The sequence below is a fragment of the Neolamprologus brichardi genome, chromosome 3 (assembly GCF_056152115.1).
Source record: "Neolamprologus brichardi isolate AB-2024 chromosome 3, ASM5615211v1, whole genome shotgun sequence".
In the NCBI taxonomy this organism is placed as follows: Eukaryota; Metazoa; Chordata; class Actinopteri; order Cichliformes; family Cichlidae; genus Neolamprologus; species Neolamprologus brichardi.
The window spans coordinates 37,105,801-37,394,158 of record NC_142106.1 but is presented as its reverse complement, the minus strand read 5'-3'; the positions used below and the strand labels follow the sequence as shown (position 1 = coordinate 37,394,158).

General features: G+C 40.7%; 3 protein-coding genes across 7 annotated transcripts; 1 reads left to right on the top strand and 2 right to left on the bottom strand.

Annotated features, from left to right (window-relative positions):
• Positions 1-25,908: 25,908 nt before the first annotated feature.
• Positions 25,909-57,068, top strand: elavl2 (ELAV like RNA binding protein 2). Of its 5 annotated transcripts, none has more exons than XM_006806264.3 (8): positions 25,909-26,360; positions 40,579-40,669; positions 41,718-41,958; positions 47,509-47,612; positions 49,756-49,909; positions 51,720-51,945; positions 52,509-52,547; positions 54,345-57,068. In XM_006806264.3, the coding sequence occupies exons 2-8, from the start codon at positions 40,598-40,600 to the stop codon at positions 54,673-54,675; spliced, it is 1,167 nt and encodes a 388-aa protein (XP_006806327.1). In that variant the 5' UTR covers positions 25,909-26,360; positions 40,579-40,597; the 3' UTR covers positions 54,676-57,068. The 5 variants fall into 5 exon arrangements, with proteins under 5 accessions (XP_006806327.1, XP_006806328.1, XP_006806325.1 ...); XM_006806262.3 differs by having other exon boundaries at positions 25,912-26,360; positions 41,715-41,958; XM_006806263.2 differs by lacking the exon at positions 25,909-26,360 and adding an exon at positions 27,686-27,791 and having other exon boundaries at positions 41,715-41,958.
• A 29,052-nt stretch (positions 57,069-86,120) lies between these two features.
• Positions 86,121-250,825, bottom strand: LOC102789464 (glucosidase 2 subunit beta-like). Its single transcript, XM_087837323.1, has 15 exons — positions 250,650-250,825; positions 250,197-250,313; positions 247,895-247,990; positions 243,441-243,498; positions 242,398-242,515; positions 235,567-235,696; positions 226,151-226,220; positions 221,757-221,835; positions 192,242-192,328; positions 175,086-175,155; positions 134,976-135,045; positions 133,272-133,361; positions 108,501-108,572; positions 91,802-91,901; positions 86,121-88,378 (listed from the first exon to the last, which is right to left on the bottom strand). The coding sequence occupies exons 1-15, from the start codon at positions 250,729-250,731 to the stop codon at positions 88,241-88,243; spliced, it is 1,377 nt and encodes a 458-aa protein (XP_087693449.1). The 5' UTR covers positions 250,732-250,825; the 3' UTR covers positions 86,121-88,240.
• A 750-nt stretch (positions 250,826-251,575) lies between these two features.
• Positions 251,576-253,083, bottom strand: LOC102785941 (doublesex- and mab-3-related transcription factor A1-like). Its single transcript, XM_006806267.3, has 2 exons — positions 252,487-253,083; positions 251,576-252,333 (listed from the first exon to the last, which is right to left on the bottom strand). The coding sequence occupies exons 1-2, from the start codon at positions 252,962-252,964 to the stop codon at positions 251,576-251,578; spliced, it is 1,236 nt and encodes a 411-aa protein (XP_006806330.2). The 5' UTR covers positions 252,965-253,083.
• Positions 253,084-288,358: the final 35,275 nt, after the last annotated feature.

Below are 288,358 nucleotides of genomic sequence, written 5' to 3'. Positions count from 1 at the left end.
TGAAAGATCGCTCGTCTTGAGGGCATACGTATCTGAGCCTCCCATTCATGCAGTCTCTCCTCAGCAGGCTGATTTCTGTGCTGCTGCTTCGCTCCCCCACTGTTTTATTCTGCACACTTTAAATTTATTTAAAATATACTATTGTTGCAAAATTATCCAGCGATTCTGAGGAGCGCAACTACTGTTTTTTTAAAAGGCACTTTTTTGGTAATATTTACAACCTGTTTGCACAGTTACTTGAACTTTATAGCTGCAAATTGGCCAACTAGCAGTGTAGAAAACATTAAGCTGCACTGTGATCTCGAAGGAAGTGGGTGGGATGCCACACATTACAAGTGGCATATCCACTGACAGGAGGCATAACAGGGCCACTCTGTTTCCATTTATAATGCAGCAGTGGCCACAAAGCTAGCAATTACATGGACCGTGTTAAGAAAATGTTCTTTTATTATTTTAACTCACAATGACTGTTAAATATTTTGTTATTGACAGTGAGGAATTCGCCTGAAGCCATCCGAGCTGTAGCTAGAATTCCCGCTTAGTAATTCCACAACACTGCTCCTTTGGGAACGTCTTTGTTTGCTCTGGGTTTGAATTGAAGCTGTTTTACTTGGTATGACAAGAACACGTATTGACGTTCACTGAAGCCTCCTGCCTGAAAACGCAGGACGCCATCCATAGATAATGTGAAATCCGTTTCCTCCTTGCACCACGAGGCAGGAGCCGAGGCCTGCTGCTTAAGTCGGTGTTCATCTGTTAATCATTCTCCAAAGCCGAGCGTCCGATCCCCTTTTTGGGAGGGGGGAGTGTAATTACTGTGAATTCAAGGTTATTATGCGAGGCCTTGGGATGGCAGGCGTATATTAAAGGAGATTTCACTTTGGCTGTGACATGTCATGCTGCTGAATGACAAAGGAAAACATAAAGAAAGTATATTTCAATAGACATATATGAGATATGCTGGATACATCAAAAGCGACCTTAAACTTTTAAAGGAAAAGATATTGGAAATGGAATTATGAACTGTCACGGGCAAATCTAGTAAGTCATTTCCTTTCCCCCCCGTGGCCATTCGTGGCCTTTGCAACGGCTCTAATATTAGAAAATATTACTGCAAGAATTATTTTCTGACATTCAAATGTTATTGCTACCTCCAGAACGCGTGCTGGTGCTCCCTCGTTCATTTGGATACTTGACAAGTATGACAGGTAGAAAAAGCGAAGCCTTAGCTGGACTTTTCTGTTGTTGTTGGGTTTTTTTAGCCAGTAACCTCACACTGTCCTACTGGCCTAACTCCCTGAAGGTTCTTGGACAGACCATAAACATATCAATAATTGAGTGTCTCACTAAAAAGGTGGGGTGTGGGGGCATTAAAAATTTTATGGCTTGTCATTATTCCCCTCCTCTAGCACCAGCATCACCACGCCAAGGCTCCTACTCCCCACCCCCACCACCTTGCTGTGTCTCTCTTCCTTTCCAGCAGGAAGCAGCGTGACATGGGGCCGTCTCTCGGGAGCTAAGTACCACTGCCATGCCCCCAGTCAACTGCATCAGCTTCACGGGAGCTTTTAGGGAAGTACTAGCTAATGAACTCTCGTGGAAAACCAGGAGGAAATCTGGAAGTCGTTTTTGTGACATGATTTGGGGGTTTGGCTTTGTTTGATTTGCATTTCTGTGAAGCACACCTATGAATGGATTAATATTTGATCAGCGTTATTATTAAAACATGAATGTAATGTGGAAAAAATATGTGGTCGCTCATCTCAGCTGTGAGTGACGGTGGTCGTCTTGGGATACATTTCAGGATACATAAGTAGAATTTTCATGTATCAGTATTTTACTTGAGTATTTGTTTTTCTGACAACTTTTTGCTTCTACATTTTCACTCTATTTTCTACTCCTTACATTTTGAAAACAGACTTAAACCCTTAGGTTAGACACATTTTTGGAAAGTTTATATTTCCCAGCATCCTGCGCCTCCAAACATCAAACTGATTTTAGCCTAAACGACGGGAACAATGATAGATCAAAGACAATCCTATTGGTGTATCCATCATAATAATCTCTGTCTCTCTTTCATAGCATGTCTTTTATCCTGGCTTCCTTCTCTCACCCCAATCGGTCGCAGCAGATGGCCCCGCCCCTCCCTGAGCCTGGTTCTGCTGCAGGTTTCTTCCTGTTAAAAGGGAGTTTTTCCTTCCCACTGTCGCCAAAGTGCTTGCTCATAGTGGGCCATGTGATTGTTGTGTTTTTCTCTTTATATGTTATTGTTGGGTCTACCTTACAATATAAAACACCTTGAGGCGACTGTTGTTGTGATTTGGCGCTGTATAAATAAAATTGAATTGAATACAAAAAGCAACCACACATGTTTGTAAGCCACTCTGGATTTAATCATTAGTCATTGTTAATCTCTGTCTTTCTTCCACAGCGGTCTTCATCTTGCCTCCCTCCCCTTACCGCAAACTGCTTGCTGCAGAAATTATTTCAGAAATTATGTGAGCTCTGATTCACTTCAGAAAGTTAGACCTTAAAAACTGCCTAAAACAGTTTGTTAGTCTACCAATGTTTGTATGGGGGGGGGCATGCCACCAGTTCGATAATAGTCATACTGTATTTTTTGACTTATGAAATAGTAAAAAAGCAGAATAACTGAGAAAGACATACTAAATATGTCCCTACAAAAAACATACATAAAATCAGTTGTTTTCTAAGTGTTCACCAAGCTGAGCTAATTATGTAAATACTTGACTGCTGGTGAGCCGACCAGTCAAGCGCAACTAACACAATGTTGTGTCTAGACGTGGCATTTTGGTGGTTTTTCTCCCTCTGTTATCTTAGAGGGGGGTTTAGTCGGGCAGACGTTTAATAATTTATAGCTGCTTTCCCATTTCCCCCCGTCTTGCCATTCCTGGCAAAGAATCCGTGCCAAAAGTCCTTTCCGTGTACGTGTTATCTTCAGTTTTTATTGTGCTAGAGAACTGTGTGAAAACACCTTTCTGGTATTAAAAAAAAAAAAAGCATACAGCTATGACTCACTCCCATGTTGTCCACGCTGCTGAAATTAGGTTGTGAATCGATGTGTTGATCTGCCATAATTGCTAATGGTACTAAATGTTCCACGTGTACTCGGATTACTGAGCTCCATCCTGTTTTCAGTTGTTTGAGGTGGGACAGAAAAGCTTGTGGCCAGTCTCATCCCACTGACCTGTCTTGATAGGAGGCCATTTTGTTTCCTCTCGGTATGTGTCAAGTATTTCTTTCTTTTTCTTTTTTTTGGGGTCTCTGTGTGCGTGGACACTGTGACACGGTGGTCCTTGCATGTTCACCGGAGCGAAACATTCTGTCGTTAGAGACAGCAGGACTTTGGCACAGTATCTGGTGTTTGACAGCCTCTCACACTGTCTCTGCATTTGATGATAGCACTTTCGTGCCAGCCGCTGGTTTTTGGTCTTTCACCGTGCATACAGATTGTGACTGTGTGCCTCTTAGCAGGGGTTAGTAGGACACCCCCTCCCTTCCTGGGAAAACTGTCAAATGTGGAGTTTTGTGAGGTGCGAGGTGCGATTTGCAAACTCCCACCATCTCCGGGACTGTGTGCATATATATATATCTACACACACATATATATATATATATATATGTGTGTGTGTGTGGTGGCTCTATGGCTCTATACATATTGGAGGAGGAGGATTCCCGTGTATTCATTCTCTTCAAACTCACACTGGCTTTTGTTGTTCCGAACTGAGGGGGCGATGCCTCCCTGAGCCTGCTCAGCACTTCCAATCCCCTCCAGAAAGAGGCCTGCGAGTGCATCAGTTGGGTCAGGGGGGATTCACCCAGCAGCCTGTCATGCCACAGCTTGCAATTACTTGTCTTCACCCAACCAGCCCTGCACTGAAGCTTTGTTTTACCAGGACCCGAAACATAACCGAGCAACGCCGAGCCTGTCAGTGGATGAGTTTTCGGGAGCCCACTTTCCTCTTTCTGCTCCTCTCTTGTAACTTTCCTCCCCCTCTGCCTCGTTCCCAGATTCCTCCCCTCTGCCTTCACTGCCTGCGTGTCATCCTTCTGTTCTAATGAGAGGCAGGGATCAGCAACCCCAGAGTTTGACAGAGGTACCTGTTGTGCCCCCATATTTCTTCCTCTATAGCTTCCCCTCTCTGTTTCCTTGTCTCGCTCTCTCACTCCCTAAACACCAGAGCTGTCGACTCCTGGCAGTTTGATTCTAAACTGTTCCCCCACGTCGGCAGTAGCTGCCATGACAGAGAATAAAACGAGTGAAATGTAGAGTTTGTAGTGAACAACGCGAGCATTGGTTTTCTCTCTACGTGGTGTGTGAAAGACCAGAGTATTCTTTTTTTTTTTCATTCAGTCTAGGAGGAATTCTTTCCATTTTGTTGATTTCAGAAGAAGAAAATGGTGCATTTTTATTTGCTTTCCTTCTAAGTGTAAGCTGAGAAGATTTTTGTCAAACTTAAACTGATCAGGCATAGCATTATGACCACCTAATATTGTGTCGTTCCCCCTTTTGCTACCACATAAGCCCTGGCTCATGGAGTTATGGACTCCATGGCCTCCATGGATTGGAGTTGTTGGTCCTCGATTGGATTGACATCTAACAAATTCGGAGGCCAAGTCAACACCTCAAACTCATTGTTGCGGTCCTCAAACCGTTCCTGAACCCTGCTTTGTGGCATTATCCTGCTAAAAGAGGCCACACCATCGGGGAGCGCTGTTTCCATGAAAGCGTGTACATGGTCTGCAACGTTTAGGTTGGTGTTACATGTCAAAATAACATCCACATGGATGGCAGGAGTAAATGTTTCCCAGCAGAACATTGCCCAAATCATCACACTGCCTCCACCAGCTTGGCTTCTTCCCATAGTGCATCCTGGAAAATGTGATTCAGCAGGTGAGACCTCCTTCATCATCAACTGCACCGCAGTCTAGTTCTGAGGCTCGTGAGCTTATTATTGGTACTTTCAGCAGTAGAGGTGGTGATGGTGGTGACCCGTGTGTGGTTATGCAGTCTCAGTGGTCATAGTGTTATTTTTGATTGCTGAATATCTGTGTATTATGTACAGCGCTAAAGCTATGTTTAGCATAGCTTAGTAAAAGAAAGAGGGAAATAGCTAAACAACTTTTTATCATTGGGATATTCATTATGATACTTTTAGAATCTAGCTCCTGTTTTTATACAATTATGCATGTTTGAGTTTTATTTCCTCTGCCCGTTTGTTAGTCTGCTTGTCTTTACAGGAGTCTGCCAGTATTGCCAGGGATTAATTTGCAATATTTGTTGTCAATAAGCAGATCAGTCTTCAAAGACTTTAAACAATATATAACACCCCCAACTGGGTAATTTTCTTTTTCTTTCCAGCTTTCAAGCTACTTTCATAGTTGAGATTGCTTCCTAGTTTGTGGTGTTTTCTTGTTTGTTTGTTTGTTTGTTTTGGGGGGGGTGTTGTCTTCCCAGTGTACATGAATCCCTTATGTTCATAGTTATATCTTTATGAATGTCCTTTCTGGCCATTAACATCTTGTTTTTTGGAACTGTATTTGGATGAAAATACCTAAGCAAATAGCTACCACTACTGCTGCCTAGCTAGCTTGGTTAGATTAGTAATCAAAAGCTGAAAAAGCTAAGCTCACAAGTGAAAGCAGCCCTGTTTTTGGCATTTTAATGATTTTAAACTTAAATGTAATTCAAGCAGGAGAGAATGAATTATTGTCTCTCATTTTATGTATATGAATTGAGAGAGACCTTTTATTTACCATAAGCTAACAGTTTCAGCCTGCAGAAATCATGCTAAGCTAGGCTAAACAAACATTTACCTGAAAGATTCCCGTTTAAACTGCTGCCCTTGAGCAGAAATTTTAGGACATGAACAACAAGAAAATAAAAAATAGCTTTTATCAGGGAGGACGATCAAAGGCACTCTGGTTATGTGTTTCTGCTGTCTTGCAGAACAATGGTATATACTGCTATAGCATGGATTGCCATATTCTTGCCTTGGTGTTAAACCTGGCACTTCTTCAGGATGCTTTACTGCATCTATCACCACAAACAAATAAATATAAATACAAGCTGCTTTTAACAAGAGAATGGGTATGGCATGTGAAAATTGTGATAATGATATTTTTCTTCGTAAAGCCAAAACCAGACAGATACAGTTTTTGAACTTCTCACTGCGTTTATAAAAAACAAAACAAATGTTCCCACTGTTCTTTTACCTGCGATACCAAACAGAAATAACAAATTTGTTTTAATTAGAGTGTTGAAAACTGATTAGAGGAAAGCAAAGTTGCAGATTAGCTGCAAAACAAAAACAAAAGAAAAAAAAATCGGTGTTATGTAAAATTTATCTGTTGGATCTGGCTCGTGTGAAATTCATAAATGTCACCACTGCAGTGAGAGTTCCCAAAGTAGCATGAAACGCAAACAATCTGTAGGATTTAACACCCACTGCCTCGACACTTTTTCGCTCACACATCCCAGAGATCGAGAAATCGCTCTGCAAACTGTGTCACGCGTGTTCATTTGTTCTTCAAGACATCCAGGTATAGGCCGCCTGAAAAACAAAAAACAAAAAGAGAGGCAAAACTTTAACTTTATTCCTTCACATTTTCAGCTGAACTCGTATTTAATGGGGATTTTAGCCTTACCAGCAGTTACCATGGCAGCCATATATTGAGTGACAGCAAAGTGGTGCGCAATTTCAGACTGGACGCTTCCCCTATTAATGTCGGTCTATCTCAGGTCAAGTCAGATTATCTTTATTATTTAAAGTGTGACGCCAAAAACTGTGTTAAACTTTCTAGTCTTTATAATCACATGCATATCATTATCATTTTAACAGTAAAGAGGTTTTTTTCAGTGGTTAACTTTGCTTTCTTTTCCTCGTAGTCAGTGATATTGTCTAATTTGACTCCTAAATGAACAAAACAAGAGCTGTGATATTTAATTAGGCTCGTGATATTTGATTTCCAGTTAAATTAAAATGCCACTTTGTCCTTTGTGTTCGCCAGCCTCTTTATTCTGCCTTCTTCCTGTTGCTTCAGTGCACGCTGCGATTCGCGCGATGCAAAAACGGCCAAGGGGAGGAAGCGAGGAAGAGGAGACAGCGAGAGGGGAAAGAGACAGACACTGACTTCTCAAGCTCTCACTGTTCGGCTCACCACTGTCAAGTAGGTCAATGCGACAGGCTTGACTGAGTTCTCCTCTGTAGCGTTGTTGTTCAGGCTGGCGCTGAGTAGGTGCCACGCTGGATTCACCTGTTTAAAAAAGCTTGCACAAATGCAGAGTGAACGGCGTGTCTGATCCTGTGTGGCTAGACCTCTGTGGGCGTCCTGTGGCCAAAGAAATAGATCACTCGTTGACCTAAACAAGCGAAAGAAGCAGCAAATAAGAAAAAAAAAATCATATTTATACAGATATATAAACTTTTTTTTAAAAGACTGTAATGAAGTTCATCGAAAGTTCGTCAAATGCCACTGGTCATGTGATGCTCTTTAAGCTTGGTTGGGTTTTTTTTTTTTTTTTTAAAGGGAAGATAATCTCCATGGGGACCAGATGAGCTATTCTCATTGAAGTCATCTTCCCTCACAATTGCAAAATGTTGAGCATAATAACTTGCACCCTCCACTTCATGGGCTCCTCTTCCTGCACACTCAGCTGCTTCAAAAAGACCACATCTGACTCATAATAGACCTCATTAGACTTGTATTGAATAAGCTCTGAGCCGGCGTAACTTAGCCTCACTGTTAGTTGCTTTTTCGCCTCAGTGTGTATTCTCCATTAGAGAATTAAAGATTAATTGCCAAATTTTTTCCAGTTTAAAGCATTGATTAATTACAGTGAGAATCACTGGTGGATCCAGAAGATTAATGTCGTGAGATTGCCCCCCACCACCACCACCACTACCACCACCCACCACCCCTCTTCTTTAGATAGCTATTGATTTTGATTTGCTCAAAAATGCCTGTCTTGTCTTCCCAGGAGGGCAGAAGCTGAATGAAGCACAAGTGGCATGCCGGGCTGCTCTAAATTGCATTTTGTGAGACACGGCCTAAAACACGAGCGGCGTGAACTAACATTCACTTAATTGGGCAGCAAATGATTGCGCTAAAGAGGTTACCGATTGAGAAGGAGAATCAAATGCGGCAATAAATAAAATTGTCACTTCAAGTTAAGAGATTAGCGAGGCGCTGAAAGATAAATGTACCTTTTAGACGTCGAGGAACTCTTCCTGTTTGTTTGTTGTTGTTTTTCTTGTTTTTTTTTAATCAAGATGCTCTCTAGTCTGTGCAAAATTTCTATTTCAAGACTCCAGTCTGTCCCCTTTCCAACTTCAGCTTATGTTGTCTCCTGTTGCCCACGAGCGATGCACAGTGTACAGTAGCTCAGGCAAAGACAAAAACAATTGTCTTTTTCTGGTTGTCACATTTTTTTTACAATCTCAGCCTCAGTCACAACAAATCAGAGCGACTCGAGCGTTCGGTTCGTCGCGGACATGGGGCTCTTTATCACTTTGCGCGCCGCTGTGAGGTAGTCTTCTAAACGCAGGATTGCGCCCATTGTGATCTGCCTAAGCGCACCATATTAGCGCCGTATTCTCATGAAAACACATGAAAGCCACTTTGAAACGTAGGATGCCTCTGATATGCCCTGCGTCAGGGGGAACGTGCAACCAGGGAACGCGTGATCTCCGATTCAATTACGGTTCCGTTTTAAATGAGACGCCGACGGTGTAAAACGCCTGATTGTAGCGCTGCGAAAACGTAGAGGGAGTCATTCACGAGACCTCTGTGTATGATCTGCACAGAAAGTGTTGCATCAAATGGATTTTCGATGCCGGTCTCCGCAGAGCATTCATCCTCTTTTCGCTACAAGAGCAGGTATATTTAACATTGCATGAGAACGGGGGATAGATATGAGAGCATACATGAGACTGTATGAGACTTCGAGTGTAAAATCAGAGGGAAAACCTGTATTTGGAGGCCTCGGATTTGGGTTTACAGCTGACTGAAGATGGCTACGTGCTTTAAACCTGTAAGAAATATCTCGATTCTCTCAGTTTTATTACTTCAGCGCTTGACTGTAATTCTGCAGTGACAACAAAGCTGTCTTCTCCTTTTCTTCTGCAAGGCCCGCCATCCCAAACCTGTTGAACTCAATCAGTGGAGCTAAGATGCACCATTGGTTGCAGGTCACGTAAGCTATGTTGGGGAAATGTTTGTCTCTGTGATTGAACTGTCCCCCGGGCCTACGTTAATTGAGCTCCCTGTAATCACACGCAGGTCCATATGATCAGTGTCTGCAGCCCTGCAGAGGGCTGGTTGAGATTATCCACTTGCCTGGCTGTTCCATTTTGAGACTGTAATCAAAATGGATTTTTGTCCTCTTCTTCCACATCCTGCCTCAGCGGACAAGCTTGGATATGACATATTTGCATACACTAGCAGCTAAGCTCCTGGGAAGGCTGCATCCGTCAGGAAGTCTGTCATTTTAGTTTTGACTGAAATATCATAAGAAATAAATGAAACAAATGGATATATGAAATATTGCGCAGATGCTCAGTGTCCCGCTGGAATTGATCGTAACAGCTCTGGTGATTGCTTGCCTTTTTATTTAGAACCTCCTCCACGACAAAGCTCTCGATCCCTGTTCCCGACCCAGTGAATAAATAGATATGAATGTTTTAGAGGACTCACCTTAGCCCATTCCTCCGATTTTTCCTGTAGCGTCACATTAGTTTTAGCGAAATATTGCAAAGGTTGATGTGTGTCGTGATCAGAGATGGGCAGTAACGCGTTACTTGTAACGCGTTACTGTAATCCGATTACTTTTTTCAAGTAACGAGTAAAGTAAGGGATTACTATTGCAAAAACGGTAATTAGATTACCGTTACTTTCCCGTAGGAACGCTGCGTTACTGCGTTACTAAAACCGTGATTTTCTTGCGATAATGTGTCATGACAGTGACGTAAGCGAGTGTGATGTTCGTGACAACAGCTGTGTGCAGATCAACAATGGATAATATATCGAGTGCGGGAGAGAGTATGAGGTGCAGCGTTTAAAGCGTGGAAGTACTGACCTTACTTTGAGTTTGATTCCGTAAAAAGTGACAAAAACATTAGTGTCCGCTGTGCGTGGGAAGAAAACTTCTTTTTACAGCGAAAAAACCCCCTAAACTTCCAAGCAAGCACCGAGTAGCTACGACGTTATGAGAAACTCACAGAGAAACTGCGGTATCCTTCCACTGACCGCTGCGGCACACCTGCACCAGGATAAACCTCCGCCTACTCTACTCCTGCTTTACAGGTGAAAATAGAGCAAAAGGACCGCTAGTCTTTGATTTTATTTATTTTCTGCTGTGTTTTACTTGCATCTGAAAGAGTGAGTGTAAACACAAAAAAATAAATAAATTTAAAAAAAAAAAAAATATATATATATATATATATTTTTTTTTTTTTATGTGCTGGAATGTGCAGAAAATAGGTTTAAATGTTAAACTAATTTCTTCAAGTCAGAGAATAGTGCATATAATTAAAATTTTGCTTCATGCATAAAGTTAAAAGATTAAAACTAACAAAACAAGTTTTAAAAAGAGACTTTTCCATTTGATTACATTTTGTATGATGGATTATGTAGAAAAAGTAGAATTGGGCTGAAAGATTTATCGCTTTATCACCTATTCAGGTTGTAAATCATGTTTTTAAAAAGTAACTAAGTAACTAAGTAATTAATTACTTTTGAAAATAAGTAATCAGTAAAGTAATGGGATTACTTTTTTGGGGAAGTAATCAGTAATTAATTACTGATTACTTTTTTTAAGTAACTTGACCAACACTGGTCGTGATGCATTCTCAATAATCCAGGTACGGAAATCCCAGAAAGTTGATTCAGTTCACTTTTTCAGTGTGAGAAATGTTTCATGACTCATCCAAGTGACTTCCTCAGCTGATGCATGCGTTACCATCAGCTCCTGGCTGGATGAAACGATGAGGTAATGAGATGAGGAATACTTTATTTATCCCATGGTTAGGGAGATCTTTTGTTAAAACAGTTGAAATGATGATTAAATACTAATAAAACAAATATCAGGCAGATAGCTCTCTCCAATCAGATAAATTATTCCTTAAAGGGTAAAAGCATGTGTTATGGCAGCCTGATAGAGAAGGTGATCTACTGCCTGTTCAGTAACTGGTGCTCAGGGTGGTCAGGTGGTCCACCATGAATAACAGTTTGATGACCATCAGCCAATCACAGATCCAGCCTTCCTGATCACTTTATTCAGTCTGTTGGTGTCATCAGCTCTGATGATGCCCCCCCAGCAGATCACAGCAAAGTACTCGCCACAACTGATAAAATATCTCCATCATTCTGCTTTTCTATACAGCCTCAGTGTTTGTCTTCCAGTTCAGCCTGTGGTCGATGTGGATGGTCAGCTTCTTCTACCACATTAACATCTGAGGATAGACACAGGTAATGTAGCATTTAGAAGCAGATCATTCCTCCTAGACCACTGCACAAAATCATCTACTAGTGCTCTGTATTTATCCTCCTGCCCGTCACCTACACAACCATAAATTCAACCAGTGCAAAACCGTTTGACTTTTTTTTCCAACCCATTTTAAATCTGTTCCATTTCTGCCAACTTTGTATGAAGTCGAGGCCAAAGGCTGAACTTTCCACGGGACAGCCTTGGTAGTGCCCCAGGGTCCAAAATATAGGCGGGTCCCTGCCTTCAAACACACCTCTCTCTCACTATACAGATATATCCACTATAGCAGCGGTCTCCAATCTTTTTTGCACCACGGACCGGTTTATGCCCGACAATATTTTAATGGACCAGCCTTTAAGGTGTCGCGGATAAATACAACAAAATAAAACTAGTACCGGTACCGAAAAAAAGACGATTTATTCATAACACACGTGAAAAGACCCAGGAAAACCGAGTTAACGATAAAAACGATAACAAAATAACACTGAAAACCGATAAAAACCCTGAAAACTATACATTTCACACCTGAGCCTCAACTCTCGCGGCCCGGTACCAAACGACTCACGGACCAGTACCGGTCCGAGGCCCGGGGGTTGGGGACCGCTGCTCTATAGTATATGTTTAAGTCATGATTGTGAACCAAAGCCTAACTTTCTTTATGCAGTACACATTTTCCTTATAAATCAAATTCTGGCTGCAAGTACCGTATTTTCTATCATTTTGCACATCCATTGATTAAATATCAATAGGCGTGCAAAACATTAACGCAAAATATTAGTTGTACATTCTGACCTTTCTATTAATCATTTCTGATAGATGTTCGCAAACCTGTTGATCCAAACTTAGCACCAATTAATTCATAATTTATAATATAGCACAGTGGTATTATAAATGCCAAGCGAGCCAAAGCACAAAAAAAAGGAAATAAAGTAAATGGTGCTCCAAAGAGGACAGAAAGCAGGATGAGTAAACCTCCAGGACTTTGGCAGTGTAAATGACTGTGCTTGTTTCGTACAGTGACCCCATCCAGTCATTTTGTGAGGGGTAAATGGGCTTTTCCCTTGTTGGTCCACGCTTACAGACATTACAAGATGATGTAGCAAGACTGAACCTGTGCTGGGCTTATGCTAGCCTAGTAGAAGGACATGATGTGAGTTTATAGAACAAGCTTACATAAATGTGCCCAAACCTCAAACTGTAGTTGTTGCCAAAAGTTGGGAGGATGATATTGATATTATTGATTAATGTCTATGATTATAGATGTGTGTTTATGTGTGTGAGAGAGCGATATCGAGAGAGAGACTATGTCAACGCCATGTTACTGGGATAAAGTTAGTTTTCTTTGTTTTCTATTAAAATAAATAGTGAGTGAGAAAAGGTTTTTCTTTGAGTTTAATATCTTTTGCAGTCTCCTCTTTCTACCCTACTCTTCTATCGTGATCGTGAATGAATGAATATAAATAAATAATCCACACTTCATGAGATCTTTGACCAAAGCAGCACTAGAAAAGAAAGCAAGTCCTCTTTGTCCTCTATGAATGCGTTTCCAATCACATCCCAGTAAATCCCTTTGCAATAATGAAACACACTCAATTCATCTTCCCGAAAAAGCCGGGGCTGTCTAATTTGTACAAATATTTCTTTGGGTGGAAGCAATTAACAGCCGTGATGCACTAAGGTGACACTGCTGAGCTGAATCATACCTCAAATGGTGAACCAAAATAAGAACCAACGTGTTTCTCTTTAGTTAAATTCATTAGGGCGGAGAAGCCATTATCTCAGTAAACTGCCCTGGCTGAATAATTAATCATCCCATCACTTGTTTGTTTGGTCTAAATGTATAACATTTATTCCTCGCTCCTTCCAGCCTAATGAAATCCTTACATTGAGATGAGAAAAATGTTGGTTCTTCATGCTCGGCCCAACAAAGTCGTGGTGGAGGCTTGATGTGGTTAATGCATAATAAATTAAAGTTATTATGCACTTTTGATATAGAAGGTCAGAAAAACCTTGAGGCCTTTTGGAAGTAAGAACTAAAAGTAAAATTCTTCATCTAAAACACACATATCAGGAGTAACTGTAAGTTTATTGTTTCGCTTTTTAGCGTAGTGTAGTTTTAGTGTAGTGTACTTCTGTCATGTGACTTATTAGTTTAAAAAAAAATAGCAACACTGCAATGTTAATGTTGCATTAAAGGTAATATTAAAAGGAAACTTTACGTGGGTAAAAGGCCAGATATGGAAATTGTTGCCAATGTATTTGAAATGAGTACTCATGCTTAGTGACTGTTACACTATGCAGCATACAATGTAACAAAAAGAATCAGATGAATTCAAAGTGCTTCCTTCTGCAGTTGCTCAACGCTAACGGTGGGAACGGACCGTTAGAAAACACGGATTCGTGAGTTTGGTTCCAGGTGTAGCATAAGGACAGCAGTGCTTTCAAAAGTGTGGTTATACTGTGGTGTGAACGTACACAGTGCGTCTGTTGGGGGACACATTGAGCGTTAGTGAAAATTGTACGTTTTGTGTGTAAAACATAATATTCAACCATTTTTAAATTTACCGCAAGTTTCCATATTTGTTACATTAAAAAAAGTGTCGCCTCTCAATATTGGATGGTGCTCTTTAATACACTTTCACTATAATTATTCTTACTCATGCGATTTATTGTTGACCTGTTTTGTATTTTTTGATAGAGTGCAAGACATTTATTATTGTCTGATTTTGCTCAGCTAGTAGCGACACAATGGAAAAGTAACTATATACGCCAGTTCTTGTAGAGCACCTTTCTACTCAACCTGAGCACTCAAAGCCTTTTATACAACATGTCTCATTCACCCATTCATAAAAGCACTATTTTGTTCTATGCTTACATGCTCTCTGTCTAGTATTCACCGACAGTCACACTGTGATGGATGCATCAGAGAGCAACTTGGGCTGAGTATGTTGTTCGAGCATATTTGGCGTACGGGCTGGAGCACGCAGGGATCAAACCACCAACCTCCAGATTAGCAGACGAGCTGCTCGCCATCGGCCACCACCAACTAATGTCTCAGTCACAGTAGATTTAAAATAAGATGACAACCTCATTGCTATGATCAGTGGTTGCCAAGTGATTACAGTGAATCTTTTTCCTCATTCGTCAATTGATTCCAAGTAAGTGGAGTGACCAACTAGCTACCTAGAGGTGGAGTATGCAACAACTTATGATCGCAAGGCAATTACAATGGTCACCTGGTGGGAGACAACATGTCTCCAAGCAATCATGGTATCTGGCAACTGCAGTCAATCTCAGACAGACTGTCCAAGGTTTACAAATAATTGCCACCAAACTTATAACCAGGACAAATTGCCGCCACATTGCAATCAGTCTGAGGCACTCTGCACTGATTCTGCAATGCAACAGGGGATTTGACTCAACTGGTTACCAAGTAGTGGTATTCCAGAGAAACAAGCGAGGTTGCTCATCACCTGTCATTTTGCAATTAAATTGCTGTCCTGCAGCAACTATGTCACTATTTGTGGAGGGAATTCTAAATTTCTTTGTGGCGTTTCTGGCTAGACTCTGGATGTAATTAGTTAATGCGAATGTTTCTTTAATTATATAAATTAACTTGTTTTTATGCAGATGGCAACAGAATTCTGACTTTTGCCAATTTATCACAAACAACTTGGACATAATTGTCAACTTGATCCTGTTCAATAGTAGACCAGCTCCATGTCATTCCCATTTTATTTCCTTCTTGATGCACCAAAGCCACTTTGAAGACAGACTGACTGAGTGGCAAGAGATCTGGTCCCTGTCTTTGAAGCAGCTATTTCAAAGGTAACAAGATCGCAAGCTCATTGCTCGAAGATGCAATAATTTTGGTTGTGCCGCAGCCTCCAAACACTGTTTTCCCTTGAGGAACTATAGAAAAACCTCTGTTACTAGCACAGGATTATCATATTTGTACTTTTAGGCTATTCAGCTTACTGCAATACCAGGACTAGTAGGCTGCCTGGATTTGAAAAACTGGAGCCACGTAACAGCCCACAGATTTTGCTTGCAAATCAATGAATTGATTACTCACTGACTAATCACTGAATCTCAAATTTCAATTACTATATGATATAAACTCATGATATCTTGATATCTTTGAAGCAGCTGTATTTAGCGATGCACGCCATCTGAAACATAGTGAAAAAGTACAAATTTGGTCAACAAACTGAAACATGTAAGGAAACTAGAAACATCCCGTAATTCTGTCTAAGTGCATTATTTAAGAAACTGTATTTGTTCTCCACCTCTGGGTTCTTTCAGAAATACTTGGACTCATTTATTGCATTTGCAGTATTAAAAACAGACCTTTTTTGTATTTGTTTGTTTGTGAAAAGCTGACATTTTGAAGCTGCAGTCCAAGGCTTTCACATGGCAACGGCCAAAACACCACAACAATAGCACGCGAAGGTTAAAATAGATTTTGCCAAACAACACCCACGACTAATCATGCGTGTGTCTGCACTACAATGGGGGTTTTCATGCTTCTAAGCCCTAATAAAGTCAAAGTAAAACACCCTCTGTGCTCCGATGTGTCCCTAATTTCCCTAGATTGATTTTTCTTCTTATTGTAATTGATTGGTGGGTAAAATGATACAAGCGCTGGCTGTGCAGTATGTGACAAACAAACACGAGTTTTAAAAACGCAGATTGTAAATTGACCTGGGTTTTTGTTAGCCAGGTTGGCAGCTGTGAGCAAATAGCCTTTTAAGGGACTGTGCTATTCATTAGAGTGTTGACCAAGAATTGTTTAAAGAGCTTAAAGAAATGCACTGATCTGAAATATATTTGCTCATAATTAGCTTTCCACCGACCCCTGCGTCTTCAGTGTGAGCGCGCTATGATGCTCTCGATGAAGCAACACAAGCCAGTGTCATCAATTAAGGCAACAATGTGCTAAAGCTTTACTGTTCCACCGGTATTATAATGAGCACGCACTATAGAAAGCTAAATAATTCCTGGGGACACAGAGAGCTCCTCAAAGGGCTTATATTCACCGAAGTCAGTGTCTGCCTCATGCAAAGGCCGAGGCTGAAGGCACACACAATTGGCATTCAATCAGACAAAAGCTCAGAAACTCCTTTTTCTTCTCCGACATGTGGATTTAAAGCTCAAATTGCACTTAACGGGAAAAGTGTGAGCAGTCCAGAGTCACTGTTTAATGATGCCCTGTGTTTGTTTTCTGGGAAATTCACTTTTTAATCTCTTGGACTCTGTGAAGGCTTGCCAGGGTAGCGGTGCCACATAAAAACCCCCTTGATTTCTTATTTTATCTGTGGACAACCAAATCGATCGTTGTCTCCCCTGCACCTGCTCACCTCCCTCCTCCGCAGCCCCCCAAAAGAGATAGGCCCACGCTGCCCGTCCCACTCTCCAATCAGGCTGTTTAGACCAGGCTATTTCAGGCAGAGAATGAGGCACCGGGTGGTCAAGCACTCCTCGGTGTCTCCGAGAGACGAGTGCATGTAAAAAAAAAAAAAAAGAAAGAAAGAAAGAAGAAAAGCATTGAAATTTCCCAGAATCTTGACATGTCTAATTGAGATTTCATGCCCTATTTTCTCAAAGATCCGAATCCTCGCTCTGTTCTACTGCAAGCAGTATTTCCCTGAGGATTGAGATGAAAGAAATTGTTTTCAGGTTTTATTTGGTTTTTGTTCCTTTAAGGGTTTTTTTTTTCATCGTGCTAGAGCAGCTTTTCAATAAAAGTCCCCCCCCCTCCCCCTTCTTTCTTTTTCTTTCTTTCTCTCTTTCTTTTTTAGACAAAGTGACTGCGGTTGATTTGGTTTGTCTGACAGGTAGCGAAAAAATGAAATCCAATAAAGTTTCGGTTTCTTCCATCGGAATAATTCATTTGACTACATGCATAGATTTGTCATGATTTTTGCAAAAAAAGAAAAAGAAAGGATGACAAAAAGAAGTAGTCTTTGCAGCTGCTCTCAGCTGATTCATTTTTATTCATCTGTCCATCACAGAGTGCCTTAAGATATTATTGGTGTTCAGTCAAAAGATTTGACAGGGGACCATGAATATTTCACAAGGACATCTATTATAGGGGTAAAAAGGTGAACCCCGGTGTTCCCTACTTTGACATCGAGTACTGTGAAAGTCTTCAGCCAACCATCATTTCTTTATGTTTTGCTTCGACAATGAAAAACAGCTGCAGAGATTTATTATTGACACATGTGCAAACATAGAAACACAAGACATAAGACAAAAATGGAGTTTGTACACACAGCCTGAAATCTCTTAGGCAGCATTGCTGTGATTGCTTTAAGTAGTCTTCAACACCACTGGCTGAAACGCAGCCCCAAATCACGACAGAGCCTCCACCGTGTTATACAGATGCTCACTTTGACCTCTCTCTCGATGGTCCTTAACTCATCAGCAGGACCGGTATCTGCTCCTTCATGTAAGGACGAGCAGGATGAACACCGTGAGGTCACTGTGTGAATGTCCCTGACTAAACAATCAGAGACAGATTTCATGAGGGTGGCCTGAGGGCCCGATGTCCTCTAGTGGGCCCTGCAATCACTGCCCGGCAGCTGTGAGCCCAAATGGCATTTGCCTTAGAATACCAGAACTGACAGGTCCACCGCTGATGCCCTGTGCTTTTCACAGATGAGAGCACCCTGAGCATATCTGACAGATGTGAAGGGGTCTGGAGGGGTGAAGGGATGCACAGACTACTACCAGCTAGGCATTGGCACCCTGACTGCCATCAGGCATTAGAATGAAATCCTTGGAGCCATGTCAGACGTTAAGCCGGTGCAGTGGGTCCTGGGTTCCTCCTTGTGCACAAGAATGCTCAGAGTCATGTGGTCAGAGTATGCAGGCAGTTCCTGGAGAATGAAGGAATTGATATCATTGATTGACCCCCATGCTGGCCTGACCTAAATCCAAGAGAACAGCTCTGGGACATTATGTTTTCAACGCTGCCAGGTTGTACCTGCTCCAGATCCCCCAGAACACCTTCTGTCATCTCATTAGGAGCATGCAAGCACATCTTCATTTAATATTTTGGCATAAAACCACAGTAACACAATAAGATGCATCAAATAATGCATATTCAATACATCTGTTTTTTCCCGCATATCACATGTCAGTTTATCTTGCTGCTTCGTGCACCACTATGTCACTCTACCACTCTGCTCCCTGTGCTCTCACAATGACATCACCCATTCTTACATTACATATCCCTAACAGACATAACACATCCTGCTGGGAGCACCAACTTCCCAGCAGGCCCCACATTAGATGGTCTACAATCAGTGACATCATACACAAGCATCAAGCTCAATACCACGGGGAAATACACAAGAAGTGGGAGTGATCTCAGAGCCCCCAGGGCTTTTATTTATTTGTATTTTTTTTCATCTGGTATAAAGCAGGTTACATGACAGAAAGATATTAGCATCACATAAGGGAGTGACATTAAGTGATCTTGAGGATGTAAAAATGCTGTATTTCTTTTTTTTTTCATCTGCTGTGACTTCTAACATAAAAATATCAGGTTACATTAAATGAGACATTTCTGTAGCCACGGAAGATCAAGGCTATATCAACGAAGACAATGCCTAAATGTGTCTACTGAAGCTTTTCCATTACATACACCATTCTCAGTGTTGCTTTTGTTGAATATATTTATATTTTGTTTATCAAGATATGCTGTATGTACCTTGATGCTCCAAGGCAGCTTGTTGAAGGTTGACCTCTCTTGACACAGATAGTTTTTTCTTTTTTGGAAAGGTTGCTCCCACTTGAAGGTATTTAAATAGATTCAAAAGCTTGTTTGAAGATCTTCAAAGCAATGCACCAAACCATCGTAAACAAGCAGCTTACACCAAAGCATAAATCTTGGGTTTTTCTGCTCAGAAAAAAGTGCACTTTACCCAAGCTGCCTAAACAATGTAACCCCCTTTCATGGTCACCAAAAGTTGTTAACGGTTTCTATCAGTTTTGTTTTATCCACGTGATGGAGGTAACACAGTTGCTGCAAGTTTGAAAGGTTATTAAAAAGCTTGCAGCTGCAGTTGGTTTGACGTCTGGAAAGTCCAAACCATGTTTCAGCTTGAGGTTTCCACCTATTTTGTGATCTTTTCCCATCTAAACTGTATTAAACCTATAGGTGGCACAATGCTCCACAGAGTTATTAGAAAGTCCTCAGTGCTCGTAGTCCTTTGCATGACAGCCTTTTTTCTCTTGGGGGTGGCTGTAGCTCAGGTTATAGATCAACTAATAGCCTTTTACTAATCAGAAGGTTGGTCATTCGACCCTTAGCTGCTCCAGTATCCAGGATGCAAGCCTAAGTATCCTTGGGCAAAATACTAAACCCCAAGTTGCTCTCCGGTGACTTCATCACAGAGCAACTTGGCATTGTAAATGTTAGAAGCAGTGTTGTAGAAAAAAGTGCTTGTGTGAATGTGGCATGAGTGAGTGCTGAGGTAGAATAGAAAGGTGCTAGTATTCCTGATATGATATCAGAGCTCTTGTCTGTTACCTGTGTGTATGTTTCATTCTTCTTTTATCTGCAGGTTTGGTTTCACACCACATTTCTTCATTCACAGATTGTATTGCTGTATTATTCTGTGGTTGTGTGTGCATCTGAGCACTGAAGTCCTCTTGTTACTGATACTATTTTTGGAGATGCATTACTCAATTTATCTAGAATCTACTTTAAAGCTTTTCATAAAAAATCTTGTATTATGTATCTGAAAACCCGTCTTTTTAACTTGACCTTTGTGAATTCTCTCTAAAAGCTGGAAATCACATATAGGGAATCTTTGTTGTTTGTAATACCAAGCATGGTGCAGAATTTAAAGCTTCTTTATGCACTAAAGAATTCCTCTAACATATTCAAAGAAATAATTAAGCTGTGGTTTCGCTCCCAAAGGAATCCTCTGCAATAATATTCCTGACATTCCAGTTCATTTAGCGCTCGGCGTCTGCACTTCTTTCTGATCATAGCAATCTCTGAGCTCAAAGAAGAAAAGTCGCATTCAAAGAAATCTTTTATGGCAGTTTTGCTTATTACCGTCTTTTACAGCCTTTCAGGAAGCTCGTCTCGACACCTTTTTGTCCACTCCCAGCAGGGAGCATTAATAATCACTTCCATGCAACACTGGGACCATTGTCACAGAAGCAGCTCCAGCAAAGGGACCGTTAATGTCTCAAAGGAACCACTATTGACATCTTAGTGCTTTTGGAAAGATCTATTGGAGAGACAAAAATGCCTGTCTGTGAAAAAAATGCTCATCCTTGCAGGTTGCCAGTAAGTGTGCTGGGATGTCAAGATCCCTCACCTTTGGAGGTGGACCAGTGGATTAGTCAGTGGATTCAAATGGGAAGGAGGCTGAAGTGGGAATATTTGAGCTGAGTAAGTTTCAAATATTATAAATAACACTCGTGCACTTTTTATCCCCTTAACTTTTGAATGGGGGTTTGGTTTTATTAAGTATCTGACAGAGGGGGGTAAATTACATGAGGCTGGGGGGAAATACTACATTTCACAAGCGCTGTACTACAATTTAATAAGGAGAGATCCTTCGGAAGAATTAAACATGATTCATTGAATTCAAAATTCAGTTATTTGGCAATTAGACTCAGATGACCCATCATAGCAGAGCAGAATCCAGCACTAGGCATTAGGACAGGACTCCTAGAAGTCTAGATGCTGGTGGTTGGTGGTGAAGATGAAGATGGAGGCTCGGCTAGAGCTAAAGAAATCACAGTCTGGAAAAGAGAATGACGTAAGAGCACTGAAATTTAACGTACGCAGAGTGGAGGCTGATTGGCTCAAAGAAGGTGGGCAAGAGGGTGATTGGACTAGAGGAATGATGTCAGCACTGAGTTTGTCAGCGTGGCAAACAGGAAGTGATGTAAAGAACTTAAGCATAAGGTTCATGTAAAAAAAAAAAATCACAAAAGTCCAGAACCGTAAAATTTTTAAATCTAGACTATTTACTACTTTTTGTATGGACAGAAATGTAGCCATATAATCCAATGACAGCATTTATAGCCCACATTCATTTATTATACCTATCACAGTATAGGTCCTTGAAATACACATGCACCACAGGTCACACTGTGAGATGAACAATACAGACTGAAAATTCAAACTGATCTCTCTTCACAAACTCATCTGAAGTCTAAAACAACCCCTGTTTGGGTGCTGCAGGTGTAGCAAATGCAGCACACTGGGCTGAATGCACTCCTTAATGAATGAATTTCAATGACTAGCTACAGACCACAGTGATGCTTTGCAACAGAAAGGGGCGCCCCCTGCTGTAAGGAGTCAGCGCCTCAATTAGCGACCCAGAAGTTTCCTTCTTTACTGTCCAGTTGATGTGGGACCTTGTTGCTCCACATTTAAGAGATGGATTAGGTTAATGGACCCCGCATTGACCCGCCTTCCCTCTGAGGGGTGCAGATATTACACAGCTGCTCCTTTTTTGGGGCCCTTAAATATAGATGGCTCCGTTTGCACTTTCTCTCAATTAAAGCTATATTGTTTTACAATAAAGAGTCCCCCGAGAAACCACATTTGCTCGTTTTCAGCCAAAGGTCATTAAATACTATGATACCTGGCGTAATCATGGCTGCATGAATATTGGGTTCATAATCTCTTCATATTGATTATCCTTTACTGTAACACTTGTGTCAGGCAGATGACTTTGCATGCAGTTTATTTTTGCTTGGATATTTTTATATCTTTATATTACTTTAAGTTGTTGAGGTTAAGAATTAACATGATGATAAATGGAGCATTTGGAGGTTTTGATTTTTTTTAAAATCAGTGTCCCTTTAAGGCCACGCCCTCTGCACAGTCAGCAAATTGTTTGCCACAGCCACAGGTTTCTCTGTAATATCAGAACAGGAAGTCCAATTTAGACAAGCAATGGTAGCAATGGTAGACAGCACGAAACTCTTTAAACAGTCTGTAAAAAATATAATGCAAACCAGGGGTAAGAGGTGTGGATGAGTAGTAGTAATCTGAATGTGCCACAGGAAAAGGAAGAAGAAGTTGTTAGCCTGTCAAAATACTTTGCTTTCTTGTGTGCTAAGTTCAAATGATTCATTGGTGCTTCTACCCAGGTACAGGTTTTTAGCATCTTAACTTTCATGCAGTCCTTAGAAAAGCCAAATGTGTGAAAGAATACATTGTGCTGGGTTTGCCTTCCTGCTCTCTGGGTAAGGTGTAGCTGACCAGAAGCAGGAGGACAGTGCCGGACCAAAGCTACAGGAGTCTGGTAAGATTTGCAAATGATTGTTGCCTCGACTGCCACATGGGAAGAAGGTAATGTTTAAGTTCAGCAAGTATTTATTTGTTCAGCCCCTCAGCCAAAACCAGCAACCGGTGGACTGCAGTAATGGATATTTAACTTGATGGATTTGAGAGTAAGCTTGGCTGTACCTGAAGTGAAAGAGCTGATTTATTTAGTTTGTTCAAACGACAGCAGTGTGTGTGGGGGGTGGGGGGGTCCTAAGCACCCCCTCTTATTAGGTGGTTATTTGTTGCCTTCATGTTCTTACTGTCCAATTCTGTTACTAGCACTAAGATGCTGACAGCCTTATGCCTCCAGCCTGGTTTATCCTGATATATTGACCCTTCCTTGTGTCTGATCTTTAAAATATAATCTACCTAGTGGCGAAAGTCTTCCTGACATTCTTTTGGGACACACCTTTACAAATCACCATTAAAAACAGGGCCAACGGGTCCGTGTTCTCTTTCATTTTACGAATTCTTATGTGCTATCTAAATGCTAATGAGCTAATTGATATTTGAAGGCATGAATAACGTCCCGCTCCCCAAAAAAGCCAGAAACTACAGTCTGCTGTCATCAAGATGTAAAGCCTGGAAACATTGTTGAGAGGATGGATTTGGAAGGGGTCTTTTTTAAAAAAAAAAAAGAAAAAAAATGTTGGAGGGGGGGGCATCAAAACAAGTCTTTCAAATGTTGTTTCCAGGATTTACACACTGATGACATTGAAGTTATGCTAATTTTAAGTAGCCTCAGCCAGAAAACTGGAGCTACATCAAACTAAGCGATTTCCAGTGTTGCACGCCAACGTTACATCCCAGGAAATGTTGTTTTCCAAAACAAAAAAAACATGTATGTTCAGTAGCCCAGTGCTTGTTTAAGCATCATTAAAGGTGCTTTGTTGTTGTAGGTCCACATAAAGGAAAACTGACATTGTTCTGTGCTTGCAGGAAATGAAGCATGGCGCGCACCGGCGGACGTCATTCACATCCTGACTGCTTACAGCTGTTTCTAATATGGAGTAATCTGCTCTCTAAAATATTTATTTGTTTCCTTTCTTTCAGTTCAGAGCCGTCACTGAAGCTGTCAGACCACCGGCGGATATCTCCCAATCTATTTTCCAGCTGTGAGGATCTCTTCCCGGAGCTGTACGCCAAAAGGCAAATTCATTTGCTCTTCTCACTGACACTCTGAGATTTTGTATCATCGGCATCACTCGGGTCACTCATCCATTTTTTTTTTCTTTACAGTCCAGCCATGTTTTGTTTTTTTGGGCTACGCGTATTTCCCAATTTGTGAATTCACCCTGAGAACAGATCATACATTCGACACATAGAAGCAGCGGCATGCTGAAATTTGAGCGACACGACTTCAATTTTTAATTCGTGAAATCCTTTTTATGTGGTTGATTCCCTGGTATGATGCAAAAAATGAAGATGCTGGAAAATGTTCACTAAGCCTCATGACTTTTTTTTTTAAAGAAAATGTAAAAGCACTTGTGTGGTTGCAGGCTTGCTTGTTTATTTTTTTTATTTTTATAAATTTGAAGACATTAGAAGTGAATCCAGTTTGTGACAGTGGGTCCTCAGTCACAACTGGGTCTGGGGTGGTTGATGCAAAGTTCTCATGTTATTTCCTGTGTCTAATTTATCATACCTTTTAACACACCAGTGTGAAACACAACAACAAATACAAATTTGGAGAGATGCTGTATTCTGAAGGCTGCCTTTTTTTTCATAAGAGTTTGTGCATCCCTCTTTACTTGTTTTTGGGGTGAGGACAGTGATGTAGGTGCCATCAATTATGATTAAATGTCTGTTGTCACAGCTGATGACACACACATGACTAACACTAACATGTGTTTGAGTTTTTTACATCCTATTAAGAGACTACACTAAACTCCACTTATTATCTGGCATCTACTGGACATACACATAAAGCAAAATGCCCTGGTATGCATGTACATCTGTGTGTCAGGTCCTCTTGTGTTTTGCTAGGAGTTACATTATATACTGTGCCTGTTTGAACCTGTCCGACCGCCTAATAGCACCGATCTCCCCTCTGATTGCATTTACGTTAGCCTAACTGTTGCTCCACCCTCTGAAAGTCGACAAAGAAGGTATGAGATAACTCCTGCTGTAGAGTGTGCTTCACTAGTGCACATCCAGTAAGGTAAAAACTACGGTAATATCAGTATGCCTTTAAAAAAAATAAAACAAAATAAAATATGAAAAAGTGCCAGGAGAGCCCCAATTAACGCCCACCTCTGTTTCTAACCTGTAGGTCGAGGGTTGAGGGCTGACCGTTGACTGGAGGGCTCCGAGTCAGACGGCATGTAGGCTGCCTTTACAGTCACTGTGTTAGAGCAGTGCGCTGTCCGCGGTGCTGAAACCTGCTGATGAACGCGGGGATTCGCTTTCAGCACCAGTGTAAACGGGGATTTTCTTTAAATATATATATATTTCAAGATATCCTGACTAATGATGATGATGTGAGAATGGGGAAATGGCGCAGACAGTAGCAGGGTGAGAACGAGTGCGGCTGGCCTGCTAGAGCGTGGAGGGGAAAGGCGTTTCGGAGTAGTTTTATTGTGTCTGCGAGGGCTGGAGTGGAATAAAGAAAAGAGAGAGAAAAAAACCGAGCCGTTTGCAACACGTGAAAGCAGCACACGTCTCTTACATGACTTCAGTAAGGTCGCTGATTCTTAGATGATGACAGTGTGGTGATCTGCTGTTAAAGAAATTTGTCAGGTTTCTTTCTTTGCTTTTTGTTCTTTCGGGTTTTTTTTGGGTTTTTTTGTTAAGGGGGGGGGGGCAAAAGAGCGGACTATGCTACTCTCGAGTCGTGGTGTTATTCCCGCCCGCTCCACAGACCCGTACCACGGCAAAAAGGCGATGTTTGACTTCAAATGCCATATTTAGGAAAAATGCTCGGTCGCTTTGAGTGACTGGGGCGAGGACGAATGGCGTCTTGTGATCTGGGAAGAGACGCTCGAGCTCAGTGAGGAACGCCTCGGAGCCAATAGCATTGGAGGGCTTGTGCACGCATAAGCGGTGGATGGAGCTTCTCCGGGTATACTTCCGCGTCCAATGCATGTTCATGTGTAGGTTGAATGGATGAAACGGGGAGTGCGGAGAGGTATAGGCATGCTGTGATACGGCCCTATATATTTGCCGGCAGGACTATCTTCCTTTTAAAGAGAACCTCCTCCGTGCATTGGCTTCCACTCAGTGATGTCGCGTATTTGTGTGGCGCACCTGTAAAGAGCGAGACAGGCAGAAGCCGGCTTTTTTAATTATTTGATTCCTTTTCTTTCTTCTGTTATCTTTTTTTCCCTTTTGTTTCATGCATTTGCTGAAAGGAACTCATTTCTGTGTTTTGATTTAATAAATATTTCATTTCCCTCATTTTATCTTGTTTGTGTTGGCTTTTTATGTTCCCAAGTTTTAACTAAAGAGAGCGGAATTCGTCATTTTACACGCTATTGGCCAGGTGTTTTCATTCAGAGATTGTTTGCCTAAGGACGTCCCTAACTTTCATTTGTAGAAACGGTAAGATATTTTTTACACATTTGCTCATTCACCTGAAACATGTGAAATCGATTTATTCTTCTTTTTATTATTATTACTAAGCCTGTTTCTGTTCGCTGAGGACAGTGTGTAGAGCAGATCATGCATTCACTGTAGTCTCAGGCTGTCTTATTGCATGCAGACGCGACGGGGAAAGTCGCCGTGATGCATTCATGTTTCCCCACTCAGGGCTGATTTTCAACTCTTGAATCGCGGTGGCTTGGCATATAGGAGAGACTTACAACAGGCTTTCTCCGCACATGTGCTCAATTTTTTTTCTCCTTCCCCCCCACCCCTCGACATGCATGGACGCACTATTGCTCTAGTGTGCAGAAATGCAGGCCTTGTAGAGAGCTGAAACGTGGGATCCGCATAGTAGTCGTTACACTGTATCCAAAGGTAGAAATGTGGGGTGTATTAGACTGATGTTACATATAGAAATTAATATTACTGGATACATGATGGAGCCAGTAAACAAACTAACAAAATTTAAGCTGTTTGATCTTAGACTTGAGCTCTTTCATTAATATAAAAACTTGCGATTTTATTTAAGCTCTAAATTATAAAAGAGAAAAAAGCGGGTCCAAATACAAATGAGATTTAAAATTAATGAGTGGTGACTTTATTTTTTCTGTCTTTCTAATTTAATCGTAAGATGGTCTGTAAGGTTTAAGATGCAGCGTAACTGCAAAAAGACCAATGCTATATAGGTTAAGTGCAGCCGGGTGTTGTGCTACTTAGAGTTGCCGGATGAAGTTCTGCTATCACATGCATATTCCTATGCTATTTTTGAATTTCCATGCAGCGCTTATTTGTGAAGAATACAGGAGCTTAGCTACTCGCCCCCCTTTTTTAGAAAAAACAAACAAACACAAAAAACCCAAAGCGATCCTAACCTTTGTCAGCATTCCTGTCTTTTGCCCTTTTTTGTCTTTAAATATAGGCCACCTATATATTAAATCCATGCCCATATGTTTGCTCTGCATGGATAACAATGGAGATGCCGAAAACTTAAAATATATATAAAAATCTTTATGTTCACGTCATGGCTGGAAAAGGCTATCTGTTAAAATTAGCTGATTACCCTACAAAGAACCCTAGTGGCACAATGTTGTTTTTTGTTTATTTGGTTTATTTTATTTTGGAGCTGTAGCTATTTCTTAGTTGTAATTTTCCTCTGTGCTGAGCGCTGTTTAAAGCTGCAGCCTACACCTGCAGCAAATCAATTAATCGTCTATTTCCGGTATAGAGAGGGTGGGTCTTCGCTGATTGGCCAAAAGTCTGATTAGTTTATTTAGGGTGGCTGGGTTCCCGCCACCGCCCCTTATTCTGCTGCGCAAAGACTGTGACCAGGTTTGATGTCTGCAGGTTGTACCTCAATAAATTCCCGCGACGCCGATTCAACACCTCAAGGTAAGACAAGTCAAAGTGTTAGCGTGATTAAAAACAAAGAAATACTAACTGTAAAAAGAGGTCAGAGTTGTTAGCTAGGCCAGACATGCTAGCTGAGCGCCATTAGAAGTAGTTTTGACTTGAGAAAACTTTGCCTCTTGTAACCTAACCTTAAAGCTTCTTAAGTTAGTGGGGTAACCTAATTAGTTTGGTCTACAAAATAAAATTGTGCGACCAAAAAAAAAGACGCCCTAAAGCCCCTCCATCACTGGCAGAGGTTGTGTTAGCTAAACCCGCTCGGCTAAACCACAATTAGCAGAAAATGGAAGTTTCACCCGGATTAAACGCTCCACCTCTAACCGCTTTCTTTCGTAGTATAATCTGTAAGTAGTCACGGTCTTTAATTGGATGAGCTGGGTTTCAGCACCAGCACAGGTGTCACAAATTAACCTAACATCACTGGGTTGCGTTCACTTGTTCCCGGTGAGATGGCTTCACTTCACTGTAGAAGTGCTTTACTAACAGGAATTTAAGTTCAGTTGGTTTTAACAGTGGCCTTTGCCTATAAACACACAAAGCCTAAAAACGTAACCCTTGTCACCCATTGTTTTTGGGGATTTTTTTTTCCGTATCTAAGTGACTTGTATACTTTTACTATACTGAGTTGTAGCCTTTGTTGCCAGTTGTGACCAATACTGTTTAGAGATTTCAGCAACATTGCCCAATTGAGAAAATATAAGTATATAATATAAGTATAATTTTTTGCACAGGCACATTGCTAGCTGTAAGGAGTCCTATGTATTTTCAGAGTGATTAAATTATTGCCTGATCTCATTGCTAGTAAACCTTGGATTATTTTTGGGTGATACGCTGGTCAAAGTAAAGAGCCTGGTAATTTTGTCTTTGTAAGCTTGAACTGTTAAAACTTGGAATTGCGGCATTAAACAAATGCGTTTTCACTCTACTTTGTTCTTTGTGTGGCTTTGAATATTGATTGAGTGAATCTGTCGAAGCCACAGGCATCAGTTCGTGGTGAGTAACCTTCAGCTGTGAGGTCACGAAAAGATTACATATCATGGAGTCGGCAGCTAAGAGCCTGACCGGGTAATTTACCAGAAATGCAGGACATCTGTGGCTATGGGGAATAGTCAAAAGGAAAGTGACATCTCGAAGCTTTCAGTTTTTGTTTTTTTGTTTTCCTTTTTTAAATTTTTTAATATAATTTTTATAAGAGGGGGTCCTTAGTGATTATTGAACCTTATATGCGATTAACAGATGAAAAACCACAGTTGTCTATGCTGCTTTTTGTCTGGGCATCCGATTAAATGCAGTACTACAAAATAATGAAACGCTGTGGGGGGAAAATTCATAATTTCTCTAACAGAAATGCTTTTCCCCAATCATGCTGCGTTTTATTTTGTTCTTAGTTGTACTGGCTGTAAGAACACTGTTCGCTGCACAGTGATTGCACTTAATTTTTCTGATATCAGTGGTGTTGAACACCGCTCAGGGGATATTAATTCAGATGAAGTGTCACGGCAGATCTAATCATAGGTATGTAAAAGATAGCTGCTGCTTTTAGGGATTTTTTCCCTTCCTCTCTGTTCGTGCAACGTCCACATCTTCAGCAGCCACCGTGTTCCTGAGGACAAGAGATAAGAGCGGTTGTCTTTATGTATTATTGAGCCCCCACGTCTGCCTTTCTAAATAAAGGCTGCTGACAGAGTGACTAAAATGCAGGACAGTGAGTGAACTTCCAAAGGCCACATATCACTGTGCTCTGCACGGCAATGTGTGCTGCTGTCAGAACTGGGTTAGTATACAGCGTGTAGCTTTGAGGAGAAAAGCAATTTTGCCCCCTTTGTCCTCCTTAAATGTCCATCCCATCCCCCTTCCATGACTTCGTTGCCTAACGCCCCCACTACAAACCCCCTTGCTGCTGAGACAGGCTAAGGCTCTGTGGCTTTTGCACTTACTGTGTGTTGGCCACAGGGTGGCCCTCCCCAGTATGTGCAGGTCATTACTGGAGATCAGCAATGCATTGTCCTTGAACCCTGTTACTGCTTTGTCAGGCCTGGATACAGTAGGTGGGGTTTTTGTGTGTGTTGAGTGCTTTATGTAATTTAACTGTATTGTCTGCAGGCCTGTTTTTGGTGGTGGAAATATGCCTAGTTTTGTGTTAGACATGTGATTTGGATATTGGTGAACTGGATTCATGAAGGATTTTTTTTTTCTTTTTTCTATTAAAGTGTTTTTTACTCTTAGTGGTTTTAAGTACCGACTTGGATTTCAGCAGTCTCACTAGTGTGTGTGTGTGTGTGTGGTTTTTCTTTAATTTACAAGTATCATGGTGGATTATTCTTGGAGCACAGGAACAGCTTTTTTAATAATGACTTGCACTTTTTAAAATATAATGGCACAGAGTCCTATTATAGTACTGTATATTTTGTTACAGGAGGTTAGACTAATTCCACTCGTTCAACAATTATAAAATTGTCAAACTAAATTAAAAAGAGTCAAATGGTAATCTGTACCTTGTATAAATGTTTTATTGTACGGCTGCACGTCAGCTTGTCATTTGCTTTTTTCTAATTTCATACCTAAAGATAGTAATAACAGATTGGCAAATATGAAGAATCATAAGCATCGACATATTGATGGTTGTACTCTAGCTCTCCAGCAGCACAGAGCATGAAGTATAAAAATGCCTCTGGTTAGGATTTCTGAATAAGTCAATACTGATGAACATGTGTTGCAGTCTCTTGAGCAATATGAACCCAACTGAATTTTATTTCGGCCAAAATCTGCAGTTTTTTTTCAAATAGCATTTTTTTCTGAGATTGCAGAATTATTGACTTTTTCAAAAGTGTTGGTGAGAAATTGTGCACTTGTAATCTTGGAGGCACACTGCCAATTATAACTCAGAGTTGCGTCACGTTTCAGTATTACTGTGACATGCTCTGGCTGGCATGGGGGAAATGCTGCATAAATACCCTTTTCTCAACCTTAGGACAATCATAACAGAAGTAATAAAAGTTCACCTATAAAGATGCTTCCCCTCCTTATCCTCAAGTTAAACTGCACTGAAAGCTGGTTTGCCAGTAAGAACACACACAGCAAAGACACAATGCAGCACTGCAGTTTTTTGAGATGTGGACTACGGAGCAGGACAAGAGGCTGGAGTGATCATGTTGGGCTGTGAGGTGACAGTGTTAATTTATCAGCAAAATTGATTGAATTTCAAGGAAATAAGTAGACCAGGGGCAATATGTCCAAGTAGTAAAATGCATGTATGTGCTTAATTTGGTAGGTTGTGTTTTTGGCTATATTCTTTTTGTCAAGGACCATACAGCCTCTGAGTAACAAACCACATGAATAATGCTGCGCATGTGCAAACAGGTGCTTCACCTAACCCAAAACACACAGAGGTGTCTCTGGAGGGAGAGCTGGGACTTAGAAGTCACTGCATGTTTTATTTATTTATTTTTAAATATAGATGTATGCTGTTGATTATAAGAGAGAAAGTTGCTAGGTTGGCATTGGTGAGGTGAACTGAGACGTGAGGATTACTGCTGCGAGTGAGAGGGATGTCAAACACCCAAGCTGAGATGCAGCATACAGTATTCCCACATAAGAAAACAAATTACTTGATTTTTATTTATTTTTTTCAGTTCATCTAATACCTAACCAATAAATAAAAATAGTTGAATAAAACATCTACATTTTCTCATCCAGGTACAAGTAGACTAACCTTTTCCTTTTCTCCAGCATTTTCTTTTATAGCCTTATCCTTTGTACTTCTGGTGTGTGGGTAGACTAGTCTCATCTATGTTTTCAGCTGTGATATTTTGAACCGTTACTTGTGTGCTTTTAGTTTTCAAGGACAGGTTGTGCATGTCAGTGTGTGCACTCTGGAGTTCTTTACTCTGCAGCTTGTCACGCATACTTGGTCAATTTAATCCTCTGTGGAGTTGGTAGCAGAGATTCGTGCCTCCTCATTTTAAGTGCTCAGTGTCACATCAGTACATGCCGATCTAAATGTTGGCTTCACGTTCAAGTTGAAGAAATTCTATGGTCAGTCAGATCTGTACTAAACTGTCTCTTGTCAAAATCACGAGGGTTTATTCAGCTTGTTTTTCCCCGATGAATGTTTTCTCATAGCAGTCTTATTGTATTTGATGTAGTATTTAGTGACTGAGATTAAAATGTTACTAATTTTAGGAAGTTTAATTAGTTAGGAGGTTTAATTAAAGAAAAAACACTGGTAAATGTTAAGATTCTTGTTTATGCAGTGAACAAAATGTAGTATGTTCAGTAGTGGCCATTTAAAGTGTAGGTCCTCTCAAAAGCCTGGATATCTTCAAGTTTCCATTATGACTTGCGTGTGTGATTAATTTAAATTTAGAACTGAAAGTTCTGGTGTTCTTCAGTAGTCTGTCAAGAACAATCCTACCAAAAATATCAAAATGTAGAACAGGGCGATATGACCAAAAATATTTATCACGATATACATTTGAAAATTTGCGATAACGATATAACTGACGTTATAATTGACACTAGACAAAATATTTTACAACTCCTCAACTTTATTAGTGCAGGAAAAAAAAAACATCAATGTATTTTCACTTAAACAAGCAGCTTTTTTTAAGTGCATTAAAGTTATATAAAATATTAACAGTGCAAATGCAAATTCCTTGCTGACAGTTTAACCAAAAGGCATTTCCAGTGGAAATTGGCCGACATATCCTCAGCATAACCATGTATAATATCCACAAAACTTAAAAAGAGGTTATACACACACAATACGGTAATATTATGTTGAAGCACAGTATGTATCACTCTGTGAGGCTCCTGCCTATGGTAGCCGTAATGCTCCGACAATCCATCAAGCGGTGCGGCTTCGTAGCTTAGCAAAGTCGTACTAAAACATTTGACAGATTTTCGAGCGCCGTGTACGACATAAAATCGTTTCGAGGTCAGTAAACACAACCATCATACATAAGGCACACGGGATTATAAGGGGCACTGTCAATTTTCAGAAAAATCAAAGGATTGATTTTAAGTGGGACGTATTTTCCAAAAACAACACGGTAATAACGACGGCCCGCTAGCATGCGCTACCAAAAATAGTGCTTTGTTGTGTATCTGATGGACGAAAGCTAAACCAGTTTCACACCACTGAAGTTGTAGCATTTTAACAAACCAATTCTGGTTCATCCGTTTCATTTAACGATCCCCTTTCGCTCTTCTCATTCTGTGTCGCCGCCATGTGCGTATGTAAACAAAGGCACTGCGCATGCGCGTTTTACCCATATTCTATCGCGATATTTCATTTTCCTATCGTTGCCCAACATTACACCGGTATTACTGTGAACGGTATGATATAGCCCAGCCCTATCAAAATGGTCTTCTTGTAAGGAACAATGTGTTGAATAAAAATTTGGAAAATGGAGGTATAAAAGCTTCACACAAGTTTCAAGAATGTTGCTAACAGCACTTTGCTAATTGTCTGAACTTCACTCCCCAAAAATTTGCTGTGATGTAAAATGGAAACCTGACAGAAAATCGTGATATTGGATCCTAGGAGTGTACAAACGCTTTTCTTTATAAATTTACATCTGTCCATCTTCTTGGGTTTACTCAATTTAAGGTTATGGGAGGGCTAGAGCCCATCTCGGCTGCCATAGCACAAAAGGCGAGGTACATCCTTGACAGTTTGACGCAGTGCTAGCATGGCGTACCTTGCCTTCCTCCCACAGTCCAAAGACACACAGCTACTTGTGTTAGGTTATTTAGCGATTTTAAATTATCCATAGGTGTCAATTGGTTTTAAGATGCAGGTATAACTTCTGTTGTACCTATTGGGGTGAGGTGGGTGGGAATTGTGAGGATGAGCTGCTCCTCCACCCTTTAAAGCAGCAGTAAAGAGGGGAAATGCTGAGATTGATTCAATAGCAGTTGATTTTTCAGCTGTATCTCAGTGGAATTTGATCAGCTGTGAAATCTTGCTGCTGAACACCCACTCAGTCACTTTTCTATGTAATTAATTAGCACAATCAGTGAGCTGCTAAAACAGAGCCAGCACTACCAGCTTCAGAGGTTATAGAATGACAAATGGCTTAGAAACAAAAGTTTAGTACCTCGGGTAACTCCCTGCATCTTTGTGACATTTTGAAAGCCCCTGTACTTTCTACAAAGGATCGAATGCTAAATTCTGGGTTGATACTGATGCTTACAACAGTTTGGCCCATGGATGACACTGATGTTTGAGTTTATTTTATTCATCATTTTTAGGGAAAATGAAGCAAAATCACTTTTCATGAAATTAACAGCTTTAAACTGTTTTAGCTCTTCTGTTTAGCCACTTTAAACGCGATTAGTCAGTAAATGTGACTTTTGTCCAAAAGTTAATGGTGATCAACAAAGCAAGTCTTGCCAGTATTATTCTATTTTTTTACATTGTGCCATAGTGACGCTAGTAAAAAAGCGCTCACAGTATTTGAATTGGAAATCTGTATTTTTCTCATAGCAGCGCTGTGCGCAGAGCCTTTTTTTTCCCTTGTGAGAAGGCTGTGGGATCTGAAAGTCCCAGTAACTAAACATGCTACACTTTAATGAGTCCTAAAAGGCAGCCTGCTCAGTGGGGTAAAATTGTGGAGGTGGATGGGTTTAGCTTAGCAATGATGGGAAAACAAAAAAGAACCTTGTGGTCTTTATCTGGGCCTGGTTTCTGATGAAAATTGTGAGGCAAAGCCTCTAGGGGAACAAGATGCTCTGCTCTAAGAGGAAGCTGCTGGCTGGCTGGCTGCACACAGTGAAAGCCTTGACTGAAATTTTTGGGGAGCGGCATCTTGCCAAGCTTCGTGTTCCAAGTGTTTATCTAATGAAATATTTCTGCCTTGTGGCAGTATCTCAAGTGGGACAGTAGCCAGTGTTTGTGCATTGTACTTAGAATAAAAGGTGAAACATAAAATGAGATTGAAGTAAGTCAATTTCTTTAACAACAATATGTTCTCCTGTGGGCCTGTTTTTCTGTTACTGTGCGTGTGGGGAGCCAGTTTGTAGAGCAGCTAACTAAATTACAAATGCAATTTTTGGTAAATTAAATCAAAGGGCACAAGGATGCTTGTGTGCCCTTTGTCACATTAACAAAACGGCTAAAAAGTTTTGCAGTTCCCAACTGGTTTCACTTTTGACAATAACAAAAACAGGAGCAGCGGGAAGGTTAAGTCTAGAACCTTTTAGTCACTGGTTTTTACGCTGCTGCTGTTCTACAGTAGACAAGTGGAAAAATATTATTTTAGATGAACACTAATGAAGAGCAGGTAAGCCATAGGTAGCGCTGTATACACTGGCCTGCAGTTTGACTACCTGCAGTGTTTGGCTCTGAAACCTGCCAAGTCCCCACAGTACTGCACACAATGCTAATGCTGTCACTATTTTGTGTATCAATGTTTTACATATTTTTAGTAACACAATAACAGGTTAAAAGGGATTTTAATGATGCAAAAATAGTTTAGATCCCCGGCTAATCAGACTTCCTATTTGAGCGAATGTATACTTATTGAAAATCAGGTATGTGAGTAAAAGTAAAACTTGGACAATAACATCATGATGCAAAATTCTTTTTGCTTCATTAAATGAATGATGATTTAAATCCCTCATGTCAATGACCATTGTGTTTTTGTTTTTTAATAAATACGCCCATGTTAAAAATGAGCCGCAGTATGAATAGTACTCTAAAATCTCAGTTTAAATTGATGTTGCGATGCTCCTAACTCCATCGGAGGACCAGCATAGTGAAGCTGTAGTAACCTTATAAGCTTTAAACATATGCACTAGTCATATCAGCTCATGCTGCAGAATAACGTGCACACCTTGATGTTAACAAGTAGCAGCTGATTTTGTGAAACAGAACAAAATATAATTTGTAGTAAGCTGTTGTTGTTGTTATTATTGTTATTGTGGGCTCCTTCATAACGCTAATGCAAAAACCACTAATAGGCCACTGTAACCATCTGCAGGTTCCTGGTTTTTGCATCTCTGCCACCATTTTTGGGCTCATTTGGTTCAGCAGCTTCTCTTTTAGTAAAATAACTGTTGTACAGCATTCATTAAATTTACCTCCCACATCATCCCCTCTGTTTCAGTCACAATAGTAGTTTCAGTAACTCTGCCAACTAGCATTTTGGAGGTATAATTACAGAGTGATGCGCAAAGTGTTAAAATAGGACATGCTGAATTCCATTTATGATTAAGAGTTTATTAGAACAAAACTAGTAGAGCTCATCAGGAAAGTCAGCACAGCAAACGACACAGGCTGAGAATCCTGGCTGAAAAACAGCTAAGCAATGACGCAGTCGATTGCTGGTGGTCTTTAACAAAATCTTCAGTGTTTCTCTGTATTATTTAGGGTCCTTAGAACTGTTGTTTAAACTGAATTTAAACTTTGACTGCAAATGTACATCTCAAAGCTGTAAAAAACATAATTTATTGATCAATATTTGATGATTAAACTGTAAATAAACAGTACAGTCATCCAGCAAACCCCTCTCCCTTCTGTGAGGGGCGGTGCCTCTGCTCAGTGCAGTCTCACCCTCTGGGAGGGGTTGGATCTGCCCAGTCAGCCAGTGAAATTCGCCACCTTAGTCATCCTGGTGACTTCTATATTTAACTCTGTGTGCTTTGTGATCAATTAACAGTTTGTGAACCTCAGAAGTTTAATCATTTACGAACGTGCTGGAAGTGAGTTTATACATTTGCATCATTGCTGAAGCGCAATAATTAAAACATTCAAGGTAAAAAATTAATGGGAAATGTCCAGAGATGGATAACTGGAATGTGGTTTTTGCATGTCAGTCTTAGTTTTGAAACTTTGTGGAGATTAAAAAAAATTCATCATGGACTCTAACTTGGTTTTTCACATGCTGTGCCTGAAATATGCAGTGTCCACAAGAGCAAGCGAAGTTAACCTGTGATGTCTCTGGCAGTAGTTATTATTCATGAAATAAAGTGAAGGCTGATGCCTATAGTCATGGTTTGGGGTTTCCTCCAGTGTATTGTAAGCTTGCCTGAGTAACCTTAAGCATTGGGGAATAATTTCTTTTTAGACTCACTGCACTCCAGTAAGCTAATGATGTTTGGCTTATTGTCACCTTGACTGTTTTTTAACTTATAAAAACACCTTATATGTAGCGATAAAATAAATAAAAATAAATCATTAACCGGTCCCTTTAATTTCCAAACTCTAAAACACAAATCTGCAAAGAAATTTGCAATGGGGTGCATCTTTGTTGGAAACCATATGGCCTATTGTGCACTTCAAAATCGCACTGTATAAATGAGTCTCCTCAGCCTTGGGTTCATCTTCTGTCACGGTCTCCTTAGTGAAATGCATCTGTGGTAATGGGTCATGTTGGTAAAAGCAATTTGCTGTGTGGCTGTGTTTTTCTATTTTTGCTTGGGTTATGCAGCGAGTGGTTTCGACCTTGGTTTTGGGACATGCCAGCAAATCAAATGACTCATTTATTTGCACTTGTGCAATGCAACGTTAAAATCAACATGAATGCATAAATGTCTTGGCCAAGCTAAAAGCCGTGTTGAACTGAGTGTGTAACTTTGAGTTTAAGATATTAAACCTTTATCATCATCCTCACAAGTCTCTCTAAAAGAGATTTTGCGTTTGTGTAGTGGAATATAATTGATAATGTTTTTTTTTTGATAGTAAAAATTGATACCCGTTAAGTTAATCACCCAAAATGTTAGACTGTTTTTTTTCTTTTGTCCAGCCTGTGGCATAAAATTGAAATATAAACATTTGACGCAGAAATGACAACATCTAATGACAGAGTTATCACTGGCCTGAAGACAGAAAAAGCCAGTCACTGTGCGTGGTTATGAAACTGCAAGTGAGGCTGCGACTGCATTGTATTCATTTGCTCTGAGTAAACTGTGCATCACGCCATTTTACACATGGATTATGATCTGCCAAATATCTGGAAACATTGGGATGAGCATATTGTGCGTGACACAGGATAATTTTAAATTCAGCTGATAATGCCCTGTTCTGAGGAGGTGCTCACAGAGACTTCACTACTCGAGCACAGCTGACTGTTGTCTCGATTTTACTGTCTTGTCATTCTGACTTTAGTTAGCTGGTAACAAAGTAATTGCCCAACAACTGAGGGAAAGCAACTGCCTGAAAGTCATATTAACATGTAGCCGACATATTCAAAGGTCAAGTTGATTCGTATACTAGCAAAATCTTGAATATCGTCACTATAGAAGATCTCTGCTCTGTACACGAAGAGACACAGCGATATACTTAAAACCCCCATAAATAACACTGTCCATGAACATTGTCATTTTTAGTCAAGCAGTCGCACTAATAACACATTCACAGTACACCTCCAGGTTTTCACACTTGGATAGACTGAGGTCATAATTATTTTCTAATTGAGAGTCCACAGCAGTTCTACAGCTGTTTGATGTCACTGACATTGGGCTGTTGCTGCAATTTGTCAGTTCATGTGTATTTGTGTACATAATCAGTGTTGTGTATTTTCTTTTTGTTCTCCCCTTGTTTTGCCTCTTTAGACCCATGTAAGACCTTCCTCCGGTAATAAATCTAGAGACTTTATGGACACACTAACCTCCTTTAAAGAATCTAATTCTCAAAGATCTCAGTGTAAAGTTATTGCCAGGAGGCTTCATGTACAAGCTGTAAATGCTGAACATCTAATACCTGAGACTGCTTTTAGGGTCCACTCAAATCAGAACCACTGTTTGAGTTGGATTCAGACGATGGACTGAATAGTCTTTCAATTTAGAAAAAAATAAAATTGAATGTAGGAAAATACTGATCTGTCCACCACTTAAGTTTCATGTAGTTTATTCCATGTTTGTTGCTGACTGGTGCACTAGTTCATGCTTACACAGGTTTAAAAAAAAGTTTGCTTACTATAATCTAGCTCATTAGCTGGTAGGATAATTAATAATATTCAGACCACTTCTACATCAGAAGATGCTGTAATAACCAGACCTTCAAATTGATTTAGGGCAGTGAACATAATACACATCATTTGGACAGGTGTTGCATTGTTGCATGGGTATTCTGTCTCTTGTGCAAATAAAAGTACATTGTGGATGATATAAACCCTTCCTAACTACTCTTAAACTAATATTTAATTTCCCCCTCCATCATCTCGGCACCCTGTGCATATACCAAACTCTTGTGACACTGATGGATGGCTATCTACATATCAGAAAACCAGAGCAGAAAGGACTCAAAGACCTGTAATTATAAGCCATAAGCAGTTTTATAGGGTGAATCATCACCTTATTCTACTTCAACACTGATCATGTAACACAGCTATTCCCTTCAGCTCAGTGTCGTGGCAGTGTTGAGGCAAAAAGAAACATTAAAGATGCCAAAAGTACTTAAAAGCTGCAGTTTACATGAATAATATGTATTTTATTATAAAATGACATGTGAGAAAATAAGATATTTAATATATTCTTAACTTTACCACAAAATTTGGACATTAAATTGTAGACTAAGTTCATGCTTAGAAGTATGGTGAAACACTAATGGCATATTGACGTGTGGCTTCACAAGCTCGCCACTAAGAAATTGGATTCGTTTGTACCTGTCCATGTGACAATCGCAGCACTATTTTCATTGCATGAGTGGAGAAAATCAATTGGCATGAGGATGCTCGCAGGCCGATTTTCATTTGATGCAGCAAACAAATTCACGAATGAGGAGCTGCATGCAGTTATCTGTTACTTTTACTTAATGTTTTTCAAAATTAGCCTGCAGCCAAAATAATCTTTTGTCTCCAACTTTAATTTCAATTTTACATAACATGAAAAAATGTCCTTATGCAGCTTTGTGGCCTGTAAAGTTATCAGAGGTGGCCCCGCTGTAAATGTGTGATCTTTGATGCTAACAGAGGTATTTTAATGGTGTGAATTAAACTAAAGTCAGTTTACACTGCTATAAATTTTTTGTTGGATTGTTGTATTATATGCATTATTATTGGAGCTTTTGTTTGTGTCTAAATATTGTGTGTATATATAGGAATGTAGACATGGGTCACATGGCCACATGTGTTGCTGATATTTGGCATACATTTTAAAGTCCATCAAGACACAGTAACTTCTGTGGCTTGGATTGTTTTTGGCTCATTTGTCTTTATTTTTAGTCCTGAGTGTCTTTGCCGCACTGTTAGTCAGTCTTTTGAATGCACTACTACGCATTTGGGCTCTGCATGTCACCTTGATGAACTACTTGGGTTTTATTTTTGTTTTTTAAGAGCAGGTATGTTAAGACAAAGTAAACATGTAGATTATTTCACCCTGGATGTTTCCACTTTTATTACTTATGTGCGCCTGGAGTTTTTAAAAAAAAATGCAGGAATGTGTTGGCTTAGCAGTCTTAGACAAATTAACTTGTGCTTTGCGGTCTTGGTGAGCATCTTTGTATAGCGCACTCATCCATTATACAAATTCCCATTCCTCATGCTTATTGTCCCTGTTGTGGCCAGGTTGCTCTGTAGACTGAACACTCTACACTTCTCGGTTTTGCTTTTCTCTCCTTACTGTAGATGAATTGTGACCAAGTGAAACATTGCCTTTTGCTTCTTCTTGGTTTTCATCAATCTGCATGGACAGCCAGTTCGAAAAAAGGGGAGGGAAAAAAATGGCCTCCTTTTTACCCCCCAAACGCTGACATGTGATCATCTCTGACTGTTGCTTTTGTTGTTGTTGATCTAACATGAAGTACTTTTTGTGTCCACATTTTCAGACGGCAACTCCAAACTAACATGGCAGTCAGACTGTGCGATGTGGCTTCTCTGCTTAGAAGTGGTTCGTGGGCGCCTGAGCCTTGGACTGGGGTCTGTGGCACTTTTATTTTAATTTTTGGAAATTATTTGTCCAGAAGGCCTCTTTGTCTCAGTGCTCAGGCCATACCAATGATAGTTCTTGTATTATAACATTGAATCTTAATCAATTTACGTATTAAATGTAGGCACCTTTTTGCAGTTTGTATGAAAAGCTCCCATGTTTAATGTCTCACTGTATTGGTATGGTCTAAAACTCTCTACTGCCCCTGTCTACTCTGTATTTAACTTATAGCATCACTGCTTTTAAAATTATAGCCTTGTACTCTGTGACGATAATTTAAAGTGAGAATAATAGCGGTGTGATTACATCGCTCTGCTTTCTGGTGAATCTGTTAATTAAGGGATGACTCTTCATACATTAACGTGCTGCTGGTTGCCTTAACTGATTACCGCATCGTTTCGGCCTGTTCCCCGATGCTAGCGTACTGATGGCTGCAGGTTTTGGGCTTCTGTAGGCTTGGCATTTTCTAATTTTGGTGAATGAAATGTTACTACTGCAGTAGGAAGTTTAAAATCCTGGAAAGATAATTTTTAATATTCTCACCTCAGTTGTTGCGCATATGGCAGATTAATAGATTGCCTTATTGCACAGGGTGTCTCCTGTTTTCTCATAAAAGCAGCAATAATAAATATCAGAGTAATTAAACAAATTTGGAGGGGTCCAATCTCAACTTCCAGTATTTTTGGGGGTTATATTGCTAAAATCTAACATTTGTCATCATACCTGAGCTAAAGTAAAATTGACATGATTAAAACCTGTACTCAGTTTCTTCTGTGGTGATAAACTCTTGACATTGACAGCTTGCAGTGTGGGTTTTTTTAAATTTTATTTTTGTTGGGTTAATTACCTGTAATGCTGTGCTGCATTAGATGATTAACACTATTTTTTTCTTTAATCTTTAAATTTCACCAGTGGTTGTTATTCCACTAAAACAGTGTTTACTGTGTGAAGAGTGTCCTTTTTTAACTGCTGGTTTTATGCTTTTTGTTTCATTTGCATTTAGTTTTGATTTTTTTTTTCTTTCTGTCTCTTTAGCAGGTAATTGCTGCCATGGAAACACAGCTATCCAATGGGCCCACTTGCAACAACACAAGCAACGGTCCTTCAACTATCACAAACAACTGCTCCTCACCTGTAGAGTCAGGGAGCGTAGAGGACAGTAAAACTAACTTGATAGTCAACTATCTGCCTCAGAACATGACCCAGGAGGAACTGAAGAGTTTGTTTGGGAGCATCGGAGAAATTGAGTCCTGTAAACTAGTTCGAGACAAAATCACAGGTAACAACTGTTTGCATTGCTTACGCTGGTTAATGATTGCAGAACCACCTATGTGTGCATTGTTATTTTGTTGTTTTTTGCATTGGTGCATTTTTTCTATTTAGACTATTTAGATTTTCTTTTCAGGTTAATATAGATTTTGAACAAATGGTCGGCCTGTTTGTCCCGTAGGCTTTTGTGTTGCATGCACAGTGAGTTTTTTCCCTTCTTTTTAAATGAGCCATAAAATAATTGACACCAACAAAGAAAGACCTTCATTCTTCATTCTTGAGCATACATACTGTTTGATTATGCTGTCGGCAAAAAGGGAACATTTGAGCAATATTAACATTCATTTTTGAATCCGGTGCTCAAAGGGCTGTTTTTTGCGTTCCACTGACAGTTGTGTCATTTAAAAAAAATTGCACAGTGTCATTAAAGATTTTCAACCTCACTGTCATTCATCGAGGCCTGAAGTACAGTTTAAGTGTTCCTGTAACTGCTTTGATGTGTTGGTTTCTACTAGAGCCAGTAGGGAAATGGCATTTTCAGAAAACTCCCTGTGGGAACATCCTGTTCAGTGTACTGTATTTGGGTAGGTGGACAATTTGCAAATGATTTCAGGTTTTGGGAGGAATGCAGCTGGCAGAGACACAGTGACACGGTCTATGTGACATGAGCAGCTAGATAACGGTCGAGGTTGCAGGATTCTCACTACTAGCTGTTTGTGGTTAAGGTTATGGAGACCTTTCAGCGTTTCTCTCTGCCTGAGATGAAAATCCATTTGTTGTGTTTGCATTTTCTTCTGAATCAACAGTCAGCGGCAAGAGCGAGCAGAGCTTTTCCTTGAAATGATGCTTGAGGCTGAGAGATGCAGTGACTTTAGATCCTGTGACTCTGACCTACATTAAATTAACATGTCAACTGTACACCCACCCACTTTTTAAATATTCATGTTAATATTTCAGTTCCTGTGTACACCTGATCATTATTCACAGGTCTGCCTTTGCAGGGTTGCTACTATTCCCAAAAGTTACTGCTTCATTTTTAAAAATGCTGTCAAATCCTCAGACTATGTCGAGCTAAATTGTCTCTCGCTGCCTCCAACTACACCAGCTGCATTCTCTTATGCTTTCTCTAAAAAGCATTTCTGTTATACTGTTATAGCTGTATTTGTAGAGCCGATTCTTTGGACTGGCACAACAGATGTGTAAATCAGGGAGGTTATATTTCATTGGTGTAAACAAATGATAGCAAGGAGTAGACCACAAACCCAGGATGGTACTTGTGGGCATAGAAGAGGGGGGGGTGTGTCTTATTATTTATTTATTGAATTTAAACTATTTGCATGCAGTGATGATGAAAAATTATTTAGTCTTGCCTGGGATAAATGCCCTTGTGTAGCCATGCATAAAATAAATGTATTTAATAATGTGTGAAATGGGTTGCGTTGACTTGACAAGTGATCCCTGTTTAAAATCAGTGTACAGCACAGCCTACTTGGGTGATTGAACATAAACAACATTTGATAGGTTGCATATTTAGGCGAGCTAGTGTGAACGCAACACTCAAACTAATTTCCGAGCGAGGCACTAAATGAAACGTGTTGTTTGAAATCAGCCTGCCCCTGTGTGAGAACGAGTTAAGTACTACGAGGTCCTGATTCATGCATGCCGCAGCTGAAATGTAGGATTTGATTCAGGAAACGATAGAAGCGCTCTGTGGATGAGTTTTTTTTGGGTGACAAGACATGAACCTGTATGTTGCCTCGTTTTTTCTTTTAGTATGGGTAACTTTCACTTCAAACAAGACGTAAATAGACGTTCGTCTTGATCCAGGTGCTTTGAGCTTGATGATTTGCGCTCTTAAATGTTGGTTTTATACCTTTTCCACTAGATTGTTTTGTGTGTGTGTGTGTGTGAAATATTTTGTACAAATAGACGTTCTGTGTCCATTAAGTACACTGAATCCTTGCATATAGTTTGACTTTTGACGTTAAAAGATAACAGAACTTGATTTCTCTGAACAGACTAAAGTGCCTCTTCCAAACTTTTGACATGCTTATTAGACTCTGTTCAAAGAAGTCATGCCATTAGTTAATGCTGTGATTTTTAAATATGGTCAGTTTACCTTTAAAACACTAATTAGCACAGCCTTTTCAGGTAGCTGTAATTAAACAATTAAAACCCTTGCTTGATCCAGCCTTGCTTCATTTTTAAACACGTAAAACAGCTGAGTGATCATCTGCAGAGCAAGGATTTCCAATGATTTCGAGTCAGAGTGCAAAGCAGCACAGCTGGATGATTGTCTGATGGTGTTCTAGTCTTTGTCCTCCTTAGACCTCAGTGTAATATTCAGTACTTTTCACAACATTTACTACAGAGATTTAAAAACATGTTATTAAAGGAAATGTGTTGCACCAGCTCGAGTTGTATTTATGGATTTAGGTTGCTGAGGGAGTTCAACACGGTACTGTGCCGGGACTTTTTACATGTTTATCCTGAAGTAAACACTACATGCATTTAACCATAGCATGTACAGGTGTATCTTGGAGAGATTTATTTTTCTTCTATGGTGGGACTCGACTGAGATGGAAGCACGGTGACTCACTTGTGGTTCTCAGTTTTCCTCAAGCACAATGTGAGGCAGAGCCTTTCTATGGAACCAGCTCCCATTTTGGATTCAGGAGACACGCTCCCTCTCTCTGCTTTTAAGATTGGGCTTCAAACTTTCCTTTTTCATAAAACTTTCAGTTAAGGATGTTTCATTTGACCCTGAACCATTGCATCCATAGTTAAGCTGCTATAGGTTCAGGCTGCTGGGGGATTTCTCACGATGCACTCAGTGTTTCTCCTTCACCCGCCTCTCTTCACTCCCTCTGCGTTTACATGACACTACTTTGTCTTCCTTCTCCAGTGCTTGTTGTGCTCGTCTCTCTGTGCTGTGTGGTTCTCTCCTCTCCTTTCCAATCTCCCTTTAACTGGTTTCTCCCAGCTTTTCCACCCTACCATCATCAGGTTTTGGCTCATAGGGAACTGCATGCTTGTTAGGATTCTCACTCTTTAACATTGCAGGGTTTTTACCTTGAAACACAAAGTGTTTTGAGGCGACCGTTGTGATTGTCGCTATGAATAAAACTGAGTGACAGTTGCAGCAGGCTCTTTAGTGAATCAGTGCTTAGATGAAGTCTGTTGCTGCAAACTCTAAAAGATCAGTGTGGCTATTTTGTAATTATATTTATTTTTGTTGAAGTTGAAATGCAGCCAGCTGGAGACGGTGAATTCTTGGCTCTCCAGCTGGCAGAAGATGCATGTCAAAGAGCATGCTTAAGGAAGGTAAATTATAGGTAACTGTGTGCATTTGCATAAACAGCCCTGCCTTAAGCAAATTAAAGCTCTGAAAAGGGCATTAATCCCCACTGTTGAGCTCTAGTTTCTATCAATGCACAAGTTAAATTTAATATAGAAGCTGCACTTTTGATTTGAAAATAAGCTTTTAAAGTAGTGCTTTTTATCCTTTTAAGGGAGCTTGAATTGCTGCTTAATAAAATGCCCTTAATGCTATTCAGAACCTCGGTTGTTTCTCAGGAATGATTCTCGGTTTCAGCTCTGCATAAAACCGTATCCCCTCCAGACTCTGTTTCTTTTGTCTCTCCCTTGGCCCTTTGGCAATGGATTTAAGCCAGCCTACATCTGTGTGCTGCTGCTACATCAGATGTTGAGTAATCACCAGAGAGAGATGCATGCTTCCTCTTTGCTTTAAATGTTCACGCTTTGGCTGCTGCTGCAGAAAGCAGCTTAGTCTGTGTCATTTTCCTCCCACTATGGATAGCAGTAGGTCTGTACTGGAAGCTGGGTGCAGCTCTCTGAAAGTGCTTCTCAGCATGTCTCTGCTGCTCCTTTAATGACAGCTGAAAGCCAACAAGTTGTTTGTTAAAGGGCCTCTTGTCTTTACAGTGGATGCGATGGATGTTAGACACTCCATAGGAAAGTGTCACAGACGCTTTGCATGCTCGTATAGAGCGTCTGTAGGGGAACATTGTACAGCAAGCATTTTGCCCTCAGGGCTCAAGTAGATGTTTCATTTCACCAGCTCATTTCAAAGACTTGGCATATTTCTCCTGGCGATAATGTTCCCTGACCTGGAGGTGAAATTAAGTTTATGAACTTTGTGAGTCACTGCTTGTTCTGCTGTGATCAAGCAGTGAGATGGATTAAAGCGGTATGGGAGTATATAGGGAGCTCAGCTGCATAGAAAAGCAGTCTCGAGATATTTCGTAGTTGGATGTTTAATTATTGTAAACAAAATTTAGTGTGCTCTGAGTTACAGTTCAGCCTGTTTAGGTGCAACACAGAAACCCAAAGATCAGGGACATTTATCACTTGAAAATGCATTTATTATTAAATCGTTATGCTTGATTATATGAAGAAATATCTTAATATCATAACAGTAATAATCCTATAATTAACCAGCAGTGGGATTTCAGTCTTTGAACTGTGCAGAGTAGTAAGGAATTGGTTCATATGAATGGCCTTTTCTTAGCTATACACTGTAGCAATGCATCAACAAGGACAACTTACTGGTGCAAGAAAGCTTCACCAGATAGATGCTGAGATAGACGTGTCCATTCTCATTACAAAATACTTGCATGAATGCGGACAGTAATTTAATATTTAAAATTTAAATAGACAGATTACTTTAAATTCAGCGTATCACCTGTGCAGTGGTGCACAGATGTGACGGTGTCTGTTACAGTATTGTGCAGTAGACATGAATGTCTCAATGAGAGCTTTTTTGGGCATGAGGAAAAATTGTATATGTATTTGGCAGTTTGAAGCATGGAGTGAGTTAATATATCACTGAAAGAATAGAAAGTCTAGTTTTACGTGCATTTAATTAAGGGCACCCGAGAGATGGAGAAAAGTCTATATTGAAGAGAAAAAAAATCTGCTACGGCAGGAAGAACTTCTGCCGCAATCATTGCTTTAATATATCTAATCAAAGTGCAGGTTAATGGTGTCATGAGCCTCACTGTCAGAGATTTAAATAATTTTTAATTTCCCAAAACTTTCCGATACTATTCAGCGTGTTTATATATGTGCTGCATTAATATGGTGAAACTGCTCGAGATGGTGAACTTGACCGGCAGTGAAATTGCAGAGAAACCCAGGATGTGGGTGGAGGAAATTGAATTGCCTCTGTGCACATAGTGAGTGGGTGTCAATCTATTGTACATTTTAGAGATAAACTGCAGCGGGAGGGGAAGACATTGAGCCTCGGCTACTTCGCTCTGTCGTAGATGAGTTGGTGTGAAAGCAGAGCAATTGCTTGTCATTTTTAATTTAAAACCTGTTTGTCAAAGAGCGTGTTTAGTTTGTTTACAACCTGTGGTAAATTTCCTGAGATTTGTAGGAAATGGTTTGACCTCTGTGCTGTGCCAGATATGAGATTGTTTGGGGAGGGGGTAAAACCACATTTATGCTAATTCTGCTGATTCTAAAAAGACCTGTTTTTGCACACATTTGTCTTGAGTTTCATGTCACATTAATTTTATTTATATTGTGATTGCAGGGCAGAGCCTAGGCTATGGATTTGTGAATTATGTGGACCCAAAGGATGCAGAAAAGGCCATCAATACCTTAAATGGCTTGAGACTTCAGACCAAAACCATCAAGGTAAGACATCATATGTTATCCTTTTTGACAGGTTTGAAAAAATAAATAAAAATGTCTTACCGGTTATATCTGGCTCTGTAGGTTGGAGTCGAGACATAATGAGGCTGGAGCAGTGTGGGGTGTAAAGGGAGCCTATTGTTAATCTGGGCACAGGCGGCTTTGCTTGGGCCTCTAGTAGAGCAGAACTGTTTCTATGGTTGCATGTGCTGTAGCACTGCTGTATGCCTTTACAGGGAGGTGGCTGCCATTAGCATTCATCAGGCAATGTAGCACTCAATGTGCTGGTGGAAAAACTCATTTGCTTCATATAGTGCTGCAGGATTTGTGGATGGTGGAGTCAGATTATTAGATGTGATACTTTTTTTTTTTTACTTTTTTTTGTGCTGGCCTTACGAGGAGCTAGCCTTCTCATATCAGGCAGAAAGCTATTAGAGAATTTCTGTGGGCAAAAACACATTTTGTAATAGAAAATTGATGTTTGAATAGCACCAAATTTGTAAGCTGTACGCTTGATTATTTCTGTTTTTAACACTTCAATATTGTGCAGATGTGGCATGTCATGACAGCAGAAGATGTAGTGTTGTGAGCCATACCGCTTCAATTCCACAAATCGGAGCCCATCTTTCTCTCATGTCGCTGCCTGTCTCAGTTCATACCCCTGAAAGTAGAACATGGTAACATTGCCTTATGCATCACACATCCAAAACTCTCCAGCTGCCCTGTCAGAAGTGCAAATAAACCCAGTGAAGTGGAGGAATATACTTTGCAAATATTAGCATTAAATAAAGTGTGAAGGTTAGACTATGGAGGAGGCTGGGTAGGGGGCTTTAGCTTTTACTGTTATCAGTCTACTCTTCACCGGTGGTACACGGCAGATTTTGAGGTGTGGTCACTTGACCTTTATTTATTCCCATAAAATCATGACAGAGGAGTAGAGATGAGTGTGACGCTAGGGGGAACACACTCACACACTCTGTTCTTTCTTTGTCTGATTCTCTCAATTCTCTTCCACAAAACCATCCTCCAACTCTTATCACATCAGCTCTGAAAATTTCGGCTTCTTTGGTTCCTGCAGATTATCAGACAAATCTCGACATAACCGAAAATGAGATGGTGCATGGAGAAAAATGAATTTGACTGCTGAGGGGTGTAATGATGTATTGATCCACATGACCTGGTAGAGGATTATTGAGTCTACCTCTCTTTGCTATTACTTTTCTGGATGGATGTTTGTTTGCACCCCATATTTATTCTAGGCTGTTGCTGGAGATTTTTCTGATATAATCTGAATTCAGAGGCAACAAAACCTCTAGAGTAGTTCAGATGAAGGTAAAGAGGCAGTCACATTGCTGTGTAGAGCGATTTTTAACACTTTGGTATTTTTTTTTTTTTAATTTTTGTTTTATTTTGAAAGATGAGCTTTCTTGATGGGCCTGACGTTTAAATTGTCAGGATTTTGAGTTGAGGGACAAAATGTGACAGGTTAAACTCTTTGTGGACAGGCTGGTTTGTCAGTGTCCAATTAATAATAATAAAATGTTTTAGTGTTTAGGTTTGCACAGCAGCAGAAACTGGCAATGCACCACCCTAATGTTGCTAAAACCCAACTGCTAACACTTACATCCTTTATATTAACTAATATGTTGCAAACGCATCGAGTCACTGCAGTTTGTGTACACCACTTTTCTTGCAAAGCCCTGATTTCCTTTCACCTGCATTAATGGGGTCCCTCGGGTTAAGGATGGGAAAAGTTGAGCTCATTTTGGGACATTTTCAAACATAGCCGACGGTCTGTACTGGATGTCTGGTTTGTGGTCTCACTGTGTTATCACGTGACGGTTAAAGTTGGAATACAGATGGTTTTACAAACACTGGCGGGCTTGATGTCTGCTGGCTATAATGTTAGGTGATGCCATACACAGTAATGTAGTCTACAGAAGACGGTGTATTTAGTTTATCATGTGATGCAGTTCTGTGTGTGGCCTGCAAGTTCACTCACACGTGAGTTAGTTTATATTCTCTCTGCTATGAATGGGATACAGCATCTGTTTGGAGATAAGAATCAAAGGTGATGGATGGCCTAACCTGCTTGTGCGTAAACTGGCTGTAATATACTGAGATCGTCAACTGTTTCCACTTGTAGGTTTCCTATGCGCGTCCAAGCTCCGCCTCCATCAGAGATGCAAATTTATACGTCAGTGGCCTGCCAAAAACTATGACTCAGAAGGAACTGGAGCAGCTCTTCTCACAGTATGGACGCATTATTACCTCACGCATTCTGGTGGACCAGGTGACTGGTGAGTACAGCATGACAGCTTTCCCTCATTTTTGTTCCATCTTCACTCTGTCACGCCCATCCTCCCATTTCCCTCCTGACTGCCAGCAAAATGACACAACCAGGACTGAGAAATGCATCAGAGGTGTTGCTACGAGGTTCCCAAAAATGCAATTTTCCACAAGACGTGCTCATAAATATGCATAGATGGAATATAAAATTGAGTATAAAGTAGCAGGACTCGATGCGTCATAATTTCTCCCTCCTGCCTGCACTTACACCCTTTTCTCTTTCCATCCCCAAGGTGTACATGCGATGCCTGTTTTATGGCAAGAAATGAAATGCATTTAGAGCAGTTATATTCTCCATTCCTCAGCTGTCAAGCAGAAGCCTTATGAAACACTGATAAACAGAATCTTTCACTGGGACATTTCCCAGTGGTTCTGTCCCACTGCTGAAGCTTATTCATTCTGGCGTGTGTTATGGGAATGGCTGTTTTCATAGTTTTCAAACATAGAACCACTTGTTCCTTGAGGATTCAATGGTCTTACCTTAGTATTAATAACCCAGCTCAGTCTTTCAAACACCAAAGCAGGATTGCAACCTGCAACTTTTTTATGTATAGAAATAATAGAAATGTGTTAATGAGCTAAAAATGTAAAAGTAGCAAAATGTGCAGCAAAAACGTCTTACACTAATGACATGGGAGGCTGGCCTGATTGACCAATACTGGCAAAGACTGCGCTCATTGGCAGGCAGCAGTCACATATGTGACCGAGGGGAATGACATGCACTGGTGTCCCAACAGGGCATGAAGAGGGTAAATAAGTCGAAGCAGCAAGTCAAGAGTGATGCAGCCCACTTAAAAGCCATTAAATCACATGGAGCCTACCTCAACTTAAGTCCTCTCTAATCAATGTACAGGCGAAAGTGTTATTAAACAAATTAATTTTGCTGTCGCCCATAAATTGCTAATGCTAATCAACCATATGTACGATTAAGGCCGATGTGTGACTCACCTGCCACTGTGACACAAACTTCAGTATAAGTGCAGTAAGTTTAGGTCAGACCGTCACAAACTAACCAGCTGATATTACCAGTTTTTATTTAAATTTATTTATGTAAATACATAACTGTACATACTTGAGTGATTTCACACTGCATTTTATTACTATGGCCCACCTGCAGCACATTTGCAACCCAACAGAGGGCCCCGACCCACACTTTGGGAATCACTGAGTTAAACGAATAACTAAATATGAATAATTAGCTTGTGTCTCTAGAGTGTGTCAAAGGCCAAGTACCTGCATCATCAGTTTTTCTACATCTGTGCTAACATAATGTAGCTTTTTCCTAATGTTCAGCCGCTAATAACAGACAGTAAGATGTCACTTTACAGAGAAATTACAGCTGTTAAACTGCTACCAGCCTATTATATATAAAGTTTACTTCATAGATGTCCATAAATACCTGTCACTGCTGATGTATGTCCTCCTCCTGTGTGTGTATGTTGTGTTATTTAATGAATTTCCAGACGTGGAACGCACTTCACTGTCAATACATACAAATATAAAAAAGCAAATGTTTGTGGTCACGCATGCTGTAAGGTCATGCTTTTAAAAACTGGAGTAAGAAATTACTTTACAGTGTAGTGACAGACCTTGAAAGCAGTTCACTGTACTACTGGGTAAAATGGTAAAAGTCATATTGAAGGGGAATAAAAAGGCATATCAGCATTAAATGAGTCTACTTAAAAGGCTGATCATTAGTTCATGTTTTGACAGTCAGGTGAAGCTCAGTATGACTAATCTTGAGTTACTGCGCTCTCTCAGGTGTTTCCAGAGGAGTTGGCTTCATTCGTTTTGACCGGCGAGTTGAGGCTGAGGAGGCCATCAAGGGTCTGAACTGTCAGAAGCCGCCTGGCGCCACCGAACCCATTACAGTCAAGTTTGCAAACAACCCGAGCCAAAAGACCAGCCAGGCGCTGCTGTCCCAGCTCTATCAGTCACCCAATCGAAGGTACCCAGGACCCCTCGCACAGCAGGCACAACGCTTCAGGTAAAAGGGGCACACCAAAAAAGTATAATACTGCTAGTGAAGCTGATTTTGTTGACCCTCTGAGGTTTTTGGATATTAGCATTTAAATTGTCTCACTGGCAGTATTGTGAAAATATTCTGTGTCGGAGCTCGTCGGTACTCTGGGCAGAATATATCATCCCCATTATTACATTCTTGACTTTGCGGCATGTTGCAGACGTAGGCCTACCACACAATCGGGTTTAAGCAGATTTTTGGCAAATGTGGAAATGAGATGAGCAATGAATGAACAAATTGTGCAAGTTAGTCCAAAAAATGTGTTAATTTTCAGTGTGCTGATTGATGTCAGTGGTTGTTAAAGCTGCCACCCTGTCAGCCTAATTGACCCTTTTCTGCATGAACTGCAAGTCTCCTGTTGGCTGTGTTGTGAAGGATGACTGGGAAAATTTAAGTGGAACAGCAGACTTTAATCGCGGTATCAGACCCATTACTCATCTTTGTCATCCTGTCAAAACTCATCAGCTTCCTGAAAAGTTTCTTTCTTATAAAATTAATTTGTCTGTTGGTGTTTTGCTTTTTTTAAGGTTGGACAATCTGCTGAACATGGCCTACGGAGTCAAAAGGTAAATTGACTTTCTGTTTTAGATTCTGTAGTCTGCCTTAATTGATCCTTGAGGGAAATTCTGAGCTAACGCGAGGGAGCTGATGGGATACATTTTGTTGTTTATTTCCTATGAGCTCTATGGCAGCATTGTGTAGGTAGTTAACACTGCATAAAGTGGCACTGATTCAATATGAGACTGCTGCTCAAAGCAAATGCTTTTCTGTGCATCCACAACAAATATACACACAATTCAGTTGGTGTGGGTGAATCAGGGTGTTTGTCTTCACAGTAAGTCATGATGTAAATATTGAACAGCTGCTGCAGATGCCTAAAGGCAGACCTGTGTATGCTGAGAGCATAGACTGGAGGGGCAGGGGCTCTCCATTGTGTTAGACCAGCGGAGGATGTCAAAAACTACCTGCTAAATTTATCTGATTTAAGTCGCTCTTACTGCCTGATGTGGCATCGTTTCTGGTTTGGTTTACAATTTCTAATGCATAAATAACATGACCGCATTGTCTGTAGGTTGCTAACCGGGTCGATATCTCTTAATCTAATTGAGTATTTAGTACGTTAATACTGAAGAGCAGCATGTTGTCTGCTCAGCTGCCATGTTGGAGAATCTGAAGTGCAGTTCGTGGCGGTCGTGTGGTGACTCTTTATGGTTTGAACAAGGCAGAGTCTCTGTATCTGAGGGGACACTGAGGTGACTGTTTTAGTGGCCATGCTCAGTGTTTAACATAAACGGGTTTAGGTATTTGTCCTTTAAACTTGTTCTCTGAAATAAGGAAACTGTATAAAATCAGCTGCTGGTGATGCAGTGGAGCACTTTAATCTAGAGCTAATGTCACAACATGTGATAGATTAAAGCACTGTCTACGCCGCTTGTCTACATAACAAAGGGCAGACTCTTACAATCTTACTCGCTATTGCACAAAATTGCACGTTTGTATTTTGAGCTTTGCACTCTTACCTTGATCTATTATGGACAGGCCTGTCCTGTTTTAAACTTTGTTGCGTCAGACGTCTTTCAGGATTCGCCGGGATACCAGTTTGTCTCAGTTCAGTTTTATAAGAATGTCTTCCTCGTGCGTGATTGAAGTCCAGTTGCCTGAAAGCTCAAAGAGCCATCACCAGCAGCAATAGACGTGCGATTTCTCCTCTGCCGTGCTCGTTGGCTGACGTCTTGGTTGCCAAATTTCTCCGTGGGTCCTTGATGCTGGGAGCACACCTGTCATAGTGGATGTTCCCTGAGAGGCCAAGTGGAGCAGCTAATCTTGTGTGACACCTGCTGCAATAATTCATAGGCTTTTCATGCACTTTGAATTTTGTTTCTTAAATCTGCAAAAGCACACTTACCGAAGGCCAGAGCCTTTCTGTGCCTCGTTATTATGCTCTTGGCAACTGCCGCATTTATATAGAATTTATTTCCCTTTATAATTTGCCAGTTTTTGATTTGGAGAAAATAATTTTCTTTGCAGTCGTGAAGCTACAAACTAAATGTGTGGGGAGTAGCTCGAGGACTGAATCTGCATTTATTCTGAGGGTTGCTGCTCAGGTGACTTGCTGCAGAAGATGAAGGAAGTGTGTTTTGTGAAAAATCTGATTATGTAATTCCTGAAATGAAAGAATGGCACTAGCACCATATGGCCATAGAAGCATCCATGGCTCACGATGTGTGGGTAGAGCTGATCCCTGCAGAGACTTGTCACACTCTGTTAGGCTTGTTGGTACGATCTCCTGTCTTATAAAATGGCCCGTTTTGTGCTCATTTTGGCTCTTGCCTTGAACCATGTTACTTTTTGTGTTTTAACAGCAGGTTCTCCCCGATGGCCATTGACGGGGTGACCAGCTTGGCTGGCATCAACATCCCGGGGCACGCGGGCACTGGCTGGTGCATCTTCGTCTACAACCTGGCTCCGGACGCAGATGAAAGCATCCTTTGGCAGATGTTCGGGCCGTTTGGTGCTGTCACAAACGTCAAGGTTATCCGCGACTTTAACACAAACAAGTGCAAAGGATTTGGTTTTGTCACCATGACTAATTACGACGAGGCAGCTGTGGCCATCGCCAGCTTGAATGGATACCGCCTTGGGGACAGAGTTCTGCAAGTGTCATTCAAAACCAACAAAACACACAAAGCCTGAAACTCAGATTGTTTCTAGAAAACTCACCAGAAAATGGAAACAGAAAATGGAAGCGTATTGACCGTAACTTTCTACATTAGTAACAAGAGCTTTGTAAATCAGTGTTGCGAAGAAAAACGATATTTAGCGTCCAACAATGTGATCTCTTTTTTTTTTCCTTCTCTTTTTTCCCATTGCTACACTTTGAATCTTCTCTATACTTTAAAACAGAAAAATACCTGCAGGTCTTGATGCCTGTCATGTTGACTTCTCTTGCTGTCTTTACAGATGGACCATCTAAAATGTTACTCTAGGTTTTGTCATTTTGTTGCACATCTGCTTTGAAACAGTAAGTCTTGTAAGGTTATGTGTAGTGATTTTTCTTTGTACTTCTGTGTCCTGATTTGCCACACGTGCGTTTATGCCTTCGGTGGTTAGCAAGTACTTGCGTTGAACTATTTGCGGTTCTGTTAATTTTGTAAGTATTCTGTTTCCTGTAATATCAGTTGGTTATTGGTTGGCTGCATAATGTTGCTTATTGTACAATTAACAGATAAAAAGACAAAAAAAAAGATTCTTAAAGCAGTACCTTGCCAAAGAGCTAAGAACCTCTTTGATGTGGGTTTAAAAGCATCTATTTTTATAAAAAGAAAAATTTGGAGAAACTTTTTACTGGACCTGGAACAAAATATTTTGACTTGGATACTTTGAGAAATATCTTCATATGACACCTTGTGAGCTTTTGAACTTTACAAGAAAGTTTGCAGTGGTTGAAATTTCTGGAGAGATTTATGATGTAAAAGATACCTTTTGAGATCTTTGTATTACCTTTAGATTATAGAATCAGTGGCAGTGCTGGTTTCATTTGTAAAATCATCTGTGGGTCCCCCCCTCCCCTCGGTCGTCTGGTCGTTACGGCTAGCGACTCGCTTTCCGGTCTGATTTGGAAACGGACAAAACTTCAAAGGTTGATCTGCAAAAAGTGCATGAAAAATTAAAAACATGGAGATATCATAAAGGTAAATGGGGGATTTAAAAAAAGGGAAAAAAGAAAAATCAGTTCTTCCTCTAAGATTCCCTTCAGATGGAGCTCATGGTGTTTTGTGGTGTATCTACAATATCATTAGACTGATTTTTGTCTTAATATCAACCGATGAGGGTTTTTACATACTTTGTATGAAAGATTGAAGACAAGCCAGTGAAGGCAGCAGGATCAAAAAACAACTAGCGTGACAAATAGAAGGGTTCCTCCTGAGCTTTGAGCTGTGTAAATAAGTCCTTTTTTATGTTGAGTACTTGGCAGACTTTGGTTTTCGTTTGGACTTCATTGAAAAGTGTGATTATTATATACAACTTGATTTTTCTTTTCAGGACTGTGTAAGGTCTTTTTTTGTTTTTGGATCTTTATTTTCAGTTTCTCTTCAGTTAGAAATACTTGAGTTGTCGTCCTATGGACTAGCATTAGTGCATCAGATTTGTTGGTTGTTAGGTCTGTAGATAGTCTTGCTTCGTTAAAAAAAAAAAGGTATTAAGAAACTATAGACATTTGTTTTGTTTTGGGTTTTTTTTATATATAAACATTATAGATATATATTTATGTGGTAAAGAATGGATATAAACCACAGTTTTGAACTATTTGATTACTTTTTTCATACTCATATCTCTATATATAAATATATACGTAATGCATATAACCTGTCTTTAAAATCGTAAAAAGGTGTATATTGCTTTATTCACTTTGGGGAAGGGCGGTGAAGCAGTTCCATTAACAATAGCAAAGTTGGTTGCAGAAGTTTGTCAACATCTAGCTCATCTCGAACACACGACTGGAGGCTGGTTGAGCCTTAGATGCACTGAATACTGCACCTGCATCCTGCTTGGTATTTCAACCGATTATTAGTCATGCTTCCCCTTAAACGAGCAGTGTGCTATGCATTATATAATTATCTTTGCAACTGCTTTTTCTTGTTTATCTATTCCTTCTTTGTGTTACTTGTACAAGTTAAACTTTAAGTCTAGATGAGTTGTGATACTTGCTGCTGTAGGGAAGAGACAACATTTGTCATGCCTGACCTGCCACTGCTGAGAATAAGTTTTGTTTTTCCTTTATGTAACCGCTTGATGATCTTTATTTATTTTTTTTCCTTTTTTTTTTTTTTTTTTTTTTTGATCTTGGGAAATTGTGCTGCAGGTCTGGCATGAGGAAATGTTTCCTCCCATCCCTCTTTTCTCAATTCTTAATATGAGAGTGATTATTTATTTGAAGTTGTATAGTCTGACTTGGTTCACAGCATTTTTGGAATAGAATCTTTTTGTTAAGTATTTAAAAGGATGTACATGTTCTTTACTTTGTGTTTGGATACTTTTGGATTTATTTTTTTTTCCATGTTCAGTACATCAATAAATAAGTTGAAGGGCAATGAAGCTTTGTGATTGGATCATTCCTGTTTCCTGTCTGACAGGAAACTGAGTTTTACTCACTACATGCCAAAATGTTTAGTTTTAAACTGTTGTACTTTAAGCTGGAAACGACCCCCATTAACTAGCCAGTCTAATTGCTTTGCTTTTCACTTGACAGTTGCTCAAATGCTTCAGTACTTAGGCTTCCTTAAAAAAAAGCAATATGGAGTTTTTAACTTTGTTTAAATGATATGATGCACGTCCCTGCTGATGGGCAGATTTCTGGGCTTTTAAAGCTCTCTGCTTCTGTAGTAATTCTCTCCACTTACACGAGAAAGCCAAATAGATTTGCAGAATGTTTAAATGCTTGGTGACTCAAACTTTACTGGCAGTAAAATGGTAGGGTTCATCTTTTCTAAATTAAATTGGACAGGATTTATTTTAGAATGAAGTAGCCTTAAAGTGGACCTGTTATTAACGGCTCAGTCTTCCCTATTTAGTACTCGTCCTTGGTGCAGCGCTTCAGTTCATCCACCGTCTCAAACGAGCTCGATTGGTACAAAGGGCTGTGCCACGGAAATGTCCAGCAGCAGCCTGAACTGCTCATACAAGCCCGGATGGATCCATGCTTTCATGTTCACGTCTGACCCTGACTCACGCATTTACAATCTTCTATCATCCAACTGTATAAGCCTGTGTGAGTTGTAGCCCCAGTTTCCTGTTCTGGGATGACAGTGTCCTGCTACTTTAGTAATCTGCTCCAAGATTCAACATGTTGTTTATTCACAGATGCTCTTCTGCAGAACTTGGTTGTAGCGAGCGGTTATTCGATGTAGTTGCCCTCCTATTAGTGCAAAGCAGTTTTGCTGTTTTCTTCTGCTCTCCACTACAATATTTTCCTTTTTGGACATTTCTCTAAACCTTAGATGGTGGTGTTGGGAAACCAGTAGAGCAGTTTCTGAAATATTCAGACCAACCTGTCTGACATCAACAACCAGTTTGAACTTTAGCAGACTGTGTTGACGTGTGACCAAATTTGCGTTTTAAAGCAATTGAAAGTGAACCTAATAAAGTGGCCACCTTTTACTGAAACCTTATGATCATGAGACGACACTTTTAACCCACCCAACTGCTTCACTTTGGAAATTTGGGGTGTGAGGAGGGGTTGCCACTGTAGCTGTACCTTCTTATCTTTTCACTGCACTGTAGTACTGAGGTTGGAGTAGTTTGGATACGATATTTGAAAGTGCTGAACTTCAAATGTGTTAAAAAAAAATGCTAATCTATTTTCAGGTTTCTTCTGCAGGAGGTTGAGGTATAATTGGGGCACAGTTCAGGTGCTGACTTGAATGTTCCAACACAAAGAGCAGCGCAAGGCTTGAAGGAAGAAGCCTGGTCTAGAGTATTGATTTCTTTTTCTTTCTCCCCTTCCTTTTTATTTTTTATCTCATGCTCCACTTGAGGCTGACGGTCGCTGATGAAATGGCCTGCTTTGAAGTGTGCTTCCCTACAGAGCAGCCACCTCACACTGCCCGACTGTCATTTTAGGGGCACTGCAAGGACGTAGATGGGAGCTGCTTTATAAGCCAGTTCCTTTTTTTTTCTTCTCTCTTCCCCCTTTTGTAAAGAAAGCATTTCTGAAGTATCCACTGTTTTTTGGGGGGAGTGGGGTTTCAGCACACTGCTCAGTTTAATGAAAACAATATTTATGGCATGCTCAATCATGTAGTCATTCTAGCTCTCTGTTTGGCTCCAGCAGATAAGAAGGCTGCTCTTTGAGCTCCTTATAAAGCTTCCCCTCCGATATTTACGGTTCCATTAGCCTGCGTGCGCGAGCAGAAATGTCTTTCCCTGAAAGGAGTCATTTTTTGGTTTAAAAGCAGTGTCAATATTAAGATTTCATGACACTTCTCTGGTTTGTGGATCTTTGCTGGAAACAGATGATGTGTGAGGGAGCTTTGGCTGAGCGACGGCGTGCTTGGTTTTTATCTGACATGTTAGCGGCTCTTCTCGCAGCTGAAACTGGTCTTATCGTGGCACTACAAATGATTTTGAACTGTGTGCAGTGATTACACGCTGCTAGTGAAAACAGGATTAGGCTTCAGCAGTTAACGGGCGTCACAGACGAGTTGGTGTGAGTTTAGTTGTTTGACATAAAGAAATGCGTTTTCAGTGGGTTTCCTCCAGCTGTGCACTGAATCAGCAGTGTTTTGGCAGGTGCAGAAAATTGCATCGACTTCTCTTTGAATGCTCATTCAAAGATTTCATTCAGATCGCAAGATGAAGCACAAAGGACTAAAAATTAGCTTTTTGACTTTGACGGGGATACCGTGTTATCCTCTGACACATTAGTGTCTGCAAGGACAAAAAAAAAAAATCATGCTGTGTATAAAACATGAACATGATCAATGTGTTTTCGACTCCTCCTGAAGCCTTCATGTTAGCAGTTAGCACCTTTAGCTTACACAACTAGATTGCTTGACTGATGCCCTGAAGCTTGTGAGTTTCATGGTTTTAATGGACAATTCACTGCAAAATTAAAAACTACTCAAGACCATAAAGAGATAAACGAACTTGAGCTGCTGATGTTTCCTCTGCTGTTAAACTGTTTCTTGGAGAATTTGAGTTTTCCCGAGTTGGAAAGATGATTTTTCACTTTGCGTTCGTGTGTGCAAAAATCAGCTGCTTGTAGCCAAGTTTTGTGTACGACATCAACATCTCTGCATCTCTTACCAAAAGTAGTTTAGTCTACTTGAGAACATTCATGGGAATATTCCAGCGCCACATGAATGCACAATGAAGCTATTATTCATGGACTTTCATTAGATGTACTTCCATAGGCCAGCCTGAATAAACTGCAGTGAAAGAATTTCAGTAAGTCCTTCTTTATTACAGAAAAACAAAATGTACAAACTGCACCAGCGTGCAGGGTTTCCTTTACCGAAGTATTTAAAAAAACAAAAAAAGCTGTAGTTTGTTGGAGCACGGCGATATCTCGCAGTTGTTTTTATAGATCTGTAGTATTTGAACGCAATTTGGACCTCAGGGATATTTTTATGAGCCTTGTGATGCGTTCTTCCAATCAGCTTTGGAAAAACATTGTAAATGAAGGTAATGCATTTGAACACAACTGCAAGAATGATTTGATATTTTTAATATCATTTATTAAAACTATTAGTATTGGGTTAAATATTCCATGTAGGAGCCACATTTGAGCTGAAATAGCCTTTTGTAGCTGTTTTGTCTCAAAATTCTTCAATTCTCCATGTAAATTAAATTAAAAAAGATTCCAGAGTTGTGATTTTAAAGTTTTCTGCATCCATATGTAATCAAATCAAATCGGGGCTTTGATTGGCCCACTCCATATAACCATTTCCTCTTTCTCAGCCAATCTTTGGTGCTTGGCATCATTATCCCACTAAAAGCTTCCACTTCAGGTTCAATTGAACTTTCCGGCAGGTGGCTTGATCGTCAAGCGTCTGATGACATGCAGATGTTAGTCAGTGGATACTAGTCTCTGTGGCTGTCACACACACTCTTTGTACAGCTTTATCTTTGATTTGGCCGTTCAGGGACAAATATTCCAAAATTCCCGGTCTTTGTATGTTCATAATTTTTGGAATGCAAAGTTGTTCCACTGGTATGAATCTCATTCCAGTTAAATTTCTCTGATTGTAGATGCATGCACCGAGATTACCTGCAGATGCTGTAAAGCTATTTTGTTGTTATTTTATTTATTGGAGACAATTTTTATCTTTAAAGTCATTAGTAGTGATTTTCTTTACATTGGAAACATTTATTTCAAATAATTTCAGATTCTTTTCTCTAAATCGTGGCTCTTTTAGCTCTTGGCATACTGATACCACACAGCTGAGCTGCAAAGAGAACAGCACAGCCTCCAAGGTTTAAATAACACAATACTCATTTTATGGATTTAAAGGTGTGATAAATGTAGGAGTGTATTTAATTCTCTTATCAGCTTTTCAAAATTTAAGGCTCTGAATATTGCTGCATGATGTCAGTTCTGTCTTCTTTAAGAATATTGTAATAGTATTTCATTAAGGTTCAAATATTTGACACTTGATCAGACAGCTGAGTCTGTAATTATTGGATACAGTTTCTATTTTTCCAAATGAATTTAGCCTTTCCCTCACAAAAAACCCAAACTGTAGCAGTGCCCTGTGAGATGCCCAGGGTTAGCCCATCATCAGGGGTAATTAGCCTAAGGAGAAATGTGCTTGATGTTGTGTGTGCCTGGTCTTTGCTTTCTAGGGTATAAAAAAAACCCTTTATCCTCTTTACCCTTGATGTCCAGCTCTAATGTGGTGCAGCTTTGACCTGCAGTCCCACAAGTCTAGTGCATAAAGAGTAGAGCTCCAGCGATGTGTCCCCTATACTTCAGCCTACATTTCAGTCTGTGTTGATGAAGAAAATAGTCACACACATGCTCTCTCAACATCTCGACTCCTGGTTACTGCTCGCACCCTTGTAACTGCTCACCTTGGACTTGTGAAGCCTAGCCTGAAGTAAAACTCTGCTTTTGGGTTTTGGCCAGAGCTGCTGCTGATGTCAGCAAGCTGCACATAAACACATTTGCATGTGGTCTGTCTGCCCGTCTGATTTATGGCTCACCAGGTTTTTAGTTGTGCTCATTTATAAGTTGCTTTTTCACATATGGTTTTCTCCCTTGCTTTTATGGTGGGAGTTACTTTTTCATACAGATAAATTTGGAAAATTGGAAGTTATAAGCAGTGTTGGTCAAGTTACTTGAAAAAAGTAATCAGTAACTAATTACTGATTACTTCCCCAAAAAGTAATCCTGTTACTTTACTGATTACTTATTTTCAAAAGTAATTAATTACTTAGCTACTTAGTTACTTTTTAAAAACATGATTTACAACCTGAATAGGTAATAAAGCAATAGATCTTTCAGCCCAATTCTACTTTTTCTGCATAATCCATCATACAAAATGTAATCAAATGGAAAAGTCTCTTTTTTTAAAACTTGTTTTATTAGTTTTAATCTTTTAACTTTATGTATCAAGCAAAAATTAAATTATATGCAACATTCTCTGACTGGAAGAAATTAGTTTAACGTTTAAACCTATTTTCTGCACATTCCAGCACATAAAATATTTTTTTTGTGTTTACACTCAGTCTTCCAAATAGATGCAAGTAAAACAAAGCAGAAAATAAATAACATCAAAGACTAGCGGTCCTGTTGCTCTATTTTCACCTGTAAAGCAGGAGTGCAGTAGGCGGAGGTTTACTCTGGTGCAGGTGTGCTGCGGCGGTCAGTGGAAGGATACGGCAGTTTCTCTGTGAATTTCCCATTACGTCATAGCGCACTCGGCGCTTGCTTGAAAGTTTAGTGGGGGGGGGGGTTGCTGTAAAAAGAAGTTTTCTTCCCACGCACAACGGACACTAATGTTTTTGTCACTTTTTATGGAATCAAACTCAAAATAAGGTCAGTACTTCCACGCTTTAAACGCTGCACGCTCATACTGTCTCCTGTACTCGATATATGATCCACTGTTGATCTGCACACAGCTGTTGTCATGAACGTCGCACTCGCTTACGTCACTGTCATGAGACATTCTCGCAAAAAAATCGCGGTTTTAGTAACGCAGTAACGCAGCGTTTCTACGGGATAGTAACGGTAATCTACCGTTTTTGCAATAGTAATCCCTTACTTAACTCGTTACATGAAAAAAGTAACCGCATTGCAGTAACGGGTTACTGCCCATCTCTGGTTATAAGTGACAAAATATTCTGGATAACTGCAAAATCATTGCAATAACTAATAGAATTTGAAAGCTTAATAATCTCTGGACATGTAAAATTGAGATGCTGTCCAATTAAGAGGAAAAGAGAAACAATCAAAACTATTCTGGATCTGATTATCGAAAACAAACAGGTTGCCTTCAGTTGCAAATGTTTAGTTCCACTCTCTCTTTGAGGCTCCAATCACGCAGGCCTATGTGATCCCCTGGCAAGCGCAGGTTGCTGGGGGAAAGTGTATTCCCTGACTAGATGGCGAGTGGTTTCTGAAGGTTGCTGGTAGACACTACTGTAGCTGAAGAGAGGTGCATGATGCTAGCAGATTGCCACAGTCAACTGTAGTTTGCATAGAAGATGCTGACTTGTCATCAAACTCACAGCTACACTGCGCAGAGGTGAAACTGAAAAGTGTCACGCAAACCATAAATGAAGACTCTTTGCTTTCAAAGAATATGATATGCCTTTTAAAATATGTTCTCTGCAGCAGTGAGGCAGAATATAAACTTTGAAGACAGTCCCCAGTTCTGGTCTGTGCCACTCTTTGAAATTTTCTCTTGACTGTTGGGTCAGCAAGTGTTTGCAGACAGGTTGGCAATCTTTTAGTGACCACAGCGATCATAAGGTGGTTTTAGTGCACCATCCTCTTTGCAAGCAGCTAGCAGCTGCGGACTTCCTGATGAACTACCCATCTACCAGTTAGGGACACATTTTTCCCTAGTGGCTGGTGGTTGCTCCACACCCCCGCCTAAGGATCTCTATGCCTGTGAATGACGCCTTACTTTAATACCAGTTTGATTTATTGTAGTCTCTCAACAACATGTCACCACAGCAAATCATCTTATACTTTTAACACATGGTCTCTGTTGGTCTCTGCTGTAAGGAAAGGGAGCAAAAGGCAATGCATCAATGTATCCTAAATCACCTGTTTTTGTGAGAGGCCACAAATGATTTGCTGCCAATCCAGGTAGTTGGCAGCAAATCATTTGTCGGCATCTGATCCAGGTCCTGGCAACCACTGATCTTGTTGTGCCATCCTTGACATTACAAGCGCACAAACCTCACTGCTCGACCCTCCCGGCTAAAAAGAATTTCTCATCAGTCTCATTTCCTCTGATCCACTTGTTCCCTCAATCTTTTTTTTTTTAATTTTTATTTTTTGTCATCGTCTTTCTTCCATGGATGAAATGCTCTTGAACATGTTAACTGAAAAGGCCTTTAATCTGATTGGGGTGGAGTGGTTGAATAGTGGTGCTTTATGTGGCTTGTATATGATCCTTAATGGCCCCGTGTCACAGATAATTACGAGTACCTTCTCTGCGCGTGAGGTTCCTCCATTAAGCACTTCCTGAAATATTCCTGTTAACAAATGGTTAGGAAGGGTTAGGCATGTTGCAGCTGCCTGTTTAAGAGGATAAGTGGTGATCAGTGGTGCTTGTTTGATTGTGCACGAATTCAAATGAGTCAACTGCAAAGTTGAAAACAGTGAAATGGAGTTGGAGTAGCATTTTTGTCTGGCTTGAAATTAATTAAATGTTGAAGGTCAGAGGAAATAAGACCCTTCTTTCCAGTACACTACACTCAGAAATGCCCCATTCTAGCTGCCACCAACTGTAATGCAGTGTGGTTTTCATTGTATAATATACAGTGTTGGATATTTCTTTTTCATCATATTTCCATTTGTCAGACTTCAAAGGCATTTGGCTCAGTATAGGATCTTGTTCTGCTGTCTCCATATTTCTTGCAGTCCATGGTCAAACATGATCAGTGATTGGATTTAAGTTCTTACATCACAAATGGTTGGAGCTTGGCTTCCCTGCAGCCTCGTCAGATCAGCAGCGACTTCCATCAAGAAGACATCATCTATCTTCCATAACGACTCGTAACAGGGCTCCATGTTATTCTCCCTATGAGTCCTTGGCACCTCTGTTCCATAATGAGGCAGCAAAGAAAGGGGGTGCAGATTAGAATAACAGCCTTAACTAATCCATAAGAGGCCGATGAGGCGCCACGTTTGGGGAAACCGTGTCATTTCTCATTTCGCAGCGCCATGGTAAAATCTCTTCTCTCTCTCTCAACCCCCACGCAAAACAAGCCCCAAGAATAGCGGCTGTGGCAAGCCGCCGCCACAAGAACGGCAATCGACAAGCCATAGCTTCTTCTCCTGTCTGCCTTTTCTTTCTTTCTCAGCTCTCGCCAATAGTCTGAGGAGAACACAGAGGAAATCCATGCCTCTCACTGTTGACTCTGGAAATCAAAGATGAGTTTCAGCTCAAAAGGAACTGTGGACTCCAACCCCTCTGTCAGGGACGGAGGGGTTTTGTCGCTGCTTGGTATTGACGAGTGGTTTTCTACAGTGATGGAAAAAAGGGGTTTGTTACTCTTATGCTACAGTTACGGTGGTGGATATTAAATGTCGCCAAAGCTTCAAATGATGTTGGTGTATGTAAAAGTCATGCCTGTGAGTCAAAAGCTTAATCTGCTTAAATGTTTGGTTTCTAACATTTTTTTCTACTCGAGTCTCTGTATGAGCCCTGCGACAGACTGGCGACCTGTCCAGGATGTACCCTGCCTCTCGCCCATACACCTTCTATCTAGGAGACAGAAGCTCCGACTTCCTGTTATTTAAATGTTACATTACGGCTGGGCGATATGGCCTAAAATCCATATCACGGTATAATTTGAAGCATGTGCGGTAATGATATATATCGCGATATATTCTTTTCTTCTGTGTAATGTATTTTACACACTATAAGGCACACTTAAAATCCTTTAATTTTCTCAAAAATCGACAGTGCGCCTTATGTATGAATTCTGGTTGTGCTTACTGACCTTGAACCGATTTTGTGTTACACGGCGCACAGAAATCTGTCAAATGTTTTAGTATGACTTTGGTAAGCTATGAACGCGCACCGCTGGAGCATTGCAGCTGCTGTAGTCAGGAGCCTTGCGGAGTAATATGGGTCCAAAACGCCGTCTGCTTCAGGTCCCAAAGTCAAACAAACACTGTGGCATCACTGAGAGTTAAAAACTGTTTAAATTCTTTCATCTTTAATAAAATGATCAGTGTTGCTGCTTTACCAGGTGTATCAATTACGTTTATCATCCAGGCATCCATGAAAACAGAATTTATTAAATTCATCGGAGTTTGAAGTTAGCAGGAAGTTAGCTCGCTAGTTTCCACCTAAACATGATATAGCATGTTCTGACCGAGAGATTTCTGAAAAAACTAAAACCTACAGCTCTGTTATCACTTCCAACATAAATGAAGACAGAAAACTAAACAGCAGTGACGTTTGTAGGGTTACTGAAGTTGGACTAGCTGGTATATAATGATGTACTACGTGATTGCTAGCAAAACAGCTACGTTAGCATAACATTAGCATAGTGAAGCTGAGGGATGAATGCTAACTTTTTTCCACTGGATAAAAGTTAACGTGAGGGTTTTTTGGTTAGGGACAAATGCAATTGCATGGAAGGATGCTATAAACGGACCAAACTTCAGTCAGGAGAACAACTGAGATAATCCATCCACAATACGAGGTTAGTCATTAATATACTGCAACAACATGGGAATAGAGCAGCTGTGAGAGAATTCAGCATTAATGAATCAATGGCTCGGAAGTGGGGGAAGCACCGTTTTTGGCTTTCCCCATATTCCAAAAGTGTTTCGTCTCATCACTTCGTCTCGTAGCCATTACTGTCACCCGGCATAATTTGCAGATGATACTGTCGGCAGCCGCTGCAATGCTTTCAACCAAAACAGGTGCCGCTTGATGACAACATCAACATGCGCTATCGCGGTAGAGCAGTATAGTCAAAAGCTCTACCGTTGGCCAAATTTATACTGCCCACCCCTATGTTACATTAAAGTAAAAATAGCACAACAACCTTGCAACTACGAAAAACAGGCAGTTGGCTGGTGATTGCATTAAATTTTGTTTGCAAGTCAACCTGTCTCCAGTTGCAACCTGACTCCAATTGCTCTCAGACTGATTGGTGAGGGGTTTGCAAATAATTGTGGACTTGTTGGCAAATTGTGTTTATAAATGAGTTGCAATCAATAGTATGCCCTGATGAGTGCATCTCCTCTGCAACATGTCTCTTGGTGACTTGATGTGACTTGGTCACTAGTTGATAACTAGTTGTAACTGGTTATCAAAGAAGAGCTATGTTACTGAGTATCTGTCATTTTGCAGTTAAATCACGGTCCTGGAGCAACTGCGTCACTATTTGTGGAGGAATTTGTTTCAGACTTGTGAGGTTCTGGTTGAATGTAAGCAGTCGGTGTGAATTTTTGACCATAAAGACAAACCCAATCTGTCTATTAGGGAGGATGGAGGGTGCTTATCCAGGATATGCACACTCATTTTGGAATGTGAATCTTGGAAAATTGCTGCTCGAGTCCAAGAACAGAAACCTTTTTAATCATGTTTTGTAACTGCTGCAAACGGAGTTACAACCAGTGATGGCATCATCTCCTTTAATCAGCCACTGAACCCGTCGGTGTGTCGCAGGCTAACGCTCTCCGGCCGTGGCTGGATTCAACATGAGTGTCAGTTTCTCTCATCGCAGCAAAGCAGAGTGAAAAGCTGCTGCAGTTTTTGCTATTTTCTACCACTTGCACAGCAACTGCAGGCAATAAAGCGAATTACAGTGTTGGGCAATGCAGAGCCCCTTCTGTTGCATGTGAGTGTCAGGTTTCCTCATTTCATTTTGTCTTTCACTTCAGCAGTGCTCAATTTATTTCCCCATAAACCATGTTAAAAAGGAAATTTTCAAGGTCAAGGATGGGGTTTTGGAAACTCAACAACACTGTGTGTGTGTGTTGCAATGAGGGCTTGATGAAAGCTCAGTGTGTTTGTGTTTACCGCGGAGGTCACGTTGTGCGCTGCCCATCTGGATGCTTTTTGTGTGTTTACAATGTGTCCATACATTTATACGATGCCCGGTTTGCATCATTTTGTTTACATGTGGTAGGCAGAGAGCGAATTAGCTGCTGGCTGCTTCACCAGTGTCTGTTCTGCTGTAATAAGGCCTGATTTAGGGTTGACCAGAGCACACCAGGAATAGCGCCTCGTCCCTCATTTCCTCTGCAGCCAGTGGAGATGAGATCTCTTCACAATATTTACCCAGAGAATAATGATGTTTGATTTGACTCGCTTCTGGGTGTGTGTCTCTCTGAGGGTTATTTTCACCCACTGCTGCCACTAAGAGAGAAAACAGGCAGAAGCAGCTATGTCCACAGAAAAAGGGAAAACAAAAAAAGAAGAAAAAACTCGAATCATTGTTTATGGATGATGCTAGGTTGGTGTATTTCTGTGCTTGGCCTTCACAATGAAGAGCTGCTGTTTCGCTGTGCTGATAGCGTGAGTCACTCTCGGTTTCTTCGCTTATTGCATTTCACTAAGATGCTCCTGACCAACTAATGTCTGCTTCGACGCGAGGATGCTCGGCATTGAAAAGAGGAGTTAGCCCGGGAAGAGACGTGTAAAAGCCACATCTTATACAACACAAAGGAGCGAGATTCCCAGACTTAAGGAGACAGAACATGAAGAGCGCTGCCACGTTCCATCACGGTCACGCCGAGTTTCTGTGGTCGCTTAAATCTGCCTTTATGGTCACTTTGTGTCCATCTTTGTGTTCAGCATTTGCGTGCTTGTGCTTGCTTTGTCTCTTTGCGCCTTTCGCGTGTTTTGATGCTTCTTATTGCCTCTAATTTTGCATCATGTGTTCATCCACTTGGTGGTGGTTGGTTGTCCATCAAAGGCCCTTTTTACATAGCTTTGCTGTCATTTGCATGTCTTTTGTGGTTATTTTGTTTCTTTCTGGCTGTAATATTTTGCATCTCTGTAGTGGTGATTTTGCATTTGGACTTGTCTTTGTATCCTTTGATATTCCCTTTGCATCACAATCATTTTGTGTCTTGTGTGTTTCGTTTTGTGGTTGTTTTGTGTCTCTTTAAGATGGTTTTACATTTCTTTGCAGCTTTCTGTGGCGGCTGTGCAGCTTATGGTTTATACCTGTAGCTCTTTTGCATGCTTGTGTGTTTGGTCACTTTGGTAACATGTTTAATGTGTTACCAATGTGGTGTCATTTCATGTCTCCTCATAGTCCTTTTTATATCTGGTGTGTATTTACCGTATTTCCTGGACTACAAAGTGCACCTGAATATTAGCCGCACAAGCTAAAATCAGGGGAAAATCCTGTTTTGTACATACATTAGCCGCACCTGACTAAAAGCCGCAGGTGTTTCAATGTTGACTTATCATATGTAAGAGAATATGCACAAAGGGAATTGTCAGGAAAGAGTTGGCTGTTTGGAGACACACCCCTTTTATTAATATTTTGAAAAACAAGTTATGGGTTCATATTTGCATAACTTTTTAGGTATATGTACAAGTAGCGGTAATTACAAGTACGAAACATGTACTGTGCTTCATAAACGAGTAAAAAGTCCTCTTTCAAAGTCCTCTTCTCCAGTGTCGGATACGAACAGGCTCAGGATGGCTTCGTCATCCACTCTCCGCTTCTCTCCTTCGTTGTCACTTTCAAAACCAAACAAATCCTCGTTGTCAGTGTCAGAGTCGAACACCCTCTGAAGGGCCGTGGCGGTGTCCTGCTCTCCATCATGCAGCAGTCCAGCCCTTCGAAATCCGTTGGTGATCATGGATGTTTTCACACTTTTCCACGCTGTCAGAATCCACCGGTGGAGTTGGGCATAACTTGCTTTTCGCAAGTTTATCGCCGCTCATCATCCACGCCTCCCGCTGAACACGTAGCGCTACTTTGAAGTTTGTTTTTCGCGCTACTTCGTACGGCACTACGTTGCCTGGCGGACGGACATGTGACCAACATACCACTCTTGAACCCCGATCCTTCCGCCAGGCAACGTAGTGCCGGAGAACAGTGGAACAAGCAAAACAAATCCTCTTACGATATCACAAAAATCATGGACAATCCATAGAAAAGCCGCACCTGACTAAAAGCCGCAGGGTTCAAAGCTTGTGCAAAAAGTAGCGGCTTATAGCCCGACAATTACGGTAGTTACTTTGTGTTGGTTTGTTGCATAAGTGCAGCTTAACTTCAATATATGGAGATAAAGAGACAGCCACAGCAGACACGTCTACTCAGTCTTTATTAAACAGTTAAAATATAATGTATACTCAGGCAAACATATTTTCTAGGCAAAACATAAGCAAAGAGGTGAATCCTTCATGCTGGTAAGCTGTACTAACAACCAGAAAAATAAAACAAATACCTTATTAAACGTAGTCTGTATCATGTATTCAAATCTAGAGTAAGACTGGGAATCTTCTGGGTTTGTAGGTTGTATTTCTCACCTTGAGTTTCCTCAGCAGTTTGGCTCAAACGCTGCTGACATCCCAGCTACAGTAACCCACTGTAGTCGTTACCTCATTACAGCCTGCATCCTCTCTGCGGAGCAGAGTCATTTGCATGGCTGCTTGTCAAAGCATGTTAATATTGACAAAGATTTGCTCCCATTTTAATCATGCCACATAAAAGGTATACAAAGTTGTTTATGACTGCTCTACCGCTGAGCAATAGGCACATCTCCGTACTGCTGTGCACATTAAAAAAGATTGCACTTTGTTCCGAGCAGCGATTGCAAATCACAGACGTCAGAGAGGTGGAGGAAAAATAGATGACTGCGATGGCAGTTCGAGTCTAACGAAAATGCATTTACATATTAAACCACACAGCAGCGCGCGGAGCGGGGCTCTGTTTGAATTGCACGCTTCATGCTGCCCCGCCACCCCCACCCGAACTGTAAGGAGTAGCAGGAGCCTCGGCACTGTGACTGCAGTACCGTAAATTTGAAGTTGTTTACGGATGCTGCCATCTTGGTGCGCTCCGGGAGGGAAACTTGGAGCGGGGCCTATTACCGGCAGCTTGATGAGAGTGCAGTGAGGCGAGTTAATTAATACAACATCTCTGGGCCCACAGGCTAGGCTGCAAAGCTAACCCAGGAGGGAGGAAGCGATGTAGAGTGACAGACAAAAGGACAAATCATGAGAAGGATTTATCGCTTTATAGAGAGAAAATAAAACGGTGAAAGGGAGGAAGCTGCAGTACCTGCTGGCAAAACAAAAATCAAGTACAGATACGGCTGATTTAGCCGTCTTGAAGCTGGAGTCTGACTAAATTTAATTTTTTTTTTTAGCTCTCTGAGGCAGTGCTTTTAGAGAAAAATATCATATTGCTGCAACTTGACCAAAGCGGGGATGCTGGACCTAACTAATCATAACTGAACCAGTTGGGGATCAACCTGACTGCTCCAGCTGACGGCCCAAACACTCAGTGACTCCAGACCTTTCTGAAGCACTCACCATTTAATCATTAGTCATTACTGATCTGCGGCTCGCTTCCACAGTGTGTCTTTGTCCTGTCTTCATCCCTTCACCCCAACAGATGGGGCCGCCTCTCTCCCTGAGCCTGGTTCTGCTGGAGGTTTCCACCCTGTTAGAAGGAGATTTTCCCTCCCACTGCCGCTGAAGACCTTGTTCATAGGGGGCTGTCTAGTTGTTGTGGATGGTGCAAAAGTGCAGGGAAACATTTTTGCTCCTTGCAAGCAAAAATATAAAGAAATGTTTGCTTTCAAGGAGACTTTGTCTTTTTTTTTTTTCTTTTTTTTTGCGGTCATGTTTTTCAGGCTAGTTTTCCAGGTTTTCTGAAGATTTTTCTTTGAGTGCTTGTTCACTCATTTTCAGGATCCCCACCCCCTCCCTTCCTATTTGTTAAGCCACTGAAGACTGACATATGTATCACTGAAGTATAAAAAGGCACCTCACTCAAGGCACGGACTGGTATTATATCTATACATAACAGACATTGCCCAATGAGAGATTAGCCAAAAACCTAGCATTACTTAATCATGGTGTGCAGTGTGTCCCTAAGAAAAATGAGGAGACTGGACAAGAGGAGGAGAAAAAAAGTGGCAGGCCTAAAAAGTATTTGCACAGGACCCTTGAAGATGCATCTGACCCTTCAGTTGATCCATCTACTGCTACTGAAGCCTCATCAGAAATGGTCTCAGTGAAAGAGTAGCTGTCAAGAAGCCTTTCTTAAGAAAGGGAAACAGGGAGAAAAGGCCAAATTACACAAGAATTGGACTAAAAATCAATGACTGGGGGTTTTCAGTAAGTACGGAGGCAAGTGATTGCCTGCAGTCATCTGTAAAACACATAGGAGGGTCTGTCCTGGTTCAGGATTGCATTTCAGTCAGTAGGGTGGGAGATCTTATCAAAATTGGTGGAATTATGAACACAGAAAAGTGCTTTCAGTTTTTAATCCACAATGAAATACATCTAGAAATCGTCTGACTGGCAGTAGCTTCATTTTTCAGCATGACAATGATCCCAAACACCGCCAAGGCAGTAAAGTCATACCTGGATAGAAACGCGTGTCACGGCCACGTCAGAGCCCGGACCTCGACATTATTGAAGCAGTGTGGGATCATCTCAATAGAAAAAAAGGTAGAAACATCCATAGAAGAGCTTTGAATGTCCTCTAAGAAGCCTGGAGAACTATTCCTGAAGACTATTAAAAGAAATGTCAAGAAAGCTGCCTCGGAGAGTTCAGGCTGTGTTGAAGATTAATGGCCGTCATACCAAATATTGACTTTCAAGTTTGTCGAAATTGTACAAACAGTTTTAGTCTTATATGCTGTATTTCTATGTACGTCTGCACTTTCCAATAAAACACTTTCCCCATTTCCCATTTTCCTAACAAAATCTAAAGAAATGAGGGGTGACTCAAAAACATTAAAGTACTTTTTGTCTGGAGGCATATTGCAGATGGAGCGATGAAGTCCTGTAAGAGAAATGTGGATGCTAATGGAAAAAAGAAAATGAATTTCTATAATGAAATGATAGCGTCTGAGGTGAATGCCAGAAATGTCTTTCTGAAAATGCTTTCCTTGGAGTGATGATGGTTTAAAATAAAAACAGAAACATTAAAGGATCTCAGGTTTGTCTGCAGGGTTTAAATCCGATTTGTGATTGGAAGCTGTTTTCGAAGAGGCTCATTGTAAGCTCTCCCGGGTGGATTGGATGCTGTCAGGTAGTGAAACACGTCACATGGCAAAAGCAGCAACATTCACACTCTACGTCTGCAAGTTCAGGCGACTATTGGGCTGATATTATGTAAGTATGTGAGTCGATGTCAGCGTTGGCTTCTATTCTTGGAGAGGCACTCTCACATTTGACATCGATTTGACACATGGCACATACCTCACTGTCTTTTCTCAGTCACACCTCAGAGGTTTCAACACTGACTTGAATTCTGAGGGTGATGCAGGACGACACCGGCGTTTACTCACCAAACCTGCAAGCTAGACTCCGGTACAATGTGTTGTGTCTTACCATTTGACTTTTTAACCACCCAATACACAACCACCGTCCTCCTCCAGGTTTCTCCTCCTGGAATAACTGGATACAAATGCAGAAGATGGAGTGAGACGGCGGCTGACAGCAAACCCATCTCACTCCATCAAGAACCTTAAAAGTACTAGCACACATCTCAGATGAAGTGGGAAAAAAAAATCAGATAAACTTCAGTTTCCCTCCCCCCTACAATCGAGTTTTGGTAAACTGCGAGCTAAGATGTTGTCACCCAGGGCAACGAAGTTGTTGCTTCCCTTAACTTTGCCTCCATGAGAACACCCGTGTATGTTGAGCTCCATCAAACAGGAGAAAAACTTGCCTGGGGACAGACGGGTCCGCTGGGAGGTTCTCGCCTCCCCCAACTTTCACTCTTTCTCTCTCCTTCTGTAGCCATTTATTTTAGCTGGCAAAAAAACAACTTTGGGACCAAGGTTGTCAAACATTTTTTTGTTCCCCAGCAGAGGCGGTACATGGGAATAAAAAAAAAAAAAGAAAAGCAAATAACAATCTGCAAACTCAGCTTTCCAAGAGTATTCTTTGCTGTAACAACAACATTTATAGTCTCCATTGTGTAAGATGGCCTGTGCTTTTAAGGCTTAAACTATATCATTTTTAAATAACAAATCTCTCTTATTCGTTGAGTAACTTTATAGCATTTGCGAATCAGCCAAGTGACGCCAGCAGAAATACTGTAAATAGCACACAAAAGACATGGGGAGCTAAAAATACCCCGAATAAATCCTCCTAATCAGGAAGTGAGAGAAGCATGTGTTGTGTCGATATAGGGAACTGGTGGCTGAATCCCATTTTAAATGCTTTCGCCAGCTTTTCCTTTTGGTTAGTGTTTAGAACTTCGCCTGATAATTACCATATTAAAATGCATGTAGGAGTCTGTGCAGTTGTGGTGGAAAAAGATAAGCTAGCGAGAGTGGAGAGGAGTGAGAGGGAAAAAAAGTCAACCCGAGGTCTATCAGTCAGCGCTGAATTGCTTTATAATTACAAAGATGCACAGACATAATTTCCCTTCTAAAAATAATGCAAAGTTTCATTTCCCTCCCCTCTCTTAATACTGTTTGTGAGCGGGTGTTTTGTAAGGTTGGGGTGACTCTTTTTCTCTCCCCCTCTCTCTCTCGTCTGAATGCATTAGCTTAACCTCTTCCTGTATTAGTCAATGTGGTGCCATGCTAAGCACAATGTAGCCTAGTTTCTGCACAGCGTGAATGTTGCCGCCTGCCTGTTTTGGGATTGGAGAGGAATCCTAATTCTGACACATTGGGGTTGTGCTCATGAATATGACACGCCGTCTAGCTGAAGTTGAACTTGTCGGAGTTGTATTTGCATAGATTTCTCATAAGTTTAATTTTTTGTGTGTGTACAAAGCGAAGCTACGATGAATAGCGTGCACGGTTTTCCCCCCGTTTGGAGCTGTTGGCTCAGATGTTTGGCCTTAATGAGTCTGAACCTGGAGACTTTAGTGGGCTTTATAATGGAGGTTTGGTTAATCAACTTTGGGCAACTTCTTGGATTTGTCAGGTGAGGGGGATGGCTGGCGTTCAAATGGGGCTGGGTTTTCCTCGTTTGTAATTACCACTTTGTCAACAGCTTACACACAAAGGTCATTTAAAACCTTTTCTCGGCTTAGAAATTTTTTTTTTTTTGCAACATACTGCAGAAATGATGTTTGCAGCCTTTAATAATAGCTCTAAATATAAGAACCTTTGGGATGTTTCCAGTGTCACATAATTAAAATGGCAGTTCACCTACTTTGCACAACTATTTCTTCTTAGTAGTGTACATCTTAACATTTCTGTAACTGTAAGAGGCTTCTTGGTCATCTGAGAGGATGGAGTAAGGAAGACGTTTAACCAGGCAGCAAAAGTCAAAGACAAGATATTGTTGGATCCACACCAGAGCTTTAGAGTTGGGATATCACAGCCTCTGTTGCTTCAATACTGTCCACTCTCTCCTTATTATCTATTTTTGCACATCCATGTCCGATGACCAGTGTCACCAGTCACCTGCGATTGAATCCTATATCACGTTTTCCACTTATAATGTGAAATATCTCAACTTCTATAAAAATACATTCACAGATCCCAGATGATGGATCTTACCATCTTTTTAAAATTGGTTGTCTCGGTATGGTGCGCATTATCAGAGCAACCATGGCTGTAGATTTAAGAGGGAACACGGGGGACACTGTGAACATGCACATTTAACGAAGCTGATGTCAAAGAGAACCAGGCACAAAAGAAGACAGAATCATGCCTGTACGTGACCTCGGAGATAATATTAAATACGAAAGTTGAGAATAATCACAATCCTGACTCTCTAAGAACTTTGTTGCATTTTATTTCTATACATCTGAGGTTTTCATTTTTCCATTACAAGTCGGGGCAAAAATGGAGGCAACATAAATTCTCCAAAACCTGAGAAATCAAATCCTCAAAATTTCCCGTGTTCAAGCAAAATCTATGCCTGAGATACCAAATGAAATTCACTTACAAAATGTGTCCAGTTTAGGTTAGCTTATTGCTAAAATACTGACTTTTCCCATCAGCTGCATTACACTAGTAAGCTTTGTTTGTTTCTCCATTGATGGCTCGTTAAAGGTACAGTAAGCGCTGCTGTGAGCAGAGGACGGCGAGACTTCCTTTGAAGTGTCCCATTGTTGGACTTTTAATGGACAATTTGTGAAAACATATAATGTAAGAATGTAATCAAACTGTTTATTGGAGGGAAAGTGTGATTTTTAGGACACCTGAGTCTGAACATTAGCTGGCATAATGTTAGCTTTTAACCAGCTGTTGTTGTTTAGCTGGCTCATTATCAGCTGTCTGGAGACGAGAGGGCCGCACGTCCACTCTGCTGACAAGAAGTGCGAAATTGGGGACAAATAAGCATGTTTATGCATGTTTTCGTGTGTTAGAGCCCTGAGTTCAGCTCAGGAGAAAAGACGTGATGTGAGGAGGAAGAGGATGAGGTGGTAATGAGGGAGGCATAAAAGAGAGATGATGAAGATATTCATGTACAAATGGTCATATATAGCTTGAAAGTGATACCGTATTTTCCGCACTATAGGTGTGTTCAAAATCCTTTAATTTTCTCAAAAATCGACAGTGCGCCTTATGTATGAATTCTGGTTGTGCTTACTGACGTCGAACCGATTTTATGTGGTACACAGCGCTCGAAAATCTGTCAAAAAATCTTTTACTCCGCTTCAGGACCCAAAGTCAAACAAACACTGTGGCGTCACTGAGAGTTAAAAACTGTCTAAATTCTTTCATCTTAAAATGAATAAAATGATCTCACTCAAATGCCTCTCACTGTTGACTCTGGAAATTAAAGATGAGTTTCAGCTCAAAAGGAACTGTGGACTCCAACCCCTCTGTCAGGGACGGAGGCTGTTCTGTCGCTGCTTGGTATTGACGGGTGGTTTTCTACAGTGATGGAAAAAAGGGGTTTGTTACTCATATGCTACAGTTACGGTGGTGGATATTAAATGTCGCCAAAGCTTCAAATGATGTTGGTGTATGTAAAAGTCATGCCTGTGAGTCAAAAGCTTAATCTGCTTAAATGTTTGGTTTCTAACATTTTTTCTACTCGAGTCTCTGTATGAGCCCTGCGACAGACTGGCGACCTGTCCAGGATGTACCCTGCCTCTCTCCCATACACCTTCTATCTAGGAGACAGAAGCTCCGACTTCCTGTTATTTAAATGTTACATTACGGCTGGGCGATATGGCCTAAAATCCATATCACAGTATAATTTGAAGTATGTGCGGTAACGATATATATCACGATATATTCTTTTCTTCTGTGTAATGTATTTTACACACTATAAGGCACACTTAAAATCCTTTAATTTTCTCAAAAATCGACAGTGCGCCTTATGTATGAATTCTGGTTGTGCTTACTGACCTCGAACTGATTTTATGTGGTACACGGCGCACAGAAATCTGTCAAATAATGTTTTAGTATGACTTTGGTAAGCTATGAACGCGCACCGCTGGAGTATTGCAGCTGCTGTAGTCAGGAGCCTTGCGGAGTAATATGGGTCCAAAACGCCGTCTGCTTCAGGTCCCAAAGTCAAACAAACACTGTGGCATCACTGAGAGTTAAAAACTGTTTAAATTCTTTCATCTTTAATAAAATGATCAGTGTTGCTGCTTTACCAGGTGTAACAGTTAAGTTTACATTTATCGGAGTTAGAAGTTAGCAGGAAGTTAGCTCGCTAGTGTCCACCTAAACATGATATAGCATGTTCTGACAGAGAGATTTGTGAAAAAAAATCAAACTTACAGCTTTGTTATCACTTCCAACATAAATGAAGACAGAAAACTAAACAGCAGTGACGTTTGTAGGGTTACTGAAGTTGGACTAGCTGGTGTATAATCAGCTACGTGATCGCTAGCGACACAGCTATGTTAGCATAACAAACACAGTGATGCAGGGACAAATGTAATCGCATGGCAGGATGTTGTAAACGGACTAAACTTCAGTCAGGAGAACAACTGAGATAATCCATCCCCAATAAGAGGTTAGTCATTAATATACTGCAACAACACGGGAATAGAGCAGCTGCGAGAGAATTCAACATTAATGAATCAATGGTTCAGAAGTGGAGGAAGCAAGAAGAATGAGTAAAGTTTGACTTATCTGTTTTGTTTTTCTTAATGCGCCTTATGGTCCGAAAAATCCGGTATTTGTGGTCTCTACACATGTGGCCGATCTCTAGCCACATGCATAAAACGCGATTAGGCGATGTCCATCTCAACCAATGTATGGTGGAGCAACATGGCGGCTTCTCATAAATGCGTTTTCATAAACTTAGAATTAATTAATCTTTGTGTATTTATGAATACAATATTCTTTCATTTTCTATGAAATAACCTCAAAAAATAACTTACTTTACCTTTTAAAGCACAACATGAAGAAGAATTGAAGAACTTGAAATCCCTGAAAGACTAACAGAAGTTTCTCACTGTCAGCACGCGAAACGAAGCATGATGTAGTGTTTATAATGCAGGTAAAGGCAAAATCTGGGAAAATATGACTTCTTAAGGGTCTCCTGTATCCTACAGTAAGAGCAGCAGAGCAGAGATAAGGACAGAGGGGGAAAACACTGGGAAGGTAAGGTTGCACAACGACCGGCAGGTTCTCCTATGATGAAATATTGATGGCGCTGACTTTGATTCTGCAATAGGTACTTTTGATCCAGATCTGTCACGACAGAGGAGACACCCCCCTTTTCCATTCTTCCTCAGGTGTATCGTTGGTCTTTGCGCTTTCGAAAAATGCCATCCACCCTCCGCTACCTTTGATCAAACGTGTAGACTTTGAAGAAGAACTTATAGAGATCAATGATGTGTGTACACAGGCAGGCAGATACTGTAAGGTCTGTAACTCAATATGTTGCACTGGTTACTGGATGAGTGCCAACGTAGGGGCTTTGCAGTTAGTCAGTTGTTGACTTTTATTTATCGCGACTGCTGCCGCTGTAATTGATGACTGAATCAACACAGTCTGGAACAGCAGCCGCTGAATTCTTTGCCTTTTCAGCTCAACAGCTATCGTGTCTCCTTTCCCCCTCAGCACTCATTTGAAATTTAAATTCAGCACTTCCAAAGAAAGGAAAGAGTGTGGGGGGGGGAGCTAGCTCTGTTATTTAAAGACACCAATTTCATTAACAAAAACTCAGGGTGTTGTTCAGGCTATAAATCCCGAGGCTACACAGTCGGTGTGTTCACGTCTCTTGATTTGTAGACTGCACCCCCAATGCAACGCTGTGCTGCTTTCTGCCTCTTTTACTCTCTTTAAAAGAGTCAAGTGCCCTTTTCTTCCTACTTCCTACAATCCAGAGTGCATGAGCAGTGGAAAGCATGGCGTCCGGGGCAGAGCTGTGTCCCTGGGTAATGGAGCGGAGAGCCATCTGTCTTTCTGGCCAGCCATCCGTCTGCTTCCCCAAATCCTATTGGTGTGTCTCACCTGCTAATGAGAAGCTAGCAGGTACTCTGCTGCAGCCCTTAAAATGGATGTCTTTCCTCCACAGCAAAGACTGCTGTGCACACTTGGCTCCCGACCTGGACTTTTCTACTATGTCCCCTTTCCTTTGAAGCCCTGCCTGCAGCATGCTAACATCCAGCGCTGACCGTTGCTCCGACGCAAACTCAAAAGCGCCCGCAGAAGTTTCCTTCCTAAAGACTTTGTTTTTAAAACTTAAGCTGGCTCCTCGTGGACCGCAGAGGAATGCATTTACACTTTCCTGCACCTTCCCCAGTCACCTGTGTTACGCAGCACTAAAAAAATAAATGGTCACACTATATGTATGAAATGCAAAGTAGCGCACGGATGTAGCTTTGTTAATAATTGCTATAATAGTATAAGTATGTGGAAGCTGCAACACAAAATGGAGCAATGACTATTATCAGGTTGATAACCAATAATTACTTACAAACTCTGTGCTCATTAAGCTGCTCCTGTGGAGAAACTGAGCTCAATATAGCCCTCCAGAATCCCCTCCCCTCGCCCACCAGGATCCCGCTGCTCTCCGTCTCCCTACATCCCAGTTTCTCTCTTCTCACTCCCTCCATCCCTGATTCCGCTTTTCATTCACGTCGGTCTGCTTCAGCCACTTTCTTACCTCTTCATTTAGGCCTCCTCCCATCTTCGCCTTTTCCCTCTCGTCTCGGCCTTCCGTCCTTTATCTGCTGTAATTTTTCTTCCCTCCACACGTTTTCCTGCTTACATCCTGTTTATTTATGTACAGGGCACACCGGTCTCTACCTCCCTCCTCTCACTGCTGTTTCTCCCCCTGAAAGATTAACCATCCCCTCTGCAGCTCTTCTCATCTGTCATCCTAATGGGGGTACAAGAGGGGAAAAACAACAATTTGCAGAGGGAGAAGCAACCGCAGAAGGGCAAGGGAAAGTGTCTGGATTGCCACCGTCGATCAAGTTCCAGGCTGTCACCGGTTTAATTTATGCGGCGCTGTTGGCGCAGGACCAGAACTCATTCTAACCGTCATCTGCGACAGGTCCATCTCGCACTGTCTGTGCGCGTGCAGATACCTCACTGACATTTCTTTAATTATTGTACGGTCCAATAAAGAGCGGTTGCACTGCAAACAGCACTGATATCACAGTAGTAGCTGAAGTGGAGAGACGTGATGGCCGTGTGCTGAGAAAATTGATGTCTGCAGTATTCACTGGAACACTAGAGACAAAATCAACAAAACCGGACGTGGTCATTTCCGGAAAAGCAACATTAAAATTCCTGGGGAAAAAAAACCTGCTGCTTTTTCAACATAGTCAAAAAGCACATGATCTGTGGTTTACGTTGTGCCAGATTGGGTATAAATAAGTAAAAAGGAACTTTGTAATGTATGGAGTACCTGTGCTTTAAATTGCCTGCATTAGCAAACCTAAATCATAGAGTGCAGCAGTGAGAGTGGCAACCAGAGAGCGATGAGCGGCTGTGTTGTCTGACAAAGTGGAGCAATGACAGGCGAAATAAGTATTAAATAATTCAGTGGGCAGGTGCTGCGTGAGTTTGAGGCAAACGATTGATGCGATCGAACATGTGGCGTAGCGAGGAATAAATATGAGAGTGTGACTGTCGCACAACCCACAATCTCAACCTGCAACCAGCTACAACATGAAAGAAGGTGGGATAACTGACGACGGAAACACACGACTTTGACAGCAGGTGGGTGTGGCTTCAGTTTCTTCCTGTGAAAAGGGTGTTTTTCCTTCCCACTGTCACCAAGTGCTTGCTCACAGTCCTCCATCTGATTATCTGATTTCCTGTGGTGCACGTTGTATACAGCGATTGCCTCGAACTTAAGATTAGTCAGCACCTGTCCGCTTTGAATCATTTAATGCTTATTTCGCCTGTCATCGCTCCAGTTTGTCAGATTTCACACCCATTCGTCGCTCTGTGGTTGACACTCTGTCATTTAGTTTTGCTAATGTAGGCTATAAATACACAGGTACTCCAAAGATTACAAGGTTCCTTTTTTACTTATTTATACCCAATCTGTCACAATGTAAACCACCGATCATGTGCTTTTTTGTTGTTTTTTGTTCTGTTACCTCCTGTGATCTCTCCCCACTGCTCGAATAAACTGTGGAAAGAAAAGCAACAACCTGAGAGCGGAGATAAAATGGGTCTGTGATAACAAAACAACAACAAAAAGATTAAAATTCACTCATTCAAAAAAGCCATGTTTAGTTTCTGCTCCCTGATTACTCTTTGAATAAACTAAATCCCTGTTGCAAACACTGCAACAAAGGTGTGACATTAAGTTTTATGTAAATTAGGAGTCGCTCCAAACACCGCCAACTCTGCGATATCCCTGTCGGTTAATTTCAATTTGAAATGTGTGTTCATTCCTTTCTGCCTGTCTTTGTTTGATATATGCTGTCACAGCGTTGACGTGTTCCTCTTTGCAAGTTTAGGTTCCTTTCAGTAATGAAGCTGCACTTTGGGAGGACAGGCTCTGTTGAGCTCTGCTGGGTTGTTGTTCATTGGGTGAAAACACTCACATTGAGTGGCAGCTTTCGCTAATGCACTTTTATTGAAAATGATGATTCTATGTGAGTTATAGGAAAAGGCAACCATGCATTTTTGCCCTGAACTTCCTCTCCACCAGCCGCCTCTCCTCCAAGTGGGAGCAGCCAACTGCGGGAGGCTCCTGGTAACCACATGCTATCACAGCTCGGCCTTCCAGCCTCCAACCGCGACACGCTTACACTCATCCACTCCACAGGGGAAGTGTTGAGCCTCGCTCGCCGACGTGAGAGCACAAACACAGAAACATTCACCCTCCACCAGATAGACAGCGCTGCTTATACCCCCTCCCTCCTCTCCACCAGCTTCACATTTCTCTCTCTCTCTGCTCCTCCCATTACTATTTGCTACTCGTGTAGTTTGTCTCCTCCTCTGAAAGAGCAGTTTTCCCTGAAGCATCGTCCGGGTCCCTGTCATTTAATTTTTTTTACTGCTGTTTATTTGACTGCGTATCGTCCTCCTCCCCCTTCTCTGCCCCACCCTCTGTCAATATTAGTCTTTGTTCATCTGCATCTCTAATTCTCTCACTGCTCTTCATTTCTTACAGTGTCAGTGCAGTTATTGTTTTTCTCAAACACTGTGCAGTAAAAATAAAAAAAAGTCTGACTAGAAGTCACCCTTAGCTTCTCCCAATTGCTAATTAAGGCACAGAGAAGCAAAGGTAACGTTAGACTGTAACGCTCTGAAAGGGGAAGACATTCTGCGTCTTACAAATGAAAGGTAGATTTCATAAGTAATAAACCTACTGAACCCATTGAGTTCTGCTGTTCCAGCCTTATTTGATCTGCCGTGACCAGAAGCTTATTTAGAACATTTTAATGAGTCGGCTCATTACCAAAAGGAAAGACTTTTCAATACCTGTGCTCGTGCTAGCATTATCATTATAGGTTCAGGCTGGAGCTGATAGTCAGAAGTTTAACGTTAGCGATGGAATGACTGATGTGAAAGCAGCTAAGACAAACGCAGACAACTTTCCTGAGCTCAGTATCCTTTTTTCAACCTTTTAATGGCCTGCATCTTTATTGTATCCTCAGCAGAGCACTCTACACAACTGTGCCTTTTTTATCTGCCTACCACCCAACAGCAGGGGATATAAACTAGTGACTAGCTTATTAACATAGTCTGCAACTGCCTGCTGACCAACAGGCAGCTGGGGACAAATATGCACTGCGAGAATGAGTGCTGTGAAATCAACAGCTGAAGGCTCAGTGACACATGCCTATAGACCTGTCAGTGACTCCCTGTTAACTGCCAACTGGTTGGGGAGTGTTTGCTGGAGTTTCCAACCAATTATTCACTTGCTGACAGCCAGCAACCTCTGGCTAACCAGTCAAGGAAATACACATTTTTCAATTAAATTTTATTAATATAGCACCAAATCACAAAAACAGTTGCCTCAAGTTGCTTTATACTGTAAAAATATATACCCAAAAATAAATAAATAAAAATGAGACAACCTCCTATTAGGAGCACTTGGCGACAGTGGGAAGGGAAAACTCCCTTTTAACACGAAGAAACATCAGGCAGAACCAGGCTCAGGGAGGAAGACAGGACAAAATACATGCAAAACAACCAGATCTCGACGTATATCGTGATATATCAAGATCTGGATATTTAAATCCAGTTCTTTAAACAAGTTTATGCATATAAAGCACACTGTTTAACAGTCCAATACCAAACTAGTTAGCAATTTAATGTGAAGGCCCTGCATCATCATCCCCTCAGCTGGGATACTATGAAAACAACAGAGGAGCTCTATGGGACAAAGCATCTTTTTCAGAACTGATATTTTTATATTATATAATTTTTTATATTTTCAAAAAAAATAGCAGCACATACTGGACAACATACCGATGTTCTTGTGACTGGTCAACTGACAAATGTGCCAATGAGGATCCAGCTGGTTTGCAACAGCACAGAGATAAGAGTGCAAAAACAGAACTTACATATATGCAGTGGGCAGAAAACAAGTATCTGAGGTTTCTTAATGCTTCTCATACCTTTGAACCACAAAAGAAGAGTATTTATTTTCTTTCAGGATTATGTAAAAACTGATTTAAGAAAGATGTACAGTAATGAATGGGAGATTAAATTCATCAAATTAATCGATTAAATGCATCTATTCTAAAGAAGAAATGATCGCACAGACTTGTGTTTGGAAGTAAAACAGTATCGTGTCAGAGCTTTGAGTTGTATCAGAAAGTGCACACCTGAACACACAAACTGTATTCACTGTAGTCTCACAAACACCTTTGTTTGTGCAAAATCTGTAGGCTAGAGGCTGACGGTGAAGCGTCAGTATCGTGACTGAATAGACTGGAATAAGTGCGGACACGAGGGAGCTGGATGTGACTGTCGCACGCCGACTCAACGCCAAGGCCCTTTTTTTCACTCTCGGCCCCGAGGGTATAACTGGCCTCCCTTCAAAGGAGGAAGCTTAAAAACAATCTCCAAAAGAGTGAAAGCGGTGCTGGGTTGTGGTGGGCGTCAGTCAACCAGTCAGTCACCAGTCAGTCAGTCAGGCAAGAGCCCCGCTGTCTCCCACTCCAGAGAACAAGGTACCTTGAACTAGTTTCTACAAAGCTGAGTCGGAGATTTAATGCAATATAAAGCCTCTGGGTCCTTTTAGCAATTTGGAGTCAACACACAAATACGCCCACACTCAACTGGAAAGACTTTCCATCCCTGCCCCTTCATGTGCAAATGTGCTGAATGGAGGTGTGTAAGTATGTGCTAGCAAGTGTGTCTGTGTGTGCTCTGTGTGTGCTCAGCTTCCCTACTGAATCCTTCCCACTACTCCCTCCTTCCCTTTTCTGATCTGCTGCAGCACATCATTGGCTGTTCGGCTATAAAAAAAAAAATCAGTACAGAAACACACAGTGCTAGCTTTTTTTCCCTTTTTTTAATAACTGTCCATTTAAACCGCAATCTTCCAATGTGTTTCCCACCCACGCTGTGTGGGGTGAAGCACGCAAGTAATTTACCACATGATGATCATTCAGCAAAGTGAGGAGTTGTTAATACCCTGCAGATTGTCAAATCTGTTCCTTTGTGAGAACAGGTTTTATCTGTGGAAAAGTTCTTGATGACACCCAATCACATGATCACCATATGGCGATGCTGCAATATAAAGTTTTTCTCCAGATGCCGGTAATGAAATGTTGACTCCTGCAGTAACAGACAGAGGGCTGCTCTTGACACTGTCTGGGTGATTGGCAGTATTTCCAGCTGCTGCCAGACTTGGGAGCCTGTGAAGGCTGAATGTTGTTATGCTGACATCAGCTTTGGCATCTGTTGCATATTTGAAGTAAGGGAACAGATTAAAATCCTTAAACACTGTGTTGTTTCCTGGACATTGTAGGGACACACAGTGGATTATCCATCCATCCTATCTTATCCAGTTGGAGTCTTTCCAGGTGTGATGGGGCGAGAGGTGGACAAATCATGTTTTTGGTCTTTGGACAGGGAAACTCTGCCCCAGCAGGTGGATTCGAACCCATGATCTTGCTATGAGCTGATGGTGCTAGCTATTGTAACACCATGCCAACCATTAATGTTTTGATATTCTCTTTTTATGGCCAGTTTAGCTGATCATTTAATTTGCCTTTTTGAGGCTAAGGAGAATACAATAATTTTACTGTGAGCTGTCAGATTGAGCTGTATTAACATAATGTGTTTAGTTCCACTCTGAATGCAGAGTGTGTATATATGTGTGTGTGTGTGTTACATATTTTACTGGCTTTGAGAAGTTCTGGCAGAAATGTCCTTTGTCTGACTTGTTTTGCACCTTCAATAAAATTGACAGCTATTCTGAAAACTGAAGCTGAAAGCAAATAGTTTGATTCGCCATCAACCAGTGTCTGCAGATGGGAGCTGACGCCGGACAAATAAAAAGCAACGGTCCCTGGGCTACAGAGCCTGAGGCTATTGCATTGCTAGCAGGCAAACAGCCACCTAGCTGCCCCAGCAGGGTAGGAATATATCAGGCAGCCTATTGGATACCTGACAGCTGATTTAGCTCCCCCTTAATGAGCAGAGGGCTCCGCTGCAGAAACTCCACAATCTGTTACATAACAACATCACAGACAGCACACCCTGTACAGACCGCTAAGGACGGTGGACTCCCTTGAAAACGAGCCGCGCTACGTTCAGTAAAAAATAAATCCTACGATAATAAATGAAAATGTAAAGATGTGTGGCTAATGTAATAAATGCAGTTGGAGAATATACTCCTGTGTGTTCAAGAAATGAGTTTTCAAGTGAGCCAGTTAGGAGGAAAAAAAACACAGCGTTGCCACTATTTTTATTGGCAAGGTTTTTTATTATGTTTTATGATTATGTCAGTCTTCAGTTAAAAAAAATACTGAAATGCACACTGCTTGGAGGATATGGCTGACTTCAGTTCATTGTTCATACTGATTAGAAACTGTAGCCAATAATTATTTAAATCACCTCTTAATACTTTCTTAAATACTGACCTCCACTGTCGTCGGAGGCAACGCTAATCTGTAAAAACAGTTTTGTACTCACTGAACTTGCTAGTAGTGGACTGGACCCCTTTTGTTCTTATGTTTTTGTGGTTAGAAACATTCCAGCATTGTAAAAATAGATGGTTGCCAAACGGTTGCTTGCTGTCGCTAGGCAAAAATGGCAACAAAGTGGTATACGGTGCTGCAACTAAAACCACCTCACAATTTATTGGGTTGCTGTGCTCGCTAGTAGCATGGAAGATACCGACTTGGTTGCAAACACACAACTATTTGCTAGTTGGTACTGACACTATGAAATGTGCAACACAAAGTGGAAATGGAGACTGTTTGCCCTTATGTCAAAGTTGAAATGTGCTGGTTTCGGCAGAAAGGCACAACTTTTACTTTGAAAGCGAAGAGTTTCCATTTTTAGTTTGTGCATCCAAAGATACGTACACGGGTATTTTTGTAAACTGAGATTTTCTGTTTTCGTTTACATGTAAAAATAAAAAACGAAGTCAAAAGCTGTCAAGGACATAATAAAGCAACAGGGGGTGGTATAATCCTAACTGTGTAGAAATGTTGGCCAATCAGAAGTCTAGAAGAGGAAACAAAGATGGCGCAAAGAAGCAGTCTTTCTAAATGGAGGGGCAGTAACTGTGTGTGTATATGTAAGAGTGTAAAAACTGCAGATAGTAAGATTAACAGCAACAGTGTTTTGTTCAAATCCGCCAATGTAGAAATTCATCTCATGTACGCACAGCGTCATCATAAAAGGCGCACACCTTTGACGTAGCGTGACTAAATCTCTGGTTTCCTCGTCCACAAGTAAACGCAAAAAACAAGTTTTCTAAAATCTCAATCCTGGCAGGAATTTATAAAAATCTCGGCCTTCAGTGATCGAAAACGCCGTTTACGTGTGGACAAAAGGCCCAAATGCATAGAAACAGCTATGTTTTCAAAAATACTTGCATACATGTGGACGTAGCCCAAGTTTCACTACCGCTTGGCAAGTAGTTGGTGAGTGTTTGTAAACAAGTTGGTGTCCACCAAAGCAAATGTGGAATACACAATCTTCTATAAGTGATCAGTGGTTGCTCAGAGGTTGCCAACCAGTCTCTAGGCCTGTGTGACTGAAGCCTATAAGAGCTGGGTATTGTTGGTTTCAGGAGTAGTAAGATACATTTATTGGGAACTGTTTTCAGCTGTGGAACAACACACATTTGGTACTGAATTGTTACAGTGAAGGGACTATAAATTATAAAGTACATGTTTACTGCAATGAGGAAAAATGTCAACCAGAGCGACAACTCTTTTGTTTTTTTGTTTTGTAGTTTTCATAGAATCATTTAGCTTTATGCTAAACTGCACCAGGAAACGGCTGAACATGCAGCTCCTTCTGGGAAGATCATCTGATTTATTTATGAGTTTAATTTGCTCAACATAAGAAACATACAACATATCCTCGATGGAAGGCTATTTTTATAAGGCAGTCATTATAATGAAGAGCAAGGACACAGTCCTTTTATTTGTGCATATTACTGAGCAGTTATTTAAAATAGCAATTACATTAGCAGAAATGTGTTTAGACCCTACAATAGATTGGGTTTCACTTTCTCCCATTATTTACACAGTAATATTGCTTATTGCTGAGCAGTGAGTGCAAACACTTACAGGGAATACACAGTAATGTTGAACACGTTGCGTTAACTAAATCATTCAGTAAATGCTCTATTTAGATATTAAAGTGTAACAGCAAGAAAGCAGCACTGTAACAATCAATGGAAACTAAAGTGGCTACTGAAAACCAGACTCTGACCTTAGCCAGACTGCCTTGGAAGTATATATGTTCTGACAACACAGATGTCAGAGGGGACCCTCAGGACCCCAGCCTGTCACCGCGGGCCAGCAGAAGAGAGGAAGGGGTCCAAGTTATTCTGGGCTGGGCCAGTAAGGGAATGGGTCACAGTTCACTGTGTATACCCTGCTGCTTTAGCACCGGCTGACAGGCCACAGGAGTCTGGAAGTCCATGATGTACTGGCATTTGCTGGGCTCTTTCACTGATCGCAAGGCTGTCTCCGTTCCGCATGTCAGTGTGACCTAGAAAAGCACAAAGAAAGAGAAGTTGAGGTTGAGAAGAGCCATTGTTAGCCTGAGTCCAGAGCCGTGGCAGTTTGATCACACAAAGGGAGCTGATTAAAGTTGACCTGCCACTTGTTTTACAACCTCTCTTAAAGTTTTGCGAAGAAGTGGGGCTTGCTACAAATGACAAAATTATACAGAAGGAATCGCTGACTTGTTGTGACTTTGCGTGAAGCAAAGTGTTTCTGTGAGTAAGAGAGAGTGTGGATTTATGGGACACCGCCGCTGTCGTCCCCGCGAGCGAACAGGACAGGGGGAGGATGGGATTACTGCTGTCACGACTTTAATAGGTGACTTTGACGCCCCCTGCAAGAGAGCGGAGGGGAAAACAACTTCTTTTACTTGGGAGTGGTTTCCATGGCAACCCCTCTCATCATTCAGCACCCTGAACAGACAATCCCTTTGGCGAACAAAAGCACCTGAAGAGGCAGAGATGGGAACCTGGCAGGTATTGTTGTGCAGAAGTTTAGGCTAGTAGAAGTGGTGATTTGGCTTTGTCCCGCAGGGAGACTAAAATAGTCTTTTGTTATGTCACTTAGTATCTTGTTGCACTGAGATATTAAGTGGGTGTGCGCTGCTTGATGAGACAAAGTATTTTCTGTCACGCTTGTCCATGAGTATTAGCGGTCTGGTTTTAATTTGAAGGTGAAGGAGCGATAGCTCAGTCTTGGTGGTGATTTATCCTTTGACACACTACATGTAATAATGTAAGACAGCAGTAGTAGAAAACACATCTTACGAGGAAGTGTGGAAGAATTGGTTGATTAACAGGCAGTTATGCAGCACTGTGGGAAATCCAGATCCATGGATTTTAGACTTTGGCCCATAAAAGGGACCAAAGGGCAAGACAGATTCTGCATTAATTTTCTGGAAGCCCCTAAACCTTAAATTTTACAGTGACGCCACAACACGTGATTAGTCACCAGGGCAGCTATAGCTCAGGACGTAGGTCATTAATCAAATGAAGGTTTGGTGGTTTGATCCCTCGCTGCTCCAGTCTGCATACCGCTGTATTCTTCATCATATGCTATGACTTGTTATGGTCAGCTAGTTCTCCTCTGTGGGGATATGACCCTTGAAAGTTTTACAGTTTTCTTCACTGAAAACTTTCCTCGGTGAATGTAAAGCTTACAGTTAGGGCCAGAACAGGTGACCCTGAACTATCCCTGTGCTATGCTGCAGGTAGGCTGGTAGGGGCTGCTGATCATGCACTGAGCATTTCTTCTTCACTCCCCATATATTTTTACATCACTGCTGCATCTCATTAAATGCTTTCTCTCTACCACAGCTTGTGTTTTGCCCAGTCTCCCTGTGCTCTGACCCCTCAATTGAATGGGTTGCAGTTTCTAACGGAGATTAAATGTGTTATTCAGCCCTGAAAATGTCAGCGCTGTACTTACGAGTGCTCAAAAATGCTGAGAAAAATAAGTCAAATAAAAGCACTAAAATTTCAAACCATGCTTAAGTACATGCAGGGCCTGTACTCTGAAAAAGCTTCATAGTATGAAAGTTAAATTTTGCATACTCCCATTAAATATACTAAAAATATTATTCTGGAGGGAAAACACCCTCTGTGCTTTTCCTTTTTTCATAAAACTCATAGTTAGAGCTGGATCAGGTGACCCTGAATCCTTGCTGTAGTTTTGCTGCAATAAGCCTGGACTGCTAGGAGCTTCCCATGATGCACTGGTTCTTCTTCAGTCACCACTCTGGATTTAATCATTAGTGTTTATTAATCTCTGGCTTTCTCCTACAGTGTGTCTTTTGTCCTGGCTCCCTCTTCTCCTCCCCAACCCTCCCTGACCCTGGTTCTGCCAGAGGTCACGGGGGTCATGTGATTGTCAGGGTTTTTGTCTGTATTATTGTAGGGTCTTTGCCTTATAATATAAATCGCCTTGAGGTGACTGCTGTTGTGTTCTTGTTGGCTTAGGTTTTCTCTTCAAACTCTTAAAACAAGTGGTTTGGTCACCTGTTCAGAGGTTTTTTTTTACCCATGTATTTAGCAACGCTAACCCACACTCAGAATTCAGCAGTTCATTCTGTGACTACAATACTGTCAAAATCACAGTCAGTGCCGCAAAAAGCAGATCGCAAATGTAATAATCTGGAGTTATCCACGAATGAGTCAATGAGAGGAGCTGGTTTAGATCCGGCTGTGGTAGCTGTAGCTCGTGCTTAATGACCACAGACACAGAATTAATAACTGAAAGAGTTGAGTTCACCTTTCCCCACAGACACACAAGATTAACTGTGCACCACTTGAATTTGGATTACCCCAATATCCACCAGCAAAACAATACATCACTGGTGCCTCTTCTCCAGCATACAAGATGGTACGCTGCAATGAAAGAGTGTGCTACCCAAAGCTGAGGTTCAGCCTTTCAAATATAATGAGCGTCTACTTCTGACAAGACTTTATTTATGCCGTCTGCACAGAGTTAGGGGTCGTATCAAAGGACTTCAATTTAGTGTTTTCAAAGGGGGGCCTGGATGGCATGAGTACATGCATTTGTAAATGACATTTATTTGTCTGATTTGAAGAGGGGGGCCAGGCACAGAAAATCAGATGATTAAATGTCCTTTATTTTTAACTGAGCAAATTTCTCACACACAAATGCAAACAGATGTCATAAAGACTGGTGGAGAGAGGGCGTGATGCTGGGAATATGTAGAAGAAGAGAATGCTGCAGAAGAATGCAAACGGAGCAACAACATTAACCATGAAAACCAGTGCAGACTGACAAAGAGTGTGCGTGTCGGGGGGGTAAGTCACTTTCAATCACTTGGCTCTGGACATAACATATTTTTGCCAGGCTGCTGAGCACGCCATGAGGACTGATTGACTCGATCCTGATTGTTGAAATGCTCGTGCCCGGGATGAGGCAGACTGGGACACAGATCTCATTTTATTTCCTGGTTAACAGAAGGAGCTCAGTTTGCCTGTTTCCTTTAGTTTTCTCTTAGTGCAGTGTCCATTTACCCCGCTCTGACTTGGCGTCGAGTAGAGTGTTCATCTTGTTGCTTTCCCTAGAACTACAATAAGATTTGCAGCCTTGCCTGCATGTGCAGGGTGGTAGCTCTGCTCCTGGTACCCTGCTTATAAAATGAGAGGAAACATTAGTGTAATTACTAAATTATTCTCCAACTGAATTCAAATAAAATAGGCTCTCTATCCCATCTTTTATTTTGGGTGGAGTTATAATGAGTTGTGCACAGCCTTCATCCTTCCATCTGCTTGTCTGACAGTCTGTCAGTGTGTGCATATACCATTTGTTCATTTGAATATCTGTTATTCATGTCTGCCTCTTGGTGCTCTCATTACTGTAAGAGGGTTTGGGCTGTAAAGGATGATTAAAGATATATACAGTTTGTTGTGCTTACTGTAGTACTGCGTGAACCTCCTTGCCAGCAGGGCTCTCCATTCTCATAGACCATCTGACTGTAGTGGTTCTTTGGCTTTCCTGTCCACATCCCCCACATCCTGAAAAATGTTTAAAAATGAAATGACGTAAAACATAATATATGTTATTTTACTTAAAGGTACAGTGTGTAAAATTTCACCACTAGATGTCAGTGCATTGCCGATTGCATTCAACAGAGTTCTGTTTGCTTTCTCCTTCAAATTTAAGTGCATTATTGTCGTTACGGTGGCTGCTGCAGGACAAACATGTTTTAGTCAGCCGAGAGAGAGAATTATTTAGATTGTACCCCATGTATCCAACAGGCACAATGTGTAAAAACACATTTTAGTACAAACTATATTTTAATAATATCAACACTTTACAATAAATCAGGAATTAAAAAAAAAACAGATCAATTAAATATTTTGCAGTATTTTATGTTTTCACCCTCCCACCCACCGGAATAACGGTGTTACAAGTAACGGTGTTACTTTTTTCAGTAACGAGTAATCTAACTAATTACTATTACTATTGTTACAACGCCGTTACCGTTACTAACTAGAAAATGCGGTCGCGTTACTGTTTTTCAACAAACAGACGGTTGAAGCTGTGTTCAGTTTACCGCATCTTATATCAGTTGCACGGAAGTAGCTGTAAGTAATCTGGATGCTACAGCTTTAAGCAGCTGCGCACGCTCACGCACAACACCTGGAGCTAAGGAGGCAAAACAATCACATGAGTGCTGCTGTTTGACTGAGGAAGAATAAAGTAGTCGTGGTAAGCCAATCACATGACCACTTTAAGATGACAAAGCAACAAGGTGATATATACCAGTTTTTAAATTGTGTTGAGAGGCCACACGGAAGATTTGGCTGTTTAGGAAGAGGGGGAAGTTTTAGGGGTGACGGCGAGAAAGAGAGAGAGAGAGAGAGAGAAAGAAAGACAGCCAGCAGAAAAAGAGAGGGAGCGAGTGGACAGAAATATTTGGAGTGGCACAAATAATTTCTGTGGCATCTTATTGAATGCAGAACAGCTGATTGTTCTGTAAATAGTTTGAAATGGTTATTAAAAAAAGAGGGTAAAAGGTAAATGGCTGCAAATAACTTTGTTGTTTCCAAAATTGTGCATATGATTTTAAAATGGACAATTTCTATTAGTTATAGTTATAAAATATGATTCAATAAACATGTTTGTGGTTGTTACAGTGAAAAATATAACTTTTTCTACTCAGTTTTTTTGGTCTGATTTTAGATCAATTGTGTTAATACAGTACATCAAAATGAAAACATAACTGTAAATTCAGACACGTGAGGTTGTGCTGAAAAGAATGATATCAAACAAGGCAAAGTAAATAGTTTTTAAAGGTAAAATGTGGAGGGAAAATCAAAAGTAGTTAAAAATGGCCAATTATACCCAGGACCCCAGAGGGTTAAACTTTTTTTTTTTTTTTTAAAGTAATGCAATAGTTACTTTTCAAGTAATTAATTACTTTTAGAATCTTGTAACAGTTACTTCTTCAAAAAGGTAACTGAGTAACTAGCAACTATAATTAATTACCTTTTCAAAGTAACTTGCCCAACACTGCTCCCGAGTCCACAGTCCACTGTTTACCTCAGCTGCCTATGCCGGGTCAAAAACAGCCGTGTCTATAATGATTGATACGACTCGATGAGTCAGTGACGCTTACTTCTGTCTGATGATATTGATACTGAGTTCCTGAGGATATCGTGGGATTTTCTGTCAGTAAGCGCTGCTGTTTTTGTCGCTGTTAGCTAGCGTCGCTGAAACAGTTTTTGAAATGGATCTAACATCTTAGTGAATGATGCTTGGTAAACTTAGCTGATGCCAGTGACGTCTTTTTCCTTCGTGTTTTTACTTCTTTGGCGAAGCGGACCTCTTCTCCATAAAAGTAAAACACAAGTAAGATTCCTCATATTTTGAGCATGAAGGTTCAGTGAATCTTCCTCCACTACAAGTGGACACCTTCAAGTTCTCCTCTGCATTTCCAATATTACATATTTGACCACCTCTAGCAACGTAGGTAAAACACAAATGGGTGGAAGGGCAATGTCCACCTCGGCCACTGTGTTCAAGATGACGGGGCAACATGACAGCGTCTTCAAAAGAGCGCCCACTTGTATTTATTTTTAATAGACGTTTTTGAGAACACATCAATTAATTAAACACTAATCAATGTATATTTGAGTACAATATTATTTTTTTCTATTAAATAACCTAAAAAAACGACTTAATGCACCTTTACGTTTGTGCATGTGTGTGTGGAAACAAAGTTCCTATCTAATGGTCAAAAATGGTCTTTTAAGAGTTAACCAGGACCAACTCAGCCAAAAAAAAACACAACTTTTTTTCCTTTTTTGTGAACACCACTGAGTTGGCTTATTGAAAAACACTTTCTCTCAGCGAAAATAAAAAGCTGGCAAGATGGGCAGCCTGGCAGTGCCCTTGTTTGGTTCCTGGCACCGACAATCACGTCCCCTCTCCTGTTCAACAATGGAGGGGAAATATTAATTACCGTTTTGTCAGAATTAATACTGTGTGCAGGAGGGAAGGAGAAGAGGAAAACAGAGAAGCCTATCTCGAATGAGGCTGTGCCTGCCCAGTGCTAGCTAATTACATTCTCACCAAACATTTCAAGGGGAGTTATGAAAACCAAAGCAAACCAGGGTGCCAGTGGACTCCATCCAACACAGTAGTGACAGATGCCATTTCATTATGTTTTTACTGGCTAACTTCCTCTGATCTTTTGTTCAGCTCGAGCAGCTTCTTTGAGGTGGTGTCAACTGTAGCGGCGCTGGTGGTAAGCACTGACTTTTAAAAAAGATTGTAATCCTGTTGAGGGGGTGGAGGGGGAGTCTCGGTGCATGACTGACTGAAGATTTTATTGAAATATGTCTCGCTCTGATCTCTTGCCTTCTTGTTCCAGCTAGGAACTATTTTCCTGTCAAGACAAAGCACGAGTAATAGAATCAATCTTTGCCTCACTTTCCGGAAAACATACAGCAAATGGGGAAAAATAAACCTGCAGCCCCTCCCCCTCTAATGGCTTGTTGGTCTTCTATTAATCAGCCAAGATAAAGAGCTGCAAAAAGCTATAAATTCAAAGTATTCTTTTAATTTGCCTAAGTGCATCTGTCACCCATCCTGTCACAAGGACCCAGCCCTTGATCAATGTGCTTGCACTGACCTTTACGCAGGGGATTAACATAGCAAGAGCTGCTCTGAGTATTGCGTTGAGTATTATGAAGGCTAATCTGCTTTATTTCATGACCTATTATGATATTTTTATTGGTGGTCCTAATTGATCTCAGTAGGATATTACGCTGACAGCTTGACATTGAGTAAAGTGCATTGTTCTTAAGCTCAACAACAACAACAATTTGTTAGTTTTTTCATTTTTGACCCAAGTTATCATAAATCTTAAACGACACACATGAAATAATAATAATTGTTATTATAGTCATAATGAGAGGCTGTAAACAAATAAAGGACTTTCTATTCTGGGTGTTTAAGTTGTTTCCAAGAAACAAACCTTTGACCTTGACAAGAGAAAATATGGAGTCATCTGATTTCAAAAACACTCTCCTGCTTGTACGGACACACGGCCGTCTTCAGGTCCCCGAGTGTGACTTTTCTGCTCTCCTTGATGCACATGGCTTATTTAAGACGCCCGAACGGGTCAGTCGAAGGTGAATTGCTCACACAAGTGGGAGCCGGCTCGGGACCGAGCGCCTGGCCTTTTTCCTTCGAGTCTGTTTGATTGGGTTTTAGCACTCTGTTAGCATCAGGAGGCCCTCAAATGGATTGCTGTCAGGGCCGGCAGACATGCCAAGTGGAGAAAGCGACAGTGCTCCTGCTCTCGTTGCGAGTTGACCGGCGATCTCTTGCGCATCACTTCTGCGCCGGCTCATCCATCCCGACCCCCTCCAGCCCCCCAATCCCCCTAACACGCACACACAGCTCATTCCCTCGCCTCACCTTCGTTCACTTCCTTCCTTAATCTCCATTCTCACTCTGTCAGCTCTCTCGTGCCCCAGGAGGAGGCATAGGCCCCCGTCAATTAGGCTTGAGTTATTGCTGAGATATAGCCAACACAATCCAGTGTTCCAGTCGGGAGATGGAATCTTATTGACAGATCATTCCCCGTAATAATACCTACTCGCAGTCGGTATTGGCAGGCCGTTTTATAAAGCCATTCCACACTTATCAGCAGACTAGTGCACTGCCAGGTGTTCACACCTGTGGAAAACTGCTTAATTTCAAGGCACCAGGGTGCATAAACATTACTATATGTTACTCTGACCCCGTGACAGACAATATAGCCCAAATGTGCAAATTGACCCCTCTGGCTCAGTGACAACTTCATTTTCTCATCCAATTTGTCACAGTTTGGCTTTAAGCTGCAGCCATGACACAAATCATGCTCGCTCACACTTGTAGCAGCAGGGTCAGTCTCCTTAAATGATCTGCTCTACTATATGTATTTTCTTGTTGGCTGATCTACTGCACCTGTTTGAACAGAGCTACAGAGATTCCAAACATGACTATTCAAACAGCGACAAGAAACAAACAAAAAACCAGACGTCTTTTTCTGGTTTTAGAAGAATAACACGGATGAACATATTTTGAGTATGTAAATAGATTAGCGCTGCCAGCGGAGGGTAGAAATCCATTTCCAACCACAGGAAACGAGGGTCCACAAACCCAGACTTCCTTTTTAATGATTAATGATGGAAGATATTGAAGCCATGCTCTTTTTCAGGCTTAAAACGTCCACAATCTTATTTCCAGATATCTGCGTTACAATCCTTTCTTTGTCTGGCCTCTCTTAATGCTATAAAAGGCACCTTCCATCAAAGATAAACCTGTAATAGCAGCGTATCCGGCCAGCTAAAACTATTATCCATACATCTAGTTTGCATTGCTGGTGAGATGGTAGGCCTCGGAGAATCCAGACATGCCTCTTACCCGTGCACATTAGGGAGCCAATTTCATTTAATTTGGTCTCCACTATGGTGTGATATCTATTGATATACTGAAAAGCAGGTGGAGTTGCATTTAATCCAGTGCCCACAAACAGGCCTGCTGTGTGTATTTATATGTATATATTAGAAATGATGGGGGTGGGACTACAATATGTTGTTGATTATCCAAACTGTCACTTCAGGAATTTGAAACAATACTTTATAGCTGTCAGAGCAGTTTGTTTTTTTTGTTTTAATATATATAATCTAATCCTCATGAAGAGTAATTAGCATTAAAAGAGCTGATTAGGCCCCTTTTCTTCTTCTGATAATGACTTGAGCTGATATAAGCGCCTCTTATTTCTCAAAAATGATGTGGTCGCCAGCGATTCTGTTTTAAACTTCATCGCAGTGCTAATCCGTATGCCTCGAGTGATAAATCCCGAAGATCCACGGCTAATCTCGCTCAACAATAACAGGAGAGTTACCCCCTCTGATACAGCCACAAATCAGCCTTTCAGAAGCAATTATCATTTTGGACAACTCTACTCTGGTGCTGAAACACCCTGCAGATACTGAGCGGGGGGAGAATCTGGGCCAGAAGTGTATTTTTGCATGCCTTAATGGGCATGTCAGAGTGTATGTGAGACCCCAGGCCTTCACTGGAGAGGACCATCAGAAAAAGAAGACCATGGTGGCTTCTTCTAAAATGTTTCCTCAACTATTTTTGCCTACAGAGGTTTCTTTGTATCTATGTAGACATTAGAAAGCTGAAGTGACACGAAGCATCAACCTATCATGCATTAAAACCAAACTACCTGCATAGAGAATATGCATTCATTAAACATGCTTCACATACAGTTAAATGAAAAAGAAAGTAACCCTCTTTCTGTATCGGGACATATGTGAAGCTTTAATCATAACATGTTACATCATACTATGCTGAAGCAGTAAAAGAATAGAGCATTGCAACCCGTACTGAAGGCTGATTTTCAATGCTTGTTGAGAATTAAAAACCGAAGGTGACCAGGCAAAACGGCACACATTGTTACATTCATTTCTAACCCGAAACACAGGTTAGACGTCTCTGAATCTAAGTATGCTACATAGCCAACAAAATAATGACCAGCCTATTTGATTGGTGGGTGGGTCAAAAACAACACAGTATGAGAATGATCCCAGACACACTGCCAATGCAGTAAAAGCATACCTGGATAGAAAAGCACACAGTGGAACGCTATCAGTCTTGGATTGGCCTCCTCAGACCTTAACATTATTAAGGCAGTGTAGGATCATCTTGACAGAGAACAGAAAAAAAGGCAGAAACAACAACAAGAAGTTGTGTGAAGGTGTGGTCATACTAAATAGAGACTTTCAGAATTCTGTTTTTGTCCATCCATCCATCCATTCGCTTCCGCTTATCCTTTTCAGAGGCGCTGGAGCCTATCCCAGCTGTCTTACGGCGAGAATCAGGGTACACTTGGACAGGTCACAGGGCTAACATATAGACGGAGACAACCAATCGCACTCACATTCACTCCCCCATTCATACCTATGGGCAATTTAGTGTTTCCAATTAACCTAACCCCACTAGGTGCATGTCTTTGGACTGTGGGAGGAACCCGGGGAGAACCCACACAGTCATACAAAGGACGCATGCTTATATACCATTGTTTCTAACAGTTAAAGGGCACATAATGCAGGTTTTCAGCAAATGACTAAAACCAAATTCAACAGTCGGTTAAATCTCTCGTTAGACTCTCCAGTTTAGACTTTATTTTGATAAGTGGAAGTTCAATCACTTTTTTTCCTCTCAAGACAAAATTAAACACGCTCTTCAATAAAAAAAACCTCATACTTGTATTCTTCAAAATGCAATCCTCTTTTCTACAAATGGCTTTCATGTGAGCGCCGTGATTAAATATGATGAATTTCACTACGGACAGAACGAGAAAGTCTTGATTGAATCTGCAGTGTTTCAGAATGAAGAGTATTTAATTTTAGGTTCTCACTGGGCTTAGTCGAGGTTACTGAAAGATTGTAGTTCATTAAAAACAAAGTGAACACAAAGACACCCAAAAAAGGACGTGTTTACTCAAAGGACAAGCTACAAAAACGCAGCAGAGACATTAAACAATCAGGTAGCAATTACATCTCACTGCAAGCGTGTCTGGCAACAAGAAACAGTCGAATAAAAACACAACCGTCACGCCAATTTACCGACAGATAACCGGCTTCAGAGGCGACTCCCATCAGTTTCTGTTACAGAGAGCATCGACATCAAGCCCGCTCCTTCAGAAGCGCTCTATTCATTTGCAGCCATGAAGCGACAGGAACTGTCACATCAGATATGCCAGCTCAGCGTCAAATTACTTATAAAAACTTCTTCAGCAACCGGCTCCTTATACTGAATCCTCACCACCTGCAGTACTAATGAAATACAGTACCTATGTTAAGATGGTGTAATGTCTGCGCTTATTACTGTCACCTTCCCACTGTAGCATCCACTCATTAGCTGCCGCAGCAAATGAATTATACCTCACAGCTATGCTTTTTGCTGCTTTAACACGGGGTCTGGAGCAGCACGTTAGTCCCCTCACTATGCAGTTAATGCCGTAATCATTTACAGCATGAGAGGGGCCAGGGCACCGGCAGGTAGAGAGAGTAATTTGGACGCTGGTGGTTAATTTGGATTTTGCAAAACGGCGCCATAAAATGGAAAAGAGGGGAAAAAAGAAAAAGTTTCATCTCGTAGCAAAGCAGCAGAAGCAGCAGCAGGCATTGCTATAACCTTTACTTCCTCATGTCAGGTCACCAATCAGAGAGCAGCCTTCTGAGATGAGCCCAAGCACTGTCATTACTGTGCCAGTCACTGACACTCCTCTCACCCTCCGACCACCCACGGTGCCCAGCACCTTAATAAATAATTCATAGGCAAAGGAACATGTGAAGGGCACATGCTCAGTCAGGGCTTTGCTTTCAATTTGTTTCATATGACTGACACACAAAGAAGACATGTTGCCTTTTTTCAAGCATATTTGGGATGCAAGTTTTCAGAACCGGACTGAGATGCATCGTTACGTGTAACAGCGAACGAACGAACTCACTTTCAGCACGCGGGCTATGTAAAGACACGCTTCTTTGTTCTGCCGCACACTTCTCCTAAGGTGGAGCGCGCTGACCCACGTCATCGCTGTGGAATTGCAAAACACAACAGGCGCGGCGAGTTGTGTTTTGCATTCGCCGCACAGACGGCACGCCGAGGCCATTTTATGCGCGGTTATGAAGCGGAGTCGGGGTGCATATTTCATCAACACCTCCTGACAGATATGAATCAGGGCTGATGTCAAACCCAAATCAGTATTCTGTTAACAGCTCACTTGTGCCTCATTAACGACTGGGCTAGATGTTGCCATGACTACCCAGCAGAAAGGCCATCGGGGGTTCACAGTGTCAGCTCCCCACTCCCCATCACTTTAACCCTCTCCTCAGACACACAAGAGTCATTACCCCTTGATAGCGCGTGGGCTGTTAAGTGCAGGGACCATATATCATAAAAACATTAGGAACAGATATATATATTTATATATAGGTCTTTCATTTCTTATATCAGTGAGGGTGTTATATAAATGAATTTCTGTATCTGCCTGGCTGTCAGAGTGGGCTGCACTAGTGTACTATTGTATGATCCTGCGGGCTGCCATGTTTCCAGGTAAAGAGGGCCCCTCTCCTCACTAATGGCACTCCAGCGAATGACCTTGACAGCTTGAAAACGAGCACATTAAGTAGAACACTTAAATGTATAATTATGCACTTGTTCCAGTGGAACTGTCGCTGCTCTGTAGGTTAAATCATTATGGCTTAGATAAGATGAAACAAATAAATAATTAAAATAAATACTTTTTGTTTTTTTTTTTTTACCCGCTCTCTCCCCCACAACTGCCTATCAAAACAATTAAGGGATTGGCTTTGATATGAACACATGAAAGGGAGCATCCCTGCACTCATTAAGTGAGCACATAAAAACATAGAAAAGCGGAGCAACAAACCGTCATTAGTCTTTTTGCCACGCGTGGAAATGTAGCGCGCCTACTTTCCATGTGACGGGTCGACTATTATGCATTAACACTGAACTCGCTTGCAACAAGAAACTTTGCAAATAATTAAAAAAAAGGGGAAATATTAGCTCTAGAAAAAAGGTGAGAGTTCTTCAAAAGGATCGGCCTGCTGTAAATACAACCCAGGTGTGATGTCGAGCGTACAGAGACATTGTAATGCCGCTAAGTTCTAACAATAAACAAGTTATATTTGCTCGCATATAAGCGAACCACCTGCAGCAGCATGGTGGGTGTTGAAGGATTAAACACTATGCTATAACATTAGTCAGAAAATATCGTTTTATGCATAATGCCAATTCTATATCGAGCCAAGATTTAAGAGGGAATCCGCGACTTTAATGAACCAAAGTGGCTGAAAGCAGCGGCGGCGTTTTTATAAGCATTATTTGTGTTTATTAGTTTGTGGTGACAATGTGTGTTTGTGCTGTACAGATATCCTATTGATCTAGCCCACCCACTGCCTCCCAAAATTAAACTGTTGATGTAAGCAACACAATTTGTAACAATGCAAATTATACAAAATTTAATCTTGGGGAAAGTTTACACTGGGTTCAGTACTGCCAAAGGGCTGGAGCTGTGAAACTGCTGCATTTATAATAATGTTGATTCATTTTTGTTGTCCTTCATATATACATACAGAGAGAGAGAGTATGTCTAGGTGGAGGTTTAAAACCAAACTTTAATGAACTTCTCTGATTTGTGGCCTTTAACAAACCATTTCCCATGAGACCTAGCCAGTTAAATGTCACCAGTTCAACAGAACAAGGACATGGGTGAGCTGAGGGACTGTGGCAGTGGGAAAGAGAGTGAATATTGAGTGTGTTAAACATATAAACAAACATCTTCAACCCATTAACGTCAAGTGTATCATATTTGGTAGATGAGTTTTGGTGAGCGTTGAGACCTCTACATCATCAGTGTGATTTTTTTCCCCACATAAAATGTAAATAAAGAGTACAATAAAGCAGTAAATGTAGTAGAAATTTTTTTTTTAAATACACATTTTCAGTTGTTTGAATAAAGACAAGTTTCACAAAATTAGACTTTTCTGGCTAATATTTCATGGTTCTGGCTTTGTGTGGCCATGAGGATGTGTGTGGTTATTATAGATGTGGAGGATGTAGGTTATGTGCATGTGCATGCTGCTCCACTGCAGCCTTTTTGTTGGAGGTAACGTTAAAAATTCAACTAGAGTCACTAAAATTCTGAATCCTAACATTTCTCACGAACACGTTACACAGATTTGTGAAATCTTTAAAAAAAAAAAAAACTTTCCAAAAAATCAGCTAATAGCTCCCTGAAAATGACACATTATTAGATCATATTTTCATTCGTAGCCACCAATCCAAGTAAGGTTATTTCGTCGGGAGACGACGATGTGCATCGCTCCTGTCTCGGGTCGATGTTCAGTTGCTTTGTGCTCATTTGTAATCTGCTAGTGCTCAAGTGGTTTTACAGTAATAATCTTAAAACTCCCTCATGATTGCCGTGCAATGAAATGGCCACCTATCGAGATAATTAGCGACGGTGCTTTTCTCCTGTTTATGCGTGTGCAGCGCTGCAGAAAACTGCGAGTGAATAGTAATCAATCTAAAAATGAGAACGGAGCGATATGTTTTCCATCAGGACCTCATTCCTTTTTAATGCTTCTAAAAAGACGTGGCGCTTTTCAGCTGTATTCATGAGGAACTGACTCTTATCGATCCACTGAGCATATTTCATATTACTATGGTCATATGAAAAGAGTGGCCTCTCCTTTCTTAGCTTTGTGCTAATAAATTTGCTCAAACTAGTGCCTGAAGGCATTTGAATAGCTGCATTTTTTAAAAAAAATTTATTTGTCAGTATCTGGGAAAATTTTCCTCCATAACGTTCTGGTGATCTTTTGTGTGGTCATGCGGTCAACATGGGGTCACGTAAGTGAGCTTAGCCACAGGTGTGAGAAAACGCTAGCCCGAGAAAACGCCACTCTGGAAGCGGCATACGTACGTCTGCCGCATACCGGCACAAACAGCCGCCCTATTTGTATTTTTCATGGTGGCCAGCACATCCCACTCTCTCTGGGGTTGCTCTGCGCTGTCATTTCAACTGCCTGGCTCCTTCGCAGTGGGCATACACAGTCATTCACTGTGGTTTCAATGTTGCTAGGCTACCTCACTTCTCCACTGTTTTCTGTTTGAAAATCTACTGTTCAATAAAGCAGTTCAAGGGAGACCTGTGGGTTTGAATACTGAGCGATATGAACCAGCAGGAGTAACTGACAACACTAATAGCCTTTTTTTTTTCTTCCCCCCCGTTTCACAATACTCTTTTTCTCCCTTGACTCGATAGCACACTTGCACAATCTGTGCCTACCTCTACAGCCCATGCATCGGCTTCAATCATAATATTCATATAGTGCAACATTTATAACCTTTCCTTATTATATTTCCCTATTTTGAAAGTGTGAGCCTGAGTCATAGGTGTGGTGTAAATCTTCCCTTTGTAGTCTTCCACTGTTCTTTTATGGCTTGTCTTCTTATAGTCGCCCAGCAGTGTGTCTAGGAGTTATTATTATTCTTGTTTTGTCTATCCTGTTTTCAGCTTTGGATGTTGGGCGCATTCCAAGCTTGGACTGTCAAACACAGCGTGTTTCCAAGGGCAAAGGGTGAGCAAGCAAGCTGCTCGCCGGCCCCTGCAATGCTTTTTTGTTCCCTCCCTCCTCGTGTGCTTTCAATGATGATGAGTGTAGAGCGGTCTGACCCCGGCACAATAGAAGGCCCAGCTCCTTGAACTTTGCGGGGCAACATACGCTGGCCCCCATGACCCTGACTGCGTGGCCACCTGATTTCCCCGGAGTCCCAAAACAAAAACTCATTGGATGACCCCTCGACTGATCCCGTCCTCCTTCGCAGATACATTTAAATCATCCCATCCTCCTCTGTCTGCAGGAAAACGCATCTTTATTAATAAGACACCGTCACTCCCTTAATGCATTTTCTTCCTCTTTCGGTTTTGTGTGGCCACACATTTCAAATCTTTAACAGGATTTGTGTTTTTTTTTTTTTTTTTACATTGTTTATAATCTTTTATTGCATTTGGCGCAAATTGTTTAATGTTAAGAAATTAGTTTGTGTTTGTTGGTATCACTACAGCTCAATCTGTTTCCGTGTGGTTAGCCTAGTGCGAGTTTAAAGGCACCTTCATAAATATTTCTGATTTATTACAGCTTGACATTGTGATGACGGCATACCTTCCAGAGATGGGTTTTCTGTAACTGTTGTGGATATAAAGGAAAAACAGGGGGGTTTAAACATTAGGCTAACTGCTTAAATGTTGACAAAGCACTTTGTGGAAACTCTTAAAAGTTAAATATGTTTAATCCAGTAAAAGGCTAAAGCTTGAAGGAATCTTTGGTCCTGATTCCAGTTTTATCAGCAGCATGAAATTAGAAAACAACAAAAGAAGCTGCTAGTTTCCCAACACAATCAATTCTGTTCAATCCATTTTAATTTTTATATAGTCAAATAACAACAAAAATTGCCTCATGTCACTTTATAGTGTAAGGTAAAGACCCTACAATCATAGAGAGACAGAAGCTCAACAATGAGATGACCCCTTATAAGCAAACACTAGGTGACAGTGGGAAGGAAAAACTCCCTTTTAACCTCCGGTAGAACCAGGGAGGGGCAACCGCCTGGGGCAGTGGGGCAGAGCGACTTAAAAATGGTAAATGAACTTATTTAGCACCTTTCTACTCAATTTGAGCGCTCAAAGCACATTCTACTACGAGTCTGATTCACCCAATCACACACATTATTTGATCTGTTATCCAACAAACGCACTCAGTAAACGTACTCAGTCCACTCAGGGTTCGGTATCTTGCCCACGGATACTTCGACACATGGATTGTAGGAGACAGATCAATCCACTGACCTTCATATAGGTAGATAACCTGCTGACCTGATCACTGAGGGAAAACTAAACTACCTGGTTTACTTAGGCCTCAGTGACTGTGAGTGAGAGTGTCTCAGACTGCTTCCACACATCTTCTGTGCTCAGTATAGATGACTTCTGCAATCTGCTAGTGACCACAGCAATCACTAAGAGGTTTTTGGTGCAGAACCTGCTTTGCAATCGATTTCACTATCCAGCAACTACTCGCCAACTGGTTGGGGAATACGCAATTTCCCCCCGTGACCCGTGCGACTGGGGCCTTGGGTCAGCACTAACTGGATGACACAGCAGGACAATAACCTTAAACATTAAAGCAACTCTAGCACACAATGATTTTCAACAAAGAAAATCTGTGTTTTGGAGCGGTCCAGTCAGAGCCCAGACATCCAGCCATTCACACCAGACACACTAAGAATATGGCTAAACTGAAGCAGTTCTCTAAGGAAGAACGGTCCAAATTTCCTCCCACGTTGTAAGGAGTGATCTCAATACCACATTGGCTTTTTGGAAATTAATGTGACATGCTGGTGACAATATGATCAATGTTCTGTTTGTTAACACAGTATTAATTCTCTGCATGTGGTGTTTCTCCATCAAACAAATTGTAACGGCAGTGCTTGCAATACCTCACATAAGCACAGAGGTAGCAAGAGATCTGCCCGTGTGCGTCTCTGTTTGGACTTTTCCAGAAGCATTTAGCAGCTCTGCATTTGCTGTCTTGTCAATGTACCTAGCATGTCTGCCCTTTGAGGAGGAGGGCGGGGTGGGTACCGCGGGGACATTATGAAGATGGACGACACTGTCACGTTGGGATAGTGTTTGTCGCAATGCAAGCATTTTCTCCTATTCTATTATCATTATCATGGCTGATGTTAGTGTTACAATAGCCATTTCAGGAAGCGCTTGTAAAGCCGAGGCCGAAAGGCAGGAAAGCTAAATGGAAAACAGAGATATTGGAATTCAAGAGGTGAATATGTGTTGTATAATATCTGCGTTTACAGATAATTGGAAGCACAGAGTGACTGCTGTGCCTTATGAAATCTTTGGCAGTGTGTGGCCACAATATAAGAGCGAGCAGCTGCAAAAGAAAGCGTTGCCAGGTTGATTTATTGTTCCTCGCAAACATTTGTGTAGTTAATGGTCTAACGCCAAGCTATGCTGCAAAACCAAGCATGAAGGAAGGTTAAGGCTCAGGGTACAATTTCAACTTTTATGAGCCGTGACACACTTCGCAAACTGTGCAGGCCGTGAGCCGTAATCGAAATTCGGCAGCGGCGCCATCAATTTAATGCCGCGGAAACGTAACACGACTAATCCAAATTAGTCAAAAAATCGTACGAGCGAGTATTAGCAATGTCATCGCCGGGGCAGCCACGCTTCCAGTGGGAGGCCGCGCATGGTAATGCTCTTTCTCTGACACCACCGCCACCTCTTCTCTGTCTCACATGGTTGTCCTTTAGGATGCTGGAGCAGGTGTGATAAATGCTGCCGTTTAAATCAAAGCACTCCCCTCTCCCTCCTCACCCCCTCTGGGGAGACAGAGGAGGCCTCCATGCAGATTGATATCAGGAGGCCCGGCCACATCCTGCAAGGCCTGACTGATGGTCTGTCTGGATAAAAAAATGAACTTTATACCCACCATGCGAGCTATGATTCATGTGCCTCCCCTCCCCCTTGCCTCAGCTGAAAGCAGTCCACCTTCACTACACGCACTCTGGAAACAGTATAGTACATCATATAGAGCCGCACTGCCCGCCTACACCCAGAAAATACCAATGAGGTACATGTGATAAAATGACAACTTATATTAAGCTAGCATTATTATTTTTCTCTGACTTCTATGGAAAAATCCAACATTGTGTTTAGTCTTAGTCATCAGCGTGAAAAAACGCAGGAATGTGGGGAAAAAATAAATAAATATACATTTGAAATCTGTCCCTCGAGTCCTGTTTGGCAGAGATTTTGGCGTGTTTGACCATTGATTTCGTTTAGTCCTTCTGCCCTTCCATACCATGATGAGTGACAGGCAGGCAGAAGCGCTGGGGTCACATTACTCACAGTTAGCATTCTGTTCTTCCTCTTTCCTGCGCTAAAAACATGGTGAAGCATTGCACTTTACGCTCCAAAAGTGAGCATAGTGTGGGAGTTGATGGTGGAAAAAAAGAAAAGAAGAAGAAGAAAACAGCTCTGCTTTAGATTCAAATTAATTTTCCACCTGAAAGGGGAAAAAAAAAAAACACTGTATCTGCACGGAAGAATAATTGCAGTTAAATTATCTCGAGTCTTACTTCAAGTTGGGCCCTAATGGCATCACATCTCAAAGCAGACAAAATGTTTTGACTCCGTGTCGCAAATTTTCCACGGCCATTTTAGACCTTTTTATTATCCGTCCGCAAAACAAGTCGTAAGTCTGTGTGGCCGCTGAGTGGAAAAAAACACCAGCGCAACTCAGTCTTCCTCTTAGGGGAGGAGCTGACGTGGATCATAAAAGCTTTTTGCATAGGTGTCAGTGTGGATGGAATAGGTTTTCTATAATTGCAGCCTATAAAAGTGTCAGGTGACGGACAGCCAAGGCTAATGAGAGAGTAGAAAAGGACAGTGAGGCGACATCCCATAATTATCACCTCAAATCAAAAATTCATAAGAGAAGAAAAAGTAAGTAAATAAACAGGAAAAAACATCTGTTTGATGTATGCTTTCTTTTTTCTTCTTGTTTGTGACAGAGATGTTGCGGTGAAGAGAAAGGTGAGGTGATGTGGTCGCTGAAGCGAAACTAATGACTGAATAACAGCCAGCGTTTAAAGTCACACACGAGATAAAAACACAATCAAGTAGTAGATATTTCACTGGTATATACTGCTTAACAGCAGATAGATCTCCAAAGAATCAAAATAAAAAGGGTATGATAATTAAAGGTGCATTTCAGTGGGGACTGAGTGGCTTCTTTCATAGCACACGGCCTTCTTGATACACACCTGTGTCCAACAGTTGACAAAGCCATTCCCCAAGGGTAAGGTAAAAGACCAGAATGTAAACCTTTTGATGAAATTGAAACCCTTGGAGGCTGAGGAAATATAACCTCAGCAGTCTATGAAAGCTGCTCCATTTTGTCATTGATCAAAAGGTATTAAAAATATAATAAAGATCTGTTAGTGACTGATTAAAGGTCATACGAAGCTAACAGAGATTGAATAACAATAAAAAAGAATCAATAGTGCAAATATTGGTCTTAGGGTAACTTCATATGAGCACTGTAACAATGATTAAAGAGCTTTCTGGGGAGTGCAGGGGTGGGATTTGTTTCAGGTCGAATCATGAAATGAACAATGCTGTCACTGAATTTATCTAATTGGTATAAATAAGACAAAATGCCCTTCTTGGCTTTTAGTGCACGATGAAAGCCCAGGGGAGGGAAAATGTATGTGAATTGTACTAAAAGTGCTTTGTGGCTTCATATTAAAATATTGACTATGCTCTGCTATAGAATCTCAGGCCACAGTACTGAGAGTACTGCTAAGCGCTTTTGAAAGATGTCGTTCTATAAACTTTCATTTTTTCCCACCTGATCCCAGACATACCCCGGCTGGTCAGTGATTGGGATTTTAACTGTGTGCACAAAAGAAACAGTGATTGAGGTACTTACCCTAATGAGACCTCTACTCCTGCCGTGCTCTTTTGTGTAACTTGATTGAATGGGCACAGGGTATAAGTATACCTGCAGAGACAAAATGAAAACCAAACGTACTCACTAAATACATTTTTACTGTTTACTATCATGGCATAAGCAAAGATATTGGTGCAACACCGGCAACAACCATATATACAAAAGAAATTAGCAAGGATATTTTGAAAGCACTCTGGACGATGTTACATTTTATGCAAAAAATAGCACTAAAAATCTAGAGGTTTTCTAGTAAAGTCCAGGCTTTATTAAGGGTTTATTTTGACTTATCAAAGGAAAAAAAAACAAATGGCAGTATTTTCTGTGAACTACGTGGGATAGATGAAGATGAACAAAGATTATAAAACAGTAAAAGACCACAGCAACCAAAGAATATCTGACCAATTATGGATGATGGTAATATCAGCACAAATGATCTGTAAGTCAGGTTTTTGGAGGTTATCAGGAGCAGCAGCAGGAGCTGTAGTGTACCCCTAGGAAGCATCTGTCGAAGGTTATTTAGTCCTTTTATAAAAGACAGTACAGGTGCTCTTTTTATAATATACTTCACAGTGTCTACTAACAATGGACAAAAACGTTTCAACTATAAGGTGCCATCAGTCCAACTTCAGACAAACAACAAAAACCCAGCACACTTACCTTATATAACATTGTATATTTAGCAATGTAGAGAAAATAGTGAGATGTTATTTTAAAAGATCACAAAGTCAGTGCCATTAGCCACACGTCCATTTCCAGTTAAATTGTTTTGCTGAAACAAAAAGTACAGAACTCTGAACCCGGTGTCATCTCACTTACACAGTTGTACATAGCTGCTGCTGTACATAATGCCAGTTAGCTAATGTGCTGGCATTAGCATACTCACTTGCAGTGTGACTTGAAACAAAGTCCCATTGGGAATGCAATTCTCAGTGGCCCACCTCAGTGGACAGTTACCCTCATGAAGCCCTTGAGGGTGCATATATCTAATTTGGTAAGTTGTTCATGGGCGCAGTCAACATACTCAACCCTGCTGCTCAACCCACAAATGCATTTTCCTTATGTGGCACCATTCAAGGGGAAATAAACAGGTCTTCCAACAGTATAACATTTATTGCCAAGAAGTGTTGTTAAAACAAAGAAACCATTGGCCAAGCTTTTGTGCCAAGTTTAGTTGAACATTTAGCATGTACTCCAGTAGCTGGTGGAGACTAAACCTCTCTGGGTGCAACAAAACAATTATAGTTACATAATGATATTTCAAAGTTATGGTTACTCTGAAAAACTTGACAAAATAATTCCCATGGCTGACACAAGCAGAACTTAAAGCAAGTTATAGTCAATACTCTAGAAGTCAACTAAATCAAAGCTATCTTGTCTAGTCTGTCCTGGCTCAATGGCTTCCCACAGTGACAAAAGATGTGACTATCATCACCAATCTACTAACAAACTGATCAAAGACAATCATGGTGAAACTTACAGGAGAAAAGCCGGCCTTGTTTACTTCCTTGACATCCGAACTATTACAGTGGCTGTTATGAGAGGATGCCCACAGTCGAAACAAGAGGAGAGACAATGAGTGAGGGAGGGTGGAGGGAACGAAAATGGCTATGGTGTAAAAAAATAGACGTGGGCTGGGAAGTGTAAGGGTGACGAAGAACCGTGTGCGAGAATAGGAAGATGAAAGAAATGAAAACGATGAACATCAGAGACAGCGGGGCAGAAAAGAGGTAAGTGATTGGCTGTCGAGTTCATTTGCTCTTATTTACACTTGCTTGCGGATCGAATTAAATACGGCTCATTTTTGAGACTTTTATTTAGTCATTCATCCTTTCATGTCTGCCCTGTATTTCACTGCTCAAACATAAGGAGAAAAAAATAACGAGCATCTGCAGCACTACTATGATGTCGGCAAGAAATGCAGCCCCACATGTCTCAACAAGTCTTGGATTGACTGGAATGGAATTTGGTACATTTATGGTGCATTCATGCAGTGATGATAATACTTTGTGTTGCAAAATATTGCCTCATTTCTATTTCTTGGCTGACATGGGGACCTCTGCATAAAGGGAAGCACACAACACTCAAGCTTTACATTAAATGAGATTTATTTATAAGGGTCTATATGCACAGCAGGATCAAGAGTGAGTCAACAAGAGGTCAGACTTAGTGAAGGAAACAATGTTTTGTGATTGAGTTTGAAATTAATTTAATCCTTAAGAGTTACAACATAAACTTTGATGAAAATGTTAACCTCGATTTAGCCTTATGTACCTTCCTAGCTTACCTTTGTAAGCTAGGATGCAAAATAATGACATTCAACAATAATGCCTAGAGTGCACTTTATTCATTGGCACCTCTCTTACGCAGAATAATAAAAACTGTCTGCTTTCCAGGTATTTAGCTGCTAGTCTATTCACGCTGCAGGACTCACGGCCGATTGTAGCCCAATCATCTTTCTTCTCGCCTTCTTTAAACCAATCAGCCTTCACTCTGCATCCTTTAAATCCCACTGTTTGTCTTTCATTCTCCCTTGCAGACTCTTTTGTCCAACCCACCTCCACCAAAGCCTCCATGTGATCCCTTAATACCATCAGGGTCTAGACAGTCCTGCTCTAATTCCTATCACTTCTGGGATTTCATTCTGCTGTGATGGGCCATCAGCATCTAACCACCAAATAGCATAATTGAGTTCTGCAGATCAATAATTAATGTTCAATTCCTTCTAATGGCTTCTTTGCTTGGGATCATTGCTCTGCTGCATGATCCAGTCTGGGCCAAGCTTGAACTATTGGACACACGACCTCATATCTGACGCTACAATACTTATTATTGCATTGCAGACTGTAAGAAGCTCAAGTCCTGCAGCTGCAAAACCACCCAAATCATCACAACTCCACCATCATGCTTTACAGTCAATATGAGGTGTTTGTGCCGTGGTTTGGTTTTCGACAAATGTGATGCTGGCTGGACGTCTCCACTTTGGTTTTATCTCTCCGAAGGACATTGTTCCACATGTCTCGTGGTTTGTTCAGATGTAGCTTTGTTGTTTTAAGGGAGAACAAGCAAACTGCTAAATCTTCTGCTCTTATGGTCACACTAATAATCAAGCAAGTGGAATGATTAGCAGCACCCGGGTGCTCTAATAAAGGTCTACATATCTTTTCCCCATGACTATGTATGACCAACACAAAGTATTTCTTTGTGCTGTTCAAAACCCACATCGTGACTGTCACTATTAACCAATCAGTATTTGACATTCTAACTTTAACCACTGATTGTTTATTCGGACGTCTTCTTGATCCACTCTTTCCTGCTGTGTATACAGAACCCTGCAATGGGTCAATAGCATTGTTATTATGACAATATATTTAAAAATCACAAATGCAACATTAAATATGTTGCCACTTTACATTTTAAAATTAAAGAAATATATTTAAATGAGTTGTGGACTAATTTATTATTTTTTTATTTACATTACATGGTTGTCATAAGTGCTGTAGCTGAATGCTTTGTTTGCACGCTCATATTAAACATTAGCATGTGATTATCCCAAAGTTGTATCTAATATGGGTATAAGCTCCAAAGTCACATGAAAAGTCAGCAGGAGACCTACAACTGAATTAAGATCAATGAAGACCTCATGTAACCGGTTTCTATCATGATCCGATAAAAGCAAAACTGATTGCCAAATAGGACAATGTGATATGTGCCAAGTAGCTTCCCATGCTAAATAAAATAATAATTAATAAATGTGAATTCCCTCTCGACATTGGCTCCATTGTTCCTTATACAAGCCAGGAGATTCATTAAGTTTGTAAAGCAGGTGTTTCAGCAACAACAAACATCCTCATCTGAACTCCGAAACAGATGGCACCTGATAGACAGAAGCACAGTGAGAGAAAGAAGGGGGTGGCGGTGGATAAGTATGAAATGAAAAAGCTATCAAATGAGTCCCAGAAGGGAGTACCCCTCTATGTCCGTACCTCTTTTCTCCCTCTCTTACCCTCAAGGCAAAGCCATCTATCCCTGTACACTTTTGCTGACACGCCATCACTGTGCCAAAAAAAATAAAAATACGGCCAGGCTATTTGTGTGTGAGGGCACTGTGATTTGACCTTGGATGCTCTTCTCCGTGTGGCAGTCTGCAAGAAAACAAAGCAGGCATAGCAACACAGAAAATGTGTCGCTGGGTAAAAAAAAAATTGATTAGAGATTAGAAATGCCGAGCAGACTGTGCTGCAGGTTGATTAGCTGCCTGTCTGCAAGACAGACACTTCACATTTTCCCATGTTATATAAATGGGACATAGCAGAAAGGTCGAAGAGGCACATTTACACAAACTGTCTATGGCTATCCTAAGCAAATGAGCACAGTGTGACATGAAGGAGGAAGTATTCGTGAGATGGATGGGCAGTGACAAAGGCTTTGAGGAGAAGAGACTGACAGTGCTGGAAATATAAGACTAAGAAGGAGCCAGGAGAACAAAGACAGAGGGAAGGGCAAGACAGAAGGATAAAAAGAATAAAAGTGCGCAAAAGAGAGTAGGAGGGAATCAAAGTGTGCTGGTGGTGACGCTCTGCATATGAATCACCAACTGCACAGGCCTCAAATATGACAGATGATGACGTGCAACACGGGAGACTCTGAGTGGAGGATGCAAAAGAAAGAAGGAAAGGGCGAACACGATAGGTGACTAAATAAATCTTTGAAAATGATTAGAAGAAGAAAATCAGAAACGAAAAGACTGATCCTCCCATTAAGGGCCTGAACTCCAATGCCCACCGCTTGGTCTACGACCTTGTTCCAATGCAGCTCTGGCACTAGCCACAATAAGTTGGTAACACTGTGTCAAACTTTGGCAGGTGTTCTAGGGCCTGAGGGTACACATTTACAGAATAAATAGCTTAGATGCAACCACTTAGCCCCTCAGGCTTTATTTCATGCTTCACCGGATCAGACAGCAGGCTCAGTTCACTCATAAATCTGTTGATTTCATAAATAAAAACTAGTTCTGTATTGAAATTCTGCCCAGTTTAACTCAATTTACATATAACACACAATCACAAAGATTAGTCTTAATGGTGGACGAATTAAGATATTCCAACCATCACACTAATAAATTAGTGAACCTTTGTATGTGATTGTCTGTTCATCTGGACAACTGGTTACTCAAACTACTTTAAACTTGCTGGTTCTATTGTTAGGGACATGATTAAGTGCATTATTGAGTGTCAGGTTGTTTGCACGATGGGTGGTCTTATTTTAGAGGGCCCTCTGTCTAATGTGCTAGGAAGTAGTTGTATTAAAGTGACAGTTGAGTGTACTGTATGATGTAGTCATCTGAGTCACAGTTTAGACCAGGCTTCGCCAACTCCAGGCCTCGAGGGCCGGCGTCCTGCAGGTTTTAGATCTCACCCTGGGTCAACACACCTGAATCAAATGATTAGTTCATTACCAGGCATCCGGAGAACTTCAAGACATGTTGAGGAGGTAATTTAGCCATTTAAATCAGCTGTGTTGGATCAAGGACACATCTAAAAGCTGCAGGACACCGGCCCTCGAGGCCTGGGTTTGGACACCACCCAATGACAGTAGGCTGGATTTGGCATAACGTCATCATCTTCCATGACTTAAAAAGGATGTCACCAGTTCATACAAGAAATTTTTAAAACCTGATAAAGAAATCTCCGCTGGGTGACATCCACCTTTGCTAATGCTAAAAGTGGGCAATGTGCTAGTATTTCAAATAGCTGTATACACACTGTGTCTTGTAAGGCCTCAGTCACGTGGGCCTAGAGACCCTGGGAAATCTCTGGTTGCCAGCAAAAATCTGTACTCTCCAACCAGTTGATGGCTAGTCTCGAAGAGAGCACTACACCAAAAACCTGCCTATGGCTACTATGGTTACCAGCAGATTGCCACAGCTGGCTGTAGTTTGCGAGGAAGGAGCCAATTTGCAACCATTAATCAACTACTGTCCAGGTGGGAGGTATTTGGTGCAGCACCAAATACCTCTTTCACCTAGCAACTTCTGGCAACCACTCACCAAGTGCTTGGGGAATACACATTTTTAGCTAGCAAACAGTGGTTTCCGGAAGGTCGCTGACTGGTCTCTATATTTCACAGAAAGAGTTTTAAAGAAACTCAATAATAATATATATGCTTGTAACTACAGTGGAATCATTTAGAAAACACTGAAATGTTCACAAACTACTTGTGTAACCTAAATGGAGAACTTTAAGTGCTACTGTAAATTGTGTTCTGTTAAATATGCGCCTTATTTTCATGTCATTTTTGCTAAATGAAGGGGAACAATTAAGCTAATAGGGCTTCACTAGCTTTGTCTTTTCTTCTAGATGCCTCAAAAATATGTGTTTTATCTAATTGAACAGTAGAAAAAAAATACTTGGTTGGACTAAAACGAGGTCTGACACCCGTGCACCACCAGGAAATGCTGGATTACACCAGACTTTTTGGCATATTTCTACATTCTCGTGTCAGTTAAGTCGGTGAGCATATTCATAACAAACATCAAAAGTATGAAAACATTGTTAGAAACTGGAAACAACCTTTAACAATCAAATGTTAATTAGCGTTCCGAGACAATCCCTCAACTAGTTCTCACTGGGGATATGCAGGAAAAAAGGTGAGCATATTTATTCCTCAGTCCACTGAGATCCAGAGAAGAGCGAAAGTAAAGGGAGAGAAAGACAGCAATTAAGCACTTCTCCCACTAGACTGCTATGTGACGGCGTGGGTGGAGTTCACTAGAGGTGACACTGCAACACAGCAACATCAACACTAGCTACAGGTAACACTGTGTACACTCTGCTGGCATGCCAGGAGTCAAAGGTGATTCGGCAATATAAAGTGGTGTGGTTAATTGTTTATTAGCAAACTTTAAGGGAAACCAACACTATTCATCTTGATAGCATACAGCAACCTTAGGTCACAGTAAATAGAAAGTGTTTCTGCAGTTGTGTAACAGGTTATGCTCTAGATAGCTTTATTTACTTGAGTCATCCTAATGTTGTTGATAATATTTTAAAATTCACAATATTTTGTCATCACACAGGACAGTGCAAAGTCTTGAGCATTCCCTCATTTCTTCATATTTTGTTAGAAAAACGAGACATAAATGTTGTGGTTTATTGAGACGTGTGTGCACAGAAAAATGCAAATAGGAGTTTGTAAAATCGTAACGAGATTGAAAGTCAATACTTGGTGTGACCAATTTTATTATTCAACACTGCCTGAACTCAAGCTTTCTCGTAGCTTTCTCTCAAATCTTTTCTCTGGATGTCAGCCGCCTTTTGTTCCATTCTTTGTCAAGATGATCCCACACTGCTTCAATAATGTTGAGGTCCGGGCTCTTGGGATGCCAGCCCATGACTGATAGTGCTCCATTGTGTGTTTTTCTATCCAGTTATGCTTTTACTGCACTGGCAGTGTGTTTGAGGTTATTGTCATGTCAAAGAAAGAAGCTCTTGCCAGTCAGATTCTTTCCAGATGTTATCTTAGGTTTCTCAAAATCTGACGGTACTTTTCTGCGCTCATAATTCTATTAATTGTGATGAGATCTCCAGCAACACTGGCTGAAATGCAGCCCAAAACCATGACAGAGCCTCCACCATGTCTGACAGATGGCATTTATAAAGTAATATCAAGTGTTTGGTGGATTTATTTTTCCTGTTTCTCAGGGCTGTGATTGTCAGATATTGTTTATTTTCTGTAGATTGTTTTTTTTAGTCCAGCTGCTTCTTCTTTTGTCCTCCACTTATTCAAGTTCCTCAAACTTTTTAAGGACAAACTGCACACCATGCATGCCATGATGTGTCAAGCATTTAACTAACAGCTCTTTGGGAATCATCCTGTTACTGTATGTCCGTAAAGCTGTGTTACCTTTAGAATTTTTCATAGATTCAACTAAAGAAATGCAAATAATGTTTGAAAAGTTGCTGCTACATAAAGTAAAAAATACAATTTCAAATTAGTTTGTTGTTGTTTCCACAGGTGCACAGTATGACTGTGCAATAACATCTTATCTTGTTAACTTGTCTTTTAATCCCTTAAGTCAGCAGCCTTTCATATGCTTTAATGATTAATAGGTAATTATTATTTATTAAATGTCTAAACAAACAATAAAAAATGGACTGGACTGAAAATGAGGGAAAAAACAGCCAATGTCCAAAGAAAAACTTGAAAAACTAGGAATGCCCAAAGAACTAGTTCTCAAGTGCACTTTAAGACATTAAAACAAAACTCTGAAGACAAACAATGTTGTTCAGAATGTGTAATATGTGCCATTTCTTATTTTAGCCAAAATAACAGTCGTATCATTGTCTAAGTGAGTAATCAAGAGAGACAGAAAGGAACAGGGAATCATTACTTTGACTTTTTCCAGAGACTGCAAAATTACAATTGCTGACAGTCACAAATGAAATAATTAATCAAATAATACATAATAGAAAGAGAAAGAAACTAATATAAGCAAGATTTTCAAATAATATCTGCCTCATCCGAACAGAAAAAATAAAGAAAATTGACATGCTGACTACTTTAGGAGATAATTTTTTCGTTTTTTTTTTCTGTTTTACTGGCCCCAAGGTTTTCACAGAGGTGAGTCAATATTGCGTTGTGATAACCTTGAAAAAAATGAATCCAATTTCAATCTCTACTTAAATTCAGGACAGACTGATGTAACAGATGTAGCACACTTTTTTCATAACTGATTATCAATTTAGAAAAACTGCTTTGAGTTATAGGTAAAATGGCTTTAAACCACTTAGACATAAATTAAGTAAGTAGATATGAATGGACAGCAGGCAGTCAGCTACATGAGCTTAGTTTAGAACAAAGACTTGGCACATGGGCACTCTGCTAGCCCAGCTTGAAAGCTTCAATGACAGAAATACTTCTGAAAGCTACAGCATACACCTGATTATTAGCCCTGCATAAATCTCAGATTACAGTGCAACCTAACTTCTTAAACGTTAAGCTATTTTGCTCTTGTCTGATATATTTTATAAGCTAAGCCAGCAAGACTGTATTGATTGATTGATCTCTCAGTCCCAAAGCAGATAGAGTATAGTGTAGTACGCAGAGTATTTCCCATGACTAAAAACATGTACATGTTGGCTCACGAGCTGTACAGTAGAAACTTTTCACTCTTAGAAACTCAAGGTCAGTCAAAATCTTTTTTTAATCACATTCACACACATGAATGTTCATGCAGAATTACATATTTTGTTTTTATTCACAGTCCACAATTAAATCTGACCCTATTGTAAAGTCATAGAGGCGGTCTATCCTCCCTGTCTATTAACCAGCGGCTCCAGCTTTAAGCCGCTTTGTCAACAAGTCTTCACATTGTTGAAGTGTCTTTGGTGCAGGTTGTAGTTACAAATGCACCTCTGTCACCCAGCTGATCTCAACATCAATTCTAAAGGTTGACATATAATATATTTACCTGCTATATAATATAATGCTACAGTACCGCACAAAGACCACATATAGTTGTGTATAGTGTATATAGTGTATAGTTTCAAATAGAGTAGATGGGCACCTGGAAAATTCCCTATTTCCTGCACCAAATTTGCATTAGTAAATTCCTCTCTGCTTAAGTCTAACTAAGTCTAGGTCTAACTAACTACAACCTTACAGCTTCCATAGAACTTTAGAGGGTAAGTAGCAGCTGGGTACTGCTAATCAAATAATCCTGATTAACCGATCATAGCCGATCTGTAAAGCCAAAGTTCTGACTGTAGCATTCTGATGTCTTAACACAATTCCCAGCTGTGGAAGTCCCAGTGAATTCACCAAGTAAGGCTGCACAGAAACTACAAAAAACCCAAGAGGTATATCTCAAACTCTACAATCCTCAGTTATCATGTTAAATGTTAAACTTCATGACAGTACAGTTAAAAAAAAGACTGAACAAGTGTGGCTTGTTAGGAAGGTGAAGAACTCACAAGACTTCTGGAACAACATCCTTTGGATAGATGAGAGCAAAGTGGAGACGTTTGGCCATAATGAACAGCACCGTATACAACACCTCATACCAACTATCAAACACGGTGGTGGAGGTGTGATGATTTGGGCTTGTTTTGCAGCCACAGGACCTCGAGACCTTGCAGTCATTGAGTTGACCATGCACTCCTCTGTAGGGATGGGTATTGAAACCCGGTTCTTGTTGAAAACCGGTTCCCACTGTTTCGATTCCTTGGAATTGTTTGCCATTTTTGCAAACGATTCCCTTATCGATTCCAGTCGACCCGGATGATGTCACCACTTTGCGGAGCGTCATTTACCTGGCAGGAAACACAGCACCTAAGCGGCTCAAACGCTCAAAAGTTTGGTTATACTTTACGAGAACGGATGACAACTTGCAAAGTAGATATTTCATTTAAGGGAGGAAACACTACGAATATGCAAAAGCATTTGCTCACAAAACACACGATGACCTTAAATGAATGTCGTGTTTTTAATTCTGCTCCGGACTCGTGAATCTCAACCCAGCAGCAGCGGTAACGTTTGCACGTTCTCTCCCGTTAATGCGGCAGGTAAATAATCAACTAACAGTGCATATTATGTTAGCGCGATCTGCCTTATTACAAAGCCTGCCATTACTGTGCATTTACTGTGACCATGATGAGAGAGACAGACAGAGTCTGGCTGGTTCAGATGCTGGCAGTTCTCGCTGCAGTCTACCGGTAGCGTCTCCTTTCAGGCCAGGATAGACGAGCGTCACCGAGCAGTGACTAAGTTTGTGGTCAAAGATTTGCACCCATTTACCACAGCAGATGCCCCCGATTTTCGGTAAGTGAATGTGTTTAATTGTAGGTAGGGACATTACTGGATATTCTTGTGTAATTGCTACAGAATAATTTATGTTATACTTTATTGCTAAAGAAGAATATTTATTTTATTATTTTACATTTACAATTTTTTTTCCTGGGGACCCTGTGACACCCCATTGAAGAGCTGTAGGCTGTGGATCTCTTAAGATCTCACTGTTGGGTTTGTAAGGCCATGTTACTCCTAAATTTCTATCTTGTTCAAAGAGAAGATATAAAACAAAGTTCTGAGCTAATCGACCTTAGTGTTCTCCTTTTTTTAAACAGAATCGATAAGAGAATCGATAAAGAATTGAATCGTTAAACAGAATCAAAAATGTAATCGGAATCGTGAAAATCTTATCAATATCCATCCCTACTCCTCTGTATACCAAAGTATTCTACAGTCAAATGTGTGATGTGAGAGACTGATAAAGAAATAATGTCTATGCAAGTTATTGCTGCTAAAGTGGCTCTACAAGCTACTGAATCATGGGTAGTTTTTAACAGCATTGCACAAATCTTCTAATTCTGCTGCCTTTTAACTGGAGAGTTATTGCCTTTTATTCTACAGCAAATCATTATGACTAAAAAAGAGAAAAATTCCAGCATTTAACATATGTGCATTCTTGATGATTGTCATGATTGATTTTTAATACGTTTCATGATATCACTTTGACAGCTCCTTTAGCCAGAGTCCAATCTTCAAATAGTAGTTTCACAAATGTGCATATCATAGTGTCAGATAAAAACGTGCAAACAGTATACGACAAACACATAGCATATACACTTTAAATAAGCAAGTATGCACATGATGTTTGTGTAACACTTTAATGTTAAGATTCCAACTGTGACTTATGATTAATTGATTTGACTAATTAAACTGCTTTGGAACTATTTTACCTCACCATTATATTGTATTATATTTTCATTATATTGTAAGTAGAGGCCTATTCCTACCTTATGAGCTATTTCATTTTCTTGCTATAGTGTTTTTTTTCTCTCCCCAGGACAGCATCTAATATGAGAGCACCTGCTACCAGAGATGAAAGTGGGAGAGAGGCCATTTGATTTATGTCTCGGTTGTTAAAAAAAAGGGTTCTGCAGCGTTTGGGTCTCTTTCCTACAGTAAAAGTTTCAAATTGCTACCATGGAGAGAGTTTTATTTTTATCCTAAATTTCATCTCATCAGCTCTCAAGCACAATTATGGAGTCAGATTCCACTATTGTAGCTAATATTAGGACTATTTAAAATTCAATTTCCGGGCTCATATATTTTCAAAAAGAGCATTGCGATCACATCGTTTCTCCACACTGTAATCCTGCCAGCCCAAAGAGTCATACTAAAGCCACTTTTAAAGAGACTTTTTCTTCTGGGAAGGTGAATGCGTAGTGTAAACCTCTTCCACATAAGTTACCCAGAAAAAACATAAAACAGAGAATGTAAGTATTACAAGTCAAAATTGAAGCCAATTTAGTTTTTAGAGCTATCACTGAGGCTAATGAGGCAAATAGCCCCTGGCATATCATTTAGAGCTACATTCTCCTTCCATGTCTGAAGATGTCACTTTATTATCATTGCTGCCATTTTCCTCTCAAAATAGTTGAAGGCTGACTTATACAAAAAAGGGAACAGCATAAAAAAGTCTCTTCTCAAAATTTCAGAAACGTTAAGGTGTTCTGAGGGTAAAACAATCACATGTAGATATAACTACATTTAACTACGTTTGTATTACACTGGATGCAACTATAAAGTCTCCATGAGGCACTCACATTGACAGAAACAAGCACTTCCTGATGGCTGCAGCCAAAAAAACACCACTACATCACAAAAAGTGCTGAGAAACTGCTTGAGGAACACAACACAAAGCCCAAGGTGCTGACCTGGCCTCAACTCCCCAGATCCCATTCCAATTTAAAATGGGAAAGATGTGGCTCAAAAAGCCAGATTCAGCCATACAGAGGACCCAAAGCATCCGCTACCACAAACCACAGGACACCTCTAGGCATTCTCTGTCCATGCCCTGATGGATAAGAGCTGCTCTGGTGGTATATGGTGGACCTCCACAATAATAGGCAATAATTGTAGCTTAGCAGTATTTATGGTCTTCCTCAAACTTAAGACCTCTACCAGAGATCTGTGATGTATGTCCAATTCTAGGAGTGGACTCAGACTGAGCTGTAACCTGAATATGCTAGAACAGGGGTGGGCAACTCCGGGCCTCGAGGGCCAGTGTCCCTGCAGGTTTTATATGTGTCCTTGAACCAACACAGCTGATTTAAATGGCTAAATTAGCTCCTCAACATGTCCTCAAGTTCTCCAGAGGCCTGGTAACGAACTAATCATGTGATTCAGGTGTGTTGACCCAAGGTGAGAACTAAAACCTGCAGGACACCGGCCCTCGAGGCCTGGAGTTGCCCACCCCTGTGCTAGAACCAGGTTTGGAGGTCACAGGCCTTAATGTTCCTATTAAGACTGGGACCACTTTCATCTTCACCTTCCATATCTGTTTAACTTGTCCCTTTAGGCAGTGACACCTTTCATATTTCTCATGCTCCTTCATCCTGACATTACAGTCAGCTGGTATTGCCATATCAATCACAACTGCTGTCTTTTGCTCCTTGTCAACTATCACCATATCTGGTTGGCTCGCCACCAGATCTGAAACCTTGGTTGTTCTTTTGTAGGTATGTCACAGTGCGACTCCATTTTCCGAGTACGCTGTCCTGACTCACATCCTTTACATTGCTGCACTGTGTAGATGGTCTCATGACCCCGTTTGCACAGCCTGCAAAGTGAGACCCCTCTGCTTAGGGCTTTTTCTCTCGCTGTCCTGATCAGAAACTCCATGATGTCCTTCAGGCTGGACATTTTAAGTTCCTTGTAGGATTTCTTGAGGTCAGCCAGTTCCTCTATTACACCAATGATAGATCCAATGAAAGGGCTTGGTCTTTTACAATATATCATCTTCATCCTCATCATTCTCTGGTTTTTGCTGCCTGAGGCACTCTCTTGGCAGTTCGTCCCTGGTGCCCATCTTCTTGATGTATTTATGGATTCTCAGTATTTCATCTTGGGCAGTATCCCCCTATCTCTTTCATTGTTTGCCTACTCTTAGGGTGCTGGACTTTGCGTGAAGTGTTGATATTATTTCTACCATTTAACTGGCTTCACAGCACCTGTTTTATCCTTTGGAGGTATTTTGGTGCAACTGAGCTGACTTTTCTTTAGTCCTGGATACAGGCCTGTGAAACAGTCAGGCATGTATCCATGTCTGCTATGCTGCCTTCTGTTAATTCTTGGTTTCTCTTGCTATACACCAATGTGAGTACTAAATTACCATTAAACTGACAATATAGGATAGAATGTATAGATTTATGTTTATATAGACACACACACACACGCACACACAAATATACTCTGCTACCAGAAAGAGCCTACGTAGGTGTAGAACTAGTCTTATTTAATCTTTATTTCACTTTTCCTCCTCAACTGTGTAAAAAACTGTTCTCAACACCAAAATGTGTTAGTAAATCTACTTTAACATGACTTAAGGTGATAATTAGAGTTCCCACATTAAAAGTGAAAATAAAAACCAAGCCTACAATCAGAGGCTTAGAGAGCAACTGTGAAACATCTGTTCTCACAACACTCAGGCTCACTTCATCTAAAGCCTCCCTTATGCACAATAAGGTTCATGTTTAAAGGGTGCACTAAAAAAAACTGAGCGTAGTTTGCACAACTCGTATGGTTTATTCGTATCACACAAAGCATGTAAACACAATTGCTGGATGTTCAGCATGCTGAACATGTCCAGTTCCAACAGTCAAAGTCAACAACTTTAAGTTACAAAGTTAAAGAAGGTCAAAATCTCCATCTAGAAAACGGCTAGTCAATAATCTCATTCTTAAAATATAACCCACTTCTTCCCAGCATACTTTCTCTTTCTGTCTTAAAATGCACAATACCAGCAATGTGCAGTGGGTTAAGTAAAATGCTATTCATAACCCGCTGCACAGTAATAGTAAAAATAACGATTGTATCCATGTTTGCACATGTTAGTTATTGCGCATTTTATTCATTTATGTATTTTTAACTATATTAGGAATTCATATTGTCTCTATTGTCTGTATTGAAGCTGTGACAATTTAATTTCCTGCAAATGATTAATAAAGGATCTAACACGTATAATAAGCTATAAGTGTTTGCATCACAAAGGTTTGGTCACAGTATATTTTTACCATATTACCTTTGGTTTAACTGTGAAATGAAATAACACCATAATGATAACTCTTCTTCTTTAATATAACTCTGCTTTCTATAATTTTATTTCATCATCTGACATTTAAAATAATGCAGTTTTCAAATAGATGATTTACAATTTCCATTAACAGTTTGTGTCTGTGTATTTGAACAACATAACGTGTTTTTTCAGGGTGAAAAGTTAAGATGCGTTTCCTCTGGCTGTTAAATATCCCTCTCACTTACAAGTATCTCAACTGTAGATCCGGTTCAATAATTCAGCCCGATTCATACCAGACCTTCCCGTTCTCAACACACATTAAATGGGTCATGTGGACGAAAGTCTCAACCCCATTTCTGAACAGAAACTGCTCAAGGTCAGAAGGTCAGAACTATCAAAGCAAATACAAAGTCTTCAGTAATTTCAGCCCTAAATGTCAAAAAGTGTGAAGAAGAAGCTTCTTTTCACAGTTGGTGCACTTGTTTCTCTTTTGTCCAGTTGAGGTCTGTCTCAAAACAATTTTCTGATGCCCATTTGGACATTGCAACATGCTTTGCATTGTAATGCAGGTGAAGAGGAGGTCACTTGTCATGTATTAAAGTATGTGACAGGAGACAAACCCCAGAGGCTTGTTTCTGTGTACTCTCTACAGTCCACATGTAAAACTAGTGTTATGACTGTTGTCGTACTGTTGTTTCATATGCAAATCTGAGTGTGCAGGTGACTCTCCGTGATTGGTAGATCCAAAGGACGGATTGATTGGCTAACAACCTGGAGATGGCTTATATGATGACACCGTCATGGACGGCCAGTCATTCATCCTCGGCTTACCTCAACCTGTCCAGTGCTGTTTCTTTATACAGGAGCATGTAGGAGTGGACTGCCTTTTTATTTGATTACCATTTTCTCATGTTTTTGTTAGTTAGGGAGATAAGTCATTGTCATTTGCTTTGATTCTTTTTATAGGTAAGTTTGGTACATCCTTTAGAGAGGCTCCTTTTGTTTGTTGCTTTGGCATTAGGTCCACCCCAAAGCTATGGTCCACTCCTGTCCTTTGTTAAAATTCACTCACTGTAAATAAGTCACCATCAAATTGTACTTGTTGTGTGATGTGCTGCTTGGGGTCAGACGGGGATGGATCACCCTAATGTTACGGTCTGGCCACCCCTAGACAGGCCATAACACTAGCCACACCCCATGGTTCAAAAGCTTGTAGAAGCACCCTTAGCAGCAATAGATTTTGCATGACTTTACCAGTCTGTCACATCATTGTGGCTTTTTGGCTAACTCTTCTTCACAATGTTGCTTCAGTTCATGGAAGTTTACACGAGTTTGTTCATGTTCAGCTCTCTTGAGATCCCACCGCAGCATTTCCATCAGGTTGAGGTCTTGACTTTGACGGTTCCATCGTGGCACCTTGATTCTTTTCTTTTTTAGCTATTGTGTTATAGATGTGCTGCTGGGCTTGGGCCAAGTTTTAGCTATCAGACAGTTGAATCTAGAATACTTTATTACTCAGTGGAGTGCATGGTCGCCTCAGCGACGGTAAGGTGCACAGATCCCGTGGTTGCAAAACAAGCCCAAATCATCACACCTCCAACCCCATGCTTGATGGCTAGCATGAGGTGTTGGTTGGTGCTGGTATGATGTTTTCAATTTTCACCAAACATAATGTTGTGTATGATAGACAAACATCGACTTTGGTCTCATCTGTCCAGGGGACATTGTTCCATAAGTCTTGTTTGCTTAGATGTAACTTTACAAATCTAAGTCCATGTTCTTTTTAAAGAGACGAGGCTTTCTTTCAACAAACTGTCAAAACGTCTGCTTTTATAGAGCTGTGCACACTTACTGCTAATCAGTTAATCAAGTGCACTGGATTAACAGCAATTAGGATTAGCAGTAATTCCTACAGAGGGAGTTAGGGTGTACTTAGTTTTTCATCTTTATGGCTCTTTTTACTATCTGTCCTTAGCAGCTCAGCAAAAGAGGCTGTCCTGGGGAAATTCTACTAAAAGCCAAACCATTAAAGTCTTAGATTTGTCCAAGGACTGGATTTAATCTTCCATTTAAAATAAATAATGCATTATAAATTGAACTTTTAAATATCACTTAGAATAGGAAAAAAAAAAAAGAAGGACTTAAAAATGTGTTAATTTGTGTATAACCACTAAAACGACTATTGACTATCCGAAACAACAGAGTTTTCCACAAACCCCAAAACAGAAACCTTGGACTCGAAACTCAAAACAGTCCAAGTGTGAGCTGTACTTTAGGATTCACGTGTAACACTGGAAATATCATATTTTTGTGGAGCTAGTGAGAGACAGCCATTTCTTAAGCAAGCTGCAACCCCAACCGTTAGAGTCGAAACAACTCATTGTAATGCATCATCCGAAGGAAAAATATTTGTGTAGGATGGAAATTACATTTTCACTGGAGTTCTTACAGTCACTGAATTGGATCATATTAGATTTGATTAGATAAGATAAACTCAGTTGATCTTGCTAGGAGGTTCAGGTTGCCACAGCAGGAACTGCAAATGAGACACAGCTTTAGAATGACTGGAAGATAAACACTGCTTTACAGAGAGATTGTAATTTTTATACACCAAGACACTTTGTTGTCTCTCTTTTGGGTTTTATTGATTCTTATGTAATGCTTAATCCTATCCTGGGTCTCCCTGTTAAATCTATTAAAGTTTTCATTGTCAGTTTTAGTTTAAATCATAGTTTCCAGTCCTGCAGAGAATAATTGCACTTTTCTCGTAGGGGTGCCAATACATACGCCAGGAGGGATTTCACTATTCTGCCTACTTATCAGCTACTTTAAATTTACAATAAAAAAAGAACCAGTAGGGGGCTAAACCATTCCTTGGGAAGCTCTTTCTCACACTTGAATATTTACAGTACAAACTAAACAGCTGGGGAAAAACTCATTTTCCAATAAGTTCTTCCGTTTGACATATTTATGTGCTGTTCAGTGCTCAGGCTGTGGTTCTCCAAATTAAAAGAATGTGAGGTTGTCTAACTAACAATGGAGTATCCACAGGAATGTGACACACACTAACAAAAAGTAGGTAAATAAAAGCTGACTTTAAATAATTTAATTAATGTAAAATTTCCAACAGGCACAATGTAAAATGTTACATGTAATAGAATATGGTCAAGTTAAATTTACTTGAAGGGTATCGACTCAATTTATAAAAAGCAACATTACCAACCTTAACAATTAAGTATTTGAATTAATAAACCTTTGATTTTATATATTTCTCTTCTGTTTTACTCAAAATTATTGCTTCATTGCTTCTTTGGTTGCAACTCTTCATGTTTTTGAGCGTTATGCACTCTGATTTAAGTTCAATGCCAGTGCAACGGCAAGCACAGCTTACAAAGCAGTCACAAAGCAAAACATATCATACATGTTATATGTTATTGTATCATATAATGATAATGATATCATAAAGGAGATTCACTTATCTTCAGTCTGCTCTCAGTAAAAACAGGAAGTTTTTTTAAGTTGGGCTTAACCGAAAGTCTCCAAGAAGTTGATCCTGACTTTTTAAAGACGACCAGCCCACACACACGCCACTCATCGTCCAGTTCGCTGGCCATAGATTGGCAACCTGAAGGCTGACGAGATGTGACAATTTTATGACCCCACCAGACACTCGGTCCTGCTGCCAGCTCACAGGTTTATGGACCTACAAAAAACTCTTGCTACTTCAGATGGCCACCCCTGCTGTGGACTGGGCAGAATCTCCAAGTGTGTTCAGATGCTTACAGGAAGAGACCAGCATCCTGGCAGCCAAAGTCTTTGTTGAATCACAATTGAGCGAGCGAGGCGGTGATTCAACAGGAAAATAAGTTTTTTTTTTTCTCAGCATGGCTTCTAGGATTCAGAAGACTACATCTTCTCCAAACTTACAGAAATATCTTCAAACAGATATATTTATTTGAATGTGTGCTTTTGGCCATCTGACGAAACCAAAAATCAACATCCCGAACAAAGCAAAGGAAGACAAGCTTTTAGGTTTGTTTTGGTCTGCTCTTCTGGGATAAAACAGCCTTATTTAATATCTGCTAAAAGCTCGGGGTATATTCATCAGATACTTGCTGAGTTTGTTTTCGTGTTCGGTGATAATGGATGAATGGTGTACAGTTTTTAGAGCTTTTTAGTGAAAATAGCTGTATGATTATATCAGCTGAGAGACTGTAAAAACTGTAAAGATGCACAGTGAAAACCCAAAACAAGCTAAAGGAATATAACACTCCCTATAACTGAAGGGAGTAACACCCCAAACATCTTCAAATACTGTTCTGATGCACACAGCTAGTATCAGGCAGAACACCTTTTTCCCTTCAGAGCTGCTCTAATGCTTCACGGCACAGATTCAACAAGGTGCTAGAGATTGTGGTCCATATTGACTTGATAGTATCACACAGTTGCTGCACAGTTGCATCCATGATGAGAATCTCCTGTTCCTCCACATCACAAAGCTGCTCTACTGATTTCAGATCTGGTGACTGTGGAGGTCATTTGAGTCCTCGTTTGTGTAGCCAGCAAACTATAGCCTCAGTGTCCTGAGTGTCATCTGCTGCTGCTGTGGCCCATCTGCTTCAAGGTACAAGGTACTGTGCATTCAGAGATGCTATTCTGCACACCTTAGTTGTAACCAGTGGTTATTTGAGCGACTGTTGCCTTCCTGCTAACTCAAAACATTCTCCTTTGGCCTCTGACGTCAACAAGGCATTTTCTCCAGGACGTTTTCCCTTCAGACCAATTCCTGTAAACTCTAGAGATGGTTTTGTGGGAAAATCCCAGTAGATCTGCAGCTTCTGAGATACTCAAACCAGCTCATCTGGTACCAACAATTATGCCACGTTCAAACTGGCTGGTGATTGTATATTATCTTCAGCTGTCTGCTTAAAGATATAAGCTTTAAAATTCTATCATCTCTGACACTGCATAATGCAAATCTTTAAGCAGACGAGAGCAATCCTTCTGCCTCCGTAGTTATTGACAGTTGGACAAACGTGACCTTTTGAAGTTAATTAACCGCATGAGCAGCTCCCTAAGAGTGATGTTAAATTTCATGCTTTAATGTAACAACAGCATCTGTGGCACATCTATCATCATTTAAAAGCTAAGGGTCTGACGAAGTGCTCGTGCTCCAAGGCATGGACCTGCTTATGAAGCTGTGGCAGCACAAGCACATTTTAACAAGATCCCGATTAGGTTAGCCGCAACTTTTGCCTTTCTGCCACCTTTATAAGCCGGGACAAAGAAGGTTTTCATGTGGTTTCTTCAGTGTATCTGCTAGAAAAGCAACAGGCTGCCATGCTTCATGTTAAAGACCAGTACAGTGAATGACTGGCAAATGATTTGCAGCAAAAATACTTTCTGAAATTAGCTTTTCTGTTTCTAGCATCTCGCTGATGTCCACTGGCAGACGGCAAATAGTTTACTGTCTAAAAAAGCCCACTGGTCCTGTCAAACCCAATTTGCAACTAGACAATATTTGTGCTAAGACGCTAAAAAATCTACTTCATAAATCTATATGGCTCTTCATTTCCATGTTACGCTCAGCAGACACATCTAGGACTCCACACCACCCGCATTGCCATGGTTTAGATCCAATTTAAAACAGCTCCCTCTAGGCTATCCTGGTGAATTCCCTTTCTTCACTGGAAGAACCCGGTGAACTGTTAAGGCCATGTGATGTTCTGCAGACAGTTGGAAGTGTCACTTGTGCTGCGTTATCCTTCTCTCTTTCTCTGTCAAAGCTGAACAACAGTGGCAGGCATGACTCACTGAAGAGCTGTACTTTCTAATGACACAAGAGCGGAGGCTGAGTCAATCTGACCTGACAGTCTTGCATAAATCACGGGCCTTCGATTTAAGTTGCTTTGAGGAGTGTCAACAAATCCACAGGAGGAATATTAGACTCTGCTGTAGGTAGGGACTCCGCCTCTGAGAACTCATTATGGGGTGTCTCCCTTCATGCTGTGCCAGGCTGTGTTGACTGAATTGCCAGGCTTATTTTGGATTCGCCGGCAGAAGCTCGCGTTTTAAATTCCCGACTTGTGATAAGGCCTCGACAGAAAGACAATTTCAGGCGAAAATACGTGGACTTTTTAATGGCTAAATTTCTGGAGGTAAACTTCAGTACAGTACTTTGAATGTGATGTAATATAAAAAGAGGAGCCTCAGGTCTGGAGAGAGGGGCTTGGGAGTGTAGCAATAAAGGCCATTAAATGATAATGCGGCAAGAATAAGTTCTCTTTGTAAGCTTTTATTCGTTTTGTTTAGAGTCTTCAGAGAAACTGATGAGAAGGCAATGTGGAGAGTGCTACTACACAGCATTTAGCTTCCAATCTCACAGTTAATCATTCCACTTGAAAGTGTTTCACAACAAAAGACTGTTTTCTTTTCTCTCCTACTTTGAAATCAAAGTAATTATATATTTTTTTCTCCCATGGACAAACAAGAAAGGCCTTCAAGCCCTAGTTTGCACAAGCGATTCACACCATCATGAGGCAAGGCGGCGACGATGCAGAGGTCTCAGGAAAAAAGAAAGAAAAGAGGGCCCACATTTACAAAGAAGAAAGCAGAAATCTCGGCTGGCGCCTTCCAATACAGATGAGACTCACTTTTAATAACAAGCTCTGAATGCAACATACGAGCGTGACCAAATCCAGTTTATAGAGTTTAGTCTCAATGGGGTCGTCTCATCAACTGCTATCATCTCCCTACACAAACCCCACCCAAGCACCAACTGAATCCCATCCATTTAAATAATGCACAGCTATTAGTCATATTAAAGACAGGCAACATTTCAGCACAGCAAACTTTTATGGCTTCGGGCATTTATCTTCGATATTGGCTGCCACTCAAGAAAGGATGGAGCAATTTAATCAAATGTGAGAGATCTGAACACCAGGAGGGCGCTTGTAAGACGGTTTCAACCGACGATCAAGAAGCGGGAAAGAGAAGTGTGTTATTCTGCTCCATCATTGGTGAGGAATTGTAGCTTTGCTACTTGAGGGCATGGGAGGGAGAGTTATAGAAAGCTGTTGGTTTATGTGTCTGTCAATGTCATGTCTTTTCAGGATCACGGTTCAAGGCAAACAGCAAGGATAAAGAGGGGCAGGGAGGGGAACTGGTACATTGGAGAGAGGGTGCTGGTAGGTCAACTGAGTTGACGCAAGTAGATGTTGTGCTCTTCGGTGGTTTAAAGGATGAAAAATAACAGAATGTAAGATGCCAATAGGCCAGGGAGAGCATACTACGGGTTTCTGTGCAAAAGGCTGAGGGTGTGAGACTGAGAGAAATAGGCTAACTTGATAAATGTGCAAAGAATTGGAGTCAAAATATGAGCAAAAATAATCCGTCCCCTCTTTCTTTTGGCTGTGAGAGCAGAAATTGTTTTACTGGTACTGATAATTTTGCCACTGATAATGGCACTGAGGCGTTTCAATGATAGCAGATGACATATATTTAATGAGAATAGTTCAAAGATATAACATGAATTTGATGGCTACATATGATACACTACAGGTCGCCGGCTGATGTCTGTCAAAGACGCATAAAATAATGATCTTTAATTGGAGATGAGAGCTAGTTACACCCAATAGTCTAAGTACAACATGGAACATTTATTTTACTTCAGCAAAGCGAAAGTCGACGTTAGGCATAACAAACACGACAGGTTTCAAAATGTAAGTTTTAGTTTTAAAATTTTAATAAGAAAACTAACGAATGCTGTGACTTGAGGATCCAGCAAGTAAAATTACCTAAATTTAAGAAAAAAAGGTTTTAATATTCTCATCTTAGCTAACTATGCTAGTAGCATTAGGGGCTTCCATGAAGTGGATGATCTTATTTATTAATTAATTTAAATTTTTTATGTTATTTTAGCTGCAGCAAACACTATATTCAGTTAAGCTGAGTGATCTTAGAACTATTAAAAGGCAACTAGAGATTAATTTGAAGAAATACACACATTTTTCATTTGTTCCTTCAACCTTTGCTGTAGCCTTTGGGTGTTATGTGACTGATAATCGCCTATGCCATAAACTCTCATGTCTTGTTTCACGTATGTCTTTTGGTCATTTAGGCTCTTTTGGATCTCTGGTGGTAAAGCTCAATAAATAATATAGGAGCCACCTTCCCATCCCTTTAGCATGAAATTAAACCATTTTTCAAGCAGTGTAAAATATCGTTATGTAAAACTATCATGTAATGTAAAAACCCTAAGACGAATCTCTTCTGGCTTACATGCAAGAAGTTCATCTTTGCTTTTCAGATTTTGCCTCCTAAATGGCAAACTAAGCAAACAAATCACACTGGTGTATAAGGGCATGGGAAAACCACTGATTCCAAGGATGTCTGAAAATGTATTTGCAGTGCAGATCTCTTAGTGCAGATCTCAGATAATTTTCTTTCAAAATTGCAACCACCCACAGACTTCTAAAGCTCCAGCTGGCAAGCAATCCTGAGGAGAACAGATTCTACCCCAGCAGGGGCCATAGGGATGCAGCAGGAGAGAGTAAAAGAAGCTCATTCTGTTGATTAAATTTAGTTGATTTAGCTGCTTGGCTTCTCCAGGGTGACTTGGAGCTCACAAATTATCAATCTTAAATGGTGGATCTTTACGAGATGGTTCACATTCCTTATAGACACAATTTGTTTTAATACAGTTGTGCAAGACAAGAAGTTGATTTTTGCGAGTTCTCTTGAAAACAGACTGACTTCCACATCCAGGGAGTTTACGCTCAACTGCAGCACAGAGGTAAAACACAAGTAATAAAAGCAAAGTGTTAAAGGCTTTAATGTTTCAAGTAACAGCCTTTAATCGTGACAAGTGCGCTGCAACAACGAAACATGATTTTTAATATGTAGCGTTTGCTTTGAGCTTTTTAACTGCAGAGGCCAAACAGATACAACCAGCACAGGTGCAATGACACCTTGTTTCAATCGTGTTACAAAATGTTACAAGCACTGACAGGACAACCATAGGATGGGATGCCACGTTTGGTGTCGACACTGATAAAATAAGGCTTGAGGCTCAAGCCTTAGGACGAAACGACAGCTAGTTTTTTTTTCTGTTACCAGATAAAATGATTCTTCGTTTTGTTGACAGGAAACGTTATTACAATGAAAAATGGTTGCACGGTGCACATTTTGTGCTTTGTAAAAGGTTGCACGGATCTATGCACCAAGTTAGGTTTTTATACATTAGAGCATGGTCATATAAAAGACCAATACGTGAGTCATATACTCTATGTCACTGATGCTTTCAGTTCACCCTGATCCAAGGCCTCCAACAATAAAAAAGAAGGCACACGGTTTAAAAGTTACTAGACAAAATCTAAAATCCACCTTCAACCCACTGGCAGCTGGGCTCCCAAAGACTCCAATATAAAAACAATACACACACAGAGTCGACCGTGAAGTCCTCTGAATACCAAAGTGTTCTAAGGTCAAATGCTAACTAACGCCCGCAAATCTCAAAGATCAACTGAAGCAACTCTGTAAGGAAGAGTGGGGCCAAATTCCTCCATGACAATGTGAGAGTCTGATAAAGCAAGATGATATTAGGGTGCACTTGGTTTTTCACATGACTGTTCAAGAAAAGGCAGAAGCACTCCGGGTCTGTCAGTACTTACTCATATACTTTCAGCTTGTAACACTGGCCATTCAAAAACAGAAATTCCCAGTCTGTTCCGTAGTCTATGGCCAACTTCTTCTGTAAGTCACTGAGGAAACCAAAATACACAGAAACACAGATCAGAAGCACATTTGAAGCTAGTTTTGGAAGTTACAATACAGATTACATAAAGTTCCATCAGGAAAGACAACACTCTTCAAAACTCATGGTATTTTTAAGCAAATCATTTAAGAAGAAATCCATGAAAAATGATTTTTTAACTAAACATGAACAGAATCCTTTTTATGTTTTAAGACAACACTCTTCAATTCAATTTGTTGTCACTCCCTGACAGGCTGCTTTAATAACTTCTGCATGACTCACAACTGTGCTGACAAAGTAGCTTTATTTTCCTTGCTCCTTCTAGCGACTAACGTCTCGGATAGTGTGTTGATGAGGTGGCCCGTTAAAGCCCATTTCTATGCAGTGTCTCTAATTATCCGAGCCGGTAAGGGCTGCTCTTCTTCGCTAATCGCAAATAAGGCAAGTGAGCCCTATCTCTAACGGCACACAGGCCCTCATTTCCATATTCATAACCCAGAATTGCTAATGGGGTTAACAAATGTTTAGGGAGGGTGATTGTTCCGCTTGAGGTTGATAAGGCAGGGGGTAGGGGGACGATTCGGGGTCAGGAAAGCGATGCAGGTTGCATAACCGTGTGCGCGTGTGATTCTCGGCGGGGCAGGGGTCGTAACATTCACGCGCGGAGTCAATTTTTGTGGAAATTACTCTCTTCAGCGCAAAATGTATGGACTAATTAGAAGTAGACCTCGATATCATGTGACTTCTAAAAGGTATGAGCGAGAAAAATGCGCAAGGCCGGGACACGGGGAGAAAATCACATCCGAGTCCTCAAACACCAATGACAGTGAGTAATTTGGCTAGAGGCAATTAAAGCAAGGTGGACAATGAATAATTAGAACAAATGAAGTCATGCCAGCTCCTGTCCCCCTGCATCCACCCTCCTCCTTCTCCTCCTCCTCTCTCATGCAAGTGTTTGGTTGAGGGGAAAAAAGGCTGACCTTTTGGTAAGTGCCACCTCTGTAGTTGGCACTCCTCTCTCCCTACTGCAATGAACAGTTTGGGGGCCTCAGGGCCACAGAAGCTACTTATCAGCAATTGCTGGCTGGCTCTGAGCTCTGTGAAAACATCTGAGAGGGAGCAAAAGAAATTGTGTTGGATTTTACTCCTCAGCTGTTGTAAGCATGACAGAAGAGTGAAGAGCAGAATGAATCCTATAAAATCGTTTCTTTCTTTACTAAAAAGTAGTTGCAATTTCTCTCTTTAAAAAGCCAGAGAGGATTGTGGGTAATTCCCAGCCAGACGGAGACTCTTCTGCTCACACTAAGTCAGAAGAGAACCACTCAGCAGAGTACAGAAGACAGCCAATAGTGTTTGTTTTTCTTCATTAGCATTAGCCTTAGGTATCACACAGTGCATATTCACCACAGTGCTTCTTTCCATACTATGTTAGCACAGAAGGATGGAGTCTATTTTAAGGCTTGGTGAAATTACAGTCACGCTCCTGCTTGCAATCAAAAAACAAAAACTGTGAGAGGCAAATGCCTCATCTGCAAAAAGTGCAAAATGTTGAGGATTTAGCCACACGTATGCCGCAGTAGGCGCTAACCTCTGCCTCTGTTGCTTTCTTTTTTAGCCTCACCTTATTTCCATGTTGACTGTCTCGTAAGCTTCTTCCACTTTCTTCAGATTGGTCGCCTCCCACTCTGCAGCTAGATAAAACAAAAGGTCAGACAAATTAACAATGCAGAGTTGTTGCATCTCAGCAGCTGTGTGTTGCCAAACAGTGGGCTCTTGGTGGATCTAAGACTGTGAGAAGAGCAGTGCTGCGCGTAAACAGGGAAATGCTATTTTCAGGTGCGCTAAGTGCCAACAGGCAGGCTTATTAGGCTCTTCACATTGTGCTAACTGAGACAGGGAGGAAAGAGAAGTCAGAGGGAGCGTTAGAGCAGCAAAGGTAGCTCACTTTATCATACCAAAATGTTCCAAGTATGACAAGAATTTCTGGAAAAATGAGTGTTAACAGAATCAGGATGAAGTATAATTCAACTCATGAAAAACATGTTTGTATCTGCCTAAAGTGGCTGATCTCTCTATAAAAACATAATTAATTAATGTATTTGTTACCACTTACTCACAGTGGTGTATGTCTAATTCCACATTCACATTCTGGAGTTCTCCTTTCAATCATGTTACTGTTACTTTGCAGCAAAATGCTTCAGTATCCTCACTAGTGAATAGCTTAGATTTTCTTTCTGTCAGTTTTTCAGGTGTTTTTCACCGAAAGCAGCCATGTGTTAAAGAAAGGTATGAGAGATGTTGAAATAGAACTGAATAGACAATACCGTCCTCTGGGTTTCACTGCATATCATAATTTTGCCCAAAATATCAGCGCAATCTGGATTTAGGTTACTGTTTTGTATTCTGCAATTTGAGGGGTTTTTTTCACATTATCTTTTAGGATAATTGTAAAGTTTAAAAAAAGAAACCTTTTGTGCTGTGAATGTTACATTTTCAATATGTGACCTGGTAAAACATAGTGCACAAAAGAGAACTGTCAAAACAATAGCGGGAGATAAGCATTTAATGACAGTGATATAACTTTTTATTGTTAACTTATTTATTGTAATTTGCACCTTGCAGGTATTAGTGACTTTACTTTGCAACACACACAAAAAATCAACCTGAAAGACACTCGGGTTCTGCTGTGACCATGATCAAAACATCCTGTTGTGTGGAGCACTGGTTAAATAATTGACATTTACACACCTCTGAAGGCATCCTCATAAGAGTTGGGGGAAAAATCAACACAGTATAGCATCAAGATATTTTGCCTAGCAATATTGTATGGACACAGGGACACAAAATATTAGTATTTTCTTAAATACATTAAAATACTCTGGGAATAATACAAACATGCACCACTACAGTAACAACCAACTTGACCCCATATCAGAGTGCAGGTTTTAGTGATAACTCTGTATGCTTGAAAATCTCATTTTGCTGTACGAAAATAACTGAAGTGGGATAACTTTATAGGATAAAACAGACATTGGCAAAGTTTAAAATTAAGGACATAATTTGATGGCCATCCTTCCACTGACACCATTTCTGATGAGGCTTCAGTGAACAGTAGCTGGATTAACTGTTGGACCAGATCACAGGCAGTAAAAAGACACTGACATAGCTTTCTAGGTGGAAAAATGAAGCCAATGCAGATATGGGCTAAACATGCATTCCACCTGAAGACACCATGATGGCGACAATTATGGCTGGAAATACTTCCAATCTGATAGAAATCTATGGGAATATGGCTTTCTGATTTGACCCCTGCAAAAGGTTCCTGTTGAGTTGATAGTCTTAGTCATTCATTCTGTGTCATACTGAAAAGAAAACTTAAATATATTTTATATATCTTGATCATGGCATGTCAAACACATCTCCTTAGTCAATGAGCAGATGGTTTCTAATTCAAAACCACTCTTTTCTCACAACTAAGTAAGTGATAGCAAAACTATATCAAAATGGGAATTCAGAAAACAAGGGATAATACTATATCCATCTCTTATCTGCTGTCTCTGCTATCTTTCTTTTTCTCTAAGGACATGACTTTCAGATACTGTTCAACTACTGTAGAGAGGTTTTTGAGCCTACTACTTCTCCTTCTGTCTGCCTCAAACTTTTTTATGGACATAATGCACAACAAGCCATTCTGGTTATAAAACTTGGGAATCACCCTGTTGGTGCAAAAATACTATTTCACATTTTTGTTTCCCTGGAAACAAAATAGAAAAGAGAAAATACCACAGGTAACACATACCACTTCACACACAAGCACAATGGACTCAGTAGAGAAAAAGCTAATTCTGTTCAGCAGGCAGACATAGAAATTGAATTACTACTCAAAAATAAGGAGCTAAAATACACATACCACATATAGAAACGTATCAAGATGAAACAGACTATGACATAACCTTGTCTGAGGTCACTATTTGTCAACTGCCCCTAAGAGTTTGTAGCCTCCCATGGAAATGATAGCTTAGTCACATGTTTAAAGATGTCTGTCTTTGTATAAAGACATGCTGATTGCTCTCAGCCTTTTTGGGAAGGTTTCCAGAAATCTCTCAAGAGCCACGAGGAAATGCAACATCAGCCTCAAATATAAAATCTCCAAGAACCCAACTTCATCTTTTTAGGTTCCACTTAGGATGTTGTTGAAACAAAGCCCATCTTTTCCCTGAAAAGATCTTCTCTCCTCTTTTCAAGGACCATTTTGCTTGAATAGCTCAGGGAATAACAATGGTTTATCCTTCATAGGAAGAATGCGATTGGAAGTGAGAGTTTTGAGGTTGGAGGAAATTCATCCATCGATTACTGATGCAAAACTGAGACACGTTTTATTTATGTTGTGCAAACAATGACAACAGTTGCCTCAAGGTGCTTTATAAAGTAAAAAGACCCCACAATAATAGTGAGAAATCCCAACAATCAGATCACCTCCTGCAAGTACTTGGTGACAGTGGGAAGGAAAATCTCCCTTTTTACAGGATGAAACCTCTGGCGCAGTTTATCTTCATCCTTTGTCGATCTGGACAGGACAAAGACACACTGTAGAAGAGAGCCGGTGTTTAATAATCTATACAAAGTGAACTGGAACCACAAGTTCAACACTGAAAAGAACAGAGACACTATCAAAAGTACCAAAAAGAGATTTCAACGTGCCACCAACCTCCTTTTCTTGTGGAAAAGAAATGGGCTGTTTGGAAAATTTGTGAAAATGTATCAAATAACTTCTACTTTCATGCTACGATAATAAAATAACTAAAATAACTGCAGACATCAACAAACTTCTTTTGGTTGCACTGCAACACTTAGAGTGAAAGAAAGTGCAACTCACACACAGACACACACAAACACACCACGCGTCCGCAACTCCTCGACACCACCTGCCCTCCTCCAAAAACACTCAGAGACTTTGAAAGTTGGCAGGTATGTTAATGTGAAGTGACACCTGCTCACTGGCTTCGAGCTACAAGTGAATTTAACAGGACGTGGTTTCAGTTCCAGTCGGATCCTTTATAAAACGGTTGGTAAAACCCAAAATAACGAGCCGATGGGCTGATGGGCACCATGACAACATCTCAAAAGTTTAAATTTTTATTAAAAATACCCAAAACATATTGTTCCCAAATTGTAGAAATACAGAGATAATATTTCATAGCTTCCAAAAGCCTTGAACAAACGTGTGATGTGCATATAAAATACTTGATTTAAGCCACCAACTACGTTTGGGGAGGAGGGGGGTGTCTGTTTAAGGAGGCGCTGACACCCCAGTGAAAGTGTAAGGGAATCATTTAATTAGTAAACCATAGTGTCTCTGACTGAGCATGAACAAAAGGGGCTGAAGAGCTGAAAAGGAGATAAGATGGCAGACAATAGAAGTGACAAGACTCCTGTTTGACTAGTGCTGATGGACACGGGGATTTACTGGGGTTTCTGTGAGTGGACGGGTTCGTCTCTGACGTCGAAGAAACTCTCTCCGGGGCCCGGCGCCGTGGCAACAGAAAGGAATGTGTATGCAGTGAGGACCGCGTGTGAGAAGCTGTGACAGCCCTGGCCTGAATACCAATTAGGATGTTCCTTGCATGTGGTCTCAGCTGGTTGCCCATAAAGAACCCCCCCCCCCCACCCCCACCCCACCCACACACACACCTCTCACCCCACCCCACACACACAGATCCACCCACCCATACACACATAATTCCCTCAGCACCTATTTCTTGCCAAACCTAGTACAGATGTGATGTGTCTAAGAGGCAAGCTGTGATTTACCATGCTGTAATGGCTATTTTTATAGCACCACAATGGGGAGATCTCACTTTGACTCACCCCCAAACCCCTCGGACACTTTCAGAAAATCGCAACCTCACACACAAAGCGCGGCCTCTCAGCCTGCTCCTGCTCTCACAATCTCTTGCCCTGTTTCTCTCTCTCTCATACAAACACGCGCAGCAATCATCAAGCTCAGCAATGACAAAAGGAGACGCAGAATCCCGAGAGGGTGACATTTGACCCGTTGCCGCAGCCCAGTTGTATATGGAGAGAGGAGGGGAAAAGCAGCCAGGCGTACAGAAGCACCCAGAGCAGAAAACACAGGGAGCACAAAGCCTACTGAACGGTTTCTGCACCCGTCAGGCCCGACATCACCTGAAGCCAGTGTACAGTACGCAGAAAAGACCTCAGGTTTAATTATTACAACGATTAGATCAGCAGTCACATGATCACATGGGTGTAATTGCATCATAAGTGCAAGTCTGAATTTAGGCATTGCAATGCATGGGTACAAATGTGTAAGAAAAAGGGGGAAAAAAGCTTTCTCTGCAATAGAAAAACATACAAATCGAAGCTCAACTGACCGGTGACTGACATTTTTCTACTTCAGCAAGTGTGCTGTACTTCACTAGGAGCTGTCAAGAGGGGCTGTTAAATCACAGAGGCCGTGTACACAAATAGAAGAGGAGGAATGCACTGCATAGTATAGTCTTCCGACCAAACTCCCCCGTGTATTCGTACCTTGAGCCCAGAAGAACGAAGATGTTTTGTTTACATGTGAGCGGATCAATAGGCAAGGCGTTTCTTCTGCAGCTCTAAGAAAAGAAGCCGGTGCAGCATGCGAGCTGCAGCCGGGCTCTACAAAACAAAGGCGATGCAGCGAGGCCACCCTTGAACCCCGTGCTCGCGCGAGCAGCCGACACCTTCAGCGAGATTATGTCGGCTAACAGGCAGGAATGTAGGAGTTTGTTGTCTGTAAAAGTCTGCTCTTTAAAATAAAGACAGGCAGCATGTTTAAGCTCTCGCATTGATTCCTTTTTACTTTCCTTTATAACCTCTTTTGCTCCCCGCCATCTATCATCCAACCCCCCACCCCACCCCCCCCCAACCTTTTTTTTGTATTTTCATTTTGACTTTAACATTCTCCTCGCCTTCAATATTTTCAGCTTGAGCTCCTGAGAGTCTTCCTGTCACCCTCGCTACCTCCCCCTCTCTCCGAGCTCCATTTTTCTCGGTTTTCTCTGCTCGGCTAAAGAACTCGTTCTGACTGCAGAGAGGGGAGGATGAAAATATAGGTTGAGGATCCCTGTAATGAAATGTTTATGGCAGGGTGTAACAATGAACAAGAGACCTTTCAGATACTGTCAGCTGGGCTGTGATAGCACTAATAGCCACCTGCTGGAATTGAACGCGAGCGCCTAGAGGAGCAAATTACTCTGTTTTCCTTGAAGTGAAAATGTTATCAAAGTTAATTCAACAAAGGTAATAAGAGAGGCATGGCTTAATTAAAAAAAAAAAAAAAAACCTGAACAAATGTTTGCATTTTAATCGCGCACAGAGTGTGCAGAGCTAACATTTGCAAGCCTTTAACCATAAGTTTAAGTGAAACACACTTTTAAACGTTATATTTCTCTCTCTTTATCCGTCCAAATCCCACAAATGATTGTGAAACTGCAGCACAGGCTGCTGGGAGTTGAGAAGAGGTCAGTCTCGCCCCCTGCATAATCGTTGTGTTGGAGTGTCTGATTGTATTAGGGTTGAGTGAATAACAGTAGCTGGCAGAAATAGCATCATGTTTTGAACTATCAGTGCAATTCATAGCCTTGTGACTGACTCAGTTTGTATTCATTCTCCCACACTCTCCTGCACCTCTCTTTTTTTTTCCTCCGCAGTGGTTGAAGGACGGGCGCAGCGTCACGGCGAGCACGTACTAAAATTAAGAATGGATCCATTCACTGGCCAGCTGTCATTATACCAAACGACTGAAGCCAACACTGCAGATTGATGACTGAGAGGCAGTCAGATGTTTTAACTGTAATGCTTAGACAAAAAAAGCTGCATTATCTGCTGTACCTAAACAATATGTAATATAAATGGATCAGATCGACTTATAGGTCTTACAGCTTTAATGGAACCGTAAACACTGTGCACGAGTTAGTGCTAAGACAATTGCAGCAGTTTTTACATCATCAGTGTGACGTGATTAAGGAATAAAAGAAAAGTGCAGAATGTAGCAAATATGATACAAATCAAAACTCATATATGCAAAATAATATTTACTTTTCTTAATTTGTCAGAAAGTTCAAGAAACACTAAATTTAAAAAAAAAAAATCAAAATATTCTGTCAGTTATTTCATGGCTCAGGCTTTAAAGGGTTACGTCATTAATCAAGAACAAATGTCTTGTTATGTTTTACTGAATATAGAAAAGGTTTTGCTCTTTTTGAACACTGTAAACAGAAGAAATATTTAGGTGTACCGGCCTATAGACAAGAGTGCTAAATTAAAATAAAAATGCATTAATCTTTAGCTTCATGCTAGGATTCAAATGCTCATACATTGGTTTTGGTTAAAAAGTCTACAAGTCTTCAAAAAAATCATAATTTTTGGAAAGACCAAGTCGCTGGTTTAAAAACGACAGAGCCTCCTCTGCCATTAACATCAGCACAAAAACGGTGCCCTGGGAGCTGCATGGCGTGGGTTTTCTTGCCCAAGCTTCTTCTGTAGATGTAATGTATGATCCAGCGCTTTTGCCCACTAAGTTTATTTACAGTAAGCAACTAGTTAGCTTAGCTAAACTGAACACAAATGAAACAGTGTTACGACAGTGAGCACAATCAGTCCATATACAGAAAAGGCAATGACCTTGTTTGACAGATGAGACCAATAACACTTAGATTAAATCACAGTAACCTAAAAGTCTCTAAGTTATAAGTAGAAGAATTAAACAAAGGTACAAAACCAGGTAAGCAAAGAGGCATTTAAATGTCAAGTCTGCTCAAATACAGCAAAAAAAATCATAATTACTGTACAATTATTTGGGTCATAATGAGATTGTTAGCTATTAAACCTTTTCAAAATAACAAAATTGTCCTTATAATTTAGCGCATTTCCTTAAACTTTTATTACACTTCAACTGTATAAATAAAGTAAATGAATGAATGTGAAGTAAACCTAGCACAGCCTGGCAGGGAGTCAATTTTGATTTTTATGGATATGAGAAAGGAAGTGAGTAAAAACTACTCCATAACAGACTGTGGGACAATAATTGCTCTGTCTTGATTATATTGCCTTAATTGGTGGAAGGCAGAAATTTTAATTGAAATCAAAAGCCTATTAATTGCCCAGCCTTATTAGACAGCATTGCTCTCACAATCAGTATTACACATGAGTGAAATGGTTAAAATGTACGAGTGTACAATTAATGCATTAAAATAGGCCTGCTGCGTTTCCTGTCATATATTTGTATACGTTTACTGCTACAATGGTGGTTGCTGATGGTTAACATGGGCAAAGTAGCTCTTTGAGCCAAAAGCTTCACACTGCTCTAAACAGTCAGTTTAGAGCAGTTTTTCCACTCCTGGCTCTTTCTGAGCAATGAATCAGTACGAGCCAGGAGGCTACTCAAAAGTAAAAATAAAGAGCTGGGAATGAGCAGAAGGGGTCTCCTTTAAAATCATGTAGGTTCTTGGATTAACAGTCCTGGACAGCTTGAAGTGGAAGCAGGTTTTGCATTGCCTAGTTTAATGGCTCGCAACAGCTAAGCAGTCAATGTTTCCTGGTAGTTTTAGAGCATTCACTGTCAAACCAAACAAGTTTATCACCAAAAAGGTGACTTTTTTTTCTGTCGCTGTAAAACTGCAGAACCAGAAATGAGGAAAGCGTCCGGTTAACAGCTTCGTATTCAGCTAAAACCACGACAGCGGGATCAATCTTCTCACCCAACTATGAGCGAGAAAAATGTTAAATGCACAGCACGTTTTACAATACGAGATATTGATAGTATAGCGTTCGTATAATAGCGCTTAAGTGCATTTAAATGCAGCAATCAGGGTCTGGCGCTCACATAATCACGGCGATGCGTAATCACTGTTTAACATTTAAACGGAGAAGGGGGCCCAATGAACAGAATAAACAGCCTGTGTGGAGTGAGTTCGCTCTGTAACAACTGGGTGCTGTTTATGAATATGTATGATGTAACAAACGCCTAGGAGCTGACCTACTTCTGTGTCTCCTCTGCTCATGACTTGGTCCCCTTCCGGGGTAACTCTGTCATCTTGCAACATACTGTAATAGCAGGAAGCATGCGACTCCCATGTACAAATCAACATGCACCCGTTTGATGGTTTTGCAAGTGATAATCACCGTCTGTTGAGGGAAAACGCTTCAATAGGTGGCTGTGCAGCAGTAGGAATATTCAGGACCTGGCGATGTTGGGTCTTTTTATCCACTCCGCACACACATTAACCTGGGCTTTCACAAGTTTCTGCTCACCGAAATGTAAACGCTACCATCAACAAGCATCCAAATCGCGTCAAAAATGCAATGTTTACTTAAACAGTCGTGTCACGTGAATAGGCGGGAAATGCAGGGAATGGAGTAAATGTGTGACGGACAAGTAAGTATGAGCAGACAAAAGAGAGCTCTCGACATAACTGGGGCTGCACACTGGAGAGCACTTGTCTGCACCATCTCATAAAATATCTTTACCCAGGATCATCTTGGTATGGTGCCAAACGCGGTTAGCTTCAGGAGCTGGGAAAGCACACAAAAAAAATCTATTTCAGACAACGCGAGAGACAGAAAGCTGGCAGCTGCTCAAATCAGACTTCCAACATTTGATAAGCGAAAACGGGCTAATTTTGTGCATCCCTCGAACGGTTGCAATCCAATACATTCCTCCCGTGGCTATGACAACTCACGGGCGAGGGCGGGCGAGGCCGAGCGAGGGGTGAGAGGCAAATCGTTTCAACCTCTCGACAGCTTAATGGAAGGAGAGGGAAAAAAACGCAGTAGTAACTCATTCTATGGCAGAAAGGAAGCCCGGTGCACTTTTTCCACCCTGCTCCTCTCTCGTGTCGATCGAGCTCTCGAGGTGAGGACAATTACGCCTCAAGGACGCGTCAACCTCGGTTGGGGTCAGAGGTCGCGGCGAAGGCAACCCATCCTCCCCCTCTGATTCTGTTTAACATTTCACATCTAATATGGGAAGTGCTGAACAGACCCTTAAATTAAGATCAGCCCTCTGCTCCCTCACAAACTGAACCTCAGCTGCCTCACAAGCCAATTCATTTGCTGAGAGTGCTGAGACGCATTGTCTTTAAAAAAAATGAAAATAAAATAACTGGTCACCCCAGCGTGGACCGAGGGACACTGTGAAGCGTTCGCACGTGGGAGACTGAAGTGTAGGAGTGCAATTTATATAAAGAGCTGTTATGCCCGTGGCTCTAACACGCAATTAATGTTAAATAACGAACCTAAAGAAGAGCGCTTGGCGGGTATTGTTAGTGTTTAAGAACACAGTCTTCTAGATTTCAGTAGGTATGTGGTCCAAACACGCTCATATTCCTCTCTCCTTTATCGCGCCCGTGAAAGTTTGCTATTTTTAGCGACGCCCTCATATCTGTAGATGCAACCTTGCTAAATTAGATCAAAGTGAACCCTGCCTCACAGTACTCTTATATATTAAGCTAATTTGTTTACTACAGCTACTAAGGGCGAACATCTAAACAAGTTGACAAAAATAGCACCCTGGATCGAAGAGCTGTGACTTCACGTGCCCTTTTGGTTGGGTCACTTGGTGGATACAAAGTTTGAGCCCGAGCATGATTCTGCCAGAGGTTTCTTTCTGTTGAAAAGGACGTTTTTCCTTCCCTCTGTCCACAAGTGTTTGCTCATAGATGGTCATTAGTTTGTTGGTGTTTTCTCTCTGTTATTGTGGGGGTCTTTACCTTATGATATAAAGCACCTTGGGGCAACTGCTGTTGTGATTTGCTGCTATATAAATGAAACTGAATTGAATTGAACTGTAATTGAATTGAAAGGAGGAGGTGAAGGAGGATGGCTCACCGAGAGTATTGCCACAGTGCAAGGTAGACCACCTTGTCTTAGCAGCATCTCCACTACCATCAATCTGGGATATAGAGCAACAACATGACACACATTTAATAAAGTTAGTGTCTCAATGTAAGCTAAGATCAACCACATCAAGATCTGGGTTGTTTACCGGCTCGGTTAAACATTTGTGAGGACATGAAGTGTTTGAGGTCATATAGATGAGATCAAATAAAGCAGGGTCAGTGTTGGTGCAGTGGCTCTGGGTTTGAATCCACTGAGCAGCTGAGGTCGCTCTGTGTGGATGCTTTTTAGCTTAACTGGTGATTCTTAATCCGGTTGTTAAGTGATGACGTGACAAATCCTACTTCCGGGCCTAAAGTAGTCTGCGTTTAATATGGCTTTTGTGTTGTTAACATGTTTAATGTTTTGTATTTTCTTCTATTTAATCTCAGAAAGCTCCTAAAACAGTCAGTGATCACTGTTGACCTCCCTCGGCTTTTATTACCGCTAATCATTTATTTAAGCTCAGTTTTTAAAACCTTAGGATGTAACTACAGCCCAGCCCATGCAGCAGTATATGAATGACTAACCTCGTATTGTGGATGGATTATCTCAGTTGTTCTCCTGGCTAAAGTTTGGTCCTTTTACAGCATCCTGCCATGCGATTACATTTGTTCCTGACCACCGAGAACACTCACGTTAACTTTTATCGAGTGGAAAAAAAGTTAGCTTGTTTATATTATGCTAACATAGCTGTGTCGCTAGCGGTCACGTACCACATCATTATATACCAGCTAGCCAAACTTCAGTAACCCTACAAACATCACGGCTGTTTAGTTTTCTGTCTTCATTTATGTTGGAAGTGATAACAGAGCTGTACGTTTTAATTTGTTTCCAAAACCCCGCAGTCAGGACATGCTATATTGTATTTAGATAGAAGCTAGCGAGCTAACTTCCTGCTAACTTCTAACTCCGTTAAATGTCATAAATTCCGTTTTCATGGATGCCTGGATGTTAAACTCAATTGTTACACCTGGTAGAGCAGAACGCTGATCATTTTATTAAAGATGAAAGACTTTAGACAGTTTTTCAACTCTCAGTAATGCCATAGTGATCGTTTGATATATGGACCTGCAGCGGAGTTTAGGCCCAGACACGGCTAGTGACGTCAGACTTAACGACCGGATTGACTGTTGGTGTGGATGTAAGCACGAATGGTTGGCTGTCTGATAGATGGTGATTGTATATGCTTTGATAGTTTCATATCTATTTCAGAGTGCAATGTCATAGCCATGGAGCGAACACTGCTGGAGACTAAAGCTAGATCTGGGTGTCTGGGGCCTGGGGTAGCAAATGAGCATGTTTTCAACAAAAATGTTTGTTTCCACTGCAGGCAAACGCTGACATTTTTAGCACATTGTTATTTATATCCACAATTACAGCTGCAGCGCAAAATGACGCATTTACATTAAGGTTACCTTTTTCAGGCACGGCCTGGCTGAGGTGAAGGTGTGACAGTAATAGCTGTCCCATTATCGATGGCTGGGAACAAACAGCATTTCGTGTTTATTTATTTATATATTTTATATTTATTTCAATAAATATGAAACTAGGTTAGGGTTCAGTTTTAGGCAGAGAAAGCACAGCAAAGTTATTATCCACCCAGAGCAGGAGAGCAACAGCTGCTGTTTTAGTATGCCAAAACCACTTGGAAAAACTACCCAGTGACCCACAGCACGCTATAATAGTGGAACCAGTGAAAATAATGGAAATGTACTCACTTGTGTTCATAAAAATCATTTGCCTGTCACAGCAAAGGCTTTTTTTTAAACATATTGCAATATGTATTACATTAGGATTATGAGTCAATGTGCCCTCGAAAGAGAGATATTGCACTTAGTGTTTTTTCCAGATTTAATAAAGATAACACAAGTGCTTGCTTAAAAGGGAATTTTCCTTTTTTCCCCCCTCCATCAGATTATGTAATGTAAAGTGCCCTAAGATGACTAATGCTGTAAATTAATGCCATTCAAAAACACAAGTATTAATCTGAACTAAGGAGAAAATAAGTTTTGTGTAGTTTTGGAGAAAACTCAACCACATAAAGAAAAAATAGAGGACTCCAGTGATCTATGTGCTCCACACTTGCTCGGAGCACACAGGAGGAGATGGTGCAGAAATGTGGTCAACCGAAACCGCAGCTCCCTGCTAGACTGTCAGCGGCACTCCCCCTGCCGCGGCCCTCAGTGAGCCGAAGTACCGAACAAAGAAAATCCCACTGACTGTTTTTCTTTCCCTCTTTCTTTCTCCCTTTTCTTTCCCCCAGTCAAGTCTGTCCCGTATTCAGCAAGTGAAAATAAAATAAAGAATAAAAGGTGAATCAAATGGACCATTACGGCAAAGCTGGGATGGTCAATTTGGTAAAGAAAATCCGTTGGGCATCTTTCTTCGCCTTTAGACAATAATTCTGATGGCAAAAGAGCCAAACGGGACAGGCAAAAAGAAAAAAAAAAAAAAAAAAAAAAAAAGAAAAGAAAATCCCACTGACACCTCGGGAAAACACCACTGTGCCTGCATGAAGATTGAGTCTGGGAGCTAGAGCAGTGGCAAATCTGCTAACTGATACCCGTTTAACTGGCAGGATATGAGCTGGGTGCAAAAAAAAAAAAGAAAAAGAGGGGGATCCAGAGTGGCAGTTAGCAGCTTATAATCTGTGGCAGACATAGACTCTGCTTGCTGTAAGTGGCTACTGGGCAGCTCAATCGGCAGAGTGGCCCCGAACAAGCAGAATTAGCACTGCGGATCGCACTGCGGCTCTGTGAGAAACAGATGAAGTAGCACAAAGGTCGGCGCCCACAAGAGCGAATGCAGTCAGCTTACAGCTCAGCAAAGACCAACTGAAACAGGCCGGGTGGTGATAGCACTGCGGACAGCGCCAGTTTGCAACCGTCTACGTCAGCACCGTGGAGAGTTCTCGCTGAGCACACGCCAAGGAAAACAGACCGCGCAACTCACTGAGCTACACTCACAATATAATGTCACTGCAGATAAAGAGTCTAGACACTTCTGGAGTCACACCACATGTGACCTGAACATTTAGGCTGCGTCTGAGAAAAACAAAAACAACAACAAAAACTTCCATCCTGTCCTTAAAGGGAGTCATTTCTGGAGACACAACTGCACTCCAAGCGGTGCTGTGATAACGTCCCTCCAAAGGGGACTTTTTCAGGACATGTCAGACAAATCTGTGAACGAAAAGGCGAGCGGGGAGGGGAGCCAAACCATGCATGCGCACACAACTGAGACAACTGAGGCAACAACAAAGAGAAGCTGCAAGTGTGACAGAGGTAGCCTGTAGAATAACAGCGAGTATGGGGGAAGGGGGGGTGTTAGTGTGCGTTTTTCTGGTAGGGGATGGGGGATTGGCATTAAGAAACCCGGGAGATGTTTTTCTGGAAAGTGGCTGGTTTGGAGAGGCAGCAGCTGCTGTTGGACTAAACTGAGCATCAATGACTGTCTAATCCAAGCGAGGCCACTATCAGCACAGCGAGGGCGCTGCCGAGCAGCAGCTCCACCAGCTCCAACGTGCCCGAGGAGGGGGAGGGAGTAGACGCAGACAAGCCCGGTGACCTATGGTCTTCCTGCAGGCGACAGCTTCTTGCAAATAAGCTATATGCATTTATATGTGTGCTACTGCCTGTGTGTGTGCGGCCCTGACGCGCAGCTAGCTCCACGCTGCATCGGTCGGTCTAATCAGGGGGAAAGAGGAAGAGGGAAGAACGACAAGTGTGAGTCAAGTCGTCACGCAACGGCTGGCGATACACTCCGGGATAGCTCTCACCAGCCCCAAAGCGCAGCTCTTTATAGCAGCGAGCTCGCTTTTGACACACTCTCACAAAAGCACACAATGAGAGGATGATGACACTGCACCTGCATTTTCATCAGCAGGAGCAGAAATGGATATTTTTGCAGGATGGACATACACCGGCCAGCTTTCAGATCAGTGTTGGAGAACTTTCAGGCTACACTTTATTGATTTATGAGCCAAACAGTAAAAGTAGAAAGTCCTAGGCTTGTACGCTAATGTGGGATTATGTAATTGCTAAACTTTTGCATCATGTTAAGTCTCTGTAACCGCGCCAGTCATCAGTTTCAAAATACACAAGTGCTTTAGCTTAACTATTCTATCTTTATTCCTCAAAGGGGCTTTTTCCCTTTTTTCCAACACAGACCCATCTGCCTCATTTACTTTTACAACCGTCCTCAAACCCCAGTGGGATGAGCGTGTTACCTCCTTCTCTCCTGGCAGTGTCACAATTATGATCAAAAGCTGCCTGTATGTGCGCGTATGCGTGCTTTGTGTGTGTGTGTGTGAGGGACAAGTGTGGACAAAACAAATGGTGACGCCAACACCAAACCCTCTTGTGTCACTTAATTATTTTCAGTGCTCCAGATGCTGTCTCTGACTGAGTACACAGCTTAAGACTTTGCTCAAGGCAGTGCTTTGCGAAGGCGTCCCGGCCCTTTAAATAATACTGCAACTGAAGGCGAGGGATGGGGCAACACTGATACAGCAGCCACAGCCCTGATGGCAATTATTTAGACGTCCACTTGCTAATTATAATAGAGGATGACAGGTGCCCAAAACAATTTGGGCGCAAACTGCCTGTGAGCTTCTGCGTGTGGTTGTCTCTGCTTATGGTTACAGATAAAGATAGCCAAGCCAGTGTCTCATCAAGCAATCATCTCTTACTTTGAGCCGGGCTGTGCTGCGGTTGATGCTTTCTGATGAGCATCTTGTTACTGAGATGCTGCATGCTGGCGGATTCACCGTTTTCCTGAAGGTAATTCAAGAAAACTGTCTTCTGAAATACTGTTTTTCTTGCACCTAAGAGGTGCAAGAAAAGGGGATTTAAGAACCTTTTCTTTAAATTCAATTTAAAATGACCCCAGTTTTGTTTGTCTATCACTTTCATGAATAAATATTTAATCACTTGGACTACAAGCTGTCAGTAAATCAAAACCAATGCATAGATTCACATGATTTACGCATAATGCCGCGTTGGATAACAATGGTATCCAATACAGCTGTTTTATTACATGTAATGCAGTGTGAGTCATTTATCTAGATACAGCACAATATGAGCATAACTAAATAAGAAAGGTAAGTAGCCAAAAAGCAGGAAGTGCATTTTACTGCATTTCTGTGTCTGCAGTGGTAAGTCTGGTCAGTCAAATTGGTGGTGGAATTAGTTTAATTGTGTTGACACTCAGTGTCAGGTACGTTGTGGTAATATTATTTTGTCCTATGTCTAACAATTATCTATTTTCCTCTTGCCTGCCTGCTTTTTGTCTCATTTAGGCAGTAAACTCACCATGGTGTGGAGGAGCGAGCAGACTTAAAAGGGTTTTTTTTTAACTCTTTGTAGGAGGTTAAACTTAAAAATGGGATAATCATACATAGTATAACATTGACTGTGTGTTCACCCTCTTTCCTTCAAGTATTTCAGAAAATAAGGCATCGATTTTCTCAAACGAGATTACTTTTGCATGAGGGAAAACCTGGTCGCTGGACATTTTCATGAAATGTCTTCAAAGCATGAAAAGAAGGCAGCTGGACCACTAGCGTTTTATTTTGTTTGTTTGCTTTTACATGAGACTGTCCACAAGTTGTTCTGGAAGTGAAGAAGTCTCTTGGCTGAGAGGCGCTAGAGAAGCCCATCTGCCTTTTTTTCAAGCTATCACGACTACCATGATGTGGATGACAGAGAACCTAGACTGTCATCTAAGAAGCTGGTATCACCATTAGAGGTGGGCGGATAAAGTAAAAGTATGAAATTCAGTATTGATACCGGCCCTGAAGTTACTCGGTATTGGACCGATACCAGAATCTGCAGTGTCACACACCACTTCTTCAGTCCTGAACAAAACTCTCCACTCATTTGTGTTGTCATCATATACCCCAATAGCCCTCTTGCTGAGACACACCAATGCACCATTAAACACACAGGCATGCAGTCATACACACTAAATTAGCCACACAAGAACCCTTCCCATGGGACAGAAGAAATAGGGGTTGGGAGGTGGCAGAGGGTATATCCAATCACTGAAATCAAGGCAGCTGACTGGTGAATAATGAATATAAATTGAATGCTCTTCACTTGCATCGCCGTGCACGGCTTCAGTGAGTGGGAGACGGAGCTGATACACAGCTATTGACATGATGGGGTGATTGTGGGGTGTGTTTATACATGCTTAAGATAGGACTGTATTATTGTCTGTCATTTTGTCTGCTTCTTTCCTTTATGGCTTTCCAGTGTATCTGTGTGTGTGTGTGTGTGTGTGTGCGCCAGTCTGAGTGTGCGTATGTGCTTCTCCGTGTCTGTGAATGAGCCCTATTGACATCCTCTACTGTGACCCTCTGACTCCTGACAACTCCAATCAGTAGGATGAGTGGGAGGCGCAGGGAGGCAGTGTGAGTCCACAGCAAACTGCTATGTTGAGGGTGTGTGTGTGTGTGCGCGCGTGTGCGCGCGGGTAAAGATATAAGAGGCTTGCACATAAATTGGTCCTATCCAGGTACAAATTCAGAAAAGGCGAGAAAGTTTGATACTCATGTGATGCACTGTTTTGTATATACTGCAGTTTAAGTTGTTACACTAGAGGTAATGGTGAGTCTATATTCACTCTAAGCTTTATAAAAATTACAACACATCATTTTTCAGTTTTATCTGACAAACTAAAATCTAAAACGTGGAGATTTTGAAGTAAAGCGGAGCTACTCGCAGGCAAAGTCGTCGAGGCTGACATCATGCAATATGTCACCTCCTATTATGCTGGCAATTATCTATTAGCACCATTGCTTGCACTGGGGTTTGTGAGAGTCACATGCCAAACAGTGTGACCTGCCATTTTCTATCAACAAGGTCCAGATTTAGATTCCACATTAGTCCCTGCATGATGCCAGGCGCCTGTGTGAATGAGGGAGAGGAAAACCGTTGCACTTTGCTTAACACAAACACAATCCCAGATGGTTTTCTTCTCTGCTCAAGAGGAGAGCGAACCTGACGCTGTTCGCACACACGTATGTGTGATATTTAACACACACCCCGAAAGGGAAAAGAAACACACACTGTCATTCTCCTCCAGCCGGATAAACCGTCATTCAGACTCCTGTTATCCTGGGGAAGATGTGACTATACAGATGTGTCGCTATTTCCTTTCTTTTAATCTCTTTATTAGTCTGTAGAATGGCATTGGGTTCATTTCAAGGCGCAACTCTGACAATGCTGGCAGGATAGTCTCTTACAGTGTGTGATATATCTTTTTGTTGTCGGGCATTACAGCCTCGCTATCAGCACGCTAGTATGCTAACTTGTAGGTAGCACTGCATTTGGCACTTTCTAGGATAATTGTTCTAATTCATGCATAACACATGCTTTTGCTCAATCAGTAACTATAAACAGGTAGCTTTGCAGTGCATGTCATTGCCAGCAGAAACACTGAAAGACAGTTTGTCTTAAAAACACACAATAAATGAATGAGTCTGCAATCATGTTTTCTGTTCTGTGTCCTGTTCTTTTTTGTATATGTGTGTTTTTTTGCTGCTGATACAACCAAATTTCCCCTTGTGGGACAATTAAAGGATTATTCTATCTAAAATGAATATATTTGGTGAAGTTTGATGTCATTATTTAATTGTGTTAACCAAATGTAATTAGTATTCCAAACCAACGAGTTCTTAAAGCTCCCAGCTGAATAGTCTAACAAGCATGTTGGCTAACCAGGCCTTGTTCTTTATCCTCCTCATCATCTTGTACTGCCAGCCTCATGCCCGAGCTGCCTAAATCAATATTAAGACTTTTTGAGGTCCTGTGACCACCCTGGGTCTATCTTACTTGTTATCAGTACACATTTCAAAAGCCAGCATCTATCATATGTACATGGGGGGAATTAATTTTTGAAACCCATCTGAATTTGTATGTTTGCTCACTTACAAAGGACTGACAAGTCGTTATTATGATATTGTCATAGAGAAAGAATAACCAAAACACAATACATACAAGCAGTGTTGGGAAGGTTACTTTTAAAATGTATTCCATTACAGAATACAGAATACATGCCCCAAAATGTATTCTGTAACGTATTCCGTTACGTTACTCAATGAGAGTAACGTATTCTGAATACTTTGGATTACTTAACATATTATCATGCTGTTTACAACTACATGAATGTACTATTGCTGTGATTTATTACTGTTACTGAAGGTCCGCGGCTCCGAACCGTAGTAAAGGGACCTCTGACTAATACGGCGGGTTCAGTGTCGGGCTCATAGCCGAAAACTAGCTTTACTTTGTTGTCTGGGTCAACTTTGCTAGCGAGAGACAGAGAGGCGCTGAAAGGCTGCTCCAACGGAACTTATTGTTTTTGGAGGAAAACACGAACACAGCGTACAGTCGAGTCTTAATAGCTTACTTACAACTGGGCTCGTCAGGCTCTCTTCTTGGCTGCAGTGGTTATTATTATATTTACATGCTTCCAGCTCCCGTTTTTGCTCGATGACAGCTCGTACTTTTCCTTTTTCTCCCTCCCTCGCTCACAGACACATAACGTGTATGGCAGTCCATTCTCCCTGCAGCACGGACTACACTGCCTATGATGCTACATTCTTTAGAGCTATACCGGTAGCATTCTGCCTATTAGCTTAGCACAACAACAACAACAGGCGCTCTCTCACCCAGGAAACACGCAGAGAGAGAGCGTCACCCTGTAACCATGGCAACCGTAACGCTGCCGCCTGGAACTACAGAACGTAGCTGTCAAACAAAACCCAAACAGGCCTGACCCGCCACAATATGAAACAGGGAAGTACCGCCGTGTAATCCATTTATTTCAACAAAGTAACTGTATTCTAAATACCACCTTTTTAAACGGTAACTGTAACGGAATACAGTTACTCATATTTTGTATTTTAAATACGTAACGGCGGTACATGTATTCCGTTACTCCCCAACACTGCATACAAGTTATAAATTATTTTGCATGTCAATGAGTGAAATATGCACTTGATCCCCAAACAAAACATGACTTAGTACTTGGTGGAGAAACTCCTGTTTCGCAAGCACAGCAGTGAGATGTTTCTTGTAGTTGGTCTTTGAGGATTTTGGTCTACAGAAACTCTTTATCCTTCAGGTTTCTTGGCAGCAACTTAAAGCTTCAGCTCCCGCCACAGATTTCCTACAGGATTGAGGTTTGGAGAGAGGCTAGGACACTCCATGACCTTCTTTAGTCACACCTTTGTTGCCTTTATGGTATGTTTTGGCTCACTGTCATGCTGGAAGACCCATCCATGACCCATCTTCAGTGTTCTGGCTGAGGGAAGGAGGTTCTCGTCCAATATTTTATGGTACATCCAACAGAAAAACAGCCCCAAAGCACAATGTTTCCACCTTCGTGCTTGAATCTGGGGATGCTGTTCTCTGGGTTATAGTCAGCATTTCTCTTTCTCCTAACACGTCAGGTTGGGTTGATGCCAAATAGCTTGATTTTGGTTTCATCTGACCACAGCACTTTCTCCCAAGCCTTCTCTGAATCACTTAAATGTTTAATAAAAAACTTGATACAGGCCTTTATATTTTCTACTCTCCAATTTTATCAGTCTGTGTGAATTGTAGTGAACTGGCAAGAGTGGCACATGGTGTGGTCTTCTGCTGCTCTAGCCCATCCACTTCAAGGTTCAACATGTTGTGTGTTCAAAGATGCTCATCTGCATACGTTGGTTTTATCAAGTGGTGATTTGAGTTACTGTTGCCTTCCTATCGTCAACCTCTTACATTAACAAGGCGTTTTCATCCAGGGAACTGCTGCTCACTGAATATTTCCACTTTTACCGACCATTCTCTGTAACCATTATTTCTTCCCCACAGTGATGCTTTTCTTTTTTTTACCTAACGCATATACAAACGAGTCATAAAGATGATGTATTTTATGAAAGAAGGCCAGATAAAAGCCACATTCTGCACATGGTACACTTGGTGTGATAAATAATTAAATAAATAAAAAATCTGGGTGCTAAACCTACAGCGCTAACATGTTAGACTCCGAAAATAAGTCCACACAAACTGTTAAAATCCTTCATCAAGCTAAATCATAAACATTTTGCTTTCAAAACTACAATAGCTGGGCTCTTACTCCCCAAGAGCTTACAGTGTTGATTAAAGAAGAGGTGATGCAACATGGTGGTAAACAGCTAGCATTAAATTTTAGCCAATTTTAAAAAACACAAACACACAAAAAAAACAAAACAATATAAGTTTTTGGTTGAAATATTACTTTTTTTATATATATATTTCCAAATAAATGCTAGATTTGACTTATTTCCAAATCACTGCATTGTGTTTTTTTTAATTTACATGTTTAAGAAACAGGGCTGCGTAAATTAGCCCTACAGCTACATCTTTTTTTTTATCAGCCATTTCCTGTTGAAAGACAATTATGTTTATCCGAGCTTTGTGCATGTATTAAACCAACTGAATCAAATATGTAGCATGCTGAATGTTATTCAGACAAATAGGTTTTAGTTTGCACGCACAAAAAGAAAAACTTGCCTCTGCACCAAGTTTTTCTCTCATAACACAAAGGAAAAGAATGAGTTAGCGCGCTTGCTGAGCACACAAAAGTCAGGTGGCCAATCTGAGCGCAGATTGAAAGGGCAACAGAAGAAGGTGTGTGATTTATGCTTAATCCGGGCACTGTGTCTCATAAGGCTGTAACTGCACTTTCATTTCAGGGAGTAGTTTGTTAGCCACGAGGAGCCCTGTAAAAACCCCTGCTTGGTGCGATGATATAGTAGAGGTATGCGTTACTCGTGCTCAGCTTTACAGGTAGACCCGCTTCACATTTCTACAAGGGCAGAATTAAAATGTGTTCCGCTGCAGAGGTCCTTCATGAGAGGTTTAATATATGTTTCACCTGCATGACATATCAGGCGATAACAGGCTTTCCGTTGTTTACAACCAAACGTGATATTTTTTTCCTGCCAGCAGTCTCGAGCTTTCAGGCACTCTTTCATAGGCACGTAAAAAGCATCACATTATAAATTCCCTGGTCTATTATTACCTTTGCTGTAATGGCACATCCCACACAGCCGGTGCCAAGAGCTCCGCTTGGGAACAGGCCCAAGGCACTGTGTTACACCAGTTACACCTAAGTAACTGCATTGTAGTGATTGAAATTTGAAAACCTCGAGACCTCATTTTTCTTTTACTCTGTATGTCACACTCCTGTTCTATCTGTAGTTGCTCATTCGCTGACTAGCACTTACTCTATCTTGCTTTTTCTCTCTTTTTTTTTTACGCTGAGGACATGTAGAGTCACTCTGGGTTTGTCGCGGGGTTCAAAAGCGCACTAAGATTTATGAATTACAAACTAAAGAGCGGAATTCTCAAGCGCACAATTGTCACAACAATAACACAAACCAACAAGAAAAAAAGAAGTCGTAGTTTGGCCTTGAACAACATGCTACAAGGGGGCATAACTAGGAAACAAGTTCTTGTATGTGTTTAGAAAAGAAAGCAAAGGTAGCACTAGGATAGCCAATTAGCGACACAGGGTTTGTTGTTCATAAATAAAATGGAGCCACCGGTTCTGCAGAAGCATTTTAAATGCTGCCACAGCACACTGAATTTTTATTTCCCCTACCTCTGCCGCAGTGTCTAGTATCTCATTTCTCATTCACATGTAAGTACAATCGTGTTTTGAAACATAATATCGGAGTGCTTCACTGTCCCATTGGCATAAGTGCAAACAGCCATGGTAAAATCTGAAGTAATGAAGCGATGCTTTGCAGGGGGAGCGGCGCTGCCCCCTCGATACGCAGCGCTCTGAGAGAAAACAGCGTAAACTACACAGATATGATTGACTTGTCTAATCCAATTACACGAAGAAAGCGCTGTTCATTTAAAGTGTACATTAAGCTCCAATTTGGAGACTGTTTTCTGATTAGCAGACTAATTGTTGCGTCTTGTCGATTTGCGCTACCTAACGTGATTCCGGCGCTGTCAATCAAGGCCGCGACTTCTGGACTGTCAATCACCGCGAGCCCGACATGCAAATCGCACGGAAACACACCCTTCACATAGACTCAGAGTGTCCAAGTCGGTGCATTGAGCTCGCTTACATTTGTTTATCCATAGTTGTATTTAACAGCCTTGACATTTACCAAAATTGATTTCTTTCACAGCCTTGCATTTGTTTGAACATACAACGGCGATGACTCTGTAATCCCATTTTAATTAGAAAGATGTAGCAAGCATGCTAAGCTCACACGCTCTATTCCCTGCAGCGATGCCACACTGGCGAGGAATCAATCACCAAGGCACCGGTTGCCGGGGCAACAAACAGGGGGCTTCTTCACTACTGTCTAAGTGGTAAATGATTGCCAGTGTAACTCATTGGTGGATGTGAGGAGTTTTTATCTGTCTGTCTGCACCCCCCCCACCCCCCCACCCCGCATATACAGCGAGTTAATTAAAAGCAGCCGACATGAAATACATTTAAATATGAGCAGGAATGAAACATACAGTACAAATTGAATGCCCACGTCAAGGGGGTTTGAGGTTGGGCGTGGAGTGGGGGTGGGGTGGTAGCGGAAAGGCAATAGTGAAAAATGAATATGCAGTGTGAGGGAGGTGTGAAATGAAGAAAAACACACACACACACGCTTGAGGAGACTGGTGAATGGAGCAAGAGAGGGAGGGGTGCGAGGAGCCAGGTGACTCCATAGCGTTTTCCGATTTTATGTCAGACTGTCGGTTTCAAAACTCTCGAACCAGGAACTGCTCACACTGTTTTTAGTTCAGCCATCAAGCTTTCCTTATAACTGTGAAGCTCATTCTTTGCTGTAGCACAGATTTTACATTTTTATCAGCAAAATATTTACTCGCAATGCTCTTAATAGGGCATTAAAATATCTGCATATGGATACTGTACTTTATACAACTACTTTATAGTATCGTATTGTGTGTTACAGGGTAGGGCTGATGTTTTCTGCCTTTCATTATAAAGATGAAAATCCAGTATATTGGTGTACACAAGCCAATATATCCAATATATAACATACCACTACAATATTGCAAGTATTCTAAGTAAGTGCTTACAATACTTACTCAAAAACACAAAAAAAAATGAAAATAATGTCACCGATTTTAGTCTTCCTGGCATTGGTACAGGAGTCTAAAACACAACTCTGAGTCAGTTGTTTGTTTACTGTAACACCTGTTCTGAAATTGCTAAATCATGTCTCTGACCACTCAGATAATAATACAGAAAGATGAAATCTAAATTAAATCTACACATTTTTCTGCAATAAAAGAAATAGCTCTAAACAAACCCATGAGTAACTAGTGAAAAATACAAACCTATAACAACTCTGGTGGCAGCTAGTAGTTTTGGATGTGGAAGCCACCTACTTTAGTGTATTACAAATACTCATGAAAATTAACATTTTTGAAATAGCAGGGAACAAGAGTGCTGGAAAAGTTGATATAGTACAACTCTGCACAACACGGCCACCCAGCACAGGATTTGTTATTTCAACATTTCGACTTTTGTCGGAGCTTCATGCACAGCAGGGTTTGCATGGAGACTGAATAAATGTGAAGGCACCCACTGCTGCACAACTGCTTGTTTATACTCAGGTTCACAATGAGAAGTTTGCAAAACTAAAACTGATCATACTGACAAACCAACAGCACACCTTCCAAACTCTGTCTCTCATACATAAATTAGAGAGCAACCACATCTCTGCCACTATCTGCCATCTTTATAATTTAGCCGTATCATCTTATAATGAAAAACACACTGTACTGTATTATGCTTACATGACTCTGGCACATATATTCCATATAGCAACCCAATCAATTATCAATTAATTCTACATCATTAAAAGGAAACCAATCGTAGTCATTTCTAACAAAACGGTACTTCTGGATTCTACTAGAGTAGCTTTGCATGACTCACAGTTTAATATAACCCTACATGGGGAAAATACAGGGCCATCTACACATTACAGCCACAGGAGTTGTTTGAACCCCACGCCATGAAGCTGCCAGCACATTGTTTTTGAGTCACTATGCACCTCAGGACTCTGATACTTTCTATGGTCTGCCACTTCGTTGCCGTGGTTCCTAAATACTGCAATATTATCACTTACACCTGATCGTGGAATATCTAGGAGGAAAGACATTTGATGAACTGATTTGTGTCCAATGTGGCATCCTATCACAGCACCACACTCGAATTCAGTGAGTTCTTCTTTATTGCATGGATAAGTGCTTGATTTTATAGACCTGTGCAATGGGACTGAAAAGCAAGGGTCCGTGACAGCGGGTAGCTCCGCATGTTTGATTTGGCAGATTTTTTACACCGGATGCCCTTCCTGACACAGCTGGGGCTCTTTCGCTTGTTAGCCGACTGTATAAACCACTACATTACGGAGCCCCGGCAATGGGACTGTAAACATCTGAATTCAAAGATAAAGAGGTACACTATATACACTATATTAACTCATGTCCATATAGTGTATCCTATAGTGTGCAGCTGCTCAGCCTGTCTGTAATTAGCCATGTTGCTATCCTTAAGCCAGCTGTCTTCTGACTGGTCGCCGCTCTAAAACTTGAGGTTTGAAAACCAGGTGGGTGGAGCTGCTGTGCTCACAGTCAGAGGAGTTGGCCTGAGATGACCATTAATAAGGATTTCTGTCTGAACACTGTCTGAAACAGCGCATTTATTATAGTACACTCTGAAGTCCGAGCTCATAAGAATTATTGGTAGACACTCTGAAGTCATTATTTAACATTGTGACAGTATATAATGCAGAGATGTAGAAGATGGGAAAGAATGATGGTCCCGATTTAAATCGAAATTGAAATTTTTTTATCTAACTTAATGGGTTTGTACGAAGGATGCAGTAAACGGTTAGTTCCACCTAATGTTTTTTCTTTTGGAAACAGAAAACAAGCGTTGCCTGTGCCTAATCCTGCCAGTGAAAATAACATCATTTTGCAGCACTTGGGGTGCCCTGGACTAAGCAATGGCTCTCCATCAAGCGCTTTAGAAACAGAGCACAGATCACATTGGCCTGACAATAAAATGGTGTACACACCAGCAAACTCAGGTTGTCCATCTGGCAGCAGGCGCTGCCTGTCTATCCACTGGGATCATTCCTTCCTACTCTTCTGCCTCCCACCACTGTCTCTCCAATTAAAAGTTACACATCAGCCTCAAGTCTGAGCCAGACTTCCAGATGGTTGGAATGATAGAGCAAGCTTTTTCTTCTGTTGCATTGTCAGCGGAGAAATCAGTTACCTGTGTGTCTATTTTCCAAAAGTGCTGTGCAGTTGGGTGGTTGGCGGCTGCTTTGGGAATTGAGCCGAGTTCTCTTGCTTAGTTAAATCTCCAAACTGTGCTCTGTACTTTCAGACACAGAAGCTCGGAGCTGAGTGAGGAACTGCAGATTTCAAATGCTAATGCTGAGCCACATTTTGTTCCCTTTTAGGTTAGATGAGACTGTTTGTTTTTCAGTTTTGCTATCACCGTTTCTCCTGACATTAAAAGGGACACCGAGACTTTTGTTGAAATGTGATGAAATGGCAATTACAGCTCTACATTCTGACATAATAGGTTGCAATTTAAGTTGCACTCCCAGCATACGGTGAAGCAAACGTTTCTCTATGATCGGCTGGAGTGAGAAAGCTGAATATCACAAGCACTCATCCGACTGTCTCCATTTATTTCCTAGCTAGCTTTCAGACAATGATGTACATTAAGCTGTCAGCGACCAAATACCGCAGATATATGCCATGATAGGCGCATGACTTTTGTTTTTTTTAACCATTACTGCATCCACCGTTTGTTATCTCGCACGTGTTTTAAACGCAGTTGACAAGTAAATCCCACGGCTCAGTATTTGTGCTGCCTCCTTGTGAAAATCTTCCTGTGTATGAACAACGAGCACATCTCTTAAGACCGCAAGACTGCAGCCCTCACAAAACACAGAACCTTACTTAAACGACTGAGAACTTAATCATAGCAAGCACAGGTAGAGCAAAGACAGCACAAAGGAGAATACGCCGTGCTGGTATGGTCAGCATCTTCTCAGTGTATTCATACCAAAGCCAGCAGAGCAGCATCAGTTCCAACTGCATCCTGCAGCTCACACAATCCAGTGTGGGAGACAACTTATGGTTTTTGTGTATCATTAACAGGCTGGCAGCCACCTGTCTTCATGATGTGCTATGCTTGGATTTTTTAATTCCTCAATAACTGTGAGTTTTGTTCCAATATCATCTGACAGGCACGTCTAATGAATAACAGATCCCGCCAACAGCCCAGTTTTTTAAAGCAACATGGGACTTTAGATGAAATCCATCCAACGGTTTCTTGAACTGTTTTACAGTCGGCTGGTGCCAGGATACATTGTAACAGAACTTGAAAGCCTCACGCAGTCAAGTTGAATATCACTGTGGTAGATCAGAAGAAAACAGAAGAAGATGGTTGTGTATATATCCAATAGGTAATTTCAGTTTTAATTTCTCCTTTTTCGAAAGGAGCCAATTCAGTTGGTTTAAGCTTCTGACCAGGATCCCTCCTGGTGAGGTGAGGTGTTCCGGGCAAGTGGAGGCCTCTCAGCTGGGAACGCCTCTGTGTTTCCTCGGATAAGCTGGAAGAGATGGATGGGGAGAGAGGTCTAGGGTTCTCTGCTTAGACTGTTGCCTCAGTGACTTGGCCCCAGATGAGCAGAAGAAAATGGATGGATGAAATTTCAGTTTTAAAATAGAGAACATAAACTTTTATTAAGGTCCAAACATAAGCCTGTTTTAAGTCCATCCATCCATCCATTCGCTTCCGCTTATCCTTTTCAGGGTCGCGGGGGGCGCTGGAGCCTATCCCAGCTGTCATAGGGCGAGAGGCGGGGTACACCCTGGACAGGTCGCCAGTCTGTCGCAGGGCCAACACACAGTTACAGACAACCATTCACACTCACATTCATTCGCACATTCACACCTAGTGACAATTTGGATTATCCAATTAACCTATCCCCACAAGCTGCATGTCTTTGGACGGTGGGAGGAAGCCGGAGTACCCGGAGAGAACCCACGCAAACACGGGGAGAACATGCAAACTCCACACAGAAAGACCCCGGCCTGATGTTGGAATTGAACTCAGGACCTTCTTGCTGTGCGGCAACAGTGCTAACCACCGTGCCACCGTGCTGCCCTGGTTTGAAAGACCTGAAATCATTTTTGACTGACGAGAAAACAAAGATAAAAGACAATTACAGTCAATTTCATCAATTTTCATGCAAAATGTAAAATTAGTTTAATTCCTTCAAACAACACTCACACCTAAGACTGTTAGTCTGCTGGGGAAAAGCTGATTACAAACAGGAAGCTAAACAAAAAACCTCCTTGTGATTGCTTTGGTTGATAGCAGGTTGCTGTGGTTGCCCGTCGTTTGCATTGAGAACGTAGGGCTGTTCGATATAACGATATATTTCGGATCACAATATAAAAACGTCTATTGTTTCATTTTACGCTATTGTTTGTTTCGTAGTGCCGCAAAATAAACCGTTTACAGCAATATTTTTCATCATTTTGATAGTCACTCTAGAATTTCTTAAAGTTCTCTCTTTCTTTTATATTTAATATAACCACACTACGGACAGACAACCGACTGTTTTTATGCGTTGTCGTTAGCAACAACGACGGAAAAATACGTTGCGTGGCTCCACCGTCCACTTATTTATTTTCCACATAAACCTTTCGCAATAAAGCTTCAGATGCTGTTGATATTTTTCAAAATAAACGGAATCGAGTGAAATAGTATGCAGAGTGTTTACGGACGAGAAGCTAAAAAGATAAAAAGATAAATAAACCTTAGAACAGGCTTTTCCCCGCATCACGCCATGTAATAAATACTCACAAAGAAAATTGCAGCCGTTTCAACTTATGTAACACTTGGCTCCAGCTACAGTTGCCCAAGATTCACAGAATTTACAGAAAAGGTAAACTTTTGGTGATATACATCGTTGTCGGGACGATAATTGTCTTATATCTGGATATGAGATTTTGGTCATATTGCACAGCCCTAGGAGGATGCTAACTTCTCTACAATTGCTTGTTAGCTAGACTGAGCAGCAGTGAAACCTGAAAAGGTGTGATGCCAACTGGAAGCAACTTTCAAAGTAAAAGATTTGCCGTATCACTGAAATTGACATGGTTACTTTGAACAGGAGCAGTAGCCTTTCGTGGTTTGTGTCACACTCTTTACAGTTTCTCTACCGCTTAGCAGGCAGTTGGCGAGTGTTTACGCCGTCTTCCAATACAAACTATGGGCTTGTGACCAAACGCAAACTAAAGATTTTCAGTGCAGCCTGTTTACCTCGTTGCACCCAGTTTCACCTAGCAACAGCAAGCAATCTCTAGCAACCACTCGCTAGCCAACTGGGAAATACACATTTTTCACTAGCCGCCTAGAGACCAGGTCACTGACTGGTCTCTAGGCGTATTTGACTGGTGCCTTACACTGTTATCCAACTAATTATGGCTGTCAACCTTAATTAGTTAATCAATGAATGAGGAAACACAAAAAAACAGAAGCTAAAAATTGTTCCTGTTTTTCAAATATGGGGTCTTGCTGCTTTCTTTTCTATGTACGATAGCCAATGTTAGCACTATTACTATTAATAGTTATTAATAGTAATAGTATTAATAGTATTAATAGTATAATATTAATATTACTACTAATACTATTAGCATTAACCATTGTTTGTCGCTAAAGTGCAGCAGTCGCCAAGCAGTAATATTTCAGGGAGGTTATTTTCAGTGTCAGTTTAAATGACCAAACATTATGAGGCTGTGGCGTTTGGCTGCCTGTATGGCAGGGATAGAAGTAAGGGTGTTTACATGCAGTGCCATGCAGTATACTAGCTGCTGTGACAAAAGGGTATGCACTCGCTTTTATATTATAAATAACAGAATGGAAACTGGCAGAAGAGCAAAAGAAAGCCTGTTGTTGTTTCATGTTCAAGCTGGGCAATTCATATAATGATGTGACATCATGAATGAAAAGGTGCCTTCCAATGCAATGCTTTTGCTGACTGAGCTAAACAGATCATCAAAACCCAACAAAGGAACAGACGTCAGTTATACAGCAACAAAATCTTCCAGAAATAATAGGAAGTAAGGTCACATGATAATTAAAAATGTGTATCGTTTCATCTTTGCCAGATTTTCAGAGTACAAATCAATACAAGCCACCACGCTGGCATTCAGCAGGGTCACCACTCAATGATCTATTTGTGTCTTCTTCTGTCTCCTCCGTCAAGCTCATTATCAGCAAAATGTGGGCTGAGGGTGAACTGTGTGGCTGAGCCTCAAGTATGTGCCCCTAATAAGTGCTAAAGCAGTGTGGTGGGCAGTGGGGGAGAATGCAAGGTGATAATTGAGAGCACAACAGTCACTTACAATATGTGCACCCTTTGTTTTAAACGTAGCATGCATTTCAGGCATCCATAGTAACAGTAAGTACTACATGCATATATACACACATAATTAAATTACCAGTACTGCTAATTTAAATTAGCTGTGGCATAAACCTTACATTTGGTGGTGGACTAATACGTTTTATATATAAACTAAACCTTACCAGATTACCAGACCTTGACAGATTTCTAAACATATTTCAACACAATGTTGAGCAGAAATGCTGACAGCCAGAAACGAGGAAAAACCAAAAACTATGTTACAATTTCATATAAACCACACGTACAAAGATACTGGGAACCCATCTCAATTGAACAAATCAATATAACAATGTAACAACCTCAATTATATCTTGCACATGGGGAGACGAGACCGTTTTGGAGGGAGATAATCTTGACTGAATAGATCAAAGTGAAGGGAGTAAATTAAGTCCACAAAGGTTTGACATGAGTTTGCGTGCATCTGAAATCTCAATTACACTACTTTATTAAATTGATCTTTCAGTAAACCCTTCCCTTATAGAAGTGCATAATAATAGCTAAGCAACGACGGCAAGTATGTCTCAGTTTGGTTACTTATTTTAGTGCACTTTCATTTAGTCCACTGTGACCTTACTTGTGTAGTGCATATGTTTGGAAAGATAGCACTGTCTCAAACTGAACACAGCGATTAGGGCACTTAATAAAAGAGACATTTATAATGAATGACTGTGCTTGTATTGCTGGCTACTGCAATTTGTGAACATGTGCAACATGTTGTGCTTTGGAACAAACATATTAACTTAAATGCATAACCACTGAATCACTTTACATTATAGTCAATAAGAGGTTTCAACTGCAAATCTGCTACTGCTAGCTAGCTAGTGCTGATGACGTATTGTCCTGAAATTAGATAAATGAAATAGTCTGATGGTGCCTCTTTTTCTGCTGCATGTACAACACGGTGAACAGAACAGAGAAGTGTTTAGCTCTCAAATTTTTTGCCTGCATCCAGGTACTCTTATAGCACTCAATGTAGCCGTACCTGAGAGTGAAACAAGTGCACTAAAAATAGCAAATGTAAGTATGGCTGCATGCAATCTGATAATCTACAGTAATGACAATATTTAAACTGAAATGCATGTATATTGCTTAAAAGTATCTTCTTAACGAGCCTTTCCGGAAAAAAAGCACAAAATTATAAGAAAATGATCAAGCAATGTATTTATCTGCTCTATTATAACATGCTGTCATTAGCATATTCAGTTATCTACCCTCCTTAGGCACTTGCAGTCCCCAAACAGAACTGCAATGCTGTTAATAGTAATAAGCTTTTTTCCTTTGTTCTTCTGTTGCTCTGTGATCGTTCAAAATTGTACCGAAAACTGAAGAAAATGATTTCAGACAAACAAAAATATATATAAATTTATCTAAGCTTAGCAAAAAGACACACAATACCAAATTGAGGTAATCGCTGCTACCAAATCAAATCATTTCATACTCCAAATAATGAACTGTCACTTTTAAATTACAGGTATTTACAGTACTTTTCTCCCAGAATAGCAAAGAGCCTTTGTTGTGCCAGCGAACAAGGGAGGTCAAAACAAAGCCATTTATCTCTGTTGAGTTGGAAATTAACTTCTGCCTCCAAGCAATTCGACCTAGTAAGAACCCTGTTATGCTGCTGACCTCTCGGCCAACGTGCGAGTGTGTGCGTGTGGCAAAAATAGCACGGTGGTGGATGTATAACTTCAGCCGATTAATATCACATTGTTGACATGACACAACCGAGAAACAACGAAACGATCTTTTAGTCATTCAAACTGCAGGATGAAGAAGGGACATGAATAGCATGTAAAATATGAAGGTATAGCTGCTTGCTTACAACTCAGACAATAAAAATGTGTCGCAGGACTTCCTGTATCAAAAAATGAAGCCAATAGGCGACAGTAGCAGTGTGGCACTCACTAACTGTGTACACACGTATGTGAAATGCATATTTGCACAGCAATATCTCTTTACACATTACATAACCATGATATACTGTGCATATAAGAGGAAAGTGCTGCTTCTAAAGATATCCCTGAGAAGCCTAGACAGCACTTCTTGCTGGAAAAAAAAATCAATAAAGCATGTCTGTGGTTTAGTGTTGAGGTTTTAAAAATTGCAAGAAACTAAAAACTCTTTTATAAATCAGAAAATTATAAAAAAAAAATACACATGGGGACTGCCCACTCACAATTTTCTGAATTACTTGTAGAAGATACGCATAAGGATTTCTGCTCATCTAAGTTTAAGAGAAGGCAGATAAGCCTCTGGATTCTCTGTTCAACACCTGATTATATTTCTCAGTCTTTTCTCTCCCCCTTTTTTTTTAGCAAGTTTTTCATAGTTCACAGGCACACGTGTAAAAATCCCTGAAGGTGTAGCCAATTTGATCTAATACCCTAAGACTCAGAAGTGCACATGTCTTAAAAAGACTAAAGTTCTTCTTCTGGGATTGATTAAACCCCTAAAATCTCAGCTGTGTCTCTAAATTCTATACTAGTGCTATTCCCATAAAAATAATGCCTATGCACAGATCTATGATCGTGCCGGCAGCCCTCGTTCTCTTACTGACAGGTTTAGCAGCCACGAGGAAGGAGACATATGATTGTCCAAACTGTTACGATGTGTGCATTTACTGCTTAATGTGTAAACCAAGAGGTCAAGTACCAGAGAAGGTGCTCTGGATTAGTTGGGAAACTTTCAGCTAGAGTATCTTAATGAGTTCCCGTCAACACGTTGGAGCAGAGGAGGAGCAAAAGACACAGACGAGGTGAAACAGCGAGCAGAGGACAGCAGCAAAACTTCATGAGGGAGTCGCACACTGAGCTGAAACAAAACAGGTGGGCCATCGACCAATCAGAGAGGTTTAGTCAACAAATAAAAGCGTCCCAAAACTGATCCCATCGGCATGTGAATGTGTGCATACAATAAATGGTGTGCTACATAAGCATCAGTCCATTAGATTACATAAACCAGCGGTCTCCAACCCCCGGGCCACCAGTCCGTGAGTTGTTCGGTACCGGGCTCAGGTGTGAAATGAATGGTTTTCGGGGGTTTTATTGTTATTTTTTTTCATCGTTTTTATTGTTAAATTTTATTTTTTTTTCGTACCGGTACTGGTTTTATTTTGCTGTATTTATCCGCGACACCTTAAAGGCCGGTCCGTGAAAATATTGTCAGACATAAACCGGTCCATGGCGCAAAAAAGGTTGGGGACCGCTGACATAAACAACATGAAACATCCTGTGGTTTATGTATAATGTTAAAGGACTTTGCACATCCATTGTCTCTGATACAGCTCTCATTTCTCAGCGTCAAAGTCAGAACAACCTGAAAATATAACTACAAAGTTCGACAAGAAAAACTTGCATACTGTAGCTTTAAGGTATCACCAGTTGTGGTGGCTTTTGTCTGCTCATCCACTTTACAGCTCCGCAAGCCTGAAGAGATCAATTTTCTGAGCTCTGCTCCCTTTTCTGTGGCCTCAGAGATTCTGTTATAGGGGATAATTGTTGTCTCCCATACATTCATACTAGCTGTAGGGACCTACGTGGAAAAGTACATGAAATGCAGTGCAGAAAAATCAATACAACCATGCTAATTGGACTCTCAGCAGGGAGGGAGCAAATGGCTGCGACTCACACCCATTTCTACAATCCAGCGAAGATGAAGAGCCAAATTGCATGTGACACATTAGACAGTGTACTGCTTAGTTACCAATAAAAAATAAAGTGTTTTAAGATTTAACTGCTTCCCATTTTAGCGTCAGATCAAAAAAAGCGCTCACGCAGTATTCCCATTGTAAATGAACAGATTCAAAAAACAACCTATTCTACTTTTCTATTCTACGCCGGCGTTTAGACAGACCGTCTGCTTCCTTACTTTGTTATATTAATATAGCAACACAGCATATAACCTACTTATCGAACGCTCTTAGTTTGAAACCCCCTGGAATACGTCCGCACCTTGTTATTATGCTAAACATGTGATGTCCTACCAATGAATTACATAAAACAAACAAATCCCCTAAGAACAGAAAATTAAATGGATAAATACGTCTCGGTGATAGGAGACATGGCTGTAACTGAGAACATAATGAAAACAATGGCGGCGCATTGCAAAAGCAAATGTAAGATGCTAATTAAATCCCCTGAGTAGGTTGTGAAAGCGTCTAAATGACGCATAGTTTACCATCCAACGGGCATTAGTTTAACTATCGGTATTATTGTAATACATCTGTGCTATGTTTTAATCTCTAATAGTAGAGCCAGGACAAATATTTGAGTTTTGGCCACAAATGACAAAGCAATAACATTTTCTTGAATATCCGACTTTATTAAAAGTTTCTTCTTGATAAAAATAGTCAAATATATCACCTGTTTAAGCTCAGCCCCCCCTAAAGTCCCCGGTTGTGGTATTTATTGTAAAAAAACAAATGTGGTGCCATTTTCTGGAAGGTTGCCAAGCATAGCACACTCACAGAAGAGGCCAGCTACTATTACTACGGCTCAAAACAGATGCTGGATTTGTTTTTCTTCTGTTCTGTTGCAATGAATTTGGTAGATTTGGAGGAATTTGTAAAACGGGTTTAAAAACATGACTGACTCATAGATTTATGGCCTTTAGTCATTCTCATATTCAGCTTTAATTAGGAAAAAGTACATTTTTGTAACATCGTTCACAGAGATCCGTGGTTTGTGGAGGGTTGTTGTCCCGGGTAGAAACGGTAAATAATGGCCTGGTTTGGAGAAAAGCACTTAATGAATGTATTAATACACCTGTGATAAAAGTCAAAAATGTTTAAAATTTAAAATGACTGAATTCAAGAATTTATGACCAAATCATCGGTTGCACACTAAAATTAAGAAATTAATCAAGTATAATGTTCAACCACCAAAACAAATTTAGAAATTCAACAAATAACTGTGATTTGACATCATAATAAAAACATTTTTTCTCCTTTTCTATAAGTTAACAACAGTAACAATATTTTAGCAATAAAACTATCATTTTGTTTAAAGAGCGTGGACATACTGGTGGGTTAACCGTTACAGAAACAGATATTAGTCATTACTAATTTAGGTCAACAGTGGCTCAAAGCTTACATTGGGTGGTGATCTAATGGATTTGTTAAGCACTGTAAATATGATGTACCTCAAATCAAACAGTAATCAAGGTTATATGTGACCATATGCCAGCTTATAGTTCCCAGTATTCTCGCCTATAGATACAGAACAACACTAAAACCGTATGTATTTCCTAATAAAACTTGGGAAATGATGGTAACCTCAGTATTTTGAGTTCATGCTGTATATGTCACAGAGCAGAATGCACATATTCAGTTCCTCTGTAAACAAGCCAGCCTCACCAGAATGCATTTAATGGTTTTAGCAGCTATGAAAGAACCAAGAAATCGCCCGACATCCCTAATTTTCTAAATCTAAAGAAAACCGGTAAAACGACTGGCTGTTGGCTGCCTTTGTGCATCCACTGTATGTTGGCGTCTGTGGTTCGGATTGTTTCTCTCGCTCTCTTTCAGACTCTGAATCAGCAGGTCCCTTCGGTAAACAAGGCAGAGTGATTGTTGGATTTGCATATTCCTGAATAAATTATATTTCATTTCTGAGATAAGCAGTGCACTACTGTTTGGTAGCTTTTCCTCCTCCTTCTCTTCTGCCTCCTCTCTACGCCATTCACGCTTGCTGCCACGAATTAACCCTGATCATGAGGGACCGTGGCGAGTAAGAAAGTGCTGCTCAAAATTCATGTTTTCGGCGGAAGGAAAATCATGCCATTGGCCCCCGGTGGGGCCCAGACTGCCAACTACGTGTATGGTTAATCAGGGCTGATAATGATTCATGCCCATGTCTGCCACCAAGGAGAAGGATGGGAGCCACGCTTAGTGGTGTGAGATGGGGCTAGAAAGCCGGGGAGGAGAGGAGGTGGAGATTAAAGAGGCTGAAGCTACAGTTGGAGATGGAGGTGGAGAAGAGAAATGGGAAGATAAGGACAGTAGTGGAGAGGAGGCGGCTCCCAAAGACGAGTCCGTGAAGGAAGGCAACGAAGGAATGCAAAAGAAGTCTAATCCGCTGGATTAGGCTGTTTAATGTGGGAGCAAATCACTATTTCATGTGTGTGTGTGTGTGTGTGTGTGTGTGTGTATATGTATGCAACCAGACCAGCATATGGACATGTGTCCATATCCACAAAACTGTGTCTAGTGGGCCTGGGTGAATGAGGTTCTTCATATGAACACATCTACAGACTGTAACCCGTTTTTAATTACAGCCCTGGCATGCTGAAGAAGCGACCACGAGGGAAGAAAATAAAGAAACCTTCCATTAAACCACATGTAGGTCCAACACCCCCCTCCATCCGTTCAGCTGATGGCTGCTTTTTTATTTCTCCCCCTAATTCCTCTCACTTCCTTGGGAGAATTGGGCTGGTGGTATTTTGGCTGTGAAAAGGAAACCATCGGACGGCAGGGGCATGAATATTCCAAATGACTAATGTTGCACATGCTTATTTTTGACATATCTGGCTTCCGCAGGGAAATAAAACACTTCTAATGCAGGGGGACCATCTGTTATCTGTTGCTGGTGTTTCAGAGCAGGCGGATTCGGTGCTCGCTCTTGTGCGTGCGCGCACACACACACACACACATTAAGGATACACACAGGCATGCAGGAACACGGGCAGACAGATCGACATGTTCTCACGCAGCGGGAGATGTGTCGTACGTAGCCGGTACGACACATGCGCACACACACGTACTAACAGCAGAATCCGTCGGGAGCATGCACAACAGACGCGCTCTAAACTCCTATACAAATTGAACACTCCTTTTTTCCCCCTTTTTTTCTTTCATTCAGTGTGTTTGTCAAATGCACTGTAAATCACGGGGTGTAGGTGACTGGGAATGCACACAATTTTTATACTGGCCATAAATACTCTGGCCTGTCTCTTCTCTGCAGCTGGAGCAGGATAATATGCTGGCAGTGTAAAGGGGGGGAGGATAGACTAGATGCACTAGATTCTCTCTTAGATTGGTTTGAAACTGTGGTCAAAGTAATAGTTGCAAGAGGTATAGTAAACAAAGCTCTTGCATGCATGGATTACCTGTTTGTTATTTTCAGAAAATAGCTTCTGGGAGTGCCATAATACCCCTGTTCAGGCAATAAGGCGTTCTGGATAGCTAGATTTGCCTCAACAATATGTGATGTGTTTGAAAAGAGTCCACAGCACAGCTAACAGTGCAAAGATTTTAGATAAAGTGCAAAATAACCACTGAAATAATTAAATTGTATCACAGATATTGTTAAAGGTAACCTGGATTTTTTTATTTAAATAAAATAAATATGTTACAAACAGTAACATAATAAAGAAATGCATATATATTCTATACTGTATATAAATGATGGCAGGACCCCCATTGCTGTCACCTATTAATCTGTCCTGTTGGGGGCGCTGTGTAAGACACTCAGACCTATGCTATGATTGTTTTGTTTTTTGAAACCATATTGGAGTCCATGCTGTTATCACATAACGCCTCTTAGCTTTATTAACAAGATGCACCACACAGACACAGATACCTGCTAATTAGTGTGAAGATATTAATTAAATTTAAACTAAAATTTCACTCCTGTGCAGGCTGTTAGTAGAATTAACCACAAGTTTATTTTTAAATTGGTAGAACAAAAAGATGTTTGCAGGATGGGTTAGCAAAGCGCAATTATGTCATAGACACAGGCAATATTAACTACATCATTACCAGACATTATCTGGGCTTCCTTATTAGTAACTCATCTATACTACAAGCCTCTGAAACTGATCACTTCCTTCTTTCTATACAAAGACGTGACAGACAGAGTGTTATTCTCCATATATGAAGCTTTGTGGAGTTACTGCTTACAGTCCACTAAATACCCTGACGTAAATGAAGGCCTTGTTTGTCTTGTGAGGTGCATTTGTATTGTCTGCGATCGCTGCTGTTGTGTGCTCCTCGTTGTTTGCAGTGTTTGACATAAAACTGATAAATATTGGGGGCTTAGTTCTGACGCTATTTGGACTCCCACACCTGGTTCAGCTTTAGAAGGATTTTAATTGGCTGTGCATCACTGCTGTAATGTTACACTCTCACCCCTGGTGGAAGTTTGCGATTGGTGATCCCGCGTTTTTGTGTTTTGTCTGATTAAAATCCTGTTGAAGGTTTGTGTGCTCCTATCGAGCTGTTATGAAGTTGACAATTAGATACAGACAGCACAACGCTTCTTTTTTTTTCTACCAGGGCACAAACATCCTGACTTCTGCTCTGAAGTCGGCAATTTTAACAAGAGCGTCAAGAGTGGGAGTTGACTCATTTTTGGAGCCGACTTTAAGTGCCTGTTTTTTATTTTTGACACTTCCACATCGGCCTCATTTAGCCACAGATTCTATCACCATTTATAAAACGTACCAATCGTGACGTTTTCGGCTACAGACATAGACCGATTTCGGTTAAAGCTACTGAAATGCTTACACACATTTGGCTTCCAAGCAAATCACAACCAAACAGAAAAAAATATATATATTTTTGTCTTTGAAGAATGTGGTTATTATGAATTTTCCAGAGCACACCATGATCTTTTTTAAATGCTTAGTTTTTAAATGTACTTTAACAAGTGTGTAACGCTGTAAAAACAAGTGCAAAGTGCAGGCTTTTATTATATGCACTGTTGAAACACATTTTAATATACTTGACATAAATTTGAGCCTAATTACTTTATTTATGTGGCTACAGTACATGTGTATTATTCATCTCACTGTTTAGGCAATTTATTTTAATGTTTAGTCAAAAATATATAGTGAAAAAAAATAATATTTTTTTAACCCTAGGACACTATCGCCGGGTGATTTTCACCCGAGCAAATATATTTGATTTTCAATATGTTGTATTTGTCTGTGTCATGGGTCCTTGTGTAGCTTCAGCATTGTCTTTGACATCTTTGAAGGCGTGGGTGTTTCCCTAACCCAAAGCCCACTTTCTCCTACAGGCATGTGTTCGGGTGATTTTTACCTGGCAATAGTGATAGAGGGTGAAGTAGGGTTTGGGTGGATTTCACCCAGTGATAGTGTTAGTGTATAAAATCAGGTGATCTTGCCGCATCTCAAGTCCTGATCTGTAGCGTGCTTGACATCCCTACCGCGGCACGCTTGCAGGTGGCAGGACCAGTGGCAGCAGAAAGCAGTAGTCCCTTAGGGAGGTGCGCTGACTTCCCTGCAGGACTGGACAGGAAGTGTGTCCACGCCATTACTACCCTGCGTCTATTTACTGCATGTAAGGAATAGGTAAGTAAGAGTGGTCCTGGAATGTGCATGTTATACTTATATAGTTCAGTGATTATGACAAAATATCACAAAGTGGTGATTTCCAGGGGAATTCATATGATGAAAAAAATATTTTAGTCAACTGGTCATTTTTACACACCAAAAAGTGCAATTTTTATGTTTCCCTCTCCTGCAGCTGTTCGTGTGTCGAGGAGACTGTGCTCAAATGTCCCAGGAATGGGTGGACCAAAGACCAACTTTCCAGTGTCATTGTTTTTTTGTTTAGGATTTTTTTTTTTGTCGAATTCCTAATATTTCAGTAATTTTGGAGCATTTTTTAGGCCCCCCATGACACTTCTTCTTCATTTTGTTAGACATGGCACAGTTGAAAATAAAAGAAACTCCAATTTGTCATGTGTTGTCAGATTTTGATATATTTTGATGCCAAGTACTTTTTGGGTATATTATATTGGGTAAAAATCACCCGGCGTTAGTAATGGTGTTACTATTTATAGCGATAGTGTTCTAGGGTTAAATGAATGCTTATTCAGGTCAGTTTTATTTTGACTTATTTGTAAGTGATCCAGTCGTCTGAAAAGTGTCTCCTCTCCGTTAGTCGAGCCCTTTTTACCATGAACAAGTATCTATGATTGCACCTTAATTTCAGGGAAGCTGTGCAAATCCTCTAAACACAATGCAATTACACACACCCTGTAGTTGATCCATTGTGGATACATTGTTAAAATAGCATCGCATTAATTAAAATAGGCCAACAAACCTGTCAGCTCTTGTGTGGAGGGTAAAAATCTAACAAAAAAAGAGATTAATGTATTCTGAGAAATCAACTCATAAGCATGTGCAGCACTGAGAGGCTTGCTACGAACATTATCTTGTGGCTACTTTGTGGTGAATCTTTAAAAGAGGGGTTTTAAATTGGGAGGGGAGGGGGCAAGGTCACTAGAGCAGTGGTAAGGTTTAATAACTCACCTTTGTCAGCTGCCTTTAAGTGAGGATCTTCACTGGAAAGACTGCCAGGAGCACCCTGCGTGTCTTTGATCTACAAGCACATAATGGAAGCAGAGAGGGGAGAGAAAACAAGGTCAAAGATCTGCACACTTGTGAGACCTTGGGTATCACCTGCGTTAATGTATAAAGCGACAACAAAGGCGCCCGTGGATGTGTGCGTGTGTGAGTGTGTAAGACATGAGAGGCAATTTTTTTTTCTTTTTTTAAGATCATTTCAACTCAGGTCCATGACTCTAATATACACCTCCCACCAGAGAGAGGAGACACTTGATGTTTTAAAATACATGGTTCCTCTCTGTGCTCAAAGAGGCTCCCGGGAGCTTCTGAAAGACAGTTTAATGATGAAAGACAACATGTCTGGATGCAAGTGTTCGCTTTCAGATCGCAGGGGAAAAACAGGAAAAGGCCAAAACAATTTTGGGTCTTTAATTTTCTTTTAAAAGATGCCACGTTCATTTCTAAAGATTCAAACCGCGTTGAGGAGCCTCACCTCACGCAAGGTAGGTGTAGATACAGTAATCGCCTAATCCCTCCCAGAATAAATATTTTTGGAGTATTAAGCTGTGGCAGCAAAACATATGAAAAATATGAAATCTCAAAATATTTATGTTTATTTGTAGCTGGGAATCTACCTGAGGTTAGGAAATGTGGATTATTTCAGTCGAGCTGTATTCTGTTGTTGATGCTTGTAGGCATTCTGTATTAAAAAGAACATTTTGCAAAACATGCACTCTTTCTGGAGCTATCATGATGTTGAGGAGGACTAAATATGACAAGATTCCCACATATGGGACGGAGGAAATATAGGTCTGATTTGATGACTTGTCGCATGCTGCATGCTGTCACATTGTTTTCTTTCACTGGAAACCAGACTGTAAACTCAACTGTGCGAGTGAGAGGCGTTGCCAAATGCAATGTGACTCACCACCTCTGAGGAGAACAAAAACCTGCTTAAGATCACTGTGACATCGCATGCAGTGTTTGCAGTTCTGAATATTTTTGACAGATTGGACTGAATACAAATGTGAAAATTGTCATGCAAGAAAGGGGAAAAAAAAAAACCTTAAGAGAACATGTCACTGAGTAACTCTGTTTGACAAGCATTTTAAAGAAACAACACACAACGTTACTCCCATGAAGCTTTGTGAGCTCAGGTTCTGAAATCTTCAAATCTGCGAGGGAATTTGTACTGAACCTATTCGATTGAAATTATGCTATTTTATGTGTTAGAAATCAGCAGGGATAGCATAAAGCAGGATCCACAGACGCAGGAACCTGTATTTTGAAGCCTTGATAACAGCTTTCATCCCACTGCCATCTTTTTTTTTTGTTAGAGCCAAAAGTGACCATATTCTGAGAATATGTTGGAGTGCTAAATTATTTGCTAATGCTTGTGACCTTGGTTAACAAGGTATGGCTTAAGACATAGATCCCTGCTTATTGCATTTCAGCTACTCCTTTCTTATCACAGCAGATAGCTCCACATGTTTGATTTAGCAGACTTTTACACAGACACCCTTCCCAAAAGAAGGTTTGGAATTGAACCAGCAGCCTTTCACTTGCCAAGATTAAGTGTTAGCTACTACACCACAGCAAGTGACTGCATTTAAAGAATGTTCCAAACAGGACATTTATTAAAAAAGGAAAAAAAATACAATAGATACTATAGACACAAACATCAATGAGCAACACCTGCACTGGTTAGAAATGTGTTAGCACAGTTAGCACTGCGTTAGCACAATTAGCACTGTAGCTTTACTGTCGCTAGCAGGTTCTGGGTTTGAATCTTCTGACTGGCAGGGCCTTTCTGCGTGGAGTTTGCATGTTCTCCCCTGCATGGGTTTAGTCCGGCATAGCTAAAGCCCCGCCCCCACAGACCAGTCCAAGCACATGCATATTAGGCTAACTGCTAATTGTGCTATGATGTCAACTATGATGACAACTCGTAGGCTAATGAGTGTGCCGTTTCACACCACACATAATCTTTCATTCAATCAATCCTTCAATCCTTCAAACAACTTTTCGATTAAATGACCTGACATGATCGACCGATTTCATAAACTCAGCGGGTTTGTATCAACTCAGAAAACAGTTTCACCATCGACTTCTAAAGGACCGGAAGTATTTTTGTAACCACAGCTATCACCATCTGGTGGCCTTTAGACAGAATTCAGGGAGGATTTTAGACACTTCTGCATTAGCATCTATGGACAATATGGACCCATCTCCTGACGCTAAACTTAATAAGCAGTCAACAAACCTGAAAACAGATGGATTAAAACCATTTATTCTACCTTGCTATATTTTGAGTATTTTATTGTGCGTTTTCAGAGTCAGCCTCTAGTACCTTTTCGATGAACTGCAGTTCTGGTCACACATTTCCTTCTTTTTTAAGCCTCTGAGCTGTCAAACCGTGAACATACAAATGCCAGTACAAAAGGAAAAATACAAAAAACAAACCTATAGAAATGATAATAAAAAAAACACAAGGTCAGCCAAGTAGTAGCTCACCCAACTCAACATGAAATGACAAACACAACACTGATGTTGAGCACACTTTGAATTAGGTAACCATTGTGTGCACATTTGATTAAAGTCTGACCAATAAATTTGAACTTTGGACGGACAGGTCGATGGATGGACCAGTCATTTGACTGGAAGTGCTAAAAATCTACAAATCCCAATGAAGTTTATCTGTGTTTCAAGGACACAGGAGCTGATGCATTTATTATCAACACATTTACAGCTCACTAAACAGGTTACTCATTAAAGTTTTCTCATTATGCTAACAGAAAACATAATTCAAGCACTATTATGTTGTTTTTAGTTGCATACAAATGCAATTTCTAAAGAGTAACAGTTGAAAACACAAACTAGCTGCTTTAAATTATTAATTCTTCTTCGTTCACCTTTTTTCACTCCCTGTGTGTTTATGCACCACTCTGCATTTAATTATGAATTATTATTAATCTCTTGGTCTCTCCCACAGCGTGTCTTTTGTCCTGTCTCCCTCCCCTCACCACTAACCTGTCTCAGCAGATGTCTGCCCCTCCCAGAGCCTGGTTCTGCCAGAGGTTTCTTCCCGTTGAAAGGAAGTTTTTCCTTCCTACTGTCACCAAATGCTTGCTCATATGGGTCGTCTGACTGTTTCAGTTTTCTCTGTATTATTGTAGGGTCTTAATGCCTTAAGGTGACCGCTGTTGTGATTTGGTGTTATCTAAATAAACTGGAATTTAATTTCTTATAATGGTTCAGTATACAAAAAGTGAGGAGAGCTTAAATTTTAGAATCGCAATACAAAACATGTTGGCTAGTTATCACAATTAAATATTATGTGGGGACAAAAATAATTGATGCTAGCTTGCTAATATGCAGTATGCAATGTAAATAACATAACATACTGTGCTAGTCAGTAACTTGGTCTAGATGACCAGTGAATATATCCATGTATGCTTTATTTTTTATTGAATATATAAAATATATTTCAATCCTTTATCCTTTTTTCATTCATTTAAAACTCCAGCTTGTATTGCGGAGTTATAAGTAGATACAGTATCTTCGTGACAATGGTCAAGGTTCGCCTAACCACAAAGACCTCAACAAGACAAGCTTCCTGCACGTAATGTGGTACTACCACAGGCAGAAATGATGGAAGCATCACTTCAAGTGCAGTCTTCTTATTCTACCTATCTCTTCACATCCACATCATTCTCCAGTTGTTTGTGTCTGAGAGTGAGACACTGGCAGAGTAAAGCCTTCAAGCAGCCAAATACGCTGCTCTCAGAAATCAGCCGGCACAAGAAAACAGAGACTTGCTCTTGAAAACTGTCTGCCTTTGAAGGATCTTTATTCTCCGCTCCCCAGCTGCTGGAGATGCGTGTAACTGCTTAGACATACAATGGGTGCATCGCGGGTATTTGTCCACGGAGAGCTGGGCCCAGTAAATGAAAAGACGGGCACACATACCCAGGAAGCAGCTAATTAATTGACAAGCAGATATTTCGGAATTTATAATCATCAAACAGACTTCATTTTGTTCCCCCACCACCATCCTCGCCAACCCGTTATCCCAGGCGACTTACTTAAGAGACTTATCTTATAAATACAGCCCTAATCAAAATAAATGACTAAAAGCTCTGAGGGAGTTGAAGGCTATACACATTTACATCAGAGGAACTGATGCAATTTAAACAGCCGCCTCAGCACCGCTGAGTTAGGTTCAAATCACAGAGAATCCTAACTTATGTAATACTTCCACTGTTTTTTCTTTTCTTTTCTTTTTTTTTGGTTGTTGTTGTTGCTCAGTTTGGCAGACCTATATTCATGACAGCCAACTAGGAGAGACAGAGCCTCCCTCTATGTGTGTGTTACACTGAATTCCCACAGCAGCATTCGTGCGCTGTGAGTGTATCATATTATAACGATTTTTTTTCTCACATGCTTTTGTGTCTATTTGACTTCACCGTGTGTGTGTGTGTGCTCGGTGCACATCTGTGGGATTGCCCATCTCTCAGCATTGGTTCAATGCTTAATATTCTTCCTTCTGTTTCCTACCGGGTATACATTTCTTGTAAAATGTAGCAGTGAGAGCGTTTTAACAGCCAGTGGCTTACAGGATCATTTACAGCTGGTCATTGACTGTCTGGCTGAGAAGCAGAGTGGCTGATGGATAGATTGTCAAAGTTTCACCTCGGTCCAAGTTTTGATGGATATGTTATAGCCACAAAGCCCAATATAACAGACTGCACAGACTGTGAAGCCGCAACTCACCGAGTATAAAAGCCCAACAGCTTTCTGTTGATTTAAAGGGAAGCTGTTAGAGAAATTTAATACACCAGCTTCATCTGTACCGAAGTCATGTTTAGGATTAATGTGGAGACAGCAGTGTTTATGACACGACGTGTATCTTTGCACAGGAACCGAGGGGCAACGGCTCAGTGTTTGCACAGCGCAGAGAAGCTCCTCTGCCTCGTGACACTGTTGATAACACAAAGTGAACATGACTGCGGCATTTGTAGAATCAGCAGTGTGGAGTAAAGGAGGATCGACGTTGTCACGACTTAGAGTCAGCAAACCCATTTTACCATCCGACCAACCGAACTCAAGTCATTGCACTCTACTGGTAAAATCTGTTGTTTTTTATGTGTTGTCTTACAAAGAAGGACCATAAGAAGAAAATAAAAACGTCGGCTCACAGCACATCACAGTTTACAGATTATCGTCCTGTGTGAAGCATAAAAAGAAACAATCTTAATCTTGAGCACAGTTTGGGTGAAGATCCGTTAGCTGACTAAATTGTGTTAAGAGTAGTGACTTGTGAATTGTGGGTGGTATGAGCCATGGTATGAGCTCAGTGGTCCATCAGTGAGATGAGCTAAGAAGACGGATTGCTAAATAGAGCATTTTCTGATTTGCCAAATCAAAAGCTCAATCACATTTTAGAGAAAGTAGCTTCAGTCTTAAAACAAATCAAAATTTCTGCTGGTTGGGCTATGACAACCAATGCAACCTCTTCTCTAAGGATGAGGATATACAGCAAAGATCCTTTGCTATATCCAAAGGCGACTCTAGAATAGGGCTGCTCAATTAATCGAATTATAATCTCGATTACGATCTGGGCTTTCAACAATCATTAAAAATGACTGAGCCGATTATTAGCACCTCCCTCGTGCTTTACTCTCGCGCTGCTCCACGTGGCAAATCGAGCACACCTCTCTGCATTTCGAACATGTGTCACAACAATTAGAGGACCCGAGGGAAGCTCGGAAAGCTAAGCAGAAGTTATTTGGAGAGGAGAGTGACTGCCGTTGGTTGAAAAGAGAGATAAAAAAAAACCTTCAGTGGTGTGGAAACATTATGGGTTGGCGGAGTCAGACGTGGGTCAAGTAGACATAGTGTGTAAACTTTGCTACAGTGTCGTAGCTGCACCACAGAGCAACACTGCAAAGTTCACTAAACATAGATGTTTACATTTTTCATTTATTTTTTATATTGCAAACATTTGCACTGTTATCAGTATTTGCACACTATTTTATATTATTTTTTTGACAATCTTTAAAGTCATTATTCAATACATTGTTATTGTTAAATAAATATCGTCAAATAATCGAGATCTCAATTTCAGTGAAAATAATCGTGATTATCATTTTTGCCATAATCGAGCAGCCCTACTCTAGAAGCCTGGAGATTTGTTGAGATGATAATTCGCAGATCATGCTCGCTGAATTTAGTTTGGTTTCTGTAATTACTATGGAAAACATTTATGTATCACATTTAAAGCTAAAGATCAAATCAGCACATTTCATTTACTTTGACCCAAAAAGTTGTGCACAGTGAACTCAATGCAAAAGCTGCAACCGTGACATTTGCTGAAATCACGTGAACGCCTTGGGCTGAGGATTTACACTATTGTTCAGTCTACTGCCTCATGACTTCGGTGCCCACTAGGCGGCAGACCATAACCCTCAGTAACCAGATGTCCTGTTGCTGTAAATTATACATGGAACAAAAATGCTAATTTTATACACAGTTTATAACCTAAATGATGCTGATTCCCTGTTGACATTATGTGGCGCTGAGTTTGATCAAATATTTGACAATTAGATTAAACGCAGCACCAGGGATGCTACTGAAATTTTGTGGGTGGCACCAATTTGCCAAATCCACTAGTACGACCCATAAGATATGAAAGTCTTCATCACGTCGGATGTGTGTGTCAAGTTTCATAACTTCTCAAGCTTTCTTGGCCCCTCAGCAATAACTTCCTCTTTCATGGTGATTCATCATTCCACCAGGTGGAAATGAAAATTCACAACTTTTGCAGAGAAGCATCGTCAAGGTCTCAAGTTCATTTAAATCACTTTTGAGGTGGATGTGGTAAACCTCTCTTCTTTCAAGTTTAGGCTTAAGACTCTTCTTCATGATAAAGCATCTAGTTAGGGTTGGATCACGTGATCCCGTATCTGCCTTTAGTTATGCCGCTAGGCTGCTGGGGGCTTCCCATGATGCACTGATTGTTTCTTCATCACCACCTTTTGGCAAGCTTTTTGTTTATACATGTGGCTTCCTATCCCTATGGCTGGTTCTGCTGGAGGTTGTTTCCTGTTAAAGGGGAGTTTGTCCTTCCCACTGTCACCAAGTGCTTGCTCATGGAGGTTGTCTGATTGTTGGTGTTTTAACTGTACTGTAGTGTCTTTACAATATGAAGCACCCTAAGATGACTGATGCTGTGATTTGGTGCTACATAAATATAATGGAATTGAATTGAATGGAACCTATAAAGAGAGGTTCATCAAAGTATAAAAGGCCTCCTCTCAGCTTTGTGGTATTCTAACTATTGCTGGCTACTGGTGTATAGGTGTGTTCAGGTAAGGCAAAGGGGAAATTTGGGGCAGGCTGAACAATTTGTATTTAAGTTACAGCAATTTTGTGCTTTATGGTAAAATATCGAAATCATGCTATTTGATGCAAACTCGCTGTTTTCAAGAATAAGTAATCCAACCTCCTTAAAGCTTTCCTGACCACGTTTTAGATGGCTCAGGTCAACCTGCTTAGATCAGTGCATTAAAGTTCAAAACATGTCATTTCCTGTCAGTAGGAATTGCCACTGACCGTTATCAAACATGAAAAGTCTGGTTTAGATTCTACAGTTTAATGATGACTGAACTTCTTCACCCGCACCAAAAATATTAAAGTGCTCTGTTTTTCCGTTCATTCTGTTCAACTTGGCCACATTTTAGGATCTGATGCTGGCAGCATTTAAGAGTAGATCAAGGCAGCACAGGCAGTGTGCGCTGGTGGAAGAGTCCATATGTGTGCCTGAGAGACAGCGTGTGTCCTCTGCGAGAGGTAAAATAATGACAGGCGAGAACGGATGGCTGGTGACGCGGTGGCGCTTTCCTCGCCCTTTTTGGGCCTCAGGCTGGGCAGATGTGAAAAAACTTCTTCTCTTATCCCTTCTTCCCCCCGGTTGCCTTCTCCACTCTTCCTCGCACCACCCCTCCCTGCGACACTGCTCAAACAAAGGACAAAGACGCCCTAAGTGGTTTTCTTTTTCCGATCCCATATGTGTCCGCTGGCGCTTTCGCTCTTCTGTATCTCGAGCTCGCAGCGAGAATAGTGACAGAATGAGTCACGGTGGTTTTTTAACGAGTCAATCTTTTGCTTAATTTTAATGGCACTTGCTAACAAAATCTTCTTTCACTGGGAGAGAACGTTCTTATTATCACACGTTAAGTTGTGTTTTTGCATGAGATGAAATTATCTTTGACAGAGAGAAATATTACGATTCCAGATGTGCATTTTGCACCTTTTACTGTGTGAGTCATGCCTTCTGGGAAGTGGCACATAGTGTCGGCATACAGTGTACAAGCTACTGCGATGAACTATTAAAAAGAAAAACACGGTGCAGAATCCAGAGACTCCAGGTGAGATAACAGAGACTATTAAGGTTAGTTAAACCCGCATTTCTCTGCACGTATATATCAGAAGGTGATGGCTATCAGCGCTGAGAAAAACAGCAGCTTGTGCGACACACTCGCACTTTCAGGTCATGCCAGTTGGCTCCTCAAAAGCGTGACAGCGATGAGATCCAGACAGAACAGGAACAAGAAAGTAAAAGAGCAGAAGGGGAGAAGATGGCAGCCAAGAACTACCACTTCAACATCAAACGAATGTTGTCACAACAGAGCAACAGAGCCACCCCTTTTAACTGTGACACCATTCAGCTGCTCATCACACTGAGCGGGGCAAGGCGGAAAGCTACTGTAAGTCAAGCACAAGCACGGTGTTTATTAAATCAGAGAGCTGGGAGCGGAGAAAAGTGTGCATACTGTAGTGATGTCAAATCGTCTAAGCGGCGTTAGAAAGGCGGCTTTTTTCTCATCCCTCCCTTTTCTCATCCCTCCATGAAAATGAAAGTCGAGGGAAATGAAGTGTGTCTTCCAATGACGGTAAAGGCGATCAGCGAAGCTTGAGAAATATGGCTTGGTGCTGGAGTTTGTAAGAGCCAAAAGAAACAATATATGTGATAATCTAGAGGCATCATTTAATGGTTTCTGATTTCACAGAACGGTGTGGCTTTTTCGAAATCAGAAGGGAGAAACGGGGCTGTGAAGGTTGATGACGTAGTCATTTATGTAAATGTGTAAGTTGCTGAAAGAAGCAGTTAAGTTTCTCTATAATCTTTAAGGCGGGTAATCGTTTCATTTAGTGCTATAAATGATTCAGCCTGTGGGAAGGGAAAAAAAAACAGATTTTTATCCATATGTTGGCATTTTAGCTAACAGTGTCAGATGGATCAGCAGAAGTTCTGTAGTCATGCTAAATTTTAAAGAAACAGCTAAATGATCAGGAGCCAGACTCTCAGCTGAAAGAACTGTTGTATCTCTGACAGAAGGAAAACGTGAGGCAGGGAAAAAAAGAAGAAGTAGGAGTGTCGGGGAGGCAGACCGAAAAGAAAGGCTGTCTCCTAGCGGACGCTGGCATACGGGGCTTGTCAGTCGTCATCGCGTGCCACTCTCCTTGTGAAACTGAGGCAATATACCCCATGAAATATTCACCAAAGTTGTTTTTGCTTAAAAAGGAGTGGCAAGGGGAGGGGGTGGCGGGGGGATGAGGAAAATGTGCTACTATAGATAGATGGAGAGTCCCCCAAATGCTTTTGATGTCAAGCTTGCTCAGGCTTTTTTACATGGGGTGCGACGGGGACACCAGCAGGGGGTCCATTAAATGTTCACACAAATGTACCCTTAACAGCACATCACTCTCCACAGCCTGAGCTCCCAGTCCCCGACATACTCTTCTAATTCTGCTGTAATCTTTATATATCCAAAGCTTTTGCTACTGATTCTTTTTTTTTCTTTATTTGTATTGGGATGTTTGATAGATGTGGCACACTGGGAAAACATGCACTGCTAGTCTATTATGGGTAAATTACATACTGAGGATTTATTGCTTTTTAATATTTCAACTCAAAAACTGTACATTTACTGCCAGTCAAATCAGTGATATCGAACTGCAGTTACCACCAGCTTTAAACACAAGTGTTCTTTCAAATCCAAAACCCAGAAATACAACGAAAACAAAACAAATAAGTAAGAAAGTTGATGCGCGAGCTTTTAGTGGGCTGCACAAATTCCTCCTGAAATGTTATTTACTGTAACTAAGGCCAGCAGTGATGTTGCAATTCTATGAAAAGACAAATGAGAGAAGGTTAACGTCATTTAAAAATGTACAAAAAAACAAAAAAAAAGACTGAATAATTAGGTCCTAATTAGGCTTAGGAGAGTTGATGATTCATTAGCCGTGTTTGCTTTCGACGCAGCAAGTGCTGTCACGGCTTTTGTATCTGTGACTACCTCCGTTGCCGGGATGAGCATTGTGCTGGGGACGTAAGCATGGCGTGGAATAACAACATGCCATTAGCTGCTGCAGCTGCTGCGAACGCTTTCAATACAACACAACTGCACACGGTCCCTTTGTGTGTGTGTAATAAGGTCAAGTCTGTCAGTTTTGACGTAGCACATTGTATAACACACCCCTCTCCTGATCAGGAGTTTCAATGTGGGCGTCTGAAGAAAATGAAAGAATGGTAACATATGTAGTTGGGTTTTAGACGTATCTGGACAGCGACAAAGGATTATCTGTATTCTGCTGATGCTTAGTCAAGCTGTTGTTTTCAGTTTGAGGGACCTCACAATCACACGTCTCTCCGTGTTCCTTTTTAACTTGAAGTCAGAGTTTCGGAGTTTCAGATATCACACCCCAGTTGTCCGTGTTCCAGTACTAGCAGAAAAAAGTCAGCTGCAGCAGGTTCATGGAGTTAAGCTGCCCAGGGCTCTGTGTACAACCCCAGTTCCAAAAAAGTTGTCACGCTGTGTAAAGCGGAATTTATGGTCCAGCAGAGGTAGCACAGGGACGGCCTCTCTGCCAGGTGCAGGCGGGGTACAAAGTATGCCGATGTGTGTGGGCCTTGCTTGTGCTGTTGTTGGTCCGTCAGCCAACCGTGGAGGAAATCGAAGCTATAACATAGAAACAGCTGAAGTGGAACCGAGTGTTAAAAACTATGAAGTGTCCACTGCAGCCACTGTCTCTGCTTTTCCTGCTGTATTTTTTCATCTTTTAAGTTTTTTTGGCGGTTCTCCTGTTCCCAGTGAACTCTGCTGTTGGCCCCTCCCCTCCCCAGGCCCTTTTGTTAACCACTCATCATCCGTAGACCCTTCATCTGCTTCCACCGACGTGCAGTCAGGATCTGAGAATTGTGGTTAAAATGTAAATAAAAGCTAAATTCAATAATGTGCAAATCTCATAAACTCATATTTTCTCAATAGCAGAACATAGAAAACATATCAAATGCTCGAATTGAGAAAATGTCCCACTTTCATAAAAAACACCGGCTCATTCCAACTTTAACGGCAACAACACATATTATAAAAAGTTGTGACAGGGCCATGTTTACCACTCTGTAGCATCCTCGCTTCTACTGGCAAACAGTCTGTAAACATCTGGGAACTGAGCGGACCAGCTGCTGGATTTACAGGAGAGGACTGTGTCCCATTCTCGTCTGATCCTACTGTAGGTCTTGATCTACTTTTTTAAAATTTTCATTTCATGTTGCTACAACTGGTTTTAGTTAGCAACTCGACACCCGGGGTCTTCTACTATGGAGCCATGCTGTTGTAATAGGATGGTGGTGTTTTTGGATCATGTTTTTGCATGTCAGAGCTTTAGCCTGGATTTGTGGATGTCGTGGTTTAGCTCTGTTCACGCACAGTGATTCCTGGGCCCATGCAGTGGCTTCCATGAGAGACTCATGCCTGTTTATAAGTGCTGCCCTTACAGCTTACCAGTATGTTTTTTTGGCCACACCTAAAGAGCTGTTTCTAAAGGCTTGGTTTCACTTCTGTAGACTGAGAACGGCCTGAGAGCCTCTCGTACCCCATGCTGTGGCTTCACAGTAGCAGCTTCCAGATGCAAATGTCAGCCCTTTTAGTTGCTTAATTGATGAAGACACATCAAAGGAATAACCCACACATGTCCATAAAAAAGCTTTTGAGTCAATTGTTCAATTAGCTTTTGGTTCCTTGGGGGGGGGAAGGTAGCTTCATATTAAATTAGCTGTATTTCCTTAACACTTTCTCCAATTTTGAAGCGAATAGCCTCAAATTAAAGCTGAGAATCTGCACTCCAAGCCCACATTCATTATGTAACTGTAACACAAATGCTTCGGTAAGCAGCTGAAACTGAGCATATGGCTAGAAGGTAATGGCTGTGACGGAGAGGCTTGATTGCATATTGAAGAGCCGATATGGAAACTCAGATGATTACAGGTGGATCACAACCTCTTGACAATCTAAGTATCATACTGATGTTTAAGTGGCATACAGAAACTGTCAGCTTCCAACGGCAAAGCATCTTCATGAAAATGCACTACGAGATAACAATCAGTCCACGCGCACATTTGTAGCGGTTTTTCAGATATCCGCAATGTCACAGCAACTAAAATACTTTGAGAAAAAACTGTGGAGAGGTCGATAAAGAGTTCCTTTCACATCTCAAAAAGAGGAAAGAAATCACTTAAACTGTAAATCAGTAGCACAGGAGGACAGTACAGTAAAAAAAAAAAAAAGTCATTCCTACCTAATAGAGTTCTTGTATGCACATTAGCACCAAAGCACAATGAACAGAAAGCAGCTTGTGCTCATTTAGTAACACACACACAAAAAGCTTTTGTGCGCCACATACGGTTGTATTTATAGGTACAACGACAGTTTGTAGGATGGCCTCGACCTTTTGGCTATTACGTGCTCCGTGGCCGTGGCCATGAATAAATATTATAATACCCACTAGAGTACTAAAAATCTCAATGTTTATGTAGCTCTTTGTGTTCAGTGAAAAGTAACAAACACTCGTCATCTTCAGCATCTTAGGGTTCACAGAAAAATGAACATCTGCATAGCTCGAGGGCCATATCTGGACACTTCTACCAAGCAAGACTCTCAATGTCTGCTTGCTGCATTGTGGCTGTATAATAGTGAAAGGAAGGGATTGGACTTAATAGAAAGAGAAGCAGGTATAAGAAGTAGGAAACCTTTTCACTCTTAGCTTAGCTGGTCTTTACGTTCGGCTCGTTTTTGCCTATTCTGGTTATACTGATGCGCCATGGTTTGTTTTGTTTGAAGCTAATGGCGATCCAAAGAAACAATGAACAGTAAACAAATACAGTGGGGCAAAAAAGTATTTAGTCAGCCACCGATTGTGCAAGTTCCCCCACTTAAAATGATGACAGAGGTCAGTAATTTGCACCAGAGGTACACTTCAACTGTGAGAGACAGAATGTGAAAAAAAAAATCCATGAATTCACATGGTAGGATTTGTAAAGAATTTATTCGTAAATCAGGGTGGAAAATAAGTATTTGGTCACCTCAAACAAGGAAAATCCCTGGCTCTCACAGACCTGTAACGTCTTCTGTAAGAAGCTTTTCTGTCCCCGACTCGTTACCTGTATGAATGGCACCTGTTTGACCTCATCATCTGTATAAAAGACACCTGTCCACAGCCTCAACCAGTCAGACTCCAAACTCCGCCATGGCCAAGACCAAAGAGCTTTCGAAGGACACCAGGAAAAGAATTGTAGACCTGCACCAGACTGGGAAGAGTGAATCTACAATAGGCAAGCAGCTTGGTGTGAAAAAATCAACTGTGGGAGCAATCATCAGAAAATGGAAGACATACAAGACCACTGATAATCTCCCTCGATCTGGGGCTCCACGCAAGATCTCATCCCGTGGGGTCAAAATGATCATGAGAACGGTGAGCAAAGATCCCAGAACCACACGGGGGGACCTGGTCAATGACCTGCAGAGAGCTGGGACCAAAGTAACAAAGGTCACCATCAGTAACACACTACAACGGCAGGGAATCAAATCCCGCAGTGCCAGACGTGTTCCGCTGCCAGTCTCCAGACCTCAACCCCATAGAAAATCTGTGGCGGGAGTTAAAAGTCCGTGTTGCTCGGCGACAGCCCCAAAACATCACTGCTCTTGAGAAGATCTGCATGGAGGAATGGGCCAAAATACCAGCTACTGTGTGTGCAAACCTGGTAAAGACCTATAGTAAACGTTTGACCTCTGTTATTGCCAACAAAGGTTATGTTACAAAGTATTGAGTTGTATTTTTGTTATTGACCAAATACTTATTTTCCACCCTGATTTACGAATAAATTCTTTACAAATCCTACCATGTGAATTCATGGATTTTTTTTTCACATTCTGTCTCTCACAGTTGAAGTGTACCTCTGGTGCAAATTACTGACCTCTGTCATCATTTTAAGTGGGGGAACTTGCACAATCGGTGGCTGACTAAATACTTTTTTGCCCCACTGTAGATAGACTCAAAACTGATTGAATGGGAGCTCACATATATTACAGCCATTCCACGTCCACGGTATAGAACCGCAAAGTTGGGAAGTTGGGAATTCAATGCTTCCTGTGCACCAAGTGAATCTCGTCTACATGACCATCAGTCTCAGTAAGCATAACGTGTACAAAGACGAATGCTTTGTCAGAGCGACAGGGTTGTTTATTCGCTGTTCAGTAAAGTGCTTCATCATATAAAGCTTTACCGCACCTAGCTGGCATAAAAAATGTATTCATTTGTTATCAGCCATGGAATTCCTTCTTTTGTCAGCAATGATAATAGAGTCAACCCACTGGATTATTTTAACATTCAGATAATTGTTACAGGGGTAAAATAAAAGGCTGTTCTGGTAACTTTTATGGCACATCAACTTTTCTGCTAGCAATAATCGTGCAAATAAAATGAATCCATTTTCAGTCTGTATGTGTTTCAATGGTGTTCTAATGAAAAGCGGCGAGGCAGGGGTTTGCCTTATAATTCATATTCTGTGATGGCGCAACACCGAGATAAGCCAGGCGGATGGTGACATCTAATCTGAACCCCACTGTTTTTTGGGTTTGTTTTTTTTTTTTTTTTTGGGGGGGGGGGTCTATGGAAATGACTACCTTCTTATCGGTGGAGTGGGTTATTTGAGCAGATCTTCGCTGTGGCTTAGTGAAGGGACTCAATCACCACTGCCCAGCGATATGCCTCACTTTCGTCCCCCATCATCCCCCCTTCATCTTTTTATCTGAGGAAAGGAAATGAAAGGATGGTATCTGGTATTCTCCGCGTCCTCGGTTTAGGAGATGGAGAGGAGCGGACATTTTCTTTTAGGCTTTAACTTGCTGATGAAAACATGCGGCCTATAAACCTGCGCTCCGAAAAGAAATACACTGGCAATTTATTGACTGTGGATGTGCACTGACTCAAAAAGGAAGTAGTTATGAGGTAATTTGTGTTGTGACAGCTGCATTTATAACTCTGGAGTAATCAAGCTTTTACACATTTTGGTTAAAGGAACACCATTTTTCCTCATTTTCTGATTATCTTCTGGGCTTTTTCTCTTGTCTCCACATTTTTCTTGGAGGTTATTGCACACAGCCACTGGAGATAATGCTTTTGTTTTTCTGTGTACGTGTACAGTATGCGGTTAATGTAGGAAAATGTTTTTTAATTTGCCGGTAGAAATGGGTTTTGGGTGTGGAGAAGAGCAAAAATGGGACAGACAGAAAGGCTTGAGAAGTTTGCAGTCCACAGTAGGTAGATAAAGGGAGGGCCCAGTGACAGATGTCAGGGCTCGGTCATGCATCATTTATTAGTCGGTAAATTTCAGGGGAATCTCAGCGTTCGCTGGTTTCTCTACAAGAGGCAGAGTAAATGTACCCTGTCCGACTACTTTGGTGAACCTTAAAAGGTGACTCACACTATTTTGCATCCTTGACAGTTTTGTCCTAAACTAGGAGAAACTATTGCAATGCCTTTATGTCAGGCTGGAATTGGACTTCTGTAAAGACACACAACAAGAGGTTGAGGTTGTGACAAGAGGCCGGACTGATACAGGAATAAAGCAAGGTTAAGGCTTTACAGCTTAAGTTGGGAGCTCTGTTAGGGCATCATTCGGCACCATAATGATTCATCTGAATGATAACATCAGCACATTAGCACAAGTATAAAATCCCATGTCTACTGTATGATTTAAAAGCACCAACATTAGTTAACAAGGATTAAACCTGTCTGTGTGACCAAATCTGGTGTATTCACATGACAAATTTAAGTGCTTATGTTAATTAATGTGCGCTGTCCCCTTTAAATAAACATAACTGAGGAGCTGAGCTGTGTGCCATTAGTTTTACAGGGTTTTAGGGGTACTGGAGGAGAATTTCTAGAGTCCTCCTTGTTCCTGTGAGCTGATAGGAAGGCAACAGTCAGTCAAGTGACAAATAACCACATAGCCAAGGTATGCAGAAGAGAATCTCTGAACAGGTCATACCTTGACGCAGATGGGCTACAGCAGCACGAGACCACACTTGGCTAAGGACAGGAAACTGAGGCTACAGTTTGTACATGCTCACCAAAATTAGAAAATAGAACAAAAAATGTAATCTGGTAAGAAGAGTCTCAATTTCTGCTGCAAAATTCAGGTGGTAGTGTCAGAATTTCATCTAAACAACATAAAAGCATGGATCCATCCTCCCTTGTAACAGTTCGGGCTGGTGTTGGTAGTTTAACGCTGTAGGGGGATGTTTTCTTGGAAGACCTTAGTACCCTTAGTACCAACTGAGCATTATTTAAACCCCACAGTCCACCTGAGTGTTGCTGAATGTGTCCCTTTACGACCACAGTGGATCCATCTTCTGTTGGCTGCTTCCGACAGAATGAAAAACAATGCCACAAAGCTCAGATCATCTCAAACTGGTTTCCTGAACACGAGTTCACTGTACTCAAATTACCTCCACAGTCACCAGGTTTAAGTCCAATAGATGTGCAGCTACTGTGCGATGCTATCATGACAACATGGACAAAAAACCTGAGGAATGTTTCCAGCACCTTGTTGAATCTGTCTATGTGAAGTTCAACACATATACAACACATCCAAAAAGATATAGTCCGCTGAGTTTTAGTGTAACTGAGACGTAATATACACAATAAAAAGGTCAAATATATATATTAAGAAAGATAGAAAAAGATGGCTGATAGAATTAAAAAAGAGCTCTTACTTTGACAGTGTCGCCTCTCGTCAGGACGTCCCAGAGTGTGCTCTGAAACTTGGAGAGATCCATCCTGTGACCTCTGTCCAACAAAGCCTGGGAGTAAGAGGAAAATCAAAAAGGCGAATCAAAGCGTGACAAACATGAGTCTGAGCACCCGAAAACAGCTTTACAAAGACATTCAATGTGCAGCCGTATCATATAAATTAGTTGAAAACAGCCCACATTACCAGCACTCAGTATATGAAGTTCCTAATAAATAAAAAAAAAATTCAATATGACGGGCACCGCAAATATGCACATCTCCCCCTAAAGCACATATGCATTCTGACAGACCTCAGGTTGCACACAAGCTGGTAATCTTGCATCTGTTGTGCAGTGTGCCTGGTGGCCCCACAGGTATAGGCTTATAAAAAGTGCCTTACATAACTGATAATAAACTGCACATCATCCATCTCCCATTCAGCTCACCTCCCAATAATCCCCGCTGCCATATCTGCTTATCTATTCAAGTCACCCTCTCATTAAATCAGCTTTTACAGCCAAATGGAAGAAGTTTACTACTCATAGAAGTCAAATACCATTCATCATGAGGAAGGCTGTAGTTATACAGATATAGACTGCATGTTTTAATTCACTGGAGGACAAACGCATCCTTCCTCCTATCTCAATAAACATAGACTCCTGCAGAAATAAATAAATAAAATAAGGTGGGGGGAAAAAATTGACAAGGGAATTAATCTGCTGCCTTTTGCCTGCCGAAATGGAAGTCAGTGAGGCGGTGCATACCAGTGGGTGCCCATCAGTCACAAGACCTTGTGCAGGCCCCGAAAACAGCTGAATGTGATGCCACTGCACATTGGGAGGTAAAGGATGGTGACAGAGAAGTTGGTACAGCTTTCAGTGTTTATTCATCTGAAACAGTGTCCCCTGGAAGCCATTTTGGCAGCAATGTATCACAGCAGGCGCTGACCTTTAGATGCTATGCACAATTAAGCTAAGCTAATAAACACAACTGCGGATCTGGACTCGTGGAACGGAAGGCAGGTGGCTGTGAATCACGCTGGACACGTGAATGGCATAAAGCTCACTTGGGTGGTGTTTTCAGAGCGAAAACTGAAATGTGTTTGTTATGGAGGAAATGAGCTGAATTTTGAGCTTTGTCTGGTGCTGTAGAGGCTTTCTGATGCTCCGGGTGGCCTCTATGCAGAGTACAGAATTGTCCACGCGCTCAACTGAAGCCGTCCTTCGCTGAAACAACATACAGTAACCTTGCCTTGACAGCTTAGTTAGTTAGTTAAGGTTTTAGTTAATGGTTCTTGTAAGAACTGCATCGGGCTGTCTAGACATTAGTATTGTGTAAGAAAAGGAAACCTGGCAAGTCTTTTTTTTCTCTCAACTTTTTGGCTTCAATAATATTCATATTGTCAGTTACCTCATCATATTAACCACGACAAACAGATGCACTGACAAAGTGTACACGTGCAGGAACACAAGTGCCTGACTTTTGCCATTTTCAGAAGTTGCCCTCTCTTGGCACATACCAGGTAATGATCTTCTACAGAGGCATTTTCACCACAGGAAACACTATATTTGATCTACGTGAAAGCGTTTCCTGCAAAGCATGTAGGAGGGGGTGCACCTGCTACCAGATCCCTGGTACAAAATCTCCAGGTATGCACGTGTAAGAATAGCACGGGTAGCAGTCAGATTATTCACAGCACACAATTAGACAAGTGTGGGGACATCATTTTTCCTGCCTCTTACAGGAAAAATTATGTCCACACACTAGGTGGTCGAGGTGGGACTCCTGTCTGAACTAAACACAGTTGAAAAGAAAAATTTCCTATCATGTGCAACATGTCTTCTTCTACTTCTTCTTTCAGCTAATCTCTTTAAAGGTAACCACAGCAGATCATCTTCCTCCATCTCACCTTTTCCTCAGCATCCTCCTCTGTCACACCAACTCTCGGCGTGTCCTCCGTCACCTCCTCTGAGGTCTTCCTCTTTTCCTCCTGCCTGGCAGCTTCACATCCTTTGTTCAATATATCCACTATCCCTCTTCTGCACATGTCCATCTCAGCGTTGCTTCTCTAACCTTTTCCCCAAACTGCTTGGCCTAAACTGTCCCTCTAATGTACTCATTTCTAATCTTGTCCATTCTGCTTGCTCCCAATAAAAATCTGAACACCTTCAGTTCGGCCTCTTGTCTTTCTGTCGGTGCCTCCGTCTCCAAACCACACGTGACATCAGGTCTCACAACCAACTTGTAAATCTTGCCTTTTATCCTGCTATCCTTCTGTCATAAATCATCCTTGACACTCATCTCCACCCTGCGTACCTCTCTTCATCACCTCTCTTGTGCGCAGTACATTGCTTTGGATGGTTGACCCTAGGTAATTAAACTCAACCACTGTTACACCTGTCTCCCTCTCATGAACACACACGTTCTGTCTCATTTCTACTGACTTTCATTCCTCTTATCTCCGGAGCATACCTCCACCTCTACAGGCTCTCTTTCACCTGCTTCCTACTATCACTACAGATCACAATGCAATCTGCAAACATAATAGTCCACAGAGACTCCTGTCTGTCACTCTTAGAGGACAGGACAGGAGTATGAGGACTCCTGTCCTCATACTCCTGTCCTGCAATACCCTCACATACCTCTCTGCCACTCGTGACCTCCTCACGCAGTACCACAGTTCCTCTCTTGGCACTCGATCATATGTTTTCTCTAGAGCTCAGCTCCTTCTGACCATTTCTATACTTTTCCATCAACTCTCTCAAAGCAAACATCACCTTTAGTGCTCTTTCTCACTGATCGTGACCTCTTTCGCAACCTAGCTTCAACAATCTTTCCCGTATCTTCATGGTAAGGTTCATCAGCTTTATCTCTTTGTAGTTCCTACAGCTCTGCACATCCCCCCCTGTTCTTTAAACTCAGTACTAGTACACTGCTTCTCCAATCCTCAGACGTCCTCTCACTCTCCAGGACTGTGTCAAACAATGTGTTCTCTGACCTCTCTCCTACACAGGTATGACCTACAAGTGAGGTAGAATATTCTGACCTGAGAGTCTCGACATTTTCAGAAGTTCACGTGTAGAAACATCTGGATCCAGGGTTCTCAAAGAGTGGCGTCTAGGCCATCAGTAGCTCCCAGTAACAACTTATGAGCCCCATGATTGCATCAAAGTAGGAATGCACATAACATTTATCCGCGCTCTATATGCCATCACGTCGTAGCGCGTAATCAAATTCAGGGAAAGTATCTTTCCACTTCAACACCTTTCCATTAGTCATCACGACAGAGTAACCTTGAAACGTAATAGCGAGACGCCCATTACATTTCCTTCCACCAAATACAGCTGCACAAAGAAATGTAAGATTCATGGTTATGTGAAAATTCGGCAACAGTTCTGAGAAATAAGCTCCACACTTCATATAGTCAAACGAACACACGGGCTGATGAATCAGTATGCAAAGATATTGCCTTACAAGAGAAAAGAGCTCAAATAACATGGTTACATACTTTGCTATGTTATTTGATAGATCCAGCCAGTCCCAGAAGCACAGTTCTACAAATACCATTTATATCTACCTGGCAAGAGAATATTGGGTTTCTAGTCAAAGTTATGAAATGTATCACCTTGCAAATATGTGAAAAGAGCACAAACAAAAAGATGAGACATCCATTACCATGAACCCACACAACTGAAAATATTACCACTCCCACGCCGTATTAGTCCGTATAAGGCATAGAGGATTGTACACATGCATGAGTAGAAAGTCACACAGGTAATAAAGCTGCAGCTACTTTTGTTTATTTGCCTCATGTACGAGTCCCTCTCCCTTCATTTAGGCTTTTATCCTTTGCTCAGTCGGGTACCCGGCAACAAATACACAGACACAGCACGTTGTTCAGACAAAGCAGTACTTACAAGTTAGGCACCACACCAGCTTCCACAGTTAGCATGGTGAAACTTTCAGCAGTAAGCAATACCACTTAATGTTTTAATTATCATTAAAAAACTGTGTTTGATCATCAAACTTTTATCAGTCACGGAAAACAGTGTCCTCATTTACCCAAAGGCAAGTGCGCAGGTGCAGCATGCAACGTGGGTTTGCTTTGAATCTAAAAAAACACAGCTCAAGGCAGTGAGAGAGCTCTAGAGATTTCTCAGCCTTCTAAGAGGACCAACCCCTCTTTCTCTTTTCTCAGACTGTACATCCTCGATTCCTTTTCGCGTGTTTTTAGCCCTTGCCACCAGAGACGCAGGCGGGGGAGGCGGGGAGTCGGGCAACAGGTATGTAACAAAATGAGACATCCTTGCTTCGGAGCCATCGTTTTAAAAGCAGTGTCAATTAAATGTGACGTGTAGCACACAGCTGCATTGTGCTGTTTGCTTTTTCTTTTTTGTGATCGCAGATGTCAGATAGGCACGGCAGTGTTTGTGACAGCATATATATATATATTTAGGCCCACTTTTAATGAAATTCCCAATGCAGCACAAAGTGACAAGAGTGTACAGACACTTTTTTTTTTTGAATCACACACATATACAGTGAAGGGCAGAAAGTCTGACAAGAAAAGACACATCTGAAGTTTGGCTGCAAGCTGGAGTTTAAAAGAGCACTGAGGGCGACTTGAGCTAAGATGGTCACCCTGTCTGCAGAATGAAAACAGCTTCGTGGCCACAACCGCAGGCTTTTAAAGAAATGCAGGCTGAGTTCATGTTTAGCTGAGTGCACGATGTGGGGACTTTGGAGCAGGGGAAGAATGTCAGGGTTTGTCTCTTTAACTCGCTAACAGCTTGTCAAGTATGTAAGCGGAAGCTCTCGGTGTCTGCGCACTAGTTATGTACATCAAACTGCTTCTAAAATATCCTCAATAAGAGAGACACACTGTAGACCCGTGGGTGACAAACTCTTTTTATGACGTGGGCCACAAACAGCCCACTTTGATCTTAAATGGGGCAGACTGGTGAAACTCCTCTATAGAAGTTTAACTACACATTTAAAATCCCTGATATATATTAATATAAGATTAAGAAGTGCAGTTCCAGCAAATGAAAGAAATCTGTCCACACAAACAAATAAATGTGTGAAATATGACTTTTTGTTTCTTTTTTTATATATATTGAGAGAATCTGAAAATTCTACAGCAGACAGTGAAAAAACAGGAACTTTTCTGTAATTTAATCTATTACTTCATTACTTTGATGCAGTATGAATGGCAATGGGAGAGCTCCCTAAACCTGTGAAAACACAGTTAAAAGTCCAAAATCTATGTCAGGGACGTCAAACTAATTTTACATCATGGGCCACATAACAGATCACTTTGATCTCAAGTGGGTTGGACGAGTGAAATTCCCCCTTTCGATCATAAGGAAGATTAACCACACATTTAATCTCAGAGTTAATATAAGATTTAAGAAGTGCAATTTCAACGGGACGTCACAGTTTTTATACAAGATGATGAGATCGTGCCGGAGTAAATGAACAACATCTGTCAGCATGACTCTTTTGGCTTTAACTGTAAAAAAATCAATAAATACGTAAAATTACAGAAAAACAATCCTGATCGCTCATTGCACAGACTGTGATGTCACTATAAAACAGAAGGCTCTTGTTAATTCACAGAAAATGTTTTTTTTGTACAAAACAATAACAAAAACAGACATTTCTACAATAGATTCTAAAGAACAGGAACTTTTCAGTCATTTAAATTTTTATTTATCACTTCAAATTTTCCAAAGCCACACAGCAGGCCAGATTGGATTCTTTGCTGGGCCAATCCTAGCCCCTGAGCCTTATATTTGACATCCCTGCTGTTGGCTCTTATATACATGTCAGTTGTTTGGGCTCCTTGTCCTTTTGGGTACTTTCTTCTTGACACTCGAAATGCAACTTTCTGTTTTGGTTACTACAGGCGTTATGAATAATTGCTGGTGATCCCATTCGACAGAGATGAGCATGAACGTGGAATAAAGTAGTGAGCAGCAAATTGCCCGAGGCATCGAAAACACCGGTCATCTCAGCCGTTACTGCAGTGTAGGGGGGCACCCCCCCTCCCGTCTCGCCGTTCAATCTGAAGCCCAGATGGGTTTCACTGAAACCTTCCCCGGAAATAATCAGCTCTGACCATACTGGAACAAGTAAGTCTGGATTCAAAGTTAATTTGGTGATCAGAGATTATTCAGGCAAACCTTGAGTGATTGCATCGCACTGCTCTGTGAAATTACGCTATTATTCTACCCCAGCAGAGGGGGGAGAAAAAAGGAAATTCTACACTGTGAAAAAGTTATTGCCTCGCCTTTTGAGAAATAACACAGTTGTGTGGAAGATAAGTTGAAAATAAGTCACAAATATGAATAATTTGGCAATATCAGGCTGAATTTCTTTATTTAATTTTCAAAATTCACTGCATGATCCTCTCTGTTAATCCAAGAAAATGGAAAGGGAATCAAGGGAGAGTGATAGCAGTCAACTGTGGGAAGAGACGGCAGCCTATTTGTTGACAGCTTATTAAAATGTAACTAGTTCAGGGGAGCTTTTTAAAAACTAAATGCTTGTTTACAGTAATTGTTACTTAAGCATCAATTGATACAGCTGAAGCTGATAAGCCATATAATAATCCTGCAATGTGCCAGGCTGATTAGACCACCTGAGGCACAGTAATTAGGTAAAGGATAATCAAACTTAATACTCTAAAGCTTTTTGACTAACTTCTGTGAGGCATGATATTTTAGAGACATACTGATGTAGTACAGTTCTGTGTTCATTCCAGTCATGTCTTTGCTTATTCAAACTGTTGATCTTGAATTTAATGTTATCAGACTTCTGTAGGTTCAGCTTGGAACAGTTAAATTGAGGGATAAAATAGTGCAAAGCAAAGTTTCTTCTTTACACTGACTAACTATTTTAGATTTATTTCATTTCCAGTTAACAGTCCTGATTGTTTGGGTTAAAAAATGGTGCTAAGTTAATCATTGATTTGTAATTTAGTCAATTAACCCGAGAGTTTTCAGTATCTGACTGTTATTGACTGCAATTTGGTTTAAAAAAATCTCTCCTATATATATCTCCTTTTAGACATTACAGACGATTCAAATACTCAACTTTAAAACTAGGGATGGGTATCGTTTAGATTTTATCCGATACCAGTACCAAACCGGTACTTTTGAAACAGTGCCGGTGCTTAAACGGTGCTCGAACCGGTGCTTAAAGAATGGAGAACACAAAATTGGTCCAAAAACCTCTCATGTTCAACTGTTTTTTTGTAAAAAAGATAACAATGTTAGCCTTTTCTGCAGCTATAGGGCATATATGGTATCACTCTGGGCTGGAAGCAGTGCTTAATCAATGGAAAAAACACAAACTTTGTCTAAAAACCTCTCATGTTTAGCTGTTTCCCTCTTTTTCTTTGGTCATTTTAGCCTTTTTGGCCAGGGTGAAGGGAGTATCTGCCATCAAACAAGAAGACAGCAGCATGTAACTACGACTGTGTTTGCTAGTTCACCTTACATGCATTAATGTAATAACGTGGTTAGCCTACTCAACGTAAATTACACATGAACAACATTAAGCTACTCACGCAGAGAAGAACGGCTGCTGCTGCCATCATCATCCGTCATCATTTCTGCTACACTGGCAGGGCTAGGGGCCAGGACTCTACTCTTCGGGTTCTTGGGGGATGTTGCTAACTCCGAGTCCGACAACAGGCACCACACCCGCAGTAGATGTGCCCGGAGGTCTCGCAGCAAGCTATCAAATGCGGCGCACAAAATGCTATACGTCGCCAGGTGTTTCATCAGATTCGAGGTGTTACCTCCTTTGCACAGTATCACCTTAAAGCACTTGTTGCAGGCTGCTGAGTTTGCAGAACGTACGTACCTGGGCCCGCCTACTACGCTTGCAAAGGTAAAATGATTGGCTAGAATCCAAAGTGTATGACATCTCAGGGAAAAAAAGCACCGAAATGTGCGCTGCTTTTCGGTCTGGTTACTACCGTTTATGTCAGAACCATACCGGTACCCATCCCTATTTAAAACTGAAGTATTGATCAATAATGTAATATCACAGTATATATATATACAGAAGAGCGCCTCTGAATCCACAACAAACAATGAAGCAGATGGGCTATGGCAGCAGAAGACCACACCAGATGCCTGTCAGCTAAGAACAGGATATATGCTGTTTTCAAGCAAAACTGGACATATATGTTGAATCTATCTGAATCACAATTTAGAAACTGTGCTCACCAGAGATGAAATAAAAGCCTTCCGCCCAATAGCAATGCTAACTAAATGTATTTGCTAGTGGCTCATTTTAGCACCCTTGGCTGTTAAAAAGCTAAATTTAGCTAGTTTTGCAAACTACTGTAGAGCACATTGTTAGCATTAGCTATCTGAATTATCCAAATTCCACTTTAACATAAAAATGCTCTGACATAAATTAGATCAATATTATAGCCTAAAACTAATACAGATGCTAGGACAATTGGCTAGGAGGCAACCCTGCACGATTAATTGTTTCTCCCTCCTCTAAGGGCAGAGAGCATTAGAAAGGACAACGTATTTGTTGCATGGTCTCCATGACCTTTTTCTACCTGCTAACACTTCACATTGACCAAAACAAAAATAACCATATTCATTATGAAAAGAATTTTTAATTGAAGACCTAAAGTCTATACTGCACGATGAAAAAAATAACCTTCAAACTTTAAGGCTATAGAAAAGTATTTTCTTTACATCAGAAATATTGCATTTCTCTTCTGTGCTAACTTGTCATCATCAGCCCACCTATGCACGCAATCACACCAGGCATATTTCCAGCAAAGCCTGATTTCAAGCTTTAATCATAGGGAGAAAAAAAAGGTGTTGTAAGATTCTTTAATCATGTTAATGAACAGTTCCTCTTTTCTTAAGATAAAAGACGGGCAGATGGATCGATATATAGCATCACATCAGTCCATATTCTCCTCAGTATCTGGGCCCGGGGAACATTTCGTAAAGGCCATAGGGTCGGCTTATCACGGAGCTAAATGCCAATGTAATTATTAGTGTCTGGAGATAGTGGAAAGGGAAGCACATCCTGCGGCAGTACACCATATTTAATTAATAAATGTCACTCTGTAGAGGGAGTGAAGGGAGTGCGTGAGAAACGAGAAAAGAAGCGGGGAGGGAGAGAGTCAGAGTGACAGCAATACTGATCCTGACTTAAGTGCACAAGCAAACAGCCACATCTGGTACATGTAGAAATGCACTGGGTAACAAAACACAGGATGCTGAGATTATACAAGCGTGCCAACAAGAGTCGCATCGGGTCCAGTGTTAAGTCGCTGTTGTAAAACATGCGACAACAAGCTGGAAGAAATACTCGGCATACCCTTTCTTTCACAACCGCTTACATATTGCAGCTAATTGGCGACGCTGATTTGCAAATAAGGTGTGATGTTCTTACAGCAAACAGAACATTAAAGGTATGGGAGATGGCTCCCGAGATGGGATCACAGAATACTTCACTTTCTACATTTTTGCACTTGAACTCTGGACAGCGTTGCGAGAATGAGGTCAGGAAATGGTTCAAATCTGCCCTTTGACACATCTATGGAAGAAACACAATTACCTGTAGCATACTCGGGGGTATTCGCAGGGTACAGAGCTAGTACAGGAGCTACCTAACAATTATTTAGCTACTGTCATTAAGGAGCTTGGAAAGAAAAGTGTCTGGACTTCTTTAAGTTGTTTGAAGACATTACACCTCTCATCTGGGAAGCTTCTTCAGTTCTAAGGTCAAATGGTGGAGAGTCCCAGATTTAAGGCCTATGGGAGTGCCCCCCAAAAGGGACAAAGGACCCCCTAATGATTCTCTACCTAATCACACGAGCCAAGGTGTGAAAACGGGTGTAGGTCACAATCAGCCAAGGTTTTGGGTGAACTCATTGTGAAGCCTAGCCCCACCCTGTCGTGTGATTTCCTGAAGTCAGAAGGCCCAGGACATGTGGGCATTAAGGCGTCTGAGAAGGGATCTCAAAACTGGATTATAGATGTAACCAACGCCTGTGTTCAAAGATGGTGGTTCACAGTGGACACAGATGGCTTCTTTCACTTCTCTTTCAAACCAGAGGTTAAACCAACTAACTCCTCACATACACAGTCTTGAATAATCTGGCCCCATCGTAGCTTTAAATCTCATAGGACCATACCGTCAATATAAAGCACTTTGCTCTCAGACTGCAGGCTTACTTCTGGTTTCTCGAGTTTCTAAAAGTAGAATGGGAGGCAGAGCCTTCAGCTTTTCCCTGTGGAACCTTCTCCCAGTTTGGGTTCAGAAGGCCGACACTCTACTTTTAAGATTAGCCTTAAACTTTCCTTCTTGATAAAGGTTATAGTTAGGTCTAACTCAAATGTGTTTGAACGACCCTTTAGTTATGCTTCTATAGGCTCAGGCTGTTGAAGGCTTCCCATGGTGCACTGAGCATTTCTTCTCCACTCCCCTCTTTTCACTCCTCATGTGCTTACACACCACTGAAAACATTTCATTTAATACAAACCACACGTTGATAACATTTGATATTACAGGAAAATAACCTCAAAATTGTTGACAACTTCTAATTATGAACATCAGCAGAATCCAGAAGGCATTTTTTAAATATGTGTTAATCAAAAACACAACAGTTTACTCAGTTAAATAAAATTAGCCTTACAACAAATTTGTGGCAAATTTGTGGCAGCAAATATGGTCGGAATGAAATTTCAAAATATAATGAAGAAATATTGCTGTTAATGAATGTAGGTGCAAACTGAGACACAAAATGTCCATACAGAACCACTTTAAAACAGCACTTGGCTCGCATTCAGGAAAGATTGTGATTTAATACAGAGCAAGCCTAGAGGAAGACACAACTTGATTAGTGATTACAATTCTGTCAAAGTCACCACCTTTCTCTTAAACAATTTGCATTTTGTGTCTAAACTACACAAAAAGATTCAAACCTCAGTCTTTGGTGTCAAATTCTGCCCCCTGGCAGCCGCCATCCACCAATCAACACACACAGCGGAAACACTTCCTACTGTGGAGGAAAATGTTGCCAGGAAACATAATTCAAGCTGCAGTTTTCCCTCAGCAATGTCATTGGGAAAACAAATTGGTATTATTAGTATTTCTAGGAGAAAAGAGTTGAAATTGTCATCATTGACACTTAATTCTCAGGAGGAAAGAAAAGGGAAAAAATCCAGTTATGAAATTCTGGTCTTCGCTTGCTCTCGCATGCCTTGCATGATTGACAGCTTCATTAATTAGCTAGTTAGACTTGAAAGAATGGCAGAGTCCTAGCAATGAGATGAGCGTGGAATATTACAGGAGTAGACGGCAATTTAGCTTCATTTTTCATCATAAAAAGAAACTAAGAGAGCATTTGTATGCAGTAAACATTTCAGCCAGGCGTCTAGATATACTGAGCTTGGTAAACAACAAGTAATACACAGACTGGAAATAGACCTGTGTTTGGACATGTATGTAATAACATATTATGAGAGGTTAGGTTAGATTCGACACACTTTCTAACAATATTCTAACACTTATATCCACTATAATATATCCACTATCTGTGCAGCAAATCAAACATTAACATTAATTTGGATCAAATAATGAATTCAGTGCTAATAGCAATCCTTTCCAATGTCTACCATTCATATTACTTAGCTCTCAGACACACAGGCCTAGAGATTGGCCAGCTAGATTACTAGAGAAAAATGTCTGTTCCCAACCAGTCAGCGAATGGTTTGTAAAGTTTGCTGGCTGTCACTAGGTGAAAGTAGCATATGGTAATGTACCAAAGACCGTATTGTGATTCCTTTGGTTACTATTTGTTATGATTGGTAGTTAAACTTGAAAAATGTTAGACGTGTTGAATGCGTTGCTTGTAGCACTACTTTTAACCTTCTAGGACCTGGCGTCCACATATGTGGACATCACATTTTGGGTTGTTTACACCAAAATACTAAATTTTGCTCTACAAGGACCTGATGTCCACTTACAAGGACATTATACTGCCACTGTCCTATTGAACTTTAAAGCGAATGTCCTCATATGTGGATCTCATTTTTCTCAGAAACAAAAATCAGGTAAAAAAAAAGAAAAGAAATCACGTATTTTTTTGTTTTTACATTCATCAGGTCCATATCCGCCTAAATAGCATAAAGAGAAATTAAAAATGCATGGCATGAAAGAGTTTGGGTCTTCAGGGGTTAATGGGAAGGTGGACATTCTTACATTTTCAGCTTCCATCAGACGATTTCAAGTTTTACTATCATTCGTCAAGTAATTAGTGTGATTTTGCACACAAGCTGGTGTCTTTCATTCAAACCGCAGCTATCCGCTTGTAACCAAACCAGTCACAGTAAGTTTTGGCAACTGCCAGGCATTCGGCAACAGACAGCAACCTTCAAGAACCACTCGCCAACTGGTTGGGGAATATGTGTTTCTGTCTAACTTTTCTGGCACTTTTGCCAAATCTTTAAGTCTTTTGGGGTAGAGTACTCAAAACATGTCGCTTGGGCCTCTCAGCGAATAATTTAAACCTGCGGACGGCAGCCGTGAGGATGACAGATGACTGCCAACAATTTAGCCAACACTGAAGAGGACAGCTTAACAATTATCCTAAAATTAGAAAAGTCTAGCAAGTTTTTAGGATGTTAGGATGCTTTTATAACACTTTTCCTATCTTATGTTTTCATAGTACTTCATTTTTATACAAGTTATGAAGTTTTTGTAACATTCCCCCAGGTCAGGAAAATCTATTGAACATTTTAAAACTTTTCTCAGAGCATTTTAAGTTCTGTGCCCTGATCTAGTTTTATTTTACATAATTTTCGCTTTCCTTTGATTGAATTATGCATTAATATGCTTTTTGCCTTTGAACGTTTTCATTTGCTGCTTGCTGAGGCACTTTGTAACCCCGGTTCTGAAAAGTGCTGTAAAAATAAGCATTTATTTTGCTTACCGCTAAAATAAATGCAGAAGCTAGAGAGACGTGCGCACTTGTGCCACTGCTGTTGGGAAACAAAAATACGAGTCCCCCCCCGTCCTACTTTGGTGAAGGTCGAAGGGGGTCAGGCGTCCTGTCTCTTTGCTTTTCCTGCTGTCTGGGACTCAGGCAGCGTGTCAAGCAAGACGCCAGCTTCCATGTTGCACCCCTCCCGACCCACCTCCGCTGCTTCCTTTGCCCCCTTCAATCAGCCTGGAGTGCTACCTGAGTCATGACTACACCTGGGACCCTCTTGCCTCGCTGTCATTGAATCAGCTGCTGACACCAAGCCCATATCCTGCAGATTTTGTTTTCTGCCCACATATTAACGCTGAGCAGTCTGCAGAATAGAAAAAGTAGATGAGAGAAAATAGATCAAGGTCCTGGAAAGCCGCAAAAAAAAGAAAAAAAAAGATGTCTCTAAATGTTTCTTATGCAACAATTTCTATCCCTCTCACACATTTCTTCTGAAGGCGACACTCCTCGGCACACAGAAGTGGGTATTCTTGTTTGGAAACAATAGCAGGCGTGCTTCTGAGGCAACTGTTAAGCTATTGCAAAGCAGATGCTTTTTTCTCTCGCCAATCAATTTAACACCTACACCTCCCCTCTCCTCCCTCACGCTGGCTTTGGCTCATCAGTTTTAAATGGCACAAGGCATTCTTGCATTGTTCTTTTGACTTACTCAGAGGACGTGAAATGCCTGCGCTGAAGTTACAGTCCTATCAAGACTTAATCACCAATAGGTCGGGTCAGCTCAGGCAAGAAACATAAAGCACTGCGAGGCAACATCAAAATCATTGCGGTGTGTGAAGACTTATATTTCTGAGTGTCTGTAAAAACAGGATAAAGGTTTGGAACACCCCCCCCAACCCCCCCCCCCCCCCAACCTCCGCCCCTTCTGAATCTTATGTGAGACAGAATTGCAAAGGAAAAAGCCATCTGTGTCTGACTCTTATCCCTGGCTTCTCCAGAGCCTGGATGAGCCTGAGCCAGCAAATGTCAGTCGGATAAAGACCGAGCCTGACAGACAGACACAGGAGTTTTGTCATTCCGTGTGTCATCCCTTTGCTAGCGAGCCCAATCTTTGCCGGTCTCAAAAACCCCCAAGATGATGGGGGAAAGAAACATTCTCAGGGTGAACGTCAGGTTGTGTAACTCCTCCAAGTGCCACAGTAGCTGAAACATCGAGGACGTGAGCTATTCTGGTGCCCCTGGGGCCTTTAAGAGCTTTCATTATTGTCTTATGCGCTGTGCTGCGGGGTCACCATGGAAACACAAAACACATCAACAATTTCACCACAAAGGATATGAGGTTCTTCAACAAGACGTTCTTCCAGGAGCCAGTGGTCTGTCTCGAGCACAGGATATTTGATGTGACTTGATATGTAGAAATACAAATGCAGAACTGTGCAGTTTATTTTATGATTATATGACCTGCAGAATGTGTTTAAAAAACATTAAAAGTGAGCTTATTATTCAATACTATCCTTTATTTAAGTGCAAATGCAGTGCACTGAAATTATTAAATTGCCTGGAAGTCTGTTTTTTTTAACTTAATAAAGATAAGTAAATTGTCATGAACAATTTAAAGTAAAGGAGTACCGCACACTGGATTTAACCTCATTATTTTATATGGATTTTGCATTAATATACAATATTGCAATGCATATTAAAATTGAAAAGGTTGTGTAATTTTAGAGCCTTGGGCACTAGTTATTGAAGGGTTTTCCTACATTGGTACTCAAAGAAAATGTGAAATATACAGTTATTGAGGTTTGTACAATATAGATTGCTTTGAATGAGTCACATTTCCAAATCCCTGTGTCTACAATCTCTAAAATAGTTTGGTAAAAAAAAACAAAAAAAAAAAAACTTTTTCTGCACAGCCATTAAATCAATTGTGTCTTCATATTAGGTCTTTAAAGCTAAGATTTTAGTAAGTATTCTATTAGTAGTCTTACCGCTCCTACAGAAAATTTAAATTGTCAGCCTACGCACAAGCAGCATTACTGTTTGTAACTTTACATTAGTTTTAATTTTTACTTGTCACTCTCCTAAGGCCATACTAACATATCTGTTATAAGTTACTCCTGATGCAAACCCAATATTATGTACTGCTTCCTACCGGCTTTGAGTGTGAAGCACAATGCAACACACTAATTGAGATGCATTGTCATGTACAGTACTTAGCGCTTTGCTGACAGCGAGTGTTGGTAACCAGCCTAAACCTGTACTTAACAGAAACTGATTTGGAGGCAGGATGTACAGCCACGTAACTAACTGCCGCAACCAGTACAGAGCTCTTCTAAGAGTGGAAAACTATTCAGCTTGTGGCATTTCTGTGGTTGCACTACACACAAACACACTGGTGTTTGATAATGTAAGTAGTATCTCAACTAACTACTAGCCTCGAACACAGTCAGCCGACATGACCCAGAGCAGCTATAGTTGGGAGTGGGAAAGTCCAAAGGCACTTTTCTGTCATTAGCTAACCCTTTACAATGTTACTTATTATTTAGCATATCCTCCTACTGGTAAAACATTCTTTTATGGTCTGGGATCAAATCATGTGCAGGTATAAGCAAGTCAAATGTAACACTTTTGAGATGAAATTGTTACCGTCATAAAATAAATTCAGGACCTAACTATAGCCCATAGAAAAGATAAATGTAGCCACGATGATGTTCCCCACTACACTGAGTTGAAACTGTCATTAACAAGTCTTGGATAACCTGCCTTTCTGACTCCAATAATGACCAAAAGTTGCAAAATGATCTTTATATTTTATTTAACATGAACTGAAACCAGTGTTGGTCAAGTAAAGTAATCAAAAGTAATCAGTAATTAATTCCTGATTACTTCCCCAAAAAAGTAATCCCGTTACTTTACTGATTACTTATTTTCAAAAGTAATTAATTACTTAGTTACTTTTTAAAAACATGATTTGCAACCTGAATAGGTGATAAAGCGATAGATCTTTCAGCCCAATTCTACTTTTTCTGCATAATCCATCATACAAATCAAATGGAAAAGTCTCTTTTTAAAACTTGTTTTATTAGTTTAAATCTTTTAACTTTATGCATCAAGCAAAAATTCAATTATATGCAACATTCTCTGACTGGAAGAAATTTGTTTAACATTTAAACCTATTTTCTGCACATTCCAGCACATAAAATAAAATATTTTTGTGTTTACACTCACTCTTTCAAATGGATGCAAGTAAAACACAGCAGAAAATAAATAAAATCAAAGACTAGCGGTCCTGTTGCTCTATTTTCACCTGTAAAGCAGGAGTAGGGTAGGCGGAGGTTTGACCTGGTGCAGGTGTGCCGCAGCGGTCAGTGGAAGAGTTTCTCTGTGAATTTCCCATTACGTCATAGCGCACTCGATGCTTGCTTGGAAGTTTAGGTTTTTTTTCGCTGTAAAAAGAAGTTTTCTTCCCACGCACAACGGACACTAATGTTTTTGTCACTTTTATGGAATCAAACTCAAAGGTCAGTACTTCCACCCTTTAAATGCTGCACGCTCATACTCTCTCCTGCACTCGATATATGATGCATTGTTGATCTGCACACAGCTGTTGTCACGAACGTCGCACTCGCTTACGTCACTGTCATGAGACATTCTCGCAAAAAAACCACGGTTTTAGTAACGCAGTAACGCAGGCATGCTTACGGGAAAGAAACAATAATCTAAATACCTTTTTTGCAATAGTAATCCCTTACTTTACTCATTACTTGAAAAAAGTAATCGGATTAACGCGTTACTGCCCATCTCTGCTTGAAACTAACAACCATAAAGTCATTAGCAAATTTGACCCCATGGTTCCCCTAGAAAACCAATGGGGTCGGCTCTGGCCCATGGGTTCTCCAGGGTTAAGCATGAATTATAACTGTTAGCCAAGGCTTCAGTCATACAGGCTTAGAAACTGATCGACAACCATTTGGTAACCATCGGTGCAAGGGAAAAAATTCGTATTTAGTGACCAGTTGGTGAGTGGTTGCTGGTAATCACTCTGAAATTAACTGCTAAGGCTCCATTCACACACGCCTAGAGACTGGTCAGTGATTTCCTGGCAACAAGCAATGGTTAGGAAAAAAATGTGCATTTTGCAACCAGTTGGTGAGTGGTTGCTGGTAATCGTTAATGTGAAACTGGTCACCAAGGGGCCTAATCCTTGTCTTGAAAGATGCTATATAAATACAGTCGTATTAACTTACTTTTGGATATGGTGCTGCACCAGAAACTTCCATGCACTTGCATTGTTTGCCAGTAGTTTGCATGCAAGACACTGACTTGTCTGCAAACACTTGCAAACAACTCAACAGGCAATAGTAAAACTTTCAATACTTTTCAAAGTTGCATCTTTTGAAATATGTTGGTAGCAGTGATAAGGCACAATTTATCTATTTTTCTATCATTTGTGTTGAAAACTTTTATTTTTCAAGTTTTGCAACAGCTTGGATAGTAACTAGCGAATGATTGCAGACAAGTTGGTGTCTTCAACAGTGGCAATTTGCTAGTGACCAAAGAAATCACAAGGTTGTTTTTGGTGCAGCATCCTATTGACTGGCGATAACCAGAAAAAAACAAACAAATCCTGAAGTCAATGCAGAGAGTGCCATTAAACTGCATTATTTAGGGCCACCAGATGGGGACAACTGTAGTTGCTATAGCAGGGGTAGGCAACTCCAGGCCTCGAGTGCCGGTGTCCTGCAGGTTTTAGATCGCACCCTGGGTTAACACACCTGAATCAAATGATTAGTTCATTACCAGGCCTCTGGAGAACTTCAAGAAATGCTGAGGAGTCATTTAGCCCTTTAAATCAGCTATGATGGATCATGGACACATCTAAAACCTCCAGGACACCGCCACTCGAGGCCTGGAGTTGCCTACCCCTGTGCTATAGGAAGTCTATGGGGAAACAGCTTTCTGACTTGACCTCAGTAAACACTTTTCTGCTGAATTTATGAGCTCAGTTACTTTTTTTGGATCACGCTGAATAAAAATGTCTACTTTGAAAATCTTGGTCATACCATATATCCAAATGGATCTGTGTTATGAAACTGCTCACTCATTGGCTAACAAACTGTTAACTTGCTGGCCAAGTTTCAAAGCCCGTCCACCCGTCCATCCATTTTTTTCTTTATAGCCAATTTGGTGATGGTGAAAAGGCTTAAAAAACCTTCACAAATCAACGTTCAGCTATGTTCAATTTGGATAATATGGGGAACATCCATTTTTCTTGAGCAACTGGCAATTACCAAAGGGTTACCAACTGGTCTCCGAGCCTATGTCACTAAAGGCTTAATGTAACTTATCATCCTACTGTTTCAGACATCGTTTTTACACACAAAAACAGCAGGGAAGGTTTAGGTGTACCAAAAATCTCAGCGTTAACAATCTAGATGCACTGCATTGTCTAAAAACTCAGAGCAGAAATAACAGCATTGTGTGCCGCAAATTCTTGCAGCGATGCAACTGAAAATTAAGGACAATGTGGTAATTTCTAAGACCTTTTATTAGTATTGTAAATTAGTATATGTAAATAAGATATTTTAAAGAGTTTTTAAAAACCCTGAACACAGTAAAATACAGTAAATACAGTAATCAATGTGTTCACATAGGAGACACAAGCACAGACCATCCAGTTGGAAACAGAAGTCTATTGTCTTTGTACTCTGCTCACTGGCAACTGCAACATTAATAGTATTTGTCAAGTGGATAAGGCTGATAAAAATTCGAATGATTGCCTTGAGCATGCTTTAAGGCTGGTTTGTCATTACAGCTTGTAAGACAGCAGTCCCAGTGTTGGAGTCAAAGTGATACAAACACAGCTGTGTGATTCAAATATTTTAAATCTGACTCTCTTTTCTTGTATATATAAACATAAACCACATTTTTTTCTTTTGCTTTTGTTAGTTTTTATATTTTGAGAGAGAAAAAACTGATTTGATTGTTTAAAAAAAAGCAAACTGGCAAACAGATGCAGGCGGCAAACACATGGACTCAGGCACAGAGATAGCTCTTGATATAAGACACCTCTGTCAAGACTTGTTGGATCTGCACAAAATGATGCCTCTTCACTTTGCTCCTTCCCTCTCTTGCCTTTGACCTCCCACTGGTTCCATTACCTGTATCACCCGCGCGACCTTGAGCGCATCCAATCTTGGCAGTTACATAACAAAAGACGAATGCGGAGGAGATTAAAGGTGCAGAGCGAGAGGGCAAGGCAAGAGATTGAGAAGTGCCAGGTGTGCAGCCTGAAACAAATAAAAAAAAGTCTTTCACAGTTACCAACTAAAATCATTCGACATCCCACCCTCCTTTGAAGACCCTCGCTGTCCTTCTCTTTCAAAAGAACATGACACATAACAGCATTTTTTTTCTTTTCCTAGGAGGTAAGTTTCTCTACCTCAGCTCTACAAACCACATATCAGTCCACCTGTGGTTACAGCTTGTCATTTTACATTATATAACTTGAAAGCACTCCAGCTGGGGAGCAAAAAAAACGTGATGTGTTCGATGGTAGATGATGAACGGTACGGAGAGGGGAAAGGTGTACACCAGCCTGCTACGGTATGACTTCATACATCTAGCTGGCTTTTTAACACGGGACTGTAAGTACTGTTTTGGATGCACAAGCGGAAATGGAAAACCTGTCGTCAACTGCTTGTTTACTACGAACACATTGGTTGCTTCACCATAACGCAGTGTAAGCCGCGTACGGTTTACCTTAACAACTTTATAATCCCCAAGCAAACACTGCATGGGATGGTAAGCCTGTGCATACAATGACTGTAGGGATGTAGACCCACAGTGTTACTGTACACTTAACTAAGACCAGAATCCTAAGCACAGCTTAGGTCTGCAGATATTAGACTTCTAGTTTGTGCTCAGTGACGCAAGAGCACACATTGCTCCCCCCAAAAAAGGCATTTTGACAAAGTTAAATACAAACTGTAAAAACACAAAAGCTCCCTTACAGTCGCATCCAGATTCGAGAATCTCCTCTGAACACACACATTTAATCCTGGAATCACTGCAAGCTTATGAAACCACCATCCAAAAGGATGAAAAAGGAAGTTCTTGGAGGCAAATGAGATTTTTCTGAGCAGGAGGGATCTCTCTCCTTTCCGAAAGAGGAGGGAGCAAGGCAAGAAAACAGCACCAGAGGCCCAGCCCATGACAAAACAAAGAGATTAAATGACCTGTGAATGTGACTTTCCATTTTGCCATCAGCTCTTGCTCAACTTAGAGGCCTGCTGCCCCCTTCTGGTGGCCAGGAAGACATCCCAGAGCAAATAAAACTCTGCTTTCCTGTTCACAAGTAATTCATATGCTCTTCCTGTTCAGGACTCTTCACTTGACCAAATGTGCAAAAATTACCATCACGATGATATGCAGACCCCTGATGTAATAAGCCATTTGCACCTAGCACTGTATGAAAAGACAAAAGCAATTACACCCTAAATAGCCTAAACATGTATTCAGTACATGTCACAGTCTCTCACTTCACCAACATCTAACATACATTTAATAAGATATTATCTTGTGGATTTCAGAAGAAATCTAAGTGAAATCTGCCCTCTTGACACACAATACAAAAACAGAATGCAAACATGCCGGGCCCCCTCTGAAGTGAGATTTAAGCGTTGGCCGGGGCCAAGTGTCAACCAGCTCAAACAGATGGTGTTAAGAGCCGAGCTGAGAGGCTGACCTTGGTTCGGGACTGACTAGGGGTGGAATGACAACGCAACACCGGGATCCGGTGTTTGTTTTCAGTGGATGTTGTGAACATCAAGAGAGCCGAGTGTTGTTGCCAAGATGGGGAGGTAAAGTCACGTCAGGGCTGTTTGCTTTGCTTTGCAGGTGCTTTTAGGCTCTGTGGGATGTTGTCAAGCTGCCACCATGACAGAAAAATGTTGGGATTGGATGAACAGCATAGGGAATGTTTTTGATATTTCTATGGATAAACAGGATATATATATATATATATATATATATATATATATATATAGAGGGATGGGTACCGGTATCTGGTGCAATGGTTCTGACACAAACGGTAGTAACCAGACCGAATAGCAGCACATCCTGAGATGTCATACACTTTGGATTCTAGCCAATCATTTTATCTTTGCAAGCATAGTAGGCAGGCCCAGGTACGTACGTTCTTTTAGAGCAGAGCTATAGATTAAAAATGCCCAAGGCGAAGCGGTCAAAGTCTGGCTGTACTTCACAGAAAAAGATGCAAACTCAGCAGCCTGCAACAAGTGCTTTAAGGTGATACTGTGCAAAGGAGGTAACTCCTCGAATCTGATGAAACACCTGGCGACGTATAGCATTTTGTTAAAAGCCGAGAAATGCGCCGTATTTGATAGCTTGCTGCGAAACCTCACACCGAGCACATCTACTGCGGGTGTGGTGCCTGTTATCGGACTCGGAGTTAGCAACATCCCCCAAGAACCCGAAGAGGAGCGTCCTGGCCCCTAGCCCTGCCAGTGTAGCAGAAATGATGACGGATGATGAGGGCAGCAGCAGCCGTTCTTCTCTGCATGAGTAGCTTAATGTTGTGTGTGTGTAATTTATGTTGAGTAGGCTAACCACGTTATTACATTAATGCATGTAAGGTGAACTAGCAAACACAGTCATAGCTACATGCGGCTGTCTTCTTGTTTGATGGCAGATACTCCCTTCACCCTGGCCAAAAAGGCTAAAATGACCAAAGAAAAAGTGGGAAACTGTTAAACATGAGAGGTTTTTAGACAAAATTGGTGTTTTTTCCATTGTTTAAGCACTGCTTCCAGCCAAGAGTGATACCATATATGCCCTATAGCTGCAGAAAAGGCTAACATTGTTATCTTTTTATAAAAAAACAGCTGAACATGAGAGGTTTTTGGACAGTGTGTTCTCCATTCTTCAAGCACCGGTTCAAGCACCGGCACTGTTTCAAAAGTACTGGTTTGGTACTGGTATCGGATAAAACCTAAACGATATCCATCCCTATATATATATATATATATATACAACGTTAATCTCGTTAAAATGACGTTAACGCCATAACCGCATTAATGCAGCAAATCTCCATTAGCGAGTTAGCGCCGATCGGCCTGTGCGTGGGGCTGCATGGCGTCAATGTGTTAGCGCGGTTAGTTCCTTAACGCATTAGCGCCATTAATGCGGTAATTACATTAACGTCATTTTAATGACATTAACGCTGACAGTACTAACATATCTATATCTATATATATCTATATATAGATATTTGTATAGAGATAGATAGATTGATAGATAGATTTAAAAAACTTGATTAAGGTAAGTTTAGACTTCAAGGAAAACGTTGAAATGTTAAAAATTAAATCTAGATATTTAATGATTATTTTTAAAATGATAAAACAACCACAGAGATAAAAATCTTACTTGCAAAATTTAGTGAAGGTAACCGAAAGAGCTCTGACATCTTAAATGTTGTCCCCCCCCCACGGTTGTCTACGCACTGCTACCTCCCAACTACACCACAGCGTCATAATTTCTGCCTCGTTACCACCAAGGCAATGTCAGCTCATCTACTAGGGAACCCTAGGGCATGGTCAATATTATAAAACTGTGAAACAAGCAGGATTTTCATACACACTAGGCAGTCCGTTATGGGGAAACCCCCGACCTTTTCCAGCTACACACAAAAATGTGAAATTTCCTCAACTTTTCTCTCTTATCACCACCAAACAGCAACTGACTTTTCTCCCCCACCCCACCCCCCGTTAAATCCAGGGGCTTTTGTCCTCATGTTCAAAAGAAAAGGAAAAACATGTTATTTTCTCCATCTCTTTCCATTTCTGGTAGACTGAGTACGGGGCTTTAACAGAAGCGAGTGGGTAGTAGATGGATAAGTGAAATTCACCTCGGCACAAATGTCTATAGCTTGAGAGAAGGCAATTTCCTCTAGCTCTAGTTCACAAGCACATTGCTGGAGTCCAAGCTTGGTTACACACTGGTGCTCCTGAAAATGTATTGTCCTACAGGTAATACCCAAAGAAATAACAGTTCTGTCTGATTTAGTGCAAATGTTTCGGTTTGAGTATTGAAATCATTTCTGTTCAGACGACGGCTGCATCTGACGCTCAGAGAATAGCAACAGCACAACATAAATCTCAGCTGCTTTTTTTTTTTATTTAACAACGAAAAACATTCTCCTTCATCAGCATGATTACCTTTCAAACACGAGTGGACCTACATTATCAGCTCTTTTTTTTTTTTTTTTTTTTTTCAGGAGTGGACGGCTATAACATAATGACAGAATAGCGACAGAGAGCCACTTCAGAATGTCCCTTCTCCCTCCCGAGCTCAGCGCCTCCTTTGATCATCAAATTGTTCTCCTGAAAATCCTCTCTGTTCTTGAATTATCTGGGCCGCTGAAGTGGAAGTTGAATTTTCTGTGGAGACCAAAGCTTCTTAAGAGAAAGGGGAGAAGCGGGGAAATAAAAAGATGTGAAAATGACACAAATTGAATAAGCGTGCCAAAAACCTATACGGCCCCGACAGGAGAAAACTTATCAAGGTCTTCAGACGTTACAGCCGAGAACCGACAAGGAGGAAAGTTTTCTTTTGTCTTTGTTCATATAGAGGGAGGAAAACAGGTACTTTGGTGTTATTACTTTCTGTCTGTGTCGTGAGGAAATACATTTAGAATACGAACAAGCTGTATAGTGAAGTAACGGCAACGTTAAAGTCGCCAGAAAATGTGTTTCTAAGACAGAAACACCAAAGAATCAATAAGAGGGTTTAAAAACAAAACCTTTTACTTAAACCCGCACCAATACACGCAATTAACTTTTAAAGGCACACCTGTTGCTGCCCCTGGACCTTGATTAAGATGCTAACGTGGGGCCGCTTGTCAGTTCTAGTGTAAATTGTCCGGTAACCACTGTCAATGGTACCCTACTTAATTTGCCCAGCTTGATCACGGTTTGTTGTGGTTGCAGTTAAGTACACATTTTCATATTCATGCATATTCAAACTGATTCATCCTCTTCAGATGCAGCTGAATTCATTAGGAATGTCTCCCCGTTAGCAAGCAGGGGAGAAAAAAACGTGAGAAAAAAAACCCAACAACAACAAATGAGCACAGATTTTTTTTTTTGAGTCTTTCATGTTGGTTAAAGGGCTGGAGCTGCACGGGTTTGTTTTCCGTTGTGTGCCGACACAACAAACGAGTACGGTAGAATTTTACAGAGGCTAAAATTAGTAGGCCAAAGCAAAAAATACACATCGTCACCCCTTAAGGAGTGGAGGACAGTCCAAGTCCAACTAAATACAGACAAACTAATTTGTGAAAATATCTGTAAACACATTTTTGGCCTAGTGAGAACCTACTCAAAGGCTCAACTCCTCATGCCCTGCTGTGGGAGAACCCAGCAGACGTGCTTTGATTTTATTTTTTTTGTAATTTGCATGTTTGTTTATTATTGTGCATACGATTTACAGGAGGGAAAAGGCAGAGGAAAATTTAAGCGTTGGCCATTTTTGTTTACAGCCAGAGATTTTTAGTATGTACTGCCTGGTAAGAGGGAGGCTCAACAAGTTTAGAGTGAAGCAGACAGCCGCGTTCTCGCACACAGCAGCTTGAGGGAAAATCACTGTGCGCTTCCTGTTCGGAATTCAAATGACTGTGGAAGGAACCCTGTTGTATAAGTGGGGGAAAAACATCGAACCAGTCAGGCAAGCGCACAGCTGATCGAAACCAGATAGCAAACTTGCAGACAATGCAACAGCAGATTAAATCAATATTTGATTTTGAGATAGCGCTATATAGTATACTAAGATAAAACTACTATTTAGACATAAAAGGAATATGTTCGATGGTGTTCTTATGCAATAGGCAGGTCTGACATTCCTACCTACAGTCCAGATGCTATAAATACTCACCAGTGCACCAGCTGTGCACTGATCCACAGATGAAAGTACTCCCAAGTAAATGCAGTACTTACTCCAGGTGTTTTGGAAAACTACTTATGCCTTTTTCAAAAAATTATTAATTGATATAATTCTAATATATTGTTGTAGTTTATTCACATTTACAAAATAGCAAAACTACTTTCTTGCAACCAAAGAGACGAAAGAAAAAATTATATTGCCTTGTGACTGCATTGAATTTTTTCACAAATGGCAACTAGTTGCATCAACTAGTTGCCAACTGTTTGTATTCTGATTTCATGCTGATTGTATTCCTATATAAGAGCCTTTGCTATCCTGCAGAAACTATGTCACTCTTTCTGGTGGAATTTCAAAATTTCTGTTATTAATTTATGACGTTCTGGCTGGACTGTCAATGTAAGTATGAAGTATGATGATTATGGACTTTTGTGTATTTAGACAGCAACAGATTTGCAATTTATTATAGTTAATTGCAGTATAACAGTTTCCATATAATTACCAACTTGAAACCGGTCAATCACAAACTGATAGCAGACTGATTTTATCTTATTGCCATTTTACTGGCATCCCGACACCCTGACAGTTGCTTTGACGACAGCAACCAAAGACTGCGAGTGATCATGGACACGGTTCCCATCTTTAAACCAACTAACGGAGAGAGTGCGATTGCAAATTTCACAATCATAATCATTTTGTTTATGTGGCAGTCTGCAGCGTGACTTCAATAATAATAACTCCTTTTTAAAACTGAGTCATACATATAACAAGAAACTTCACAGATTCACAGATTTTCTTTCTGTCAAATCCCAAATAACACGGAGTGTGTATCTACATGTGTTTGCATGTAGATACACACATTATTATTGGATATTATTTAGATTGTTGATTTAGAGTGAACAGTGTATCATATTCACATGAGGCAACTCAGCCTCATGTGAATTTCAGCAACTTTTGCTGGAATTTTAGCAACACTGTGCAATGAGAAAAAGCGGGCTGCTTCAAGAGTCTGGATGATAAAGAGGTCGGTGAGAGCAGGTTAAGCAAGGTTGTGTATTTGTCAGTGAGAACTGGAGGTGAGATTTGAACTGCAGAAAGAGAGTAGAGGACTGTGGCATAACTTCAGACTCTTTCAAGGAGCATGGAGGGGGGAAGAAAGCTTAGATTATACTCTGTGGCAGACATGGAAATGGACAGCTGGAGACATGTTGGCTGAGAAGTAATTCCTGCTTTCCTATATTAGTCCACTAGCTTGGAATGCCCGCAAAGTTGTAAGTGCACAAAAAACAAGCAGGCACGCGGACATCCCCATGGACGCTTGCACTCATCATCTGTCATTCAGACTTGAGTGGACCCTGGCGGATGCGGAAATTCAATTCAATTTCATTCAATTCAGTTTTATTTATGTAGCACTGTGACAAAGTGGGTGACAACACCGTTTGTCCATATTCTTAGTTAACATTCTTGTTTTGATTTAACCATATTTCATATGCAGTCTGCAATAGGCAAACATCTACTATCTACTACTTTGTTTATGTTTTGCACTTTTACAGATTATATAATATAACATCTTGGTTTAAATCAATTCCTACAAGTTTAAGTTAACATGTTATTTATTTCAACTGCTAATTTGTTTTGTTTAGAACTTACCTTACCTACCTGTCTTCTAGAAACAAAAGGAGGAAATGTAGTTTTACTTCCTGCTTTATAGCTTCTGGGTTCATCTGAGGTCACAGGATGAGACCAAGTGCAGAAGGGAAAGAATTCTTGTAATTTCCCATATGGAAAAGAAATAGTAAAAACTTATATGATTTACTCATGAAAGTGGCCACTTTCTCATTACTTTCATATATTGTTTTAGTAAGTATCCAAAACATACAAGTTTCATTATATAATTTTTCAAGGGATCTTATATCTGTTTTTACTCTTGTATGCTTTTCATACAAGTTTCACACAAGACAGATACAAACTTTATAAGATTTATATATATCTTTTCCATATGGGTTAATAAAGTTGATTTTAGAGTGTTTATGGATAAATAGATTTATTGATGTAATATGTATTGATTTCACCACAGAGTTTATGTTGCTAGTAAAGAGTAGCAGTAGAGGTTTGAATATAATCATGTTCATCTTACCTACTGAATGGAATAGTCCAGAGGAGAAATTGTTTGGTTAAGTGGACTATTTAAGCAGAACTCAGGTGTTTGAGAAGAAAGGTTCAGGTCAGTGTAGCTGTGTGCAGTTTGACCTTAATTTACGTTGATTTAAGTTCAGTTATATTTAGTTGAACTGAGTTAATTTAGAGTTGAGTTTATTTGTTTCTTTGTAAATATTGTTTGGGTCACAAAATGGTGAATAAATCACTTGCTACACTGGACAGCATCAGTCTCATGCTCTTCTTTGACCGCTTAAGTCAAGTCCTACCACAAGCACCAAATCACAACAACAGTTGCCTCAAGGCACTCCAGCAATACTGTTTAGAGATATGGAGTAATATTTCCTCATATATGTATTTATTCATATGTAATGAATTTAATGACGTAGAGAAATACACAACCCCAAAATCAACATTCACATATCCATTGATGAATCATCAAGGACAACTGGCTCAGATTGGTAGTAATTAGCAATAGTATCCAAAACAACATTAGCATCAAAGACTTAAACGTTTATGTTGCTGAATGTATGCAGAATGTCCTGTTGTTGATGGTGTAGACACAGTGTGGAAGCTATGGGTTTGCCTGTGTTTTTATGATGGTTTTCAGTAATGTTGAGAAATAAAGTGTTTTTGTGCCACCTAAGTTTACTAATTAAAATGCAATAACTTCCACTTTTTTTAAAATAACTTCTTGAAAAATGAATGAAAGTAGCATAAAGCACGTTAAAACCAATCATAATAACAAAAATCAATTAGATTAGATCAGTTAGCATTTCCTCAAACATTACTTTTAACACACTGTTACTTTTCCCCCCAAATTAAAATAAATCAATCAATAAATCAATAATAAATATATCAAAGAATAAAAAACAACTCCAGTAGGTGCAGAAGTTTCAACCCACCTGCAATGCGGTGAAGTTCTCATTAGTTTTATCATAAAATGAGAGGGTGGTGCCTACGTAGATGTCCTGTGACTGTCTACCTGCACTCTCAGATACTAATTGTTACAAAAAATGACTGTTGGATACTCATTTGCAACAATATTGAACAGTGCCGTGTTTGCCTCTAGCTGACACACAACTTCAGCACCCTGCATACAGACAGCACACAGCCCCTCCCCTCACTAGCAGCTGAACACTGCTTGAAACAAACTGACACCCTCATCTTTATGAGGAATTTCCTGTTTCAACAACACTAAAGTATTAAAACATCATCGTAAACATTAACCTGGCCACCGCACACCTTGGCACATTAAGTCATCTGTTGTTATTAAGGTAGTAGGTACTACTACTACTACTGCTACTGGGAGCTAAGCAGCAAATGTAATCAATTCCTCCCGTCTGCAGAATCAATAAAGTGAATTTCACAGCATTACAAAGTTATTTGTGTTTAAAAATTGTTACACTTCTCTTAAAGTCCCTGACTGAAGCTGAGAAAAGGCTGTTTGATCAGCAGAAGAAGTACGGTGAGAAGTCCCCAGACACACAGCAGATAAACAGGACTGTAGCTGAATACAAAAAAAGATGCTTCTTAATGTCTTAACTTCTATGAAAAATTATACTCCTGGGTGCCACTGTTGAGTGTGAAATTCCAGTGTTGTGACAACCCCGGTGCACACAGAAAAGCCAAGAAAGACTGCATTAGGAGGTTGGATGGATGGATGGCAGTGGCACAAGTCATAAAAGCTGCTCTGATGAGACTTGGGTTAATTTCCTGTATATCATTACTATTGTTATTATTGTTATTATTATTATTTTCACTCACTGTTTAATCAGATTAGACAACAAAATGTTTTAGTTAGTATTTAGGTTAAAGAATACTTCTTTTAAAACGTCATACATGTTAGAAAAGCTTTATTTTCCAACAAAGAAAGAACGGGTGAAAACACTTCCCCTACAAAGCAAAAAAAACAGCTAGTTTATTTTTGAAAATACAACATTTTTATTGCCAACAATAAATGTGGCATGCTTTGGTGTGAGACTAGGCAAAAGATTCCAAGGTAACATTTTCACATAAAAAGTCTCAGACCCTCATTAACTTATTTGGCCTTAATTAAGGGAATCATCAGCTGGTGACAATTCAGAGCTGATAAATCCTCCACACTCTTCAACTCTTGTGTTAGCACTCAACAACCACGGGCTTCTCTAAGAAACTGCAAAGCTAATTGAGGCTTCCAGGATTGGGCTAGGCTATAAAAAGATATCAAAAAGCTTCCAGCTGTCATTAGGAAATGGCAGTTGAAGGGAACTTTGGAGAGCCACACACGATGTGGACGACCAAGAAACTTTTAGTTACACAAGTGTAGCACTGGGCTGTTTCCCCATCCAGCATCAAATAATCATTAAAAAATATTACCTGCAGAGTTGTAGCATAAAGATGAATAAAGATGAACTTACCAGTGCTTCACCCTCAGAGAGAACACGCTGCTCATCGTGCACAAGCACCACTTTAGCCTTGATTTCATCCACTGTCAAACTGCAGAGGGTACAAAATCAGGAAGCATTTTAGTATTTATCCCAATATTTTTTTTTTGCCCAATATAATAAGTTGATTTCATCATGATCCACATAACGTGTCATCAGCACAGCATTCACAAGCACCTGAGGCCCACTGAGACAGTCACATTTCAGTCTCATTTCCTGTGGCAGGGATTCAAAGTTTGCACAAAAGAAACAAACACTAAACTTTTTGATCAGATGCACAACCAGTCAGTAACACAAACCGACTGCATTGAACCAATAATACATTTTGCGATCAAGGATGTTCTGCCTGTAAAAGTGTTTCACTCTGAGCTGAGCACTTCTGAACTTCTGAACATAAAGCAGCACACAGTGCAGTCAAAATCTCTCATGCCACCTATTATCCTACAGCATTTAGATCTTTTTTCTATGGCCATTCTTCACCGCTGGTGTCTTCCTTCCTCAAGTTTTACGTAAACCAGCACTAAACTGAATGGAGATAATGACTGCATGGCCAGGATCAATCCTAGGAGTCCATCAAAAGCGGACGTGCAGGCAAACATACAAAGCAAATAGCTTGCTCCACTACAGAGGATCAATGCTAGGGGTAAGTGCTGGAGAAAAGCAATGATCTCTCTGCACTGTCGAGCTGCACACAATGACGCCTCTAAAAAATAAAGAAATAAATAGAATTTGGTGTGAGGAAAACCAGCTTTGCCCCCAATCGCTGAGGGCAGATGCAGACCTGATCTCGAGAGCAGGTGCTTTGCTAGGTTTCCCTGAGAAAGACAGTAAAAATATTGGTAACTCACACACATGCACTGATGAATCCTGACAGAGGGGAGGGGATAAAAAGCACAACCTGTTCATGGGCCTTTGGGAGGCTCCATCATGGTTCATTTCCTGAAGCAGTTGGTAGACTCTATTTATAGGCCAGCATACTGGTACCAGTTAATCCTGCACTGGGCTGCCAACTGCTTGCCAGCTGGCACAGTGGGTTGCACTTGTGTGTGGTGCTCAGGAAGGTTTGGGTTGAAATAATCGTGAGGAAGGCAAGAATCTACCTTAATGAACAAAGTGTGGGGGAATAATTTACCCCCCTATAACGCAAAATGAATCTGTGAGACTGCAGATATATAAACTTGATGTTAAAGGTGTGACCGAAACATCGGAAACGCCGCATGCAAAGATATTTCACGACGTTAGCCTGCTGCGTAACTCGCAGTAACAATATTTATACAGAATTAATATTAGTATTAAGTACAAACTGTGGTGATAATCAGCGACATCTCTACCACTGACATGTTCCTTCATGCACATCAGAGCAGATTCTAAACTTTAAAGGAAAAAAACGGGGAAAAAAACGGGTTGCATGAAGCAATTACTGGTGACACAAAAATGAGATTAGCTCACAGTATAAATGAGAGAACAATTATCTGTGAATCTGCATTAAAGATAATTAGCAATTCCAATCAAGTGGATTAAGAATGGGATAACATTTCGCTAAGTGTCATTTGGGACAAAGCCAAGAGCTTTTTTTTTTTTTTCCTGCTTTGTGCACGATAAAGAGCCTGTAGTGTGCATGCTAATCTCGATCAAAGTCCCCGACAATGTGCAAGCGTCAGGTATACCAGCAAATTTGCATTTATCATAACGGCGACTAAATCAAGCTTGACACTCGGGCATGTGAGCCGCAGAGCCACACGGGGAGGGGAGGACTGGTGATGTAGCACACAAGCGCAAAGCCTTCACCTGCTTTATTCAAATGGGCATCAGGACACGTCCTGCATCAAGATAGCCAGCTCGCCGAATCCACATGCTGACAGGCTGAGACAATGGCTGGATAGAAATGAGCGACACTTGCAGATATTTCAGCTTAGTAATGTGTTTGTTTAAGCGCGAGGCGGTGCTTTGGATGGAGTGGATGGATGGAGGCAGAGCCGGGGAGGGAAAGGACTGTGGCTGGGAGGGGGTGGGCAGGAGGGCTTGAATAATGGTTTGCATCCAATCGCAGGAATGCATAAGTGGGCATATAGTGCTCTGCCAGAAAATCGCTGCACAAGCAGTTCGTCCTCGATGTGGCCATATGTTTTATAGCACTTTCAGTTTACTATGCTCAGGCCAGCTTGCTTTCCGGAAGAATATACCCAGTTAGCTTAAGAAGTATTGATTTTTTTTTAACTTCAAGCATGTTGTGGGAAAGTGAGGATATGAGGGTGTGGATGGCTGTGGAGAAAAAGCATGAAGGGGGACAGGCTCATTGGATATCATGGACTCCGTTTTTCTGCAAGCCACTAGAAAAATTTACATATCTTCCCTGGCAGCAAAACGGATGCCATTCCCTTTAAAGCTGGCCGCCGTCAGACGCCGATCCTGACAGCAACTTAGTTCGTCTGTGTAGCTGCAAGGAAGGCCGGGAGATTGGAAAGCGGAGCAACAAGTGAGCCTGCTGAGACTTGAAGATTGAACAATGCAAATAAGGAGAAGAAATACTTTTTGAGGCTTGCTGGAGAATAAATAAGTGTAGGAGTTCCAGGGAATGAGATGCGTGCATTCGACTCAGACTGATGAGACTTCACTGCTCCACAAGTTAAGGTGGAACTAATGAGTGTAATCCATATTCATACTGATGTGAACACCCATTTATTTTATAGCACGAGTAATGCAAGACAGAATAAATGCGAGTGACAACCTATAGTTTTAATCCAGTGTTATGGATCTTCTTTATCATATTTCATGTTGTTTTGGTTTCACTCTGCTGCATTAGCAGAATTTCTCTTGAGGGTATCTGACATGATAATATTTCCTAAAACTCCCCGATTCACTCTGCCGGAAATTAAAGGAACTTCTTCAACAGTATTTTTTATTTTTTTGTGGTTGTTATTTTGTGTTTTGTGGTACGGTTTCATTTGACTGCTAGTGGCCGGTAAATTAATGACTGGCTTTTATCACCAATCAATTTGGAGAGAACAATGTTCAAAGACAGGCGATCATTTGTCAGGAAAAAAAGATAAAATGTAACAAATGATTTAAATTCAGCACTTAACTTTAGCTCTCTTATGCAGCTTTCTTGTCCTTTCTGTAATTACAAGAAATTACTAGTTCTCCAGACTTCTTGAAGGACATTCAAAGTTCTTATTTGGATCTTGGCTGCTAGATGATCCCACACCGCTCCAAGAATGCAGTGGTCCGGGTTCTGGGGGAGGCCAATCCACGACTAATGTTTTTCTATCCAGGTATGGTATTACTGCTTTGGCAGTGTGTTGGCAGCCATAGCAAATCAGATGCTTTCCAGATTGTCTTACAAGGTGTATCAAACTCTAACCATGCTTTTCCATGGTCATAATTTCATACATTTTGACAAGATCCCCAACACCTATTGACAACCATTTGAACCAAATTGGAGTCATCACTCCGTTAGACGTGTTGCAATGGATTTTCAGTCCCGTTCTTGTGTAAACTGGCATACCTTGTTTCCCATCCTTAAGAATGGCCTTTTGGATCAGTTGAAGGGCCAGATCTCTCACATCCTGTATCAGGTCTTTGCTGAATTTGTCCTATTTCTGAAGTCTTTATGAGTAACCCTTGAAATATTTTTCAGAACTGAGTGGTTTCTATTATATTTCAGGCCTGTTTATAGAACAAGATAACTGGGTTTGCATTAGAAGTTAGTGACTGTAGTCGCTGCCTGCGCAGCTTCTTTTGGAAAAACCCAGAAAGTATTGCAATGGTAGTCAAACCACGACTTTACTGATAAATCGTGAGGTGTGAAAACCCATCATTAAGTGTACAGGGGAGGTCGCAGGGAGACACCACACACCATTCCAATATATCAAGTTTCTGTTTAATAGCTCTTCAGAAAACCTGAAGAAATATTGCACAAGGTCACTTTAAACAAATTACATTAAAGTCTGGCTCCTTGGAAGCAATATATAAAGAAATAAGGGGTGGCTGAAGACTTCTGCAGAGTGCTGGATGACGACATAATATATATTTTTTGTAGTATTAGAGTTCTTAGCAATGAAATAATGCGACAAAAAGCCCATTCACCCTGACAAGAGCAGAACCCAACAAGGAAAAACTATTTCAGTATAAAAACATCACTGGTAGCCTTCAAAACCTGAATCAGTGGATCTTTATTATGCAAAACTTTGCCTGCGTAATCAACAAAGTATTAATAGAATATGGTTCTAGCTTGGGGGTGGGGTGGGGTTAGCATTATAAGGCTGACACTTCAAACGCATATTTCTGGACTCACTAGAATGGGTAGCACTGGCCAGAACATGAAAACAAAAACAGGACTCAAAAGAGTCTGAATACAAGTTATTTACCTGCCATCTTTATTGGTGTCCAATAAATGGAAAATGCTGGTAACGGAGCTGTTCTGATGTCTGATGAGACCTAAAATAAAAATAAAATAAAAAAATCACGTGTTACTGTAGAATTATGTGATTGTTTAAATAGCAACCACTTCCATCTGAATGCAAACTGAGAGGCAGGAATGAAGAAAAGGATGGAGCTGGATTTAAAAAATATGGGGTGTGGGGGGTGTGGAGGGCAATCAGGCAATGAGTCAGTCACGCTGTGCAAGAACATTTGGTTTCCCTGTAGGAAAAGAAAAAAGCATGCCAGAGTCCAGAATGCAATCAGGAGGCTTTGTGCTGTAACGGCTGGTATGACAGTGATTTCCCTCTTCTCCATTCATGTACACAGGCAGATGAAAAGGAGACGCAAAAACTTCCTCAACCCCCTTTTTCCAGCGAGCATGTGACCCCAACCGATTCATTCTGTGAATCCGCATTCACTGCGAGTGGAAAGGAGAGGAAGTTCTCTTATGTTCAGCACTGAGCATCTCCCGTGTCATCGGCAGAGCAGAGAATGTACAAGGGGTAAACTGATTGGCCCCTAAGTCTGGGGAAAAACACTTTACATAATGCTAATTGCACATCCGCCGCAATTATCTTTCTGTACTAATTACAGAAAAGCTCATTTTGAAATTAGCATTTCTTCCCAGTGTACAGTAAAGCAACTGTGTTAAGTGTGTGATGCAGGGGGGTTTAAAAAATGATCCCTTTTCTCAAACCCATCTTTGCCAAAATAAATCCATATTTATTAAGGCATGCTGTTTGTGGGATTAAAAGTTTTAAAAGATGCTAGATCCTACGCCACTCCTTGACACCCGAAACATGACCGGGAGCTGCAAACGTCTACGGAGAAGCCAGATTCTCGTCACCCCACCCCCTGTTTGTTGACTGTATTCAACCCCGGGAGTTAAACAAGATTTGCTAATATTCTCCTGCAATACACACAGCATCTGTCATATTAGTGGCTTATTCTTTTGTTTGAACAGCACTCTATTCCCAACCTAATGCTTGACATTCTCAACCCATCCTCTGGTCGCTCTGTCTCGCAAAAAAAAAAAAAAAAAGTGAGCGCACTAAAGGAGCAAGAGAAATGGTCTCATCCCTCGCTCTACTGCAGAGCCATAGCTATGAAAAACAACCATAAGGAGGATGGATGGAGACGAAGGCAGGGGAAGAAAAAAGATAGAGTGGATGCAGGGGATTGGAGGGTGGTGGGTGGGGTGGGGGTTGGTTGGCAAAAGGTAAGAGGAAGAGTCGAGAGGAATGGGGAAAATAAAAGAGGAGAGAGGAGGAGGGAGAACAAACAAAAAAAAAAAAAAAAAATTGGGGAAAGAGGTTCAAGACATTGGCTCTTTAGGCCGACGGCACATATAGGGGACTATGTTTACTAATGGACACCATCAGTCATCCACCCATGTTGCTCGGGCAATATCACGGCACACTCGTAAAATAAAAGAGAGGCACAAAGAGAACAGAGGGAAATGGAACATATCAGCGGGAGACTGCAGATCTACGCCTAGCCTACAGACCATGTTATCCACACAGAGCTTTGTTATTGTAGGCTCGCGCTGCACTCCAAGGCTAAGAAAACACACATTGTCCTGTCTTTTATACACCATAAGCAAGATTTCCAAGAAGGGAAATTACAGTTTTCTGTATGAAAAAAAAATACTTTGAAATGGAAATAGATTAAAAAAAAAAAAAAACGCTGCAGGTAGAATCTTTTTTTGTTTTTGCTTTATCGATGGGATGACAAGACTGGAAATACTGATAGAAACCTGAAAATAAATATTTGAACCTAAACGGTGCGTTTAACGGTGAGCATCAGAATGGAAAAAAAAACACTGCTGCACAATGAGAGCGTTGCAGTGTACAAAATCAATATCTTACTCATTAGAGTTTGCTCATAAATTCATCAAGGTTGTGATTACAGTTGCTGAGCTAATTGCCTTATTCCCAGAACTCTTTTCAAGGTTCCCACACGGCTGTGAGTGATTTTTCCAGGAAATTTTTTAACAACCTGAAACTGATATGACACGCAGGTTTTACAAATGAGATAAATGATTGTGCTGCAAGGAAGCTCGGGTATTCGTAACTCGAAAAATCAACTATTAAATTACAAGGTACAATTAATAAAGATGAAAGAATAAAACTAGTCTACATTCTCTGTGGAGAGCTTAGCAGAGCTACCATCACTGAGTCCTGCTTTAGGACTAAATTACCACAAAAATACTTTAAAAAATATGTCAAATTTAATGGAATTTCAGAGTGAAGCTCTGTTTTCAGTTTGGGCTTTTGCTGCTTGACTGACAATGTCAAGCCTTATGGGACCTTCTGAACTCTTTTATGTTTGACACTGTTTGTTTGGCTCTAAGGACAATCAAGCGTTTCCTTATCTGGAGAGGAGACGTATAAGCGGGGATATGAAGCGCTCTGTTAGAGTTCAGAACAGGAAGACAATGCCTGTTGCAACACGTGTTACTGCATTATTTCAAGAAGACATAAGTTTTATAAAGTCTACAGTCGGGTAGACAAGAAGTTTTGTTATTTTCCTTTGTGCAAATCATGTTTTATTAGAAATAAATATCAAGAACCTGTAGTCTTTTGAATTCATAATGGACCCTGGTTTCCAGAGAAGAGGATATAATAGTACAGCCAGTGTTTATGACTGGTCTGGTCCATATAGGTTAGCTCAGGGGAACTACTCGAATCCTCAGAGGCAAGATAGCAGACACTCTAAGTGCTTAGTACATCCTTCATATACAAAGATACAGACATTCTCTATATTAATATATTCCAACAATACATATTTTGTTGGATTCAGTTAATCTCTTCCTATTCTAACCTACCATTAGCGTTTGCATTTACATGTGAATGCACATTAAAGACAGGGAAGCGTAATCATCTATGGCTAACGGGCTTATAGTCTATTTCTCCTTCAAACAATTTTTATACAGAGATTTCCTTACATATACAGTACTGTGCAAAAATCTTGAGCGACACCCAATTTCTTTATATTTTGCTTGGAAGATGGGAAAAGAGTACATCAATTTATTCAAATATGTACAAACACACATGGAAATACAGTATCTAAACCAAAAACAGTGAAACAGTTTGTGAAATTCTAACAAGCAAATACTAGTCCTACATTTCCTCATACTTCATACAATAAGCCAAGTTTATGGCTAGCAGTTCTTTAGGAATGATGCTGTTAAAAAAATTAGGGTTTTTTTTTAACTGTTTTTTACTACAACTTACTGCATTTTTCAACAAATGAACAAATAATGAGTTTTTTGACGAGATGTTGGTAACAAAGTGCCCGAAGATACAATTTACATTTGGTTCCTTGATGAGTTGTCTGCTATGTGTCGACACAACACTGGTTTATCCCTTGAGTTAGGTGCCTTTTTAATCCTTCAGTGATTCATAAATCTGTAAAGCTTTAAAAGACCTTTGTAAAGTCAAAACAACTGTTTCTCAGGGAAACTTCAATAAAAATAACAGGAAATTAAAATACAAAGAAATGAGGTGTGGCTCAAGACTTTTACACAGCACTCTATCTGCAAGTCAAAGTCCACTTAAAAGAAATCAAATAAAGGATACTGAATCCCATCTTTATTTCACGCCTTCAGGAATAAAGACAATAAGCTTGTATCACACACATACTATGCTCTATATTAGTATGTTCTACTATCAGTGTTGGGGAGTAACGGAATACATGTACCGTCGTTACGTATTTAAAATACAAAATATGAGTAACTGTATTCCGTTACAGTTACCGTTCAAAAGAGTGGTATTCAGAATACAGTTACTTTGTTAAAATAAATGGATTACACGGCGGCCTTTTCCTGTTTTATATGTTAGGTTGTCCTCTCTCTATTTTTGGTAAATCCACACTGGTGGAAACCCAAACAAAACACGCATTGAGAGGCTCTAATGCCTGTGTCTCAGTCTCGCGGCTCATGTCACCTCTACTTGCGGCCTGCATAATGACACGAAGAAATATTTTTTTAAATTATTATTTAAAAAATAATTTAATATGAAGGCAATAGGCAGAGTGTTGCAGGCACGGCCCTAAAGAATGTAGCCTCGTGGGCAGTGTAGCCCAGTTGTAAGTAAGCTATTATGACTCGACTGTACACCGTGTTTGTGTTTTCCTCTGAAACTATAAGTTCCGTTGAAGCAGCCTTTCAACCCCTCTCTCTGTCTCTCGCTAGCAAAGTCGACCCAAACAATAAAGTAAAGCTAGTTTTCGGCTACACGGAACCCAACGTATTAGCCAGAGGTCCCTTTACTACGGAGCCGCGGTTCGGAGCCGCAGACATGTTTTACATACGTGCGGAATAGTTTTCTATACGAGATCGCTGCAAAAAGTGCAGCCTTACCTAATGTCCACCTACTGTTACTCATTTTATGTTAGGATTTAAAAATCTAGTTGGTATTGGTATGGCGAGTATCCATTTAGTAATAGCAATAAATCACACAGCAATAGTACATTCATGTAGTTGTAATAATATATTAAGTAATCCAAAGTATTCAGAATACGTTACTCTCATTGAGTAACGTAACGGAATACGTTACAAAATACATTTTGGGGCATGTATTCTGTAACCTGTAGTGGAATACATTTTAAAAGTAACCTTCCCAACACTGTATACTATGTTCATGTTAAGCAGATATGGTAGAGGCGATGGCCCCAATGCCACACACCCGCTTCGGATCAGTTCATACAATGGGCCTTATTAGCAGAAATCTACAGCAGGCCTAATTTTTCCCCAACCAAGTTGTCTGGGAAAGATACAGAATCTTAGATAGCGCCAATGTTCAGTAAGTATCCTGTCGTTAACACTAGCCCTGTCTGGGCCTAAACTGCGCTGCAGGTCCATAAATCAAACAATCACTATGGCATTACTGAGAGTTGAAAAACTGTCTAAAGTCTTTCATCTTTAACAACACAAAAGCCATATTAAACGCAGACTACTTTAGGCCCGGAAGTAGGATTCGTCACGTCATCACTTAATGACCGGATTATCTTGAAACAAGTCAGTTTAATGAGCCAGTTTTAAACTTGCCAAATTGCAAAGACACTTGTCATTTAAATTAGTATGTCTTGGTAATATTTTGGATAAAGCAGCAAACTTTTTTTTAAAATTCAACATTTCTTACACCATCCTAACTTCTCTGAAAACAATTCTAACACTGTTTTAGTTATAAGATGCAAAACTGTAAGTAGCTTTGGATGTTTGCCTCTTACAAAGATCACTTTCGTTGCTCCTGATTGATGAAATGTGGAAGAGCAATTTTGAAAAACAAAATGACATTGAATTGTTTGAATTTAAAAAAAAAAAAAAGTTAAATAAACTGAAGAAATAACTGTTAGATAAAGTGATTATTAAAATTATCCGTGTTACAAAAGTTTGGGTCGTCCTTATGTTCATGACAGCTGTACAAATAGCTGTACAAATAGCTGTAAAAATAGCTACGCTTGTTGAACACAATATGTGTTTTTTTTTAAAGATGTATTTAGCAACTAATGTATTCAGGTACGCCCACACATCAAACATCTGAGTCGACTCTGTTTCAATATAATTATAAAGTGGGTTGAACTGCGTGGTCCAGAATATTTTCCCCAGTTGGAGTTTTACTGTTTACAACCAAAATGTATGAGTGTACTTTTTAAATATAACCAGCCTTTGATGAACTCTTTGAATTACATGTGGAAAATGAGTGTGGTGTGCTATAACGACAGCAAACTAAGCCTATTTGGCCGCCTTGGCATTCTGCAATCTCTGTATTCATGCTACAGGCCATCCACAACTGCACACGAGCAGAATGGAAGTGGTTTGCAAGGCGGTCTGCTAGAGAAATCAGGTCAACCAGTGGATTACCAATGAACTTGAGGAAATCCCCTCAAACTATGGATGAACTTCAAGTCTGCGTAGCTTTGCATTACTGGATGTACAGTAAAAGAGAGAAACTATCACGAGTCGTACACTGTGCCTCTATATGATGGAGTTAATATCAAGCAAACATCATTAAAGAGGGAGGAGACCTCGACGTGAACCCAAGGCTTATCATGGATGCCATTAAGACGGAAAGAAAACAACCGCTCACGATCAGCGTCCTTTCTCATTAGCTGGGAATAACAAAGTCTTTGCTATTCAATGAGGATTTACTCCTGATTTCCCAACATGCTCAGCAAAATGGGAAAAAAAGGAAAATCAAGCCCACTGCTTTGCTAAAAGAAGAGCACTGAGTAACCCAGCTGTGTCTATGAACAAGCATATTCCTAATAAAAATGGCACATATGTGAAGGTTGGACTCATTGACTGAGTTGTAGTTCCTTAACAAAATAACTTGATAATTTAAAAGAAGGAAAATGGCAAATGCATGGTGCTTGTTTAGAATCTAATAAACGCATGAACTATATACCACACATGTCGAAATCAATACTACTTAGAATGCTGTTCTGTTACATCTAAGACCTGCAAAAAGTCCTGCAATATTTCTTTCACTGTATCGCACACAATGTGCCACAAGAAGCTAATTTTCTTTGAGGGTACAAATAACCTGGCCCTTTAAAACTTCTCAATAACTGCGCGTGAAGCCCTGGAGACACGTTTGAGCGACAGGCGCTGTAAAGGGAGAGACTGTTAAGTTCTACTTTGCAGGCTCAGCTGGTTGTTCTTCTGGCTTTTCATTCTTATTTTGACTCATGCGACTGACAGGTCAGAAATGGAAAGACGAGATATTCGTGGGGAAAAAAAAGTGTCTGTCTCATTGTGATGTTTCTATATTTGTTTGTAACTCAATGTGTGTCCTCACGAGTACAACGTTAAAAGGTCGTTTAAGGGAATTGTTTTATCGAATGTTTCTTGCGACCCAAATGTATAATTAAGGTAACTAACTGAAGTGGCTTTCTTAATTATTATTTCCCAACTGTGACACTGATGACAAACATGCTGCAGAGTTACAGTGACATAAAAGAAAATGTGGTAATTTAGTTCATTGTGTTTTGCAATTTTCATGTAGACCTGAGATTAACCCTATATAATGAAAATGTGTTTGTAAAGGTAACAATTGTAAAAAAAACAAAAACAAAACAATGGGTAATAATGATTTAATTTAAAACTGGAGTAAAACTGGTGACCCTTAAATTACATCCTAGAGTTTGTTTGTTTTTTTGTTGTGTTTTTTAAAGGCAGGTGGTTCCTGAAATGAATCAAAAACATCAGGATTATGTTTTAGCCAAATCATAGCCATCAAGTTTTTATAGATCAGTAGTACAAATCACAAAGTGAAGGCCATCACACACAGAGCCTGTTGGAAAAACATGACAGGAAATTCTGGATTTTTCAGATCCAAACTTGTTGTGTAACATATATACATGCCAAAATGTTGTATTTTTTGCAAAAATTTGTCTTCAAGAAACCCACTGTGAAAGAAATGAAGTCTGCACCAAGCGATGATGAGCTAGTCCTAATGTTTCTAAACAAGAAAAGGAGGAAACGGAGATTCTGGGTATGTCCAATTCTTAAAAGAAGGCAGCAACGGGGGAAAATTTCATTGTTTGGTCCAGGAGTTGACACTGTATCATGGCCGCTTTTGTACTTTGAACTCTTGTTCAAGAGTTCAAGAGTGTCTGAGGTAAAACTGAACCATTTTATTATTTCTATATTCAGTAGTGGTGTTCATTTTGAGCTACAAGCAGCGGTTTGACTGGTCAGATCTGTTTATCCAGCTCTGATCATTTGTAAAAAGCGAGCTTGGTTCGAAAGAATAAATGTCGGAAATTTGTCATGTGAATTACATAGTTGGTGTGACCGTCTGCATTAAGAATTTACAGAATTTACATATCCGGTGTTTAAAGGCCTTAACTCATTATACAAATACTATCATGATATTCCATAATAATAACAATTATACTGCGATACAGTAACCCTGCAGTACGTCGCTACAACATCTGAAAAATGCCTCTAAAAAAGGAGAAAATAGAGCTGGTTGCATGCATTGTCCTAACTGTCCTCCATGAGTTCCTTCTTCTTTAGCCCGAGTTGTTTAACGTCTGTTCACTTACACTCATTCATTTAATAAGCACCACCTCAATGAGTCATATTGCAGTGACTCAGTTTAACTGCTGTGGGAATCCATCTAGAGCACCTGCAATCTTTAAATAAAGATATCAGGATTTGGCAGCAGTGAATCCACACCACAGCGAAAGAAAAAAAGTCAATAAGATACACCGTCACATCAATACATTTTTCAGCTCCTACTGTTAGCAGATAAATGAACATTCACCAACAAGTAATGTCATAAGCAGGACAAAGACTGGAATTTTGAAGAAGCCATACACACACATGAACTCACACATTTATTAAAACTGCAAAATAAGACCCCAGATGGATGACAAAACACAGACAACACCTGCCAACACGACCACAGAAATGAAAACTGATGGTTGCAAAAACTTGAAGATGAGCAGTAATGGAAGTGAAGGATGATGGCGCAGGGAACACGGGGGGGTGACGACTAGCAAAGGTCAGCTTGCACACCTTGGGAGGCATGATGGATGTGTGCTCTGAGAAGCTCCAAAGTCAAATGACCTTTATTGCAATCAAAACTTTTATTTTGAACACACAAGGCAGAATCAATTACCAGCACTATACAATATCTAGGTGTGTGCTGTTTGATATATGGAAGAGCAAAGAATAAGACAGAAGTTTAAAACATTAATAAATACTATTTCTGTGTTTTATAAGGCATAACATGAAGGACTGTTTTAATATCTGTGCTGCAACAAGCTAGAAATCTAAAACTAAATCTTAAATTAAGCGAACTTAACCCAAACGGTCTCCATGCACTGCCTTCCCAACACAGACTTAATGATTCTAAATCCACGTGGACTACAGAGCTAAAAACGACTGAGCCCGTTTCCCATCCAGCCTCACTACTTTCAATACGTTCACATACACAAGTCTGAACGTCATTTAAATGCCGAGCCAGCTTGTGCTTGCAGTGATAAGGGAATTTTCCAGTGAGTCATAAGCAACTTCTCTCTGAAGGCTTGTGGAACCTAAAAAGAGAGCTGGGGGAAATGCAATATGCTGTTGCTCAGCAATCCTCTCCCAGTCCGCTTATTTCAACGACACAGGCATCTGTATTTAACCCTTCCAGCTCCTCCCTATCTTCTACCATTTGTCATCCTGACCGTGTGACCTGAGGTTCTCAGGCCAATTTACTTTTGCTCAATGTAAGGTCGAGATGAAATGAAAGTTGCCCTGCAGTTGCTAAAATTGCCTAACTACTGTCCACAAACTGAAGCAATTTGGGGAAAGGAGCAAATAGATTTAAAAGACTCCGATTAAAAATGGCTTGACCCTTACCACTGTTCCCTGCTTCCAGTGCCTTTAATGTTTGCTCTTTGAGTCGGTCGGCTTCGTGTTTTTTCCTCCTGTGTTCCTCCAACTTGACCTGCAGGTCTTCTGCCACCTGCTGGAGCTCTCTGAGCTGGGCCTAATGAGATGACATGAAAACAAAAAGTAGAAAAAACATGGCCAACTTTGTCAAATTTATAACTATACCTTACAGTCAACATGCAAGATAGCAGCAACAGTTTGCATTGGTCTTAAATCTGATTGATTACAATCTTGAATCGAACTACTGTGTGTGGGGGGGGGGGGGGGGGGGGGGGGGTTTAATCAACGTCCTTTGGAAATGTAACTTTCATGCAAGCTGCACTAGCCCAAAGAACATTAGCGTTCACATTTGATGTTCATGAATTTGGCTATTGTTCAGTTTTAAGTCTTAAGTATTGGATAGTGGCTGCAGAAAGACAACGCACAGAAACAAGCCCCCTAAAAGTAAAGCAGTATTACAACATTTTGTATTACGCTTGTACTGTTGTTACAGATTGGGACAACCTACACAGTACTGCCACACTAAAAAACAGAGACCGTTTCTTAAGTAATGTTAATTTCTCTGTTGTTTGGTTGGCTCATTACCTTATTATACAATGTTTCCAGATGTCGACTCTAAACATTTTGGAAACAGGCTGGTCTTTTCGATAACTCAACCACTCTCCCACTGAAAACGCTACGTCCAGATGATCAGACTCAACTTTTTGGTGCATGGAGCCAACAGTTGCAGTTTAAGGTGAAATGTTTCAGCAACTAACAGATGCGTTGGAATCAAATTTGACACGGACTTGAACGTCAACCACAGAGTGAGCATGAATAAGTTGTAATAATGTTGATGATCCACCAATTAAAGTTTTATTTTGCTCAGCATTTCAAATACCTACAGAACTAATGAGAATGCCAACACCATCCATTTTTCATGCTTAGTCCTTTGATGGTAGTATGGAAAATACAATTATAAACCTCCAGAGCAGTAAAATGAAGCCAACTCAGAAATACCAAAAACCGCAGTTCATTGAATGGCCACTTGAGGGCATTTGAGTCAACCATCTTAAAAGCTTTAATAATGAAAATACCATATTTATAGATTAGTACACATTAGGGCTGCCACAAACGATTATTTTGATAGTCGACTAGTCACCGATTAATTTTGCAATTAGTCGACTAATCAGATAATCATCCATTGAACGTAAAACGTACAGCTTATTGCACCAGCAGCATCTGCTCTTATATGACTATCATTAGCTTACAGCTTTAAGTGTTTAAGGTATGTGCTAACTAAAAATAAAGACAAGATGATAGTTTATTAAATTTTAATGAAATTTGCAGATTGTTTCGGTTTAATAAACTCCTTGCTATCTAAAATATAACGGGACACCGGAGTATATTCTCGAGCATCTCACACTTCTGATAATCAGCTGTCTGCTTGACGTTTATTCAGCTGTGTAAAAACTATAACTTTAATCTCAGCCAAACCGATTTACTCAGGAACAAATAAAATACTAAAAAAAAAGCCAAACAATAACATTTTTAAGTTATCAAGTGACTTATATATCATGTTTAACCTGAGTAGCGAAAGACAGCGGTGGGTTTGAAAACGATGTGCCGGGAGTCCGGTGTTCTCACCGGCTCTAGTGAGCCTTGCCCCCGGCTAGCTATCGAGCTAGTGGGTAACAGACGTCTCCGAAAACGTCGGAGCGCTTTTGAAAATATGTGGTGTCTTGATAAACTGAGCAGATATTTGAGGTTTACACAGCTACATTCTCACCTGAAAATACGTTAAACGTTTATTTTGTGACCCAGAAAGAATAATAAGAGTAATATTAAAACTAACTAGCTGCCGCCATTGTTGTAAACTGAGCTGGGCTGCGCTATGAATTCTGGGACAGAGCTACTTCTTCTTCGGGGTTTAACGGCAGCTGGCATCCTTGTACATGCAGTGCTGCCATCTTCTGTTTCAGTCCGTTATTACACTCTTAAATCCTACTACTTACTTTTGTGATCTTACAAAGCTTCAAACGACGCTTCGACTATTAAATTGGTCGTTGATGATTTTGATAGTTGACGTAATCGTGACTAGTCGACTAATCGTGGCAGCCCTAGTACATATAGTCCTTTTGCTCTCTATAGCTAATTATAGTGTGACGTGTTAGAACTCAAATTCTATCGATTCATCAAAATAGGATTTTACAAACCAGTGGTTAATGTCAGAGCAGCTGCTGTATGTCCATAAGAAAACCTCCCACCTGCTTGATAGCAGCATGTTAGCACTGTTGAAGCAAGCATGTGTGGATGTTGTTGTTTAGCACTCAAAACCATTTCATTCCTGTGTACACTGTGATTATAGACACTAGCAGAAAGTTCTTCATCCCGTATTTAGCTGCATCTTGAACAAAATTCCATCGCTGATACAAATTTTGGAAGTATATGTTGACAGTCGCACATGAAACAAACGCACTAACCTAACATTGTATTTGCAGGGGGGTGATGAATGCATAAATCAAAAGAATTGAGATTTGTAATAACTCTTTTTGAAAATATATAAATGTTAATAATCACTATTCATGTGACTATAATCATGCAAAGTTTCACTGATATTGGCCCACCAGTTAAGGAGGCGAGTACACGCAGACATATGCTAACATCATTATAATAACATTCTTAATGATAAACAAAGCACAGAGACTATTATTGAGAGATAAACTGACAGATAAACAGAAGCACGAGAATTTCCCTGTTCTCTCTTTCCGTTTCCCCGTCTAGCTCCGGAAGAGAACCAACCAACACCGTGTATTTACAAAAACTTGTACCACAGCAGCCGGGCCTGCACAATGGACTATTTAAATCACTTGCATCAGGAGGTGTTGCTGTCGCACCAAATACGACAGCTTTTGACAACCAAGCATAACCTATCATCACTCTCTGTAATGGACCAATTAATATGAAAGAGCAGCAGCTCCTTGTTCGCGTGCATGTGTGTGTGCATGTGTGTGTGCATGTGTGTGTGCATGTGTGTGTGTGTCAACTCTGCCTTCCAATCTGTCCTCAGAGACTCTCATAATGCAGTGATGGATTCTGCGAGGTTCAGCTAGGGATGACTACCTTTCTAGGCCATGCTGCTTGCTTAGACACCTTCAGCTTGCAGCGGTGATTTATGGGCTCCATTATGAGGAGTACAAGAACATATTTACTTGTGGAAAAAACACCGTAACATGCAAAAAGTTCTTCCATTGTGTAAAAAAAGAAGTAGAAAACACCAGAAACTAATATAAAGCTTCTCGCTGTTGCAAATTCTTCAAAGAATTAAAAACAAAAAAGTAGAGAAAAGTGATTCTGAGGATAAGGAACGGCTGACGCTGCACTTCATTTCCTGCTTTAACATGTACTTTTAAGACTGGGCCAATAAACAGCAAACATCGTGAAATGGGTTTTATTGAATACCAATTTGTATTCAATTAACAGCAGCATTTCCATTTCTGCTTGTTCTGTGGCACGTGAGGCTACAACGCCACGCTCAACTTCTAATTTGATTTTTTTTTTGGTTAAAGTTTGATCGCAAGTGTTTTCTTTAACAGTTTCCTCTTGAACCCTTGAACCACAGGAAGGGTTCATTTTTGAGTCATTGTGTAAGGTTTCCAACACGAGGCCCCGGAGGTAACCCTGCCATATCAACAGAGACACGCTGAGAAAAGAGGATCGCAAAGTGCGGCAGGGCTAGGAGGGCTGGGTGACACTTCAGCCTCGATCTGCCAATCAGCTGCCACCGAAAAGAACACGGAGAGGGGGAGAAAAGGAAAAGAAAGGAAAATAGAGCAGAGTGCAGGGTAAAAACCCAGGGATCATCAGCTGGCAAATCAGACATGTGTGAGCTCGCACATGTGAGTGTGATAAAAAGTGGCCTTCGGACAAATCTGTGCTGTAAACAAGTGGTTTCTTTCTCTTTTCTTTCCCTGACATCTTTTATAAGCGCTGCAAGATTTAAACAGCTGTACTTAAAATCCTTCAAGATACCTTGGAAATGAATAATCAGGGCAGGAAATAACAAGGATTCATAGCAGCCCTGAAAAAAGTCAGAACAGTGTAAATGTGCTGCATCAACAAAGAGTCCAAAATCCAAATAATGATGATGAACAACACTCAGTTGTTCATCATCATTATTTGGATTTCATTTCAATAGCTAATACACTTAAATCTGTAGGTGCTGCAGTGTTGGAAAGTAACTTGTAGTTTCTAAAGGCCACTAATGCATTAAGTAATGAGACCACTGAAGCATCCTCAGAGATCCGCAGCTGCCAAATTTACCATATAATTTGCACCAAACTCCAGGAGTCCGTCTCTAAGTTGGCTCAGTGCTCGCTGAAGTAAATGTGCAAATGGAGAGGAAAAACTGTAAAGCAGTTGCTGCTCGACCCCAAGTTCTGCAAAGGAGTCAAAAAGAGAGAAAAAAAAGGCCTGATTGCTCACGTACTTGTTTACTGGTGCTGATTTACACCCAGTCATTTACTCCTTACTGCTTTAGAGCGACGGCAAATGAAGTATAGTCACAGCTGAATTCCTTAAGAGACAAAATAAAATGCAAAGTAAGGTGGCAGGAGCAGAGTATGATGATGTTTACGGGTTACAGATAACAGTACGAACTAGAATTCGAATCTGAGACGTGACGCATTATATAGCATAGTGATGTCTGTTGTGCTAAAACTGGAGGCCACTCAGCAGGAAATGACATGAATTGATCAACTAAAACGACACGATCCAAGTAACATAATGGAGGGAGGAAAATAGCAGGGCTTTTTTTTTTTTTTGACAGCTAGGAAGCAGCGAGCTTCTTACTGTGATAAGGCAAAAAGTACCTGCACAGCAGGCTAAGGCTGGTGCTGGAAACTGGTGCTGGGAGCACAACAGACGCCTTTAGCAGCAGGTGCTGCGAACATGTATGATCAAAACAGCATCACAAGCTGCTCACTGCTCAATAGCAATGCTCTGAGCGCAGCATATATGAAAGCAAATTAACCTTTCCGTCAACTGTTAGCTAAAAAAACGCTGTAGAAGCCACTGTATGGCAGCACACGCAGAAAAACAGTTAACCAAGTGTCTTTATATACTAACTACAAGCACTGTACATTTACCTTTAGTCCCCTAACCAGAACTGCTTTCCTGTACAATATAATCCACTAGCTTTTCTTATTAGAGCCATCACATTCATCTTAGCCAGCTGTTGGTTCAAAGGGCTTTACAAATGTGTCTCTAGACTCGTCTGAAGGTTCTCAGTCATCATAATCTATGGAGCTTGAAAAGAAAAGTGTCTGGACTTCTTTAAGTTTCCTTGAAGATGTTTCACCTCTCATCCTCTCATCAACTAACTTTCTGCTTCTTAACTCAGATAAAACTGAGGTCATTGTACTCGGCGCTGAAAAGCTTAGAAATATGGTATCTAACCAGATTCTTACACTGGATGGCATTACCTTGGCCTCCAGTAACACTGTGAGGAACCTTGGGGTCATTTTTGACCAGGATATGTCCTTCAACGCACATATTAAACAAATATGTAAGACTGCGTTCTTCCATTTGCGCAACATCTCTAAAATTAGAAATATCCTGTCTCAGAGTGACGCTGAAAAACTAGTTCATGCATTTATTACTTCCAGGCTGGACTACTGCAATTCATTATTATCAGGATGTCCAAAAAACTCACTGAAAAGCCTTCAGTTAATCCAAAATGCTGCAGCAAGAGTACTGACAGGGACTAGAAAGAGAGAGCATATTTCTCCTGTTTTGGCTTCCCTTCATTGGCTTCCTGTTAAATCCAGAATTGAATTCAAAATCCTGCTCCTCACATACAAGGTCTTAAATAATCAGGCCCCATCTTATCTTAATGACCTTGTAGTACCATATCACCCTATTAGAGCACTTCGCTCCCGCTCTGCAGGCCTACTTGTTGTTCCTAGAGTATTTAAAAGTAGAATGGGAGGGAGAGCCTTCAGTTTTCAGGCCCCTCTTCTGTGGAACCAGCTTCCAGTTTGGATTCGGGAGACAGACACTATCTCTACTTTCAAGATTAGGCTTAAAACTTTCCTTTTTGCTAAAGCATATAGTTAGGGCTGGACCAGGTGACCCTGAATCCTCCCTTAGTTATGCTGCAATAGACGTAGGCTGCCGGGGGGATTCCCATGATCCATTGAGTTTTTCCTTTCCAGTCACCTTTCTCACTCACTATGTATTAACAGACCTCTCTGCATTGAATCATATCTGTTATTAACCTCTGTCTCTCTTCCACAGCATGTCTTTTATCCTGTCTTCCTTCTCTCACCCCAACCGGTCGCAGCAGAGTCGCAGATTTTAAGCCCTATGAGGGTCATGGACCCCCTATTGGACCCTATAGACTCACGGTGGTGCTGAAGCCACCAGCTGGGGGCCTTCTTGTGTGCATGTGCAATCTCCCTCCAATCACTCCAGCAGTCCAAAGACATGCATGTTAGGTTAACAGGTGATTCTCCAATTCCACTTTGATGCTGAACTAGACAGGTGAGAGCAACCAATTTAGTGTAATGTTACCCTGCTGTATCACTAATTTAACTATTTGCTTTGAGGAAGACTGCTTCAAACCTGTTAATCAGTTCTGTAATAGTTTTGTAACCTCTAAAATCGAAATCACAAAAGTTCTCCAAGTTTTCTCCTGACGTAGAGGCCGTGCTTAGACGATGACTTAGTTCCAGTGTGAACACGAACTGATCTACTTTTTGGGTGGTTTTCAAACACATGCCGTATAATAGCTGGAACTTCTACAAGAATTTTTTTTACCTGTTTCTCCCTCCAGAGCAGCACTCCCTCCTCAATCAGCTGCTGCTTGAGTCGCAAACCTTCATCCAAGGTCCTCATCTGGCCCTCCACGTACGCCCTCTCTCTCTGTCCTAGATTCCTGGAGGAAAGGCGAGAGAGAGAAAGAGAGGAAGCACAGTCCCATCATTACTGAGAAAACGTCAGCCGCTCCTGTTATGGTCACCGAGATGGCGCAATCCAATTTTTAAGGGCCTGCGATGCAGCAGGAATCCAAATGGGAAAATAGAAGAGTAAATAAGATGGGGGCCGATGCTCTGCGGCTCAGCTAAATTGTTTCTGAAGCCTGGCAAACACAATATGAGTGCGGACCTTGTGAAAACATAATGAGATACACTCTGCTTGTACGCGGCTTCGAGACGAATGGCGCGGTGAATGAAATAATAGAGGACTGTCAACAAAAGAAGTGGGTTAGCGACATATACACAGCGGGCTGCGTTTCTGCGCCGCAGCATCGTCCATCTTTGCAGCTCAGCTCAGAAAAACATGATAAATACATCGCGGCAGGAAAATGAATTCTTATAAACAGCTGTATTCAGGGACCTTCCACCTTTGCGCCGTGTAATTTATAACTTATCTAAATTATCTCCCAGGAAAAAAAGGCTCTGGGTGGTGGGAGCAGTTTAAAGCAAAAAGGAGGAGGAGGAAAAATTTGCAAGAAGGTCGTGAGTCACATTTGCATTTAACAGATGAACTCTTCAATACAATTTTGTGATGCACACACAGCCCTGAGTTTTTAAATCACAGTGACACCATGCCCCCTGGTGGCACAGTAACCGATTCACTGCAGAGTCCATCATACTGCTGCTATGGTAAGCAGCTTTCTATTCAGATGATGGTGAATTCCCCTCAAAGATCTGTTTTATATCAGACCGCATGAATATCTTTTCACATTTGGATATTTATTTTTAAATAACTGGACCCTCTGGCGTCTGGCGACATATTTCGAGTCAAACTGCACATGTGTTAATACATAAATACAGAATCTCAATTTTGAATCGACTGACCAGCAAGTGTTCTGGCAGCGAGTGTGGCTGTTGTATTCATCAGAAGCATCGCAGCAATCTGGCAAAGAGACACAGGAGAAACCAATCCAATGCACACAGACCAAAACATGAAAAGCATACCACATTGTCAGAACGGAGATGTTTACAATGTCTTACTCTATTACTACACAACAGATCAAAGTTTGTTTTTTTAAACTCTTACACAACAAAAAAAATACAAGATGCTTTCTGCAAAAGCAATATTTTGCTTTCCAACATATAATACACAGTTTTTTTCATTAAAATGATAACAAACAATAAACACAAATATGCTACAGGAAAACTGAGCTGAAACTTTAAGCCAATAAATTCTTCTAGTAAGTCAAGAGAAACTTCGACGGCATCTTTAACACAGCCTGAACCGTCTTAGGCAGCTTTCTTGGAATTTCTTTAAGTAGTCTTCAGGAATAGTTCTCTAGACCTCTTAAAGGACATTCAAAGCTCGTTGGATGTTGGCTGCTGTTTATTCTGTTTTCTGATCCCACTCTTCTTCAATAATGTTGAGCTCCAGACTCTGGGGAGGCCAATCCATGACTCGTTTTACTGCATTGGCAGCGCGTTTGGGATCGTTGTCATGCTCAAATATGAAGCTGACTCGTTCCAGATGGTATTGCACAGTGAATCAACATCTGATGATACTTTTCTGTGTTCATAACAACATCGATTCTGATCCCCAACAAAACTGGCTGAAATACAGCCCATAACAGAGCCTCCACTAAGTTTTACAGACAAACACTCACTATTATACCATTCAATTGACCTCTTCTGTACATACTGGAGGACACAAGACTTCTGCACAGTACTGTAGCTTAGCACAGCACTAAGGCTAGAAACCATGGTGATGTATCCACTGTGACATCTGACAGTGCTTTGTGAAGCTCAGGTTTAAAGCTGTTGGGGTTTTTTGGAACCAGAAGTGACCATGGCTGAAAACGCTGGTTAGAAAAGTGCATCAGCTCAGTGTATGGGTGCAGCGCAGACACTGCTAAGCAACATAAAAATAAAATAGAATTTCACTTGCTGAAGCACAGACGTCTCGGATAGGCTATCAGTACAATTAACAACACAGCAAGGCATGTTATTGGATAATATAGCTCAGATAACTCCAGTAATAGAGCTCCAAAAAGCACCATAAATGTGGTTGAAAGGTCAAGTTCAGCAACTTCAATTAGCTGAGGTGAATCTTAGCAGGCAGATATTGGTTACAGCCGCCTGTGGCTGTTTCCACCTGGCAGTCAAGCCTAACCAAAGTTTAAAAGGTGACTTGTAAAAAAAAAAAAATCACAGTTGTTATGAAGGTGTAAATTATGTTTATGGAGCAAAACCTTTTTTTCTACCAGCATGTAAATATGATTTTTCTTTTTTTTTTAATGATTTTTCTTTCTTGCTTAAGTACAGTTGCCTATTTTAACATGAGACTGTTTCAAGAGTGACTTCATTTTGGATACAGCCCCATGTGGTGCCTTGAGGATTGCAGGTTTTTGCCACCACTAACTCAAAGAAGTGTATCTCCCAAAGTGTCAGACAACGCAATATCACGGGTCAATATTAGCTCTTTGCCTTTATATAAGTATCAGCACAAAATTCAAATTTAAAAAGTAAAGAAGAAACGCCCTTCAACAATGTTACAAGGGTTGAAGTTGCATAGTTTATCCACAAGAGGGCACCTCTGGAACTTTTCTATAGGCAAGACCAAAAACAACCAGACGATCCCAGCAAAGACGAGCAGTGCAACGGAATATCGCTACATATAACAATGTGCTACTGTTATGTGTAATTATATTGTTACATTTATTGTGTGTGAAAGAAAAAAAATTAACCAGTGCATCAAAATATCGGATTTTTAAATCACCAAATATCGGTACGCTTTTTAAAAATCCCATATCAGTCGTGCTCTATCAGATTATCCTTTAAAACTTCAACATACTGCATAAAACAAAACATTTCTGTGTAATGACAGTAATAATAATAAAGTATCGACGTCTGAGTTGAAGCCGGACGATTCACATTAGCAGCTGCTGCAATGGTTTTCTTGGTTTTCATCATTCTGCAGCTTGTGTTGTGTTTTGAGGCAGCTGAATATGACAGTTGTGTTGCTTTGCAGTAATGGCCTTTTATCTACAGTATATCACTGCGGTCAAGTGCATTTGGGAAAGCTCGTGCTGTGCGGTGCAGGGAACAGCTGTGATTGGCATAAGCAGGCAGGTCATCAAGCGATGATTTAGGGAGCGCTTTCCTGGCTTTTGCTTTGTGTTCTTCTGGTCGAGCACACGTTTACAGCATCGTGTTCATTTAATCACGAGAAGCCACACGATTGAAATGTAATTAATTATGCTGACAAATGTATATTCTCTTTCATGTTGAGCTACCCATGAAATCTTTGTCCTTAAAGTTGAAGATTAAATCTTTAGGTCTGCGTGACATCTCTCTGTGTTTCGAAGAAGGTCTCTTGATTTCAGCCACTTATAACATCAGCTGCATGGTGTTTTGTAAGTGCTCAGATCTGGCTCTTTCTCTGATGTTTCACCCAAGAGAGTGGGCACAGTGTGAAATCTCTCAATTATCCAGAACCCCATTGGTGACCCATCGAAAGAGAGCATTACAGTCCAAAAAGGGAAGCCAATGAATGTCTCTGAACAACCAGTCAAAGAGGAAAAGCGATGATGAATTAGCTATTAAGTGGCTCCATTCAAAGCAGAGAAGGTATGAGAAGAAGACAAGTGGGAGCAGAATAAAAGGAAAGAGGAAAGGGTGAGGGCGGCTTTGGGAAATATTCTCCTGCCGCTCTTTCATGCTTCATTCCTTCAGCTTTATTTCCTGCGATGGTTACATGCCGTCTATTGCTACTGCTGCAGAACGAGCTGGTGACAGAGCAGAGATGTCAGCAGCAGAATGTATTGAATTTATCCAAAGTGGCGAGCTACTGGAGAACAAAAGTGGAAAAGAAAAGGGAGGCTGAAAAACTACCTGATTAGGCAGCGCATGTGGCAAGAAAGAATGGAAGAAAGCCTTGAGAATAATAGAAGCAGGATGTTTTTCAAGGAAAGCTGAGCGAGGGAAGTGACTGCATGTACGCATCTGCATTTGTGTGAAGGCAGCCATGTTCTGTTTGTTGAAGCTACATTGTTTGTTTGCGCTACAAAAAAGACTGAGAGTGCGTACATCAACATGTCAGCATCTGCACATCGAGCAAAACATAAATTCCTGTCCGTGTCTGCAAAATACACAAGAGGGAAAGTAAACAACAAGTTTTTACTCGGTAAAATCAGGACTTTAAGTTATTTTGATGAAGACCCGACAGCGTGTTTTTGATTACGTGGTTGTGATGCTATTGCATTAACAAAATACACAAAGAGATGTAGAAAAAAACTTGACAGATAACTCATATGGGACTTTTGGTGCCAATAACAATGCTAAGTTTTAAGGAGTTAAAAAAAAGTCTATCACAGGAAGTGATTTTTCAAATTGGACAGACTTCAGCCCCACCCACCAGGGACCAACAGTCGGGTAAGTGGAAGACCAGTGCTGGATGGTAAACAGACTAATAGAGAGATGTCCTTTCTAACAACACATCGGAGAGCAACTTGCCCAAGGACACTTTGACATGCAGACTGGAGCAGCCAGGGATCAAACCACTAACCTTCTTATTAGTAGATGACCTTCTGTAACCCTGATATATCACCCAAACTCACTAACATCAGCCATGCATCAGTAAATAAGAGCAACTTAATGATGGAGGTTGCCAACATTTATCTATTGTATTCACAGCTCGACCAATACCGTGTTTTTGAGACCGATATTTTGTGATATAAAAATCCGATATTCCAATTTTTTTTCTTTCAGACATATAAAACATAAGGAGATTTTGCTAATGTTTGTTTTGTTCAGTTATGTACTTACCTGTTTCCCCTCAGCATAGTGTTTGTGTCTGAGGCATGCTAAAGTTGCACAGTGCCCTCTGGTGGATAAACTATGTAACATCAACATTCATAACATGCCTGAAGGGCGTTTCTCCCATCTGTTCTTTACTGTTTTAATTTTCATTTATCATTTTAAATGGCTAAAGTGATCAACGACAAATAGAGAATATCAGCCTGACAATAAATCAGTCAGGCTTTATTCTGCTCAGCTATAATATGTCCAACATGTGAAAATAAAACTATTAACATATCTTCATAACCAAACAGCAGCTACATTAATACTGATATACAGTATCTGTGATAGGACAATGTTCCCTGTGCTCTATGACGGCTGTAGGCTTTAATCTATGAATACCTGCCAAGTTACTCAAACCACCTCTGCAGTAGTTTCCACTCAGCGGGGATTTCCAGGACCGCAAGTTGCCCTGATGACATCCAAACAGAAAAGGCGGCTACCAGCCGACAGTAAGACACAATATTAAACCACAGCCTTACCACAGATGCCATCATTGACTCTGGATGATGGGATGTAGTGCGGGCGAAAACCCAGATTGGTGCAGTAGAATCGGCCATGAGGACAGGCTGAAGTGCCTACATGGAGCAAGGAAAACTGGTCAGCACTGCATTATAAACTAATTTGCAGAAACAAATGAATTTACCTTAAACTGTTCACAACGCTTGCAAAGACATTAGCCACTGCACCTGATTACTTTCTCTAAAAATTAAAACTTTTAAACATTTACTTGTATTGTTGATGGGTTTTTTTTGTTTTTAATCATTATTTTATGTGTGTGTCTTTTTAAAATTTCAAAAATGAGTGTATCTCAAATCTGGTTAGTGTTGGCAGAAGTTAGCCGCAGCCCTGTGCCCCACATACAAACTGTAAATGATGTGTGACATAATGATAAAAGCCACGACTGCATAATGAAATCGGGGATGTTTCTCCTCTGTCTTTTCCCGTTTATGCTACACAAGAGAAAATGCCATCGATCTTTTAATATTTAAACCCTGAAATCTCCCTGGCATGCCATGCCTTCCACATACATTGTCTCTTTTGTTTGTATTGATTTCATTAAGGTGCCTATACTTATACTTGTAAATTTTCTTATATTAGACAACAATTCATGCATTTTTTCTTAATTTCTGGAATTCCTTGAGAGAAAAGACTTGCATTATTCAACCTAAGGAGATTTTTTTTTTTGTGGGGGCGGGGGGGGGGGGTAATTATACTGATTACACCACAGCAAGAAGATCCTGGGTTTTACTCTTCAGAACTTTACAGATTTGTGACATTGTGCAAGTCATCACATGCAGACTTCTGCTTCGTTGCTAAAAAAAGATGCTAGAGAGGTGACACTCAAGCTTTATGTGGGGAGTTTCTCACATCTTGAACATGAACTTAGTTTACAGGTGTAAGTTGCAGCTAAAAGTATTGTAAAACATCTCTCTGAAGCTTCAGTGAAACAGGGACACAACATTTTGTCTCAGCCACAGCCTGTCAAAGGCGTATCGAGGGAAGGGGCACTAGAAAATGTGGAAAACCACAGAAGGTGGTTTACTTTCTCCCCTGTACACTGCAGGAGACAGCATCATGTGAGGAGCGGGTTCTGTGGCAAAGTCACAAAATATCCAGTAACTTCAGAAAGAGTGCCTGTATTTGCTAAGGAGGGTATGGTAGAGTTTGCATATCACGATAGCTTGAAAAGTTTTGAGATAATTCTGATAAAACTTTGTAGCTGTGTAGGGCAGGGTCATGTTAACAATCTATTAAAACTTGGTTTACGTCCACCAAAGTCTTCAAGATCAATTTAATGATTTATTGGTCAAAAACTAAAAGAAAAAAAACATATAACCTACAAACTATGATTCTTCAAGAGTGCTGGGTGTTGTCAGCATATAAAGTAGGATTTAACAATTTAAAATATCATGTCACATTTGATCTCTGACCTCTCCTTCAACGGTTAGTAGATTAACCTGCGGGTAAAGTGATAATAATGCTATATAAAGCTATTTAAAATAACAATACGTTTTCAGACTGACAAAAACATGTTGCCAAGAGATACTATTTGACTTTAGCTGAATTGATTTATTCTTACTTTGCCATTTACATCACAATAATAGATTGTAAGTATGTAGATGGTAATCATTAAATACATAACAATTTGACTACGTTACAATGTATAATTTATTTATTTTTTAGGAGGGTGGGGGGGGGGCTTTGACACTTGATATTTATTATTCAACAAATTTCACTAAACAATGTCATAAAGACTGCACATGTCCTGTATTGCAATCAAAATTACGCCAAGCATATTAAAATGGGTTTCAGCAGGGCAAACAACAAAAGCCTGCACTTTGCAGTTGCTTTTACTTAACTACAGATTTCTAGAAGTATGTTTAAAAATAACAAAGAAAACAATATGAATATGTACAAAATACAAAGTAAATACTTCCCAGAGAGTGAGCTGCCTTGGTGGGGCTTCTTGTTTACATGGCTTCTTGTTTTGTCCACGCAGTGCATGTCTTCGATATTGACAGTCTATGTTTTTGTTGTGTACAGTTTTTCCCCTCACACTTCCCAGGATGTAAAAGCATGCACTTTTAAAATCGGCGGCTGCTTTTTGCAGATCAGCTGATTGTGTTTTGCCCCCCAAAAACACATGCAGCTGATCTGAGCGCAGAAAACTTCAAAAGTCTTTAAAGTAAAACACTGATTTTCCAACAGAGTCACAGTGACCAGACAGACTGATAACGCTGACAGACAGAGGCCGGCTGGCCCCACTGATTAACCTTTTACCTGGTTCATCTGAGCCATCTTCACAGTCGCAGTAGTCGTCGTTCACCTGCTCAAATGGGATCATTCTCGACCCATCTATGCACAGAAACGACTTCCTCTCCCTGTAGAATCTTTTATCTGTTACAAAATAAAAGCAAACGCCCACTTTTGTAATCGCTGCTGGCTCTGAGGTGCAACCAGAATTGTAGCCAAACATTGTGCATCAGTGTGAGCGCTTATAGTGTCTTAGCACGGATCCTCTGGGGAGGGTAAAACAGCAGGTTTGTGTTGTGTTGCTACTACACACTCATAATGTTGTGTACCATTATTATGCTGTGTACTCTGTTATCACAGCTTGTAACGTGCTGCCCGCGTCTGAAACCAGGAGCTGCCAAAGCTTTAGCACCATGTAGCTGTTTCTGTATATATTTGGCAGCTACCTAGCTGGAAGCTAAAAGGGAAGAATGGACTTACAGGACGAGGATATTCCTCTTACTTTCCGCGAGTCCACATAACCACACCAAAACACAGCAGCGACAATAATGTAGACACGCATGTCAGCGCCTCCTGCCTCATAAAATCCCGCTCAAGGCTGTTTCAAACACTGCACCGCCAGCATCTCAAACTGCCGTGTCTCGACTTCCTGAAACACGCGGTCTCGTGGCGCTTCTGAGGCTTTCTATTGGTTTCTAGTTTAAGGTTCGTGTGATCATCCACCGACCAATCGCAGGGGAGAACGGCAGCTGAGGCGAAAAAGAGGACGAATTTGATTTCGTTTTACTGCACTTACGGCTTTATTTACATTTTAGAAATGGGAGTTTAAAGTTGAAGCTATTTAAGTGTAGCCTTTTTTAGAGAGCCAGCAGACATCTTTTGTAGTCAGCTGGAGCTCCTTCACAAGCACAGACTTCACCAAGGTCACTTCCACATAACATATTTACGACTACTGCACTTAAATAAGCCTGAACTAAAATGTGTGGAACGAAACAGAAAAAAAAGATGGTAGTAGATTCCTCCCCCCAAAGTGTTTAAAAAAAAAGAAGAAAAAAAGGAAAGAAACAGAAGACTTATCGTGGGACAAAGTCCGGTTTTTGTTAGTTTTGAGTGCTACACATGCAGTTGTTTTTCCCTTTTCTTTTTTATCACATCTAAAAAAAAAGTCGACAAAAGAGACTCACTTCATCATTTTATATTTGCACGAAATGAATACAAAATGTGTAAAACGAGAAAAGATAACTCTATTCATAATAAACAATTTGCAAAATTTACATTAAGAAAAAAAAGCATTGAGTCGTCAGATTTTAGTACACCATTGTGGTTCGAGGCACTTGAAAAGCGGTTATTTAAAAGCTACAGTTAACTTTTTTATTTATTTTCTTTTTTCCCCATGTGTCCCTTTTTTATTTAGTCTCGCTGTTTAGCCGTGTGTACAGGCCTGCATTGCATAGAGACTCCTTGCTTTGGATGTAAGACAGGTCTCGGATCATGCCGGGGAGGGAATAAGAGTCCAAGGGTGGACGCAGTGGGAACACTGGCATCAGTCCTGATGTCATGTATGGAGACATGAAGCCTGCCATGCCGCCGTTAGCGGAGGGATAGGCCAGCCGCAGGGGGCTGACGCCCAGGCGAGGGCTGAGGCCGTACAGGCTGTCTCCTCCTGGGGATGCGGGTATGTGCAGCGGGGAGAAAGCAGACTTGGCCCCCAGAGCACCGAGCCCTCCGGGCAGTCCCACAGAAGGCCTGCGCGCGCTGTCAGCGTCAATTTTGTTCTCTTTGGAGTTCAACGCCAGCTCAATGGATTTGACAATGTCACCTTTGCACGTTCTCACCATAGACTCCAGAGTGTCCCGTTTCTGATGGGGGAAGATCTTAGCCATGATGTCGGTGGGGTCACGGTCCGGGCTCAGATACTCATTGGGCTTCTCCGACTCGCTACCCGACTCTGGATCCGAGGAGGGAAGTGACCTCTGTGGGCTCTCTGTATGGTCTGAGCGGTGGTCCGTCGCAGGGGATTGACTTCCGCCGCTGTCCTTGCTGGGAGACAGCTCTTTCTTGTCACTTTGAGAGGGCAGCCGTGGAGAATGGGGTGCAAACAGAGGTCGGCCCATGAATCCGTTGTAAAAGTTGTATTTGCTTAATTTGTCCTCTGAAACTGTAACTACGGATGAAAAAAAAGGACAACAGCTTTTAAATTAAATGCGCACGAGGTAATCAAAGTTCACCAAAGCTGCAGAGGAACCAAAAAGAAGAACATTGTTGTGTATTAAAATAGTTATGAAGACAAAGTATACAGTCTTACATTTCAACTCACCGTCTTTCTGATTCTCACTCCCAAAAACATCGAAACAGGGAGCTGCCGGAGTACTGCTGGCAGATACGGGTACCCCGGCGCTAATGGACGATCTCTGAGGGATCCCTGCTTCCCCTCCGATCCCAGTGCAGGGGTACAAGAGCCGAAGATCCCGGGCCTCGCTCTCTTCCTGAGCCTGCTGCCTCCTCAACGCGACCTGCGCGGCCATCACCCGCTGCCTCTCTGCAATCAGTGTGCACTTTGCGCACACGCAGTCTCTCCAGCGACAAAAGCGCTTGTGGCCTTTGAGCGCAGAGACCACGCCGTGGTTCCTGCACCTGGCACACTTCGGGGTTCGGGGATATCCCCTCTCCAGCGTGGGGTTGCAAGCCTGGAGGAAGAGAGGCGGAGGACGCAGAAGGGAAGGGGGTACCGGCAGGCTACCGAGCGGGCCGGAGGTATGATCGGTCAGACCAAGGGGTCGGATCCTGTTTTCCATCGCTCAGAGGAGAGGGTTAAAAAAAGTCTACGAGTCCTGCAAAACTGTTTACGGTGAAATCATTCAGGTGTTTTGGACTTCTCTGAGCGACTGGTGTCTCTGTAATGCGCCAGCACCCTGAACCTGCGCGCCTTAAGTGTCTCCTCGCCAGGTGGTTTGAGTTGAAACACAACACCTTTGTCACACCCCTTTCCGCTCAAGCCTCTTAATGCCCTATCATGTTTATTTGCATCCCGGATGAATGGGCGGGGGTCTAATCTGCAACTGCATGCGACCATAGAGTGAAAGGGCAAATAAAATTTCAAAAACACTTGAAGCTTATCAAGACCAGATTAAAAAAAAACCCTATCTTTTAGGAAATAAAAACAAAACTGCGCTCTGTTTGAAATGACATGCAAATTCGCACAGACGTTGTAATAACATAAAGTAGCAGGCACAGAAGGTGGATCGAACAAGGCCAGCGTGTTACAAAACAAGCATTATTAGAAAATAAGAAAGAAAAACATGTTGCCTCAGGCCAGCTTCCATTCGGTTGCCCTAATGTGTGATGAATATTCACTATTAGGATGTTTTTCCCCCCTTCAACACAACAATGGGCCTAATAGCCACAAAAGAAACAGGTAATTATCTGCTTGGTTGTTCTGTTGAACAAATTACTCTGACAAAAGACCCATCTGTCAACAAACACCCAGCGAGATTGGCGAATACCTAATCACACCTTGTCACATGTTTCATTCATTTCCCTGCATTCAAACAGGATCCGGTTACACGCACCAGATTGCTTTGCCGTTATGACAAGAGAAGCAACTTGAGCATAATGTGACAAGCGCAGTGTCAGTCACCAAGGGCAACGCCACAAGGAAAAAAAATATCGTTCGGCAGAAATTCGCAAATATATGTGTGTGTGTGTGTGGGGGGGGGGGGGTGTATCATGATGCGAACCCTATTGTTCAGTTCAATACTCTATGAAATGAATCCAGTCATGTTATGTGTGTCCAAAACAAACATAAGGCTCGGGGGCCAGACTCGGCCTGCAAAAAGTCCAATCCGGCCCACTGGAAGGATTTAGAAAATGTGACAGGCACCGATTTGAAACCTTTTAGCTGTGTTATCATAAATTTTACAGTTTCTACTGACAAAGATTCAAGATTCAAAGTGTTTATTGTCATGTGTCACAAGAGCAAAGGCATTTCTCTGTGAAATGAAATTCTTTCTTTGCTGTTCACCCACAGATGCCGATTAATATATACACAATAGAAATAGAACATATAAATACAAATAATAGAAATAAATGAAGACAGAAAAGGAGACAAAATATGGAGATTTCAAACAGAGATGTATGCAGAAGAGCTATAGCTTAATATGTAAGATGACCTGATGTGCAAAAAAAAAAAAATCATTATTACTGTTCAAAATGGGTCAGCTGTTCAAGAGTCTGGTAGTGGGGAAGAAGGAGTTGTTGAGTCTGCATGTTCTGGATTTCACACTTCTGAACCTTCGTCTCGAGGGCAGAAGTGTGAACAGTCCGCATTTGGGGTGTGGGGCCTTTGAGGATGGAAGCAGCTCTCCTCTGGACTCTGCAATGGTAGATGCTCTGCAGAGAGGGCAGCGGAGTCCTGTTATCACTCTCTGCAGGTGTTTGCGGTCCATAGCAGTAGTGCTGCCGTACCATGCAGTCATGCAGCTGGTCGGTGTGCTCTCCACAATGCAGCTGTAGAACCTGCTGAGGATCTTGGCCGACATACCAAATTTCCTCAGCCTCCTCAGGAAATACAGCCACTGCTGAGCCTTCTTGACCAGCTGACAAAGACCTCCCCTGCAGTCATTCACTAAAGTCATGAAGTAATAGATGAACAGTAAAATGGCATAAAAATTCCTGTTTTTTTCACTACAATAGAATTTTTTTTATTACAAATTGTTCACAGTAAAATACACAATTAAAGTTGGATATTTTCTGTGAAATCACAAAAAGATCTTCATGTAGAGAAAACTGAGATGCGCTGTTCCAACTTTTACTTTGTTTTCTTACACTGAGTTTTAACTACTTAACACTGACTTTACGTTGGTCCGTGTGGGACGTATGTGGCCCGCGACTTTGACGTCCCTGCTCTAAACTACTGCTAAACTGCCTTTCTTCAAGGTGTGTCTCTTACTTTGTCCATACTTATCTGCGCAAACAGAGACAAATAAAATGCCACACATGATACCATCCCCTGATCGTCTACAGACTTGCTCTGCCTGTAGTTTTGACTCCATCTGAATAATGCATGTGAATCAAAGAAGAAAAACCAACAATAACCTTGTGGATGGAAGCACTTGGTCCCCTGGCTTTTCATTTAAGATAAAGATTCCCTGACGCGCATCTTTGAGGCAGATCTACCACGACACTGGCATGGGAAATCGCAGACATAACTAACGGTGATTAACGTTAGTTATCACAAATGGAGACTCGTAGGTGTTTCAACTTGCTGATAAAAGAAGATAACTGTTTTTGAAACTAAATTATCTGAGTTACTGGGACTTTCTTTTTTTTCCTATGTCTTCTTCACACGGTTGCCTCCTTTGTCATTTCCCAAGTCATGGATCTTATCTGAACGCTATTTTGCTGTGCGGGTAGAAAAGCTATACGCACACCTGCACGGCGGCCATGCTTGCGTAAAAGCTAAGTGCGGACATATTGTGCAAAGGCTCTGACTTGTATACAGGCTTTGTCTTGTAAACCGAATAAATAAAGCATCCAGATAATGATTTGTGCAGATGAGGCTTTGAGAAGCGAGTCTGCTATTTGCAGAAAGATGTTCCATTACTTATGGGCCTCGATAGATAAGGGCTGGTGTACGCTCACTCCAGCCGTGCAGGACAGGAAGGTAATCTGAAATGCATCCATCAACACAGAGTGAGTGTGCTTAAAGCATAAATAAATGCCGGTGATGCAGATGCTGTGTGGACGCACATGCAGTTTTTTTCTTTGCTTGTTTTGGGTTTTATTTCTTTATCATTTCATCCACTGTGAAGTGGAATTTGATGTTTGGATTTGTGGCTGGCAAGTTTATCCAGACACATTAAGCTGCTCCCACCTGGCCGCTTCTTTTCCCTTCTTCTTCTTCTTCTTCTTTTTCATTCTTTCACTGCACAGACCACTTAGGTGGTTTATACGGACCACTTACAGCTTTTTCATGGATGGAGGCTGGAAGCGGCGCTGCATCATGCCTGTGTAAATGCACGTCACTATATCTTGAGCTTTTTGTAGGGCTCTGTTCCAGTCCTATTTTGTAATTACCCAGAGGAGGAAATGGGGAAGGTTAGGGTTAGGGGTAAAAGCCTCCATAAACTGGATTATGGATAAAAGCTGTAGTGTTATATTTACTCATTTACTGCCTCTTCTGTTTGTCTGCGGATCACAGGATTACGAGGCTAAGCCAGGCTGGTTATTTAAAGTGCCTTTAAACCACATCATCTAAAAGAAAGAGTTTCTTTTTCCCCCTCCTCCAAGTAGTTTAAATCATAATCTTACACACAAGAAACTTGAATACACCGCTGTTATCTCTGCCTTGTTTAAAAAAAAATTTAGTCTAGTTTCACATTTGTATGGATCATCTGGCTTTATTTGGAAATTTTCAACCTCATCACCAACACAGAACGGAGAGATCGGCAGGGATAAGTCCCGTTAGAGTAGATATGGGTAGACAGTGTCTTAACTGTGTTCTTAACAGATCTGCTCCTGTCAGATATGGTGTTTCATCACAGCCATGTGCCTTCCAGGACAGGCTTTATCAGTGCAGCTTCTTATCTGAAGCAAGGTGGCTGCTAATCTACTCCCAAATCTAGCAAAACCTGATTATGTCTCCCACTGTCAGAGAGATGTAGGGCGAGGGGTGGGGGGTGGGGGGAGTGTGGGTGGAGAGGTAAGAGGGTAAAGCTCTGAGAAAGGGAAGTTCTGACTTGACAATAACATATATCCACAAAGATTCTACTTTGTATACTTGGATCGTTTCCACAGGTTGTGAGTCTTAATGCACAAAGGGAAGAAAATTAGGTCGTGTTACAGCTGCCAGCTATGAATCAACATCACCAGAGAGATCATGACGCGGCCCAAGTTTCCGTGAATTCGGCTTTAAGACAGCGGCATTGTTTCTGAACGCACGGCACTCGAGTTACAACAAATTCCCCTCTCCTTCAGGAGAAGAAAGGTCTCGACCTTCACGTGTTTGTTTTCTCATGTGTCACTTCACACCCTTGTTGCCGAAGTGGCGCACAGCAGCCTCCACTTCACTCCACTTTGGGTCGAACGGTTGCCGGTGATGTTCAGACTGCTTGAACTTGTTGTGTGTCGCATTCTCAAAATGAAAGTGTGTTCCCCTTTTTTGTGTGAACATAGCTTTCTCTTCACTTTAGCCTTATATGCCACTGACACTTTTTTGTATTAAAGCCCTGTGGAAGTAAAAAAATAAATAAATAAAAAGAAGAAAAAACGAAGGGAAAAAAACACTTATTTGTGTGACGCGTGTGGCCTCGGCGGAGTTCAACTGGCAACTTTGCTTTTAGTGGAGCTTTCAAGACTGTTGCCTCTGTTTTTATTTTTGTGCCAGGGGATGTTGACTGTTGCTGTGCTGTTGGACTTGGTGTCTGTGTTTACAACGCCTGGGGCATAAGTTACGCCTTTGCCAGCACCGCATCCTACGGAAACATTCTGACACAAGTCTCTCTGGAGATCAGACTAATAGCTCACTTCAAGGTGCAAAAAGAAAAATCACACTGAAATATGTTTGGAGAGCTGCTGCAAAATAAATCTTATATCACCCTGTAAAATCACTCATGGTTTCATATTAAAAGTACAATATTACATATGATTGCCGGTATTTAGCCTATTTAAAAAAAATAAAATAAATGAAGCCTCCAGCCTGAAACGTGAACCTGCCTTATATTTAAAAGCCAGCAGGGGGCGACTCAACTGGTTGTAAAAAGCAGAGTTTGACTGTACAGAAGTCTATGAGAAAATGATCCTACCTCTCACTTTATTTTTTACTTCAGTAAACATTGTCCTAATAAGTTTATGGTCTCAATCACTTGTTCCAAATCTTCTTTAATACTGCTTGTTGCTTGTTTTGTAAATTTTGGTCATATTTCGTGTAAAACAGATGATAACCCAGCGCATGTTTTAGGGTGTGGCTTTTCTGTGACTGTAAAGTGGCTACCTTATGAGCATGTGATGTCATAAGTAGGGTCGAGTACCTTTCGCTTTTAAAAGAGTACTGATACAGGTACCGATACCTGGAAATTGATAGCGGTACGCAACAATATCGATTTTTTTGGGTACTTTATTTGACCTGTAACAATAGCTGCAAAGTAATTCTCAAAAAACTGTCAAATGAATGAAACCTGATATTGTCATTACTGATGTCATCAGTCAGACAAAGCCTCTGTATCAGTGCTGGTATGGAAAGAGGAAACAGGAAGTAAATGAGTATTTTTTTTGGGGGGTTTTTCCTGTTGTTGTTGTTTTGAAAGTCTCACCTTTTCTACCTGTTATCACATCTCCTTCTCTCCCTCACTCCCTCGGGAATATCTGAGTTGATATCAGTTGATATCGTGTAAAAAACAACATGAGCGTATACTTGTGTAACTCCAGCTGCACAGTGCATGCCCGGCTGACGTGGCACAAAAGCGCAGAATGTGCCAGCAGCTGTTCCAGCTACACAATCGTTCACAAGGGCACCAACAGCGGGTGAAAATAACTTAACCAAAATTATTAATCTATTGCAAATGAGTACCTAGTACCTACCATTACCTACCATTTCCATTAGTACCTTCTTGGATCACCACTGCTTGACTCGGATTGACTAGTTTTCCATTACAAACGAGTACCACTTAATGTGCGTGGTTGTTGTTATAGCAACAACGTGACGTAATTAGTATGCAACATGAAAGCTACAACAAAGGTGGACGTCAAGGCAACGATATACCTGCTGCTCGGTCTGTGGCTTTTTGTCAGACTCGGGGACCACGGCGTTGTTTTTTGTAGCAATCTCTCTGTTTGCTGGGTTTCAAAAATGGTGGTTTTGATTTTTGTGAACGAGACGCTCTCGTGACTCATCGAGTGACCAACTGACCAGCCATTTGGTGGCATGCAGTCTGACGAAGTCACATTTTACTAAAAAGTACCTGTTACCAGGCACTCTGACCTAATGGAAAACCTTGAAAACTGTGGTAAACCGAGTAGGTACTAATGGAAAACGGGTGTGAGACTAGGGTTGACCTCACCTGAGGGTTGGGTACTGAGCTCTAGTCTTAGTCCTAGGGTTGTTATTATTGGTTAGGTTCTCAGACCCTGCCTATAGGTTTTAAGCGACTAAGGAGCTTTTGAAAGACTTTACAACTCAAATCTTCCAGCTCGAAGTTTTCAGAAACTCAGTTTCTGTGTTTACATGTGGACAAGTAAAATGCAGATTTTGTCTCACAACATCAAAGGTGTGTGCCTTTAACTCCTTTTTGACATCACACCATGCACCCTGTTGTGGTTTGTAGGCTTCCAGTTGGACAACATTTTCTTTGAGCTTGGGGTCATGTCACCATCAGTAGTTTTGACATGCTCTTGACAGCGACTGTTATAATTTTTTTGTCCTTTTATGACAGATGGATAGATAGAGATCATTTTCAAAACAAAAGCAGGTGTGGCAATAACCTTGGTCAGAACTACTATTTAATTGTTCAGAATTAGGTTGTAGTAAAGCAATATAAAGAGTTAGATGTTCAGTTCTTCTAGGAAATACCTTTTATTCTGGATTTTTTCCCCCTCTCTACCAAAAACTATTCAATTTAATTAAATTTTCTTTATATATTACAATCTATAGGGCCTACAATAATACAGAGAAAAACCACAACAATCAGACAACCCCCTGTGAGCAAGAACTTGGCGACAGTGGGAAGAAAAAACTCTCTTTTAACAGGAAGAAACCTCCATTAGAACCAGGCTCAGGAAGGGACAGCCATCTGCCATGTTAAGCAAAAAGGCAATGTTGAAGTAGAGAGGGTTTCTGTCTCCTGACTCTAAACTGGGAGCTGGTTTCACAAAAGAGAGGCCTACACGGACTCCAAATTACCATCAGGGTGTACACCTCACCCCTGGCGTCGTTGCCCACCTCTCAATTTTAAATACACGTAGACACTGAGGGCTATCAGGAGGGGCTATGCCTTACCTGCTGGTCTCTGGCAGGTAGCTCCATGTCCTCCTGGGTTTTAAATGCACCTTAGAACACACATACATCAACACTACATATGAGCGGGTGGAGAGAGGTTTGGAGTCTTCACACACCCCCGTTCTCTGCGACCTGCTGGAGCGGGGGGGCTAGTTGGGGCTAGTTGGCCGTCCGACTGGGGTCTGGTGTGTGGGGCCTCCCTGCTGCTGCGGAGTCGGGGCGGTCTGCATCTCCCCACCCCAGGGAAAAGGGTAACACCACCTGGGTCTGGGTGCAGTTTTCCCCTCCGGGGGCAAGGGTACCTAGACCCGGGGCTTAGAGTACGCTTGGGGAGTGTGATGTCTGTCTCCACGTTGGGTGAGTGTTGAGTAATTGCATATGAGAGCATGAGGGTGGGAATGGATGTTTGTATCTGTGTGTGCCTGTATGTCTGTGTCCATATGTCAGGTCGGGTATCAGACGCCACCTCTCTGGGGACATCTCAGGCCCTCCAAGGTTTGGAGGCCTATCTCCCCACACCACTTCCCCTGTCAGTGGCAGACGCCCTCAGACATCGGTGCATTGGTGGTTCTTTGTGTCCGGGGATGGGCGTCCAGGCACACACCGGCTCACTCCTTGGTGGCTGCTTATCGGGGCCTGGAGCCTGGGGCTCGCTCGGGCCACTTCGGGGGTGGGGTGCCCTCGGCCTCTCAGCCTGGGGCTCGGTCACTCTGGCACAGCTGGCTGCTGCCGGAGCTCATGGGCACATCACTGCAACCCCCCTGGCTTCTGCTCCGCGGCTGCTGAGTGACCCCTCATCTGGGACTCTCCTCAGCTCTTTCTGGGATAGTGGCGCGGCTGCCCCTCTGTTGGTCTTCCTTGGTCTCTTGTGTTCTGGGGTCCTCTGGATGTCTCGAGTTTTGATCTCCTCCATACCTGCTTCATGCCCTGGAGGATGGGGCTGTGGCCCCCCACACCCTCTAGCAGATCATTACATGTAGGAACCTTTTAAAAACAAGCGCGTCCATGCTCACAGGTGTACACACGGGTGCTCACACACACAAACTGCACCCTTTTTGGCTCCTACCTCAAAGCACACTGTGCGCTGTCGATCTTACGTGCTGCACAATAATGTTTAACATTTAGTATTTACTGTTATATTCCCATATATCATCGTGATGTTGTTTATTGTATTGCTCTTTTTTTTCTTCTGCTTGTTTTCTTTTTTCTTTCTCAACAGGTGATCCAGGGAAAGAAAAAGAGAAAAAACAAGGACACAAAGACAAAGGTGATGAAGCAGATTTTCATTGTCTTTTCTCTCTATCTCTTTTCTCCTTTTTCTTTCCCTCTCCTTCTGTTAACTTTCTTCTGAACTTTTCTTCTTGTTTTTGTTTCCCATCCCCGAGTCCAGTCTGGCCTGATTACAATAACTTAGAATAAAAATAACTAATAAAGATCAAATAAACTATGACAATCAAGTGGACCAGTATAGCTAAAGGCCCACCTGGAAAGTAAATCTGTTGGGCATTTTTCTTGGCCTTCAGACAATAATTCTGATTGCTACAGTGCCAGACAGGACACAAAAAAACAAAAACAAAAAAAAACAACAAAACAAAACAAAAGAGAGGCCTGAAAGCTGAAGGTGCTGTCTCCTATTTTACTTTTAGATTACCCCGGGAACCACAAAGAATTTGTTGTGATTTGGTGCTATATAAATAAAACTGAGTTAAATTTAGAAAGTAAGCCTCCAGTCTGAGAGCAAAGTACTGAGGTCAAAAACTAGGATTCCAGCTAAATATACAGCAAATAATAACTGCACCCTGGTAACAATAATACATTTTATATTAATTTCCCTTTTTATTTTAATTTTCACACTGCTTACAGTTGCTAAGCTAAGCTAACCAGTACCAAGCAAACCTCACTGTTTTACATTTAGAAACAATTATTTCAGCCTTTATTGCAGTGAGCTGAAATATTCCACTGCTGCTTTTTTCACAGAGGAAAAAAAAATCTATGAAATGTCATACGATACCTGTGTTGCACCTCAAAAATCATACAACCCAGATCAGAGTTTCTGTTCTGAAAAGATAACCGGAATCTGTTTTCACATATACGCAGCGAGGAGAAGCATCCATATTATACTTGTATACACACCTGTGCATTTGAATACATGGAACAATAGATTTTCTTTTCACTTCCATGCCTATCAGAGTTTACATGCTGTTATCTCCTACCATCTTCTAGTCCCCTATTCAATATTCCTCCATTTGCTCCTTGTCTCCTCCTCTCTCGCACCTTTATTGGTGGTCTGAGCCTGGTAGGTATCTATCAGGGCCCCTCACTTAGCCCAGCAATGCTTCAGTGCCAATGAACAATAGTGGGCCAAAGACAGTCAAGTTTGCTCATGGGTGTGAGTGTGTGTTAGTGTGTGTTTGAAACGGGGTGGGTGGGTTGTGTGTGAACCCCCTGGCTATGTTTTAAATCATGCATATTACATCTGCATCAACATGTTTGCATAAGGAAATGCAGGTTCATTTTTCCATGCTGGTTCACTCCAAATGCTTGTATATACATTTTATAGTGTTATTGTTCTGCGTGTGTGTGTGTGTGGTAGTAGTAGTGGGGTGTTGGGGAACATTAGTACCTTGAAAGGTTCGGGTCATCTGCCAGTGAATGCAGCTTAAGCAGGTTAGGATTGAACCCAGACAGCTCCTTGTTCTAGTGTGCTTACTCTGGCTACACTCTCTGTTTGTTTCCTGTCAATGGCACTTCTTTACTCAGTGATACACTTGCAAGGAGTGCTCAGCAGCTCAACAATGCATAACTCAGTGGCAGATGAGGAAAAACCCTTTCAGAGGGATTTGAAGAATTGGGTTTCTGCAAATGCTTTTTTATTTTTAAAAAAAGTGAAATTTGATAGAATGTTAAAGAAAAAAGTATCAACAAGAACATGAGTGCACAAGTAACTCACTATTAGTGCTTCATGATTATGAAGACTTTATAAGTTCTGTGCACGAAGTTGACTCTAGAGTTCTGTATGTATATACAGTAGCTCTCATTCAAGCAGGGCAGAAGAGTTGCAATAGTTTGTCTTGTCCCTGAACTGAAAAGGAATTCCAGCCAGTCCAAATCAGACCTCCAAAGCGTTGTTTGCTGCGCCTCGAGTGAAAGGATCTCTCGTCGTCCTAATGGGAAAGGATTCTGGGTAATTTCTGTTTGTCGAAGGGATTTGCTTCCAGCTGTGAGGGCCTTCACATGCCTTCGCTATCAGATTAGGGAGCTGTAAACATCCTCTGTGTAAACAAAAGCTGTTGTTCGTCCTTAGAAATTAAAAATTGATGACTGACAAGAAATTTAATGATATGCAAAGGTGTGAAAAACTAGCGCGAGGAAACTGGTGTTAGACAAACAAATGTTTGAATCTTTTTGATTGAGTTCATACAAATAAACATGCCACAAGGAAATTTTGACTTTTCAATCATAAAAAAAACATTTACCGACCACTCTTCCAAGCAAAAATCCTTCCTTTGCAAAATGTACTCTTCCCATTTGGTCCAACGCTTCAGTGGGATTCAGATATGACCTTTGGGTCAGTCATTCCCCTTGTTGGTGTTACTAGTTTGATAAGGATTCACTTCTCCAATTAAGCACAATTCATAATAGTTCCACCACCATGCCTTGTAGCTCGAGCGTCTTCTAATGATGAATGCTGTAATGAATGAATCTTGTTACTGCAATCTCACGGATCCTGAATAGCAACAGTAACTAAGCGTTTCAGTGTTGCAATACCAGGCAATACTGAAACAATGTTAAACATGTCCACTTTGCAATAAGCATATTAAAAGTGCAGGGGAGCGTTGAGGACACAACGACAAACAAGGAAAAAGGAGGTGAAGCAGAAAGAAGGTGATTGTGCTATCAGATGAACGTCGAGCACGGGGAGAGACATCAGTGCTGTACATCTCTGCCAGGGTGCTATGGGAAAATATTCTGGTCTTTCAGAAACAGACAATAACAGATTAGAAATTGTTAAACATTGTCTCTGATAGCAACCGGCATCCGTAAAAAGATCAGATGGGAGCTGCTACTCAAAATAGAGGAAAAATGAAACCACAAGAGAAGAAGCTTCTAGATGTTTCTTCATGGGGATGATAGCTATGTCCAGCATGCTTTGTTACATATTTCCTGTACATGCATTAAAAAACAATTCGATATCCAATCATCTGAAAAACCATAGTGAACAGGACAATTGGTAAAATAAATTAAACATTACATGTGGTTTAAACCTCATTGAAAAGATTTTGAAATACCAACCAAGCCTGCATTGCCTTCTTTACACCCAGCATGCTCAAGCTGTTAGACTTTCACATGAACTCTATCCATTTCTCACAAAGGAAACCACTGAGACATGATAAATCTGTTACAGATGAACAAAAAGATCACAATGCCTTATTTTATCTCATCTCGTTAGTTGGCATAAAATCAAACGGTGGTGCAGAGAAGCACGTATGCAAACATACACTGTCTTAAACTTTTCACATGTGACTAATCTAAACAAGTTGGTGGAAGTCTCCATGGAGACACTAGAAGAGATCTTTGCTGATCGTAGAAGAAACGTTAAATTAAGTCGCCCCAACTTTAAATGGCTGTTGTCTGGATGGATCTCTGATTTGATTTCATCAGGATATTTATGTGAAAGCTGGAGCCTCTAAACTGATGTTACCTACAGCTGCACCATGGTTCACCACAAGTCTACAGATGAAAGTCAATATAAGCTGAAGGAATGACATATTTTTAAGATAGTCCTGTCCTGGCTGCCTTGACAAGAAGACAAGAAGCCAACTAAGTAATTATGTGGGGATATTCCTTAATCATAAAAAATGAATTCAATTATTATAATAAAATTTCTTTATATGCAGCATTGAATAAAGATAAAAGAAGTCTCATGTTTCTCATGCTTCTTTGTCCAAATGACCATATTTGGACATTAGCTGCTACTGAGAATAAGGCTACGTCCACACTAGCCGGGGTAGATTTGAAAACGGCGTTTTCATCTGAAAACGCCCCGCGTCCACACTAGCATTTTCAGTCGTTTTCACAGAGTTTTGCGTCCACAAAAAGCTTATGCTCCAGTACTGGGCATGCGTGAAACGCAAGAAGATTCGACCTGCCTCATTTCTGTCTGCCGCTTATTTACTTTCCAGCTCTTTGAAACGTCGAGACAAAATATTGAGGAAAAGCACAGAGTTTTTTAAATGGACTAACAATGAGGTGGAGTTGTTGCTGTGAGAGAAAGTACAAAGTTGCAAAAGCGAGTGAGAATTAAAGAATTTGAAGAAAATCTATCTGAAGCATGTACAGACTGATATTAATCTTTAATAGGGCTGTCAAGGTTAGAGCAAACAAAACAGCTGCTGTATAATGCCCTCCGCTATCCTAGTTTAATTGGTCACATGACGGCATCATATAACTAACACGTGTCATCGTTTTAGAAAGTCTGCCTTTTCGCTGTCCACACTGTGACAGCATTTTCAAATGTATGCGTTTTCGAGAGCGTTTTGAAAACGCTGCGTTTTCCATGAGCGAAAACGCCATTTCAGTGTGGACGGGAGGCCAAAGCGGAGAGAAAACGAAAACGCATTAGTGTAGACGTAGCCTAAGAAAGTAAAGAGTGTTTTTTGTTGTTTTTTTCTGGGAAATTAACGATTTTAACCGCCATTGGTAGTGATTTTTACTACAGTTGGCTCCTTCCGCTATTTTGGGACTCACAGAGTTAGGCTTACTGTAAGTAGGGCAGGCAAAAGACTTTAATGTGTCACACTTCACATGCTTCCATGATTGCCAAATGAGTGCCTGCTATTTATTTCAGTTGTTGTTGCACTCTGATAAATGATCACTTTTATTCGTTTACAGTAGGAAATCTTCAGCACTGGGCCAAGCTTGTCCAATATCACTATCCGGTCGTAAAGTCTGACGTCACTAGCCGTGTCTGGGCCTAAACTCCGCTGCAGGTCCATATATCAAACGATCACTATGGCATTACTGAAAATTGAAAAACTGTCTAAAGTCTTTCATCTTTAATAAAATGATCAGCGTTCTGCTCTACCAGGTGTAACAATTGAGTTTAACATCCAGGCATCCATGAAAACGGAATTTATGACATTTAACGGAGTTAGAAGTTAGCAGGAAGTTAGCTCGCTAGCTTCTATCTAAATACAATATAGCATGTCCTGACTGCGGGGTTTTGGAAACAAATTCAAACGTACAGCTCTGTTATCACTTCCAACATAAATGAAGACAGAAAACTAAACAGCAGTGACGTTTGTAGGGTTACTGAAGTTTGGCTAGCTGGTATATAATGATGTGCTACGTGACCGCTAGCAACACAGCTATGCTAGCATAATATAAACAAGCTAACTTTTTTTCCACTCGATAAAAGTTAACGTGAGTGTTCTCGGTGGTCAGGAACAAATGTAATCGCATGGCAGGATGCTGTAAAAGGACCAAACTTCAGCCAGGAGAACAACTGAGATAATCCATCCACAATACGAGGTTAGTCATTCATATACTGCTGCATGGGCTGGGCTGTAGTTACATCCTAAGGTTTTAAAAACTGAGCTTAAATAAATGATCAGCGGTAATAAAAGCCGAGGAAGGTCAACAGTGATCACTGACTGTTTTAGGAGCTTTTTGAGATTAAATAGAAGAAAACACAAAACATTAAACATGTTAACAACACAAAAGCCATATTAAACGCAGACTACTTTAAGCCCGGAAGTAGGATTCGTCACGTCATCACTTAACGACCGGATAGAGGAATTATTTACTGGTGTTTTACATAAATGATAGGCAAAGTGAAGACCCTTCTTTGAGGTAAGACTGTTTCCATCACATTTAGTATATTTGGCATTAAATCATAGCGACGTGCATGTACACGGACTAGCACCTGTTTATGGTTCAAAGCCACTGGGAACCACAGCGAGTCAGGTACAGAGGCAGAGGCACAGATAACAATGTGTACTGGAGTCTATTCATAACTATAGACTACAAAATGCTGGCTGCATGCAGATGAAACTCTGATAAAGGAAAAATACAAAATACAGCGCTGACCACAGGTGTGAACAAAGCACTATTTTCAAAAACACTTCCAAATGGGGGACTGCACTGATGTTAGGGGGGAACGTTTTGAAGATCCTACCCCTTCTCATCTACAAACCTGAAGATAAATGGAATCTTTTATCAGTTTAGATGTTGTATAATTGTACAACTGGAGTTCCAACATCAATGCGGGCTTCAGAGTCTAAGAAAAGCAACCATAAGTTCACAGGCTTAAGGGAATTTATCTGATCATGACACACAGCTTATCGTTGTGATCGTTTGTATTTTAGTAAAGATCTTCCTCGTGGAGCTTTGGGAGGTGTGAGAAAGTCCTCTAACTTATTTGAAGTTGTGAAACTGTTTGCAAACTACGTAAAGCTTTTGGTAGATTGCAAAGAGTGTGAAATGAATCGTGTGCTTAATTAAAACTCGGCTGTGTTAGACAGAAATGTAGAATCAATGAGGAGCGCAGACACTAATGTGTTTTCATTGTTGGTCTGCAGTCGGTGAGAAACTTTAGTGTCTAACAGGAAGGATTAAGCAACAAGGTATTTAGCAGTCAGTGTTTCCTTTCAGATGAGCCTCTGGTATGTATCAGTGCTTTGTGTTCCAATAAGGGAAGCAGTTGGTTTTATCTTGTGGGAAACACAAATGTACTTTGTTGTTGATGTGAAAGTTAAGGATGACTTGACAGATTGGGATGTTTTGATTGAATTAAAACAGAATGTGCAGTGTTTAAAGTGAAACAATGACACACTATTAGTCATGCATTAAAAAACATAACCTGTAAATACTGAAACAACACCGTGACCCAGAGAACCCAGGCTGATTGTTAACAGGCGTCTCTTAGTTTACCCAGAATACTTAGTTTTTTTTTATGGATGACAGAGAAAGCTGAAAAACAAAACAGCTCCAGTTTTCACATCTAGATAGTTTTCTTTATTAGTATTCATTTATAAATTAAAATTAAATAACCTTTTTTTAATCGTTCTATATTTTTTATATAGAACGATTTTTTATAGTAAATTTTTTATAGTAAATATTTTTATAGTAAATTTGCCTGTTTTCAATATGCGGAAATAAAAAAATGTATATTAAAAAAACATAGTGACTCATTAAACGTCCCTTTAATATAGAAACTGCAAGCAGCAGTGTGATCCATGTTGTGAGTGTTGATCTGCTTTAGTATAGTGGGTACCGATCTATTAAAATATGCTTGAATCGTCTATTTTCCTGCATTAACAAGAAACAATAGATTATTATTATTATCAGCTTTTCTTAAAATGCAAGCCAGTTGGCTAGCCCTCCTCTGCAGTCTTCTGCCAAAATGTTACAAACACAGATTAATAAATATAAACAAAAATAAATGAGTCAAGACAGAAAACAGCCAAACACAAATAGTAATGCAGCCACAGATAAGCTGAAACCAAACAGGACTGCAACAAAATCTGATTTTCGGCTCATGTACAAAATGACATTAGAAAACAAAAAAATAACAACTTCATCGACTGATTTCAGTCTTTGTTTTTGTTGCTGTTTCATTGGTTCAGTTCAAGTATCTGCAACTATAAGTATACGAAAATAACAATTAAACAATTATTTACATTATTATTAACGCGTAGTATTAACACAATATTTATCAAAAGCAGGATCACTGCATTGTTAATGCTGTTATGCAAGTAATGCTAGCACTTATTTACATGTTACTTAACTGCGATTAAGTATGAAAGTTACTGTGACAAGGAAAGATTTTACTTTAGCCTTTATTTTAACTAGTATCTGGTTTCTGTAGACCAGAAAAAAAGTGTAGCAAAAATGTGGACACAATCCAGGACACTATCAAGCATCCTCCAAAGTGCATGTGGCAGAGCTCTCCAGCTGACTATAAACACTCTCCCGAGGAAACAGGTTGGTATACCTGTCACCGAGACATCTCGTTGTCTCTTCCTTAACGCGAGGTCACGGCACGGTCACGGCACGGTCACGCACGCTGGCGTTCGGAGGAACTTTTAATTTTGCGATCAGGGTTTAGAGCGAGGACGCGAAAACAACCTGCTGCTAAGAACGAGGGGGAAAGGATACAAAAGACAGCTTAACAGGCTGCTGATGTCACCCCAGCACCACCAGAGCGTCCCACTGAAGCTAAAGCACCTCTGTTGTGTTGCTTTTGTCTGTTTCTTGTCAGGCCTGCGCCCCTTCCTATAATAATGAGCTCTTTGGCACGAGATTAACTTAACTAAGTAGTATTTCCTGACTTAAGTGACTACATGAAATTGAGGGTAAAATCCACCCAATGACAGAAAAGCTGACAAAGAAACAATAAAGAAACACAAACTCTGCTTTTAAGCTTTGTTTTGGAAGTTTCTACCACACCTCACCGTCTTCCTGAGCAGATGGAGTTTATTCAAAACTGTAAGTGGTAAAATCACCAAATGCCAACCTATCTAACAATACTAGACACAACTGTTGTAATTATCTTTTAGCCTGTTAGACTGACAAGCTAAAGCTTATTTACCGTTCTACCTCTGAATAGCAGGATTTAGTTTTCACCTTACAATTTGACAAATTTCTCTCAAGACCTGGCTTTGATCCTATCAGGCAGGCAGGGGGTACAAGAGCCCCCAAAGGGATGACTGCCCCCTGATGGGAGAATTGTTTTTACCCCAGCTGTGATTTGCTTGTACTGCAACATCTAATCCCAAATACTATTTTGTTAAAATCAGACCGTAGACTTTGTGTGATTAAGGCCAGCCTGGTTCCCTACAGCAAGACAGGCGCTTTTCACCCCCCAGTGAGGGAAACAAGCCAAGCCTGCCCCCACACAACAAAACAACACCCCACTCAACAGCAGCGTGACATTTCCTCAACCAGCAAATGAGATGAAAGCTTTAAACCATGAAAATAGTGGTTTGAAAGGCTTCTGAAGCCCAGCTACCCTGCTAGCACAGAATAAAGATGGGCAGTCCACATGCAACAAAGGCCAAACACAACAGGGAAAAACATCAAAGTGGGATTTTCGTCGAGGGAGGGAGACGCCAATTTGTGCCCGCAGAGAAAAATGCAGGTGAATTTTCAGGTAAATACCACATAGCTGGTAAACGCTACAGTTGTCTCTAACTCCTGATTGCAGAGTGTGATACTATTCACAACAGTGAGCTGAGTGCACTCTCACCTATTACACCGTTTGCAGTGCTTTGGTCCCACTTTCAGCAACTTTTTCAGTGGTTTAAAGTAAAATCTGCTCCACACTGCTGATTGTGTTTCCTAATAAAGTAAAATTACATTTTGTTCCTACATAAATTTTGTACATCTCAACGTTGATAGCTGATACTATCGAATTAGATATTTATACACGGACATGCAAGTATACATATACAAATATCTAACCAGGCAATGACATAGCAGCAACTCAGTGTATTTAGGCATGTAGAAACAGTAAAGATGACCTGCCATCTTTACTGTTTCTTCAAACAGAAATTTCAGTTATTTTTGTTGCTTTTTGCTGGTTTTATTAGGCAGATACAGTGAAGACTGACAGGAAAACACATGCGGTACTCAAACCGGGGCCGGCCACTCTCAGCCATGCAACATATGGTTGCCTGCTCATCCAACTGAGCTAAACTGGCACCCCAAAAGAAAGGCGACTTTAAACGTGGCATGGCTTTTGGGGTCAGACAGACGTGTCTGAGTATTTCAGAAACTGCTAAACTGCTGGGATTGTCCTGCACAACCATTCCCAGGGTTAACAGATGATCAGAAAACAGAGAAAAATATCCAGTGAGCAGCTGTTCTCTGGGTCAAGATGCCTTGCTCATGCCGGAGGTCAGAGGAGAACGGCCAGGCTGATTTCAGCTGATAGAAATGCAACATCAACAGGAGATTTATGCTTCTGTGTTAACTCTGTGGTGAAGGTACGTCGTAACCACAAAACCTTCTGAAACCCTATTACGTTACCTTGCACATAACCTGATGTGCACCTCCCTGGAACTATAAGCTTCCTGTCTCTTAAACACAGACCACAAGTATTGGGGTTGATTTCACTGGACTCAAACAAATCTCAGTCCAATAAAGCAGCTCTGGGATGTGGTGGAACTGGAGATTTGCATCATGGATGTGTAGCCGGCAAATGTTCTGAAGGCAAAAGGAAGATAACCACCATCAGCAAAGTGTAATGAAAAAAGTATCTAATTTAACAAGGTGAATAAAGTACATATTATAAGATTTTATAAAGTTTGTTTTACAACTAATAAAAATCATTAAATGAGAGCTAAATAATCATCAAGTGCCAAGATCTTCTGTCAAACCAGATTGTTTAACAATTTCTAGGTTGTTGCAGAGCTTTTGTTCTCTTTTCACTGTGAAATCTGATCGCTCCTTAGTCCACGTGAAACTTTAAATGACGAGCTTCTGTTAATAAGGCAATAAAGACATTTCCCAAACAAGGATTGTTTGAGTAAACGGGGCTCCTTTTTTGTACATGAATATAGGAAGACGACATCCTAAAACAAGATCAAATGCATTACAACGTATTAACTAACACAAACATGTAAAAATATCAAACAACAAACAGTGAAATGACACTTTAATATAAATATATAGTTTGCGAACCAAGTCACTACTGAAAAATATGCTAAAAGACAGTAATTATTGTAAAAATACACAATGCTAGCAAATCTGTAGAGGTTAATAGTGCCAAAAAAAAAAGTAGGCAGCGCAGAAAATAAATTGCACTTAATCCTATACTGGAAGGAATTCAAACGTGATCTCACAGTGAAATTCCAGAGACTTACAGAAGGAGTTAAGTGCCTCGGGTAATCAGATTTTGCCATGCACATGAATGCTTATTAATGGGCTGCAGTGAAGTGTGGGAGTCATACTGCAGTACATTCCCCAAATTTAGCAGTGTATAGGAGAGTCAATACAGGCATGTGATAACAACAGTAAAACAATGCTAATCTCAATTAGACATCCACATTAGTGTAATCATGGTCAGATTTTCCAGCACAAACTGCATAACGACGTGGAATTGTTTTGTTTAGGCCTTGGAAAATGTAAGCATCTATGTACTGAGGGGTCCTTGACCATCTTTGACTAAATTCTGCTCAACACTGATGAACAATAACTGCCATTCATGTCAGTATGTGCAATGTTAGGAAGTGTATGTATGCAATGTGAGTTTCTAAGTGACACAAATGCTCGAGAGATTCCAATCTCATGAATAATCCACAGCTCAGAGGAATTGTAAAGCAGAGTCATCGACAATGAGAATTTGTGTGTGTGCGTATGTGTGGAGGGTATCTTACCATTTCTGGGTAAAGAAATGTGAAATTACACCACAGCACAATAAGAATAATAGGCAAGTTATTCACTACTACTTTCCTTTCTTGCCCTGCATATCTGAGCAACAATTGACTTATGTCAGTTTGCCAGCTATTGTGAGGGGATCTGGAAACGTGAGAACGGTTGTTCCACTTTTTTTTAATCCTCGGGCATGTTTTAATTTACATTCTCAACTCCCAGCATGCCTGTATTCCTTCCACTTGGCTGTGTTCTTTGGTCAGCCCTCTGTGCCTAAGTGACCGTATATTGGTTCGGGCACCCATTCAGGGCTCTATTTTCTAGGTGATTGACTCTGAAAAACTAACGTTGTAATCCCCAAGTGTTTCCTCTGTGTTTGAGGAAGGTTCACAGTTGTATGTGTGTCATGCTGTGCATTTAAAGTGGTGGGAGGAGCAGGGTTTAAACAGGTGGAGAGATACCGCTGAAGCAGGATTGACCAGATCTGCCCAAAGTGAAAACTGAGCTAGCCTTCTGTCAGTCAAACCAAGGCCACATAGTTCCCTAAAGGATCTACAGATTCTTTAATTATATGATTATTGCTAAGAAACTCTCCAGGATACCCAAATAAAATAGTTCCCTAAAAATAATTTCAATCATCTCAGTTCAAAGTCTTATTTAGTGAGAAAGCTGAACAAGACTCAATAGACTACATACAACACTATTCTGCATGAAACAAATAAACCTATAAGAATAAACAAGACATACACATTAACAACTATCTTCAAACCATTTTAGAAATTGGTATGCATGCAACCATATAGACATACTACAAATAATATGTCTTAGATACCACGGTATACAAAGTCTTCGTCTCTTTGAATCATACTGAAAGAGTCATTTAAAGGCTATTGCTCATGATTTAATCTGTTCCGTCTGTCACTATTTCACATCTTCAAGATCTGAATCATCAGCTTGTCATGTCAGGCCTGAGTAGGTTTAATCTTTTTGTCAATATTTGATGCAACAAAAAGGAAATGGGTTTTTAAAAATCACATAAATGAATCTACAACTTCAGATTTAAAATAACAACTAATGGTCCCTGAACAAAGCTTTACATTCGTTTCATGAAATCTCTCTCCTTAATGAGATTCGCTCTGCTTGTCTTCTTGGAAGAAATGAGCAATGCCATGAGCAATAGCAGCGGTTCCATCATGCTTCGGTGCGATTGGTTGCAGATAAGGACCACCACCCACATTAACACGCTAGTAATTATTTGGATTTCTGCAAGCAGGTGGTGATGGAAGTAGGGGAGTCCGTGATCAGACTCCAGAGTACCTCGAGATAATCATCGGGGACACACCTACACCAGCCTGTACAACGCTCATCAGGAACCACCATGTCTCTCCTCAACCATGCAATTATACACTACGTGGAGCTGGCGAAATAGTGTACTCTGCTCTGGGTTATGACTTACACCAGCATAGGAAAATAGAGGTTTTCTTTCAAATTGGAAGCATTAGTGGAGTGAAAGGGTAAGTTTATTCTGCAACAGTAAAACTGGTGTCTGTTAAAAAGAAAAAAATCACACTAGCTCAAGTCTGAACAACAGCTTGGAAGGTTTGCAAAAATGTTGGTACACGACTTGCTGGGTTATTAATGTCATATCTATAAAATGATGGCAGATGCGAGTTAATTTTTCATTCATAAACAAAAAGAACTTGGATTATGGATTCAAAACATTTCTCTTATATGACAAAATTTAGCATCAGTTGACTGGTATGGTGGTTAGCTCTGTCACCTGGCAGAAAGAAGTTGTTGGGTTTGAATCCAGTTTGGGGAGATTACATGTTCTTCTACTGTCTGCATGGATCCCCTCCAGGTAGTCTGGCATCCTCCCCAAGACATAGATAGCATTAGGTTGACTGGTGATTCCAAACTGGCTGTTTTTGTTATTTTTCTCTCTTTATTAGCCCTGTGATAGATTGGTGACCTATCCACGGTTTACACTGCCTCTTACCTCCTGACCTTATAACAGTTGGCATAGGCCCTGTCTTTGCCCCAAAGCTGAAAGTAGGAAATGCCATTTCCCCACACAAGAAACTGGACTATCTCAAAAGCACATAATGCACAGTAGTCTTATACCACTGCTAAATATGAGCTACCACTTGGTCATACTAGATGGTATTACCCTCTATAAAGCAATGTTTCTGTCTGGCATGGAGGCATCTGACAGATGGACACCTTTGTCTCTTTACTTCCTAAGCTTTCCACTATGTTCTTTAGTTTGGTATATATGTTTATGATATTTATGCCAATGAAAGATGCTAAAATATTTGTAAATGAGGACCTCTCACTACTAGCATCAGATCAAGCATAGTCATCTCAATCACTGTCAGTATGAAAATGAATGTGAAATTATTCATCAGTGTCTTTTGAAATATTATGTAATATGATAGCTATAGTTCGTCTTCACTGTGGAAAACATGAGAGTGCACTTGTCCAAATATCATAGTGAGGACCAGCTTGACTTTTAGATAATCAGAGTGAGATCATTGTGGAGAAGTGAAGACCTTTTGGTTAACCCTTACTTTCCACACCACCATCTTGTTTTAAAGTTAACTCTGGGCTTAATCGTTTGTTAATATGTAAGCCTGTTTACGCCACTAAAAAGAAAAAAAAGTATCCATCATTTAAAATTTAGTTCGAGTTATGGATACTTATCTTTCTCGAAATTTTGAAAAGTAACTCAAAATTTCGAGTTAGCGCTCCCAATCAGTCATCTATGTGAATGACATCATTTTCTTGTTACCTGGAAGGATGTAGCGCAGAGGAATCAAAACCGGATCGTGAGCTACCAATGTATGGCAACAAACTGGCACTTCCAAGAGTACCTTTGCTGATAGTAACGCCATGTGATTCATCTAATAACACAAAGATTTCATCATTTGTGAAGCCACACTGAAAATACTTAGTCATTTGTGCATTCATGACTGGCTGTAATGCTGGTAGCTTAGCTGTAGCATTTATAGCTGAGGGCTTCAGCTTCCGGGTAACAAGGAAATGATGTAATTCATGTAGATTACTGATTGGCAGCGCTAACTTGAAATTTCAAGTTAATAAGTCGAAATTTTGAGAAACATAACTCAAAATTTCAAGTTATGGATACATTTTTTTTTTAGTGGTAGAAATGGGCCTCCATAGGTTAACACTTAAATCAGGTGGTCATTGAAAGAGACTTGGAATGGGTTATTTCAATAAATGTACTCACATGTAACCCCAGATATACGTGTGTGTCTACTTGTATTGCTTGCGTTGTGGGGACCAGAACCTTTTTTTTCACAGTCATTCATATTTTGATTAAAAAAATAACTATAAAAAAAGGCAAACACTCAATACTGTGTACATAATTTATTTTAAGGTGGAATAACTACTGTTCCATAACACACAGCAAATCCTAAACTCCGCAGCGAATGACTTTTACCATTCTCAAATGTAATCAGTTTCATTACAGTTGTGTTTATTTGTTTAATACCAGCGTTCCATAATTGCGCTCATATATAATTTGCTGTTCATGTTGTGTAGTAAAACATTTGTTCTCGACTGTAATCAATACAAAGGCGTGTTTATAATATTTTTGTGTGTGTTGCAATTGGGGAGTGGAGAGAAGATAGGAAAGCTGGAAGAAAGAAAATATAAAAAATAACCTGAGGGCAGATTCAAACTCAGGCTTCTGTGCTAGATTTACAACATATGAATTGCCTGTTCAACCCAATGAGCTACACCAGTGTCCCACATGGTATTTTCTGATATCTAGTGCTCATTAAACAACCTGATTTTTGCAGGTTTAAACATTTCCATACTAACAGCGACTTCCAACATTCAAAGATTGCAGTTTTTTGATATAGGACTGATATCACAGAGGTTCATATCATAAAGACTTGTAGTTTCTAATGGAACATATACCATTGTTTCGCAATGTTGTCGCTCACCTCATCTTTCCATAGTTAGATCATCATTGCTCATAATCGAAAACCCTGTGAAACTATTTACTGGGTTTCTACATGCAGAATCTCACTGTTTGCCTGTACAGAGTCTCTTGCTAGCTAAGAGGCAGGAATTCAGTTTGCTATCATAGTAGATTGCAAATATACCTTGCTAACTAGCTAGCTAGCACTAGCTAACTAACAACTTCCTGGTCTCTCACTATGGTCATGTCAGGCTTATAAAAAACAAACATTGAAAAAATTTGATGCTTCAAAATACTTGTCAACAACACAACAGGTATTGTTGCAGTGACTATGTCTATTTTTTATACAGTATGAAGACTATGGTGAACATTTGGTCTCATGCTATAGTTAACAAGTACTGGTTATGATTAGGTTAAAAAATAAGTCAACATGATTTTCTTTAACTGATTTATTTAACTGATGAACATGAATTCAATTCTTTAGGATAATGATTCCCAAAGTAAGGGTACTAAGGTACTGCAGGTGGGTCACAGAGATAACAGAAATTCAGTTTGAAATTTTCCAGCTACATTACATAATTCCAGATATCCGTTTTTCTTCACTTATCCTAATCAGGGTTGCGGGGTGGGGCGGCTGTAGCCTAGCTACTAGGCCACCCATCCAGTACCCCACTGGGAATCTGTAACAGAGCTAACATGGAGAGATGGGCAACCATTTTACACACACTCACATCTATGGGCGATTTTAGATTCACCAATTAAACCCCAATTAAATTAACCCCACTAACTGCATGTCTTTGGACTGTGGGAGGAAGCCAGAGTACTCAGAGAAAACCCACGCAAACGCAGTTTATGTCCCAGTGGCAGGTGGGTCACAGGTTATAGCCTGTAACTACCTGTGTTGTTTATGGTTTTTGAATAAAATGTTCAAGGAAGTGCATCACTATCTCTTGTATTTTGGTTAGAGTGAAGATTTAAGATTGCGTGGGCCCGATGAGATTTTCTGGTTTTTAAGTGGACTGCGGCACTCTTGACTTTGGAAAGGCTGCTTTAGAAAAAGTTGAGAGAATTTGTCAGGAAAGTGTCCTATTTTATACATAGTAAAATAGGTTTTCCATCTTCTCCTTTGGTTTCACGCACACAAAGATAACCTTTTACATCACTTTGTGATCAGAACTGAAAATCTGAAAAAATGTTGCTGTACATTGTTGGCAGATGCTGTACATACGTAACAAAATCCATATCCTCCACAATCATCTAATCTCATGTTCTTCTCTCCCTGGGTGTTGCTGCATTTGTATGGAGGTTTTAATCACAGATAAGGAACATTTTCACACTGTTAATCAGATCGTCCAGGCGATCTGCTCCCATGCAACATGCATACTTTGCCATGGTGTTTTCCTATGAGACATTTGCCTCAGATCTAATCCCCTTCAGCTCTCCACTCCATGTTCACTGAACTGATGGGACGTGGAAGGCAGCTGTGGATGAGCTACAACTGAAAGATTATGATCATATGACGCAATGTCAAAGAAAGGGGCTGTAGTCAAAGAAAGCCTGACAGCAAAACGTCCAAAGAAGCTTCGGTTTCCTTAAAAAGTCATGTCACAACACTGTAACCTTGCAGCAGCTTATTTAAATTCATTTGCTCATTTAAATTCAATCCAAAGGAAGTTTGCTTGTGTTTGCTCTTCTTTGTCCCTCTGCAGCCTGCTTCATATTCATCGTCTTAAAGCAAAGTTGGGGAATCGGTGCTTTGCAAACAGGTGCAACTACAGGGACACAACACTGCATAAAATCAATAGTGCTGCTGTGCACCCTTTTAAAATGCTCAAAAATGATGCTGTAATTTGAGAATATATGTAGATTATCGAGAGAGTATTGATTAAAAGTTTTAAATGCCAATGAGAAAAAAATAGAATAATTTTGCTTTGTTTCAGAAAAAAAATAGCCTTAATTACCCATTGATGTGCGAAAATGGCTCCTTCAGGGCACCGGTCCTCCATCTTGCCTGCAGTCATTAATTAGATCTAATCAACACCGCAGGGAAAAGTTACTGTCAAGACTAATTAGCTAAAATGGAGCTTCTGTAATGGGAAACAAATGAACAACAACAGTTAACTGTAGCAGCCTTCGCCATGCGGTATGACTCATTCAGTCTCAGTGGGAGAGATTTCCAGAGCAGCACTGCTCCGAATTATATTAGCACTTGATTACTGTTTTGAGGGAATGTGTGAGCATTTAGCGCGCTAATAGGTTGTGAAAGATAAAATGATGTTAAAGGGAGTTAGATTTGTAGGTATCCATCTTTGGGTAATTTTTCAGCCAATTTTGACAGATGTGTGTGCGTATACTCTCGCGTACACAACGTTTTTTTATTTATTTTTATTGTAAGTGCTATGCCGGCTTCCTCTTCAACCTCAGGCCTCAGAGGTCATGAGAAATGTTAACTTAATCCTTTCTTCATCCCCACACTACTTCTGAGAGTCAAGGCAGGGAGTAAAAAGAAGAAAAAATAGGAACCTTTGTTTCTCCCACAGCGATGGGAACAAAAGGGGTTGGGATTGGGAACATCGTACCCACACAACCACCTGCAATTAAGAGCTTAGACTTCGTCCTCTCGGCACAATAAAAAGAAGAAAAAAAAAACCGCCTCAGCGGTCAAAGAGAGAAGAGGAAACGTCAAGATTAGGTGGGAAGAACTAAGAGAGCATTATAAAAAACTTGTGAGAATGCTTGTGACAGAATATTACTTACACAATGTTGGATGACAGTCACCTTATACCCCGTGGAAGAGTAATTGTGGAAAATATGCTAAATAGGGGTTATTGATGACAAAAAAAGCGCTCAAACAGCGTGGGTTAGAGGTTTGCACCACAGTCACACAAAACGTGAACAAGCCCCTGTTTGTGTGCCCATATGCTGGATCAAGTCGTTATTACGTGGACGTCAGCTGAGGAGGGAGAGGTGTTAAGTTCTCATGAGAAGCACAAGCACAGCGGTGACATTTAGAGAGTTTGAGCAGTTAATTTGTGGTAAAAAATTTTAAAAAAAAAGCTACAAAACCTCCCGACACAAACCAGAAAGTTGTCCCTGGCAAAGCATTTCAGGCATGTGAACTTTGCTGAAAATGCCAACTTCATTAGAACAAAATTGGGTCAAATGCACCGAGTGCAAATTAAAATCAACCAGAGGAGATGAGATGATTGTAATCAACATCTCTTCAATCAAGCAGGAGTGTGGGAATCATAGCGCCGTGTTTTACATTTACAGCTGAACTCCGAGGACCTTCTCTGGTAGTACAATAAGACTTGTGCCATTTTTTTTTTTTTTTGAAAAAAAGCCTGTTTGAAATACGGCCGCACTCATGGACGTTTTGGAAAAAAAGGGAAAAAAAAGCTTCACAACTTTGCAAACTTTTTAATTAGGACATACTTGTCTGGGTGCACAGTTTCAACACTTCTCATCAAAAATAATTTCTGGTGAGGATTCAGCCACTTGCTAGGAAAAAAATAAAATAAAACACACAAAAAAAGAGTAAATTTAGTGGTTTATGCAGAATCTGCGGCTCTGCAACGACTCTGCTGTACAGAAAGAGTTCGGCATCAAGCGGATGCCATTTATAGACACGCTCCTATCTCCACAGTCCATACTCATAGACTTTTACAGCTTCATTACTGGAGATAATTACAACACTCACCACTGCATCTTATATAATAAGGTCAGTTAGTCCTCCCCCACAGAGATATCCAATAACCAGCAGTGTTTACTGTACTTATCTGCAACCCTCATACTGAAAAATCTTATACTTTATTTTTGCTGCTCTTACACTTCTTATTATATTGAACTCACTATTAATTAGCCGAGGCTTCAGGCATCCTGTACAGGAAGTAATGGAGAAAAAATATCTGAAAAGCCTCAAGTTGATTTCCAGCGGTGTTCACCTACCCCTGTCTTATGAATTAGAATTTGAATCTAAAGTTTATTTGATCAGCTGCATGGATTTTTATGGATTTTGTCATTTTATTTTGCTCATTTTGGGGCCCTTTAGAGATCTAAAAATAATTGCCTTCCAAAGTGCAGTTGCAGAACTTGGCCTCCTTCCTTGTTATTGTGATTAAACAAACGTACACAGATGCTGATTGAGATCCTTATCAGCATGATTAATGAATGTAGTGTCATGGAGACCTGGCTTTGCGTGGCGAATTCAGTCGTGTACAACAAAGAACCATTGCGGACGATTTCTACGATATGGTAATTCAAAACCTGGCGCTAGGTCTTCTCATACTACTGCCCCGGATTATAAATATCATAAGATTGTAGCGAACTATTTCTAAAGTTGGTTCAGTTGACTAGAGTAAAAGTTTGTCTTGTTTTTACTGGTGAGAGTTGCTCCACGTGGTTAATAAAGTGTCTTATTTATTGACATAAAATGTGAAATGTGTCCATATGGCTGCTTTTCTCTTGCTCCCAAGCGTTGACATTTTGACATTATGTACCGTGTCTCGGGGGCAGATCAACTTTCTCTCTGCAGAACATTTTCATCTCATTTTTATTCGTTGGCGAAAGTGGCAATATATTTCATCATAGTTTTTGTGTTACTTTCTTTTTTCTTGTTTTCATCAGGAACAAAATAAAGGTTATTTCATCTGTTCCAGCGATTCGCTTTCTTCTGTTCCTCCAGTTTAACGTGGTAACGAGGGAGGGGGTTGACGTAGGATGGAACACGGGGCCAACACAGAGAGACAGACAACCACACTGTCACAGTCACACAGCATGCAAGTTTTTGGTCTGTGGGAGGAAGTCAGAGAGCACCCTGAGGTAACCCACACACACAGAGGATATGTAAACTCCAAAGAGAAAGGTCAGTGGGCTCAAACCCAGGACCTTTTTTCTGTGAGTCGACCGTGCTAACCACTGACCTGCTTGTTCATTTAGATGTTGCAACTCACTCGATATCTGATTTTGTTTTTTCTCTCATTTGAAACTAAAACAAATAAATGATAATGGGTTATTCTTGTTTTTCGTTGCTTGTTGACTGAATGTGTAAAATTCCTTGAAAGATCTCATCACATATTCTAATTTGACCTAAAAAACTTACATTTCATAGAGAACATTTACATTTTTGAAAGAATGAACTGGTTGGCCCGTGTACCAGCAGTCTGCTCACATTCAAAAGGAGACTGACAGAAAATAACTGTGTATAACAGAATACACATGTTGCAGCTAATGTGTGTGTGTGTGTTTAAGTTATGCAACTCTGTCATCCAGCTGGTGTCAACATGAGCACTCTTTACAAGCCTATGGGAGGTTTTTTCTTTAAGGAGCCTGCTTAAAGGGAGGCACTGCATGGCGCCTCGTCCTGGATCATTTGCGAACCCACACCCCAGCCATGCTGGTAGCCCCCCGGAGCAGCCGAAGTCCTGTGGTGGGTGGCAGCACTAGTCTCAGCAGAGGCTGTAGGATGTAGGCCAAGCCATGCGTGTAATCCCTCACTCAGAGTTGGAACGCACCGTCAGCGAGGGAAAATAAATATGGAAGGGTGAAGCGTTAGATAGGGGATGCACTGAGAAGACAGGCAGCAATTAAGATTACAATTTTGTTTCGTGATTTTGAGGACTTTGATTTGATTATAGGTCTGATTTAAGATGCACTAAAACACTAAAATAACTGGGAAACCATAAAAATTAAGTGTCTTCAAGAGGTGGTGCTGAATTTAAATTCATTCGCTCCTGTCACAGCGTTGTATGGACCTGGACACGTATTAACACTGCTTATATTCTGCCTTTCACTGGCACTCGCTTTAGGTCACACTCTCCTAATTTGGATCAATTATCCCATTTCCTCTCACAGAAACAGTGTTTCTCTTTACGCATAATGCGCTGGCTATTTGACAGCGCTGGGTCACGTGCCCGCTTTTTCATCATCTGTGTGCACTCCTGTCTGGGTGACTGAATGCTTCCTTTCTCTACTGTCTGAGACTCATTTGAAATTCAAATATTGCCTCATTGCTAAGCCTCAATAATATTGACTTTCAGTTACTCTCCAGAGGTTCTGGGTATATTTTTAGGCCAGGGATTGTGCTTACACTATGCAGGCATCAGGAGATTTGGCACAGCAGTGGTTGGTTTTCAACAGCTCAGGCGAAATGCCAGCCAAACCTGACTGAAATTTAACATTTACCTGTTGTTATAATTAATGGAGAAACTATTTCTTATGGGACTGCTCTGTAAATATGCAAACCTGACATCTACAGACTAAAAAAATGCCAATTATTAGTTTTTTATTTTGAAATTCAGTCTGAAAGAGCAACTTCAGAAATGTTTAGAAGCGCATTTGACTTGTTGATCAGTCTCGGTGTGAGCAGTCTGCTTACAGTGAAGTGACACAGCAGCTCTATCAGTGGTCCACTAGATGGAGCACTGCATCACAGATCTTTCTTATCAAGTTTGATCCTTAAAGGCAAGCATGAGGGCAGGGAACTAAAATCCTGCGTTCCAGCAAACAAACATTTCACCTCTAAATAAAATCAAATACAGTTTCTAGTAAAATTGTAACATTTTCAACATATACATAGTATCATTTCCAGGTTTTTCTCTTCCTCCTTTTTTACTAAAAAAAATCTTTATCTGTACATGTCTGCCAATAAATCAATTTACACCGAGCAAACAGCTTTGTACAGCCCGATCCGGCAGGGAGGTGTGGGAAGCCAGATTGGGTGCCCCCCTTCCAGTTCTCCTCTCTGCTCTCTCCTCTCTTGTCCCCTTTGTCTTACTTGTCTCTATCACCTTTTCAATCCCTGTGAAGAAGTGAGGCTCCATAAATGTTAAAGAGGTAAATGTTATTTCTCAGTTGCAGTGAATAGATCGAAGAAAATAAAGTGTAGAAAACAAATGACTCTCTGATCAACCCTGGCAGGGCCTCCTTGGATGAGGGTGTCTAGTCATAATGGCCGAAACACCCGGTGAATCCAAGGTCCACTACTGATGATGTGTCCCAAATTTGAATATGATAATCTAGATCAGATCTCTAATCTAAATCTAAGCAAGGAAAAAAATGGCAGATTAGCTCAAGTAAAAGACCGAAAGTTGAGGCACACAACGATGTGTGCCACTGGTAAAGTTTCTGGGCTGCCTTTCCTCATAACAGCCATCCCTCGAGGTTTTCGCTATTTAAAGCAATGCAATATCAGGGATTGTAACATCTAGTCCTTTACTGAATCAGGTGCACCTTGCTATAGTACTGGGTTGGACACCATCTTTATCCTTCAGAAATGTATGAACTCTTCATGGCACATTCTCAAAGAGTTTGGTTCATGTTGACATGACAGCATCACACAGTTGCTGCGGACTTGTTGGTCGCACATCCATGATGAGGATCTCCTGTTCCTCCACAACCCAAAGGTGCTTTATTGGATTGTGAACTCATTATGTTCAAGAATCCAGTTTAAGATGACATGGTGTAATCAGAAGAAGAGTGCACTGTGGTTATAAAGGGATGGACATGGCCAACAACAATATTTAGGAAGGTTGTGGTGTTTAAATAATGCTCAGTTGATACTAAGCAGCTCAAAAGTGTGGCAAGTAATTATCCCCCACACCATTACACCACCTCGTTGATACAAGGCAGGATGGATCCATGCTTTCATCTTGTAACAAATTTTACATGCATGAAAAATTGCGACTCATCAGATGTTGTCCAGTCTTGCATTGTCCACTTTTGTTGAGCATTTCTAAACCTTGGTTTCCTGTCCTTAGCCGACAGGAAGGTTTTCTGCTGCTTTAGTGTGTTTTCAGAGTTGCATACCTTGGTTATAATGAGCGGTTATTTAATTTAGTTTTGCCTTCTTATCAGCTCAAAGCAGCCTGGCCTTTTTTCCTCTGCGCTCTGACATCAATGAGGCATTTTTACTAGAGGTGGGAATCACCATACATCCCACGATACAATATTATTGCAATTTTTTAAAATATTTTGTGATATTCAGATTCTGTACATAAAGGTAAATGTTATCAATATTTATTTTATCTAATATCAAAGTCTCACACTCAGTCTTTCTCTCATTTCAGTTTTATTGTTGACAAACTGAACAGTTTGTATTACAGTCTAGTCCAACTTAACTGAATGCAACCATCTGGTACAATTATAGCTATTCTGAACTATGCAATTTGTGAAAACTATGCTGCCCATTCAGCAAGTGAAGAATTTGAAAGTAAATTAAAACAAAATATAATTTTACATTAAATAAAAAAGTTTTAAACTTAATTAAAATAAAACATGTCTTAAATTAAAATAAGTAAACTGTCATGTTTATTGCTGCCAAAAAAAGTTAAACACATTTGGACAGTGAAGGAATGTCAGGATTCTTGCTCAGAAAAAGGAGCTGATCAACATGCTCTGAAGTCAGAGCACAAAAACCTTTTTTGTAACAAAATATCGATTTCTGCTGTCCCTGTATCGATACATTATTAGCAAACAAAATATCACGATACTACACAGTATCGATTTTTTCCCCCACCCCTAATTTTTACCCAGTAGATCAACAGATAATGAATACTTAGACCAACCCATCAGGCACTTTCAGAGTCACTTAAATCACTTTCTTCCCCATTCAGATGCTCAGTTTTAACTTCAGCAGGTCATCTATTAGGGGTGCAACAATACACAAAATTCACAGTTCGGTTCGATTCTTTGGTGTCACGGTTCGATATTTTTTTGATACAAAAAAAAATGTTCATGCCTTTTTTATTTGTCATTTATTAAAATTATAAATATATATTTTAACTCAAACGTACAGTTTTTAAATTTAATGTTGCTGAAACAACAAAGTAATAAAAAAAAAAAATCTATCTGATCGAGAAATCACTCATCTTTGGAAAAGAGAGTTTATTACAGAGAAATGTCTCTTTCCAAAATAAAAGCTATACTATACGCTTCTTCTGGGCTATATTCTCAGCAGCATATTAAACATATCAGGTCCCCATAAGGAGACTCATGTGCTAACGGCTGTCTAAATGACTCGGGTAAAGTTTGTAGCATGCGTGCTTGTTGTTTTTGTCCGCTTCCACTTGTCTTTGCACTAGGATGATGTCAGAGTAAATGTGCAGTCATATTCGTTGTGTTCCCACTAGTGCTGTCAGCGTTAATCTCGTTGAAATGATGTTAACGCCACAACACGGCAAGTTAACGAGCTACCGCGGTTCGCCCCGTGCCTGGGGCTGGACGGCCAACACGTTAACGAGCTAACTGCGCTAACACACTAGTTCCCACCAATGTAATTGAGCATTGCGTGGCACATCCAACATACTGTTTTACTTTTGTCCATGATGCGCTTACCTTCAGGGTCATATGTCACATGAAAACCAAAATAGTTCCAAACGCCAGATCTGAATGAGGGTGGGGGAGGTTCAATTGCCATGTTGCAAGGAGAGCTTAACTTCTGTCTGCTAGCTTACCCTGCGCTCAGTGAATCTGTGTTCGACTACTCCGCCTAGGCTGCACTGTCGAGCGCAGATCCACTGAGCGCTCAACACAGACAGCATCGTCAGAAGAAAAGTTGATAAAATAAATTAAAGATTTTGTATTGTTCGATACATATGCGTACCGAACCGAAAGCACTGTATCGAACGGTTCAATATCGATATGAGTATCGTTGCACCCCTATCATCTATATGTCCAGTGAAGTTGATGCCGTATGACTGGCTGAACAGATTGAGTGAACAGTTTTACCTAACAAAGTGGCAGATGAGTACATTTAGGCTTACCCTATTGCACTGCAGAGTTCAGCAACTGGTTCCAAAGTTCACGCCTCCTGTTAAAAGCCTAATAAATCATCACAAATCACCATTCTAATCAATTTATGTGCTGCACTTTAAAAAGTGACCCCAAACCCTTAAGCACTAATAAGAAAAATATAGATGAAAAGACTTTGATGTTTTTGTAAAAAAAACCCAAATTTGATTTTTTTTCTCTTGATAAGGACCGAGATGATGTCATAGATGCACTGACACCAATCAAAATAAAGAGTTTTTTTGTCCCAGCACTGTGAATCAAATCTGATAAGAACACACACACACACACACACACACACACACTGAGGTGTTATTATATTAATCTACTAGTATGATGTATGATTATTAAGAATAACTGAGGAAAATTATTATCAAAAATCATGACCAAAATATATATATTTAAAAAAGAATGGAATACAATACCCTTTTACTAATTTTATAAAGGAGTACAAACTCACACAGTAGATGCAGAGATATCTTCACAGAAATATTATAAAACACTGAATGCATTACAAGTTGGAAAGAAAAATTTGTTATCTGTCACAATCTCACTAGTTATCACTTCAATTTACCAGAGGCATCGTATCAGGTCATTACAATCAAAAGTCAAAGTACAAACTGTCTTTTATTGACTGCAGTAAAGGTGGTGTGGAAGTAATCAAGTAACAATGCTGTAATTACCTCTTAGTGATATTTGGAGGTTAGTAAGATAAATTGCAAAACTATTTAATTGCTGTTCATGTTATGAAACTATAGCAGCCAGTTAGGCCAAATAAAGACTTGAAACAGGGACAAAAAGTAGCTTTGTCAAAGTTAACAAAGCTAGTGCTAATGAGTGCCTTGTAAAATATAAATTACTAAGATTATATATACATGCTTTGTTGTAAATTACAATTTAGCGGCCAAATTAACAACACCGGCACCGCAGTTGGTAGATTATTACCACAATTAAACACAACAGCAGCGAGCAGGGCTTAAAGTGTGAGGAGTTTTTGAGCCGATGCACATACCGCTAACATTTGGCCTTTGCAGCTGCTACTGCTCACATTTTTATGTGAATCCTGTAGCTTCAACCCCAGCTGTATTTTGGGCCAAGGAGTGTGCAGTGAATATGGAAATGTCACTGATACTGACACTGACTGGTGAACAAGATCTAAAATATGATCTGTGTTATTTCATCATCTGTGTCTTTCGGTTTAGATTTACCAGCTTCATTGTTAAATGAAAGTGGCATCTCTTGGTGACTGAGAGGAACTCTAGAGTTATACAGAGAGTATTTAGTATTCATGTAGTGAGCTGTGCAGCTCCGAGTGCAGCTTTACCGCTCAAGAATGCAGCTATAGTGCCCCATTGTCCATGGACACAAGCTTAATGACAACTAAGGACAATACCCGCAGTGTTTTGTCCTCTATCTCGTCTGCTCTCCCTATGAATGCATCTTAAACCGCATCAACATTGTGCTAACAGTGCTATTATGTTTGAAAATCCATTCATATTTATCATTTTTTATAATATTTATTGCATGAAAATATTTTCTTGGTGGAGTAAGTTATGCCGGTTATTCATGTTGTCAAAAAAATCATTTAGAAACTAACTTGGTCTCCCCTAGCTTACTGGGGACTTGTGACAGCCTCACATGTACAGTAAAAACTAAACTACAGTTTAAAACTACAGTCACCACACATGAAACACACATGTAGTTTACTGCAGCAGGTACGTTTACATTAGTCAGATGCCATACAATAAAACTATCACAAGTGACTGAAAACAAGTAACATAAAGATCTGAAGCAACCCTGAACAGGTTGGAAGAAAAATGTAAAGTTAAGCAAGGGTAACGGATAAAATGCAGGAAATAGACAAAAGAGAGAGTGCTAAGACAACAGAACGTGTTTGATAATTGTTCTGGGTAAATCATTTAACTTATTAGCTAAACATTACTGATGAAAGCTTGATTTGTTTCGCTAATGCTATGGCTAGCAGTTAAACGTTTAGCTAGCAGTTTTGGATGAACAATTGAAACAATACAAGCTAAACTGTTAAAGGTGAACATGAAACCACCATGAATGGTAAAAACATAAAAATAA

Bases quoted from the DNA above. Each gene is read 5' to 3' on its own strand.
- LOC102785941 (XM_006806267.3), bottom strand. From the start codon at position 252,964: ATGGAAAACAGGATCCGACCCCTTGGTCTGACCGATCATACCTCCGGC. The intron at 252,334-252,486 runs GTGAGTTGAAAT...TTTCATCCGTAG, and splicing joins GAGTGAGAATCAGAAAGACG to TTACAGTTTCAGAGGACAAA.
- elavl2 (XM_006806262.3), top strand. From the start codon at position 40,598: ATGGCAGTCAGACTGTGCGATGTGGCTTCTCTGCTTAGAAGTGGTTCG. The intron at 40,670-41,714 runs GTCTGTGGCACT...CTGTCTCTTTAG, and splicing joins CGCCTGAGCCTTGGACTGGG to CAGGTAATTGCTGCCATGGA. The intron at 41,959-47,508 runs GTAACAACTGTT...TTGTGATTGCAG, and splicing joins AGTTCGAGACAAAATCACAG to GGCAGAGCCTAGGCTATGGA.
- LOC102789464 (XM_087837323.1), bottom strand. From the start codon at position 250,731: ATGCGTGTCTACATTATTGTCGCTGCTGTGTTTTGGTGTGGTTATGTG. The intron at 192,329-221,756 runs GTAAGTTCATCT...TCTTACTCCCAG, and splicing joins TCTCTGAGGGTGAAGCACTG to GCTTTGTTGGACAGAGGTCA. The intron at 88,379-91,801 runs GTAAGCACAACA...GTGCTTTTCTAG, and splicing joins GAGGTTCACGCAGTACTACA to GTCACACTGACATGCGGAAC.